At 37.7% G+C, this 288,358-nt stretch overlaps 1 protein-coding gene and 4 long non-coding RNA genes across 13 annotated transcripts; 3 read left to right on the top strand and 2 right to left on the bottom strand.

Moving 5' to 3' along the window:
• The first annotated feature begins 72,858 nt into the window (after nt 1-72,858).
• On the top strand, nt 72,859-130,682 carry LOC132710154 (uncharacterized). Its single transcript, XR_009620903.2, has 3 exons — nt 72,859-72,919; nt 123,149-123,243; nt 130,584-130,682. It is a non-coding gene; the product is annotated as an uncharacterized LOC132710154 (long non-coding RNA).
• Nucleotides 117,108-259,571, bottom strand: ETV1 (ETS variant transcription factor 1). 8 transcript variants are annotated; one of them, XR_015734040.1, is made up of 18 exons: nt 259,341-259,571; nt 258,772-258,901; nt 257,948-258,035; nt 256,311-256,358; nt 247,052-247,105; nt 207,126-207,255; nt 203,270-203,458; nt 199,869-200,116; nt 177,238-177,304; nt 173,159-173,229; nt 164,414-164,583; nt 161,567-161,668; nt 128,623-130,668; nt 126,830-126,977; nt 126,378-126,553; nt 124,681-124,848; nt 122,436-122,790; nt 117,108-117,319 (listed from the first exon to the last, which is right to left on the bottom strand). XR_015734040.1 is itself a non-coding variant. In XM_087892719.1 (13 exons), exons 2-13 carry the CDS (start codon nt 258,814-258,816, stop codon nt 158,580-158,582), a joined length of 1,434 nt encoding a protein of 477 aa, XP_087748845.1. In that variant the 5' UTR covers nt 258,817-258,901; nt 259,341-259,571; the 3' UTR covers nt 158,435-158,579. The 8 variants fall into 8 exon arrangements, 2 of the variants coding, with proteins under 2 accessions (XP_087748845.1, XP_087748846.1); XR_015734038.1 differs by lacking the exon at nt 117,108-117,319 and adding an exon at nt 123,975-124,102 and having other exon boundaries at nt 121,904-122,790; XR_015734037.1 differs by lacking the exon at nt 117,108-117,319 and having other exon boundaries at nt 121,904-122,790.
• On the top strand, nt 162,523-173,297 carry LOC117654882 (uncharacterized). Its single transcript, XR_004588429.2, has 2 exons — nt 162,523-162,658; nt 173,104-173,297. It is a non-coding gene; the product is annotated as an uncharacterized LOC117654882 (long non-coding RNA).
• Nucleotides 194,185-200,435, top strand: LOC117654880 (uncharacterized). Of its 2 annotated transcripts, XR_004588427.1 has the most exons (3): nt 194,185-194,400; nt 199,029-199,116; nt 200,281-200,435. It is a non-coding gene; the product is annotated as an uncharacterized LOC117654880 (long non-coding RNA). The 2 variants fall into 2 exon arrangements; XR_009620901.1 differs by lacking the exon at nt 199,029-199,116.
• Nucleotides 217,623-225,265, bottom strand: LOC148114340 (uncharacterized). The gene is made up of 3 exons (XR_015734043.1): nt 225,052-225,265; nt 222,696-222,764; nt 217,623-221,885 (listed from the first exon to the last, which is right to left on the bottom strand). It is a non-coding gene; the product is annotated as an uncharacterized LOC148114340 (long non-coding RNA).
• Nucleotides 259,572-288,358: the final 28,787 nt, after the last annotated feature.

The raw sequence follows: 288,358 nt of genomic DNA, 5'->3' as shown, positions 1-288,358 counted from the left end.
GCATTTTCTGTTTAGATTACATTATATAATTAAACTTCAAAAAAAATTAAATACTGTTTAATTCCCCATAACTTTTCAAAATCAAAACTTGCAAAGCAGAATAGAAGGAAATAGATGAATATTCAGTGCTTGAACTGTTTCTAAATCTTTTTCAAATAGACCATATCTACCCCTGGAGGCTCTATCAATGTTTACTCAAATAAAAACCAAGACATTTCTCTTAATCCATATAGAGTTTTAAAATTAAGACATGTGAAGCTACCCCCCTCCTTTCTTTATAAATCACATTCATTGCCATCAAAGAAAATGTTCTTGCATTAGAACAAATAGTGATTCTTGTTGGGGTTAAGATTGGTGAAAAATGGAGTTCAAAAAACTCTCATAGCCTGCACAACAGACAAGCAATTAGCAAACTATTATCAAGAGGAACAATCATCCTTCCTAACAGTAACAGCTTGTAGGAAAAGAGTAACAAAAATGCTAGTGTTATTCTGGTAAAGGACTTAAAATCCAGCCCATTTACCACAATTGTTTTTACACTAAAGTAGGAAACAGCCAATCCCCACTCCTTATTTTAACAGATTAAAATGATTTCTTTTAGGTTGCTGTTATGCTATTTCTAGGGAACTAAAACTCCTAGTGCCATCTATTTAAGTTGTGGATTCTTGAAATCTTGTAGGATTTCCATGAACAGGGGTGCACTCAGGTGGAGTGATATATTTGTAACAAAAACCTCAAAAGTTACATTGTCTGCCTTCCCAAATAAATGCAAATTGATCTTGAAAATTTGAGTCAATTGAAACAGGGGAAAAAAAGCATTGGTTAAATGTATAACTGCATCCATGTTCCAGCACTTTCTTTGTATATTTTACAGAGTTCCATATCTGGCAGTGCTGCCAGCAGCGAAATATAATTATTTAAATGAAAGTAATCTACTGTCATTCTCCATGTTCTTTAAGGCTTTTTTCAGAGGCTGGACAGAGAAATTAAAAGGAGAGATTGCTTACAATTTTTACTTGCAAAAGTATAGTTTCAGATATCTCCTTAAACCCCCCACCCCCCAACCCCATATTTTAAATTTACTAGCTCTTCAGGTGGAGATATTTCCAAAGTTCTCATTTTGCTCTTCTCAACTAATAGCTCAGACACCAAAGGCAAAATGGCCGTTCTGTGTATGAAACTCCCGTCCTTTCAGTAAATCGATTCCAATGATGTATTCATGCACAGGAGAGATCATTACTTTTGCGATAATGGGGGATGAATTTCCCAAAGCGAGTTTCATCTGCACTTGTGTGGTGCGCTCTTCTCCATTTCCATATCCATTGATATACACTGTTTGTCCATGATGCCTTTCAGGATTTCCATGTATGAGTGTCACTTCTGAACCCGTGTCAACAAGGGCCATTACTCGTTGTGCCTTCTTACCAGGCCAGTAAATTGTTAATGGTAAATAAGGGCGTTCATCTTCAGGCTTAGGTCCCTTTCCTAGCCAAGTTAGAATCTTATTACGCCCCCTACATAAAGGCCGAGACATCTTCCACCCTTCAACTTTTCTTCTAGGAAAAGAACAATACAATTGCTTTCCTAATGGGACAGCTGAGATATTTTTCTTCACCTGTGTATTTTCTTGGAGCCTTTTTCTATCAGTGGCACATTTTTCCTTCCACATTTTATACAACTTTAAGTTTGAAAAGCAACGTAAATCTGCTTTTGGCATACCTTCTTTAAGAAGTTCCATAAACATTTGTCTTCGTGAGATTCTATTTTTGAATTTTCTTTTCTGAAACTTGTCTCCATGTTTAGCCACTCGAGTAGGAGGCTTTGAAGCATTTTCTCTCAAAAAGTTTTCTAATTGCCCTATCAGCAGTACAGCCTCCCACACAGATACTCCTTGTGCTGGACCCAGCAATGTTAGTAAAGGTTCGTGCATATATGAAGGGGCTCCTTTTATTAAACGATCATTCATCTCATCTGTGAGACATTGAGTGTCAGGTCCTGTAAACCCAGGCTGATAAATTGCTTCTTGCATTGCCATTCCTCTTAATTGATCCATGGCTTCTTCAATGGAATGCCACAAAAGCATCTGTTCTTCCCAGTTCATAGCAGCCGGGTATCTATATTTTATTGCCAGTCTACACCAATCAAATAAGGATCCTGCAGCAGCAACGTTAGGCAAACTGAAATATTGATTAATCAAGGTGTCTTCAGACAATGCCCCCAACTTAACTAATTCTTCTCCAGTTAAATAAAAACTATTAGCTCCTTGATCCCACATTCTCACTAACCACTGACTCAGCCTCTCTCCTGGCTTCTGCCTATTAGTCTTAATCATGTTGGCCAATTCTTGCTGAGTATAATTTTTGACAGTCTGTGCTGCTTGAGCAGACTGTGATTTGCCAGGTGGCCCCTTAGATTTATTAGTGACCAAAGGTTCTGCTTTAGTTGTCCAAGCATTATCACCTCCTTCTTTCTCCTCCATCAAACTAGACTCTTCTTCATCAGAATTCCACATACCTTCAGGATGAGTTTCTGGAATTAGTTCAGGGGATGAGGTAACTTGGCAAAGATTGGGTTTGGATTTTGCAAACCAAGCGCCCATATCTACAGCTCGTTCTTCTTTTGACTCCCCTGTCTCTTGGGTATGTTCCAGTGCTGCTCTCACGAGGTCTTCCTGAACATTATCAGCTGTAATTCTTTCAGCCTGTGGCTGCCCCTTTTTCCAAGGAGCTTTTAATTGGTTCCAGGCGCTAAGAGAGACCCACCCTGATCCAGTGACTGACTTCTGCTCCTCTTCCACTCGCAATAACTGCATTTTAAACATTGAATTGGGAGTGGAGTCTCCAAATTGTGCCAACTTTTGATGGTCTGATACTGGTAAAGTCACCCAGTTCAATATTTGAGACACTGCCCTCCAGACACTTATGCTGGGACAATCAGGGATCTCATTCTGGGCACTATCACCTTGGCTAGCAGATTTCCTTTGCCAGAACCAGGGTATTGTCACTGGATTTCACTTTTGTCACCAGGGCAATGAACCAGACAATTGGTTCTTTTGGATCCAGAGACAATGAATACTGCTGTAAATAAAGGGTTATTAAGCTTTAATAGTAGCTCAAGCAAACAAAGTTAGTAGCACAAAATAAAAAGCATACATACCAGGCAATACTCAAATCTCTTGCAGGCTTTCAGGAGCTCCTTAATGACAGCAGAGTTACCACAAGAGTGACTAAGTTTTCAACATTACCTAGTATTATATATTCTTTCAGAAATTCCAAACTAACAACAACCCCGCAATTTTTATCAAAATATGGCACCATGACCTTGTGTCTCTGATATGGCCAGCAGACTGCAAGACCTGACCTTGGTTGGCTGCGATATGACTCAGGGATGCAAATTAAAAGTATGAGACCTTCAAAATGGGTTAAAGCTATGGGAAGATTCTCCCTTCCCTTCTGCTTTGTCCAGCAAGCATAAATGAAAAATAAGAAGCTTGCTCAAAATGAGCTCCAAACTTCTATACTTTTCTTAATATAAAAGAGAAACCAAAATATGCCACTAAACTCCCCAGAATATTCATGATCTTTCATACTGACACTACATCTACCAGTAAATATTTTATTCAGTTAACATAAATTTGGTAATTTAACTGCAGGTTTTTAAAAAAATTGTAGAAAGGATATTTGTGTTGATTGCTATTTGAAATGCTATTTGTTCTGTTTCTTGTTGTTTTTAATTATATAAAAGTATTTTCCTTCACTATTGCTACTAGTATTAGTAATAGGGTCAGCTCATAAAATTACCAGTAAAATCTACAGTGAGGAAAGAAGTACTTACACCAGTGGTGGGTTTCTACCAGTTCGCCCCAGTTTGGGTGAATCGGTAGCGGTGGCAGCGAGAGGCTCCGCCTACCCACCTGGACATCTCTGTGCATGCGCAGAAGCATCACACCTGTGTGCTAGTGTGCGCGTGTGAATGCGAGCAAACCAGTAGCAACCGAAATTGAAACCAATTACTGACTTACACTTATAAAAAAGTAATTTGCAGAATTCTCTAGCACCAGATTTAATAATTGTTATTGCTAATGAATTTCATAGATAATTGTGAATTAGTCAGGATCATGAAATAAAATATTCCAGGATTAGGATTACATATATACTTTGGGACCATGTCAAAAAGTTAATATAGATAATCCTTGACCTACAACTTCAATTGAGACATTTGATAAGGGAATTTTGCTGCATTTTATTACCTTTCTTGCCACAATTGTTAAGTGAATCACTACAGTTGTTAGGTTAGCAACATCTGTTGCTAACACAAAAACACCTAATCTGTTTTTCCCATTGACTTTGCCTTTCAGAAGGTTGTAAAAGGTGATCACCCAATCGCAACTGTCATAAATATGAGTCAGTTGCCAAGTACCTGAATTTTGATCATGTGACTATGGAATGCTGCAATGATGGTTAGTGTGGAAAATGGACATTGTAATTCTGAATGGTCACTAAATGAACTGTTGTAAGTGGAGTTCTACCTATAGGAGGTTGTCCTAGAAAAGCCCTAGTTTATTAGAATATTTTCACAATCATAGACATCAAACTAACATTATCTTCTTTTTAAAAATTTTCTTCAAAAGATGCATGTGGGCACCTTACACTTTGTGGTGAAATGTGGGACAATCTCTTTGAAAGAGAAGCTTGCTTAGATAGTAAGCACATCTTTTAGGATTTTTTTTTTCTCCATTTCCTGTAAGGAAAAAAAATGTTAGGGCTTTTAGATGTGTTTTGGTTGTGTTTTCCAGCTGTGTCAGTTAATACCTGGATTGGTTTGAGCTCAATCACAGCTGTAAACAGAAATGAATGCTAAAAAAGATCAATTTTCAAATTCAGTAAAAGAAGTCACTTCCATTACTCTTAAACACTGGAGTTTCATTCAACAACAAATTGTTAAACAGTTTAGAGCAGATTAATAAAAAATATTTAATGTTCTTGCTTTTTTTGTCTTCGTAAGAGAACTGGTCCTGATAGTAATTAAATGGGTGATTCAAATGGAAGATATTTTTATTTTAAAATTACAAAAAAAGAAAAAGTTTGAATAATTGCCTACAATGTTTACAATTAAAATATAGTATTAACTCCACCAATGGGAGGTATCAATATTCTATCTGCAGTTTGACAGTTCTAAGCAGAATGTTTGGGTTGCTGAATGGAGCAAGTTGACTTTTCAAATAGAGGAGTTTCTAACTGTTCTTCAAAACTGTAAACAGAAAGATACATCTGGAAAATTCTCAATGGAGATTTTGAAAAAAGAAATCTGACATGAAGGAAGAAAGGATACAAACTTGTTTTATATTTTAGCATTTCCTTCCTGTGAAGGAAAAAATAATGACATATTTATAAATTGGGCATTTTGTCAAAGGAAAAATGTCAAAGGAAAAGACCTGCATCAAAGCTCTTAACGTTAACTTACGTGGAATTACATTCAAAAAAATCTAATGGGCCTACTTTAGAGAATATGCACAGTGAAGATCAAATTCAGTTTGTACAGCTATTGTCAAAACTGAGTTTCCTGAACTGATTGTGTTTTTTTAAAGCCAATAATTTTATCATTGCCACCTGTAAAGACAATATTACCTGTATAACAACTTAGGACTCCAAAGAAAAACAATATAGTTGGATCTCAATTTGATCACATATCCATTGACATTAGTTGGATTTAAGAAACCATGGCTTACCCTACTGACTTCTATAAATTGCATTCCATCCAGTTTACAAGATTGTTACTATTAAAATGCTACTTTCAAATATTAACTTGACCTATAAGCTATTGGTTTCTCTATTATTATTATTATTATTATTATTATTATTATTATTATTATTTAATTATTATAACGTAAAATGATATTACAAGACATACAACATTTATATATATAATCTCTTAACAGCTATTTCGTGATGATCTTCTAGTATTTACATTTTCTCCCTTTTTCCTTTATATTATTCCAGTTTCTTCTTGTCCACTCTCTTTTAATGACAGTGTATTTATTAAGACCCCTATTAACTTTATATTTTCTATACATTGACATATTCATTCATTTCACCCCTATTTTTCTTCTCCGTTATTCCTATTCCTATTCTCCAGCCACTTATACCATTTGTGCCAGATTATATAATATTCCGCATCCTCTTTTTCTTTAAGCTCTTTTGTTAATTTATCCATCCCGGCACACTCCAAGATTTTTTTTTTATCAACTCTTCTTCTATTGGTATATTTTCTTTTTTCCAGCTTTGTGCTTATACTATATGGGCAGCTGTTATAATGTATAAGATGAAATATTTTATTTTTCTGTAAATATCCCTAATAAGAATGTCTCTGGTTTTTCGCTCATAGGTTGTTCTATTATTTTCTCTAGCCATTCTTTAATTTTAGCCCAGAACTTCTTTGCAGCTGGACATGTCCACCAAAGGTGGTAGTATGTTCCGTAGGTCTTGTTACATTTCCAACATGGTGGAGATTTACTCAGAAACATCTTTGCAAGTCTAGTCGGGGGTAGATGCCATCTATGAAACATCTTCAAATGGTTTTCCTTGTATGCCGTGGACATTGTTAGTTTTTTATTTCTTAGTGTTTCTTAGTCTGGTCTACCATGTAGTGCTGACCAGACTACATGGTATACATGTAGCAACCAAATACATACAGCAACCAAATAGCTTTTTAAAATTTTCATCACTTCAGCAAATGAAATACTATAGCTGCAACATCTCTCTAAGCCAGAAAAAATGATCATGAAACAGTATAAATTCATCATAATGTACATAAGAAGAGCCATTTAAAACATATATTAAAGATTAATTTAGAAAATAGTTGTTGCCTGGTGTCTTGTTTATTCACAAAATGGTTGCTGTGCTGTGCATGGTCAGTAAGTGGATCTTGGAAGTCCTTAAGTGTTGTCCAGCAAATAAATATGACGGTGATAGTTAGTGCCTTGCTTGCAGCAGGCAAACTAATAATTAACCTCTTGTGTGTTGAAAGGCAGAGACTCTGATGGACAGCAAGCAAGTTGCCTGGAAATATACTAATGCCCATAACCATCACACTGCTTGCTCCTGGTTAAGAATGATACATCACAAATGTTAATTGAAAGCAACATTTTGACCAAGTGAACTATATCTTACAGCTTGGAATTGTATATCCATCATGCTCTTTAGAACTAACTTTCTTAATTAGCCCTTGTTTCTAAGTGGAATTTCAATGGACCTACATCTAGAATGCATGTTTGTTTGGTGCAGCGGTCAGAATGCAATATTGCAGGCTAATTCTGCTAATTGCCAACTGCCAGGAGTTTAATTCTTTTTTTCTTTTAGTTTTTTATTTATTCATTTTCCTTTAACATATATAAGTGCTTAATAATTCTGACCTGCTCAAGATTGTCTCAGTCGTCCATCCTTCTGAGGTTGGTAAAATGAGGACCCAGATTGTTGACTCTGTAAACTGCTTAGAGAGGGCTGAAGAGTGCTATGAAGTGGTATATAACATGCTATTGACGGATATGTATGTACATGTATGTATGTATATATGCATGTGTGTATACATATATGTATGTTCCATCCAAACAACCACAATTCTGTAATTTCACCTACATACTTGCAAACATGTGATGGATTTAAATTTTTCAGCACAAAACAATGAGGAGTAAAAAACGTTTTCAGCGGTTTGAAATATTGTGTGCGGAAAATGGAAGTTGACGTAACAATAGGGGGATTAAAATGTAATAGATTTATTTTCTTTGATGAAATGTTAATGAGTCCATTTTGATTTTATTTAAGACAGCTGTAAATAATGAGGTTTCTTGTTTACTCCAAACCTAAAGCAACTGTGGGGAATCTGTGACCTTCCAATTGTAATTTCCATCATACCTGAACCTTATCACTGAGAAATGTTAGAATGCTAGGCTTGCTTGCAATGCTTGCAATCCTAGGATTGGATTGATGGCTTTAAAGTTTTCACATTAATATTGCTGTGCAATATCTGTTTTAAAAACAAATAGGAAACCAGATTGGAATATCCATGAAAAAAAGTAGCAGCCAGTTTGGAAAAGATGTATTTGCATAAACTAGAAAACAAAGTGTGGAAACTTGCCTAGCAATCTGAGGAGTGACAATCAATGTCCTAAGAATACAAATCCTGCCTGAAATCATGGCTACAGATTCTCTTTCAAGAATAATAGTTCTGCAGTGCTCCCAGGGCAATGTTAGGTTTTGCTTGATTAAAGCTCAGTAAAATAAGAATATCATTCTTAAGCTGCACTGGCAAAGACATAATTGAAAAATTGTGATCCTGGTCAGCGAAACTCACCTTTATAAAAAAAATTCCTATTCATATAGCTACTGATGTATTTTTTTAAAACAAGATTTAATGGGAAAGTTCATCATTCATTTTTTAATATGATGGCTTCAAAATTTAGTGTGTTTGGGAGACTCTGAAGCAGCTCTCAATGCTTTGACAAATTGGCATTTTGATTGACATTCCTCACAGAGGCAGGAAAGACTTCTTCAAATAAAGTAACCAGGAGAAAGCTTCATTATGTAGGAAGTATCTAAGGAGATTTTACCATCAGAAACAGATGCAAAACAGCTAACATATAATAGAACTTAACTCATGGCTCAGTGGGTAAAGTACAGACGATTTTAAATTTAATCCATACAATTTCCTGTGAAAAGGATCAGGTAGCAAGTGAAAGATGAACCTTACATGAGGTTATGACAACTGTTGCAATTTATTTCAAAGAATCAATTAAATTTTATTTGAATCTGTGAATCAAATAATTTGTTCAATTATATGTAAGTGTGCCTACGCACACATAAAAATCTACAGAATTTTAAAATGGATTTGAAGTTGACAGATTCAGTTCAAGACCTTGAATCTGATGGTTTGATTTAGATAATTAAATCTAAAGTAATCCGTTCCAAGGGATTATTTCATTGAAGTGGTTTCAAACTGAAGCTCCAGATATAAATTTTGTACATGTCTTATTTGGAGGACTTCAGTTTGAAGAAGGATGATTTATGATTACAGAGATAAGATATTGAAGAATGAAATATTGTAAATTCATTTCTCAGTGTGAATATAATCAACCTTCAGGTTCGCAGTTGTAGGAAAACAAAGATGCATTCTGAAATAAATATTTGTAGGGCACAAAACTGGTTTGTGGTCTTGCTGTGTTGAGAGTATTAAAATCCACTTCCACATACTTTTAAGATTTCTTTTCTAATAATACAGAAATAATCTTACAATTGCTTCTTAGAAATACATTCCTATTAAGCAGATGTGAGTTATTTTGTGGAATATTATGATATTTCTTTGCTAGAAGTGCAATTGATATCTGGTAGCCACAGCCAGATAGTGGGAGAAATAATATGTGCAAACCTAGAGCTAAAAAATGCAGCCTGGGAACTGTTGATGATCTGATCACACTCTAAAGTCCTTGGTGAACATTCAGCACAATGGATAGGTTTATTAAAACAATATTCAACCTATCCTACAGCTGTATTCCTCGATATATACAAGGGCAAAGGAGATCTGGGGCCCAGCCAAGTGTCTTTCCCAAGTTGGCTGTGTCACAATAGTGTCAAGATCTGTTTCCTCTGTGACCTTTTTTGGAGTGTCAAGAAGTGGATTAGCATAAATGACAAGAGCTCGCAATATTTTTTTCAGCCATAGTTTACTCTGAAGCAGGAGTCCAAATGTTCAGATCAAGCCTAAACACACATGCAAATCCTACACAGATCTTCTCTTCACAAAGTACAGTTTAAGACAAAATTAAAAAGGCAATGAATTTCATAATATTTGCATGTTTGAATTTATATGTAATAAAGGCCAATTCAGAAATCAGCCCTGTTATTAAACAGAACAAATTTCAACAGGCTGAATTTGCAAGCAGTCTGCTATTCTGCTTTAACTGTATAGTTTTAAATCTGCTGCTCCTAACCTTTCAATTAGGACAAGCCTTAAAATATAGACTTTTAAAAGCATTTTAAAAACAGAACACATTGCAAGCTAGGTTTGAATGGGTATGCCTGATTAACAGTACTTTTGTCAGAAAAAATACGCACATTGATTTTGGAAATATGTAGAATCAGAATTTTCCTACTAATAAGCCTGCTGTTCATCAGACCTTCCCCAATACTGAGTTATAAACTTGTCATTCATTTGTTATGCACTCAGTTATAAGTCACTTTTCTGTGCTATCACTGTCTGAACTTATTTTTTGTTATTGCATTTTTATTGCTCATAAAGTGATACGTTTGAGGTGGGTCATGTGTAAATGCAGCAGCCTGTTTCCTGTGATCTTAACTGTAAGAAACAAAACTTTTGTCTTCACTGACAAAAGTAGTGTCAGGTCTCTGAAGTTCTCATGTGCAGCATTGTCCAGCCTAGAACAGCCCAAGTAACTTCCGAATGGAAATATAATTGCATATACAAGCAGGTTAACAAAAAATAAACATGAGTGCATCAGGGGTGGGTTCTAATTTTTTTTACTACCGGTTCTGTGGATGTGGCTTGTCATGTGACTGGGTGGCCATGGCTATGTGTATAGGGACTACTCAGAGGGCTAAAAAAGTCATTTCTGACAGGTCCTCGCATTTTTGACTGGTCCTCACACTTATGACCATCCTCACATTTATGCCCGTGCAGCATTCTTAACAACCATGTCACTCATTTCACAACTGCTTCTTTTCACCATGGTGATAAGATAGGGCAAAAAAAGTAAAATGTGAGGACAGTCGTAAATTTGAGGACTGGTCAAAAGTCTGAGGACCAGTCAAAAATAACTTTTTCAGCCCTCTGAGTAGTCCATATGCATAAAAGGATACAGTAATAGGGAGAATTGAAGGAAGGGAAGGGAAATTAGAGTAGGAGTAAGGGTAAGAGAGGGAGGAAGAGAGGAGGAGAAGGAGAAAGGAACAGGAAGTAGGGAGGAGAAGAAGAGGGGGGGTAAGAGAAAGTAAGAAGGAAAGAAAAGAGAGAGGTGGTAGATTTGAGGAGAATGATTGCTGTACAATAAAAAAGATGAAATGGAAGAAAGCCAACCCCAAACAGATATAAAGATATTAAGATAAAGAATGAATTGTTAAACTTTAAAGAATAAAAGAGAATAAATATGAATAAATAGCAATAATTAGAAACACACATACAAACATACAATGTATTTTCTTTGAACAGAGTATTTGGCCGGTTCACAAATTTAAACAGTGTTTATTCATTTCAATTAAATTTACAATTTCTATATTTCAATTTTATATTACAATTTTCTATATTTCCTTTTTGCCATATTTATTCCTCATCTATTTTTTTACAAAAACCCTTCATCCTCATCTCTAATCTTAATCAGATTCAATTTTTCCCTTCTATTCTATATTATACCCCTTCCCATTGTCATCTATTTTTATATCCATCCTCACATTGATTAATTATGTAATTATGTAATACAGTTGTTTAATACAAATTCAACATTTTAATATAAATCAATTAGTTATATAACTATCTTTTTTGTATATTAATCAATATGGATATGAATATTCCAATATTTCTATGCCATCCAATTTCTTACAAATCAATTAATTGGCCTAAATCTTTTCCTCTTTTAAATGTAAATTTTAATTTGTTTTTAAATTATTGGGTATTTTAAATTTGTTTCAGCCAAATTATTTAATTCGTTTTTATTCTATTTTAAATTTTTGTATGTGTTTTATTCTGTGGCTGTTCACCGCCCTGAGTCCTTATATATATATATATATATATATATATATATATATATATATATATATATGGACAGAAATACAAACAAATAGAAGGAGCACCCATGGGATCACCCCTCTCACCTGTCATTGCCAACCTCTATATGGAATACTTTGAAACCCAAGCTCTAGAAAAATCTGATCACAAACCCAAACTCTGGCTCAGATATGTAGACGACACCTTCATAATCTGGCCACATGGGAAAGAAAAACTGGACAACTTCCTCACACACCTCAACAGCCTACACCCCAAAATACAGTTTACCATGGAAACAGAAGCGAACAACCAACTTCCCTTCCTGGATGTCTTAGTCTACAGAAAATCCAATGGCTCCCTAGGACACACTATCTACCAGAAGAAAACACACACAAACCGCTATCTGCACGCACTCTCACACCACCACCCTGCCCAGATCAACTCTGTAGTCAAGACACTCATTTCCAGAACAAAACGCTTAGCTGACGAACAACACCTAAAAACCAAACTACACACTCTCACTAACGTACTAACATCCAATGGATTCCAAAGAAATAAGATCACCAACCTAATCCAAAAAGAAACCCCCACTAAAATCCAAGACAGAGAACAAGAAAACGACAAAGCCCTCCTCCCATACATAAAAGGCACCACAGACAGAATAAGCAAAATCCTCCACAAACATAACATCAAGACAGCATTCTGCACAAACCGAAAAATATCCACCATCCTAAAGAACCCCAAAGACAAAATTGAGTTAGAAAATCAAGGAGTATATGAAATCCCATGCACCGTCTGCCCCACTACATACATCGGACAAACCAACAGACGAATAAGTGCACGCATAGAAGAATACAAGAACTCAGTCAGAAAAGAGGAACCAACTTCTTCCCTGGTCCAACACCTTAAAGCCACAGGACATGATATTGACTTTAAAAAGACCAGAACTATCGCCAAAACTGAACACTTTAACAACAGAATAATCAGAGAAGCCATCGAGATAGAAAAACGCCCACACAGCATGAACAAATGAGACGATACCTCCCGCCTACCAGCCATTTGGAAATCTGCCCTTATTGACAAACGAGTCCCTAACACGACGAATGACACCAGACCCACACTCACGAGAGCCACACAGGATGTCACCACCACACATCCACGCAGAAAGCAGACTCAAATCCACACTGATAATGAGCCACAACCAAGGACCAGAAGCCAGACCGCAGCTGCATCATTAGCCACTTTAAACCCCTCCAATCCATACATGAAGCAGACTGACACCCACCATGAAGAGCTCACACGGCCACAAACACGAAGCCAAACAACAACAACGCAGCTCACCAGCTCAAATCCCCCTGCAACTCAGACTAAGCTGAGCACAACCAAGCCCCCACCCAAACAGAACACACCCCCAGCCAATCAGAGCACAGCCAAGCCCCTAACCAATCAGAACACACCTCCACCCAATCAGAACACAGCCAAGTTCCCACCCAATCAGCTCACACCCCCACTAGCAGTTAAAAGGAAGAGACAGCTGCGATCTCACATTGCTCCTGGAAGCACGAAGCTGAGAACACCAACCTGAAGATGACGAATGAGACTTCGTCGAAACGTCGCCAAGACACTTCCAATTTTACGTGGGAGAAGACCCAAATAACCAAAGACCTACATACAAACACCCGCGAAAACCTGAGAAAACAAATATCGCACCTCTACGGGGAGGAAATCCACCATCTGACCAGGACCAATGAAAAACTTGAAGTCCAAAGAGCTTCCATTTTATGTGACCTTGCATTCCTACCCAACTGCCGAGATCAAAATTTAATCCCCACAGGCTTCCAACTGAAATTCCACTCCAACTCTGCAGCCACCAAACGCATTCTGAAAAGAACAGAACTAGCCCTAATCAGAAATGAACTCCACAGAAAAAGATTCCTTCTAGACCGAATCAACAAGGATCTCCTCTCACTTCACCTCAAACTCAGCAACAAGATCCACCCCGCACTTTGGGACAAATCCAAACAACTTGCCGTCTGGACAGCCGAAACACAGACCACCCTCAAGACAGACACACACACCAACAAACTCCGAAGACTACAAGAACGCCAGAAACAATCCCCTCCACCCTCACAGCCACACATGAAACAAACAGTGCATAACATCTCAGATAGGATCCTCACCAAAGCCGAAACCAATGTCCTTTCCAAAGGATTCAACTTTGCAGTCGCTCCCAAAAGCATCCCCACTGAAACCATTATATGCGGAGTTGAAACCAGCCTGACCAAAATCAACCCCGACGATGCAAACAGAATCAGACTCGAAATCACCAACATCCTCTGCACCAGCAAGCCACCCAAAGGTAACTTACCCAAAGAGGAACAGACAGCACTACTTAACCTGAAAGAAGACACCAGCATAATAATCCTACCAGCAGACAAGGGCAATGCCACGGTGGTTATGAACACATCTGACTACCAAACCAAATTAACCAACCTACTCCAAGACTCCATATACAAACCCCTAAACACAGACCCCACCACCTACCTGGAAAAAACCACCAGATCCAAAATAAAAGCCTCCCCCATCAGCGAAGAGATTCAGCAAAGAATCATTCCCAGAGAGAAATCATCCAGATGCCCTAAGCTTTATGGTCTCCCCAAGATACACAAAGAAGGAACCCCACTTAGACCCATAGTCAGCTCCATAGGCTCACCTCTACAAAACCTAGCCAAATTTCTCGCCAAACAAATACTATGCAGCCCTATGCAGAATCCATCACCTCATACGTAAAAAACTCATTCCAGTTCATAGACATCATAAAGCAACAAAACTTACAGCCCAGTGACCTACTCGTGAGCTTCGATGTCATATCCCTCTTCACCCAAGTACCAATCAAAGAAGCCTTGACAGTTATCCAAAATAAATATAACCCAAGCACATCTTAGATCTGACCAACCACTGCCTATCCAACACATACTTCATCTATAATGGACAGAAATACAAACAAATAGAAGGAGCACCCATGGGATCACCCCTCTCACCTGTCATTGCCAACCTCTATATGGAATACTTTGAAACCCAAGCTCTAGAAAAATCTGATCACAAACCCAAACTCTGGCTCAGATATGTAGACGACACCTTCATAATCTGGCCACATGGGAAAGAAAAACTGGACAACTTCCTCACACACCTCAACAGCCTACACCCCAAAATAGAGTTCACCATGGAAACAGAAGCGAACAACCAACTTCCCTTCCTGGATGTCTTAGTCTACAGAAAATCCAATGGCTCCCTAGGACACACTATCTACCAGAAGAAAACACACACAAACCGTTATCTGCACGCACTCTCACACCACCACCCTGCCCAGATCAACTCTGTAGCCAAGACACTCATTTCCAGAACAAAACGCTTAGCTGACGAACAACACCTAAAAACCAAACTACACACTCTCACTAACGTACTAACATCCAATGGATTCCAAAGAAATAAGATCACCAATCTAATCCAAAAAGAAACCCCCACTAAAATCCAAGACAGAGAACAAGAAAACGGCAAAGCCCTCCTCCCATACATAAAAGGTACCACAGACAGAATAAGCAAAATCCTCCACAAACATAACATCAAGACAGCATTCTGCACAAACCAAAAAATATCCACCATCCTAAGGAACCCCAAAGACAAAATTGAGTTAGAAAATCAAGGAGTATATGAAATCCCATGCACCGCCTGCCTCACCTCATTACATCGGACAAACCAACAGATGAATAAGTGCACGCATAGAAGAACACAAGAACTCAGTCAGAAAAGAGGAACCAACTTCTTCCCTGGTCCAACACCTCAAAGCCACAGGACATGATATTGACTTTAAAAAGACCAGAACTATCGCCAAAACTGAACACTTTAACAACAGAATAATCAGAGAAGCCATCGAGATAGAAAAACGCCCACACAGCATGAACAAACGAGACGATACCTCCCGCCTACCAGCCATTTGGAAACCCGCCCTTATTGACAAACGAGTCCCTAACACGACGAATGACACCAGACCCACACTCACGAGAGCCACACAGGATGTAACCACCACACATCCACGCAGAAAGCAGATTCAAATCCACACTGATGGTGAGGCACGACCCCGGATCAGAAGCCAGACCACAGCTGCATCATTAGCCACTTTAAACCCCTCCAATCCATACATGAAGCAGACTGACACCCACCATGAAAAGGTGGCACGGCCATGAACACAAAGCCAAACTACAGCAACACAGCTCACCAGCTCGTGAGCCCGAGCACCTAAACAGAACACACACCCAACCAATCAGAGCAGAGCCAACCCCCCATCCAATCAGAGCACAGCTAAACCCCCAACCAATCAGAACACACCTCCACCCAATCAGAACACAGCCAAGCTCCCACCCAATCAGTTCACACCCCCACTGGCAGTTAAAAGGAAGAAACAGCTGCGATCACACACATTGCTCCTAGAAGCACGAAGCCGAGAACACCAGCCTGAAGATGACGAATGAGACTTCGTCGAAATGTTGCCAAGAAACCTCCAATTTTACGCGGGAGAAAACCCCAATAACCAAAGACATACATACATACATACATACATACATACATACATACACACACACCAATAATAATAAACCAAATAATTTCCCCCATATATTCCTCCAAACCACAACTTAACCATTTCTGCTTTCAACACAATATACAATTAATAGTATCTCAATTATTACAATTCCCTAGTTAAATAGAGCTTTTTTTCTTTTGTGTTTTAAAATCTTGAACTCTCCTCTTTTGCCCTAAATTTCCCATTGTTTGCAGTTTTGCACCTACCTTTTTTGGTGAGGAAAAAGAAAAAGAAATCTCTCTCTGCCTCATTTTGTCACCTTGCAGCAAAGACCCTGCTTTACTTTCAGTTTCATTTTTTCAGCATAGCTAGGGGGAAAAAAATCTGCTCCAGCACTCTGCAGCTAGCAACAACAGAGCCCTGCGCAAAACAGCTGAGAGCAAAACAGCTGAGAGTCGGGACGCCGATCTAATCAACTTTTGCTAATCAACTTTTGCTAATTAACCTATGCTGAAGCTGTAAGGGGCTGTTTTTTCTATTTTTGCAGGCACCGGTCTACTCATTTGTTTTCTTTTAACACTGATCAGCTGTAGGGCGGCCCTTTGAAGAATTTAAACAGTTTTTTTTCCCTCTAGCTATCAGCTGGGACTCAGGAGGCAGCAATAAATTAGGAGTGGGCGGAGTAAGCGAACGGCGACTGGCCCGGACCGGTTCGGGGGGCATGGCCAGCCAATCTTATTACCGGTTCTCCGAACTATTAATTTTTTTTACTACCAGTTCTTGTGATCCGGTGTGAACCAGGAGCAACCCACCACTGGAGTGCATATATAAACATAATATAATAAATATGGATAAGCAACTAAACAACTATAGCCTAAATTAATGATCTATGAAATGAAACCAAACAAAAAATGCCTTAGAACTATTTAAAGATATATTGTTCCCAGGGGTGAAATGGTACCATTTGGTTTGCCCGAACCGGTAGTGAAAATGCTACTGGTTCGCACGAACCAATAGTAAAATAATGCTTTCAAAAGTTAAAAAAAAAGTTCTGACAGAGCGGCACAGCTGATCGTCAAAAGTTTTCTTTTATTTTTTTAAAGCATTTTTTTTTTTACTACAGCTTAGGGCAATAGCTGGTAAAAAAAATGCTTTAAAAAGTAAAAAAAAAAAGGTTCCGACAATCAGCTGTGCCAACGGAACTTTTTTCTTTTTAAACCATTTTTTTACTACCTATTGCCTGAACCTGTATTTTTGTGTAAAGTGTGATAGTTTGTTTTTGAGCTCTGTGTGACTCTATGAGGTTCCTACTTGTTGCAGGGGCCATTTTGTGTGAAGTCCAGCTGCTTTGGAATTGTGTGTGAGTCAGTTGTGCAGCTTTTGTGTTATTTTTGTGTAAAGTGTGATAGTTTATTTTTGAGTTCTCTGTGAGGTTCCTGCTTCTTGCAGGGGCCATTTTGAGTGAAGTTCAACTGTTTTGGAATTGTGTGTGAGTCAGTTGTGTAGCTTTTGTGTTATTTTTGTGTAAAGTGTGGTAGTCTGTTTTTGAGCTCTCTGTGACTGTGATGTTCCTGCTTGTTGCAGGGACCATCTTGTGTGAAGTCCAGCTGCTTTTGCATTGTGTGTGAGTCAGTTGTGCAGCTTTTGTGTTATTTTTGTGTAAAGTGTGATAGTTGATTTTTCAGCTCTCTATAACTGTGAGGTTCCTGCTTGTTGCAGGGGCCATTTTGTGTGAAGTCCAGCTGCTTTTGCATTGTGTGTGAGTCAGTTGTGTAGCTTTTGGGTTATTTTTGTGGAAAGTGTGATAGTTGGTTTTTGACTTCTCTGTGAGATTCCACCCAGTCACATGACCACCAAGCCATACCCACCAAGCCACGCCCACAGAACTGGTAGGGAAAATTTTTTGAATTTAACCACTGATTGTTCCAAATGGTACACTGAGTTGATATTTAACAATATTTAACAAAATAGATTTATTTATTCATTTATTTATTTATTCATTCATTCATTCATTTATTTATTTATTGGTTCAATTTATACGCCACCCTTCTCCGGAGATTCAGGGTGGCTTACAATGCATTAAGCAATAGCCTTCATACTTTTGTATATACCTGCTTAGTAGGGCTTTCGGGGGGGCCCAAGTGGTATTCTTTATTATTCAAAGTCAGCTTATTGCCCCCACAAACTGGGTCCTCATTTTACCTACCTCGAAAGGATGGAAGGCTGAGTCAACTTTGAGCCTGGTGATAGCTTTGATAACATAATAACAATTGGAGGTGCTACCTACTTCATGTCATAATCCTACCATGTTTCCCAGAAAATAAGACCTGGTCTTTTTGCCCCCAAACTAAGCACCATGTCTTATTTTCAGGGGATGTCCTACCCACTTACTTTAGGACCTCTGAAGCCATGCCTCCCATAACCTGACAACTGTCACACCACTGCCTTACTTCCTCCGAGGCTCCTCGTGGCCAAACGATCCATGGCTTGTTGTGCTGGTGGCACCACTTGCACCAGGAGGCTGCATAGTGTGTTGTGGCATTGTAAGCGTGAGTGGCATCACTGCCATAATGAACCTCGGGGCATCCTGCCACAAGCGGTGGCACCGGACTAACAAACCCTGCTGCATTCTGCCACAAGCAGTGGCACCAGCATGATGATCCCTGTGGCATTCTGCTGTGAGTGGCATCAGCAGAGTGACGAGCATCATTACGTTCTGCCACAAATGGCTGCAGTGGCTTAATGAGGCTTGCGGTATTCTTCGGTGAGCAGCGACAACAGTGCAACAAGGCTTCCGACATTCTGCCCAAGCGGCAGCATCAGTGTGATGAGGCTTGCATTGTTCTACAATGAGCGGCAGCACTGGTGCAATGCACCATGTGGTGTCTGGCCGCAAGCGGCTGAAGAAAAAGTCATGTAGTGATGCAACAGATGTCAGGGAGACCTGGCTGCAGTGGTCTTAAGGTAAGCAGCTATGTTGCGCATGGGGCAGCTCCATTCCTCAACCCTGCCCTGGCTTTATTTTTATGCATGTATCTGAACCAGTGGTGGGTTGCCCCCAGTTTGCATTGGTTATAAAGAAGTGGTAGTAAAACCGGCGGGAGGATCTGCCCACCAACCCCGACGTCATCAAGAGGCTTCTGTGCATGCCCTGTGCAAAGCGGTAGTAAAGGTAAGTAGAACCCACCCCTGATCTGAACCCACCTCATACAACCAGACAGTGGGTGTGTCTTAATTAAAGCTTATTTTTGGGTAGGCCTTATATTAGGCGCAGACATGAAAATTCTTCTAGGGCTTGTTTTCGGGGTAGGTCGTATTTTCAGGGAAACACAGTATCTATCGTACTATTCTACACACCCTAAATTAAGCGTGGTCCCTGCCTATCCAAAGTTTGCCATTTCTAGTGAAAGGAATGGCAATTGGCCTCCATGTCACTCTGGAATCACTTTTTATTAAGCCTATATTTTAAGTGGATACATGCTTCACCAACAGAAAAACAAATCAGGATTATGCATGCAACCATACAACCTACACATGCCACATTTAAATCTACAGGAGCAGTAAAATGAAAGATGCCTATCTCCTTCAGTAACTTGGCAACAGGACTATATACTGGGCTTCTTGCCAAATTGATATTATTATTATTTTTTCATTCCTAGAGATGTAAAATCAGCTTTCTTTCTGTTAGGATTAAAGATTTTTTTGCAAATTCTTATATGAGATACCCAGATGGGCACTTTTCACACAAATATGCTGATTGCAATTTAACTAACCAGCAGATTTCACACTTCTGCAAATGTTGCAATACAGGCCACTTTCCCAGTAGTGACTTACAGAGACTTTCTAACATCACCCACCCAGTGCTGAAGTCATTTACAATCTGTCCGCATTCCCTGGGCATTCTCAAGGGGGGGAGGGGGGAGAATATAAAGTGCTTCATAATACATATTTTGTCATGATTCTGATAAGCAATAGCAATGGGTGGATAACTATAAAAGATGATATAAGTCACCACCAGAGAATGGCCACTATTTAATCTTTACTCTTATCAAAGTATGTGTCTTAACAAACTAAATTTTTATATGCATAAATAAAATTCTGAATTTTAATCTTAAGACTATTAATTGTAATAGAAGAATAGGTAAAACATCCTGAAATAACATCACAAATATCACATGGGGGGATGGTGGGGGACAGAGAGAGAGAGTTTTTTTCTCAGTTGAGATGAAAAACGGAAATAAATGGGCACATTAAATTATTAGAGTAATTTCAGTACAAGTTCTGTTCATGAAAGAAAAGAAAAAGATGACGTGAAGTGACTTCTTGGGCAATCATATTAGAAATAGCAACTATGGCTAGCCTATTTCTCTATGATTCTGTACTATGCTATTTAAAACTGTCTAAATCAATATTTCTCAGCCTTTGCAAATTTAAGATGACTGGACTTCAACTACCAGCATTTCCCAGAGAGCAATTTATCAAAGTTGAGAAACATTGGCCTATATTGATGACTATTGTTTCATTAATGGTTGCAAATTATGCAGTTTAACTAAACATTATCTAAATTATTTTATCAGTTCCAAATCTCCTTACATTTAGTTTTAATGAATAAAGTCATAGGTGTGAGAAAGAAAAACTTCTCATTATCCATATTTTCCATATATTTCATGATTGTTATGTTTTCTCCCATTGTTCATATTCATTTCCAGTTAAAGAGTCCCAGGAGCTGTTTTGAGCTACCTTTGGGGATTTCTCTTTCCTTCCTTCCTTCCTTCCTTCCTTCCTTCCTTCCTTCCTTCCTTCCTTCCTTCCTTCCTTCCTTCCTTCTTTCCTTCTTTCTTTCTTTTTCTTTCTTTTTTTCTTTTTTCTTTTCCTCCTCTTCGTCCATCTTTCCCTCCCTCCCTCCCTCCCTCCCTCCCTCTCTTTCTTTTTCAGATGTGGTGACCAAACTGTACACAAAAGTCTGGAAACAATCTCACCATAAATGTATATATGTGCATTATTATGTTGACTGGTTTGAATGCTATAATCTCATTGCAATATGATCTTAGCTTGGGTTTAGCTGGTCTTCAAACTGCAATTCTGAGCCATATCTCGAAGATGTTTTACTACAATAATTCATAGTCACAGTTTTCCTGTGGGTGGCATACCACAATGGCCATTTCATATTATTATACAAGATCTGCTTGTCTGTAAATTTTTATTTGCTCCCTTACTTTTAATAGTTAAATAAATAATTTTGAGTTCTCTCTATAAATAACTGCATTATTATTCTGATATATTTTCCCCTTTGATTTTACTTCATTTTTCATGTCACTTTATTTCATGTTTTATAAGCCATGTTTTTCTTTTCTTTTTCATGCTTTTTTGTTTGTTTATGTTTACTTGCTTTTATTAAATCATGTTCCTTGCTCATTATCACCAATTTTCCTCCCTCAAATTCTCAGAAGTAATTTAAGTTGACCCATAGTAAACTTCACTATGCCACAAACTTCTAAGTACAATTGACAACATAATATACAGGTAGTCTTGACTTATGACAGCAAGGGAGACTGCCCATAACTATCAGATTTTGGGATAAATATTAAGTGAACTACCTCATAAATTATCCTCCCTTCCCTGCTTTCCCCAATGCATTTGTTAAAGAAATGTATGGATTGCTAAATAGAGCAAGGGATAACTCAAAGTTGGGGAAGACCCTGAGAGGACTAGTACAGCCACAAGTCCACCTGCAGTAGACCTCTCCTCTCCTCAGCCTCTGAGATCTCCCATGCTCTGTTTCCCTACTCTTGGATTACTCAAAGCCAAATGGGCCTCCTTCCTATCCCACCCCATTTATTTTTGAAGATCCTGAAAGATCAGGCAGTTAGGGTAGGTAAGGAAGAAAGGCTGCTCTGTTGCTGGGCCAAATGGCACAAAAGAAAAAGAAATACTGCTGTTTTTGTGCTGGGGGAACCAAGGCTAGTAAGAAGGCAAAACTGGCAAGATTTCTTTTCCTTAATTGTGCCATGTGGCCCAGCAATGGTCCAGGAATGGAGCAGACCTCCCTACCCCTATTTCCTGAGTTCTGGATATCTTCAAAAGTGACTGAATGGTGACTGGCATGGGGAGGAATTGTGGAACCTGGTGACATAGCAGAGCAAACCCAGTGCCTGTGGGGAGAAGAGGGGGAAGTGGGTGGGCATGCTGCAGCATCTCTGTGGTTGATCATAAGGGCGAAGGGTTGGTTATGGGGAATTGCATGTGTCATAACTTTGAAATTGGGTTGTATGGAGAAGTCTCTGTTGTAACTTTGAATGGTTGTTAAATGACCTGTCGTACCTCAAGGCCTACCTGTATATTTTATAATACATATGGTTAGAGGTTGAGTCTCTAAGGTATATCTCAGTTCTTGATTTCAGCCTAGCAGGACACCAATCCAAGTTTGGAAAAAGAGATATTGGCTTCCTTTCCAATACTGCTTAGATATGTTCAGCAAGAACAAGGGGTGATCCTACAGATGATATTATCCACTTTAGGCTAAAAAATACTTTTGTATTTGTGATTATTACTTTGAGAGTCATGGTCATTGAGAAGTTTATTTGGATTCTACTTTAATCATGTTTGTTGAATTTGTAGAAGCAATTTTCATCTTCCAATGGATAAAAGAGAATCACCCTCAGTTAATTAGTTTGTGTAAGAGTTCCTGAGTGTATTTGTGAAATCGCTAGCAAATTCACTTTAGAGAGTTTTAACATACAAATATACAATTGAGTATGTGTAGCAGGGAGTGGCTTGGTTTTATCAACTCCTTTCTCTTGTCCCTTTTTTTAATTAGTGATAACAGTTACATCCAAGAATTTGCTTACTAGCCATCATATGACTATGACAGTTTATTCTTTTCCCAAGAGTTGGCTTAACTTTTGTTGATGTTACTGGCACTACTTTGCCCTTCTCAATGAGCAAAGTCAAAATGGAGTCACATGGGCTCAAATATTGGGGGAACATTAGACAAAGGCTTGGTCTCCACATTTTTCTCTGAGCCACAGGCATAGCATTAACTGCAGAAACAGTGCTCTGAATAGCATTTAGCTTGAATTTGTAACAAACTGCTTGCTTTTATCATAAACAATTGCCAGATGGTATAACATTATCTTTCCTTCTCAACCCCCCTCCCCCACTTTCTTTCACAAAAGCAGCATTAATTGCAGAGCAGCCCAGGGCTCCACTCTGCTCATCAGTGTGATAACACTTCATGACCCTGATTAGCCGTCAGTCTACTCAATTAAAAAGATCATTTAGACATTCACCCAATCATTTGCCTATCGAGCCACCTGGGCCTCAATCAGGGGCTCCCCCCTTTTTTTAAATAAAAAAAAATCTCTTGCCCTCTTGCCTCTCGCCTGGCTTTTTTACATATCTCCAAAAGATGTAATTGAATTAAATAAAGCGTCTCAGGGGCAGCTGCAACATCTGCTGTTTGTGGTATGTCAAGCCTTCAGCATTAAAAACAGTTACATATGCTCCAAATTAGCAGGTCGTAGAGATGAAACAGCCGATGATAGTGTTTTTCTGCCAGCGTGAGGAGCAGCTCACAGCTGTGTGCAATTTACAATTAAAGGCTTTATCAGAGCTCAATTGTACTAGTGAATCAAGTGGTGAGAGGTCAGTTAGTGAATTAGACCAATTAGAGCTTGTACAGTTAAATTATCTGTCTTATTACCTACTGATAAAGAGCTATGTTGGAGGATGAAACTGGAGGTGCTTTACTGATTCCAGAAATTCCCCTACCTCTTTTTTCTCCTATAATGGAACTCTCTTTGGGTGCCTTCTAGACGGGTTCTGATCAGACAGGAAAAACAAAATGTATAGGTGAACTACAGTATTTTCTCCCCCTTAAAATATGTATGTGCATACACACACACACTGCAAAGGGAGTTGGAAATAGCTTGAGCAAAAGCAGCTAGAATTTGACTATTACAAAAGACAGCAAATATTGGCGGAGCTCTCCAAGGCATTTTCTCCATAGTTGAAGTTGAACATGGAAAGTTCACTGTGAAAAAAGTTATCCTTATAAGACATATTTAAATTCTCTCTGTCTCTGTCTGTCTCTCCCTCCCTCCCTCCCTCCCTCCCTCCCTCAATACAGAATAAGACTTTGGAACATATTGGACAAATCTTGCCAGATTTTTTGGTTCATGAGAAGGTTTCAGATTATTCATAAAACACAACAAACGTTAAAGCAGTGGAAAATGCTGTAGCCATTTATCAACATGATTGAGGTTAGGAGGTATTAGAGTGTAAATGAGTAAAATCGGTCCCCTTTCAGATAATTGCATAAGCTATTACTTCTGCTAGTGTAACATCCTGTCTCTGTGTAACAGGCTAGACATGGAGCAGCCATGTGAAATAATTTTGATGCAAGGGTCTAGGCACAAAAGAAGCTTGGGCTATTCTGACTCAGCCCATTTCTCTATCAGCAGCTGGAAACAGCTCTCACATAAGTCACATTACTGAGCCCACTTTCTTTATGTTGCTAGTAGAGCTGTGCCTGTCAAGATGGGGAAAGAAGCAACTACTGCCAGTGGTTGGTCAAGATAGATGGTGAATTGGCCAAGAGCCCCCTGCTCTCTCCTTATTCTTCTACTATGATTATTCTCTTCATCACATATAAGAAAAGTAATATTCCAAAGCATCCTATTCTTCTGGCTATCATCCTATGCCAGAATCCCCTGGTATAGTGAGACGGAGCTGCCCAGACTACCTCACGATGAGGCACTCAAAAGTGTCTCTCAGAGGGATGTCTATAAAACAAGCAGAAGACAAATGTCAGCGCTGCTGCCCCTTGGGATAGGGGCTGTATGAGGAAAAATGGAGGCAATCAGTGAATTTTCCCTGTGTCGGGTGGTGAATTTTTGGCAGCCCTGGGCTGTTATTTACACACTTTTATTCTTTTCTAAATGAAGCAAACTGAAGACTCTTGGCTTGACATCACCAGGGAAAGTGCAGCCAGCAACAATGCAAACAATGTGACAGCTACAACAACTCAAATCAAAGTTTCTGAAATGGGGGAACTACCCCCATCTTTATTGGCACAGATAATATGAACAGTTCCTTGCATGTTAAATAATAAGTTACAGAGTAAAATTCTAAGATGAATGATCATTTTTTAGTCTTATGTTTGACAGAATTCTGACAAATGATATCTACAAGTTTACAATTATTGTCCCACTCTGTTTTAGCAGAGTTTTGGCTTAGTAACACTTAATTATTTGCACAAAGCATCTCAAACAAATGGATGACATGTCCGGCTCAATGCCACATTATGCCATTGATTAACTTGGTGTGGGATTTGCACCCTCTTTGTCAAACAGTGAGGAAGTAAAGTTCCAATGTAATGCTGCCGCAAACCTTGGATATAAAATCTAAGATAGAATGAACACGCTTGAACATAAGAATCAACTCTAAACCTTTCTTCAAACTCAGAATGGAATTATTTAGATAATTATGGCATTAGAAAAAAGAGGACAAGCTCTGCCACACTTAGTATGTTAATAGCATATGCTTTTCTTGGTACTTCAACAAGCACATTCAATATTCTATATAGTCCATGTCAAATTTCTAGCAGGCATCTGCTACCAGTGTGTATAGCAATGCAGATCAAAGAAACTGGCAAGCATACCCTGACTAGGTGGCTCAGTGGCTAAGACACTGAGGTTGTCAATCAGAAAGGTTGGCAGGTCAGCAGTTCAAATCCTTAGTACAGGTCTCCTGCGTAAGCAGGGGTTGGACTAGATGACCTCCAAGGTACCTTCCAACTCGGTTACTATTACTGTTATTTCTGCTTAAGACATAAACTTTTGTTTTAATAAAGAGACACAGAATCCACAGATGTTTTACTTGCAACAAAGGCAGGAAAGATGATATCAAAATCCTGCTTTTTTGCCACTATAGACTAAACTGCCTCTCTTCCTACAATGCAAAGCACTTTAGAAACTTTAATTCAATTGCATTCATCAGTGTTTAAAAGAAAAAGCAGAACTATACTGCTCCAATAAAAAATATTTCTGGACTGAACTGTAGAATCCTTGGTGCTCTATAAGTATGGCTGTTTGCTTGAAGAAGTTTCATTTCCCAACTAGCTAACATCATCAGTGATGTTACTTGGTTGTAAAATAAAATGTTTGCAAGTAAACAACCAAGCTCAGAAAATACCAAAGATTGCACTTGACTATACAATATCACATTATTTACACAGCATCCAACTTCCAACCCAGTCAGGTTTGTTTACAGATAGTTTTAGCATTTCACAATTCAGAGTGCCTCAATACTTTCAATCTGAAACATGTTAAGCTTGAAATGTCCCATTTTGGACCCCTCTAGACAAAGTTACTTCAACAACAGGTTGGATGGTGTTTGACTGGATATCAGCTTCCGGTTGGATAATTTCCCTGGTGCTGGATCCTCCCACTTTTCTTCCAATAAAGCAATAGCCAATCATTTTTCTTTCTTCTTCTTATGGGCAGGCTTTGTCCTCATATATATGTTTTTGTGTGTAATATGTATATACATCTGTAAAAAATGATTTGTACAAAATAAAGTTAAATCATACATCCAAAGTTACACCCAAAATGCACACAATAAAACACTCAACAATCAATTTTAAAATACTTTAAATTTAAAAACATTATCTCTTCCATTTATCATTAAAATAGGAGAGTGGCCATGTAAAATGCTGAAGAACAGGTTAAAGTTTAGATAACAAAATGAGCTGGTAATTTTCAATATAGAGATGGATAAACATACTTAAGAGTGAATTGCTATTAAATACACACTGTCATTATCTAAGAAGATATTTCTATAAAAATGGTATATGACAATAGGAAAATTATCAAAATATATAAAGATATTTCCAACCATTGCTGGATGTGAAAAGTTTGAGGGGATATCTTAGCATGCTTGGTGGACTTGTGAGAAAACAAAGAAATTCTGGGTGCAAATTCACATTATACTGCTGAATTCTACTGAATTTTAAGGATTAAGGATTAATTAAGGATTAAAATTGTTGTGAAACTCAAACTCTTTAAAATTTGATACATAGTAACCAAAACGGATTTCTCCCTGGGAGACAGATAAGAAACAACACGAGGATGGTAATAGATATACTTGAATATTATGAGGCATACCCGAATAAAGAAATAGCACTGGTTTTCTTAGATGCCCAGAAGGCTTTCGACAACTTGAATTGGGAGTTTATGATACAACAAATTAAAAAGATGAAATTCGGATCAAATTTTGAAAATACGATAACCACAATATATGAAAAAACAAAGAACTAATATTTTATTAGACAGAGAACTGACAAAAATCTTCCAAATTAGAAAGGGGGTGAGACAAGGATGCCCTCTGTCACCACTTTTGTTTATAGCCCTAAAAGTACTATTTAAAAGGATTAGAAATAACAATGAAATTAAGGGACTGACAATTAGGAAGGAGACGTACAAGACCCAGGCATTTGCTGGTGATGTGGCACTAATTATGGAGGAGCCATTAGAAACTGGCGTAAAAATATTGGAAGAACTGGGTAAATATGGAAAGGTAGCTGGTTTTAAATTAAATAAAACCAAAACTAAATTGCTGACCAAAAATATGACCGAGGATCAAAAGAAAGCACTTGAAGAAGCAATGGGGCTCCAAATAGTTAAGAAGGTAAAGTATTTGGGAGTGTGGATATCGGCAAGGTGTTAGGCCCTTAAGGAAGACAATTACATGCCCCTGATTAGAAACATCAAATAGGACTTAGAAAAATGGGGAAACTTCAGATATCATTCCTAGGCAGGATTGCAGCAATAAAGATGAGTGTGCTACCTAAGTTGCTGTACCTGTTTTAAACTGCCCCCACCAAATTGGATAAAAAATTCTTTTTGGAACTTAATACCATTATAAGAAAATTCATTTTGGGTGGGAAGAAACCCAGGATAGCGATTAGAAATCTGCAAGATAAAAAGGACAGAGATGGATTTGGACTCCCAATATGGGAAACCTACTATAAAGCAGCGAATTTGGTATGGTTGAAGGAGTGGGCAGCCCTGGAAAATAAAAGACTCCTGACCTTGGAAGGGCATGACCTCCAGAAGGGCTGGCACGCCTACCTTTGGGACCTAGGGAAAAGAGCAAGGACATACTTCCATAGACATAAAATAAGGGACACACTAATGCAGACATGGAGTGAAATAAGATGAAAACAATATACAAAAGTCCCGAGATGGCTCTCCACAATGGAGGCCATAATGTATTGGAAATGGGGAAAATGGTCAAATATAAAGAGATATTAGATGGGGGAGGGAACCTTAAAACAAACGAAGAATTGAAAGAACAGGGTATCCTCATCGATTGGTGGCCATATGCAAAAATAAAATCCCGTTAGAAAAAGGACAAGGAAGAGTTTGGCATAGAGATAGGCATTAACAGATTTGATAAGATATGGATGGGAACTGACAACAAAATATTAGCCAAATTGTATAATTACTTGCTGGAATACGACATGGTAGAAGAGGTGGTCAAGGATAGCATGGGCTAAAAATATTGGACAAAACATAAATTTAAACGAATGGGACACAATTTGGAACAGTAACCTTAAAATGACTAGGGCGGTAGTTTATAAGGAAAATTAATATAAGATGCTGTACTGGTGGCACTTAGCCCCTGCCAGGATTGCCAAAATCTATCCCAACATGAGTCCCAATTGTTGGAAATGTGGCCACCACCAAGGCACTTTCTACCATTGCTGGTGGACCTGCCCCCAAGCGAAAAAATTTTGGAAAATGATTTGGAAATGGATCATGGAAATAATAGAAGACAATATCGATTTTGAACCAAAAATCTTTCTCCTGGGAATCCTGAAAACAGAATATGAAAAAAAAAAAAAGAATTACCTAATTATACATATAACGTCAGCGGCAAGAATAACGTATCCTCAGTATTGGAAAGAGAAAAAATTACCACCCAAAGAACAAGTAATCAGGAAAATACTAGAGTGCGCCGAAATGAATAAGCTAACACTAGAACTTAACGAAAGAGAGAACACAGAATATTATAATGTGTGGGAGTTGTGGTATGAGTGGATAGAGAAAAGAAACAAAAAGTGAAGTTTGAGAAGTATAAAGGTTAACTAATAATGATCATAAAGAGTTGAGTATTATTATTCGCATTATTAAATTGCAACTAAGTAAGGATGTAAATTTATGTAAACAACAAGTAAACAACATGTATATATGATCATAAAGAATTGAGCATCACTATTTGTAATATCTTTCAAATTATATTTAATGCAAAGATGCAATACTATGTAAATAATATGTAAATAACATGTATTTATATATTAACACCACGGAACCGAAAAATGTTGAATTTTATTACTATGTTTCATAATAAAAAACCAATAAAAATAAATAAATAAATACACACTGTCATTATCTAAGAAGATATTTCTATAAAAATGGTATATGACAATAGGAAAATTATCAAAATATATAAAGATATTTCCAACCATTGCTGGAAATGTGAAAAGTTTGAGGGGAGATCTTAGCATGCTTGGTGGACTTGTTAGAAAACAAAGAAATTCTGGGTGCAAATTCACATTATACTGCTGAATTCTACTGAATTTTAAGGATTAAGGATTAATTAAGGATTAAAATTGCTGTGAAATTCAAACTCTTTAAAATTGTTGAAACTGGTCTTGTTCATACTACATTAAATTGAATGGAATTGACGGATGACTAAAAAATGTCGTTGAGGTTACTCTTATATAAATTTCTAACAATTATTAGTTTGTATTTTAAAGAAAAAAACAGCTCAATGGATAAAGCTACCGTTCTAAGGAAGTACTAATTAGATCTGTTAGCAGGGATGTATTTTGGGTATTGATTAAAACACTCTTCATGGTGCATGGATGATTAATTCACTATTAACTCCTGAGTTATGATTAAACTGAAAAATACATTTTAATAAGTGATAATATATCCTTTAAAGTGCAGACTGCAATATAAAGTTCAATATCAGTCAAATGTTTGAAAGTGGTTTTTTATTGATGTTTACATATAGAATTTTTTCTATTGATGTTTACATATATACAATGGTATAGGGTCTTATTATGGATTAACCTTCTAGACTTCTCTCCAGATGCAAATTCAGAGGAGGAGGGTAAGTTTGAGTCTGCAGAGGAAAGCGTGGAGCCGAGTATTGGTCCGATCAGGACTCAGAGAATGCTAGTCTGATAGAGCATCTTCAGTTGAGTTGATTGGACCAGTGACAAGCTGAGGTTGGGGGAGGCAAGCCACAGCTACAGCAAGTTGGCCAGGAGGTTCCAGGGAGGACAGGGAGAAGCTGCTGCCCATTAGTATTGAGATGGATCCTGATCCAAAAACACATAGAACAGAGAGGAGACAGGCACAACGTTGGTCAGCTAGATTACTCACGACGAGACAACCTCACCTCTCATGAAAGGCTGCACTGGCATTGCCTGCTTAGTCCCACCCTGAGACCTTGAGTGTTGCTGGAGCAACATAACCAGTTCTGCGCCTGTTGACATCAAGACTGCTTTCTTGGACCTTGTGTGTGCCCATTTGACTTGATTACCCAGTGACTCTTCTGTACTAAGCTTGGAATCTTGACCTGCCCAACAACGGGGTTTCCAAGACCTTTTTAGGTGGGTTTGAATACACCCATGTAGAACTCTTGTGGGGAGAGCAGGGCAGCACAGGTCTCCTGCTAGAGCAAGGGGTTGGATTAGAAGACTTTCAAAGTCCCTTCCAACTCTGTTGTTCCATAACTTTTGTATCTTCTGAGATGATCTATTCACATAGATCAGAAGGTTGCCTTAATGTTTGGGCCATTTCTCAATTTATTATTACTCTCTCTCCATTCATTATTACTTTTTTCTTTTGATGAAATTCAATACAACTGTTATTTTCCATAATTTGGTTATTTGTTATTATTGATTAGTCTTTGAGGTATGTGTTGTTCCAGCAGAAGCTTCTCATACATTGTAGAATTTCCTTGATTTTCCATATTGCTTATATCTGCCTGGATTTATTTGATATTTGATGACATCTTTTGGTAAGTATTTCATTTTTCAGTAATTTTATTTCCTGTCTTAATTTTCACTCCACAATCACTATTACATCAGTTACTAGGGGCCTGGCTGACAAGAGGCGTAAGAACAATAGAAAAAAATCTGAGAGCTTTTGAGGAAGCTGAATTATAAAGCATATTGCACGATCTTAAGCAAGTCATGTTTTTTTTTTCAGATTGAGGTATACTGTAGTTACTATCTAACTTTATACATATCACCATCCTAATATGTATTTCTGGCCACATATATGGAGCCAGAAAACTTAACATTTATGATAGATAATTCTTCTGTTTCTGGGTGCTCTCTTTTAATTTTGGAAGGGGTGGTCCAGCTTTTCCATGGAAAATCAATAAAAGAAGGTTAAAAAAATACTAGCACTGAGAAATTCCTGACGCTTAAAACAATCAGTGAAACAACTTGCCTTTAGAAGTTCTGACTGCTCCAACACTGGAGGTTTTAAGAAGAGATTGTACAACCATTCATCTGAAATGGTACAGGGTTTCATGCTTAAGTAGGGAGTTGGATTAGAAGACCTCCAAGGTCCCTTCCAACCCTATTATTTTGTTATTCAAAATATTTAAATGCATAATTTTCTTCCTCTTCCTTTCAATTGTAAACTCATTCTCAATGTTGTTTTATATATTATGTATTAAATGTACTCTTATCTTTATATAATATATATATTATATACATTTAATTGTTGTTTTTTCACTGAAATCTGACTTTTGCTCCTGGGGAGGGGGGAACTAAACAATGAAGAAACTGGTTTTTGTTTTGCTTTTAAATAGAGCACCATAAAGCAAATGTAGTAAATTAATTAAACCCACAGTTTGTGACTTGATCTTCCATTAACTTTAAAAACCATGTATTTCTCTTGCACTACATGAATCATCAAGTGGCCTTTAATAATTTTTGTTCTAATGTTTCAGAATGCACTTTGTTTTGAAACTGAAAAGTAAATGTTATATACTTTACCAGAAGGTCATTCTGACTGAGGTTTAGGCTGAAATGTCAGTGCAGAATACAATGTTCTTTTTCCCTAGAGCTGAAGTCAGATAACATTTATTATTTCCATGTCCCTGAAGGAAATGTCTTAGATCATTTCAATACAGGTCCTATTTAGATATTCTTGCTCTGCATACACAAAAGATATGAGAAAGAAGAGTTTGCTTTCTTGTCATTGTCATTGTCCATCACAGGAAAGGGGCATTGTTCCAGTGGTGGGTTTCAAAATTTTTTACTACCTGTTCTGTGGATGTGGCTTGGTGGGCGTGGCATGGCTTGGTGGGTGTGGCAGGGGAAGGATACTGTAAAATCCCCATTCCCTCCCCACTCCTGAGGGAAAAATATTGAAAAATTTCCATTCCCATCCAACTCTGGGGCCAGCCAGAGGTGGTATTAGCTGGTTCTCTGAACTACTCAAAATTTCCACCAGATCAGACCTGGTCAGAACCTGATGAAACCCAGCTCTGCATTGTTCCCACATTTAATGTGGTCACACCTCTCCAATCTTATAGTTTTAGACAATCGATCTATCAACATTTCATAGGTGAATGTAACTATGTACAATTGAGTTCAGTTGCACACAATTTCCTGAAAATTTTCCTATAATTGTGATAGAGCAAGACCATAATATGCAATCCCATAATCCTTGGCCCACTCAGTTTTAGTGTCTCTATAAATCTATAGAATGGTGTGAAAAGGTGCCACGTCACCAGCATATTTTCTAATTCCAGAAACAACTATCCCAAAATAGACTAAAGATAATCCATCTTCTTTCTGACCGTCGCTCTAAATTTCACAGAATTTTATTAAAGAATAAAATGAATGGTGTACAGATATTTATTTATTTGGTTACCAAATTCTCTTCACAATTTATAATAAAAACAAATTGTATAATGAGAATTTAAAAACAGAATGACATTACAAAAAAATAAATTAAACAAGTAGTAAAACGTCTTAAGCTTTCCAAAAGCTAATGAAGATGCAGTTCTGCAGAGGATATGTTCCAAAGAACAAAAAAAAAACTTTCTATTTGCCATCCGACAAGCCTATAGCAATTCTAGATATCTCATACTGGTTCCACTTAAGGAAAAAAGTCATTTCCCCGAATACTTGTCTTTTCACGAAGCAATCTTCAGCCTGCCATTTCTTCCTCAGAAGTCCCATTTTATGTAGCATTTTCAAGAAAAGGCTGAGTCATAGCAACATGCTTTGCAAAATGCAATGAGAGCCAAATTTGTTAAAGAGAAAAAAACATCTAAACTATATAATTAAGTTTTGGAGATTTACAGCAAAGATGGATGTTCTGTTCTTTGTTTACAAAGGTTAATTAAAATGAATAAAATAGGGTGGGTTTTTTTACCAAGGGATGACCATAAACCTATAGAAAACGTTCCAAAATTGTGAATAGTCAAATCAATGATTTAAAGGAAAGCAAAATTTACAATATATTATCTTTTTTTGCCAAACAGATTCATTTCCTGAAGCATACTTGATGCTAGGGCTAATTAGAAATACAGTCCAAAATATCTGGTTTGTACCTGGAGTAAAATAATAGCATTAAGATAAAGAATGATTTTTATATACTGCCTTTTGTCAAGTATTACAAAATAAATTAACTACATATAAAAATATAAAAGCCTAATCATAAGAAAATCAATATTAAAATGATTGCTCAAGAAAGCTAAATATAAAGTTTCTTTTTTAGAAAACACTTTTCTCAAAAGTTGAGAATAAGAACCAATCCCCATTAAAAAAAGAATCAGTATCTTCTCAAGAAACCAAGCTTCTATCACAGAATAACATGATCTTCCATTTATAGCAAAGAATTCTTTTTAAAAAATCATAGTTAATTATGACTGTCAATTAGCACTAGAACAGATGCTGTATGACAAAATCCACAAATATTCTTTTTAAATTAGAAATATCTTTCTGGTTTTTCAGGCAATTCTAAATGAGGGCTTTATATAAAACATATGGCTGTATAATATACAACAGTTATCCAGATGTGTTCGACTGCTAGCTAGAAATGATGGGTGTTGTAGTTTTGTCCAGGATTATAATATATATTTAAAACAAGATATTTAGCACTTAACTTCCTGAAACAATGATTAGCAAAAAGATGATGACAAAAAGTAGTTAACATAATATTTAAGAACTTGCAAGATGTTTTGAAAATGCAGAAAGACAAATTTAATTGTAATCTTTCTCCAGCGAAGAATATTTCTTGCATTAACTAGGTTCAAACTATTCTCTTTACCTACTACACTTCCAACCAATGAGCTTTCAGAAATGTATCAGGGACACAAATTATCCTGCACTCTTTTTTCTAATAGCTCCCATTCAATTTTATGCTTCTTAAAATTTTCTCAGAGGAAAAGAGAATTTTGGAAAAATTCTTATGAATGGTGTGTGGTGGTCTTGCACTTCATTCTCTAATTATATGGTAGCTGAGGGATGCGTGTCAGTGTTCTGCCTTTCATTGTATAATCAGCTCTCCAGTGAGTTACACCTTCATGACTTCAATTAAATCCTAAGAGAAGACACCATGAGGGAATTCTTTCAATTAATTTTTCAAACAGCCAAGGACTATTCTGAGTAATGGAAAAAGGAATAACAAGGGGAACAAATGTCAACACGAGTACCACCAACAATAATAATTGAGTAAGCTAAAAACACTACAAGGGATATTCTAAAGAAATTCTCAAGCAACCTGAGATTAAGAGAAGTACAGAAGCCTCGGTTGTAGTGGAGAAAAATTACAAGAAACTGCAAGGCAAATTTCAGCATATCATTAATTTTAGAAGGATATACAAACAATTATTTAAATTTATTTAAATAACCATAATCACTACCATACCTCCAACCTATATATTTAGTATGAAATTCTCCACCTAAAGAACTTTCCTCAACTAGGAGTGCAAAAAAGGAGAAAGCTTTCTTGCCTACTGGGCAACATGGAAAAAAAGGAATTTACCCCATATGATAAAAAAACAGCTTGATTCCTTGTTTTCAATGATGTGGCTGATTAGATACTTACTGTGTTATGGATCAGCATATGGCTATGGCAAACTACTTATGGAAGGAATGGTTGCTTTCTTATTCCCTAGACAGTTCTTCATTTTTATATGTTGATATGAGAAAAATACAAGAGCCAGTATAGTGATTAAGGCACCAGATTAGAGACTAGGAGACCATGAGTTTTGAGTTCTGTTTTAGGCATAAAGCCAATTTGATCACCGTAGTTTAATCACTTCTGAAAAACCTTGCCACAAAAACTGCAGGGACTTGTCCAGGCAGTCTCTGAGAATTGGACACCATTGAATGTAAGGAGAAAAAAATGAAAAAGGGAGTCCCTTTTATATATTTCAGTATTGTAGCACAGAACTTCTCATATAAGTTTTCCTTCCTATGCTGTTCAGTACCTTTTGATGCACCATGTGTTTTTGTAAAAAGTGATTGGACTGTGTATTTGAAGGACATGAATTTATACTGTATCAGAAAGAGAAAAAAATGGGGTATTTTGATGCTTCAATTTTGTGCTTTTGTGCTTGGTAGGTGTGCCATTGGGTTTCGGCATAGTCAAACACAGAAAACTACATGGCAGAAATGAAGATACCCCTTTTTCTTTGAGCTGTAGTTTGCTCTTTAATTACGTTGTTCACAATGTACTATCCCAAAGCCTTTTAGTTCTTGGGCTAAAAAACTTTTCTACCCCTTCTTCTTTGTAGTCGTCAAAGAGGTAATAAAATCTCCAGACTGAAGAGGCTTTTAAACCACATTGCTGGCTGTGACTAGCTACATCAGACACACAAATATACCGTATAATCCTTTAATAATCTTTAGAGTTTTTTAGAATTTGAAATGTCAGTATTTTTGTATCACCATGACCACATTTGGGTATTTGATTGCTTCTGAAAAGTTATTTTCTCAAACTTTTCTCCCACCCACCTAAAAATGGTTTGTCATCTTGCCAAAGAGGGCAATAGTCAAGCAATAATAAACCCACATCTATCATTTTTATGACTTCTAATGAGCTAGAAGGACACATAGAAATCTTCATCTGCTTTAATGGATATGACTCTGTAATTGCAATGTAATTATGGCAAACAACAGTTCCAGAAAATTATCTTTGAAGAAAACAGCTGGTTCTTATCAAACTAAGATGAAATCTTGACATCTAAAATAAAATTTAAAGGGGAGAAAAATACTAAACAAATATGCTGCTTATAAACAAGCAAATCAACAAAATCACATTGGAAAAAAAAAACCAAAAGAGAAAAATTACTCCAGGAACTTCTTATAAAACTTTAGATGACTTTTAGAAGACTCTTTATCAGTAGGTTTTACATTGCAAGACACCATTCCACTTTCATTTACAGTATTAAGCTTTTAAAAAAGATCTAATTCAATAGCTTATATAATTTTTTGTCCAAACCTATGTCCTACATTTGAAGCAGCTCTACACAAGCACTGTTTGTCTGATTGGAACTACTCTGGATCTTGCTAGTCACAGGCTATTGGCTATTTTTGAGACATTGTCCTTTTGCTCTGCTATGGCTTATTTGAAACCAAGGTGATTATGTTCACATTTTCTTACAAAACAAGAGTTCTTCATAACAAGTGAGTGGTCTATTGTCTTATTGGTGTGACATCTTGGTATTTGAGATAACCTTACCTCCTCCACCCCCATAAAGGTTTACCAATCTGTTTCAGAAGTCCACCTGCATTGTTTAGGCTTTATTTTTTACTCTCCCTGCACTTAATTGCCAAACTGCCTTCTGATTAACATGCATTAATATGCATTAAAGGAATGATGGCAAGCTAACTTTGAATCTTCCTTCCTTCCTTCCTTCCTTCCTTCCGACATATATTTGCATCAGTCTGGTTTAGAAACATTACTGCTTCAGGAAGGCAATGCAGAGAGTGGTAAGGATGGCACAAAATATTATTTTGAGTTCACTTCCTTCTATCCAGGATGTAGCACATAAGCAATGCTTGAGCAGAGTCTGCAGGATTGTCTGGGACACTACACATCCTCTTCATGACCGGTTTTCCTTGTTAACCTTTGGAGAGGAGAATTCATGGTATCCGAAGCAGAACATCTAGATTCAGGTTCCGTAGAGCATCAAACTTGTGAACTCTCAAGTTTCCTCTTTCTGCTATGTATTCAAAATAGACAGTGATGTGTGTGTATGTGTGTGTAGCATGTGTATATCAGAGGTGGGTTTCAGCAGGTTCTGACCAGTAGCAGAAATTTTGAGTAGTTTGGAGAACCAAACTAAATACCACCTCTGTCTGGCCCCACTGCCATCTATTCTCTGCCTCCCGAGTCCCAGATGATCGGGAGGAAATGGGGATTTTGCACTAACTTCCCCTGGAGTGGGAAGGGAATGGAGAGTTTACATTATTCTTCCCTTGCCACACCCACTAAGCCACGTCCACCAAGCCACACCCACTGAACCAATAGTAAAAAAACATTTGAATCCCACCACTGGTGTATATGTGTGCTAGGTATGGGTAGATCAGGTGTAGGCTCTACTTACCTTTACTACCAGTTCACAACAGGTTCGCATGAGCATGCTCTCTTTGCTCGCGCACACGACTTGCTATTGCACGTGCACAGATCACTGATGACATCTGGGGCAGTGGGCAGGGCCTCCCGCTGGTTTTACTACCGGTTCTTGCGAACCGATCCAAACGGGGGGCAATCCACCACTGGGGTACATATATACTTTCTTTTGAGAGCAGGCAATATAATTTCATTTTTATTGTGGGCCAGATTTCTCACAGTAAAAAATGACAATAAAGGGTGCCTTATCTTATCTACATGAATGAGTCGAGCAACACACACACACACACACACACACACACACACATATATATATGTTTTTCTTCTAGCCAGGTTTTCCCTATGTAACCAAGGTTTTTTATATACTGTATATATTTCTGAGGTTTTCACAGGTGTTTGTATGTAGGTCTTTCATTATTTGGGTTTTCTCCCGCGTAAAATTGGAAGTGTCTTGGCAACGTTTTGATGAAGTCTCATTCATCATCTTCAGGCTGGTGTTTTCGGCTTTGTGCTTCTAGGAGCAATGTGTGATCACAGCTGTTTCTTCCTTTTAACTGCCAGTGGGGGTGTGAACTGTTTGGGTGGGAGCTTGGCTGTGTTCTGATTGGGTGGAGGTGTGTTTTGATTGGTTGGGGGTTTGGCTATGCTCTGATTGGATGGGGGTTGGATGAAGATGATGAATGAGACTTCGTCGAAACATTGCCAAGACACTTCCAATTTTACGCGGGAGAAATCCCAAATAACCAAAGACCTACATATATATATATATATATATATATATATATATATATATATATATATATATATATATATATAAGTTTTCGTGGGTGTGTGTATGTAAAAAGTTAAAATCTCGGGTGTTTTCCCGCATCATTATAAGTTTGTTAGTTAAAATGTTTAAAAATGAGCTGGGATCTTAGCTAGGATTTTAAACATTTTAACTAACAAACTTTTAATGATGCGGGAAAACACCCGAGATTTTAACTTTTTATATATGTATGTATGTATGTATGTATGTATGTATGTATGTATGTATGTATATTTCAAAGTGGGTGGAGTGAGGAGGAGCTGTAATGTCCTGGGAGATAGGTTAGTGATGGAATACTTAGTTCTCTTTGGGTGGCAGCTCGAGGGAGCTCTAATTCACTCTTGGTAATCTCTGCATGTTCTTATTTTGAGGTCTTCACAAGGGAAAACATATTTTATGATCGATTGGGGAATAAAAACAGTATGATGTGACAGTGCACATATTTAGAAGAAAACTCATTTAGGAAAAAAAATCATTTTAATGCACTTTTGTTCTACTATACTGAAAGGGAAAGGGATATTCAGGAGCAGAACAGTATATTATATCAGGACTAAGGTTTAAAGAAGGGAAGACTCTTTTCCTAATTCACCCTCCCCTCCCATTATTCATCATGTAGAAAGCAATTATTCCTTCCTCTCTTTTTTTTTGCCAATGAGCTTCTTATCTCCTTAGTGCTCAGAAAGGGATAATTAGAGATAATAAATTCTGATGTTCCAAAACACTCTCTTTTTAAGTGGACCTGCCCAGCCTTTTTCCTGACACTAAAACTCTGAGCGTGCCATTTTTTAATACAGTAGAGGGAAAATCACAAGTAAAGAGGATACAGGGACTGGGGAGAATAAGAGGGCTGATGAATGTAAAAATATGCTGAGAAGAATATTCCCTGGCCATATTTGAACTGCAGGGCAGAGATTCCCAGAATTGCTGAATTGTTTCAATGAAGGTGCCAGCTTAAGTAAGCAAAGGTTATTTGAATAGCACAGTTCATAGGTATCATACATTCAAACAGTTTGAGCAAAATTATATCAATTTGTGATTTCTCAGTTATGATCTTAAGACAAGTAATCATTCCTCTGTTCAATTCCTGGTCTGACCTCTGTGAGTGACAGCAGACAAATTAGAGAGTGAAAAATTGGAGTGAATTCAGAGGACAGTTACCAAAATAATGAGGGGCATCAAAATCAATCCTAATGATTAACGGTTAGAACAATTAATCAGAGGAACAACTTGCCTCCAGAAGTTGTGAATGCTCCAACATTGGAAGTTTTTAAGAAGATATTGGATAACCATTTGTCTAAAGTGGTATAGGGTTTCCTGCCCAAACAGGGGGTTGGACTAGAAGACCTCCAAGATCCCTTCCAATTCTGTTATTCTATTCTATTCTATTCTATTCTATTCTATTCTATTCTATTCTATTCTATTCTATTCTATTCTATTCTATTCTATTCTAAACAATTTAAGCTTTTGGATATATTTAGTCTACAGAAAAGATGGCTGATATAATGCAATATATAGTAGCAATGACAGTTAGTGTATTGTAGTGATAGAGCCATTGGGCTAGAAAGTAGGAAGTTGTAGTCCAGCTTTAGGCAGAAAGCCAACAGCGTGATTTTGGGCTAATCTCTTTCTCTCAGCCATTGGAAAGAGGCAATGGCAAATTATTTCTGAAAAAAAAAAACAACCTAGCCAAGAAAACTGAAAGGATTTGTCCAGTCTCTGAGAATCAGACTCAACTAAACGGAGAAAAACATAAAATAGAAGCAATATTTGAAAGAAAACTAATAGAAAATGGAGTATACTTATTCTGTATTGCCCTAGAACAGTGGTCCCCAAACCTTTGGGCACCAGGGTTTGGTTCCGTGGAGACAGGCTTTTTTGTGGACTGAAAAAGTCATTATTTCATACACTGCTTGCATCCCACATGTGTGCGGATGGGACTTCACTTGTTTGCATGACTTGTTTCTTCCACACCATGAATTGGTGCCGGTCGATGGATTGGGGACCCTTGCCTTGAAGGCAGAACCAGAATAATGAATTAAAACTAGAGGGGAGGGAATTTTCAAGCAGTGGAACAGGCTACCATTGAAGTGGTGAATTTTTGTCAGAGGTCTTCAAATAGAAAATACAGGGTTACCCGTCAATGATTGTTTGATAGAACCTGCACTGAACAAAGCATTGTGTTTAGATAATGTCTAAAATTGCTTCAATATATAATTTCTATGTCTATTTCACTCATAACAATTTTTCTAGTGAATTATAACTTTTGTTTTATTCTATGTCCCTGTGAGCATTTTCTGCTGTTCCTTAATTTAGGAAATGCAGCACAGAAGGCTTAGTAACAATGCTCCTTTTTTAAACAACTTGCCCCCTGTTTCATTTCATCCAAGCCTATATTGTATTATTCTACCTGATAAGTCTTAATCTGATCATGTGCAACAATCAATACTTCTGTAGTATTCAGAGGTGGTATTCAGCCGGTTCGCACTGGTTCAGGCGAACTAGTAGCAGCAATTTGCCTGGGTCACCAAACCAGTAGCAATTTCTGGCTGGCTACACCCTCTGTCCAGTCCAAAGTTGCCACTTGCTTGCCCCTTCCGGTCACTCGATGCTTGCTCACCCCGCCTGGCTCCTCAACCCTCACTTGCCCCGCCCAGGTGTTTGACCCTTGCTTGCCCTGCCCACCCACTCGATGCTTGCCCCGCCCACCCCCGCCCTATATATGTTGCCTTCGCCACCTGGCCCAGTTAATTGTCTCACCAGTCGCCTTGCTGATGCCCGCTCAGCTCAGCTCACCAAAGGTAAGCAATGTGTGCCGCCTGTTCAGCCTTCGCCTTGAGTTGGGGGCCAGGGCCCCAGGGATGCACCATTCCCAGAGGCCCCGGAGCCACCGCCTGCCTCGGCCAGGTCAGGGAATGTCGATTCCGTAGCTCTGGCCTTGCCCTAGAGCTGCTGCCTGCTTGCCGCCCGCTCTCCTAAGCATGACGTGTGTGACTGGTGAAGGGAGAGCAGGTGGCATGCAGGATTAGGTCAGGCCTTTGACAGATTAGGCCAGGCCTGGGCAGAAAATAGGTTGATAGTAGAAATTCAATTTTTTTTTCCTACTGGGTTCTGTGTGTGTGGCTTGGTGATGAGGGTGTTATGTGACTGAATTGGCATGGGCGTGAGTGACGTCAAGTTGGACATGCCCACTCAGTCACATGACCCCCCCACCAAGCCACACCCACAGAACCAGGAGAGGAAAAAATTGAATACCATCACTGATTGAATTATGTTCCAAATGTATGTATCTCCTTTCAATATAATTTTCTGGTTTCATTTTTTTAAAATGTGTAAAGATAATGATATATTACTTGATTAAGGTTATAGCATATCATCATCTTCCAATGTGCAAAAATAATATATCCGTATGACAAATGTCTATTTGGACTATATTAAAATATTTCACAGTAATTATTATCTGCAGGCAGATGGTTACAGGTTCTCAGGCTATACATTTCCACTTCATAAAATAAAGTTCTTTACAGACCCCCTTGAAGGTCAAATAGCTCTCTAGATTGTTACCAAATTGTAAGTTTTAATATGACAGAAGGGAAATATTAATTGTATAAATGGCAGGAGTGATCGTATCAACTATACTTTTAATGTCAATAAAATGAAATTTAGTTCTTTTTTAATGTATTGGCCAATCTGTTATTTTTTGTAAAATGATCACTGGAATGCCTTGGCCCAGGCTTAAGGCATCAATCTTGTCATTTAACTTGTCCCCAAACCCTCCAAAATACAAAGGGGAGGATGTAAAAGAAATGCTAGCTATCTTCATAAGGCTCCTGGGATGCACTTTTTAGATCCTTGGCTTAAACCACAATAGAAGAGTAGCAAGTTTATAAATTAAAATGTTAAATTCCTTAGCAGAAAAACATGAATATTCCTCTATTTTTATTCGAAAGATGCCTCAAGTAGCTCTCCTATTTTACAGTTCCCGAAGGAAGATGATCTTTACTTAATCTAATTATCTTTTTGGAACCTGTTGAAACATTACCCTGACTGAATGCTATTTTATATTTTATTGATTTTTTTAAAAAAATGAGCTTCTAGCTTTTGTTCTCTTCATTGTATAATATTACTTTACCTTCTAACTGTAAGATTCCATGCTTTTAATATTCCTGGGAGCCTATTTTCTACCTGAAAGGCAATATATAAACTTGATAAAAAACATATATATCTGCAATGTTTTGGATGTGTAGTTTGGAATGATTGACTTTTTTAATTTAATTTGATTTGATTTGTATGCCGCCCTATCTCCATAGGACTCAGGGCAGCTCACAACAATTAAAATCAACTAGATAAAAACATATTAAAATACAATTAAACGTATATTAAAATTCATTAAAATAATCAAACCCCATCAGTCCAGGCTAGGCGATTTAAACAGATTTTGTTCAGTGTATGCTATCTACGTCTAATCCAAAATTTCAGAATAGTCGAAGTTGTTAAAAGCTCACAGGAGAAAAGAAAAAAGTAACTCTAGGAGATGAAGTTTCTAGGGGATGGTTCTCTTGCATCTGTTTCTTCCGCATATCTACTGCACCATCCGTTTCCCATCATGTTAGCAAGAGACATTGTGTAGATGCAACGCTGTCTGCCTTCTGCTGACGAGAATGTCAGTATTCTACAACATGTTGTCAGTAGTCAGACTTCATCTACTCTCACACATTTTAACCTTCAGTTAAAGATAGTGAAAGAACATTTTCTTCACGAGCCTTCTATTTTATTCCTGCTTGTTTGCAGAAACCTGTCAGCTGTGTGCTTTTCTTCATCCACGTAGATTTCAAGGGGGAATATTTTATCAGGTGTGTTGAGTAACCAGAGACATAAAAATGTAAACTGTGCATCCTTTTAAGTTTTAGATGCAAATAAATATTAATTTAAGCTTCATAAAAGGTCAAACAGGGAGCTTTGGCTCTGAAATAAAGTAACTTTTCATAAACTACTTCATAAGTATAATGTCAAATTTAACAGCACCCCTTCCAATCCCTACCCACATCTTAGCTAATATGTAGTCCTGTCTTCAAAAAATTATTATACTTGTAAATTGTAAGGATCCTAGAGGAGGTAATTATATTAGTTTACAAAACATTACAACATGTTAAGGGCTAATGCATTGTATTCTTGATTCATAGTTCATTTTTATCAAAAGTATAGAGTTCAGGTTCACCAAATGCTCCAGTGTCACATTTCTTGATATCTGGCAAATACTATATTGAAAATAGAATGCCATGAACTTGGCAAATGCTTAAAGAATTGCCTCAGATCTCACATAGCATCTATGTGATCTTGGGAAAAAAAGATGTAGGTTGCCACAATAACAGCATTAATCAAGTTGTCTTTCTAAAGGCACACTTCTTTCTTCTTTTTATGTGGAGGCCCCCAAATAACTGACTGTTTGATAGTTTAATACCAATTTGATTCATTATAATAAGATATATAATTAATGAAAGATCTAAAAGGGAGGAAATACCAGGTCAATTCCGGTCTGTTCAGATCTCAATCACCGCTACATCTTGAATATGTGAATAGTACATCATGCAGACCATTCTTCAAAGATATGTTAAACATGTGAAAAAATACAACTTCCCTTTTCTAACTCCACAGGCCCTGGAAGCAGACATTTGTAAAACACTAGACAAGCTGTAATCTATTGGATCATTGTTTCAGAGATATTTTGTTACATAAAGAGAGAAACAGAATGACCAGTGACAAAAAAAGCAGTGAGAACAAGAGCATTTTCCAACTTTCTACCAGCTTGACTTTAGCAGACTGCTCTCTAGCGGTGGATGGAAGAATTTTAGTAGACTAATTCTGCCCTATCCTTCCAGAGGCCAGGTAGACCAACTTCTCTTTCTGTCTTTGGAAATCAGGTACACTAGTCCTGCCCTAACCCTTCAGAAGCTGGGTATTTCAGTCCTGATATACACAGCCTCTGAAGAGTTAGGGCAGAGATAGTCTACCTGATTTTCCAGTGGCCGAAGGAGGAGATGGTCCATCCAGCCTGTGTAGGACTAGGGAAGAACTGGTCTACCAAAATTCTGGGCAGTGGCACGGCAGTTCAGCACCACTGAAGCAACCACAATCTTGCCAAATTTCATTTCTATGAATGCATGGGTCTTGGATTTTGAACACATTTTGTAAGTTAGCTCATTTTAGTTCTTTTTATTCATCACAATCACTTTAACCAATATATTCTCTGCTGTGGACCGCAGATTGAAGAATAATATTCAGAAGGGAATTTATTGATTCAAGGGCCAGCCTTCATCAAATGATTCAAACAATGTCATTTTTATCAATAATTTATCCCATGCAGGGACATTATAAATGCTACAAATTTCAAGAAACTAACTAGAAACAACTTTGAAGCGAAACAAAAAATAAGATGTTATAGATACTAGTTTACACATCATTTTTGACTCTAGTTGATTATCAGATTTAATAGTGAAAGATCTTTCACATAACATAACATAACATAACAAACATAACATAACATAACATAACATAACATAACATAACATAACATAACATAACATAACATAACATAACATAACATAACAACAACTGATAGCTTTTATCTTTCTAACTAAGTCCAATGAGCACCTCATAGGTTTTGGAATGATGTATCTCATTATTATCATTTTTCAATTAGCCTTCTAACAAATGCATACGTATGAAAAATTATGGATGCATCTAAAGCATAAGAACTTTCCACAGGACTCACAATTAGTATAAGAAGTGTATATATTCAAGATATAACAATTTAAGAGAAAAAGTGGATATTCTTATTTCAATGTGTTTACTCCAGACTATACCTAATCCAAAAACATTGGATTTTATAGTGAAAAATGTTTAATTCAAAACCATAGGGTATGTCAACTTCAGAAGCAAAATTCAATCAATTTAGTGAAATTAATAGATATATGCTGATATACCTTCTTATGTTCTCCAAACTTACATCTATAATTTTCATGTGCTTCAGTGTAATAAACTTTAAATTATATAACTTTCATTGCATCTGTAATTTCAGTTTATATTATTAGGAGCTACACTGTATTAAAATTTAAACAGCTATTAATGCTGAAGACTTCAAACTGCCACTTTAGCATAATAAAAATCTTTACAAATAGTCACTGTTTGTAAATATTTATATGAAAATTATGTGCAGAAATCTGTCTCTGAATTCTTAAAAGGTTTCTTCTCCAGGCCATTGAGCGTCTCTTTTTCTATTTTATTCTCAATTTATTTTCATGGAATTTTTGTGATTACATTATTACTGAGAAGTGAGTGATGATATTGACGTTCTATTTCTTTTTCATTCATTATGCATTTCTTTCTGGCCATCCATCCTCCCTTATCCAAAAAAGATTAAGTCTCAAAGACTTTTTCTGAAATTTGAAATACAAAAAGACAAGGAGTTTGACAACTTCTAGAGAAGTGTTATACCATAAAATAGAGCACTATTCTCAAATCATCTCATAAGAATCTGAGTATAATAAGAATTCCATTGATTTTATTTGACTTGCACTATTGATGAGTTGACTGTTGCCATCCATTTCAAAATAACGTTATATTTGATAGTTATTGAGATGATATTATGACTATGCTAAAATAGAATCTATGAGGAAAAAAGTTTATTGAACTTAACATATTCAATTAAGATTCAAGAGTTTTCACAAAGATTATACAAAGAAACTTGAATTCATTTTTAGGACGGGCAATAATTTATTCCCTCTGAATTATTCACCCATCTCTAATTGCATGGATGCTGCATAAAAATTAAGGCGTATTGTTAAAATCAGTACAATCATGTTCAATCTGCAAAGCTATGCAGAAACCTCTTCTTGTATTTTAAAATTATTCTGGCTGGCAAACATTTTTATGCTTGCTTGGAGTTTTGTAATTGCCTTTAAATGATGTTCTAGACTCCTAAATGGTGTGGTAGTGGGTCGATGTGCATGTGCATTTTTTATGGGTAAGGAAATTCACACATTGGGCGATGGACATGGCTTTTTGGGTCTCTTTCACAAATAACTACTGCTGAATCAAAGGCATTTCTTTATAGTGGGATTCTCACTCTTCTAAGGTATGCTTATAATTACTCCCATTAGATCACTTCAATAAGTTATATGTGGCATTCTCTCATTGTCAACCTGTCATCAAGAGCTAATAAATATCAAGTTGATGGGATGGAGACTTGACCATTGATCAGTCTGGGTACTTGCAATTCAGATAAGTACATGGCTGTACCTTAAGTAAATGACAACCATGATACCAATTTGTATAGCTAACAAGACTCCTGATCTTGTGTCTTTCTTTGTAGAGGACAAGAGAAATTCTTCTGCTTCTAATGTTTATTAATTAAAATCATACTTGAAAGTAAAGAAGCTAATAAAGATTAGGAAACTATCTTTAACTGTCTTCTAGGTACAGATTGCATATATATATTCAGTAGGGGTGGGATTCAAACATTTCAGCAACCGGTTCGCTGTCTGGCATGTCCATGTGGGCATGGTCTACTTGGCCTCCTGAACCACAGTGGGGGGTGAGTTTTCACTCTCCCCAGGCTCTGGAGGCTTTCTTTGAGCCTCCAGGAGGGAGAAAATGGCTTCCCCCAGGCACCGGAGGCATGCTGGAGGCTGGAAATGGGGCCATTTCTGGACTTCCGGTAGTTCTGGTAGGCCTGTTTTTTGCCCTCTGGAGGCTTTCCTGGAGTCTCTAGGAAGACAAAAATGGCCTTCCCCGGGCACCGGAGACCCTCTGGAGGCCAGAAATGGGCCTGTTTCTGGACTTCCGGTATTTCTGGTAGGCCCATTTTTCACCCTCCCCAGGCTCTGGAGGCTTTCCTGGAGTGTCCAGGAGGGTGAAAACAGCCTCCCCTGGCACCAGAGGCCTTCCAGAGGCCAGAAACAGGCCCATTTCTGGTACACCTGTTTTTCACCCTCCCAGATAGATAGATATCATATAATGATAATGATGATTTTGATGATGATAAGATAATGATGCTATCTATTCAGTCAACTCTTGGCAATTCTATAGTCTAGGTCTCTCCACATCTTCCTTGAATTTTTCTATCCTCTGGCTGGTGTCAGTTTTGATGGTATCCAACCACCGTGTTAATTAACACTCTGGTTTTCTTTCATCATTAACTCTTCCAAACATTGCTTTCTCCAATGAATTCCCATGCAAGACATGGTCAAAATAAATTAGACACAGTTTTGTGATTTTGCCTTCTAGTGACATGTTTGGTGTTATGCGTCCCAGTTATCTATTAGTCATCTTATATATATATATACATATGAATACATAAAAATTTACTTCTGTCCCCATGGGTGCTGTTAGAGTTTGCAGCAATCCAACCAGCACACAAATAAATAATTCAGCAGGATTCATGTATAAAAGAAACTTCTTTATATACAATAATATAAAGCATGATGCATGTATGCAATATCCATGCAGCAGAAGCCAAAACTAGAACTCAGAATCCAGAAGCACAGAATCTATATTATCACAGAAGTAATAATAATCCTTATATAAGATTATTATACGACCATGCTCCGAGCTCATAACAGATCCCAAACAGTTCCATGGGCTGACTTGTTGTTATGGCTATCCCAGATCATAATTTCTTAAACACTGACAAATGGTATATGTCGTCCCACCCTTCCAGAGGGTTCTGCACAGTATTTTAGCCATTCCTAACACTGTTCTCTTCTGAACAGACAGTTGTGTTGTTCGTGGGATATGTTAGAGCCATTCTTCAAGCTTGGGACTCACAGCCCAAGTGCTCCTACCACTATCTTGGTGTTTACTTTCCACAATTCTCTCTAGTTCAGGGTCTCCAACCCCTGGTCCATGGATTAGCACCAGGCCGCAGCATGCCAGAAACTGGGCCATGCAAACAAGTGAAGCCCCATCTACGGGATGCAGGCAGCACACGAAACCACTCTGGTCCATGGAAAAACCTTTCTTCATGGAACCAGTCCCTGATACCCAAAAAATTGGGGACATTGCTTTAGTTTCTCCTTCAAGCTCTGGTACTGCTCCAGCTTCTTATACTCCTTATTCCTGATATTGCTGTCCCTTGGCATCACTATTACCACTGATGTCTTCTGGTCCTTGGCTACTACTATTGGCCAATACCTGCCTGTCTGTCTAGACATAGAAGTTCCACAGGATTTTAACCTTTTTATTCTCCATAACCTTTTGTGGAATCTCTCATCTAGACTTGGGAGTGAATCCATATGCTGCAGATGTTCCTTTATACAATGCCAACTACTACTGTAATATATTTTATAGGAAGCAAATAACTGCTCTAGGAAATAGATTTATTCAGATCATCCTGCTGAGTCATGAATGTACATAAACATATCACAGCTTTTATTACTTTATTTGTATTTCATTTCAACCTAGGAAGTTGCCTTATGCTAAGGTCAGACAACTTATCCATCAGCCCTACCACTGCCTATTGGCAGCCATTCAACAATCTTCCCACCATATTCTATCTGTGCTTTGTAAATGTAGCTGTTAAGAACTATGCAATCTCATTACATTATATGGTATTAGTATCCTTTGCCTAAAGTCATGAACTTTTTACTAGGAATGTAATTTTTTTGTTTATTTGGATTTGCAGATGTCAAACCCAATTTCTGTAAAATACTTTTGTTTAAAATTCTCCAGAAATGATGCCAATTCAAGAAGACCAAATAATTTTGATATAATGAACCATAGTACTTTTGCTGAGTAACTATCTGTGACTGAAATCGGATGCAGTGTTCCCCAGTGATTCTGATACTTCCTCTATGGAGCTTTGCTTGGTCCTAGAAGCTTAACATCTATACCAGATTGCTGAATAATATCATCAGGAGATCTGAAGTTGGATACCAGCTCTACTTTGCACAGTCATCAGAGTCATCTTTTTTTTTTTTTGCAATACATTGAATTCATTGAATCAGTGGTCCAGACTCTGCAGTAATCTGAATAAGGGCCAATAAAACCGAAACTAAATCTTGTCAAGAAGAGAAACTGTATGTTAGTAGTTCATAAGTCCAAGAATTAGGCAGAGATCTGGATGAGATTATATTGTTCGAAGAATAAGTTTCATAATTTTTGTGTATACTTTGATTCACGTGTCCACTCAACGCCTAAATGCATTTGTTGATCAGTGCCTGCCATAGTCTCTGTAGCATGTTTTGGAGAGAGAAAGCCCATGTTTTCATCACCTTCACAACTATTATATTGAGCTACCCTTGAAGGTAACTTGGAAGATGCAGTTTGTGTCAAACACAATAGTGAAAATGTTATCTGGAACATGCTTTGGCAACAAGATTGCAGTCAAACATTTAAAGGCCTTAGTGATTAGTGATATTTCAAGGGAATTTGCTTCATTTGGTGAGGGCTGGAGGAGGTTAAGGGAGCTCCTTGTCATTCCAGAATAGGGAGATACGTTTTATACAGAATGCAGAAAAGGACTTTTCTGTAATATATACTGGGTTTAGAATTACTTTCTTTTGGAGGCCAAATTGGTGCTGCCTTATAGCATCACCTGTTTTTATTCTCATTTTTTGAATATAATTTCTAATGCTTGTTTCTATTAACTGTGTTATTTAAATTGATTTATTATTTATTTAACTGAGTTTTTAAGCATTGTAACTTATTTTTAGATCTTCTGACTGAAAGATTTGTATGTAATATTTTAAATAATTGTAAACTCTAAGACTCAAAGAAACTCCTGGGTTTTATTTTAATTGATGCAATTTATTACTCTGAATAAAAAGCATTGAACCATCCAATAATTTTAAATGTTGATAGGTAGGATAGGATCTTGGGTAGGATCTTCTACATATCTTTGTCACGGACAAATTGACTTCAAAAGAGGGTCCTTGAATAGACTCTTTGGACTAGGTCTGACATATGATCTTATAGTTCCTTATGGCCCATTATATGAATTTGGAATTGATCACTGAGGGGGAAATCTCAAGATTTCTAAAAGAATCAAATTGTGCTTTGAGTGTTTTAAATAGATTCTTAGTATGAATTGTTCTACATAAATTCTTTTAAATTTGTTTTATTGATTTAGTTTTATTATTTGATCAGAGGTAGAATCATAAAAATTAATCATATAAAAAAAAACGAAGGACAAAAACTAAACATACCAAGAATTAAGGCAAAGGAGGTAACCCTTTTGAGGCCAGAGATTTCTTTGTTCAGTGCCTTATTATTATCATAATTATTACTTAATTTTTAGAATGGCTACACACAGGACCAGACTAAAGGCCATATTGGAAGAATGACATAGGGGAGCAGGGAACAAGTAAGAAAGGAGCCACTGATGATATCACATTATCTGCTACGTTGTTGAATTAGCAAGCATCAGCAGTGCTGCCACCAGCCTACATCAGATGGGGATGTTCTACCCTTGAGCATTCTGAACATTAGAAGGGTCAGTCTGATTGGTTTAGCCTCTTTATGGCCCAAAGAACTAAATAAAATATTTGGAAAGATATCCATGCTCTATTCATTATTCTACAGTAATTAGCATTCTCTTCTTACAAATTTGTGTACTTGATCAAGCATTTTTGGTTGTGTGAGAGCTTCCCCAATACCTGGATGAAACGGTTTATCTGGATCCATTCCAGTCAGGCTTCAGGCCTGAGCACAGCACAGAAATGGCATTGGTTACATTGGTTGATGATCTCTGGAGGGCTCAGGACAGGGGTTGCTCCTCTGTCCTGGTCCTATTAGATCTCTCAGTGGCTTTTGATATCATCAACCATGGTATCTGGCTGCACCGGTTGGAGGAGTTGGGGGTGGGGGGCACCGTGTTACGGTGGTTCTCCTCCTTTCTCTCCAACCAGTCGCGGTCTGTGTTGGCAGGGGGGCAGAGGTCGACCCCGAGGTGCCTTATATGTGGGGTGCTACAGGGGTCGGTCCTCTCGCCCCTTCTGTTCAACATTTATGTAAAGCCGCTGGGTGAGATCATCCATGGTTTTGGGGTGAAGTACCATCAGTATGCTGATGACACTCAGCTGTACATCTCCACCCCAGACCACCCCAATGATGCCCTTGAAATGATGCCCCGGTGCCTGGAGGTCGTGCGGATCTGGATGGGGAGAAACAGGCTCAGGCTCAACCAATCCAAGACCTAGTGGCTGTGGTTTCCAACGTCCCGATATAGTCAGTTGGCACCATTACTGACTATTGGGGGCGAGTCGTTGGCCCCCATGGAGAGGGCTCGCAACTTGGGTGTCCTCCTGGACTCATGGCTGTCTTTAGAAGAGCACCTGATGGCTGTGGCCGGGAGGACTTTTCGTCAGGTCCACCTGATTCACCAGTTGTGTCCCTTTCTGGATCGGGACTCCTTACGCACGGTCACTCATGCCCTCATCACTTCCTGCCTGGACTACTGCAATGCTCTCTACATGGGGCTCCCCTTGAGGAGCACCTGGAGGCTCCAACTGGTGCAGAGTGAGCCGTGCGGGTGGTTATGGGAGCGACATGGCATTTCCATGTAACACCTCTCCTGCATGAGCTGCACTGGCTCCTGGTGGTCTTCCAGGTGCGCTTCAAGGTTTTGGTTACCACCTTTAGAGCACTCCATGGCTTAGGACCTGGATACTTACAGGATTGCCTGCTGCCACCAATAGCCTCTCACTGGCCAGTACGCACTCACAGAGAGGGGCTCCTCAGGGTGCCTTCGGCCAAACAGTGTTGGCTGGCGGCCCCCAGGGGGAGAGCCTTCTCTGTGTTATCTGGAATGAGCTTCCCCCGGAGATACAGAGATTCCCGGATTTATGCACCTTCTGCTGTGCCCTCAAGACCTTTTTATTTCAACAGGCTGGCTGGGCCTAACTTTCCCTTTTAAATGGTATATGAGTAATTTTAAATCTGTTTTTAAATATGGGGATGTTTTAATTCGTCTCGGGCCAAATTGTTTAATATGTTTTTATACTGTTTTAAATTTTATAATCTGTGTGTTTTATCTTTTTGGCTGTTCACTGCCATGAGTCCTTCAGGAGTAGGGCGGTATATAAATCTAATAAAATAAAATAAATAAAATAAAATTTTATTATGAGAAGCTCATTTCCTGGTTTTCATAATTCTGATGTTACACAAGGGACATAAAAAATGATGGCAGCCACAATTTTCACACATGTGCAAAATGGCAGTTTTACTAAGCAAAATATTTAAATGTAATATATATATATTAGTCAGTTAGTGCAAAATGACTACTGGCATAAGCCTGATGATGGCAGATGGGATTCTGCCGAAACGTCGCTTCTACCCTTTTAGGGATATATCCACAATTACACGGGAAGAAACCCGAAATATTAACTATACACACACACACACACACACACACACACACACACACACACACACATATATATGCTCTGATTGGATGGGTGTGTGTTCTGTTTAGGTGGGGACTTGGTTGTGCTCAGGTTAGTCTGAGTAGCAGGGGGAACCTGAGCACAACCAAGCCCAAGTGTGTGTGTGTGTGTGTGTGTGTGTGTGTGTGTGTATGTGTGTTTCTTTTTCGTAGGCTTTTATGTGAATATTCTTTCTAGCCAGGTTTTACGTAGTTTACGTAGGTAAAACCTGTCTAGAAAGAATATGCATATATATATATATATATATATATATATATATATATATATATATATATATGCGCATGCTTTTCTGATGTTTTCGCGGGTGTTTGTATATGGGTCTTTGGTTATTCGGGTTTTCTCCCGTGTAAAATTGGAAGTGTCTTGGTGACGTTTTGTCGTGTCCTGTGGCTCTAAGGTGCTGGACCAGGGAAGAAGTTGGTTCCTCTTTTCTGACTGAGTTCTAAGAAAGCCCAAAGACAAAATTGAGTTAGAAAATCAAGGAGTATATGAAATCCCATGCACCGCCTGCCCCACCACATACATCGAACAAACCAACAGAAGAATAAGTGCATGCATTGAAGAACACAAGAACTCAGTCAGAAAAGAGCCACAGGACATGAAATGGACTTTAAAAAGACCAGAACTATCACCAAAACTGAACATTTTAACAACAGAATAATCAGAGAAGCCATTGAGATAGAAAAATGCCCACACAGCATGAATAAACGAGATGATACCTCCCGCCTACCAGTTATTTGGAAACCCGCCCTTATTGACAAACGAGTCCCCAACACTAAGAATGACACCAGACCCATACTCACGAAAACCACACAGGATGTCACCACTACACATCCATGCAAAAAACAAACCCAAATCTACACCGATGAGGCACGACCACAAACCAGAAGCCAGACCACAGCTGCATCATTAGCCACTATAAATCCCTCCAATCCATACATGAAGCAAACTGACACCCACCATGAAGATGTGGCATGACCACGAACACGAAGCCAAACAACAGCAATGCAGCTCACCAGCTCAAATCCCCCTGCAACTCAGACTACCCGAGCACAACCAAGCCCCCACCTAAACAGAAAACACCCCCAACCAATCAGAGCACAGCCAAGCCCCCAATCAATTAGAACACACCTCCACCCAATCAGAACACAGCCAAGCTCCCACCCAATCAGTTCACACCCCCACTGGCAGTTAAAAGGAAGAAACAGCTGCGATCATACATTGCTCCTAGAAGCACGAAGCCAAAAACAGCAGCCTGAAGATGACGAATGAGACTTCATCGAAACGTCGCCAAATTTTATGTGGGAGAAAACCCGAATAACCAAAGATATATATATATACCGTATTTTCTGGCGTATAAGACGACTTTTCAACACATGAAAATCTTCTCAAAAGTCGGGGGTCGTTTTATACGCCGGGTGTTGTTCTCCTGTAACCAGGCAGACCAGCCCAAAAGGCTCTGACAAGCCTTAAATGGCTCTGGCGATCCCAGCTGAGTTCCCTGCAACTCAGCTGGGATCGCCAGAAACCATGTAAAAGAAAAAAAAGTTTTTTCCCTTTTACTCTGACGATCCCAGCTCTGACGATCCCAGCTGAGTTCCCTGCAACTCAGCTGGGATGGCCAGAGCCATGTAAAAAAGTTTTCCTCCTCCAGCTTGCTTACCTCAGCTGCTAGTCGCAACGCTTGCCTTGCTTCGCTTGCCTGAATCTATTCCATCAGGAAACAACTCCCTGCCTGCAATCAAGCAAGCAGGGAGTTGTGGACTTCAACTCCCAGAATTCCTCAGCCAGCAAAGCAAAGCTGGCTGAGGAATTCTGGGAGTTGAAGTCTACAAGTCTTAAAGTTGCCAAGGTTGGAGACCCCTGTTCTATTGGGTAAGTTTTTTTCCCCTTTGGGAACTTTAAAAAAAATAGTCAATTGGGGTTTTTTTATTTGTTCTTTTTTAGACCTAGCCATTTAAAGTTTAGGAAGTTTTAAATTTAGCTTTCATATAAAAATAAAAATAAAATAAAATAAAATAATATTTGTGCAGCTTTCTGAGATTTAGTGTGTTTCTGTAGTGTTTCACTCTAACTACACAAACACACAAAATCTCACAAAGCTGTATGTGGAATTTTGTGTGTGTAAAGTGTGAAAGTTGGTTTTTTGGACTTTTTGTGGCTGTGTGAGGTTCCTGCTTGTTGCAGGGGCCATTTTGGGTCTAGCACAGCTGCTTTTACATTGTGGGTGAGCCAGTTGATGTTTTTTAATTTTTATTTGGTGTGCATTGGAAGAGGGGTAGTCTTATATGGCGAGTATAGCCCAAACCCTATATTTTAACAGGAAAAGTTGGGGGTCGTCTTATACGCCCAGTCGTCTTATACACCGGAAAATACGGGGTGTGTGTGTGTGTGTGTGTATAGTTAATATTTCGGGTTTCTTCCCGTGTAATTGTGGATATATCCCTAAAAGGGTAGAAGGGTTTTATATAAACCAAACATTACACAAAAAAATCCCAACCAAATCATATTCAAACCAGCCACAAAGATGAAGCCCTGCCACCTAGTGGAGAAAAACCGACCATACACCCGAAGCCAAGCCAATAAACACATACTGGGACTCCCAACCAATCAGAATGAAAAGGTGGAGCCATCCCAGAATACCAGCACCAGATTTGAAATACCAACGTCAGTTAGTGCAAAATGACTGCTGACATAAGCCTGATGATGGCAGATGGGATTCTGCCGAAACGTCGCTTCTACCCTTTTAGGGATATATCCACAATTACACGGGAAGAAACAGATTGATAGCTAGTATTATATATAATAATATAGGTTTGCCCTTTTTTCCTTTTGTGTTCTGTTTAATTCATAGATGGCATATAAATTTAATAAACAAGTAAGTCAAGGCAACAAAAAATTAAAAACAGCAGCTGCCCTTTTAATATGCAATTGAGCACAACCATTTGGCAAACAAAAAAAGTTAGTATGTGGAAATTTCCTAGAACTGAACCTTACTGTATATGAACCAGCAACTGCATATATTTGGAAATAGAGCTACATAGTAGTTTATATGATTAATCTCTCTTTTTTCACTGTTGAATAAACCCATTTAATTATAATCAATTAATTGTATAACATTTTTTATTATTATTATTATTTATTAGATTTCTATACCGCCCTACTCCCGAAGGACTCAGGGCGGTGCACAGCCAAACAATAAAAACACATACAATACAAAATTTAAAAAATAGAATAAAATCAAATTAAATAATTTTGGCCCCGACAGATTTAAAACCCCAAACTTTTAAAACCAATTTAAAATTAAATATATAAATACTAAAAAATATTTAAAATTTTAAAAATCTTTTATAAAAGAGGGGGAAAATTAGGCCAGGCCGGCCTGGTGAAATAGTAAGGTCTTTAAGGCGCGGCGGAAGGTGCGCAGATCCGGGATCCTCCGTATCTCTGGGGGGAGCTCGTTCCAGATAGTAGGTGCCCCCACAGAGAAGGCTCTCCCCCTGGGGGCCGCCAGTCGGCATTGTTTGGCTGACGGCACCCGGAGGAGCCCCTCTCTATGGGAGCGTACCGGCCGGTGGGAGGCTATTGGTGGTAGTAGGCGGTCCCGCAAGTACCCGGGTCCTAAGCCATGGAGTGCTTTAAAGGTGGTAACCAAAACCTTGAAGCGCACCCGGAAGACCACCGGGAGCCAGTGCAGCTCGCGCAGGAGAGGTGTTACATGGGAACGCCATGTCGCTCCCATTACCACCCACGCGGCCGCACTCTGCGCCAGTTGGAGCCTCCGGGTGCTCCTCAAGGGGAGCCCCATGTAGAGAGCGTTGCAATAGTCCAGGCGGGAGGTGACAAGGGCATGAGTGACCGTGCGTAAAGAGTCCCGATCCAGAAAGGGACGCAACTGGCGAATCAGGCGAACCTGATGAAAAATCCTCCCGGTCACGGCCGTCAAGTGCTCTTCTAAAGACAGCCGTGAGTCCAGGAGGACGCCCAAGTTGCGAGCCCTCTCCGTGGGGGCCAATGATTCGCCCCCAATAGTCAGTGATGGCGTCAACTGACTATATCGGGACGTCGGAAACCACAGCCACTCAGTCTTGGATGGGTTGAGCCTGAGCCTGTTCCTCCCCATCCAGATCCGTACGGCCTCCAGGCACCGGGACATCACTTCAAGGGCATCGTTGGGGTGATCCGGGGTGGAGATGTACAGCTGGGTGTCGTCAGCATACTGATGGTACTCCACCCCGAAACCACGGATGATCTCGCCCAGCGGCTTCACATAAATGTTGAACAGGAGAGGCGAGAGGACCGACCCTTGCGGCACCCCACATATGAGGGGCCTCGGGGTCGACCTCTGTCCCCCTGTCAACACAGACTGCGACCGGTCAGAGAGAAAGGAGGAGAACCACCGCAACACAGTGCCTCCCACCCCCAACTCTTCCAACCGGTGCAGCATGATACCATGGTCGATGGTATCAAAAGCCGCTGAGAGATCTAACAGGACCAGGACAGAGGAGCACCCCCTGTCCCGAGCCCTCCAGAGATCATCAACCAACGCGACCAATGCCGTTTCCGTGCTGTACCCGGGCCTGAAGCCCGACTGGAACGGATCCAGATACGTCGTTTCATCCAGGTGCTGGGGGAGCTGTTGCGCGACCACATAACATAATTTAACTGTTTAATATTATAATGAGCCATGAGTATATTATGTAGGATTAATTTTGTTCAGTACACAAGAATTTATCCTTTAGATGTATAACTCTAGTTGTATTATTTATTTATTTATTTATTTGTTTAAATTTCTATACCGCCCTTCTCCATATAGGACTCAGGGCGGTGAACAATGTACTGCTTTTTCATTCTTTATTTTTGCCCAATCTTCTTAGGTAGATGCCATATTATTGCTGAAAGATAGAATGACTCCTGTATTAAAAAGAGCCTTGGTACTACAGTGGTTTAAAGCACCCTGTTATTAACACAGCTGCCTGCAATTTACTGCTGGTTCGAATCTCTCCAAGGCTCAAGGTTGACTCAGCCTTCCATCCTTTCTAAGGTAGGTTAAATGAGGACCCAGTTTGTGGGGGCAATAAGCTGACTTTGTATAAATATACAAAAGTATGAAGGCTATTGCTTAACGCACTGTAAGCCGCCCTGAGTCTCTGGAGAAGGGCGGCATATAAATCAAATTAAAAAAAAAAAAAAGGCAGGCATTTCAAATTGTCTGTTAATGTGCATAGCCTAAGGTGACCAGACGTCCCGCTTTTGGCGGGACAGTCCCACTTTTGAGCAATTTGTCCCGCGTCCCGCGGCGTTTCAAAAAAGTCCCGATTTTTCTTGAGCCCCAGCTGATGGCTAGAAGAAAAAAAAACTGTTTAAACTCTTGCCCGGGGCTTCAAAGGGCCGCCCTACAGGCAATCAGTGTAAAGCAGTTTTTTTTTCCCCTAGCTAAGCTTCAGAAACGAAACCGAAACCAGGGTCTTTGGTGCAGCGTGACAAAATGAGGCAGAGAGAGATTTATTTTTATTTTTATTTTTCCTCCCCAAAAAAGGTAGGTGAAAAACTGCAAACAATGGGAAATTTAGGAGGAGAGTTCAAGATTTTAAAACACAAAGGAAAAAAAGCTGTATTTAACTAGGGAATTGTAATAATTGAGATACTATTAATTGTATATTGTGTTGAAAGCAGAAATGGTTAAGTTGTGGTTCGGAGGAATATATGGGAGAAATTATTTGGTTTATTATTATTGGTAAATATAATTAATTGATTTGTAAGAAATTGGATTGCATGGAAATAATTGGAATATTCATGTTCATATTGATTAATATACAAAAAAGATAGTTTTATAACTAATTGATTTATATTAAAATGTTGAATTTGTATTAAACAACTGTATTAAATAATTACATAATTAAACAATGTGAGGATGGATATAAAAATAGATGACAATGGGAAGGGGTATAATATAGAATAGAAGGGAAAAATTGAATTTGATTAAGATTAGAGATGAGGATGAAGGGTAATATTGGTTTTTTAAAAAAAATAGATGAGGAATAAATATGGCAAAAAGGAAATATAGAAATTGTAAATTTAATTGAAATGACTAAACGCTGTTTAAATTTGTGAACCAGCCAAATATTCTGTTCAAAGAAAATACATTGTATGTTTGTATGTGTGTTTCTAATTATTGCTATTTATTCATATTTGTTCTCTTTTATTCTTTAAAGTTTAACAATTCATTCTTTATCTTAATATCTTTATATTTGCTTGGGGTTGGCTTTCTTCCCTTTCATCTTTTTTATTGTACAGCAATCTTTCTCCTCAAACCTACCACCTCTCTCTTTTCTTTCCTTCTTACTTTCTCTTCCCCCCACCCTCTTTTTTTCCTCCCTACTTCCTCTTTCTTTCTCCTTCTCCTCCTCTCTTCCTCCCTCTCTTACCCTCACTCCTACTCTAATTTCCATTCCTTCATCCCTCTCTATTGCTGTAATCCTTTAATGCATATGGACTACTCAGAGGGCTGAAAAAGTTATTTTTGACTGGTCCTCACACTTTTGACCAGTCCTCGAACTTATGACTGTCCTCACATTTTACATTTTTGCCCTATCTTGTCATCATGGTGAAGAGAAGCAGTTGTGAAATGAGTGACATGGTTGTTAAGAATGCTGCATGGGCATAAATGTGAGGATGGTCATAAGTGTGAGGACCAGTCAAAAGTGCGAGGACCTGTCAGAAATGACTTTTTTCAGCTCTCTGGTTAGTCCTTTTGTGCATATGGACTACTCAGAGGGCTGAAAAAGTTATTTTTGACTGGTCCTCACACTTTTGACCAGTCCTCGAACTTACGACTGTCCTCACATTTTACATTTTTGCCCTATCTTGTCACCATGTTGAAGAGAAGCAGTTGTGAAATGAGTGACATGGTTGTTAAGAATGCTGCACGGGCATAAATGTGAGGATGGTCATAAGTGTGAGGACCAGTCAAAAGTGCGAGGACCTGTCAGAAATGACTTTTTTCAGCCCTCTGGTTAGTCCTTTTGTGCATATGGACTACTCAGAGGGCTGAAAAAGTTATTTTTGACTGGTCCTCACACTTTTGATCAGTCCTCGAACTTACGACTGTCCTCACATTTTACATTTTTGCCCTATCTTGTCACCTTGTTGAAGAGAAGCAGTTGTGAAATGAGTGACATGGTTGTTAAGAATGCTGCACGGGCATAAATGTGAGATGGTCATAAGTGTGAGGACCAGTCAAAAGTGTGAGGACCTGTCAGAAATGACTTTTCAGCCCTCTGAGTAGTCCCTATACACATAGCCATGGCCACCCGGTCACATGACCAGGTAGCCACGCCCACCCAGTCACATGGCCTCCAAACCACGCCCACACAATAAGCCATGCCCACAATGGTGTCCTTCTTACCAATGTTAAAATCTGTTCACCTTACCCTATAGACATAGCCATGGCCACCCGGTCATATGACCAGCTAGCCACGCCCACCCAGTCAGATGACCAGCTAGCCACGCCCACAAAATAAGCCACGCCCACAATGTCCCTCTTTACCAATGTTAAAATCTGGTCACCTTAGCATAGCCCTCATGCAATGTGAAATGAAAGTATATGAAAGGAAAAGAATATGAAGTGCTGTTTTAACAATCAATAGAATTGATCAGAAATGGGTAATTTAAATTTCTGAGAAAGTTGTGCAAAAATATTTACTGATTGGTCTGGGTATGTTTTTACAATGCCCTTAGAATAGTAGCCCCAAAACTTTTAGTTGACAGGCACCAGTTTTGTGGAGGGAAGTTCTTCTGCGGACTGGGAGGGCAGACATAGTTTCATATTCTGCCTGGATTCCCTGAGTGCATGACTCACTTGCGTGTAGGGCATGGTTCCTGGAGGACTGCAGACTGCTGCTGGTCCATGGCCCAGGGGTTGGGGATCCTTGCCTTAAAATAAATATTCTAAGAATAAAGTAATTTAAAAGAGAAATGATAATTTTTAAGATAAATAATAATTTATAAAATAATAAATAACAATATTTATTAGAATAAATAGAATAAGTTGTAACTGAAGAAGCTTCTAGGATTAGAAATGTTTTCAAAGAAAACACCAAGAAAGTCCAGTTGCCTTCTGGAAAAAAAAGAATCTCAGTAGACAATCAAAGAGTTGGTTGAATACATCTCCTTCAAGAAAAATATCATTTCAAATTTTACAGTATATTTTTCTGGGCAGTTCTGGAAAGCCACAATGGACATAGCAATAGCAATTATATACTGCTTCATAGTGCTTTACAGCCCTCTCAAAGCAGTTTCCAGAGTCAGCATATTGCCCCCAACAGTCTGGGTCCTCATTTTACCAACCTCGGAAGGATGGAAAGCTGAGTCAACCCTGAGCCTCGTGAAATTTGAACTGCCAAATTGCTGGCAGCTGATGATCAGCAGAAGTAGCCTGCAGTATGCATTCTAACCACTGCACCACCATGGCTCATCTAACATAACTTGATTAGCACCCTCCTATTTGTTTTCTAACAAGAGTATTTTTGGAACATATGAATGGAGATGGTCTGCCCACATCCCTTCTAGTTTAGTATTCTGGGAACATTGTTCAGGATAAGATAGACTCCTGATCTGAGGAGTTTCATCATTATGTTGTCATACATGCTTGAGTACCAGGCTCTTAATCCAGTACCAACCAGGATCACCACAATTCCAGCAGATCTTAGTACCACCTTTTCTAATTACTACTTTTTCTAATTATCTCTTCTCCCTATGCATGTCTATAAGTCATGCGCAAAGCCATTGATTCACAGGAGTTCTCATGCACAATTAAGATTATGCCCATGTCATTATAAACCTTCCTTTCTCCCAAGAATAAAACTATCACTGGACTCTTTTATCTCATCACTCCAAGGTACAATATGATAATGTTACCACTTAACATCAGCATTTACAGAGAGAAAACACTGGAGATGCTGCAAGCATCTCAACTACAAAGAAAAGCAAATTAAAATATTAATTTACTTATTAATATAACATTAGATGACCCATTTCTCTAGCTTGTTAAACAACAAAGACTTGTGAAGCTAAATAACTGCCTCAGAGATAAGTGTTTTTAGAATTCCCAAGGAAATGTTTAGCTCATTTTTAAACTTCATTAAAGATACACTGTGCATGTAACAGGCAGCTTTATTTTTTGCTGCACTGGCAAGTCCCATTTGTATTTGTTAATACACATTTTAAAACTGGCTGAGAGTTCAGAAGATTCCCCTCTCCCTCTTCAGAGTTTGAGCAAGTAGGGTGATTTTTTGATGTGCTAGAAATTTGGCATTGAGTGTGTTAGGACAAAGAGACCTACTTGCAATAGAAAGAGAAGTTGTGCTAGTTGTAATCAGGCAGCTGTAATAGAAATAGTTAATTTAATGGTACAATATAAAGGCATGCAAATATCCCTAAAATCAATAAGGCATAAAACCTGCCGAGAGTTTCACCTGCATCCATCCAACATTTGTGGTTCAGTTTAGTGATAGCCTAAAATTTATCTTCAAATTTTCAAGTGTTTTTCTCTCCACAAAAGAGGTGATGCCATTTAGAGAATAGTTCACAATGTCCTTTCACTTTCTTTTGTAATATTTGATCTTGCTTTATTGTTACAAGATAGTAGAGAGCACTAATATCATATAATATTGTCTCAATTTCATTTGCCAAATGCCTTCCTCGGTTTCCATGCTTTTTGAGTAATAAGAACAAGAACATACCTTTGAAAGATTTGATTGTTAATATAAATGTGGGAAGCCAGGGAGATTGTAGAATAAACAACCTGCCCATTTCAATGGGTATCACCAGAGGGGCCAGTCACTCTTCTTGTAAAAATTCCTGCCCAATGCCATATATTCATTTCATCTGTTTGTATTTAATTATTGCCTTTAAAAAAAGGTTAAGTAGTTGAGTTGTAGATGTATTAATATCACCAGTGTCTATGAAAAACTTGATTGTGTTGTGAAAGCCAGAAATAGGAAGAATTCTTTCCAAAATGCGTAAGCATTGCCCCCTTGATTCATGTGTTCACAATATATTAAAGCTGAAAAACAAAAGAATTGACTGCAATATGCGCATTCTGCTAGAAATCTTGGAAGCATAGATAACTGATCATAGATCAGTGTGTGTGATTCTCATATAGACGCAGTATACATGGAGGGAAGTAAGCAGTGTGGTACCAGAAGATTCCGTTTTAGGCCCAGTACTATTCAACATCTTCATAAACAACTTAGATGAGAGAATAGAAGGGAAACTTATTAAATTTGTGGATGATACAACCTGGCAGGAATAGCCAACACCCTAGATGATAGGTTCTGTCAGATGGATCTTGACAGACTTGAACATTGGGCCGTATCTAACAAAATGAAATCCAATGCAGAGAAATGTAAAGTCTTACACTTAGGCAAGAAAAACCAAAGGTACACATATAGACTGGCTTAATAGCAGTAACTATGACAGGGATTTTGGTGTCTTAGTGTACAACCAATTAAATATGAGCCAACAGACAGCCAAAAAAACAAATGTAATCCTAAATTGAATTAACAGAGGGATACACTCAAGATCAAGTACTAAGACCACTGTCAGTTAGCTGGATGCTGGCAGTCCTAAAAAGGCTCTGAGCCACTGAACTGTATGCAAAACTTTAAAAGTGTGAATTTCACCAAGATAAGATTGATTACCTGGGTTATCATATCTCAAATGAAGGAGTGGAAATGGACCCAGAAAAGGTCAAGGCAGTGTTAGAGTGGGCTCCTCCACTTCACGTTTGCAAAGCTTCCTGGGTTTTGCCAATTTCTACCAACAGTTCATCCCCTCCTTTGCAAAGATTGCATTGCCAATCACCAACCTTTTAAAAACTAAGAGTGAGGGGAAGTCGAAACCGGGTCAGCCACTTAAGTGGACTATGGAGTGCCAAGCAGCATTTGGAAAGCTCAAACAACTGTTCACAGCAGAACCCATACTGAAGCACCCTGACCCAGATGCCCCATTTGTAATTCAGGCCAAAGTGAGTGATGTAGCTGTGGGGGCAGTGTTATTGTAGAGGAATGCCCGGTGGTGCTACAGCCATGCACATACACTTCTAACAAACTCATGAAGACTGAACAGAAGTGGGTGATATGGGAAAAGGGGAAAGGATGCTGTTTGAGGTATGGACTGACCATAAAAATCTGGAAGCCATGAAAACTTCATGCAGGCCAACCCCTAAACAAATCCGTTGGCTCAACACTTTAATCATTTCAACTTCATTCTGCGTTATGTCCTGGGGGGAAGAATTTTATGGTGGATGTTTTGCCTAGATTGCTCCAATACAAGGACATTAAAGTTGAAGTGGTCAGACCTGTTAACTCTTTGAAGCAACTAGTAGCCCCGGTAACCACTAAAGCTCAAGGGAAGGAAGAACATGAGATTCCAAATGACTTGTGTGAAAAGCTCAAAAAAGCACTAAAAGCTGATGAATGGCTTACTACTTACAAAAATGACTGCACCATGCGTGATGGCCTGGCTTGGGTCAGGGCCAAATTATATGTGCCCTCAAGCTTGAGAGAGACCATATTAAAGGGTGCCCATGACTCTAAGTCAGCAGGACATTTTGGATTTGTAAAAACCCTGCACTTGGTTAAGAGGCAATTTTGGTGGCCTTTCTTGAAGAAAGACACTGAAAGCTATGTTGTCAGCTGTCCAGTTTGCACTGCAGCAAAGAGGCCTCTGGGGAAACCCACAGGGCTTTTACAGATGATGGCTAACCCCCAGGCCCCATGGAAAAAAATATCTATGGACTTTATTGTGGAATTGGCTGAAAGTGAGGGAAACACTGTGATTTGGGTTGTTACGAATCTTTTTTCAGAACAGGTGCACTTTTTTTCCCTGCCCTAAAATTCCCTCCACAAAGATATTAGCTAAACTTTGTGCAACACATGTATAGGTTGCATGGCATGCAGGAGCGCATTATTTCTGATAAGAGGAGTACAATTTACATTACAGCGGTAATTCTTGAAGTTGTTGGGAACTGCCCAGGGCTTAAGTTCCTCCCATCACCCGCAAACTAATGGGGCTTGTGAGAGAACTAACACAGTCCTGGAACAGTACCTCAGTTGCTACATTCATTACCAAAGGACAATTGGGCTGACCTTTTGCCTTTTGCAGAGGTAGCATATAACAATTCTGTGCATAGTAGCAAGGGGTTCACCCCATTTAAGGTGGTCTCCAGGCAGGACTTTGTAGCTATTCCAGAGCTGCCTCAAGAGAAACCACATGTACCCTCCTTACAGAGTGGATAACCCAATTGCAGAACACTTGGCCAGTTGCCCGTAAGGCACTGGAGGAGGCATGTCAGACACATAAGAAATAAGCTGACAAAAAACACGTGAAGCCAAAAGATTTTCAAGTTGGTGACAGAGTTTACTTCTCCATGAAGTACTTAAAGTCCACCAACCATCTAACCTTCCCCCTATACCTGACATTCCTCCTATACCCACTCTGATTGAAAAGGAGCAATATTTTGAAGGAGAAATTTTCTGACAGTGAGAGCAATCAAACAATGGAACAGCTGCCTTCAGAAGTTGTAAGAGCTTCATCACTGGAAGCTTTAAAGAAGAGCTTGGGCTGCCATTTGTCAGAAATGGTGTAGGGTCTTCTGCTTTGGTGGGGGGTTGGACTAGAAGACCTACAAGGTCCCTTTCAACTCTGTTAATCTGCAAAAGCAGATATACCCTTAAATACCATGTTTCATCCATGAGAACTTCATCAAAATTCTCATCCTTTTTGAATGAAAATTTGAAAACAACTTGTAAGAATGCAGGATTTTTTTTCAACAAGATTTGAGTTTAGTCATTTTGGTACAGAATTAAAATTGTCACTTTTTCTATTCTACATTTCATTTTTCACATATGCTATATGTTTTGTGGTCTGCCAGTGGCTTGCGGAGCTGGCAACAGAGTCGAACAGTGAGAAGATTGGGAAGGAACATGGGCCAGTCCTGGAGTCTGGGGAAGGCTCGGACGAGGACTCTGCATCAGAGGCAGAGAGGGGGCCAGGGCCATCTGGGAGTTATGTGCTGCTTCTGGAGCCTCCAGAGTCGGACATCAATGAGACAGAGGAACACTGTTCCCAGTGTGTGCATGCACAGAGCTGCTGGAAGGCAAAAGCAGTTAAGACAAAAGGGACGACTCGGGAGTAGGACTTGGAGATAATTGGCCCCTCCCATAAGACATGAAGGAGGATCAAAGACACGTGAGCCTTTGCAGGAAGCAACTCTGTTCTGGTCGATTTAAATTTTGAAGCTCCATTTTGATTCTGTTCCGTGTGGCCTTGTAATTGCCAATTAGGTCTTTGGCAGTGTGTCAAGGGAGATAAAGGTGGGTGCTTATCAGCCTTAACCTGAAGAACTGTGGCAGACTTCTATCAGACTCTTTACAAACTATTTGTGACTCATTACGTGCTGTGAATGAACATAATTCACAGCCATTGAAATAAAAAGAGGGTTTTTGGGACTAATTGTGTGCTTTTTACTGTCTCAGGAAGCCTAAGTCAGAACAGTATGGCTGGTAGATACTATATATATTCTATCCATATAAGGCATAATTTATTAATTAATTATTAACTAATTAATATTGCCAGTGTGGATAGGTAAGAACATGATATTTCAGAAAAATTGAATTGTTACTAACTGGATTAGAAGTAACTTGGGAAAAACCCAAACATGACAGATATGTATGTGTGTGTGTGCATGCGAGCACCCCTTCCCCCTCCCATGATTCTTCCGTTCCAAAGTTGGAAGTAGAAGTTATGGTAAATAGCAACAGGTAAGAAATGTAATTTTGTATTATCTTTCTTCCTTACTGAAAAACTTAGCAGTAGCTTAGCTATAGCTTATGCCTTAATGCAATTGTTATTCTGTTTTCCTAAAGAAATGCAGTCTATCTGTGAAATGATTATTGTCTATCAAATCAAAAAAGATGTACTACAGTATATCATTTATCAAAGTTAATAACCTTTGGGGCATTCCAGAAGGAATTTGTCATAACTATGTATCATTTCTTGCACTTTTAGTTAATTAATGGAGATTTTATTGCTTTTTACAGCTATAAGAGATAAATCTGTTATTAATATTATTACTTTCTGATTATATTTTAGGTTCTTTAAGAAGTTTCTTTAAGAGGTTTTCATGGGTTCTGCTTACTTACCAAACTTTATATGCTTACTTCCTGGAAACTTTCTGTACTTTGTTGAATAATGCCATTGCCTCTTTCAAAAACCTTGAGCAAAATATAGCCACAGACAATCGTTCCTGTGATTCAGTAAAATAACATGCATTACTCTTATATTCATATCTCTATTCTAGATTTATTAAGTAGAAATCTTACTATAATGTCAAGAAGTTCTCATCAATAGATATTAAAACTTCTTTAGTTCAAACCATTTGACATGAGAGAATAAAGCATATCCAGTAGCCATACACTATTACTGGCTCTTAAGTACTATTGCCAGCCATAAATTTCCCAGAATTTTAGACAACATGAAATTTTTTGATGTATGACTTATATTAACAATTTGTAATGTAGGTATATTCAAGGTTAATGTAATAGTATTATATTATATTGGATGAAATTGTATCAGATGAGCCTCAGGCATCCTCTTTTTGGGGGGTTGGGTTTGTAGACTAACATTTTAACTTCATTTAGGAGTATACTTTTTGAGATTATGGTAGTCCTTCCAACAAATGGACTTTCAGTAGTTTTATCAATAATTTTAGGATGGTAATTGAAAAGTAGAGGATTTTGAAAACAGAAATATTCAACTGAATAAAATGCACTACTGAAAGCAATGCCTGCAAATATTGAAATTACATTGCTTAAATCCTTTTGAGATGAAGAAATTCAAAAATTTAACTAGGAAATAAATGACTAATGTCATTTCCCAGAATCCCAGTGACAGAAGAGGGTATTTGCTTCTAGGAGGAAGAGGATCAGATAGCACTAGCAATAGCACTTAGACTTATTTCCCGCTTCACAGTGCTGTACATCCCTCTCTAGTGTTTTACAGAGTCAGCATATTGCCCCCAACAATCTTACCCACCTCGGAAGACTGGAAGGCTGAGTCAACCTTGAGCCTGGTGAGATTCAAACTACCAAATTGCAGGCTGGCAGTCAGCAAAAGTAACCTGCAGTACTGCATTCTAACCATTGCGCCACCACAGCTCCCAGATATTGAATTGCCCCTTCCAGCATTTTCCTAAACCATGTTGATCAAGGCTATTGTGGGCCTCTAAATTTACAATCAAAGATGGAACCGAAAAATTGTTAAATGGTACATCATTATGTCATCTTCCCTTCTGGTTGTTCTTTCATTTGTTTGTTAGAAGCCAGCTGAGAAGGTCACAAATAGGTGATTGATTGTATGAGACTAGGATGGTGCAACTGTCATAAATGTGATCCACGTGCCAAACACTCAGATGGTGATCATGTGATTGGGGCATCACTATGACAGTTGTAAGTGCAAGGGCAATTTTTCAACACCATTGTAATTTCAAGTAACTGCTAAACAACTGATCATAAATCAAGGGCTATCTATACAGTAAAAAATAACCTTTTGAAATATAAATTATTTCAAATCCTTCAGTTTCCATTATTACATGATGACCATTATTGGCAACAGTAAGGAAATTATCTTCTTCCCATCATAATGTTTTATTTTCCACCCTAGTCTATATCTTTGGGTGATCTCCTATTCAAATGTGAACTAAATTTGACTCTGCTTTTCAATATCAGTTCTCAACTTGGTGCTGTCAAATGCCATAGCTGTTCCAAAAATCATTTGCCATAACTTTGACTGGTAATGTTGGCTGGGTCTGCAGAGAATTTAGTAATATCTACAAAGTTACAAGTTCTTTACCTGTAATTTATAGCAAGTTCAGACTTTTTTTTTTTTGTTAACTAGGAACACACAAGCTTTTTAATGTGTATATGCACATATTAATTGATTATTTGATTTTCTGCAGCCAATTGTTATCTAGGCAGAGCTATGACATGATTAATTTAGGAGGGGGCTAGAGTATTCCATGGTTTGAATATATGGCTGGGATAATTTGGGAGGTTCTTGTAATGTTAGGTGAAAGGCGTATATACTATTTCTCTTTATTTTGACTGAAAGCTATAAATCACATTGCCACAACTTTTCAATTTTTAGACACTCTCAGAGCCACATGCTGTAAAGAGGGAAAGGATTGGGGGGCTGATATTTGTAGTTACCCATTTCTAGTAATTGGGAAATAAGCATAAAACCATAAAAGATACAAAACAGCCAATAGTTGCTCAACATATTAATATTCTTCAATAACAAATTATTTCTCTACATTTGCTGCTATTGAGAAAACCAGAGCAGGAAACCTTCCTGAAGCCAAGTCCTAATGTCCAATGATTAGTTTAATATCTCTGTGGATGACAGAAGGTTGTAAGGCTGCAGACATTATTCTATCAGTGAACTGATTACATAAATTATCATCTTTCCTCAGTCTGCTACCCTTCCAGTGTATTTGAACTGAAAATCCTCAAATTTGCTACATGGATCCACACCTCTTGATCACATAACTAGATGCTGAATGAATTCCTTATAATGAGGAATTTTTCTAAATGTGGAGAAGAGTAACATTGAAGTAGTATGATGGGGATGGGGTGGGGGAAATCACTGTGAACATTCATGGATGCCACTTTGTATACTTTGTAAATTTCCTATGGCCTCCAATTTTTCAAGGGACTATGTCCATTGTATCCAGCGATGCTGCACATCTGTCAGCCTTTCTTCTGTTTTTGTGATGCCTACCTTCTCTAAATCATATTTATTTCACAATGCTAACCATTTATTACTTGACTGCAGCCTTCTTATCTGTGTTATTCTTCAGTTATATTTAACAATAGAACTTTTGAACCCAGAAAGGAGTTAGATCGGGAACCAAAGGAACTTTAATTCAATATTTACAGATACCAAGGGAAAGTTTAGTGTAGAGTGTTTCTTTCTCCTCCACTTTCTTCACCATCAAACCATTATTTCTCTGTATTTCCTCATTTCGTTTCCTTTTTTGTTAGTTGGATTTATGTTAGCTTCAAGAGGACATGTTCAGATACCATATCTTTAATTTTGAAAACTGAAACCAGAGCCAGGGGAACTAGAGGCTGGGAAGAGAAGAAAATAACTTATTTTTCATGGCAACCTGCTTACGGTAGTTTCATTTTTCTTTAGTGCTGCTCCTGTATGCAAACCAACATGCTTATTTTCTCTGAAGATAAGTTTATGAGCCCAAATCCAGCTATTAAGGAGAGGGGGGGGAGCAAATTAATATAGCAGTGACTCGTGTTGTACAGAATATACAATATATTCATTTGATTGGTTAACTGATGGATAAATTATGTGCCATCAAGCTGTTATCAACTCCTAGTGACCACATACTCTAAAAACTTATTATCTTTGTTTGTCAGTGGGAATTAGTTCATCAGTGTGAACTAATTTGTGAATCATAGTTCATTTTGTAGTCACTATAGTAGGTCAGCTATCTAGAAAAGCATGACACAGATTATTGTTGTTATTGCTACTGTTAATTTAAAATTAATTCATCCATGTTCTTCCTATCTCTTCTAGCCATATATGTACAGTACTATATGAATTATTTTCTGTAAATCTTTATTAACACTGATTTTGAATGGTTGAACAACTAAACAGAAAGCTTATGAGAGAAAACACAGAGAATGCCCAAGTGACAGATCTCTGTAACAATCTCTTGCACCATTGGGTGATATTTACCATATGTCCCATGATTGATAGTAAGATTTAATGAGTTCTTACAAGCAATTAAATAATCAAGAGTTCCTGCTGTTATATGGCAGAGCTTGATAGAACAGTGACAAATGAGAGAATATCTACAACCTAATCAAAGGGACATATTTCCTTGGGAACGAAATAATATTATCTACCAGTGCAATCAAAGGACAAAAGGACCCTGGGAGGACACAACAGAACATGATAACTTCAGTATTTCTTTCATTATCTGGCTATACTGTTTCCATTTAATGGTTCCTATTAAATCTTAAAGTGGGTTGGTCAAATGAAATTTCCTTAATTTTTTATGAAGCTTTGATTTATAGCCAGTTATTTTTGAGAAAGAATTTGTATCTTATGACCAGTCTAGTCCCCTTAAGTATACTTTTACCTGCTTATGTTTGGTGGGTTTCGGTTTTTCTCTAGCATAATGGCCAATTTGGATCAGTATTGTACAGCAACCTATTCTTGCAGGACCCTTTCCTATATTTCCTACATTTGTAGGAAATACTAAATTGATTATTCATTGGCAGCCTTAATGAAGCTTTTGATTAGCTCATCAAATGCAACTTTACACCATCTACTGATTCAAAGAGAATTGTATATACAGCAATTTATGCATGTATGCATGCATGGATATATGGGTGGAATCAACCATCAGATCCAATTAAGCTTCAGAGCAGCTTGAAAAAGTTAACGTCACCCATAAAATCTATAACTGAAACAAGAAAAAATAAAACTCTGGATGATCACTAGGTAACAGCAAAAAGACACAGAAAACTCTGCCTTAATACATCAGATTTTTGCAACCCACATTTGATAGTCCTGTTCAAATGATATTATAGATACTACATATTACTTTCTTTTTAAAATAAAAAAGCATTAAAAGCCAGACTTTAAAATCATGGTTTATCGTTTGTTTTTGTTGGAGAATAAATCAGGAGAACTTAATTTTCAGGCTCTCTAGGTAAGAAGTCTGCATTGCTATGGTTCAGGTACATACAACTACCAACATGCTCTAGAAAAAGTCTTAATGTCAAATAAAGAAGAAATTTGAGAAAAGTCATGTAACAAGAGATTCATATATTTCTTTAGTTCTTTGATGGGCCAGTGACTATATTGCCATCCTACATGATAGAAGTCATAAAGACATCATGCATTACATGACCTTATTGATGCAAAGTATGTCATTTCTATTACTTGCTTAGGATGTGAATTAGATATAGTACACACTTCACATTACTTGCACAACCATCTTTTGCATCCATTGCAGATGCCCATAACTAAATATCCCACCTTTATAATTTTGCCACCATGTTGTACTCCTACATCATAATGGAAAAGTGAAAACAACAATGATAATTCTGTATAATGTTATATATAATCCCTCAGTCTACTGGTAAATATAAGATTTCTTTCATACAATTTCAAGTACAGGAAAATGAATATGTTGCAGCAAAAATCAACAGGTGACTAAAGATTTCATCTTTTTTAGAAAGGCTGAAGTGAAAAAAGTGCTACAGTCTGTCAACCTCAAATTCTTATTCTTCTTTGCAACCAATAAATCCACAAAAATTACATATCTTATTAAGTCTATAGGATCGGAAGCCTACCTATAATGTAAAAACAGGGAGACAGTCTGCTGCAATAGTATTACAGGAAAAGTTGATTAAATTAATAGTTTCTCACTGAATAAAAAATCTTGGATTTTGTATGTCTTTAAGGTTGATTCCCACCGCCGTCTTTCAATAAAAGAATATATGTTTTTGGAGAAATGTGGTTCTATTGAACTGATCTGAACTGAAAGGTAGGCAAAATTGGTTGTTTACAATTTCAGTTAGGATAGCTTGTTATCATAAATATCTGCTTATGTGAAAGAAAAGTATAAACCCATCCCTCCTAGATAAATACCTCTCTGTCAAGGAGATAATCAGCTGAGTGACAGCCATTAAACATAAATAGCACAAGTCAATAAAGTTATTATTAAAAGGAAAGCATCCTTATAAGCAACTTAGTTTCTTTTGTATTTCATAAGGTCTCACTGTTTTAATTTTTTTAAAAAAAATTGAAAAATTATCAGCTTCCAATTTTCATTGAGGCTATAATGACTATGAACTAGTAATCTGAAGATCTAGTCTTCAGTATTTGTGTCTTTATGGAGAAAAAAGCTATTCTAAGATACAGGATCATGTCTTCATCTTATGATTTATAAATATATTTTCAGAGGTCTATGATTATGTTAATGTAGCATTATAATAAAGTAGAAGTGGCTCATCTCGTTGTGTTTCCTGTATGGTCTACCTCGCAAGATTTACATCAATCCTGCAAGTTTTCCTGTCCCCATTACAGCTCAAGAAACTAGGGAAGGCCTCTTAGGGGCCTCTTGCCATACTTATGTTGCTTTTGTGGGCTAACTTATTTTTACCTAGTGGGCAGCTTAGCTGTGCTTCTTTGCCTTGTCTCTCAAAGTCATTACCGCCTACTGTTACAGTAAGATAGCTATCTAGGATCCTCAACATAATTGCTTGCCACATTGGGTCTAATTTTGAAAACTTCTGCAAGCAGACTTTTTATAGTCCCCTCAAAACCATGTTTTTGTTTGACCAGAAAAGATAAAAGAAAAAGAGTGGAGCATCAGGATTGTGTGTTAAAGAAGAGCAAAGAACAGCCTTGCACACTGGTGTTTGGCTCCATCTCATTACTTGAAGGTGTAGATTATGCCCAGACTATAGGTCTATTAACAGAAAAGTGGGCTATAATGGTGACCTCTTGGCTGATTAAAGGTTTCCTGCTCTTCTCTTGGCAAGTGCAGACTTCAGAGCAATTACCACTGTAAAATTCCAGTAGAAGGTTATTCCTGTGTTTTTCTTTCTTTCCCCCCCCCCCCAAATCTTTGGCTGTATTGCAATGGTTGTTTCAATTTGTAGTATCCAGCTAAACATTTCCTATTCATGGGTTAACAATGTATTTTTACCAATATGTGTATTTTAACAGTATTTATCCAACATAACAAAATAAACTGCAATTTGTTATATTTTTTACAAAACATTTTATAAATATTTTTACAAAATGTATACAAAGCAATTTCAAGTGAGACATACTATACAAATGAAAGTTTTTAAGCAAATGAAGTTCATATTACATTGACAAAAAGTGACACATCCTCTTTCGGTAAAGTCAGTCTGTAAGGCCTCCCAAATCTAACAGATCAGTTATGCTGACCTTGTTGAATCAGATTTTTTTTTATAGTTGCCAGCTAAAAATGTTTAAACTTTAGACAATGTGGAAAGACATCAGGTAGTCAAGAGACCAAATCTACAAAGCAGATAAGCACAAATAAATGGCCTTCACTGGATTCAGGACCATGGGCTGCATAACAAATTCACACTTTGTTTCTTTACAATGAACAAAAATATTTTTACTGCATTACCATTTAAAATATTCAGAACTCTAAAACCAAGTTCAGTTTAATAAATAAAATACATTAGCTATCAGGTTAATTCAGCTGAACTTTGTTCAGTGGGTTCCCAGCACAAAATCCTGGGATAAATATAGGTATGATTTAATCCAGATTGATGAAGTGCATTTCAGATGTCTTGGCTAAGACATTATCTAAAATTAAACTCTCATCTAAGATTCAAAACATATACACTTTTATATTTTGGTATTTAGGTTCAGAATAGTCTGTACATACAATGGGAACTTTACACTAGCAAGTAAAACCAAAATAAGAAGTTGTACAAATGTGAATATTTTTGTTTTACATTTCCAATCAGATACTAGTTAAGAAACTAATTTATGTGACTGGTGCAATATACACCCTGCTTTCCAAATTACCTCATTATGGTTACAGTTCAATTATGTTTCTTTCACAAAACCTTGAGGGAAAACCACCTTCTACTCTCTTTATATTACTTAAAAAAAATAATTAAAGCCATCCTTGCAAAAAATAAATTTGTGAAAATTATAGTTATTTAAATTATGGTTGCCATGAAGTGTACAAAATCATAAGCCTGTGACTTTAAAATCAAATTTAAAATCAAATCAAACTTTAAAATATTCCAGTGTTTTTCAAACTTGGCAAATTTAAGACATAAGGACCTCAACTGCCAGAATTCCCTGGCCAGCACACTGTATGGAAAATACTGGGACTTGAAGTCTGCATGACTTAAAATGTTTAAGTTTGAGAAACAGTGGATAATATCATTGCAGCAGGAATGTCATAAGAAAAAAAAAATCTGCTTTTTATAATGTACAAGCAAGACTTTTTTCTATTTTATGATGTATAATGTATATCAGTTCCAGAAACTTTATTTCCATTTATTTCTTTTTCAGACATTACTAAATGCAACTTTCTTGACAAGAGAGCAAAAACATTTTAGTATTGCATCTGTCCTTGTATAAGTAGATGCTTGAAAGATAAGCCACATTTTATTTATTACTTTTGAGTGCATATTTGCTGTTACAGTTTGGCCTTTGCTGCCTTTTTCAGTTCCTGCATACTTTGACAAGTGGCTTCTTTCTTGTATCAAAAACTCAATTAAGAGCTTGGTTCTTCAAATATCTCAGCAGCAAGAACATTGAAGCATAGCTTATTCCAGGAATGATGAAATCATTTTTCCTGGGACCGCTGAAAAGGGAAAACTACACAGAACTCAATACATCATCAGAATTTTTTCATGGGAAATAAAATATTAAGCCTTAAAGGAACAAAAAAAAGAGGGAGGGAGACTGGAAACAATTAAATAACTATGCAAGGATTCAGTTTGATTATAAGGTTTATGCTGCTCTTGTCAACTGATTCTGAATGGCATACAACTCCCCAAACAAGTAATTTGGGATTAAAAGGTACATATTTAAATTTAAATGTAAATACATTCACATAGAAGAAATGGAATGCAGTGGGATGCTGAACCTGTTAACCAGAGTATTTTTACGATCTTTTCCACTTTTCAATCTCAAGAAACACTCTAAAGCTGCCCTGTCATCATTGTTACTCCCTCTGACTTCACCTGTGGAAAAGAATGCTACAGTGACAAAATGAATTGGGAGCCAGGATGGAAGGAGAGGAGTGCTAATGAGCAAGCAGAGGCCAAAAATTTCTGCCAATGGGTTAACATGGAATAGAGATTATGAACTCCTTTCTTATCTGATTTAGTTTTTTTTTTTCTAAGCAGGGAACCAGCCTTTAAGCAACGTATTATTATCTTAATTACAAGAATGCCACCATATCTGACATAAACTTTATAGGCATACTTAGAAAATTAAAAAAAAAAATCAGGATAGAAGAGAAGAGAAGAGAAGAGAAGAGAAGAGAAGAGAAGAGAACAGAACAGAACAGAACAGAACAGAACAGAACAGAACAGAACAGAACAGAACAGAACAGAATCTCTATTGTTACTTTAAGTGTACACTAATCAGCATACATTAAAATGAAATTTTGTTGCATTCAGCTCTCAAAAGATAACCATTATGCATACATACACACATATATGTATATGACACAGAGAAACATCACAGTCTAGTTCGGATATATACATATACATGGGGGTGCGGTGGAAAGAATCCTGCGATTTTACAAGACAAATAGTATAAGGAACAAAGCAGTTACAGAATCTAGTAGTCCTGGTATAGATATTTCATAACCTCTTCCCAGAGGGTAGCAATAGAAAGACTGTGAAGTGAGTGTGTGAGGGTCTGTAACAATACTTCAAGCTCTAAGGACATAGCACTTATAAGCAGTATCCTGAATAACAGCTTCCTATAATCTTCTCTGATGTCCTTACCACTCTCTGTATGGACCTTCTATCTGAGGCACTGCTACCACCAAATCAAACAGTGATGCAGTTTATTAAAACACTCTCAATTGTGTCTCTGTAAAAAGTGGCCAGACAGAAGGAGAAACATGTGCTCTCCAGGGGTAGGTTCTACTTACCTTTACTACCGGTTTGCAGCGGGGTCACGCACACATGCTTGCTTTGCTTGTACACATGTGCGCTCTTCTGTGCAAGCGCAGTGCTTTGATGATGTCGGGGTCAGTGGGCAGAGCCTCCTGCCGGCTTTACTACTGCTTCTATAGAACCAATGCGAACTGGGGGCAACCCACCACTGGTGCTCTCCTCATCTGACATAGGAAATGCAAATACTGGTTTGCATGTTTCACTAAAGATAACATATGAAGAGACCAAGTCAGATTGTTAGTTATCTGTACCCCCAAATACTTAAAACTATTGACCACCTCCACAGCTGCAGCCTTCATTCAAAATGGAGTACGACTCTGCTGGCTCTTTCTGAAATCAACAATGATCTCCTTTGTTTTGTTACATTCAAAACCAGGTTATTTTTATTGCACCAGTCCACCAAATGATGGGTGGTTATAGTTTGTTTCGAAATGCAACATTCCTGCTCAGAATAAAATTTGTATTATTAGAATTCTTAGAGGATACCTGAGGAGAATTGAGATTGTTTTAACATGATTGCTAATAATTTGATAAGTTGTGATGGAGTACACTCAATATGGCAGCCATTTTGTCAATCAGTATGTTTTCATTAGCATCTCTTTCATGTCTATAATTTATATTCCAACTTCCATGCAGTTTTAACAGTTCCAAAAATGTTACCTTGTGTATTAACTGTTTGGAACAGTTTTACCAGTTCCAAAACTGTTGCCTTTTGTCTGAATTTCAGATTGCAATCTTTTCAGACTCATCTAGAGGTGGTTGACATTGGACCTGGGATTGTTTGTTATGTTTAGCCACCTAACTGACTCTGAAATTCCAGCCCCCAAAGACACCCCCCCACATAATTTAATAATTGTGCTGGGAATTTGGCCAATTGTTGATCTGAACAACTGTTTTATTTTCATTTCTCTAAAAGTTTATAATTATTTATAATTATTTTTCTCATTGCCTACAATAACCCAAACTAACAATTTTTTAAACTTTCCTCCAAACAATGAAATCTGATCTAGTTGAGAAGACTCCATCCTATCTCTTCAATATTTTTTAAAACTATATCACATTGCTTGTTTTCTGGAAGCAAGTGAATTGTTGTGGGATGTAGTCTAGATTTCCAGGAAGGACGGAGAGAGGGGCTGTATTCCAGAGGTTCAAGAGCAGTGGTGGGATTCAGCTGGTTATGGCTAGTTTGGGTGAACCGGTAGTTAAATTGCTGGCTGTCTCCACCCCCCTCCTCTTCCAGGAGTCCCCACATGCCCCATTTTGGCTCCTAGGTAAGTGCAGGGAGGTCTCCTAGGCCAAAATGGGGCATGGGGGTGCGGCACAGGCCCCCATGACCCATTTTCGCTCTCAGGAGGCTGCAGGGAAGCCTGCTAGATCCAAAATGGGACACAGGAGGTGGCACATTGCCCCCTGTGGCAAATTTTTGCTCTCAGGGGGATGCAGGAGGCCAAGTGCTGCCTGTCACACCCTGGCCATGCCCGCCATGACCACGCCCACCCAGCCAGTCATTAGGGCAGAGAACCGTTTGTTAAATTATTTGAATCCCACCACTGTTCAAGAGACAGTGAAGTTTAGATAGTTTGGTTGGGAGAAAGGTCAAGATACCTCCTCCCTAGAAGTTCTCAGTAAGAATATATATTTAATGATGGAAGAAGTTGCTTTAGTTTTAAAAAATGTTTGTCTGAACATGAGGAACAATAAAGGAAACTGCTTGGAAGTAACTCAGTGTCTTTCTTGGGTTTTGATAGCCTGATAGAAATCCATTTAATCATATTCTCAATATATATTCTCTATAAATCCAGCTCACTAAGCAAATCACAAACTCCATCAAAATAATCCAGTTCCACTTTGAGAAAAACAGGGCCCTCAAAGCAGCTTATGAATTTTTTAAAAAACCACATATGGATAAGTACTGATATATGTTTTGTATTATTATTCATGTATCACCGTTATTGAGAGCAGCTTATGTAAGAGTGACTTCCTTTTAAAATGCATTTGGAGATTTTTTTTAAGGAGAAAAAAGATAATCCAGGAGAGGGTACGGTGAATTTATTTTCAACGTGGGCTAGTTTTGAAATTCTTGATCTATAATCCCATCCTGTTCTGTGTCTATATTAAATCTGGTTTCTTTTATCTATCATCCATTATCGTCATTAAAAGCATCTGATTTTTAAATGTATACTGTATGTATTCTTTCCAAAGCCGTATTTGTATTTTGATATGTATAAACTGTTGAGAACTATGTTGCCACATTCAAAGAACTGAAAAAAATGGTGAGTTCTAATCTGTCCTTTAATTCAATAATTATGGATTGGGAAAATCTGAGTATAGATGTTAATTTTTACAAATTTTTCTAAATTTTATAGTTCTGATGCAGTGCTCTGGAATTCATATACCAATATATATACAAGATACCCAGGAATGTAAGTCTTATGTAGAGGGAAGTGGATAAAGAAATATTTTTCACTCTTTTCATAAAGCAGAAATTGGGAAATTCTTATTCAATTGTTGACAATACATTTAAGTAAAACAGCTCATTCTGCAAAATATGGTTAACATATAAAATTCATTATTGTGGACTGTTAGATTATGAAGGATATGTTTTTAACAACTATTGTTCCTGATGGGTAGGTATATTACTTCAACTCATGATTGATGGAAAACAACTTCAGATAAGAGCTGCTACTTTGCTGCCTACAAAAGATAATCCTTGACTTACAACCATTCATTTAGTGCCCATTCAAAGTTAGCAACAGCAGAAAAAACAGTGACATGACCATTTTTCACACTTACAACTGTTGCAGCATCCCTATGGTCATGTGATCAAAATTCAGGCACTTGGCAACTGGCATATATTTAAGACAGTTGGATTGTTCCAAGGTCATGTGATCACCATTTGAAACCTTCCCAGATTCCAACAAACAAAGTCAATGAGGGAAATTGGATTTGTTTAATGACTGCATGATTTATTTAACAACTGCATGAAGAACGGTTGCAGGAACTGGGTATGTCTAGTTTAATGAAAAGAAGGACTAGGGGAGACATGATAGCAGCGTTCCAATATCTCAGGGGCTGCCACAAAGAAGAGGGAGTCAAGCTATTTTCCAAAGCACCTGAGTGTAGGACAAGAAGCAATGGGTGGAAACTAATCAAGGAGAGAAGCAAGTTAGAACTAAGGAGAAATTTCCTGACAGTTAGAACAATTAATCACTTGAACAATTTGCCTCCAGAAGTTGTGAATGCTCCAACACTGGAAGTTTTTCAGAAGAGATTGGATAACCATTTGTCTGAAGTGGTGTAGGGTTTCCTGCCTAAGCAGGGGGTTGGACTAGAAGACCTCCAAGGTCCCTTCCAACTCTGTTATTCTATTCTATTCTAAAGCATTGATTTGCTTAACAATTGTGGCAAAAATGTCATAAAGTGAGACACCACTCACTTAATGCCACACATTTAGCAATGGAAATTTTGGGATCAATTGTAATTGTAATTGAGAGCCACCTGTTGCTGGCTCAGAGTGCTGCTCTGAGATACCTTATTGGCCAGGATAATATATAAGATACTCAACTAAATTTCCAGTGTACTAGGTTTTAGGATAACTTAGGTTGAAGTTTACTTAATAACAAAAAGAGTATGTGCTTTCTGAACCCTGAGTCCCTATCTGATGTGCTTGTGAATGTATGAGTACTGACTGTTGGCTCTTTTGTTTGCATTTAATGAATTTATTGTTACATAATTCTGGCTTGTAAGCTGTTTTAGGTCAGAAATGCATAATTCTCTATGTCTGAAAACTGAATTCTTACACTAGCATCCTTTATAAAAAATGTAGTGCTGATAGATGATACCTACCATCTAAGATCTGCATCTTTGTTTTTGTTTCTGTAGAAGATTGACTGTTAACAGCAGAAGCTATGTTATTATTGCTTGCAAGAGTTCAAGATTCCTTTGTCTGTCTGCTTGCCATTCTGTTGGGTAGTTTGCATAGAAAGAGCATGAACTGCTGATTTAGGGGTGGAAGTGGCAATTAGTGGAGCTGGGCTATAGTTTTGTGTGGTTTTTTTTGACAAGGCTGCTGAGTTAAAATGGTGAAGGACACAGAGAAGTGGGGGAAGGCATTAGAAGCTGCCTCAGCAGTACATAAGCTGTTATTGAATAAATGCTCCTTTAATCTGGATTCTGTAGTCAAGTTTGAAGTAGCTCATCTGTAATTAATAATATAATAAAAAGGAAAAATTCATAAAGTGAATCCTACCTTCTAGAGTAAGAGGACACTGATATTAAAGAGATGTTCAAAAATTGGAAAATATGCTGTTAGATGCCAATGTCACACACAAAGGTATTCAATGACGACTTTTCCATATAAAATGTTTCAGAATGCTTTTTATGATATAAATGTGGACATAGAGGGAAGAACCAGAACATAATCTTCACCTGTTATGTAACAGTCTATCAAGTTTACTATGGATGGTGTCTCAATATATATGTAGCCTAACTTATCCTGCCCAAAGGCTACTTTCAAATGGTGTTTTATTGAGTACCAGCCACACAGTTAGTTCTTGACTTACAGCCTTGCTAAGCAAGATGGTTGTTAATTGCCCCTGATTTTACCACTTTTTTGGTTTGATTGTTAAGCAAATTACTGCAGTTCATAAGTGAATCACACAATTGTAAAGTATATCTGGCTTCTCCCATGGACTTAGGTTATTGAAAGCTGGCTAGGAAGATTGCAAATGTGAACACACAACCTTGGGATGCTGCAACCACCATAAGTATATGCTTGTTGCTAAGCATCCAAATTTTTATCATATGATTGAGGATGCTGCCAGGATGCTATGATGGTCATAAGTATAAGTCATTTTTTTCAGTGCTATTGTAACTTCAAAGAATTGCTAAACAAATGGTATTCAAAGACCAACTGTATGAGATGGAAATAAGAGTTCCTTATAGAGTTTATATAAATATAGATAAGAGTTATTTATATTTATAGCTCTATTTCAAAATCCCAGAAGAGCTGCTATATATTGAAAAATGTCTTCTTGTTTCAGACCACATTTTCCTTCACTTTCTAACTTCCTGTGAGCACCATACAGAGGTAGAATTATGATGTCATTGACTTGGTAGTCAACATCCTTTGCACATGGTTGACTCAACATGCAAGGAGAAGACTGATCTTTCTCTGGAAGACCCTTCCCTGTGCATGGAGAAAGATAGCTAGGATAGGGAGGAAAAATGACAGTGGCAAGAAGGAAAAGGAAAAGTTCTGACCTCATCCATCATTGCCCCCCTCTCCCCAAAGATGGAAGATGGCCCTTGATGGAAAAAGAAGATTCATTTTCCTGCTTTAAGCAACTGCATTGTCTGTCAGTGAGCATTTTATTGTAGCAGCAAAATTGTTTTTTACTTTGGCTCTGCTGAATCAGATCTAGTAAGTTCTATTGAATCAGACTAGATTTTTGAAGTCTGGCACTTTCCTGTGAGTTGGATAGAAATTCTGATGTTGCAGGAAATATGACAATTTCTTCCCATAGTACTGAGTATCATAGATAAAGAGAAATATTGTCTAAAAGAAAGAAATTATAAAATTATTTATGATTTTTTTTAGAAAAGGATAGTAGATATCTTTAATGAAAAATATATGTAGAAAAATATTCTACAAGATAGAATTGGTACGCAAATAGTTAAAAGAGCTTAACTATGACATTCATTTGGGAAAGCAGATTAAATCAGTAATTTTCTTCATTGTCCAGTACAAAGAACTACTCACAAAGAGGGCAGCAGTAATCATTTGGGGGAAAAAATATAATAATTTAAAGTTAAATATTGAATTCATTCTCTGCATTTGTAAAATTAAACAAAAATATAATTCAAAGCCTCATAACTTTCCTAAAATTCTTTTCATTCCTATGATTAATTTACCAACACTCATTATACTCTATTGCAACTGGTTAAATTCTTAAACTTTAGAAATGCTATAATCTTTCCCCATTATAGTATGTAGTGTATTAACTGAGTCCTGATTCGCTGATCAATTATACAACAACAATATGCTATTTTAAATCTGGAAGCTCAGCAGGAGTTTTTTTTTATTAATTTAGTATAATTTTAAACATTACAAAAATAGCTGTCTTTACAGCTTCCCTGCTGAGCCCTAGATTGTTGCCACAGCATTCTGCAATATTTTATCAGCAGAATAGTATCATTCTAACAACCCCATGCATTTGATTCAAGTAGCAGCCCAGAATAGAAGAGGCTGAATGTTCAGAAAACAAAAGGCAATCACAAGAGAGAGTGTCTGGTTCCCAGAAGAAGTATAAAATATATATTTTCCTTCCATTCTTAAACTGGGATAGGAGAAAGAGCACAACTTTTTCTAGAATAAGGACCACCATTTGATGAAACGATGTGGGACACAATCCAAAATGTTATGATTAAGACAAGGATGAAAAATGGACAGTATCCCATTTTCTTTACATGTAATTCATATTAAAGGTAGTTTATATGATTATCATACTCCATTCACTTCAGTAAAAACAATAATTGATCTCTGTGATCATAAACAAGAATATCAGTGGCTTTTAATGGTCCTTGAAGAAATGTTCAGTTTCCCCAGAAATGTAACATTTAGAGGTCTCTCTGAATTATCATTGTCTTCCTTTGGTTTTGGTAGGAGCTAGGTCAGGTTCCAATCCAGGAGAAATAAAATGGAGGCAGACTGCAGGAAAGGAAGTCTCCATTTATTTGGTAGCCAGAAGCTTCAGTGAGAGCAACATGTTTCTAGGGTGGCTGACAAAATGGGGCAAAGAGTAGGTGGTCTTTTATACATTCTTTGGGGCTTTGTGATTGACACGCCTGTTCTTGTGCAAGAATATGTCCTTTCATATTTCAATGGATGTTGTCAGATTCCTATGAGGTCAGTAGCTGGCTCTTCAGGCAAAAGGGGAAATGCAAATCATAGGTGCTTTGTTTGTCTGAGCTAATCTTGTCAGCTTCGGCTCCTTGCCTATTGTATTGCTTATTTGGAGTTTCTGGCTGCTCTTTCCTTAGGAATAGAGTGGCACAGCTTTCTGAATGGATACAAAATATCTGTTCCCAAAGATTAGCCTCTTCAGGTTTCTGCTTGAGGCTGTTTTCCTATAGCATGAAGACTGGGGCTGCTTTCTGCCTTTAAGAACATGTCTTTCTGCTTCTCCTTCAGGGGAAAGATTCTATTCTACCTCTTTAACTTTAAAGTTAAAGTTCTTATTTTCTGGAAGAAATTCCCCTTATTCTTATTCTCCTGTCTTTCTGCATTTTTCTTTCTAATATCCTCCGATTTTTGTGCTGCCATATAGTGCTCAGATAATTCAATGTTTGATCTGACTCTGGGTTGTGTTCCTAGATTCAAAATCCTCAATTTGATGGGGAGTACCTGTAGAAACTATTCTACAATTACTTCCTCTATCATTTTTTGCTTGCTTCTTTCATCTGGCCTTCACCATTTCCTTCCTAGGTCATCCGACCTTGCCCGCAATTCTTGAATCCCTTCATGGTAGTGTAAGTTTGGCACCTAAATACATGCCAATAGGTATATGGAGTGACATCATTCCCATATAAGATCATTTCTTTAATTTTGATAAGCTCTTATGCTAAACATGGAGCTAATCTGGCTACTCATTCACTCTCAGGCCATTTGCAATGATAACCACTTTTTCAAGGATTGTAAAATAGGCTTCTATGCCTTCTTCTTTTGGAAATATGGGAATTTTAGTATCTTTGAAACCACTTCCACTCTCTATAGATTTTGAAAATTTGAAGCTGAATCTGCCCCTTCTGGTGATTGTATCCCATTAAGTAAGTATATCAGCCCCTTGAACTCTCCCCTTCTTGCTTCTCTTTTTCCTTTTCCACTTATCTGACCCTTCTTTCCCACCCACCCCAAAGCTGCTTTTCCTCTTTAATTAATCAGTCTTTCTTCTTGCTGTTGCCTTATCATGATAATATTGGTGCAAGTATCTGGGCCCAGCCCCATTTCTGGTTGATCTAACTTTTGGTGTGGTTTTTACTAGAGGTTTAGGGTGGACATCTGTTTCTACCAAAGTAGTAGCACCTTCTAAGGGAGAAGCTATTCTTTATACTTCCCTTGAAGGGTTTCTGGCAAGGGGTGGGCTGCACCTCACAAGGACCAGGAAGAATGTATTTGGAATATGACTGGCTCAACTTATCTGAATGGCTTTAAACTAAAACTGAAGAGGGAGGGAATCAATATTTAGGATCCCTAAAATCTAATCCCAAGCATAAACCCTAAAACAAACAAACAAACAAACAAGGAGATAGGCAGTGTGCAGCAGCAGCCAAAAAAGCCAGTGCACTCCTAGGCTGCATTAACAGAGGAATAGAATCAAGATCACATTAAGTGTTAATATCACTTTATAATGTCTTGGTAAGACCACCCTTGGAATATTGCCTCCAGTTTTCATTGCAACAATATAAAACAGATGTTGAGACTCTAAAAAGAGTGCAGAAAGAGCAACAAATATGAGCTGGAGGCTAAAAAATGTGAAGAGCAGTTGGGGGAATTGGATATGTCTAGTCTACTGAAAAGACGCACTGGGGTGATATGATAGCAGTGTTCCAATATTTGAGGGGATGCCGAAAGAAGAGGGGGCCAACCTATTTTCCAAAGCACCAGAAGCCAAGACAAGGCAATGAATGGAAACTAATCAAGGAGAGCTAAACCTAGAGCTAAGGAGAAATTTCAATCAGTGAGAACAATTAAACAGTGGAACAGCTTGCCTTCAGAAGTTATGAATGCTCCAACACTGGAGGCTTTTAAGAAGAGACTGGACAGTCAGTTGTGAAAAATGATATAGGATCTACAGCTTAAGCAATGGGTTCGACTAGAAAACCTCCAAAGTTCCTTCCAACTTGTTATTCTGTTACTTTTTTCATGTTGGCATCTTTGGTGTAAGCTCTGGTACAGGGCCTGGTTTCCTCAGCCAGGATTTTAACTAGTTTGTTGCTGCAGACTCTGCACTCTGCAAATGTCAAATTCCCTTCCTTTTGCTGCCCCCCTTCTAATCAAGTTATGTTTTCTTTTCATTTGATGTACATTATATTGCTTAAATTTAAGCCATATCGACTTATGTGATTGCCCCCTTGTGGCGGATATTTTCCCTTTTGCGTATCCCACTTTGAATACCCCAAGCTTTTTGACTATCCTATCTCTGCCACCATTTTGTCACAGGTTCTTTTAAAAACTCAAAGAGAACCAACACAACCACACAGGCCTTTAGGTACACACACACAAACACTCAATGTCAACCCTAGAGGCCACCTTTTTCTTTGGATCTTTAAGGCTGCCACACTTAGTGCTGTGGGAATGTGAGAGGTGGGTTGCATGGAGGGGTAGAGATATATAGCCATAACAATATTTTTTTTCTCTGGGGGTCAAGGACATTCAGTCTGCACCTAGAGAGGCATGACTGGGGGACATCTCCAATTGGGATGGTGGATTGATTGGACCATGTGATAGACATGTGACTTTCCTTTGGGTGGGGAGACCCTGGGAGCTTTCAGATTCGGATTTTCCCAGATGTGACAATATGACATCTCCAATAAAATGGAACTTTGAGGGACTACTTGCTCAGAGTCTCATTTGGTTGGAACCTTAACATTAACTCAAATTTTCTTTAAAAACTAAACTGGCTCCCCGCTAAGCAGAGTGCTGTCCAGAGTCCTGAGCCCCAAATGCTGACCCAATTGCCAGGTGGTGAAGAAAGGATAGAGGAGAAGATGGTGACTATGGAGAGAGCTACTGGGACTGGTTCAGAGGTCATCCTTGAAACCATCTACTCCCCATCTGAAGCTGTAGTGGCAGCAGCAGAGGCCACTGAGGCTGAGTGCTGCCAGGGCAGCTGGCCCAAAGAGCCAGTGCCTTGGCAGGTTGCTCAGCCAGATCCTTCCCTATGCCATGAAGCTGTGGGAGCCATGCTGCCCTGGGAATTTGTGATTGAGGCGACACTGCAGGAACCTTGGATTGGGACAAGCAGAGCAGAGCATGCCCATGACTTCAAGTGAAGAACAATGAAGTCACTGGAGCCTAGTGATTCCCGGAAGTGGGGTCTCCCATCACAGAGGCCATCTTTTTCTTTGGATCTTCAGCGCTGCCACACTTAGTGCTGTGGAAATGTGGGAGGGGGGTTGTAGAGAGTGGGTAGAGATATATAGCCATAACAACATTCTTTTCTCTGGGAGTCAAGGATGTTCAGCCTGCACTTGCAGAGGCACGTACCAACTCTGCAGGTCCCTAGGGGCCCCTTGGGAGCAGCAATCCTTGTAGACATTCTCATTTAGCCCATCTTTATACCTCTCTAGCAGGGCTACTTCTGACCACCCTGTCCTGTAAGGTGCCAACTCATGGAACTCCTGGGTGTACTCCACCACCGATCTCCGCCCTGGTGAATGGACTTCATTCTAATTCTTGCTCTTTCACTCAGCTAACGGGTCCTCAAAATGTGTTCTGAGGGCTGCCATGAATTCGTCATAATTCCTCATCAGGGGGGAATCTTCATTATGGAGTCCCACCATCCACTCAGCTGCCACCCTCTCCAGGGCTTTGGTAACAGACCTCATGTGTGCAGCATCTGAGGGGAAATCCTCCTCCCACTCCTGCATGTGGTTTCACACTTAGGTTAAAAAGAATCCCAGTCCTTTCGGATCTCCCCAGTATCTTACTGATAGTAAGGGAATTTTGGGCTTGCTTCGCCTCCGTGGCAGGGCCTGTCCAGCTAGAGGGCCCTGGGCTGCAACAGCCATTTGAGTTCTGGAGGCCTGAGCTGTCTTTTCCCGGGCTTGGGCTCTCTCTTCCACACATGCAGGAGCCTCCGTTTCACCCCGGGGCACTCATCTTCCCTCCTGGCAGGCAATCCATACCTTTCACGGGCTTTATGACTCTCCTCAGCCTCTCTCAGTAATTGCAGAGCATGGGTGATCAGAAGATTTTCTTTCTGGTCTTGCTGTCAGGCAGCATCTCCACCTCGGCTTCTGGCAGTTGTTACTCCTTGAGGGATCTTCTCCAGCTCCGGTAATCTCCCCACGCCCAGCGACCATTTGGCTCTCTCCGGCTTCTCCTCCAGCTGTAAATTAGCTATCCAGTCCGAAGGCTCCCAGCCGGGGTGTGGTGAGGGAGTTGCTGAGCCAGCTGCTCCCATCTGTTCCTGGTCACTCTCTTGATCAGACATTGTTTGCTCAGCCCCCACGGTAGTTTTCCATGATGGCTGTTAATTGCAGACCTTGCTTAATGTCAGCTGTGCCTCCTTTCGGTACTTGAGAAAGAAAAACTCTGACTCCATTTTCATAGAGAAAGGTACTTTTACTGAGTATGAACTGAATGCAACCAAAGTAAAGCAAGGTCTGAGGCAAAATTACTATAGAAAGCATCCCTAAAACCTTTCCCCCAACTGTCCAGTCAGGATTAACCAATCCACATTTTCCCCAGAGGTCATGTGGGGTATAGCGTCTGATGGTGCCATCCTCCTGGTATGCCACGACAGTTGACCTTGAGTAGTTATCAGCTTCAAAGAAAACGCTGAAGAAAACTTTCTCTTCTCTTCTCCACCAGCTCACTTTTCCCCTCCCAGGCATTCAAACAGTTCCCCCCTCACCCCATTACAATGGCAGCCGAGCAAGCAAGCAATCAAAAAGCAGAGGCTGACAGGTACAAGGATAAGGTCTCCTTATCTAACTAACCACCTCCAGAGGTGAGCGGCCCCTCAGGACCCCAAGCCAACCAGCAAAACCAAGTTTTAATGCTTTTCCAGAAGGTCAAAAGAGTGGATGCAGTACATACCTCCAATGGGTGTCGCTAATTTAGAGGAATTTCTGAAAATAAAGGCTCATATTTTGCTTTCTAAGATATCAGCTTGCCATGTTTCATTAAAAGAACCCAAAAAGGAAAAGTAGGGACCCTAACAAGTATGAAGAGAAATAAAGGATTCTTGTGGAAGAACATCAGACTCCAATTGGAAAAATTGGTTATTGCTGATTCAAAGGGATAAATATCTCATCAGTGAGAGACACTGAGAGACAACTCAATAAGAGACAACTCTCATAGAGGATATTATTGGTATTTGATCAGACTCTGAATTGGAGGAGCAGGATTTGGCCTTGCAACTCTGAAGGCAGCAGATTCTTAGGTACCTGCAGATGAGGCTCAGAAAAAGGAGGATCCATTGGATGGTGAACCTGAAGTTCTATAGCAATCAAATAATTAGCCACTCGAATCACCTGACTTAGAATAGAATATAGAATAGAATACAATTTTTATTGGCCAAGTGTGATTGGACACACAATGAATTTGTCTTGGTGCATATGCTCTCAGTGTAGATAAAAGAAAAGATACATTCATCAAGAATCATAAGGCACAACACTTAATGATAGTCATAGGGTACAAATAAGCAATCAGGAAACAATATCAATATAAATCGTAAGGATACCAGCAACAAGGTTACAGTCATAGTTAGAACCTGAATACAAAAATATGTCTAGCTCTTAAATGTACAGAAAGATTAACTGAATAGAATAGAAACATTTAATGAAGCTTTGCAAAAGAGAAAGGTGTGGGGGGAGGTATGAGTCAGGAAAATAAACCTTCCTGAGTTGGTTCTATTAAAAAAAGTTCTTGCAAATGAGATTTGTGGTGCCAATTTTTTAATTTCAGATCTGATTTCCTGAATGTGTAGTGTTTCTCATTCCCTGGCAGACCTTTGGATAGATAAGATTATACTCATCTCTAATTTGTTTACAAACAGGCCTCAACTTCTGGGGTAAGCTTGTTTGTTGTTGTTGTTGTTTTAGCCGTTTGCATTTCTGCACTGTGGTGAGCTTTACGGTTGCCATAAAGGCCTATATCAGGCTATATCCTCTACTTGTAAGTATTGACAGAGAACAGAACACCTCTTGGCTTGGTATTGCTGCTGTGAATCCACAGGATATTTTTGTAATGGGAGAAGATGGTATTATTTCCACCTCTAATTATATCCATATCTTATATCTAGATGTAAGAGAAAGAGATAATATATCTATTGTCCTCTATCTAAGAGGACAAGAAAGACCTAGTATTGGTGGCATTTGCACTAACAATTCCAAGTCTAGACTATTGCAAGGCATATTTCATGGGTCAACCCTTGAAGAGCCAGAACATTGCAGCTAAACAAGAAGAGATAAAAATGTTATATTTTCTATAAAGATCCAATTGTTTTTAAATATTTTCCATGCTGCATTGAAAATCCTTGCTATAGTACACAAAGTGATATACACTTTGGACCTATAATTTCAAAAGTGTGGTGTGTTCTTAGGACAGCAATACAATCCTAAACATTAATATATTTAACAATTCTGAGGTTTTTTCAGTGATGGAGTCTATATTATGACATATAACATGAAAAGGCTCCCTTGTTGTTCCAGTTTAGAAAAATATTTAGATATATCTTTTCATTAGGTCTTTTAAGCTTTGAGTTTTATTTTTACATTGTTAGGTTTCAGTGCATTATACTGTATATTCCTATTTTTGTTAATTGCCCAGAGACATTACTACTGTACTACTACTACTGTATTACTACTACTACTACTGCTGCTGCTGCTGCTGCTGCTGCTGCTGCTGCTGCTGCTGTAATGCTCTCTACATGGGGCTCCCCTTGAAGAGCACTCGGAGGCTCCAAGTGGTCCAGAATGCGGCCGCGTGGGTAGTTATGGGTGCGACCCGTTACACCCATGTAACACCTCTCCTGCGCGAGCTGCACTGGCTCCCAGTGATCTTCCAGGTGCAATTCAAGGTGTTGGTTACCACCTTTAAAGCGCTCCATGACTTAGGGCCTGGGTACCTCCGAGACCGACTTCTGCCACCAGTAGCTTCCCACGGCCAGTTTGCTCCCACAGAGAGGGGATCCTCAGGGTGCCATCGGCCAAGTTATGTCAGCTGGCGACACCCAGGGGGGGTCTTCTCTGTGGGTGCTCCTGCCCTTTGGAATGAACTGCCCCCGGAAATACATAAGATTTCTGATCTCCGTGTATTTCGCTGCACTCTTAAAACCCTACTGTTCCACCAGGCTGGGCTATCTTTGTGAATGATTTTAAATTGGGTGTTTTAATTAGGTTTTAATTCTGAGCCAAAATTATTTATTACTTTTAATTGGTTTTTAAATCGATGTATATATATATTATGTTTTAATTGGCTGTACTCCGCCCCAAGTCCTTCAGGAGGAGGGCGATATAGAAATTAAATAAATAAATAAATAAATAAATAAATAAATAAATAAATAGGATTGTGCCACTAAAAAAAATCAATCACTAAATCAATCACTAAAAAAAGCACTAAATCAATCAATCACTCAATAATCCATGGATAGGTCTCCTAAGCAAAAGCATCATATTGCTTTTTCCTGGTCTATAGGTTTTCAATTACTATTGTGATGGACTTTCTTTTCCCATGAAACAATGGAAGAGCAATCTGAAAGAGGTCTACGGTAGTTGAAATAAATGAATTGCTCCCATTCCTTAGACAAGGGAACTGTTTTGGGATGTCCTTATTCAATCAGATGATATCAAACATGTAAGTAGCTCAGATCTGATTACTAATTGGAAGGAAAACCACCAACAAATCCTGAAGTTCTGGGCTCAAGGGGAAAAAAATTCCAGAAAGAAATAGTAAACGCTTCCATATGGTTGCCAATAAAATACCAAATATTATTGCAAAGAATATTCACCTTTCTTTTACTCTCTATATGAAATAGGATGGGTTTACATAGTATCATTTTCATTCCTAATTACCTTTAAATGTGTAATGCAATCTCAGTACAATTAGAACAAGCAGAGAATAGGAGCCACATAGCTATTCCTTCAGCTAAGGAATAGGGAGTTTAATCAATGCTTTGCTTCCAGCTGCTATTCATCCTAGAATAACATGGATTCCCTCACCTCTACATGACCCAGAAGGTATTAAATGCATTTCAAAGATCTTCTATTTAGATTTCCAATACATATCATTTATATCTGTCTCTTAGCTGAAAAAAAAAAAAAGAGCAATGATGTGCTGTGAGGTTATGCAGCTATAAAGCTATCATTATTTTCCTGAATATCAAATACATTGTAGGCTGTGATGAGGAAATAACTGCATATCGCCTTCTTTTGCAACCCAATGCTTTTTCCAGTAGTTTTGATTAAGGCTGCTTGTGGGAGAGAAGTTCAGGTATCAAGATAAGAATTTGAAATTCTAGAAGTAAAGCCTTGGAAGGCAACGTCATGCAAAAGATTGCCTCAGTCAGGGAACAGACCACTTACAAGCACCAATGAGCCACACTGCAACTAGAGCCTTGGTGGCGCAGTGGTTAGAATGCAGTATTGCAGGCAAACTTTACCCACAGCCTGAAGTTTGATCTTGACAGGGCTTGAGGTTGATTCAGCCTTCCATCCTTCTGAGGTCAGTAAAATGAGAACCCAGATTATTGGAGACAATATGCTGACTGTAAATATTATGAAGCAATATATAAGTCTAAGTGCTATTGCTAAAGCAAAACACAAGTGCATATATACATCAGCTTTCACCCAGTGCCCTAAACAATTTATATATGTAGTCTGGCAGATCTAGAGCTGATTTCAAGCTAATGCAAGGCCTTTGGGTAGAGATACTCTACAACTTTTCCATTTCTTAATTGGCTATTGCACCTAGTAGCTAATTTGTAGGGATCAAGGAATAGTATATGATTTCAGTCTGGTGTTAAAAGGTAATATGGAGATCCAGGGAAGTTCATTGAAAGATTTCCATTTTTATCAAGATGGCTTTGTTTTCTTCTACATCTTTCTCTCTCTCAAAAAAAAAAAACAAAAAAGACTTCCGGGTTGCTGTTTGCCGCTGCCAGACGTTCCTTTGGGATCGTCAGCTTCCATCGCCTGTTAGAGCCGCCTTCACAAAGGAATGGCGGCTCGAAAAAACTCCGTTTCCATGAGGAAACGGAGATAGAGCCGGCAGGGGTGGGTAGAACTCTCTGCGGAGTCCCAAAAGTTTTTTTTTTACTTTTGGGACGGAGCGGATGAGATGCCCCGTATCCCCAGCCGCCGCTCCGGGCTTTGGGAGACCTCTGCTGATGCAGAGCCAGGCGTCAAAAGCAAGCCTGCAAATTTAACAGACTACTCAAAGAAAATGTGAGCTGGACCTGTAATATTGAACCGCAAGTATTTTACTGATTTTTTTAAAAAAAAATTACTTAAGAGAGAGGAGGAAAAGAAAGAGGAAAAAAAAAAGAAGCCTTTTAAAATGGCGTTGGCTGGAGGAGAGGCTGAAAGGGAAAGTCTTTCCGTTTTCTATTACTACAATGTAGCGGAATAAATACCACTGGCTACATTTGTAGACAAAACTTTGCTCCTGTGTCTTTTTCTCTTTTTTTTTCCCTTGGAGACCTGATATTGTTGTTGATTGGAAAGAAGTCCCCTTTTTTTTTTTTCTTGCTTTTTTTTTTAACAAAGCCTGCCTGGGCGGAAACATGGCACTGAGACTCATAAAGTCAGATAAACAAGAAGGGGGGGATCCCCCCACCAACAACTTAAAGGAACAAGTCTTAATTCTTCAGTCTCAGAAACCTGATTTTAATATAATAGAATTTTTTATAGAGGAGATTGAAAGAAGGGAGGAGATTGTGAATCAGCAATTTGAAAAATTTAAGCAGGAAATTAAAGAATTAGTGAAATCTAAGTTTGACTTTTTGGAGAAAAAACTCTCAAAAGTGGTTAATGGTTTTACAGGATTTATGATACAGTTGGACACAAATACTAATGTACTAGAGTCTAAAATGGAAGAAATTCAAGATAAATTGGACAATAGAATTCAAAAAATTGAAAATGATTTGACAAACACTCAGGATAATAGCTTAGAACAAAAACCTAAAATGGATGCTGATCAAAAGTATGGTAATGCAGAAAATCTGCAACAGAAGATTGAAAAAGAGATTTTAATGGTACAATATAATTTCACAGAATATGCGATAAGATTAAGAGGTTTGCAGGAAAATAATAGAGATGATTTAAGGAAAATATCTTCTGAATTTCTAGCTGGGATTCTAAAGGTTCAACCTGACGAAGTGTTTTGTAGGATCGACAGAGTTTATCGAATCAACTCCTGGATTGCTAAGCAAAGGCAATTGCCTAGAGATGTGGTGATTTATTTTACAGATAAGGAAATTAGGAATAATATCGTTCAAAATTCCTTCAATTCTAATTTGCAATTGTATGGAAGAAAGATTTGGATTTACAAGGAACTCCCACCTAAGATATTGATGGAAAGGAAGAAATTTGGTTTTCTGGTGAATGAGTTAAAAAAGAGAAATATCTCCTACAGGTGGGACGCCCCAGTTGGTATTATATTTAGATACCAAGGAGAAAGATATCAGCTAAATACTGTTGAAAGAGCGGAAGAATTTTATCAAAATAGGTTGAAAATGAACTTAACATCTCCAGGTATAATACAGGATAAGCAGAACGAGCCGGAAATAAAGGTAAAATATCGAATTACAGAGACTGTACCAGATGAATTGCCTTTGGATTTATTGGATACCCCAGCTGGACTATCTACAAATTTGAGAGAAGAGGCATCTAATCTTAATGTGATGACTTATCAAGGCAAGGATAAACATGGAAACCAATTAGGGGATATACAAGGGATAAAAAAGAAATATGAGATACAAAAGCAAAACCAACAAGACCAATCTACAAAGCAGAATAAAAACCGACCAGATGATACACACTTTGTAGAAAGGGAACCAGGATGGAAACCGAACCCACAAAAAGAAAAGAAAAAAAGAAATAGGTGGCATAAAAACAGAAATTTCTAAATCAGGCAACAGTGAAGCCAGTGATTTTAAAATATGAACGATTATGTGTAAACACAGAAGAGGCGACGTATTGGTTAATATCATCCTGAGGTTTGTGGCAGATCTCTGCATGGCCGTAATCTGGGGACGTGAAACGAGCCTTAAACTGATGGATTTGAATTATCCATTTTGGAATTTCTTTTTGTGTTGATAAACATATTATATTATCTTGAATCACAAGGCAAGAGAATTATGCTGGGGCATGCAGAAGATCGGGTTGTTACCCACTACGATGATGGGAATTAATAATCCTGATGAAACCCACAATTATTACTATATGGAATATAATTATAATGTCATTCGGGTGGTTGTTTTTGCTTTTATACATATAAGAAGATATTTACTACTGATGGGGGCAGATATGATTGAAGATCCTGAATAAACTGTTGCACCAGTAAGCTATGTTACCCGATTATGGATGTTGGTTCTACCAATCCAGTGGAAAGACCTCAAAGAAGATACTATATGGATTATAAATTTAAAGTCATTGTCTTTTCTTTTTTTTTATTTAGATATAATGGAAAATATAGACATATATTTTTAAGAAGTGTGGGCAGTGAATCAAAGATGTTAAGAAATGTTGTGTATGGCAATTTTGCATGATAGTGGGTGAATAAGCTAGTTAGTAGATTGATTAGTCTAAGAAAAGGGATTTTTAAGTGTTATATTTAGGGGAGTGGAGGAAATGGATAGAGTGGAATAAAAGTTAAACTAGATTTTATGGGGAAGGCCGCTTTGGAATGTTATAGTAATATATATAGAAGATTAAATGTTAAAGTAGGACTTATCGTATAGTTTTAAAGTGGAGAAGTTATTCTATAATGTCATAGTATAATGTCTTTTTTTTTTCCTTTCTTTTCTCTTTTTTGATATGTATGGATAAAGGGGGATGTTATAATATTAATAATATTTTTAGTAAGTAAAGATCAATATCTAGAGGAGGGAGTAAGTAATCTGTTACGAATTAGGTTTTTTTTTGTTATGAAGAAGTCACAGGGGGGATGGGTGGGGAGGGGGGGTTAGGGAGGGGGACGGAGAGGGGAAAAAAAGGGGGAAAAATTTGTATTTGAAAACTTTTTCAATAAAAAAAAAGAAAAGAAAAAAAAACCCTAACCCTCTTGAAAGACTTGATGCAACAGGTTAGGAATGGAGAATAATCTATCTATGTGATTGCTTGGAATTAAAAATGACTTGAACAAACATAATCATATCTCAATGATTTGGTAAATTTTCTAATTGCTCTCCCTGTTTCTCATCTTCCCCTCTCTTTATAAAATGAACAAGCTGAGATACATTGTAATTCAATTGTTCTGATTCAGAGACACATAATTCATAGAATCATATGGCATCAGATTGTAGAAGATGGATTATGTACATATACATGCTATTGTAAAGTTGACTACAGGGATTAATTGTTTTGATATGGGATCCCCCAGCATGCAGAGAGAGAGGGAGATACATAGATATATATTGAAACATGTTCCCACTTGAAATTTTGTATACAAAGTAAGCATAACAGCCTAGACACACTTCCCTGCATACCTTGGTTGTTTGCACAGCTCAGCAGTGTATAGCTACAGCATTATCAGGTTTTCAGAGCAGAACCATAATTCAATTGTATAGAAACCAATTTACTACTAGGATACAAAGTAGATAGTTTAAAACAACAGAAAGCTACTATTGAAATGTATTTTAATTGTGAAATTGCAAATCTAATTATAGATATATATTTAAAATAAATATAACCAATTCCACTTACCTGGGTAGTAGTTGGGAAAAGACAATATATAGTTATTCAGTGTATTTTCAATATAGGAAAATATATTCTACATATCCAAAAGATTTGTTTTAGCAATACTTAGCAAAGCACACAGAGCAGTATATTAAGTTATTGTTTAAATGTTGTTTTGTAAAGAAATTCAATAACATTTGGTACTGTGTAATCCAGTGAACTCTTCTTAATTCAATTTTCATATTCTACATTTCCTGGAATTTACAGCTGAAATTATTGACTATCCAGATATTCACACACTTTTGTATGCAAAAATGTTCTTAAACCACAAAGGGTCTCTATTTTAGAATAAAATATAACTATTTAAACTACACAATACTCTTTTTATACTTTGACTACTGATCAGGTTTTTTGTTCCTATACATGACTATGTATTCTGATTTATTATTTTTCAGTCCCTAGATATTTAGTGAAGTTTACTACTCTGCCAAATGCCGTTTCATAAAAAAAATAATATTCCTGCATTATCCTTTTCTTATTGATCAAATAAAATAAAATCCTGGAGAGCAGACATTGCTATTAAATCAAATATATTTAACCATTTCTATTTTATTCACTATGAGGATTCAGAGTTATAAAATTACACAAATTACTCTGTTTTGAAAGCAATCTTTTTGATGCTATTTTAAACTTGTAACCTAGGATTTTTTAAAGTATTATTTTAATTTTTTATACCATTGCCTGACATTCCCAGAAATGCAATAAGTCATAAATATGTTACATAAATTAGTACATAAGGTTGTTATCAAAATTATTATATGAATGTAATTATGCTGAAATCAAACTATGCATTACAACAAAAAGAAAGAAGCAGGGCCATTTCTTCTATTTATTCCTACTCATCAGTTCTCTGTGATAAGTCCTTGCAAGTATGGTGCATTTCTGGAGATGCCAGTTTTGCCTCTTTTTTTCTTACTAATATCTGATGGCCTTATTAACCTGAGTTTCCTGTCACTATTACCTCACTGGTTTAATTTTTCTTTCATTCTGTATTTTTTATTTCCACACTTTTTCGTTTCTACAATACTTATAGCACATCTTCTGATCCATGCAGTGTTCATTTAAATGGCAATATTTTACTCCTCTAAACAAAGTTTCAGTCTTTGTCCATTTCAAAAATAATTAAAGAGGATAAGTGGTTCTAATCCTTCCCACTGTTTTATACTCTAGGTTGGATCGTTTTCATCTCATAGCCATGACAAAAAAAGCATTTTCCCCAAATCATCCATTTCAGATATTTCACTGATACCATACCAATTTGACATATTAGACAGTTCTCATATATCCCTTATTTCTACTAGATCTATAATAATATATTCATAGAAGTTTCAGAAATGTATTGATTTGTATATATTTGCTAAACAATGCAGTGCAATGCGTTTTTTCCAGTTTTAAAAACATCTCTGAATAATAGATCTAAAATGTAAGAGATATTTCTATTAATTAATTCCATTTTCTTCATTACCCCATTCATTTCTTTAATAAAATGTGATGTATTTCATTTGATTTCATTTATTCTAGAAATGAGTGAGCGCTCATAGCGTTTTTCCAATTATATATGGAAACTATATGAGAATTTGCTGAGGACATGGAGTTTGGTCTGAGACAGAGCTAATAGGTCCACTTTACGCTCACAAGCATTCATGTTTTGTTGGAAGGCAGCTATTCTTCAGGAGTATTCCTTGAGCTGTTAACTCATGATCCACAGAACCCTAAACATCCCGCTTGGCTTCAGATATAATTTGATTTATTTAAAAACAATACTGTTAAATAAATTTTTAAAAAGGAAAGTAGGATGTTACAAAGCAAATTTTCAGGACTCCTTTTCTGGATTCCACGTATGCTTAGAACTATCATTAATATTAAGAAGATGCATTTATCTGCCCAGTAAAAAGACAGAAATAAATTTGAATGATAGAGAGAATTTTGGAAGGTTGAAGAAGTTAATGGAAAACAATCTCCCTAGACTGGTCTGATAAATGTTTTAGGAATCATCATGGCTAGTGTGACAGCCATTTTATGAGTTGCTCATCACATAGTCTCAAAATTCCAGATAGGCTTATACAATGTTGACATGCGTGCTCCGGGCAGCTGCTCTTCCTGTTTCATGTGTGTCTGTGTGTGTGTGTGTGTGTGTGTGTGTGTGCGTGCGTGCGTGCACCCTCCCATTTTGGCACTCAGTGCCAAAAAGGTTTGCCAACACTGTACTAGGCCTATCTGGAATTTTGAGACTATGTGATGAGCATCTCATAAAACGGCTGTCATACTAGCTATGATGATTCCTAAAACATTTATCGGACCGGTCTAATGAGATTGTTCTCCACTAACTTCTTCAACCTTCCAAAATTCTCTCTATCATGCATGCGCACCAGAAACCGGAAGACCAGGTGGCCGGTGTGCATGCGCATGCTGGAAACCGAAGAACAGCCACCCGGTGTGCATGCAAGTTGATCTTCCAGTTTCTGGTGTGCACATGCACACCGGCCAGCTGGTCTTTGTGCATGCATGTGCACCAGAAACTGGAAGACCACGTGGCCGGTAAGCATGTGTGCATCAGAAACTGGAAGAGCAGCTGCCCGGCACATGCATGCGTCCTGGGTCACTGCTCTTCCGGTTTCTGGTACTCCTGCATGTGTAAAGACCAACTGACTGGCACACTGGAATCCGGAAGAGCAATGGGCGATGACTTGCATGCCCGGAGAGATGGCTCTGTGTGCCACTTCCAGCACGCGTACCATAGTTTTGCCATCATGGGTCTAGAAGTTCAAAAAGATTTGATAAACCTGGCTCTCTTCCAAGTCATGGGCTGAAAAGAGAGGACGTTTCTTTGAACATTATAGAGGGAAGGTGCAAAAAAATAGATGGGGGCAATTCTGAGATGAATTTTGGAAATACAACAAGGGTTTGGAATTTTTTTTCTCCTTGAAATTTCTCTCTTTTTAGAAATATCTAGCAGAAATAGTTTTCCTTCCAATAATATGTGTCTGCACATTATGCATCAGTATGACCTGTATAATGAGCTCCTTAGAGTGAAAGAAAAAAGAGTTCCTTCAAGGCTTTTTGTTTTTTTAGTGAAAGCATACAATCAGTCCATGAATTATGGCATTGCAAGCAATAATATGTAAAATGTGCTTTTAAATAAAATACTAATTGTTATAAGAAAAACCAGTGTCTGCAGAATATTAATCAGTACTAACAGATTTTATAATGTGTTCACTTTAAGTGAAGGCCAAAGACCCATAAAATAAAAATAAAATAAAGTAAAATAAAATAAATAAAATAAAATAAAATAAAATAAAATAAAATATGCAGCTTCTGAACTTCAGATTGGTTTTCTTTTGTTGTTGTCACTTAATTCTTTAATATTGTTATGAATTTAATAGTCAACAGGATTAATCAGTAAATTCCTCTCACCCCATACTGAATGTTTTTTAATTAAAATGTTAGCCCTTTCTTCAACAAAAAATTAAATCAAGATATAAACAATTATGCATACAGAGTTTGGTGTCAAATCAAACCTCTTACAAAATACACTGGATCCTATCCTAAAGCTTTAAGAGCAGGCAGGCAGCATGATCCTTTATCCCACCCACAAAATAGTACAGGAAATCCTTTCTAGGAAAAATAAACAGATTATTTGCAACAATCTGAATAGTTTGCTCAACAATTCAGTCAAAGTCGCTTCAAATGTGATTAAGAGTGTCAAAAAGGCCATGATTAGCTGTGCTACTCCGTCCTCTTTAATTAATCAACTAGAATTAACGAAGGACAATGAGATGTTTGCACAGCAACATATCTTGCAGTTGGTTACAACTATTATTGTCGAAATCAACTATTTCAATGCCTTTCAGTTGCTATATGCTCTGAATTTGCTATTTTGACCTTGCCATTTAAAGCCAGACTCAGATTTAGTACTGAGTTTTTATTGAACTCAAGTATATTATTTCTTATTCAGTATCCCTTTGGGTTTGTTTGGTTTTTTTTGACCTAGCGTCTTTGATGATGAGGGTTCATGCACGGAAAAAAAATCTTTTTTCTTAATCCATTACAACTTTTCCACCAGAATGGAAGCTCTAAGTAACCACATATTCTCTACTAGTACATGAATGTAATTCTCTACATCCATGTACTAGTAAAACTATTGTCTGTAAACTTTCATTGGCAAAATGATGCATCATATGGAAAACTTTGTCAACAAAAGCACCTTAAATGGATTAAACCATGACTCCTGAAGGAATGAAATTTGGAGAAGTTGTAGCTGCGTTAGCATGCAGGCCTGCTATTGTGGTCATGTGATCTTCATTTTCAAAATTCCCTGACAAGTTCTCAGACACTTCTGCAATCCTTCACTCCACCTCCCATTCAGCAGCAGCAAATTATCTGCCTGCTGGGAAGGGAAGAGAAGGAAAAAGAAACAAAGGAGCTAGAAAGAAAAAGGAAGGAAGATCTAATACTCACTGCCAGTTTCGCACAAGAAAATTTGGTGGGAAAGCTGACAGAAAATTGAAAGTCATGCCTGCTTCCAGTTATCCTTTTTTGGGGGGGCGGGTTTCACTCTTTTTCTATGGTTAGATAAGAAAGTATCTTTGAAATGATGATCCAATAGGTCACAGGTTGTTTAATGTTCACTTAAAAGAAAATCCCATTGAATTCTATGATAGTAATAGAATTCTTAATAGGAGTTTTATTCTATAATAATTATTAAAAATAATTATTGCTAAGAGAACAGCCTAAGGAATATTTTACTTTATAGTGTTTGGTCTGTCAGCCACTGGTACCTCCAGCAGCTGAATCAGAGAAGGAGGAGGCGTGGGAGTCAGGGTCAACATCAAGGCAACCTGAGAGCTCCAAGGGGAAAGAGGGAGTGGAGCTGTCAGAGAGAGACAGAGGCGGAGCCTGGGTCACCCATCACCCCATAGATTGAGAATCAACAGCCCCAGGTCTGGAGGTGGCTAATGGGGAAAAGGAGGGATAGCTGGGTCCAGTACTTGATGCACAGATTCACAGAAGGCAGAGGAGAGGAGAGCGGTGGAAATCTATGGGCCAATCCTTGAGACAGAAGAGCCACCACTGCTAACAAAGCTCCACCCTAGATCTAGGAATAAAAGGCAGGGGGTGGAGATGAATAGATGTGACAGACAACTGTTCATCTCCCTGCTGGGCAGACTTGTTAGCCTGCTGTGAGAGAGAAACTTTTTGCCGAGGCTGCTGGCGCTCCTAATAAAGGAATCATTGATTTAACTACAGAGGGTTTGTTGTATTTGGGGAGCTGGGTCAGAACACATAACCTCTCTCAAGATATGACCATTGACTTTGGAGTCTTATAAATGGAGCCCAAGCACTGGTTGGAATGCCTTTCTCAACATATACCAGCCCGGTCTTTATTTTTTTTGGATATGATATTTTTCATAGTTCCAGTGACCAGGGAACAGTTCCCTATTCAAGGGGTGGCTTATAACTTTAACTAGCTTTATGTAGGTGTACTGTGGTGGTTAATGAGTGTGGGACCTAGGTTCTGGTCCTAGTTTAAGCACAGAACCCTTGTCACAAAGATACCTCACTGTTAAAAATATGTTCCTTCAACATTGTCTCAAACACTAGTCTAAAATCCTGTTTACAACTACTACTTACACTACTTACAAAGTAGTGTTTTCCTATCCTACTGACAAAGTTCTTGCTATACAAATAAATTACAGTGCTCATTCACAATGTTGGTGTTGATATAGTTGGGGTTTTGGATCTGCCTAATGTTTATTGGCTACTTTGGGCTTTGGCAGTTGAGCTACTGATCTTCAAGTATCCAGCACTGCTTTCTGGGGACATTGTATCTTGAGCTGCAAGGCTTCCATAGACCTATGTTTCAAATCCTTATTCTATGCTAACTGTCATCCATTATTCAGGTTGGCTGCAGAAGTGAAGAGTGCTGACAAATAGGTCTTACACTCATCAGCAATACAACATCCATCAAAAAAAATATTTCCCACTTCTGCTGGCCTTTAAAAAATTGGAAGAAAAAAGAGTTTCCTATCATAAACTTCTGATTTATTTATTTCCACTCACTTCTTTTTCACACTCATAGAATGGACATACACGCTCCATGTTTTAAAATAGCATTTCCTAGTTCTAGCTGTCTGAAAAATGGGGACAGAAAGATGATTAAAGCATAACTTCTCTAATCTCCTTTCAAACACAACCTTCTATTCCCCACCCATATCAGTTATTCTGTTTGTACAATTCACACTTCTTTCCCAGGCCCAGGACATCTTGCCATGGCCAAGTCACTACAGAACAACTTGCTGTGGGACAAGAGTTATTGTAATATCAAAGAAATGGTGAAATAAAATCATTAAAGAAAGGATGCAAAAGGAAGGACAAAATGAAATGTGAATGACAAAAAATAAAATATTTTAAAAATTATTTTAAATAATTAAATAGAATGGTTGAATTGTCCCATTGCAAGTTGGCTATGGCAAGTTGGCCATGCTGAGTTGTCCCATTCTGCTCTTTTTCTGTAAGGATATTCTCCACACAGATAACAGGACTATTAACCATTATATTAGCAATAGTTACATGTAAACATGTAACCTGTTCAATTTTTCTTCCCATTACACTAAAGATATGGAAAGAAGAAAGCCACAATCTAACAGCCTATAAATTGGTTCCATACTTGAAAACAAAGTGTCATGGCCCCATTGGATTCTGGTTTGGAGGAGGAGGAGGAGTTGGAACCAGGACCATCTGATGGGGATGGCATGTCTCTCCTGATCGATCAGATGGGGAGCTGCCTACCCTCACAGACAAGCAGTGGTGTCAAGAGGTCGACACCACTGCTTGTCTGATTCCCTCTGATGAAGAACAGTTTCCTCCCCTACTCGATCTGAGAGCATGGAGAGTAGAGTGGAGGCAATCTCAAAGGAGGTCTGCGAGGCTGCTCTGGAGAAGGCCATCCTGCCCCTCTTCACCAGGAACATTTGGCTTAGGTTGACTTAAGCAGAGATTGGGAGAGGTTATCTTTGTCAGGAACAATTGTTTGCTTTGGCATATACTCCCTCAGCCTTGAGAAAAATTCAGCCTTGACTCATGTTACTGCAGTATCTTGTGCCTTTGGACTTCCCTTGCCCTGTGAACTTGCCTTATCCTTTGGACTTTAATTCTGGACATTGCCCTGTGAGTTTACACCTTGTCTTTGGACTTCCTCTCTGCCTTTGCAAGTTGGTTTTGTTGCTTATAGGCTGTGTGTGTGTGAGGGGGGGGGTGTATCTGTGTGTATCTGTGAGTGGCTGCCTTCAGAGAAGTTTGAGGTGGAGCCCTACCAGCCTTTGTATGGCTGTTTGTTGTAGAATGTAACACAGTTTAAAGGATTCTACAGAAGCCTGTCTCTACTTAGGCAACCTCGGTCATAACACAAAGTTAATTGCCAGAATTCTTTGTTCTCGTTTTAATCTTTCCATAATAAATTTTAGTATCCCAAACTCAAGCATGGTTTTCCTTTGCTGTTCTTCTCAACATCTGAGGAGTTTCTAGGAAGATCTAGCATTTTTCTTCCCATCACTTTAATGGATGGGCTGGAAAAGTGGGAGAATTACTAAACCTGAGGAAAAGAGAGAAAGGAAGGGAGGGAGGGAGACAGGTGCCTCTCTTGTCAAAATATCATATATGTCCTATATCTGCCCTTTCTAGGGGATGACTAGGCTGAAGTCCAAAATACCTGGGGGGATACCATCCTAATTGTATTTCATATAGCAAATGAGCTAATGCTTTCACAATATAAACAGTGTTAAGTTCATTACTTCTGAAATATTCCATTCAAGACAATGTGATTGAGTGCATATTTTATCTTATATCTTCAAAACAATTGTTTAAAGCACTGGATAATATGCAAGAAAAGAGTAGAGGGACAGCTACATTACAATGAAAAATGTATGCTTCTATGTCCTTCTGGAGAGGTTACTAGAAGAGGTTATGCTTTCTTAACAATATATAAGGAAAGCTATTAATGATTTAAAGTGCCCAATTTATCTTTCATTAAGAGCTATTGCAAAGCTCTGCAGGTAAGCATCACACTGAGATTCTTCCATTGTATTTCAGCATGTGCCCATAGCAAAGCCACCACCATCACAAAAAAAGTATCTGCCTAGGCTTCCGTCGTGGTACTGGATTTGGTTGCTCTGCTTCACCACGGTCATCAAACCTGTGTCTCCTGATGCTTTACGAGGTCAGAGGAACCAAACCCTGAAAAGGAAGTCTTCCAACCATATGATTTTATTTGTGTTCCACTAACACAGTTATAGTCATACAGTAGCTACATAATTTTTTAGTTTTATTATCACCTCTAAAAAGAGTCAGAAATGTGAAAATTGAAGCCAGAAGGTTTGTATCACAGGATTAATTAGGCAAGGCCAAGTGGAGTCACACTCCCCTAGGCAGTGAGTGCCTCAAGAAGGTGCCTGCCTTCAATTATAGACTGCACAAAGCAATTAAAAACCCTGTTTCTTTTTCCTAAGGTGTTACTTCTTACTGGATTTTTTTCACTTCTCTGGAGACCTGAACTGGCTTTAGGTGCAATCTTTTAGGGCAGATATTCATGAAAAATTGATTTGGCAGCAATTCAAGAGCAGTATGTTCACAATAAGTGTAAAAGGAATGCAGAGACATTTTATTGGCAATGTTTAAATGCATACATGCATAGATTTACCTAAATCTAGGCAATGAAGTATCTAGATATGAATAAACAATTTTTTTCCAAAATAAAACTTGTGCCAGTTGCTTCCTGTAGTATTTCTAGGGTTTTAGTTTTTTGTTGTTGGTGAAGATTTTCTATTGTTTTGTTTTTGCTTAACTTTATCTTAGACAAACAATTCAGTCCCTTCAGATAAAAATACAAGCATAGTCAATAGCCAGAAAATCTGGGATATGGAAGTTGCCTACCTTGCTATCCTGTACAGAACACTAGAAAAGAAAATCCAAATTTAAATAAACAGATTATAAATTTGTAGATACTTGGAAGCAGGACTAACTTCCAAGCATTTCTTTAGTGACCATTTATTCTAAACTATGGGAAATTGTAACTTACAACCAATCCTCACACCTATGACTGTCACAGCAGCTCCCCACCCCCATCACATGATTAAAAATTGGGTGCTTGGCAACTGGCATGCAGTTACAATGGTTGCAGCATCCCAGGTCATATGATCACCATCTGCAACCTTTCCAGCTGGCTTCCAACAAGCAGAGTTAATGAGGGAATCTGGATTTCCTTAACAGTTGCATGATTCATTAACCACTATAGTGTTTCACTTAACCTTGGTTTAAAAAAAAGGTCATAAAATCAGGTAAGACTCACTTAACAACTGCCTTGATTAGCAACAGAAATTCTTAGCCCAGTTGTGGTCGTAAATTTAAGGCTATCTATGCATAATTCATTATTAACCAAAGGACAGATTTGGAGTCATATTGTGGTGATCATCCCAAAGGTACATTTTCAGGAGGCAACTGGACCTTTTTGCCAAAAAAAGCACCTTGGGGACAGCCATGACCTGGATGACTGAGAATCTCTACAGAATATTGTGCTGATGTTGCATTATCTTATTTATTTTTATTAATCCATATGATCGGCAATCATACTGATTCCAAAAGCAAAGTTGTAGCAAGCTGACCTTTTCTGAATGCATTGTTTATGGAATTAACTCTTGGGAAATGAAATTTCAGTTTGAATTCTATAGAAGACACACTTTTGAAAGCCATTTACACAGTACCTTGCACAACGGGGATATGATTCTGTCTTAGGCCAGTAGGCTGTACTGCAGTACAGATAATAAATAACTCTAGCACTTTGGCATGGTGCCCTTCATAATAAAATTAAGTTCCATCAAAGAAAAGCTGAGGCATACTCAAACTTCACTTTGTTTTTGAGCTTCTGGTTAAAAGACATAATATATTAATGCCCTGCAACTTTGTCAGAGCTCACTTTAAAATTTATATTAAGTAGGTTGTTGCATTATGGTAATGTACTAAATTACCTAAAGCAAAGTAATACAATGATTAACTGACCATAAACATTGGTTTATGGTCAGTTTATAAAGTATTGCAGAGATTAACATTGTGCATTTTCGTAACAGAGAAAATTTGTAGGATGAAATATCTGTCGAACAACTCAGTGCTATTAAGATAATAAAATAGGGCTATCACTCCCAGTGGTCTCAAGTTTCAGGTCGCAAGAAAACTTTGTTTTAAATCATCTTTGAAAATGTCATGTATATTCATCATTAAAGAAATATCCAATGGTTTCCAAGCATAGAATAATGGTTTCCAGTATATGTTTTCTAATGTATAATGTATAACAAAATATTTTTTTTCCTTTTTTCTTCTCACTGAAGTTATCCATGGACAACTAAACAGGCAAAAGTTGATTTACTTCTCTACTTTTTCTTTTTTTAGAGAAAAATTGCTTTGAATAATCAAACATTAATATCAGATAAAAGTCTCACTCCTTGATTTCTCCTGCTGAGGCTTTATCATGTTGAAGGTTGACTGGACTAAACATTGTTTTTAATCACACCTTGACATTAAGCATCAATACAATGAGTCCAGCTTTTGCAAAATAACTTAAAGTAGCTGTTTGTGCACATAGAGCTGTACATTTTTTTTTTTTTTTAGAAAAGTGCTTTCTTCATAAACGCAAAGCATCTAATTTTAAGCTCCTTCTTGAAGTTACATGGCCAACAATAAACAAAATATATTGGCACTGGCACCATCTCTTCAAGGAAAAGAGTGAAAATTACAATTATTCAGAAAACATAAACATTTCACTTTTTTAAAATAAAATCTTCATTCATTGAAGTATCCTTGAATAAGTTTCTCTTATGGATTAAATATTTCTTTGCAATCATTTCATTCAAAGTTAACTTAAAGGAACTGAGAAAAACGCTTGAATGGATACTCCATACAGATCTCTTTTCAGGGAAAGAGAAATACTAGAAGATCATATAGAATTAGGGCAAAATATTAAGATGCTATGTCTAATCAAAACAACAGAAAGGACATTCTGACTACAGGTAGTACATGACTTATGACTATTGCTTTAGTGACTGAAATTATTACAGCACTGAAAAACTTACGATTGGTCTTCACTTGTACAACAGTTGCAGTATCCTGTGATCGTGACCTGGGTGCTTGGCAACCATCTTAAAACAGTTGCAGTATCCCACAGACACATGATTGCCAGCTGGCTTCCAACAAGCATGTCAATAGGAAGCCAGCAGGGAAGATTGTAAGTCATGGTCTTGTGATGTCTCACTTAATGGCTGCAGTGATTCACTTAATGGCCACAAAAAGTCATAAAGTTGGGTGTGATCTCATGGTGCCTTACTTAAAGATGGCACCACTTAAAAATAAATTTTCTGGTCCATGTTGTGGTTGTAAGTTGAGTACTACCTGTAGTTATGATAACAACTTTTAGCTCATTATGTCTGTTATTCAAAGTTCAAAGTCAAGATTCTTTCTCGTAGCTGAATTAAAGAGCTTTTCTCATGGCCAAGTTAAGGGGATGTCAACTAATCTCACTGCCAATGTAATATGAGGCTATCAAATGATGCTATATATAGTTATGGTTCATGGGCAGATTTAAGTCAGAATGTGGTGGATTTTCCTGGCTTTGTTTTCCTCCCGTTACCAGATGTTACCAAACAGTGGGAAAACATTCACTAATCACTTCCCTTAAAATGGGTTAGAAATGGGGCTGGGCAAATAAGGAATTTTGACAGCTGGCTAGACCATCATGGGACCTTTCTGCTGCTTCATGATGCAGCTCTCTCCATACCTGTCAGCAGAAAGTCATGTTCCTTTTGAATGCAGGTTTGGCAGAATTCCAGAAGACTGCTAAATTTATGTTCAAAGGCATATAACAAGGAATCATTTTTTACTGAAGTTGATTTACAGGACATTATGCATGTCAACTCAGAAGTGTATGGCCTCTAGTAGAATTAACTCCAAGCAAGCATGTTCAGTATAGCTTTAGCTAACAAAATAATGTTCATAGGGTTGACTTATTTGCCAAACCTTCCAGGTTCTAGTTCTGCAAAGTATTTTAATATTGATCTTTTCTTCCTGCTCCATCATCATCAATCTTGTTCAAGTTTAAGATGAAGTTATGCTTCAAGGCTCTCTCCCCAGGCATTGGGGACAAATCCATATTGTTATAACAGATCTATACATTCTAGAAATTAGTATTAGTCAATGAATTGGTCAAAGGAAATGTAGCAATATTCAGAGGAATAAATGTTATGTACTATGTACTACACAGCTGTCCTCCTATACTGTTTATAAATTTTAAACAGATGAAGAAGCCCCCACTCCAGAGTTAAATATTATGCTTTCTTGACAGAGCCTATTCAAGAAGCTGCATGCTTATACAAAATTAAAGAATCTGAGATAATTTTTTTAGTTGTGAGTTGGATTGAATTTATGTACCCCAGAGCTTTGATTCAAATCACAATCTAAATTGTCAAATGTTCAGGTTTACAGGTATGCAGAATGAGGCCCATTAAAGATTTGTGTGCCAAACAAAAGATACTAATTTGACTATGGAAACTAACAAAATGGATGAAAGAAGCTATACTTTTTCTATGGATAGTCTCCTTTGCAAGTAAACTAGCAAATTAAGGTATATATTTATGTCTATGACTGTCTACATTCAAGCATACTGTTTTCATTTCTTTAGGGGATGCATTTAATTACATCAGGAATATATTTGATTCATGCAAAAAGATTTTGTTTAAAACACATTCTTTGTGGAATCTCAATGACATTCAGATTCTATTCCTTGTATAGTGCTCTAAGCATCTAATCCATAATGGATCTTAGAGAAGCAATGAGGAACAAGGGGGGGAGGGGAAGGGGGGCAGAACATGGCTAGATAAAGACATTCATGAGAGATATTTATTAATTAGAATATTTATGAAATAGAAATAATTATTTTCCATCAGAAAACACACATTACTTTAGAAAACAAATAGACCAAGCAATCAAGCAATGAGGAGAGTGAAAGTCTATATGGAAGTAACAAAAGAAAACATTGAATAAATACAAAGCACATAGAAATAAGCAGCCAAAATGTCTGTTCCAAATGTATACTACTCCATTTCTTGTTTTTCTTCCTCATGTTATATTTTCTCATTTGATCTTTTTCCATGTGTTAAAACAAATTAGTAGATGAGAAAGCTGGACCCAGTTCAAATAGATATATAAGCTTTATTCGGTTGTATCATAAGTCTTTATCAATAATGTTATTGTTTCTAACTTATTTAGTAAGATGTGTCCAGCAAAGATAAGTTGGCATTTGATGCTATACTGACAATAAGTAGGTCTTTACATTTCTGATCAATTTGATTCCTCCACCCATGTATCTCTGCTCTTTTTGGAATATCGGCTTCTCAATCTCTGGTCTACTAGTCAAAGCAGTGAAATAGATCACTAATTTGATGTGGGATAATTTTGTGATGGCATTCTTTCTTTGCAAGAGATCCTTACACAGAATACTATGTATTGCCATGTTACCAACCCTTTACTACGTAGACAAACCAACATTCAGATACAAATAGGTAACAATTGTTTGCTTCTACTGAAGCAAGATAAAATAGGCTTTTACCTGGCAAATTTCTTGTTAGAACACTTAATAAATAAGTTTCCTTTGCTCATCAGTTTGGTCTAGAAGAATTGATATGTAAGTGCAACTAAATTTTAAAAAATTACTTCAGAATGATTATTCTTGCTAAGAGTGTTAAAAGATAATGTCTTCTTTGAGATGCTCTCAACTGTAGTAACTTCATGGATACTTCCATGTTGTTGTGTTGGCAGCAATATGGAAGTAGTTTGCAACTGCTTTTATTGAGGTTTTTGTTTTTAGTTTTGAGATGGTCAGTCTAACTGTTATGTATTGATACTTTTGAGCGGGAGTTTCAAACCTGCCTATGTTTCTGATTGGCTGACAGTCCCTCCAGGATTGTATATAAGGAGGGCTGCAGCCTCTGAGTTTTTGCTGAAGTCTCACTGTAAATTAAAGAGCTGTTGTCACTTGCTTGGTTGTGCCTCTCGTTATTCCCGAACCACTTCATTGGCGACGAAGGTGGGATTGAGGTCACAACAAGCGAACCAGTGAGACCACGAGCTTCAGCTAGGCGACAAGGCAAACTACAGGAGGCATACTGAACATGTCTGCCTACGTTCCGCCCAAGCCTTTTGATCCGACCCGTGAAAAATGGGTCTCGTACCTGACGAGGTTCGAATGCTCGCTCGAAGCCAGCGACATGCAAGGGCTCTCCGCTAATCGGAAGAGGGCCCTCTTCCTAAGCCACTGTGGACCGGACATGTTCGAGATGGCAGAGTCACTGTGCGAGCCAACGCCGGTCCAGACCGTTTCCTGGGACACCCTGATGGCCACGCTCCGGGCTCACTACGCTCCCGTGCCCTCCAAGTTCGTGCAACGATACCAACTCAGACAGCGCGTACAGCGAGAGGGAGAACCGATCAGTGCATACATGGCCAGCCTGAGGAAAGCCGCAACCCATTGCGACTATAGAGACTTGGACGATGCGTTACTTGAGCAACTCATCTGTGGTGTCCGGGATATTAGGCTGCAACGACGCCTGCTCGCCAAGCCTGATTTAACGCTTGCTGGAGCCCTAGACGAGGCCAGGGCTCATAAAGCCTCCACAAAAGCCGCAGAAACGCTGCAGCGTCCGCTGACCAGCAAAGATAACCCCAAGTCTGCCCCGGTGCACAGAGAAGACGCCAGATCCAGCTCGGAGTCCGAGTCGGATGAGGACGTCTTCCGAACAGAGCACCAGAGAAAAGACACGGGCAGCCCGCGGCGAAGCTACCCCAGCTGTGGAGGGCACCATGACAGACTGTCCTGCAAGTACAGGGAGGCGATTTGCAGGCGTTGCGAGAAAAAAGGGCACTTGGCGTGAGTCTGTAGAGCCATTCTGCCCAGAAAACACCAACCACGTGAGCGCCGCAGCCAACTAGAATCAGCGTGCCAGAAAAAGCCAATGAGAGAAGGCGGCGCAAAAAAACGGCGCGAATTTGAACCTCGAGATGGCCGCAGCATTCACATAGACCAGGCCAGCGCGGAAATCGAGGACAAAGTCAGCACGGTGGTCGAAATCAACGGCAAGCCATGCTCGATGGAGATCGACACCAGATCGGCTCTCTCCATAATGTCTTGGGCGACCCTAAAGACCCTCTTGCCATCGTTCCGGAAGGACCAGCTCTCCAAACAGAGACTGCGCATCCTAGACTACCAGGGGAACCGAGTCCCCCTCGAAGGCGTGGGCACGTTCCGAGTCACCTACGGAGACTACGAAAGAGAACTGCCGCTGACCATCGTCACGAAGCAGCTTCCCAGCCTTCTCGGCATGGGGTGGTTCCGAGCCCTCGGCATAGGCTTCACCGGCGTCCACCAGATGCTCAAGTCATCGTTAAAAAACAGCCTCCTGACCGAGTTCCAGGACGTTTTCGGGGACACGTTGGGCAAGTATGTGGGGACCCCTATCTCCCTTAATTTAGACCCCAACGTAGCCCAAATAAGACTCAAGGCCAGACGGGTGCCTTTCGCATTGAAACCGAAGATCGATGCGGAACTGGACAAATTAATTAAACAAGGGGTGTTGGTTCCCGTTGACCATGCAAAGTGGGAAACCCCTATAGTGACCCCAGTAAAGTCTGATGGTTCAATTAGGATCTGCGCTGACTACAAGTGTACGATAAACAAGGCTTTGCAGCCGAGCGCCTATCCGGTGCCGATTGTGCATCATCTACTACACTCCCTGGGGCCCGGAAAATTTTTTGCCAAATTAGACTTGGCTCAGGCCTATCAACAATTACCAGTTGATGATGCCACGGCAGAGGCGCAAACGATTGTGACTCATAGGGGAGCATTTAAATGCACCAGGCTCCAGTTTGGGGTGAGCGTCGCACCCGGCCTATTTCAAAGCACCATGGAGCGCCTTCTGCAAGGGCTCCCCGGAGTGGTGCCCTATTTCGATGACGTTCTAGTCAGCGCCCAGGACGAACGTCAGCTAGGGGACAGAGTAAGGAACGTCCTGTCTAGATTTAGGGAAGCGGGACTTAAACTTAAAAAGAACAAATGTATGATCGCTGTCCCCTCCGTTGAATTTTTGGGGTACAGGGTGGACGGCACAGGCATCGACCCTACCGAAAGCAAGGTGAGAGCTATTAGGAGCGCACCTGCCCCCAAGACCAAAGCAGAGCTCCAAGCCTTCCTTGGACTGCTAAATTTTTATTCAATGTTCCTGAAAGACAAAGCTACCGTCACAGATCCCCTACACAAACTATTGGGGAAGAATGTACCATGGGTCTGGGGGAAACCACAAGCTGCCGCTTTTGAGGCAGTAAAGAAACTTCTATCAGAAGACAGTTTCCTAATACAATACAATGCAGTGCTACCGCTTGTATTAGTTTGTGACGCCTCCCCTGTAGGAGTTGGTGCCGTCCTAGGCCATAGACTGCCGAACGGCCTAGAGGCGCCCATTGCGTTTTACTCTCGCACCCTGTCAAGCGCAGAGCGGAACTATAGTCAGTTGGACAGAGAGGCTCTGGCTGCAATTGCGGGGGTTAAAAAGTTCCATGAATACCTCTATGGCCGGCAATTCGAACTTGTGACTGATCACCGGCCTTTGCTAGGACTTTTGGCAGGCGACAGGCCCACCCCCACTGCCCTTTCCCCACATTTGACTAGATGGGCCATTTTTATTTCGGCCTATTCATATCAACTTGTGCATCGACCTGGACGGACCCTGGGTCACGCGGATGCCCTCAGTTGCTGCCCCCTGCCTGACTTACTGACCAATCCTACACCAGAGGCCTCCGTCCTTCTACTGGACTCAGTAACCTTGGGACCTATTTCCTCTGCCAAAGTGGCAAAAGCCTCAGCCAGGGACCCAATCATTCGCACTGTGATGGGGTGGGTGCTGAAAGGGTGGCCGGTCAAGGTGGCCGGGGGGGAATACCAAGGTTTTGTAAACAAATGAAACGAACTGTTTACGCAAGGTGGTTGTTTGTTGTGGGGCGACAGGGTGGTGGTGCCAACTAAGCTACAAACCAGGGTTTTAGAATTGCTGCACGAAGGGCATCCGGGCATTGTCAGAATGAAGAGTTTAGCCCGCAGCTATGTATGGTGGCCCAACATGGACCAAGTTATCTCCGAGTGGGTAGGGAAGTGCAGACCCTGCCAGGAGTCTCGCCCCGATCCCCCGGTAGCGCCCATCCGAGAGTGGGAGAAACCAAAAGGGCCATGGGGGAGAATCCATATCGATTTCGCTGGCCCCTTCCATGGGCAAACGTTTTTAATTGTAGTAGATGCCTTTTCAAAATGGCTCGAAATAATTCTAATGCCCTCTACCACAGCCGAGGCAGTTATTAAAGCCCTTCGCAAACTATTTGCCACACATGGCCTACCGGATACTCTAGTATCTGACAACGGGCCTCAGTTCACGGCAACCCTGTTCGAGGGTTACTTGGCCGGACTGGGCATTCGCCATGCCCTATCAGCCCCGTTCCACCTGGCTTCTAACGGATTGGCCGAACGTTTTGTTAGAACGGCCAAAGAGGCCCTATCCAGACTTGATAACGGGGACTGGCAGGCCAGGATAGACCAATTTTTAGCTGTTCAGCATGCCACACCATGCACAGCCACAGGGAGAAGCCCAGCCGAGCTCCTCATGGGCAGGAAGCTCCGGTGCGTGTTAGATAGGCTTCACCCCAACTACTCGCATGAAAATTTCAGGGGAGAGACCTCTGGACTAAGACAGTTCCAGCTTGGGTCCCCGGTGTTCGCTCGCAACTATGCCAGCGGACCTCTATGGGTTGCAGGAACCATAGTGGGCATAACAGGCCCGAAATCGTATACGGTAGACGTAGGGGTAGACAGACTCTGGAAGCGCCACATAGACCAACTGAGAAGAAGGGTAGTCAGCGAAGCAAACATCAATTTAGATATCTCCGAGCCTAACTATAACAACTTTCCCCAAACAGCTAACTCAAGCCCGGGTTCGCGAGAATACTTAGCTGACAAGCCCTGGTTCTAGCACTGCCCCAGTGAGTCGCCACTCCCAACCGGGGATAACCACGCCCCGGACAAAATCCAGGAGGTTCCATTGGCGGAGCCGGGAGAGACAAAAAGTCCCTCCAACCAGCTCGACGCCCCACCAAACACTGAACTGCGCAGGTCAACTAGGACGAGAACTCGGCCTGGGCACCTGCGAGATTTTGTGTGTACTTATGTAAATATTTAAATGTTAGTGCCTTCTGGGAAGGGAGGGGTGTTATGTATTGATACTTTTGAGCGGGAGTTTCAAACCTGCCTATGTTTCTGATTGGCTGACAGTCCCTCCAGGATTGTATATAAGGAGGGCTGCAGCCTCTGAGTTTTTGCTGAAGTCTCACTGTAAATTAAAGAGCTGTTGTCACTTGCTTGGTTGTGCCTCTCGTTATTCCCGAACCACTTCACTAACTCTTGCATTACTGGAGGAATCTCATTCCAATTATTAACCGGCTCCTGCTCTTCTTAGCCTTGACCACATTAAGCCAAACAGGTGGTTTCATTTGCTCTAATTAATCTTTGAAATGTAAATCAACACATTTCTCAAAAAACGAAACAAAAAAAACTACCCCAACAACACAGTATTTAACCCTACCAAGTGGAAGAGACAAACATATTTTTTTTTGTTTTATTGTTATGCTACATTAAAAGAAACTTGCAAATATGAGCGTACAATTCTTCTGCTGTCACTTTTACAGTCCATAAACTTAGGGAGAATTCCTTTTGAGTCTCTTGCTTCACTCACTGTGCAGCTATGGGCTAAGCTGTCTGTTACCTGACTGAACCCTAGGCAGCATCTCTTTGCCCCTTTCCCACATTTTAGTACAGAATCAAGCAGCCATCTTTTCCCTTAAAAGTTGTTGGAGGAATGAGAGATAGAACAAGCAGAGTTTTAAGGGAATCATGCATTCATTAAATCTGGATGTTCCATTTGTATAACGAAAGGGCTAATGCAATATAACAAGCTTTAAATTATTTTTGTATAGAGGGGGAAAGATCTGTCAAAGTGTGCCCTGCCTTGTTTCCTTCTGTTCACAATGTCTATAACTTCAACAAATGGTGTTCTTGCTCTTTCTGTCTGTTGCTCAATCTGTTTGGAAGCTATCCATCATTCTACAGCCAACCATAATATTTGACACTTCCTGACATCACAAGAGCCACCATCTGTCTATCACTCAAGCCTGGTACTTCTTATAGATTGCTTGGACTGCTCTTTAATCAAGGTTGAAGGGAGAGATCACTTTAGATGAAACATTTGAGAAGCTCTGACTGGGCAAATCTGTGTTTAAAACAATTGTGTTTTATGTAGTTTCAAGTGAATGCAAGAAGAAATAAACAGTTCCTTTGGAAAAGCTTGTACTCTTAATTAAATCAAAATTCAAAACCGTCAAACATTTACCTAATGAGGCCAGCAAGAAATGGGACTTCCAGTCAAAGTCACAACATTCTAACTGGCTCTGCATATCCAGATCAATGCAAAAAGTACAAACGGCTTGCACATTGAGATATTTTATCTGTTTAGGGATAGGTTATGGGTGGGATAAATATATTAGAAATTACAGAAATCAAATTGCAGGTATTTTTTTAAGAAGGCCCAAAAGCAAAACAGTATTTCAGTATTCCTCTTACTCTAATCAAACTGTTCTACCATTTCTTAAAGACTAAAATTTCTCTTACTGTTCTTTCCTTTTATGCCATTTCATGGACTATTCTTAGTCCAACAAAAGTCACAATTTCCACCTGAGAGCAACAGCAATGTGTGACAGAAACTAAACAGCAACTCCAGCAACCTTAGATCTTAAACCATTAAATGCAGAATTTGAATTAGCCTGGCATTTGCTTCAGGTAAAAAAGAAATGCAAGCATTTTGTCCCCAGAAAAAAAAGAAAGTAGGATATTGGTAATAACACATACTTAACCCAGACCATACTGAAATCTCTAATACAGCAATTATCAGTACTTAAAACGAATGAATTAAGTGTTTTAAATTCTATCTGTGATGCAATATAGGGTTAGCTACCATAGGAACCATTCTGCTTGTGACACTGTATTTCTTTGCACTAAACTTGAGGGGTTTTTTGGGGGGGGGCTTTTAAAAATACATGTTTTAATTCAAATAGGCACTAAGACAGATGTGTTAAAGATGTGTCCTAGGCTTAATGCAACTATTATATATCATCACTACCCCAAGTATAAAGCACATAGTAAGGCATGAGAGTATGGTGTTGGCAATTCTTTATTAGCAATTCCTGTGAATCATGTGACCAGATGAAAGGTAAAAATGGGACATAACTTCTGAGCTTCTTCCAAGGTGCCTCTCCCAGAGAAATGTCTTGGGAGGGCTTTTTAAAACATATTTTTCTCCAGATGTGATTATTCTTTTGCAAACTTCTCCTACCACACCACATTTGGTCCCATTCTGTTTTCTGCTTGAAAAGTTACCCTGTTGATAAACAGACATACACATCAACGTGCTTTACATAATTTATTTTTCCAATCTTCCCCTGGGTTATAAAATAATACAAGGACATGCAGCAATATTGCAACTATGTCTTGCTCCCTGTGCTGCCTTGCCACAAAAGATAGTTCCCTCCTGATCAGAAGCTCACAGCAACTACCACTCTTCATTAGGAACAATCTTGAATAACAAAATTTAAAGGGACTTTGAAGGTTTTCTAGTCTAACCCTCTGCTTAAGCAGGAGACTCTGTACCATTTCAGACAAATGGTTGTCTCTTCTTCAAAACCTCCAGTGTTGGAGCACCCACAACTCCTGGAGGCAAGTTGTTTCACTGATTAATTGTTCCATCAGAAATTTATCCTTAGTTCTAGGTTGATACTCTCCTTGATTAGTTTCCATCCATTGCTCCTTATTCTATATTTAGGTGCTTTGGGGAATAGGTTGAAATCTGCTTGTGTTTTTCGAAGGAGAAGTAACATCATACACCAATATTGTCACATACAATATTGCTAAGGAAAACACTATTCTGTTCTTTGCAATTGTAATATTAAAACTAGATTCTTCTTTCAGTACTTATGTTTGGGTTGGACTAATATTTCAAAATATTAGTATATTCAATATATTCAAAACATGCCTGAGTAAAACCCTGTAAAAACCATGTGCACATCTTACAGGTTCACATTGGAAAATAACAGTGCAATATTTAGAGTGGTTTATAAATCACTTCCAATAATTAGTATCATCTAAAATCAGTAGTGATTGTTAATCAAACAAAAACTTACAAAAAAAACCTCAAGATTGTGACAACATGATTGAAGTTCTGTCCCTCTTTTAAAAAGATATAGGACTTTGATCACAAGCTCATAGCTCAATTTTGACTTTTTTTGATAGCTCCACATTAACATAACTATTAATTTTATTTGATTATTCTTATGTCAACCCTCAAAAACTATTGAAATTTGCTAAGCTGATGTTAAGAAACTGCTTTACCTATCATTGATTCTTCTGAAAATATATAGCTCTCAACAGTATCTACAATACAACATTGTTATGCCAAACTGCACTTTACTTATACCCACAAAAATTTAGATTACAAAAGCACTATTAATTATTAGTAATAATGGACATTGACATTTTCAAGACCAAAAGCAGGAATTGCAGAATGATTCATCCTGATAAATATAAAATTATTTAGGATTGGTTGGAAAATGACATGTGATGGAAGCTTTTATATTCCTATTCTCCTCCCATTTTTATCGCAAAACTCAACTACTTACAGTTGATTTAATGTGAGAACATAAAATAACAAAGGCTAAGGAATATCAATATCTGTGGTGTATGGTCAAAAAAGTCAAAATGACAATGACAGTGAAGCTACTCCATATAAAAACATAAAACAGAGATTTAATTGCACTAATCATTTTGATTTCATAACATATAGACCAACTCAAGAAGAGTGTAACTTAGACATAATGATATTTTCAAAGCTGAAACTCTCACTACAAAAAACCATGCATTGACCTCACAATTCCTTTATATAATCATCTTCAAAATTGCCTTATAGAAACTGTATATAATTAGATGATATATGAAATAGGAATTAATCCCTATATCAAACTGCAGCATCTACATATAGCTTTTGTGATTCCTGGGTGTGACTGCTCAAAGCTACAATTTCATAGTGTGTCAGGCCAAGTAATCAAGAATATCACATGGAGTTACTTCTAAGTAATTTCTTTACTGTGTTTTCTTATAGACAGAAATCTTGCCAGATTAAAGCAACTATCTGCATAACTGTAGATATAGATATATTCTATGAATTGCTGGAGTGTGGAATCTGCCTTCTCCCTTTTCCTGCTTACCAAAGACACCAAACTCCACTGTCTCTTCATTTTCTGGGGAAAATGCCCTCCCTCCTGCCATTCTGGGCTACATTACACTACATAGTGATTCTAACAGAACATTCTGGACATAAATAGCAACCTTAAAATTACTTGTATATATGTTTATATGTATATATTCATGAATGAATAAACATTTTAAATCTTAATTACAATTTAAAAATAAAATGGCTTTCTATTTTATATGCTCTGCGCACGGTCACTCATGCCCTCGTCACGTCCCGTCTGGAATACTGCAATGCTCTCTACATGGGGCTCCCCTTGAAGAGCACTCGGAGGCTCCAACTGGTCCAGAATGCGGCCGCACAGGTGGTTATGGGTGCGACTCGGCACACCCATGTAACACTCCTCCTGCGCGAGCTGCACTGGCTCCCGATGGTCTTCCGGGTGTGATTCAAGGTGTTGGTCACCACCTTTAAAGCGCTCCATGGCTTAGGACTGGGATATATACGAGACCACCTTCTGCCATCAACAACCTCTCACCGGCCGATACGCTCCCACAGAGAGGGGCTCCTCAGGGTGTTGTCGGCCAAACAATGCCGACTGGTGACACCCGGGGGAGAGCCTTCTCTGTGGGGGCACCAACCCTCTGGAATGAGCTACCTCTAGAGCTTCATCTTAGCCCCAACCTGCGTACTTTTTGCCGCGCCCTTAAGACCCTTCTGTTCCAACAAGCCGGACTGGTCTAATATAAATTTTAAATGGGTGTATATGTGTTTTTAAATTGAGGGCCAATTTTATATATTCAATTTTAATTGGTTTTAAATTTTATAAATCTATGTGTTTTAATATGGCTGTACACCATCCTGAGTCCTTCAGGAGAAGGCGGTATAGAAATCTAATAAACTTTCAAACTTTCAAACTATATAAACACACAAGGATTAGTGCTGATTGTTTCTTCGGTATTTTATGCTCATGGGTAATAAAGCTGTATGTTCAGCATACTGATACTACCTCCCTCCAGACATATTAACAGCATAGGAGAAAAGACAGAACTCTGTGGATCAGCATCTCAAAAAATAGCCCCAGAATCACTTCCTGTATATGAGTCAAATATAATATAGTTGATTGCATTGAAAGCTAGGAAATCCAGGAAAATTAGAATGACCACATTCCTCCAATATGCTTTGTAAATCCACCAAGATAACCAAAGCACTATCAATACTATGTCCTAGCCAAAATCTCAACAGAAAAGAGTCCAGAGAATCTATTTAATCCAAACATAGCTGTAGCTGCTGATCATAGTAATCAGTGGTGAAATTCAGCCAGCTCTATCCAGATCACGAGATCAGGTAGCACCGGCAGTGGGAGGCTCCGCCCACCCGCCGGGACCTCATCACATCCTGTTTTTGACCCTCTGCGCATGTGCAGAAGGCTCTGCGCATGTATGGGGGAGATACGCGCGCTCACATTTGCGAACCAACAGCAAAGGTAAGTGAATACCACCTCTGATAGTAATGTCTGGTTCCTGTTGCCACCAAGTAAACATATTAGAAGTCCCAAGACCATCAGAAGGCACTCTGCTATTAGTATGCTTTAAGATGGAAAATTCTGTCAGAAAGTTCTCTAAGTTTTACTTTCCCCATAAACTTATACTTCCCATGAACATGAACTTTCAAATCTAAGCCAAATCCTTTTATGTTTACTTCAATGTAACTCTTATGTTTTCCAATAGAAATTATTTCCAGCTGTATATGCATAAGACTGCATCCATGGATTTTCTTTCTGAGTGCTTATCCATGGGCATGAGGAGGGAAAAGGGGGCACAAGAAGAAAGAAAATAGCAAGGCTGTAGGAGAACATCTTCAAAATACAGATCTAGTAAACATTGTCATCCTCTTCAGAGAGTTTCATAAAGCTATGAGTGAGGGAGAGGGAAACACTACCAGTTTTTTTTTTTATTTTCTCAAACAGCAGAGGCATGATTTTATAAAACAGTTGCATTGACTCTAGCATTACAACTAAGTCATTTACAGATGGGCAATGGAAATTTTAGAACATAAAAACCCCCTAGAAAAAGAAACCATATTGGTTAAATAAAGATAAATTATTCAGAACATCTGTACTGTTTTGGAAGAAGCTATTTCAATATTGATTAAGCTTCTCACTTTTCAACAGACCAGGGAAAGAAAGCTATCCCTAATCAGTCCTGGCCATATATTGCAGCTTCTCATAAATTGCTTTTTCAACTCAGAGATGAAAAGTTGAGGCACTGGCAAGTGGTCACTATTAAAAAAATAGTTTTCTTGATGCACATTGTTTGTAATGATGGTTAATTTTCAAGAATCCAGTCTGCTTAATGGAAATTTCTATAAGATCTGAAATGATCCATATTTGTTTAAGGGGTAAACTGCCAAACTTGATATTCCAGCATTGGATAGCTTTCAGACTGTTCATTCATTAAACAATTGGATGGGGTGAGTGTGTTATGAGTGAAGTGTTTGAGAAATATTGACAGAATCAAAACAGAAATAGAAAACAAAACTCTTCTGAACAATGTTTTGATATATTAGAAACCATATACATATATGTATAAATATGGCAGGTACAGAAATAAAACACAAAATATACTATAATTTATGCTGAGTATATGTCAATTCTCTGCACATATATGATTTATATACTAATGATCTTAGTGTGTACAAACAGACTTAGACACAGTTGCCTTTTGGCTGCACTTCTGGTTTATTGATCAGAATGTACCTAAACTGATTAGCATTGTCTTTGTTATTAGTAGAGTACAGTATACAAAGTTATACACAATTAAAGTTGGTATTACTAAACAGCTATGGACATACATATCATGTGGAAAATTATGTCTTGGTATAAGAAAAGGTAAATTGTGAAGAGCATGAATTTTCAAATGAAATGAATGAAAGTAAAGTAGATACGTTAAGTGCTATGAAGTAAAAAGAAATAGGAAGATTGTAACAGGTTTAAATTAAAATGTTCTAATTTTTATGGAGATGAGTTGATGAATATGTGGAATGAAATTAAGGTATAAGATTATAGGTGCAACTTGGTAACAACCACAGTGACTTTTCAAATGTGTAAACGTGTTTTTCTTATTGTAAAAGTTTCATTATTCCAATTTTATTTGGCTCCTTAATCCTTAATAGCATTGTTTATTTCAGATTCTTTAAATTCTTAAGCTTATAATTAAAGTTTTCTTTCATTCAGGATTAAAAGCAGACTCACCTGATATTTTCATACTTGTCATTCCAAAGCACTCTAATAGCTTAGAAGTAGTTAATAAGCAATTTCCAAAAGTGATTAGAAAGTGAGGTTTGTTATCTTAGAGCCTTTAAAAGTCTCCACCATGGTTGCAAACAAAATAGCTAAGTCTGTCAACTCCCAATGCTCAAACCCACAGAAAAATACTATGTTATGGTCTCCTTGCAAGAACATGTGGGTGATTTCTCATCCGCTTCTCATCCAGAAATGTTCCAAGAAACTGGTCTTCTCATCATTTCTTTTGGTCTTTGCCACAGTCATTGGCTCTGCTTTTACAGAGTCATTCTCCATAACTCCTCCAGATGTGAAAATAAGAGAGCTTTTGAAGGAAATAAAAAGATGGTTTTAAACTGTACAAAGATAACATCCTATGCAGTTAATGATGGCAATGAAAAATATCAGAAATACATTTTGGGAGAAATAGTGATTCTGTAGACAAGAAGAAAAGTTATTTAAGTGATGCAAATGGAATGCTTAACAAGTAATTCAATGTTGGAAGAGGGGTAATAGCACAATATGTGCTACCCATTGAATATATTGGGAATATTCATGGCGATAGTACAGATGGGTTGGTTGTGTATATGAATAAAGCTTTCATTACTATTGATGCCATGTTGTTAGCTGACAACCTGAAGGAATTTCAGCAAACATTAGTTCTTGTATATTGTCTAATGCAGGAAGAAAATGGATCTGAAAAGTAAATCACTGCATTTGACAGGGAAAGTGAAATAACCAAATGCAATTTAAGTTATACGCCAACATCTGAGAGCAAGTAAGTAAGCGTACCCTTATAGAATGTTTAGTAAAGATGGGGGAAATAATCATTTTAAGTTGTGGTGGAAACGTAGAAGAAAAGCAATACACTGACTTGGGGAATGGATGTCAAAATATACAAAAATAGCTGTTTAAAAGGGCATGCTTCTATTCATGATATCATATGGAGGTGAGAGTTGTCAAGAGAATTCAAATGCTGTAAAACTGTATATGGTAAAACAAGAACTAGGTCAAGAATTATGGAAGCTGAATTTATGTAAATGGAATTCAAAGTGAGTGACAAAGTAAGTAAATTTAGGTAGTTTGTATTATAAACAAAATGAATGATGATAGAGATGTAAAACAGAGATATGAAGGGAATACACTACTGAGAAATTTGTAATTAAATAGATTAGATTCTCAGAAAGAAAGATTAGTAGATTTGATTAAATTCCCAGAAAGAAAGAATTTAAAAAATTTAAAAACTAAAGAGTAATATAAAAGCATTCATGGATGTTGTGAAAGTAAAGATAATTTAGTATAGTAAATGGTTTGTATTAATTAGATTCAGCTGTTTCTTTTTTAATGACTTTTTAATTTCCTTGCCTTACTATGTCTTACAGTCCATGTATTATGTGTAATATTGTCCATGTATTATGTGTAACATTGTTTAACCCAAAAGAGTCTATCGTAACTGAAGTAGCACAGATAAACAAACAAAAAAACAAACCAGGGGTGGATTCTACTTACCTTTACTACCGGTTCACAATGGGAACATCACAGATCGTCAATTATGACGTCCAGGCGGGTGGGCGGAGCCTCCCGCAGCTTTTACTACCGGTTCTAAAGAACCGGACAGAACCGGGAACAACCCACCACTGAAACAAACCAACAATAAACTGTATCTACATATTAGTGAGAGTTTTCATGGAACTTGCATGAAACTTTAAATCAAGTGCTAACCAAAATAGGTATTTTTTTTAAAAAGGTACGAAATTTTGTTTCAGCCATTATCAAAATGATATTCTTTACATCACTATCATATATTGGGGTTGCAGGAGTTAAAGAGCCATGAGATATGTGTGTGTGTGTGTGTGTGTGTGTGTGTGTGTGTGTGTGTAAAAGAGACACAGAGAGAAAATGATTATGTAATCATGCAAAAGCTGCATCTTGACTCAGATGTCCTAACATTTGCATTATTGCATCATCAAACATATGTCATTTTGGCTATCAAATCAGATGTTCATCTTCCCATCTCATGCAGACTCACATCTTTCTTTTTAATGCCAAATAGACAGCAGGCTTGCGTATATGCATATTTATAGATCACACAAATTCTCAATGATTCAGGCAGTCAATTAATATTGTTAAATAAATAAATACATAAGGAAGTGTGTATTGTTGAGAGAATCACTTTTTCTCTAATTAAATGAATATGGAAAAGAATGATACCTACCTGACTTTAGAATGCCTTTAGATTTCTGTATCCTCAAACACACTGCATACATGTTGCTAAGTTGTACTTGTTTTCACTGTCTTCAGGATTTTTTTCCCCATGAAGAAGTATGCTATATCCTCTTTTCATTTATTTTTGGTTCCTAACATTTGCCACAATCCACTTAATCTGTAATACACAATAACCCGAATAAGAAAAGTTTAGTTCATTGTTTTTGACCTGTTTTCCAGATTGCATTCTATCTGAATGTCATAAAAAAATCAATTCCATTAGACTGTATAGATCAAACTGACAAGTTGTGAATTGGCCAGATAACAAAGGAATCAAAAGATAAGAGTTGTAGTGTATATCATGCCAGGTTGTTTTGCTTAATCATGATTTGCTGAATTATCTTTACTGACATAGTTTATAAAATACATTAGTCTAGATACCATATTTATAAATCATAACACACTAAATCAAAACCACATCACCTTGTTATGACTCAGGAGGATGTGTGACCCCAGTGTTTGATGTACTATTCTTCACTATTTCATGTATTTTATTCCTTTGCAATTATATTTTAAAACTTTGAAATGTTGCTTGTTGTATGCTATTTTTTTCCTTTCCTCAAGTCTTAAACTGAGGGTTACAGGTAGTTCTCAACTTTCAACTACAATTGAGCCCAAAATTTATGTTGCTAAGTGAGAAATCTGTTAAGTTAATTTTGCCCCATTTTACAATCTTTCTTACCACATTTGTTAAGTGAATCAATGCAGTTGTTAAATTAGTAACATGATTATTAAGTGAATCTGGCTTCCCCATGGACTTTGCTTGTCAGAAGGTTGCAAAAGGGGGTCATATGACCACGGGACACAGCAACTGTCATAAATATGAATTAGTTGTCAAGCATCCGAATGTGACTATGGGGATGCTGCAATAGTTATAAATGTGAAAAACAGTTATAAGTCCCTTTTTTCAGTGCCATTATAACTTCACTAAGCAAACCATTGTAAGTCGAGGACTATCTGTATTTATTGTTCAAAGCAGAATTTTTAAAATGATTTTATATTTATGGTATATGCAGTAATTACTTTCTGGGTGTTTAAGAACCCCGTTAAGAATTCAATCAGCTTAACTCATTAGCTGAAACATAAGCCAAACCAAAAGTATAAATCCAGTTGTTTTTTTAACATAAGATTGCCTGTTTGATGAACAGAAGTTCATATTATGATTTTAGAGAACAGGCAGCATACATTTTATGTAATTCTTTTTATTTATCCTTCTGGTTCATAGATCAGTGTAGCCAAACTAAAATGTTTTCACCAGTTCCTTCTGCATTCATTCATTTTATGTTATATTTTATCAAAGGTACTCATCTTTTTCCTTTCTCCAAGAATGTAACTCCTACTATCAAATATTTGTGTCACAGAAAAGGCAGATAATTAGTGGGTGGAGTGAACACAGGAGTTTTCTCTCCAGTGAATCCATTCCTCACAGATCTCTAATTAAACCAGAAGTTGCATGAGCTATTAAGCATTAAAATCACAAGTAAAACTTGAATAGATTAGTAGAGACTTGAGGACTAAACCGGCAGGATTTTTCTGCTGTTTTTATATTAAGGTTGACTTAATAAATCACGTGGTGATCTTGTCTGTATCTTTTGCAGTAATGTTTATCTAGAAAGAGTAGTAATAACACGTGCCACAGCAACATACCAACATATGCTGTAATATAATGTTTGTTTCTTCTACAGAAGTTTGTCTTTTCAACTATACACAATTTTATTGAAGAAAATTAGCTACTCTTAGAAGTTGATTTAGCTTTGTTGCCTTCCAGTCTAGATTATGAGGAATGTCAGCACATCTTCTATCATTTTCTGACTCGGTGCAGGCTGTTTAAAAAAGCAATAACCCATGAAGAAAATAGTCAGGGGTGAATAACTTTGAAAGAAGAGTAAGTTCTATGCTCTACATTTAGGAATAAGTATGACCAAGACAAACACATAAGTAAGGACAGGAAAAATAAATAAATTTGTCTTAATTGAACTTTACATTTAAACTACTTCAAGTTAAACTTAACTGATTTAATAATTTCATTTTCTTAAAATTACATTTTGGTAACAATTCTTGAAGGGGATCTGGACATTTCATCCTAGATATGGGGTTACCTTTATGGAGACTTGAGTTTCTTTTGGAACCTCAGTTGAAGCATCCTTATTCTCAACAAGTGTGTGGTTGTGCTTTATTTATGCTAAGTTGCCCATCAAAAGTCAAATTAAAAAATCTTCAAAGCAAGTTGCAAGATATGTCAAATCTCTTTTGGAAGAGGGAGAGGAACAAGGAAAAGAGACAGCGTGACTACACATCTACAGCACAATATACAACATTTCTCAGTTTCACATGCTGTTGGGAATGTGCTGAGTTATACAATATCAATTTGAGATGTGTGGAGTTTGTTTTGTGAATTGTAACATTTTTGCTGTTACTACACTGCAAGGTGCCAAGGGGAGGCTGCCAGTTTTGGCAACATTTGTCTATCTCAAAGAAGTATACAAACAGCCCAGAAGGAAACTGCTTGAAGCTTATTTGGAATATTCACTTGTAAGTCTAACGCACACACATGGACACATGCAGTATAATCATTGTGATTTGTCTAGGACTGTTTTTCAGAGACCAAAGTGCAAATAGGGTGATTTTTAACTTCACTTGATGCAAAGAAGACTAAATATTGTTGGGCATCTACTTTCTTCCCTTTCAAAAGGGTTCAAAGAGTTACTTTAATGCTTAAAATATATGGCAATTTATCATCACTTTTCATGTGTAAGATAAATGAACATGCTGCATATACTTAGAGCAGTAATGCAGTTGAGGCTGGACTTTATAGAGCCATAGTCCAAAGAAATAAGAAATGAAGAGGGTAATGCCAAATTGGTTCCAGGTATGTATCAGCATTTTCAAAAAGACAGAGGAAAACAGTACTCATTCTTAAATAATTGCCATCAGGGCAAATTGCCTTTTATTTCTGTGGTCCTTGGCCTATTTGGGTGTCCATTTCATTCTGCAGCGAGGCAATATGTACTCTTTCAATCCCTGCACATATTTTTTCTAAAAAAATAACTTTCTGGGCTGTAAACATATTAAGTACAGCTTAATCCTACATCAGATTTAGAAATTTCAGGGCAGAAAAAAAGAAAGCGATCCAAATGTAAGGGAGGGAAGGAAGGAGGAAGGAAGGGAGGAAAGAAGGAAGGAAGGAAGGAAGGAAGGAAGGAAGGAAGGAAGGAAGGAAGGAAGGAAGGTGATAGATTTTATCTGAGCTGAACAAGAAAGAAATAATTTGATACCAGCCTAGCAAGGATACTAGTTTTCACTTGTTATTGGAAAGGAACTGGGATGTATTTTTATGGGATCTGGGGATGTTCCCTTTTCGGTCTGGTTTGAACTGATGCTATGAAAAGGAGAGAGGGAGAGGAAGAGGGAGAGGGAGGGGGAGGGAGAGGGGGGAGGGAGGGAGGGAGGGAGGGAAGGAAGGAAGGAAGGAAGGAAGGAAGGAAGGAAGGAAGGAAGGAAGGAAGGAAGGATAGTTCTGAAGAATATAAAACAAAAACTAAGTAACTTAGTTTACCGCCACACTAGTCTGCTTTTACTGCTCGATCCTTCCATAACCAACCTGAAGCCAGGAGGTAACCATTATAACTTCTATCAACCTCAAATTGCTGAGAATATAGCCATGAGCCTATGGTCAACTTCAGCTGACCAACCAGAGAACAAGAAAAATCTAATCTAGTCAGAATCCTGACTTCTGAACTAATACAGATCTTACTGGTACAAAATTTATTTGACCTCACTCAATGGAAAAATTACCACCACGTGCCTGCCAATATTGTATGCATTTGTCCAATTATTTGCAAAAAATGACAATAACTCAGCATGCTATATGGAAAACTTTAGATTTCTTCACCTCTACTGCAGTGAAAAGTCTTTCTTACTAACTGTAATGGTGAAATTATAGTATACTATTATTTTAGCAAGAAGGTGATTTCTCCAATATAAGGATTTCACTATGATAGCTGGACTGAGAAAGAGAGAAAGAGGAAAGTTATTAGTTAAATTGGCTACAAACATGCATCAAGTAATTATGTTAAAGCTTTATGGGAAGTTAGAAAGGTAGGAATTGTCCTTACTCTTAGCAAGGTATGCTGATATGGCATAAACATGAGTGAGACTAGTCTGCATCTATTTTATATTATTACAGACCATTATGTGAAAGCCTCAACTCACAATGGCCATGAATGGCAGTCAGTATGTATAGATTAATCATGTAACAAAGCCATTATATAAAAATACCGACTTGTAAAATGAGAGATACAGTATGTCATATAAATTTGGAATGAATAATCAAAGGAAAGGAAAAAATAGGTGGATGTGGAACTAAGAGGCAAGAATGATAATAGATCAGAAATAAAATCATTTGAAAAGCAGAATGCATGCATGTAAGGTAGTAAGTTACAGGCTTAATTATGAATGAAGGGCTTAAATATAAAGTCAGAAAGTACGCATTTTTAATAAATTATTATGGGTGCATATGAGTGTAGGAATTCTTAGGTTGGTGGTATTTGCTGGTCACACTCCAGTGAAAGGCCATAACAGAAGAATCAGACATAAATTTGGGGATAATTGATAGAACTAATTACATTCATTCAAAATGCTATTTTGAATGAATGTAATGAGAGTGAAAAATATTATTTGTAGTGGCTTACATTGATAGATAGTAAGCAGACAAGAGTACAGTGAAAATGTTATGAAGACAAGACATAAATTGTTGGTCAAAATTCTTGCCAAAAAAGACATTGAAACTCCAAGCTTTACATTTATATAGCAAATGTACCCTCCCTCTCCCAAAATACAGTTGAAATACAACTGTGTGCCTGATAATCACTTTCACTTTATCCACAGTAGCCAGTCCCAAGATCCTGGGTTTAAACAAAATCAAATAAGGAGTTTGTCAGCCCCTGCTGTATTATTGATCCAGGCAAAGCTCTACATGCAAATCTCAAAAGTGCTTATCTATATCGTGTTCCAAAAGAGCCCAGAATCCTTGAAACAATGCAGCTTGAAACATTTTTATTTTGAGCATCTAATTCTATGCTTGGGAATAAAATCTGAAAATCCCCATATTTGGAGCACAAATATTCAAGCCCATCATTTCAAGCTTGAGATATTAAATATATTTTATCATGAATAATCAATACAGTTATTTCCTTGTTTTTATCATATTCAAAATCAGTTGCTGAAGCAACAACTCTATATAATGGTAGGGCTGGCCCCCTGGGCAACTCTGCAAAAGGAAAAGCTTAAACCAAGAAGAAAAGGAATAACTAGTTTTAAACAGGCTCTTGCCTATAGTTCAGTTTATTTTATCTTCTATGGTTTTCCTTGTCAGCAACTTCTGTGTGGCAGCTCACACATACAACTCCTTAAGGGCCATTGTATGAAACATTCTTTGCACCATAAGTCGAATGATCCCTATAGCATCCTGTAACCCAAATATTATCAGATTCATTAACACATTTCATTACACTATTCGTATTCATCAAATATCCAATGCATTTTAATTGAGAGAGGGGGGGAGGGAGAGGGAGAGAGAGAGAGAGTATATCAAAACACATAGTAACAACATCAGGACAGGTTTAAGAGAAAAGCTGTAAAAGAAAAGGCAGCCCTCCCACTCTCTTTCAAGGCTGGAAAATGAAGTCATCTGCCTCCTTGTCACTGTGTGAATATGAATATTCTGATGAATCCAGTGAAGCTGTTGCTTTGCTTTCTGTTGATCTATGTTACTCAGTGTTTTCCAAGCCTGGGAACAGATGGTGCACCACCTGACTTTGAACAGTCTAATGTAAGATTCATTGTGCTTCACAGGAAATCAAAGATCAAGCAACATTGCAGAAGGTGAAGCAGCACCTCAGTCACCAGCAACACAGTATGATGCAGTCATCATGGGGAACTGAGAAAGAAAGAAAGAAAGAAAGAAAGAAAGAAAGAAAGAAAGAAAGAAAGAAAGAAAGAAAGAAAGAAAGAAAGAAAGAAAGAAAGAAAGAAAAATATGGTCGTTTGAAGAGCATAGTCTTAACTTGGACGCCCAAAATTCATTCCTGACAATTCAAGGTCTGACAGATTATGCTTACAGTTTTGGTTTTACCTGTTTTTCAGGCACACAGAAGCATGCACAAACCAGATCCTATTTTATTAGTTCATCCAGGGTAGTACATGCTTTTCTCCACTCTCTCTGAAACCTCCTCTTTCTCTTCCTATTGGGGAATGAAAGATTAGCTGCCCAAGATGGATGGAAGTGGTATTGCTTCAGTCATAGCTATTACCTTCAGTTATATTTCTCTCTTTCCCTCCCTCCCTCCCTCCCTCCCTCTCTGCCCTCCCACCCCCCATCTGCTTCCCAGGAACAACAACAAAAAGGTTGAAATAATGGTATAAGTAATGGAAGAAAACAGCAGTCTTCCTTTTAGCAGAATTTTCATTTATGCCCCTGTTCCTGAAGAACTCTTGCATTAAATCACCAATCCTCTCTATTGTGATTGGAAATAATCAAAGTCATCTCCTTCCTTTGGAACTTATTGTCCATTGTTCATAAGCAAGCTTGCTCTGAGTTTTCTCCTGTAGTAAAATGATGACAGCACCTATGAAGGGTCATTTCTATTGTCTCCCCCTCCCAACCACTTACATGATGTCTATACCATGCCCCCTCAGTTTCCCTAGTGGATTTTCTATTCCCTCCCTTTGATTTTAAACTGAGTAAAGTGGTAGTGGCTACAACTAACTTTTGATCAGTGGCACAACATGGGTTACCTCTCAATCTGTCTCCACATGAACTGCATACTGTCTTTACTCAAATATCCATATCTATATTGGCTATATATCTTGATTTATCTGGATCTGCTCAGAATATGGTCCAAATTACTCTCTACGTGGTACATACTCTTTTGTTGGCTGGTCTGGTCCTAGAATGGTGCTCATTAATGCTGTAAATTGGATAACACCACAGCCCCAAAAGAGGAAAATGAACAGATAATGCCTTAGATTGAATTTTATTCACTGCCTACAGTATATATTTGTAACCATGTGCTTTCTAAACTTTGTTGTTTTCATGTAGATGTTTCATTAAGACCACAAAAAAACCTTCTCACCAGCAAGTCCTGATAAGAAGAGACTAATAACAGGAATAATACTAGCCTAACAATCAAACAGGAAAATAATACCCCAAAGTAAGGAACTACCAATGCAAACAATTAAATAGTAAGCAAAAGCCTATTCAAGGTTCTACCAAGAAGAACACAACATTCCCACCAACAATAATAGACAACTTGCTACTGTCATTGAGTTGGGTGGGGAGACAGGATTTTTATGTTGTAGGATTTTGTAGGATTTTAATATTATGCACTGCTTAGAGTCATCTTGTGTGAGTTGGGTGGCCATAAAATTTGTTTAATAATAAATAAAAATAAACCTAAAACTACATTTTTAAAAGAAATCACAAATAATTATGTACATTTCCAAGTTGCTAATGACTTATTTTAGTTGTGCATGAATTCAGAGCATGGAAATAGCTAAGAAATTATGATGCCTCCCTTTCTTCCTTTTACAGAAAACTTAGAGATACTAGTGCATCAAGATAGATTCACAGTTCATAAATCAACTTCCTGAGAACAACAGTTTTAGTAAAACTGTTCTATCAATCCAGCTATCTCAATCACTAACTTTAATGATCAGGTGCAAATTCATTTTATTTTTTTCCTATTCTGATCAAGAATGTATATATTACTACTGGAAAGCAATTTGCACATATCAAGTTGGAGGTTAAGCATTGAGCAGACTAGACTTGCCAAAAGGCAGCTGGATAATTGCTACTTACGGACTATTTTATCAGTGCTTTGGTCTCCTTTCTATGTTTTTGGATATTTCTGTGAAAAATAAACTATAATAGTGTCCTGGATTTAAATAAAAAATCTATGCCATAGGTATAATAGTCTGACACTTTTATTTCATATGAGATAGCATTATCCACTTTAAGGTAGCTCTTTTCTGTTAATTTTGGAAACTTGAACATAGAACAAACCTAATATTTGCAAAATATACTTGAAATTTGACAACCTGAATTTCAACCATAATGTAAAAATATCTGGAATTTACTTCATTAGATATGGTGATGGACATCAAATTGTATAGGGTTTTATATAGTTTTATATGGTAAATAGACAAATGAATTAATATTTGGTGATATATGATAGTTAAATACTACATTCTGAATTGTAGGCATAATATCATGAATACTGTTTGTGGGGAAATATAATAAAAGACACCTTTTTTGCCCTTCTCTCCTTTTGTTAAGTCATCTGAAGGCATTTGTTTGGTTTCTGCATGATCTAGGCTACAACATGTTAGATTAAATAGGTGCCTTTCCTAATATAGCAGCAATATATATTCATGTTCAAATCATCATTAAAAGGCCACTGTGTTCTTCAAAGTTTTGTGCTGCATTGATAATTTACAAGAAACTGCATGTGGCAGATTAGTCTATTTGGCATTGATAATTGTTAATATCTCCCAAGTTTGTGAAGTCAAGAAGAAAGGAGACAGGGATGCTACTTCTCTGAAGCTGATCCTTCAATATGGAACAAACTTCATCTGAGGATTAACATTTTAAAAATTGGTAAAATGTTCTTCAGAGAATGTTTGGTAATTGATGGTGACAAGATTTTTATGTGATTCAGATTTTATGGCTGCCATGGTGGATCTGTTGTTATACTTATCTGTGTTATCTTATTTTTAAATTAATTTTGTACATTTAGCATGGATGTTTTATTAATATACTGTTGTTTTGTCATCTGCCAAAATAATGAGGTGGTATAAAAATTAATAAATAAAAAAATCTGCCTCATAGCAAAGATATGTATTCAATGGTTTCCTAGCAATATCAAGTGTGTCTATGCATTTTCTTAAGAATTTTTTCCAAATTTTATTTCTCTAATAAGTTTTTTTGTATTGTATAAATGGATAAATAATGTGCATTCTAAAGTATTTCTAAAAGAGCATTTCTCATTGAAAACATGGGGATGTATTGGATTCTTTTAAGGATTTACCTTTTGTCCTAAGGTAACTGATTTATGCAATTTAAAACTGGGTTGAAAGTTTCATGACAAATGTCTAAAAAGTTAAGATTAACCTAAATTTAAGGTCATTGGCAGAAATCATCGAGTTGGTCTGGTGAGATTCTTTTTTAAATGCTGTTTGCTCAATTTATATCTGTTCCTCTTCTGTGTCTCTCTAGCTCTTTTTTTATTTGCCTTATAGAAATATTCATTGAAGAAATATGTATTTCAATCTCATGCATTTTGTCGCATATTCTCACAAACCTTATTTATTGCAAAGATGATAAATGAGAGAGAAAGAGAAAAAAAATCTTGGTTAATCCAGCATTGGATTTATAATCTAGCAACACATATTCCACTTGGATTTGGTGACCTCAATAAAAGGAAAACAACACTGGATTCATTTATTTATAGGCTGATTCACAGAGAAGACCAATTTCTCAAACCCTCCCAAGAATAATTGATCTCAGTGTGATTATTTGACTGCCTATTTTTTCCCATGTTTTCTTCCTTCAGAAATGTTTTAAAATTATATATGTTTAAAAATTGCATGACCAAAGTAATACCTTCAACAAAAAATATAGTGAGGATTAATAAGAAGGCAACGACAGGAAATGGTGGGTGAGAACATGGACAAGGAAGTGGCATACTATCTATCACTTTCTCCTGTCTTTGCTCCGCTAGCATAAAGGAGAGCTGGCAATAACTTGTTCTTTCCAGGGAAATTCACATGGAATCTTTGTGTGGTCTAGTTAATGAAAATATCTCTGTTCACTCAGGTTTCACACGATAGATTACAATTTGCCTTCTTAAGAATGGAATTGTCCAGTTCATTTTTTATGATTAGCTTTTACCTTTGGATATTTGAAATCCTTTTTATAGACGAATATTTTTTATTTCAGTTTATAGCTAGAAGCTCAATGAACTGAATATCATAAGGTGGTATCTAAATGTCATAAACAAATATCTTTAAAATTCCTCTCTCACCTGCTCCAACCAGTGGTGGGTTGGCCCCGGTTCGCACCGGATCTATAGAACCGGTAGTAAAACCGGCAGGAGGCTCTGCCCACTGACCCTGACGTCATCAAAATGCTTCTGCACATGCGCAGAAGAGTGCACGTACAGCCCTGTTGCAAACCAGTAGTAAAGATAAGTACAACCCACCCCTGGCTCCAACTATCAGTGAAGAAGAGCCCAGTTTTACATTAATAAGTAATGCTGAAAAGTCATGTAAAAGGTTTATTTAGGTTATGATGTTCTGCATTTGGAGAGAGGAGTATGCCCAACAGTTTTCTTTAGCACCATAACTCTAATCTGCTCGTGATGTTTCTGATATTTGGCATCTTTTCTTCATTATTAACCAAATGCAATGTTCATAAGCTATTATAACAACTGTACTAGCAGTCAAGATTTCATCCTGTTATTTCCAAGAGAGTATTGCAGTTTTTTAAGATATGTTGTGGGTAAAACAGTGGATTGCAACTATTGTATAGTCAGACCATGTATAATGGACGCTGGGTTTTATTATAGATTTAGTTGTCATTTATTATTTTATACTAGAATTCTTAAGTGTATATATACTGAGTGCTTTTATTTGTTTCTGGTCTAAGACTATAATAATAAATTGATTGATTGATTTACAGTGATCCAAAACAACATAACTGCTAGGCATTACTTAAATTTAAGTATATTTGTTACAATATTTTAAAGAAAAGAATAGAAATACACTTCTTATATAGTAAATATGGAGACAGAAAGTTATAATAAAGAAAGAGAATTGCTCTGTATTATTCAGAAAGTTAATGTTCTGAATAATATGGGATGGGCAGCTTCTTAAACAGCTGTTTAAACTATTTTTAGTTGTTACAAATGTTTGTGGAATTGCAGCTGGCAGAAGAATGATACAAAGATTGAGACACTTCACACATGGCAACCACCTAATTTTTCAGTTATTTACCTGAGTGGAGAGAAAGCTTAGGTTTTCCCCAAGTATCTTAAGTCAATTTAAGAGTTTACACTAAAGTTTCCCTGAAAATTTCAGGAAACCATTCTGCTAATTATCTACAATCATAGCTAACCAAATGGGATTGGAGGCCAGCCCAATTTTAGGCTAGACAATGCAATAAATATCTTATGGAGTTTTCTTCAACACTTTTTTCTTTAGCAAAATGAACACTTATGTCTCTATTACATGTTAAATGTCTGTTATATAGAGCTTACAAATAAATGGTGACCGTGATGGGTGAGAGCTAAAATGATTGTTTCTTCTTATGATAGTATGTTATTTATGAACTGCTTTCATGTCGCTTTTCTTATCTCATCAGCCTTTGCATTAATTATTCACTGACATTCTGGTTATATGATCTTGGCTATGCTCAAATGCAAGTTAAATTTAGTAACTATTCCCTTTTCTCAATGTAGTTTCTAATATTGAAATCCACATTCTGAAGAGATCAAATAACATGCAGCGTTCCTACTTTTCTGATCAAGAGTTACTGTGGAGCGTTGCTGGCCAAACAGCATGCAATAATTCATTGTGTGATTTCAATCTGGAGCAAGAGTGATTGGCCACTATATCACATTCTCAAATGAGAATAACTTAAAAAACATTAAGTTGTCAAATGTATTTGGGAGCCTTACCTAATATTTAAGTTACAGAGTTACATGCCATAAAGTGCACTCTACACTATATCCTTGCCTGGACCTGACGCTAACCACATCTTTGCATAGTTCTTATTATCTTCTACTCAGGTTCCTTTACACTACCTTAGCATTAAGAGGCATGGGATGTAAGCTTCACTTATTCTAATAATGCTTCTTTTTATTATTAACACCACATTCATATTTTTTCTTACAAATGAAATTGGATCTCAGGTTGAAAATGATTACTTATCTAAAGTTTTCTGAATAGTCACCTCTGTTCCTTTTTTTTTTTTTTTTTTGCATAATTCCAGATAGCTGATATGATTGCTGTTATTTGGGAATTTCACAGTTGTGCATGCAGTGGCTTGCTGCTGTTCTTTCATGACAATTGGCATGATGAGATGTTACATCTCAAAACAGATTGGATAAATACCCTTTCACAATGGGAAACACATCTTAGTTCCTCTTCAAGGAAACAACCAGGGTCCATAATACTCTTTTTTACCAAAGCAAGATGAAGATATAATCCATTTTCACATGAACTGAAAAGAGTTGGGGTTACAATCATAGACTAGTAATTACTCTTCAGCACTGTAGACTTGGAACTCATTTGAGTACAAATTGAGTAAACCATAAGCCATCATTTTTTATAGGGGGGTATTTAAGCTGGTACATTTTTCCACAGTTGGGCATAGCACGGTGAAGGAGATCAGACTCTTACTATACATGAAATGCTGCCTTTTTTTCTTCCTAAAGTTTCTGCAGGGCAGAACATCTGATATCAACACCCTCACCCCTCTGCTCTCTGTTATCCCCCTTCACTGAATATTTGTTCAAACACAAACTACAGAAGCAAGAAAAACTATAGTGCAGGTAATCTTTAGGAAAGTGTGGGAAGGTTTTGTGCATTGTGGCTTCTTCTTTCTTCCTCTCCTTCCCACTTTCTGGAGACTGATTATTCCCATTAGAAGTCCAAACAGGTATTATCATCCAACAATGCATTGTATCATGAATCTTCTGAACTGCTAGTTGTTTCCCTCTGCCTTGCAATAACAAATAACTTAAAAAGAAGCTAAAATTTGCTTGTCAAATTTCACATTTTTATTTTTACACAGATGCTGAGGTTCACCAATCCTGGTGTGCCTGACATTACCTTAACTTGTATGAAAAATCTATTTTGTTCTGGAACAGACCCAAAGTATGGATAACTGCTGGTAATGAGATTTTAAGTACAATATTAGAGGAAGACTTCATTTGTTTATGTACTTCCTCCATTGATTATATATGCTTCTTCAACTTTATGAGTTTCCCAGTTTCAATCTTGTGAGATGGGTAGCTATATAAAATGAATGAATGAATGAATGAATGAATGAATGTATGTATGTATGTATGTATGTATGTATGTATGTATGTATGTATGTATGAATACTTGAAGTTCTTGAGATATGTTGTGATTGTAGCGCCCAAAAGCCAAAAGTCCTAATCAACATTAATGGCTGCATGTGTATGTAACTCATTCAATATTATTTTTCCTACTTTAGAATGAATTAATGTAGGTTAAAGAGAGATACCGGTCTTCAAAAAGAATGTCTAAACCTAAAAGGAAATCATAATGAAATCAGCAGTTGTCATCTGGGATTAATTTGAAATCAATGCTAAGCATTTTAAGTGATGAAATTGAATTTCGAAACTCATTGTTTTCCTTTCTTTCTGTACAACTTCATAGAAACAACATAAATTATGGTTGAGTATTAAGGACAATAATTATTTAACATAAGAAATCTTTTGGTAACATAGTTAGGTAATCACACTATTGGGACTAGTAAGCAAATTTCTTGGACTTAATTTAACACAACTTTGTTTTTTGTTTATAATTTCTGTTCAAAATCAAGAACATCTAGCACCCCAAGCATCAATGCTCTTCAATATCTAATTTCACAGTTTTCTTAACACATATCTTGTGTTATTTATTATAGTCAATGTCATCCCAACACCTTTGCCTATGCCTGCTACATTTCAAATGGCAGAGCTGGCAAACCATCAATCATAAATCAAGAAATACATTTTAACTTCAAACAAGAACAGTTTGTAAAGAAAGCAAATCTTGGATAGCCTAATTGGATACATTACTCACATCTATAAGTGATAAATGCCTGTTTGAGGGAGGGATTTTTTGTTTTGTTTTTTGACAAGTTCAGTGACAGCAAATTAAAATCCTTCGTCCCTTTTTAGTCTGTAGGGAATATGAAAAATATTACATTAATAGTAAAGCGGGGAGGACAAATTATTTCAATTTATATCCCAATAAATATGAAAATGTGATATATTTTTTTTTATACATGGCTGCATGCAAACACTTCTCTGTTCATCTTGATGTGTATCTTGATGTGTGAAGGCACAATTGCTTCTTCTACTAGTACAGGAGTAAAAGTGTGACATGACTAGGTTCTGACGCACTCTTGATTCACCCATATGATGACTGAGGAAACCTCTGATTAAATATTTTAATATAGACCTATGGCTATTTATTTTATTTGCAGGAGTTATAAACTGTTCCAATCAGCTGACTCTGACTAACATATAATTCCTCAATCCATAACTGGATTAAAATAGATACAAAGCAAATTAAAAATAACACTATCAATTAAATCACATAAAACTGGGAGGAGCATTTAGACAATAATAAACCAATTGTTTGGATAGATATCCTTGGTGAAACGGAAAACTCACATCTATTTGGCTGAGCAAGTGTTGAAAATAATTCAGAAGTACTCTGACTTTTTTGAGAACATGTCCAATAGTTTCTATTAGTCTTTAAAGTAGCCGTGTCTTTTTAAGGTTTCACATCAGTCCAAGGAAGGATCCTATTCTATTACTTTTAAAAGTTATTTTAATGAATACACATACACACTATAAAATTATTTCCAACTAAGAGAGATTTCAGATCAGACGTAGCCACAAGGTGTGGTCAAAAAAGTCAAGATGGTAGCAATGATGATGCAAATTCCTCTTGGTTTTTTTTAATGTGTGTTGCATGTATGATAAACTTTAAAAATGGCTATATAGCTTTAAAAGTACCATTGTAACCACTATATTGATTCCTTTGATCATATTTTGCAGATACTCCTGCTTTGGGCATTGGCTGATTTAATTGTGCCATTAAGTCTGTATCGACTTAGCAACTTTATTTTTTTTCCTATGACAATTTGTTCCTAAGTTTTAACCTTCAGGTATTCCAGGAGTGTACTCATTGTATGCTTCTCAAAATCTTGTAAAGTTTAAGCCATTTGTGTGTGTGTGTGTGTGCGTGTGTGTGTGTGTGTGTGTGTGCGTGTGTGTGTGTGTGTGTGTACACGTGCGCATGTATCTACATGGTCATCAATTGGTGCACAATGGAATTGTGCTTCAATTGTTCCAAGTAATGGTGTGCTCTAAAGCTTTAATAGTGATGAAAAAAAAATTGTGTTATTTGCGGTACATATTGGGCCATTATTTTACTCATGTTTGCTTATTTTATTCTTAGTGCATCATTTCCCACACCCCGGTCATGGCCCTGTTGATGCCTGCGATGAGGCTGCTACCAGGGCCCAGGTCGTTCCTTTGCGGCCTCTGACATGACGCAGATCCCGGCTAGCCCCTTGGTTTACCGAGGAGCTCCGGGGGACGAAGCGATGTAGGAAAGGTCTAGAGACCTGTTGGAGAGCCAGTCGTACCGAATCTGACCAATCTCAGTTAAGGTCGTTTACACAGGCCTACTTGGAGGAGTTGGCGATGGTGAAGCATCACTACTTCTCCGATATCATCGCATCAGCAGAGAATTGCCCAGCTGCCCTGTTCAGGGTGTCCCACTCCCCCTTGAATCAGAGGGTGAGGGAAGACCCTTTGTGAGGGCGAGTCGAGGAGTTTAGCCAGTACCTGCTGGACAAGATCGCTCAGATTTGGAATGGCTTGGACTCTGACTGGACAGAGTCAGATGGGGAGGAGGAGGCGGGTCTTGTTCTTTGGGAAGAGTTCAATCCTATTACCCCAGAGGAAGTGGACAGGATCATGAGGAAGTTGAGTGTGGCCACATGTGTATTGGATCTGTGTCCCTCCTGGCTGGTTTACTCCACCTGTCCCTCAGGTGGAGACATGAGGCTGGATCCAGGCAGTGATAACTGCCTTCTTGGAGGAGGGAACCTTTCCTGCAGCCTTGAAGGAGGCAGTGGTGAGGCCCCTCCTCAAGAAACCTGCCTTGGATCCGGCTGTTTTGAGTAATTACCGTCCAGTCTCCAACCTTCACTTTCTTGCGAAGGTTGTTGAGAGCATGGTGGCACGTCAGCTCCCGATGGCACTAGATGAAGCGGAGTACCTTGATCCGTACCAATTGGGTTTCAGGCCCAGATATAGCATGGAGACGGCATTGGTCGCACTGGTGGATGATCTCTGGAGGGCTCGAGACAGAAATTATTCCTCTGTTCTGGTCCTATTAGATCTTTTGGCAGCTTTTGATACCATTGATCATGGTATCTTGCTGTGACGCCTTGAGGCGTTGAGAGTGGGAGGCACCGTTTTACGGTGGTTCTCCTCTTACCTCTTGGGTCAGACGCAAGCGGTGTTGGCAGAGATCGACCATGAGGCCCCTCACTTGTGGTGTGCCACAGGGGTCGGTTCTCTCGCCCCTTCTATTCAACATTTATATGAAACCGCTGGGGGAGATCATCCGTGGCTTCAGGGTGAGGTATCATCAGTACGCTGATGATACCCAGCTTTTTATATCCACCCCGAACCAGCCCAGTGATGCCCTCGATTTGATATCCTGGAATCGGTAGGGTCTGGATGGGGAGGAACAGGCTTCGGCTCAACCCTGCCAAGACTGAGTGGCTGTGGGCACTGGCATCTCGATCTGATGGAGAGGTTCCATTGCTGGCTATAGGGGGTGAAGTTTTACCCCCCGTAGACAGAGCACACAACTTGGGTGTCCTCCTGGATTCACAGTTGAGTTTAGATGATCACATAACAGCCGTGACCAGGGGGGCGTATGCCCAGATTCGTCTGGTGCGTCAGCTGCATCCCTATTTGGACCGAGATGCTCTACGCACAGTTATTCATGCGCTAGTCACCTCCTGTCTTGACTACTGTAATGCTCTCTACCTGGGGCTGCCCTTGAGGACCACTCAGAAGCTTCAGCTGGTGCAGAATGTGTCTGCGCGGGTTGTGATGGGAGTATTCCGATACTCCCATGTTACACCCCTCCTGCATGACTTGCATTGGTTACCGGTTGCCCTCTGGGTGAGATTCAAGGTGCTGGTGATGACCTTTAAAGCCCTATATCTTCTATTATTGGAAAATAAATTTGCTTTAAAAAAAAATAAAGCCCTATATGGCTTAGGCCCAGGATATTTGTCAGACCATCTGCAGCCAGCAACAACTTCCCATCGCCCAGTACGTTCTCACAGGGAGGGCCTTCTCCGGGTTCTGTCAGCTAGACAATGCCGGCTGGCAACCCCCAGGGGTAGAGCTTTCTCTATGGGTGTGCCCACTCTTTGGAATCAACTCACCCTGGGACTTCGTTTGGCTTCTGACCTTCGCACCTTCCACCGCGAATTAAAAACATGGTTGTTTTCATCACCCAACCTGGACTGAGGGGGTTTAATTATTTTAATGGGTTTTAATATATGTTTTAAATTTATATTTATACATTTATGTATTTTGTATGTATTTTATATTTCATTGGGTTTGTTTTTATTGTTGTGAGCTTCCCTGAGTCTACGGAGATAGGGCGGCATACAAATCACATAAAATAAAAATAAATAAATAAAACAAATTTCTACAGCTAAATGTGCAGTTTGATGGTCTGAAATAGTTTGAGCAGACAGCCTTTTGATCATAAAAACACTAGTTGCCAATAGGGAAGAAACAATACATGTAAAACATTTCTCTCATCACTAATTGATATGTTGAAGAGAACCTATCCTTATTTGATAAATTGTCCAGGGAACAAATAAATAATTAGATGACAGTGCTATTAACAAGTTTAGCACTGGGCTACATAGGATACAGACTGTTAATTTGTATTAAAAATATAATTTTGTTAAATGAGATTCAGATAATTGGAGTCCTACTGCACATCATCTTTTGGTAATTAGATCTGCTCTGAACTTGTTTCAGACCACATCAATTTAATACTATTATTAGGTTATTAGTACAGGGAATAAGCTTGTGGTATTCCCTGCGTGTTCTTACATCTCAAAAGCAACATTAATAATATGTTAATTAAACTGCTGAAGTGAAAGGATCTGAAAAAACAATGATAGGTAACAAGAAAGCACACCCTTTTTATTTTTTTAAAATACTACATTTAAACAAGAAATAAACTGCACTCATAATGGCATTTAGAAATCCAGAAAAAATGGCTGAAGTTTTTGTTGTCCATGGAATAAACTGTAGCAGGCACATTAACCAATTGATGTTCATTTCACCTTACAGATAATTTATTGTACCAACACTGATTCCAACGTGATTCAAGAAATAATGTTTCTAAAACAAACACCATTTGTTGCTAATGATAGGGCAAAGCAAATTTGAGGAACATTTATAAACAGTAAAGTCTCTCTCTTTCTATACACATTTGCAAACCAATCTCTATTATTTGTAGATGAATTAACTATGGCTTGGAAAAAATCATTAAAGCCATCTGCTTGAGTATAGAAGAGAAGAAAGGGAAAATCCTATTGATTCTACTTGTAATGGCTGTAAACCAGGGCTGTCAAACTCGCAGCCCGTGGGCTGGATGTGTCGCATCCTAGCCATGCCCATGCCCAGTTTAGCAAAGGGGAAAAAAGTCCTGATACGTTATTTAATGCAACCGTGATGACGCAATTTGACACCCCTGCTGTAGACTATAAGGTCAGTTTGGGTTTTTTAGCATCATTTCCCTTACATTTGTTGCAACATTTTTTTAAAAAGAGCAGCATTACCAATGCCTGTTATGCTTCTGCAGAAATATACTGAGGGAGAAAACAACCCATATAAGGTACTGGAGGTAGGATATGGTAAGGTAAGGCTGGTTTCTGCTGAAGATGAATCCCTATCACAGATCTCAACAATTGAAATCAATATCTCAATCAGTCAAACATCCAGTGCTTTGCTATGAAGCATCTTGAAATGGTATGGTCTGATCAGCATAGATGTACAGTATATCATTACTGCTTCCACAGATTATTTCTTTGCTTTATTAGAATATTATTTAAAGAGCTTTTCACTCAGCTGTTATGTGATGCATTCAAACTGCTTTATAGAACATCGCTATATAAATAAATTATACGGTTGTGTTTATGGCTTCTTAGACTTTCAGGGGGAATGTGGTGGCTCAATGGTTAAAGACGCTGAGCTTGTCAGCTAGAAAGGCTGACAGTCAGGATTCGAAGCCTGAGTGTCGCACAACAGGGTAAGTTCCTGTTACTTGCACTAGCTCCTGTCCACCTAACAGTTTTTTAATTCCCACAACACTGTCAAACTATTTAGCAAGGCTGTATTACTATTCTTCTTCTCATCTTTCCTATTTCCTATGTCCTATGTCCTTTTCTACTTATGACTATAACTTTGTTGCTTGTATTGTTATATTCTTCTTCTTTGTTGCTTGTATCTTTACAATTTATATTGTTTTATTTAGTTTCCTAGTATGGTTTATATTGATTGCTTATTTAGTATCCTATAACTATCACTAAGTGTTCTTTCTTATGATTTATAATGAATGTATTTTTATGACTATGATCATGATTGATAATTTATAGCTTTTATTTACGCTGAGAGCTTATGCACCAAAGACAAATTCCTTATGTGTCCATCACACACTTGGCCAATAAAGAATTCTATGTTCTATGTTCTTCCCCAAGCCCCCAAAACTTTAACCTTAACTGTCTACTGTTGACCTCACCCCATTTCTAAGAGGTATGTAAGGGGCATGCATAAGTGCACCAGCGTGACTACCATCCATGTCCTAATATTCCTTTTTACTTACTCTTTTCATGTATTCAAATTATGTTTATACTTTTATCTGTTATCTTATATATGCTTGACAAATAAAATAAATAAATATGTTTGAAAGCAGCAAGTGCGACTAGATAAATAGGTATCACTCAGGGGTGAAATCTAAATTTTTTTGCTACCGGTTCTATGGGCGTGGCTTAATTAGTGGGGGGTCTTGATGGTAAGGTGACTGGGTGGGCGAGGCCAAGTCAATGTCACTTCTTTGCCCTTTTTTAATCTACAAAACACAACACAACACAACTGGCTCACCCACAATGTAAAAGCAGCTGTGCTAGACTCAAAATGGCCCCACAACAAGCAGGAACCTCACACAGCCACAAAAAGCCCAAAAAAACAACTTTCACACTTTACACACACACAACACAACACAACACAACTGACTCACCCACAATGCAAAAGCAGCTGTGCTAGACCCGAAATGACCCCTGCAACAAGCAGGAACCTCACACAGCCACAAAAAGCCCAAAAAACCAACTTTCACACTTTACACACACAAAATTCCGCATATAGCTTTGTGAGATTTTGTGTGTTTGTGTAGTTAGAGTGAAACACTACAGAAACACACTACATGTCCGAAAGCTGCACAAATATTATTTTATTTTATTTTATTTTTATTTTTATATAAAAACAGCTAAATTTAAAACTTCCTAAACTTTAAATGGCTAGGTCTAAAAAAAGAACAACTAAAAAAACCCCAATTAACTATTTTTTTTAAAGCTCCCAAAGGGGAAAAAAACTTACCCAATAGAATAAGGGTCTCCAATCTTGGCAACGTTAAGACTTGTGGACTTCAACTCCCAGAATTCCTAAGCCAGCTTTGCTGGGAGTTGAAGTCCACAAGTCTAGGCAGGAAGGCAGGCAGGCAGAAAGAGCTGCTCACCGATGAGCTTGATTGCAGGCAGGGAGATTCAGTTGCTTGCTGATGCATGGATTGCAATCGTCATGCGATCAGCAGCTAAGGTAAGCAAGCTGGAAGCTGGGAGGGGGGGAGAGAAAAAAAGAAACTTTTTTTCTTTTACATGGCTCTGGCGATCCAAACTGAGTTGCCTGATTAGCAACTCAGGGATGTCAGAGCTTGGCTGGTCAGAGCCATTTAAAAGGAAAAAAAGGCTCTGATGATCACGGGGCTCAGCTGGGCATGGGGGGCGGGGGCAGGGATTTTTGCTACCGGTTCTCCGAACTGCCCACCGCCATCACTACCTACTTGCCTGAGCCGGTCCAAACCGGGAGCGTTTGACTCCTGGTATCACTTCAGCGGAATGGGACAACTCGCCACAGCCAACTCAGTATGGCCAACTAACCACAGTGAATTCATGGTGAGTTTATGGCAGGATATTTCCCCATGGGACAAACTGCAGAAACACTTAACAATTCAATTTAATTATTTAAAATAAATTAAGAAAAATTTTAAATTTTGTCACTCATATTTTATTCTGTCCCTCCTTTTGCATCCTTTCTTTAATGATTCTATGCCACCATCTCTTTGATATTAGTGTAACTCTTGTCCCTCAGTGACTTGCCTCACAGTAAGTTGGCCGTGGCAAATTGTCATAGATCTCCACTTTGGTAGGAAGGCAATAGCATTCTGTGTGCTTCAGCATACTGTATAGTCATGCTGGCCATGTGGCCACAGAAATGTCTTCGTACAATGCTGGTTGTTTCAGCTAAGAAACGGAGATTAACACTGTCAGCTTGAGTCAGAAATAACTGGACAAGTTCTAATACCTTTAGAACTTTCTGAGATTTCTATATTTTGTTAGATTATTACTGTGATCTCACAAAAATGAGAGATCAAAGATAGAGATTTCTCCCGCTCCTTTTCCTTTTACATCAGTGAAAGAGATGGTGCTATGAATGTAGTATCTGGTTTAAAACTAACATGTTTACTATAAATATGTACAAAGAGAGAAACAAGGGAAAGAAAGCTTAAATTTTTCTTTGTAATCCACTCTTTGTAAATCACAGGTTTCCCAATTCTTTAGTCAGATGAACATCAAGAATGTTGAAAGCATTTTTCTGGGTTGTAGATAATTTAGATAATAGGTGCTATGAATGAGGATTTGTCTTTTAGCAAATAAACAAAAACCTCTGTTTACTAAAAGAAAATCTGAAAGGTTTTTTTAAAATTCCTTTTTCTCTAACCTCACAAAGACATTCTATCCTATTTTGTTCTCTTCTGCATTCTATACACCTTTGCCTTTTTTTTTTTTTTTAGGTCATTGTTGAATTGGGCACATCCTTGTAGGTGGCCTAGAAGCTGTATCTGGTATTAAGTGTAAGGATTACAGTGATGAATTGGCTTATGTAAAATCACTTGATCTGTCTTAACAAGGCATTTCATCTTACACTTTATTGCTGTGCTGATTTGCAAAAGGTACTTCAACTATCAACTAATCTAGTTTACCATGCACAAGATATATATTGTAATTAAACCATTGAGCTGCTTATCAGTTAACTATTGAGCCATGTGCAAGTTGCCTTTGATATAATCTGCTACATGTATAGAACCAGTTGCACCAAATTCAAGAAAGTATCATTTGCAGATGGGCCTTCTCTATGTTGGTACCTATACTGCCCTGAAATTTGTGAGATCTCTTATTATATCAGTTTATTAGTTATTTATTATATTACGATTATCACATTTAAAGTCTTTACTCCAGTTTCTCTATATGAATGTTGGATAAATGGTTTTGTATTTCTTTTCCCCACTATTTTTTTAAACTAATATGCTGATGTTTTAGTTAATACAAATCAAATCACGCAAATTATGGTCACTGATTAGAATTCTGCAAATAATTATAATTGGGTCATTTTGTAATCAAAATATTTGTAGGTTTACAGACAGTATGACAATATATAGTCATATAAAAAAAACAAAATTGTACTGATTTGATAAAAGTAATTGGGCAGCAAATAAATCAGAATTCTCTAGGTATTTTGATAAGGAGATATAAATCAGGACTCTGTATCTTTATAAAATTTGAAGTATGACAGGTCATGAACTGTAGATGCAGCTGCTCCTTCTCTATAGAGATACAATTTTATTTATTTATATTTATTTATTCAGTTTGTATAGCTGCCCATCTCAAACCCAGTGAATTATAAAATCTTCACTTGTATGGACTTCTTCTTTTTTTTTTTTTTGCTTTTGTGCTTGAAAATGGTTCTTGGGAATACCATAATGTAAGTGCTATCTGGAGAAAAACTTATTTGATTAAGCATCTTGCAAGCCTTAAAATTTAGGATTGACTACATGTAGTCCTTGAGTTACAACCGTTCATTTAGTGAACACTCCAAGTTACAATGGCACTAGAAAAAAACTTATGACTGTTTTTCACAATTACAACCAATGCTGCACGCCCATGGTCATGTGATCAGCATTCAGACGCTTGGAAACTGGCTCATATTTATGACAGTTTTTTCTCCTGAAAAAGGACCTTTGGAACAACCATGACCTGGATGACTGAGAATCTCTACAGACTTTTAGCTATACAATTTGGGATGAACACCCTTTGAATGGTGTGGAGTAGGAATGGATTTCCAGAGGAAAAATTGCAGACTACAGGAACCAGGAGCACAACTCAGGTGACCTGAGGACATAGGTAAACCTCCAAGTGCTTCAAGGACCCTCTAAAAAGATGGAAATGACCAGCTGCCTGCAAGGAACATAAACCCTTCCATTTCCCACTATCCTGTCAGAGCTGAAGAAGCTTCTTGGATGAGAAGTGAAATGTCTTCAAAGAAAAGACAAGGAAGTCCAGTTGCATTCTAAAAAAGCACTTTTGGAACATTTATGATGGTTGCAGTGTCTCGAGGTCATATGATCCTCTTTTGCGACCGTCTGACAAGCAAAGTCAATGGGGAAGGCAGATTCACTTAATAACCATCATAAAATGGGGCAAAACTCATGTAACAACTGTATTGCTTAGCAACAAAAATTTGGGACTCAATAATGTTGTAAATCAAGGACTATATGTACTCAGGAACATGTTCCTTGGGTAGGACAGGCTAATCCAGTTTTTGCTTTCAAATCTTTAGCAAGCTACTTGAGTTCGTTAGTGCTTGATCATAATCCCTCATCAAAATCCCCTTCCTTGATAGCCCAGAGTGTTGCAGCATTTCTAGGGATGTCATTTTCCATGTTTAGAATTGTTCCAATGGGAAGACTCTAAACTAGTTTTTGAAACTTGACCATTTTAAGATTTGTGGATTTCCAAAAAAGAAAAAAAGCCTATGGACTTCAACTCCCAGAATTCCCCAGCATGCATATCTTAAAGTTGCCAAATTTGAAAATATTGCATTGGATTTTCCGGGGGTGGGGTGGGGGACAATAACCAGTGGGAAACAAGACAAATACATGAGCCAGTTTTTATTTTAGTCAAACCTGCCATGTTTTTAACTACCACACTATATACTTAGGGGACGACTTGAAATATAGTCCTTGATTATTTGGCTAATAATAATTTTAAATCAGAACTTTTTTTGCTGGGGACAATGGACAAACAACTAGAAAAGACTTATGGGTGATAAACATAGTAATCACAATGAGAATATGATGTGCACAAATTGGAAAGTCTCTATAATATCTATAATGGCGGTATTGTTGGTGAAGATGACAGAAGTGGCAGAGATGGCAAAATTGACTTGCTTTATAAAAGAAGCAGAAATTACATTTATTAGTGACTGAGAGTCCTTTACACCATGTACTTTTTGCTGGAAACAGAAAAAAGTAAAACTTATTATTTATGGGTATGATTAGAAAGGATAGAATATGGAAAAAAAGAAAGAAACTTGTGATGTAACCTTAAGAAAAGAGTCAAATAGAGTGTCATTTATAGCTGCAGGAAAGAAGATCAAAAGTCACTTCTTAATTTCTTTTCCTTTCCTTTCCTTTTGTTTTAAATGTTTTTACTTTGTCAAATTTAATTAATAAATTTTAAAAAACAAATAGATGAAATTTTCAAGCAGTTGGACTAAGCCATTTCCAGAGGTATAAGGGAGATGCATCAAATCTTTTTATTGGCCAAGTAAAAGTTTAATGCTGTTCAAAACTGTTCGTTATGTAATTTTGGATCACAATTGTTTAATTAATTTTATTATTTAATTTTATTGGTGGAAAGTTGGGCTATGAATCCAGAAATGTTCATAAATTAAATATACAGCCACTGTGAGGATTTCCATATTGATAAATATAGAAGCAAAGTTTAGGAAGAGAGTGAAAGATCAACTATTGATGAACTACTGTTATTCTCTGATAAAAGTATATATTAATGTTATCCAAAAATGATGAATGCAAAAAAACAGCAATGATACACAATAAAAGTGTATCAACCAGTAGGTTACTAATTTTCACTTGATTATCATACAAAGAAGAAATATATATTCAAAATATATTATATGAAATGCAATACAATATACTCTAAAGTGCTTATGTCCATGTTTTAGGTTCTGCTATTCCTTCAAGAGGTCAAGAAAATATGTATAGTACTCCCTTCTCCAGTTTTTATATGAGAACACATCCTAAATAGGTGGCTAAGAAGCTGAGCTTCAGAAAGGTTGGCAGTTCGGCGGTTTGAATCCCTAGCATAGGTCTCCTGCGTGAGCAGGGGGTTAGACTAGATGACCTCCAAGGTCCCTTCCAACTCTGTTACTGTTACATCTGACCCAAGATTATGAATGAAGATGATACCGATGTGCCTTGGTCACCACAATCCAGTTATACATCTTGTATTACTGCCTCACTGTTGCCAAAAATGAACATGGAATTATAGCTGGACCCATATCCAAAATCTACTTTTGGATAAGGATATTCATAGATAGGAACATAGATATAGACAATGTTTATTGCTCATTATCAGGTTCCAAAATGAAATGTATCTAATTAGAGGAGGAAAATGATTACTTTCTGAATATTGACTCAAAATGATAAATAGTGCTAGCCAGAGTACAATAGCAAGAGATGCTGGGAAATATAATGGAGTCCCTAGTTCTCTACCCTGATTATGAAATGGGTTGATGATCAGTAGCATCTCCAGGAGTGAGAGACATAGGAAATATCAGGTGGAGAGAGGCCTAGTCAGAAGAACTGAAAATGTAATAAGTCAGAGATCCATTCTGATTTAGCTTATTAGAAAAAAGCATACCACCCACTCAAGTATGGCAGGAATGGATATTGGGAGATGTCCTTTTCAGAGAGCTGGACAGTTGGAATATAGTAGTAGTGATTAGCAAAAAAAAAAAAAAAAGGTATGATGAAGCAGATCATTACAAGGAGGTATATGAGAAGAGCCATGTTATGTGAGATGGGTGGCCATATAATATGATCAATCAGTCAATTAATAGGAAACTTGGCTCCATTGCCCTGTTGGCTTCATAGCATAGCACAACCCAGTGTTTGGATGCTAAATTGTTGAAAGTGCTAGATTCTGGGAAGTTTTGCATTAAGGTTGGTTGTGTTAAGTGTAGGTTGATTGCAATAGGCTTATGACTGTTGTAGAGAAAACAGCAGGTCTGGCATGCAAGACTAAAACCTAGCCAAGTGAAAATAAAATATTTTCTTTTCAAAGACATGCTCAGACAGATTTTGGTGGAACCACAGCCTGAACAAGGCTGAGTTCTAGAGGATGCATCTCTGTAAGTTATATATGTTCATGATACCATCAGCCTCAAAGAAGGCATTGATGCACATTCTTCCCATCGTCCAAGGCTATTACTCAAGTTATCTTAATAATTTCTATTCAGTCACCAATCTTCCCTTTTGGGAATTCCCGATGAAATGGATTGTCTATATCTCTTCATACCAAGGGATAGCATGGAAACTGCGTTAATTGCTGTTGTGTTTGACCTTCAATGGAACACAGATGAAGCCCTCATGGTCATTCTAGATCTCTAAATTGTAATTTGAAAGTGAATGGTTTCTACATGGATAGGTAATTCTTCATAAGTGAGCAGCACTATGGTTTTCCAAGTGATTGCACCAAAATTTTAAGAAACAAAATGCTACTGTTAATTTTCAGGAAGAGAAAGGTAGCTAATCTAGATTATATAAAAAATTCCTAGGAATAAGTCACACTGAACCCATTGATATTTTTCTTGAAGAGACAGTCTATGTCAGTGATGGCTAACCTTTTTGCCATTGTGTGCCAGGAGGGGGCGCAAGGGAGGTTCACACATGTGTGTGCCACACCCATAATTCTATGCGTCCTACCCTGTACATGCGCGCATGTCCACCCTCCCCCCCCCCCCGCTCCTGGTACGCGATGGCCCGATAGGCCTGTTTTTCTTTCTCACTTGGCTCCAGATCCTCTCTATGCATCTGGGGAGGGCAAAAACAGCCTTCCTCACCCCCTCAGAGGCTCTCTCTAGGAGCTTCCTGTCAACCGGAAGTTGGGAAACAGGCCATTTTGGGCCTCCGGAGAGCCTCCAAGAGGGTGGGGAAGGCTATTTTCACCCTCCCCAGATGCATAGAGAGGATCTGGAGCTAGGTGAGGAAGAAAAATGGGCCTTCCCTCCCCCAGGCCCTCCGGAGGCAGGAAACAGCCTGTTTCCCTACTTCTGGTGGGCCCAGAAGGCCCGAAAATCTAAGCTGGCATGCCCACTGATATGGCTATGGGTGCCATAGGTTTGCCATCACAGGTCTATGTCATTTCAAAGAAAGTTATTGTTATAAGACTATGCTATAAATAAGCTATGAAAGCATGTCTAATGATGATCAATTTGATTAAGTAATATTTTAAAAGTTGGCATGTTTATATCTATGTGTAACATTTTAATGTGTGTATGGATGCTTTGATGAAGAACTCCAGATCAAAACCATCATTATTTTACCACACTAAGAATAGTGAAATATTCAGATAAGAATAAATTTGAAAACAATGTGACAAAAATAGTTATGTAGATGGCACTATACTGTACTTCATATCTAAGTTAGTGCCCTTGATTTTAATAAAGATCAGAAAAAAAGACTATAGATTATTAACTTGTTTTTTAAAAATAGGTTATGGCAATAGTTACTTGCCTATAGGCATTGTATGTCACTACCATCACAGTAAACTAAGATACTGTTTGCACTTTTAACTATAGCCAAAACCACACAGATGGTTTGAGTAAACCAGCCTTTCCTAGCCTGTAGCCCAATAGAATTGCTGTGTTACAAGTTTCACCATTTCAGCTAGAAAACTATTGAAAAGGTGGAAGTCATCAAAGGGTAACGGGTTAGGAAAAGCACATATTGAATGATTGCAAACAGCAAGACAACTCCCCAACACACACACACTGCCAAAGCATAAGGGGCAAAGCCAAGTCAGTTAAAAAGCAAAACTGTAAATTCAGAATATTTTTAATAGGAGCCCACTGTATATGATTATAAAAAGGGAACTACTTAGCCAATGAAAAACAATACTGAAGGTGGACAAACTGTGGCATGTCAGAGAGCCCTGAACCTGCTGGCCTTATCATGGCAGAAGTAACAGATACTGGGAACCGTGATTCAAAAATATGTGCAAAATTATATTTTAAATTCTAGAAATACAAGCTCTCATAATATTTAACAAGTTAATTTAGAAATAATTGCTATATTTTTAAAGCAATAAAAACCCCAATACAGGAAGGAAAATTATTTAACTGGTGTGCTATTGATATGCAACTTCAATCTCATTCTCTACCTCAAGAGGAGTTAACGTTCTCTCCAAACATTTTAGAATTCCACTTGCTTATTGGCCTCAAGTATTTTATTCTTAACTTGAATTTGAACCTGATCCATAAGATGTTCAGATAGATTTCAATCCCCAGTAAATCAGGATAAATGGCACTAAACAATTGTGTTGCATTAAATAGTCACTGAAACTAATTGACAATGAGCATGTTCAAAAAAAAAAAAAGCGGGGGGAGAGCAAATCCTACCAAACATGAAGATATGGGAACATAACTGTCTGGCTTTACCATTCCTTTTCTTCTCCTTGGTTAAAACTTTGGGAGTTGGGATTAAGGTGTTCCTCATCTTTCAGTGAATCAAAAATAAAGATTCAAGTTTAAACATCACGAAAGCAGATCTGTATTAGATGTAACCAAGGGTTGAGTGTAATCTACAATTTTCTTTTTCTTTATTTCCTCAATTTTGCATTTGTTCCTCATTGAGCATATTCAGGCAATTCAAATCCATATATTGTTTCATTGTTTTTCCCTGTGCCTGGGAGTAGAGGGACATTGCATTTTTGTCAGGGGAAGATGTATGCAACATGCTGTATGTAGCTGCCCTAACATCCTTTTTTACCCTCCCCCATTATTATAACAAACCAACCATCCTGTCCATCATGCTGTCAGCCAAAGAGGGCTGCCTTATGAGGTAGTCCAGACTAGAATCACAACAGGAATAGTAACATCATTTTTATTGTAACATGCCATTAATAGCATCTTGTAAATTTGAAAATTCCTTTGATCAGCACCTGGCCAGCTATTGTCTGCTCCTTTAAGCCCTCCCTCCAGCCAGCAATTACGGCTATAAAAGCTGTGCTGAGAAACTTCTGGAAGGGGTTATGCTAGTATGTGAAAGAGAGGGAAGTAAGTGTATGCTCTCTTACTGAAATAAAACCACACAAAAGAGCCTAAAGTTGTTAGAAAAATACTTTTCTCCAGTAGTAGGACTCATAAGAAGTAGTAGTTGAAGCAGAAATAGTAGATGTAGTAGGAGTAAGGAAGAGTGAGCAGTGAGTCGTAATCTGTTTGTGTGTTGCCTAAGGACATGGGTGGTTGTCCTCCACTGACTTTTCTACTTAAAAGAACCTGTGACATTCATTCTTGCTCTCATGAAAATTGGGGAGGCTCCCTTCAGGGATGCTTTCACCACCTCTCTTCATTTGGAATCAAGTTGAATTTATCTGATCGTGTCTAGTCTGTAGCTCTTCGTCTTGTCTTCCAAGGTTATTCCCACATACCATTACAAGAGGTGGCAGATTTTGACCTCAAATGTAGTTTCCATATTTATCTTCCCCAGGACAATACTGGGTGAGTTACTATTTATGAAAACACCTTCAAAAGGAAAAGACTGAAGGACAGGGCTAGACCTCAGAAATAACAAGCTAGAACAATTTTGACCAGATATGGAAAAAGCAACAAGTATATGTGATAAAGCTACCACTAATAAAGTGAGGAGAGATATACATGTCCTGACGTGAAATACTATAATGTTGTACTGTGTTTCCAAGGAAGATTGACCAGTTAACAACCTATTGTGATTTCTCAAAGAAATGGGTTTTCTTTATTTTTACAAATTTTGTTTGCCTTCATTTGGGGATTTTTAGCAGCTAACTATATATAAACTATGATAGTTGCTTGCTGTGGTTGTGTAGATGCAGCAAGGAGAAACATCTTTGCTTTGTTCCAGTAAACCTTTCAATTATGTTGAATGAATAAAAATAAAATCATTAGACATTCAAACAACCATCTTTCAGAAATCAGCTGCCAGATTTATTAATCTACCTGGAAAAATGTGGAATAAAAACAGAACTTAAAATATTCTTTTTTTTTTAAGGTACAATTTCAAAAAGATCCAACAATTCCAGATAACAAATTCTTATACCATTTTCCCCCTGGGAATTATCTTTTTGTTCAGTGAATCACTACCATATACAGTATATAGATATAGATATATATTAAATATTAAGACATTTGACTCAGGCTTTCTTTTTTTCAACTACCCCATTCACCTAATATTTTCTCTTCAAATAACTTTTCCTTGCAATAAAACCAGGACCAAAAGTAACCACAGAACCTTTTATTTAAGGGGGACATATACTGGGGATCTATGTCAGTTAAAAAGTGGCTCTGTAAATCTGGATTAATCCATACTTTTCAGAACAAACACCAGGAGTTTGTTCTGTTTTTTTTTATATATATATCAAGTGACATGTTCTGTATACCCCTGCCCATTAAAAATACAAACATGATGCAGGAGATTGAAGGTGTACTCAATTATCCTGTGAACTTTAACCAGAAGAATAATAATCCCAGGTCAAATCAAATGCTATCTTTGGGGCTATCAATAAGGGTGGTGAATTAATATTTTCAATAAGAGGGGCATTGAGGGGTGAAGATAAAAACCTTGGCCTCTCGAATCGACTCAGTATGCTTTAATGTCTGGCTACCTGAAAGAATAAAGATACAATTATCATTAAGCAAAATGTGTACAGGTTTCTAGTAAAGATACTTGCTTCTCCCTGTAAGGACTTTTAGCATGAACTCACAGCCAGTTTATTTAATACACCTTGTTTAGAAGCAAGCATGTTTCTGCACATCTACCCTAACTTAGCAGTTAAGGCAAGGAGAAACCTTATTTTAGATTCTTGTTGTTAGAGGATCAAAATTGGCAAGAGGTCAGCTGTGCAATCACATCAATACCCTGCCCTTTTATATGTACGTACAAGAGATGGGGCTTCAATTGTGATGTTGCACCTGCCACTTTAGAGATCTTGACTCCTCCAAAGATGCTTCTGTTGTTAAGACTGGGGGACACATTTGGAATTTTAAGTACCTCACTCAGAAAAAAAAGATAGGCAGAGATGACTATTCACAAAATGGCTGTCATGATGGATGCAGCCAGACAGAAATCACCCATCTACCAGATGTCAAATGCATATATATTCCCAGGACTTCTACCTCCTCATTTACCTAGGTATATTCTTAGTGGGCAAGTGGACATTCCCCAACTGTTATTTTTTTTAATAAGCAGAACTTTTTTTTAAAGTAGAACTGTGATTGAAGACAGTTGGCACTCTGAAAATGCTAGCTTCCCATTTTTAAGTTAGTTGAGGAGGGAAGTCTAGGGAAGGTCAATAGTAGCATCTATAGGCTTCATGATTAAAGTCACTGATTCTATCCCAATTTTAGCTTTTCAAAAACAAAAAATAAATTTTATACCAGCTAGAGAAATTTTGCCATTGAATAATGGCAGGGATAAGATGAAGCACTTTTTGCAGAGATTTCTGTAAGGTTAACATGCCATGGAATTTTAACATGCACACATGAAACTCTCTTAATGTTTTAGGGTGAAAGAGATGCAGACCCAGTGTGCTTTGTTGCAGCTGTGGTTTACAGTGGTTAATACTCATTAAGTTTGAAATGAATTGCATTATAAATCATTTATAGATTTATAGGTTCCTGACTAACACTGAGTGCAAAGTAAATCACCACATCCCGGCATCTCTGATATCATGTCATTTACAATGAAACATTTTTTTTGAAACTAATAATTATGGACTCCTATCCGCCCTTTCTCTATTTCAGAGTTGATTTCTGGGCAAAGCATATATATGACTATTGGGATGGATGTTCTGGAAGAGAAGTGGTTTGAAAAACCACTCTCCAAACTTCAAACATGCTTTCTATTTCCTGCTTCAATGCAAAAAGTTAACACTGAAGATAAGATCTTCTTAAATATTATTCATTTAATTTGATCTCAAGAATAAGATCTTTGTCTTCTTTCCAATGTTGCCTTCCCCAAAATTAAAACAACTTTTAAAGGGTTTCCCAAACTTACCTAATCACACTTACAATTAGTGTCCCTAACAAAATTATTAAGCATCAGTGCCAGCACTACATGATACAGCCCAAAAAAAAGAAATAAAGAAAGAAAGAAAAAATAACTATTTTTGATATTATGTAGAGGACTCTGCTCCACGGAGCATTATAAAAGGTCCAGCAGAGCTCCTCTTTAGCAAGCTGGAAAATCCTATCCATGTCGCAATGCACATAAAAGCTGTTTATAGCACAGCTATGGCATAAGCTATTTTTCTAAGCAGTAAAAGGTTCAAGTTATCTATTCTGTCCTGAATGCTACCTGTAGTTACAGCATTGCTTATAAAGAGCATAGTAAATTCAGCAAAGAGAGTATTACAGGAATAAAGACAGCAGCAGAAGCGATAGCATTAGCTAGTATGTATATATGCTTATCAACATAACACAGCAGTATAAAGGCTTAAATGCATATTATTGGATATCGTGTCTAAAATTACTAAAGTACTTATTTGTATATTGGATGTTTTGCTGAAGGAGAAACTGCTGTGGATTGAAATAGCATAATGAGATATGAGAACTAGTACAGTTAATTCTTATTGATTGAATAACCTATTTATGAATCAAAGAAAGTGGAAGGACAGCATTCTGTCTCACCTTTGCGATCACAGTCCTGTACATAAAGTTAAAAGAATATGCAGAATAGTTCAGTATAAACAATTACTACACTCAGGTGGATGTTGAAAAGTTGAAAAAGATTAAATGTTGATGTATTTGCATAACAAGATGGCACCTGATATCAGAAGCTAAGCTACAGCCTTGCAATTTATAATCACAAATCAGGAACTGTGTTCTTCGGATCAGAATGAATGCTTTCCTTAATGACGTGTACAGAATCAAGGTAGTGTCTAAGATACATAGATATGGTTTTAAGAGATAAAATAAAAGTAGAACCTGTCTTTTAAGGAACAAAACTAAAAATCTAATTCTAGTTCTTTTCAAATCCAGCATCTATTATTGGTCCCTAGCTCAGGGGTAGAGCACATATTCTGAATGTGCAAAGCTCAATCTTTGTAAAGGGTAAATAACATCTATCTAGCAATAAAAAAAGACAGGAAAAATGGCTAGACTATAGTGAAAATAGGAGAGAGAGGAGAGTGTCCATGACAGATAATTCTCCAGGTAGTGTACAAATGGTTATTGATCACGTCTAGAATTAACTGTACTATGGGTAATTAGAGAACATGTACATTATTTTTAACCAAGTAAGAAACAGAAACAAACTCAGATATGATACAGCTTTGTTGTACTTAAAACCTGTATTTTCCACCTCTGTTCCAAAGAATAAACAATTAGATTCTAAACTTCCCTTTTCAAATAAAGTGCACTGTCCATGTCAGACTACAGGAGTAATACAACAGAAGAAACCCCTTTATAGTACTCTTTTATTCTTTTTACAGTTTTTAATCCTTATTCTTATAAAATCAACTGAAGGGAATTCAGCTTTTGTCTTGGTCTCATGAAAGAGGGAGAAGCTTAGGATGAAAAAGGGGCTTCACTCCTGTCAATCCAATTAATATACATAGCCTTCATTATAAGGGTGGGTATTACAGCAGCCTCCTTCTTGCATATAGACCATACTCTCATCAAAGTGGGACAGAGGGACAGTGTCCTCTTCATTGATATGACGTTCGACGTCAGTTTTCAGCAAGGGACGCTGGTTATCCGGAAAGGCCATGGAGAAGAGGGCTTCAGGGTCACAAACAAACTTGTACACGTATCTCTCTCCAGCAACCTTAAGAGCAATGTTAAAGAAGGAGAAGGGTGGAAAAGAGAAAGGCTGTAAGAGATAGAAGTACAATTTTCTTTTGCAGCCATATAGGGGTATCAAAAAAATATTTTGTGCATCAGGAACACAGAAAACAAGATGCACAAGGAAAACTGGGCAAAAATTAGACGACAATGAATGACATGGAAGATTAATGGCTTTACTATTTTTTAAAAATAATTACATTGAATAGGGATTTTCAAACCTTTTCAGGCTGTAGAACCTTCATTTTAAAAAAATACCCTAGAACTCTTGATGAGAGGCAAGCTCTAGTGATAGAAAAATTGGGTGAGTCTGCATGAACTTTTTCTTTTCCTCTTAGTCTGTCATGGAACTCTACCATCATTTAGTAAAAAACAAAAAAACAAAAACAAAAGACCCTAGGGTTCAGGGAACATAATCTTAAAAAATAATCCCAACATAGAGAATTCTTTTGAATTGCATTACTGTTTTAATCTGAAAAATATATTGAACAATCCAAACCTATGACTCATTGTTAATAAGCTTCTGCTGTCCCAAATGCAGGAAAAGAAGAGGGACAAAGGAAGAGACAACTGCCAGACAAGTGCCCACAAGATTAGACAGGCCAAGGACAGTCTTATTAGTTTCCAATATATATATATATTTAAATTCCAATTCTTTTCTTGAGCCTTATTGAAGCTTGAAGCAATTGAAGTTAGATTGTATCACATCAGCTGATGCTGTATTAGCTGTTCCTGTCTATTTAGGCCAAATGGGGTTTGTTTTCTGTTTTTATTTTATGATGGATGAAAAGTGCATTGGAAGCTTTGAGTATTTATATACCATCAGGCTATTTTGATGTGGAGGTGACTAAACTTCATCAGAAAAACATTCATCTTCAAGAAAGAAAATTGATAATGGACTCCATCAAGATGTTATTTTCACAAGAGCTCAGAAAAGAGAGGCTGTGGTTATTTGAGACAAGTATAAAAAAGCAGATGGGTTTTGAATCCCACCATTTTTTGTGCCTGCCTTTAGCAAAGTGGCAGGACTTTTATCACTCTGCATGGGTTTTATTATGGCTACGTTTCCCAAAGAAACTGTAACAGGAAGTTTGCGTATCATTCAATGACAGTCGTTTTTTCATCCCTGTAATTTTGAGGCAAGTTCTTGAAAGAATACAACATGCTTTTTTTAAAATAAGGTCTCATTTGCATGTTTTCTTGTAACTTCAACACCTAGAGATGTTAATCTGATGCTAACTTGGTTAGCATCAATCAGTAGTGGGTTCCACTTACCTTTGCTACCGGTTTGGAACTGGGAGTGTGCTTGTGTGTGCACTCGCATGTGGCACTTCTGCGCATGCACAGAAACTTTTGCGCATGCACAGAGCATCTGTGTTGACATCCGGGTGGGTGGGCAGAGCCTCCTGCCACTGCCGCCACTACCGGTTCGGGCGAACCGGTAGAAACCCACCACTGGCATCAACCATATATTTTCCTACTCACAGACCCTTCTGTTTTGAAGAAAATATTTTTCTTATCTGATAAAGCATTCTCGGAAGCTTAAAAGCTGTTAATTCACAAATGTACTGTTGGCCTAATGAAATACCTCTTTCATCAGATTTTGATTTTATTTCCCCCTTTGAGCAAATGCTATTTGTGTTTTGGTTAATTCGGTTTTTACAGTGATTATTTAAAACAAGTGAATAAGGTTGGCTTTAAAAAGGCAGTACAATTATGTTTTGATTAAGAAAAACAGTAGATATACTGAATATCGAATACACTTTTATAGTTATCCTGATTATTAGTGTAAATACTGGATTAAGTTGGGGAAACAAAATTGAAATCCCCAACAAGCCACTGAAATCAAATACTCTTATGCCAATCACTGTATCTCTTCCTCTCAGTGCATGGATTTCAGATATTACAGAATTACATCCTCTAATAGCCTCAAGTAGTATAGGTAATGGATAAGGTTTCTGGCCACCATCATCTGGCAACATATGAAATCTTCTAATCCTTCTCTCAGCAGTCTTAATCTTTTATTTATTGATTTATCAAATTTATTATTCAAATTTACATTTATTAATATTAAATTAAGCAAATTTATAAATTAAGGAAATTATTATGAAAATAAAATGATAGCATAAGAATGACATGTATAGCTTCAATCATAAAAACAGCTGCAGTGTCAAAATGAAGACCAAAAAAATCTGAACCACTATAATTACAATCAATTATGTGTGTGTGTGTGTTTGTGGGTGTATCTGTGCATGTACACACACGCATACAGAGATAATTTTTATAATCGAGGATAATAGTTTTCTATTTATTTTCTGAAACTTTTGAAGATAACTACTGTAATCTGCATCAGATTTGAGTCTTGGCTCCTTAAAAGGTTTTGAAGAAAGTTAAAAACATACTTTGCAAGAGGGTTGTGTTTTCTTTGACATGGGGGTATGTGAAGGAGAAAAATGTACAGAGGCATTAGGCAGGCCAATCTGTTAATGGTGTGGAAGAATTTACAAAATTGACCAAAACCCTACTATAGCTTTTCAATTTGCATCAATGTTCACATTCTAAATCATGGATTTTGAAATAATAGGCTGGGGAGAAGGTTTCATAAGGAAATTTAAAAGTTAGACAGTTCATGAATTTCCTTATATTGGTCATACTAGATATGCAGTTTAGAAATACTTGAATTTTTAAACCAGTTTATAAATTAACATGCAATATTTCACGGAAATACTAAAAATACAAATTTCTCACCTTTTGCATGATTCCCTTTTCATAATAATAGCGAAGTGAACGGCTAAGTTTATCATAGTTCATAGCTGGTCTGTTTTTTTGAATCCCCCAGCGCCGTGCCACCTGTCATCAAGAGAGATTAGCATTGATCTGTTACATTTTATAAATTTTTGTTATAAATTTGATAAAACTGGCATTATCTGATCCCTTCCTGTCAGCATTTAGGCCTGCCCATAGTAATGTGGTGATTGAATGCATTGATCGATTGCATTTTGATATATCTCATTATCTCTCCTTGATCTCTCAGAACTTTTTGATACCATCTGTCATGGTATAATTTGGACTGATTTATAGGTATGGGAGGCATGGTGTTGATGTGGTTCTCTTCCTTTTTCCAGAATCAATTCTAATTGATATTGGGGAAAGGAACAATTTGAGTTTAAAACCTCTGCTTTGTAGGGTGTCTTTAGATACATGGAGGTACATGGAGGGTGTCTCAATGTACCTATTTGACACCTGCATGAAACTACTGCTGATATTATATCTCACATCTATAAATAATGTCAGTGGGCTAATGATATCTGATTGTATATCTCAACCCTGTTACATACACTAAATAAATAAATCCCCAACTTGGATCAACCGAAGTGCTACTGTCAAGGTTTTTTCCCAGAGCCTGGAAATTTGGATGGTGAAGAAGGTTTCAGCTCAACTGAATCAATCAAGATTAAGTAGATGTGAATTTTAAAGTCCTCTGATCCAGAGAATTCCATCTTTAACTCTGCATTGGAAAGTACAGAAGCAATGGCTGGTCCAAAATGCAGTGGTGCATTTTCTGTTATGTAATATAGCAATGTTATATTACATTATGTTATGTTGTGTTACATATTAGTACAAAATCTCTGTTCTGTGAGTAGCATGACCTCACAATGGGCTTTCAGATGCAATTCAATGTATGTCATCAATAAAGCCCTACATGGCATAGTGCCAGATTATTTATGAAACTGCCTGTCTACTCTTATCTATCCTTGGCCCACTAGATGTAGCAAGGAGGGCATATGCTGCAGGTTCCTTTCATTAAAGGCCTCCGAGTCATTTGAAATGGATAGTTAGGTAAGCCTTTTGTTGTCTTTTTGAGCTGGGTGTGTTGGTAAATCAGAATCAGAATAGATCTTTATTTATGGTCACAGACCAGCACAAAAGTTAAACATTAAAATAAATGCATTTTCTAAAAAATTAAGCAAAGTAGTAATATGAATAAGGATCTTTAGTTCTTTAGGTGTTTTTCCTTATCATTGAAGCAGCACAAAATTTTGTTACTGCACAAGTGGTGGCTGAATTTGAATTTTGAAGATGGTTCAGGAAGAAATTATCTGATTTCTTCCTCTCTAATAGAGGAAGAATGTATGTTGATCTGATGTCCCTGAAGAATCTGCAGCGCAACAGGACATGAGCTGGGTGTGCAATTGTAACTTTGGGCATCCAGTTGATTTAGTAAATTGTTTTTAACCCTTGTGATCTTCCAAAATCACTTTTTGTGTGAGAGATAGGTGGCCATTTAAATTTATGTTTGAACATCATAAATTGTTCAAACTAATGCACAATAAATAATATGCAAATAAATGCAGTTTTTCAAAATATAGACATAATCTAAACATATAATTGAAAAGAAAAATAAACTGATAAAAACAAAAATGAAATAAAAATGTTAGCTATATTTTTTCAAAGAAAAATGCTAGCTAAATATTTTTTTAAAAAATTAAGATTTTCTAATGTACTATGTATTTCAAGTTTGAATATTGATGTTATGTTAGGATGCAACTTAATATCAGCATATTTCTAGGGATGTCCTATATACTTTTACTAATTCCATTCCTTCATATTCTCTCTTTTGCTTAGAAGTAGGCATTCAGGCTCACAAAAGCTGGTTAGTTTTCATTGTTTATCTATTTTGGTTCTCGCCAAATATCTTCTCATCATTTCCCCAAACTTAACTTCGACCATACTATTGAGGATCACAATTCTTAAGCTTCTTCCAAACACACCAATACTCCTCTAAAGTTCAAGCAGCAACTCTAGCCCTTTCTAAGAGTTTTTCTATTCCTCTCTTTTTGGGTAAAAGATTTCAAACAGAATAGTATCTGCATCTGTGTGGAAATTTGGAGGTTTTAATGCATTCCAATGAATGATAGAATCTGAAAATCCATGCATGGCTCTTTACATATGAAAGGGTGTATGTGTATGATCTCTGAAAGGTGTGAAGAATCACAGATCATATGAAAATGGATATAAAGACAGAAAGAGAGGCTAACAGAGAAGATATATAGGCCCAGTTCAGATATTAAGAGCTAGATAGTGGTAGAATTAGATTCTTTAGAAAATGAATTTCAAGACAATAACATGCTTGAAAATGTGTGAATTAAATCTTAGCCAAGGTATAAATGTGTACAGTAGACACATCAGATCCCCATTTGCCAACCTTACTGATAAAGGGAAAGGTTATTTATTGGATTTATATTCGGAACCCTGACACTTTACTTCCAGGAGTTCAATGTGAGGAACACAGTGATTCCTCCTCCTATTTTCTCCACAATAATCAATCCTAGTGCTGTTGGGCTGAGAACTGGTGGCAACATGTAGATTAGATAGATTGCAAGTCTAATGCAGTAGATTCTTGCAAGCTTTGATGTGTATGGAGTCATACACATGTACAGAATAATAAATGTTATATTTAAGGACTTCAAAAATGCATTATGCATAAGACAATATTACTTTTGAGTTTTATGAAGACAATATAGAAAGAAAGAAGAAAAAGTACTGCAGCAATGTTTTAAAGTACACAGATGCAATATAGGAGGCCCTACTCACCTCTTCTGGTTCAATCAGCTTGAACTCCATACCTCGGCCAGTCCAAGCAATGAAATGAGAGTTTGACGGATCATCAAGAAGAGCTACCAAAAATTGCCACAACTGAAGGGAACCACGCCGCTGGTATGTGGGGCCCTCACGATACATTCCTGGCTCCTGCTTAATGTCACCTATGCAAAAGAAAATGTGGGTTCATTTATTTCAATTCATTGGACCCAAGGATGGAGTAAATTTAATACCAACAAAGAAAAAAATAGATACTATTGTAGCAAGAGAGAAGAGAGAAAGGGAATGGTACACAGGATACTTATTCATGACTTTGGGACAACGTAGTGCACTATACTTCTTCAGAAAATAGCTAATTACAAACTTATTAAAATACAATGTTACTTACTTATTCCAGAGTCAATTCATACAGTATGAAAGTAGCTATCAAAAGTTATGCAAGATCCAGCTTTGGAAATGGTGATATCTGAAGGACTCTATTTGTATGCAATACTTGATATAATCTCTCATTAGGAAAAACAGTGTATGTATCTTCTATTGCCTGCAAATACTTATATGAAAAATTTTAACATATTTGAATAAAATTTAACAGGATTTTATTGTATGGTATTCAAATGTTATGGATCAATCAGTTCCTTTTTAGTATTTCACATTGCTTAGCTATTCATTCACAATTTTCTGAAAAGCACTATTAGTTGACAAAGTGTACATTTATATATTAAAGCTCAAAGATAATCTTACATGCTATATTTTCCCACAAGAACCAATAAAATGCTAATTGCATGCTTTTTAAAAGAACCTTACTGAATAAAATATTCAAAATATACAATTGTCAGCTAAAAGTTCATAAGTGAAAATATTTTTGTTCATCTTATGAGTACTGCAATTATTTTTAAATGCAGAATTTCCCACACCGAGGAATGATTTAAAAAAAAACCTACATCATATGACAATTAAATTAGTGCTGTATTTATTTAATCTGTTGATAGTAAGTTCCTCACCACCATACAGATGAAAAGTTTAGAGAACTTTCACCTCATTATCTGTGAAATTGAATGAGTCAATGTTATTAACTAAGCCCTCTGAATAAATTTAAGACTGAAAATTGGATTATCAAATATATAATAGTGTTTCCAGGAGTATCTTTTGGGGAGAAGTCAAGTTAGTAGTTAGTATCAAATATTTACTTGTGTCACATGCAAAACACATATGAAAGAAGTGATGCTTCAGTCATATGGTCATGTCCTTTTTTTTTTTTTTGGATACTATTCTACAGGAAGAACTAGTCGTTTCATTCTAAGCATGAATATTATGAGAGCACAGCTTTTCCCTGGATTCCCCTTTAGGGAGGATTTTTGGTTTTTAGAAATGATAAAAAATTTCTGACACCTGTAGAAGCTCAAGGAGGGGATTAAGTTCTCATGAATTTAAAGGGAAAAGTAAGAATGGGATTCTTAGCTGTTTTCAGCTGAATGAAGAGGTAATGGTGATGGACAAGTAGATAACACAAACCTTTCAGCCAAAGAATGTTGACTGAATATATTTCAAGAAATTGCAAAGCTGAAAAGAACCATTACAATTTCCATGTTCCCTTGTTTTTTGGCTGCCATAACTGTCCCTCTACTTTTTTAAAGGTTTTATATTAGTATGGATACAACTATCAATTCCATACATAAACCACTTAGCTGTCTGTTTTGCAAAGCAGTTTTCCCCAGTGCTGAAGAGGAACACAATTAATGTGATATGAAAGGGGCATTGGTCTTGCCTGATACGCCCCTTCTCGTTGGGTGGAGACAGCAGCCAGATGTGGGTTGTGCTCATTGGTCAGAATGTGGGACTGAGCCTGTCAATTTAGTAAAATTCCGCCCCTGTTGCTAGGGGCTCCCAGCTTTTGTCGAAGGAGGAAGACAGACTCTGTGTGTGGAAGCATATATATACAACATTATATCCCAGACTGAATAAAGAGTGGGGCTGGCTGCTGTCTCCACCCAACGAGAAGGGGTGTATCAGGCAGGACCAATGCCCCTTTTCCCTTGGAGGTGGAGACAGCAGCCAAATGTGGGACATGCCAAAGTTCATTGTCCCAGCTCATGGGAGGGAACAGTCTGGGCAGAAGACTCTCCCCGCATATCAACACCCTGTAACACTCTCCTCCAAAAGGCAGCCTCCTCGGAGGCAAATTTATCTAACTTATAATGCCTAACAAATGTAGAAGGAGAGGTCCAAGTAGCTGTCCTGCAAATATCAAGCAACAAAGCACTCAATGCCCAGGCAGCTGACGTTGCAGCACTTCTTGTAGAATGAGCTGTCACATTACTAGGAGCAGGCAACGACCTGAGCTGGTATGCTGTAGTAATCGTAGCTCGGATCCAACAACCAATCATTGATGAAGTCACTCTGTGTCCTAAAGACGCCGGGAGAAAGGAAATGAATAATGATTCTGTCCTACGAATATCAACAGTTCTTTGCAGGTAGATCTGAAGAGCCCGACCTACATCCAACATGTGCAGCTGGCTCTCCAATGGATTAGAAGGACAAGGGTAGAAATCTGGAAGGACCAATTCCTGTAAACGGTGAAAAGGAGAATTAATCTTGGTTACAAATATCAGATCTAACCTGAGGACCACACGGTCCGTGTGGAATACACACAAATCATCCCTGGCAGACAATGCAGCGATCTCAGAAATTCGCCTCGCTGATGTTATAGCGACCAGGAAAGCCACTTTGCCTGATAAAAGTCGTAAACTTGCCGAACCAAGCGGTTCGTATGGAGACCCCATAAGAGTGTCCAACACCAGTGCAAGGTCCCAAGTGGGGTACCGATGTAGTACTGGAGGGCAGAGATTCTTTGCTCCTCGTAGAAATCTCCGAATCAACGGATGTTGTGACAATGAATGAGTGGAATTGTAAGTCAGGATCGAAGAAATAGCGGCCACCTGTCTTCGTAAGGTGTTGGGAGAAAGACCTTTTTCCAATTCAGCCTGGAGAAACATCAGAACCTGCACTACAGACGCTCGAAGAATGGAGAAGCCTTGGAGTTCACACCAAGAGGAAAAGATCCACCAAGTGGCCGAATAAATTCTTTCCGTTGATGACCGGCGAGATGCTTGTATAGTACGAATTACTGAGGTCGGGATGTGATCCCACTGCAGAGCGTCCCGCTCAACCGCCAAGCGGTCATCTGTAGCCACTGAGGCTCTGGATGTACAATCGCCCCTTGGCTGAGGCAATCGGGTGTACATGGAATCCTCCAAGGAGGAGACACTGATAAATTTATGAGGTCTGCAAACCATGACCTCCTCGGCCAATGTGGTGCCACCAGAATTATTTCCGCCTTTTCTAGCAGAAGTTTTCAAAGTACCCTCGGGATGAGGGGAATTGGCAGAAAGGCGTACAGCAGGCCTTGTGGCCAAGGGGAGCGCAGGGCATCCACACTTCTGCCTGTTGAGAATGAAAATGGGAGAAGAAGTGGGGTAGCTTGGTATTCTGCTGGGATGCAAACAGGTCTACTTGTGTCATGCCGAAGTGATCTGCCATCATCTGAAATAGGCGAGGGTGGATGCTCCACTCTGCGTGATCTATCTTTTGGCAGCTCAACCAGTCCGCCATCACGTTCGCATCTCCTGATATATGATTCGCCTTCAACGAAGCCAGATGATGTTCTGCCCAAAGTCCTAGTCGTTTTGCTTCCTGTATCAGAGACCTGGATCTGGTGCTGCCCTGGCAATTCATGTGGGCCTTGGTTGAGGTGTTGTCAACACATGTGCGCCGATCACCAGATGTCGAAAAGCTCGAAGTGCCAAGTAAATCGCACGCAGCTCCAACCAGTTGATACTGCGAGCAGTGTCCATGGCGGACGCTGTGCCTTGAGTGACTTGCGCCCCGCAGTGACCTCTCCAACCAAATTGGCTGGCATCGGTGGTCACTATCACCCATTGAGGCTCCAGGAACAGGCAGCCCTTGGAAATTGCAGGGGATCGCCACCAGCGAAGGGACGCGAGCACCTCCCTTGGAACTGTAATTCTGGCTGAAGAAGATCCCCTGCCCGCCTTCTGCAAAGGCAAGAGAAACCATTGAAGGTCTCTAAGGTGTAACCTGGCCCAGGGAACAATAGAGATGGCCGAGACCATCTTGCCCAGCAGTTTTGAAAGTAACAAAGGAGAAGCCCTTCTATCTTTTATGACCTTAGCTACCAGAGATCTCAACCCGGTTTGTCGATCCAGGGAGAGGAAAACTTTACCTTCCACTGAATCAATTATAACTCCTAAATGGAGAATTCTAGTTGAGGGCTCTAGGTGGCTTTTCTCTATGTTAATAGAGAAGCTGTGCGATGCTAGCGTCTAAATTGTAAGATTGAGATCTGAAATGGCCTGCTGATGGGAAGGTGACATAATGAGGATGTCATCCAGATAACACTGGAGATGAACGGCTCAAAGCCTGAGGTAAGCAGCCAAAGCCGCCAAAATTTTGATGAAGCTACGGGGAGCAGAGGAAAGGCCGAAGGGCAAGGCTCTGTACTGGTAGTGAACCCCAGCATAACAAAAATGAAGGAACTTCCTATGAGAAATGTGAATGGGGATATGGAGATATGGCTCCGTAAGATCTATTGAACAGAGGAGGTCGCCCCTCCGTACGCCGTCCAGAATTGATCGCAAGGATTACATTTTGAACCTTCGGTAGATTACAAATCGGTTCAAACATTTAAGGTCCAGAATAAGACTCTTAGGGACTTAGGGACTAAGGGACTTAGTCCCTTAGGACTTAGGGACTAAGGGGACTAAGGGACTTAGGGACTAAGAAGACCCGAGAGTAGAACCCCTGTCCTGCTTGATCTCTAGGCACTCGTTGAATCGCCTTAATGGCAAGAAGATGACTAATCACCGACTCCATAAGGGCTCGACGTTCAGCAACCTGAGACAGCGGACAGCGAATAAAAGACAAAGGAGGGGTGGAAACAAATTCAATGGCCAGTCCTGATCGAATGGAGGCCCGGACCCAGCAATCTGAAGTAGTACGCTCCCAAACCTTGGCGAAGAGGCCCAATCTACCGCCAATGGGAGGTTCCCCGGTACTACTAATGATGGCGACGGATGAAATGACCCCCTCCCCCTCGAAAGGGCCATCTAGACCCATAAGGCCTCCCTCTAGGTGGTCTCTCCTGAAACCCCCTATTTCTGGGGACAAAATTACTGGTGTTACGGGAAGATCCCAAACCCCCGTCTGGTGGTCTGAATTGGGGCTGAGGTGTATAAGGAGCAAAACAAGAGTCCCCTCTGTGGAAAACTGTAGGTAATATTTTCTGTTTATCTTTGGTTTCCACGAGGAAAGCTTCTAGGGGCTCCCCAAACAGTTTCGTGCCTGAAAAGGGGACTGACGCTAAACGCCATTTATGTCTAATGTCAGCCTGCCTATGGCGAAGCCACACTAAACGGCGGGCTGCAATGGAGGAAGCCAAGGCTTTAGCTGCAAAGCGGGTCACATTCAAAGTAGCATCTGCAGAAAACTGCACGGCAGCTACAATCTTGTTCAAGTCCTGCTTCATTCTTGAGTCATCGGGGGAGAGTTTATCCTGTAGCTGGCGGAGCCACAGAAGAGTGATCGATTGAAAAATGAAGCTGTGGAGGCGGATTTGATGGCACAGGCCGCCCCGAGATGAGCCCGCTGAAGAACTTGCTCCGACCTGTGCTCTTCCGGCCGAAGGCCTTCTTCTGGATCACCAGGAACAGAGGCTGAGGTTAACAAGGCTGCCACAGGTGCGTCGATAGAAGGCACTTGAAGTAGGGTAGACAATTCAGAAAATACAGTGAAATTCTTTTTGTCAATAGATGAAGGCACCGGAGCCGAAGCTGGAGAGGACCATTGCTTTCTAATGACATCCAGAAAAAGCGGTGGTGTCGGAATAGCAGTCACTTGTTTTGGTGGTTCTGCAAACAATGGATCTAAGGAACCTGGAGCCGGAGTAGGTTCCGGCTGTGAAGTATTTCCAAGCTGTGCTGTATTAACTGCCTTAAATAAAAGTGACTTAAATAGAGCCTGTGGAAACAAGCCCGTGAATGCTGGTTGATCTGGAGGTAGGCCCTCATCCTCCAACAACTCTGGTTCCTGAGACTCCATCTCTTCTTCCACAGAGTGTCTGCTGACACAGGAGACGGATGGGGAATCTGAGCCTGCAAGTGAGAGGACATCTTTCAGATCGACTCTGTCTGGTGAAGTAGAATGAGTCAAATGAACCGTATCTGCCTGAACTGATCTGGCAGCTGGAAAAAAATGAGCAGACAGGGATTGTTGCACCGCTGCTCAATCATATGTTGAATGTCCTCTGGACATAAAGAGACACAATCATGGTCACCGGCCGGGCCGACCTCCATAGAAGCTCAGACCGGAACAGAATCGTTAGATGGATGAACCACTGACACAGTGGAAGCGCTAGACTCCACATTATTGATACACCCCAGAAGTGGGGGAGATCCCCATAAATCAGCTGACTCAACTGACAGTGGGAAATCTTGCAGCGACATCTGATCTGGGGTCAGAGAAGGGTCATGTCTACATTCACCTGGAGACCCAATGGCTGGTGCAGATGGTGCAGGACCCCTGAAGCTTCTCCTTGTGCTTAGCCAATACCTCAGACTGAGGTTTAATGGCTACTCCTTCCCCTTGTGCATGCGTGGAATCTTCACGCTTAGAAGCCACTGACTGCTCTCACACTGTGGCACAGCGGCCATGTTTTGATTTGGCCAGAGCCTTAGGCATGATTGGCCTTAAGTACTCAAGGGAAGGTAAATGACACCCCGTGAAAATTTTTTTACAGCCCTGTAATAGGGGAATTTCAATCTAAATGTAACTTGAAGTAATATAAAGGTGTGAATGAAGCAAAATTAGCTGTACCCAAAAACAGTAGCCAGACCTGACTGTCTTGGCTTATAAGGACAGAATATGTTCCTACAGGCAGGCTAGTTGAATATAGCAGGCACAGCCCAGAAAGACTGGAGGCCTGATAGAAAGCTCTTGCCCTTGCCCTTAATCAAAATGGCGGCAGAGCTGTCACCTAAGAGCTCGAGCCGCAGCAACTGTCAAATGAGCTGAGGCATGGCTCAGACTCCAGTAAGAAGGCAATCTGTGTTAAACAGTTAATTTGTCAAAATCAGCTGAGGCGTGGCCCGAATAGAAAGGCAGCAAGGGTATCTGAGTTAATCAGTCAAATTTTTGTGGTAATGAGGCTGTTGTGTAAATGCCGACAAGCAGCAAGGAGTAGGAGCGAAAACTCCACTTCGAAGCCAGTGCCAACTGAATCAGCTGAGAGGCGGTTATAAAGGCAGCTGTAGAGCTTTGATCCTGCAGGAAAGAGAAAGCGCTCCTGTTAAGGCTCCAATAAATGGAGATCACCAGGGAGTTTAAAGCCTCCTTACAAAGCTGGCAATTAACCTCAATCAGCTGTGAGGCGGTCTTTGAGATCACAGGGCAATTTGAGCTTGATTCAAATGCCGACAAGTGGTGAGATTCAGGGAGCGCGAAAAAAAAAAACTCCACAGTAGGAAAAGCAGTTGGTGTTATAAATTGGCTGGCCGAAGACAGCTGGGAGCGCAAGGCTCCACAACAAGACACCGCTATTTAAATGACCAGACCCCACCGGCAAAGCAGGTGACTTTGGGTCACCAACGGGAGCGGAAAGCTCCACTAACCTCTGAAAACTGACCAGTTTCAATGGGCCTGAGTTGTTATTCAAGGTATGTTGAGGTAAAAATCTTTCCAGAAATTTCAGTAAGCAGAAAAATAGTCAAATACGAAGTCCAATGGTCAAATCCGAATAAACAGGTATGAATTAAAATATACTCTAACACTGAAAGCTGTCAGAGCAAGCTATCCACACAACTGTCCAGTCTGACGGACTGAGCAAAAAGCTGGGAGCCCCTAGCAACAGGAGCGGAATTTTACTAAATTGACAGGCTCAGTCCCACATTCTGACCAATGAGCACAACCCACATCTGGCTGCTGTCTCCACTTCCCAGGGAGAATACCCGTTCAAATCCTTTGGCAACAAAAAGCAACCTTGCTCTTATTAGTAATTTCCCTTCAGAACACATACTTGTTTGATATCTGATAATGAGTACAATATGCTTTGCTTCATATGACACATATTAGTTAGCTATCTTAAAAATTCTTTTAAAGACAATATGTGGCATTATATTATATACTCTACACTTTGGGCATCAGTTTTAAGCAATACAAGAGATAACAATAAAATTGCTGATACACATAGAAAAGCAGATATACTCGTGCTCTCTATAATTCATCTCTTTGGGGATCGAAAAATAAGATAAGAGTTTGGATTATTAGTAAGTGCAGAGTAACTGCATTCTGTTTTGCTTGTTAATTATGAGATCAGTTTTCAATACATCTCTAATAACAGGTTTTATGCCATTATCAATGCATTTGAAATCTATCTATGACTCATTGGAATAATTAGAAGTAATAATTAGAAGTAAAATAGATTGCCCTGGTTCTGAATTTAGAATCCTTGCTTCCAAAAACAGACTGATAAGATTGCAAAACATATTTTGATTTTTAAAAGTAAAGGTCAACCACACAAATAACAAATTATATATTTATCTCTCTTCAATAGGATCATTACTATCCGTTTTATAAAGTAAAAAACTTTATTCTCTTTTGATTTCATTACATAGAACTTCTTCTATAAGACTGGACAGATGAACAAAAAAATGTATGTATATAACATACCATCAAATTTCTCTGGAACAACACAAGTGTCATCATAAAATTGCCTTGGACCTTTTTCATACATACAACCTGTAATTTTAGGAAAAGCGGATACATTACTCACTTGAAACAGATTATTAAAATACACTGCCCTTCCCAACCTGGTCTCCTTCAATGTTTTGGAACTCCAACTTTCAGAATTCTTATCTAGAAAACATGAGGAATTTTGAAAATTGGCATTCAAAACTGAAAAAAATCCCAAGTAAATGCTATAGCTAGGGGTCAAGATATATATATACACTTTATGTGCCAGGCTCATTAGAATATTACAGGTTAGAGTATTAGTTAGCAATAGAACAATCTGCTGAGAGAATAAAATTTGAATCCCCAAAATTACTATATTGGCATATATAGAGAAAATGGTGGTTTTGCCAAGTCAAATGAAAACATTGAAAAGCTTTACCTATCAGTTGTTTCTTCACACATACAAAATGTCTTGCCTTGAAAGAGGCCCAAGGAATGTAGTAAATGAATAGTGAGATAAAAATACACGATGGTAATGGCATAGAATTAGTTTATTTCATTTATTTTACAATATTTAGGACAAAGTATTGTCAAGCCATGCATTCTCTCTTTTCCTAAATGTAATCTTACAAGCTTAGTTTATTTTGTTAATTAAAAGCAAAGAATAGTGATTTTAAATAACTCTGGTCAATTGTTAAAGAAATAAGTTATTATAATAGCTAAATTAGTTCTCTAAAGAAATCTAGAAACTTTTTTTTTTTTACAAAAGGATGGCACATTTATTCCTACATGAATGCTTTTTTAAAATATTTATTTATTCATTTCTTATTAAAATATTGAACACAGCACGACCATCCTGGTGACATCTCCACCATACACACTAAAGTATAAAACAAATATCATATATACTCTTCAAACATTACTAATTATATATAATTATTCTACCCAATGTACTCAGTTATATTTACATATATTACATCACATTTCAGATTTACAAATCCTGGTTATTTCTTGTTCCAACTCCCACCTCTCAGTTCCATCCATTGGTAAAATCTATCCCATACATCATGATATTCTGTCTCTCCTTTATTTTTTAATTCTAACATCAATTTATCTATTTCTGTGCAAACCAATATTTTCTTTATTATCTCTCTTTCTAAAAGTTTATTTTCATTTTTCCATTGCTGGGCATATATCATTCTCACTGCCGCTATGATGTGTAATATTAAATATTGACCCTTTACTATGTCCCTCTGTTATGATTCCTAATAAAAATAATTCTGGTTTAAATTCTAATCTTTGTCCAACCATTTCCTCTAACCACATCTAAATTTGTCACCAAAATTCTTTAACTTTTTTGCATGTCTACCACATGTGGTAGTACGTGCCTGGTACATACTACCAGGTACGTAATTGCATTTCAGGAATTTTGGGGATATATTACTAAACAATTTACCTAATCTTGCTGGAGGAAGGTGCCACCTATAAAACATTTTATATAAATTCTCCTTGTATGATGTGGCCGGTCCTAATTTCCTGTTTCTTTCCCACAACTTTTGCCACTTTTCCAATTCAATATTGTATCCAAAATTTTTAGCCCCATACCACCATTGTCTCTTTGACTTGTTCTTCCTCCACTTTATAATCTAATAAATATTTATAAATTACCTTTATCAATTTCTCATCTGTCCCCAATAGTAATTTATCTAGAGTCATTAGTTCTCTATTAATACCCCATGTTTTCACATCTTTCATGTAATATGATTGAATTTGTAGGCATGACCACCACTCCAATTCCACCCCGTTCTTTTAATTCTAGTTTAGTTTTCAATTCCCCTTTTTCATTTAGTATATCCTTGTATGAGATGATTTTTCCCAGATTGATGAGATTTGGGTGTACCAGTGCTTCTAATGTGGATAGTCAGACCGGTATTTTTCATATAATTCTGCTGTTTGATTTGGTTCCATACCACCAATAGAGCATGTCATATATAGTGCCTTTAAAAATATTGATGAACATTTTATGATATGGATGTGTCTTCTATATCATAAAAATGCATACCACTCTAATTGAATATCATGGCCCTCTAGTGTTAATAATCTCTTATTCTATAAAATTATCAACTCTTTAACCCAAGTGATAGCAGCAGCTTGATAGTACAGTTCCCATCGGGAACTTTTGATTTTTGCAGTAATTTCAATTTGATTCTTGGTTTCTTTCCTTGCCATATAAATTTTGACATTATTTTATTCAAATCTCCAAAATATTTTTTCTCTAATTTTATGGGTATATTTTGAAACAAGAAAAGTATCTTTGGCAGAAGATACCCATAAAGGAAAGTTGCAGGTTCTTCCATCTCTCCAAATCTACCTTTATTTGGTTTGTTAGTTTGGTATAGATATCCTCCTTGATCATTATGCATCTTGCAGTTAGGTACATGAGTGTTATATACATAGTGTATTCTGACAGACAACACTGACAGAAAAAGTCTTGTTGCTGGTCAAAAAGGTGTATCTGTAATAACTTGAAATTTGACACAAGGTACAAATTTGAAACAAACCAACATATTGGAATTGAATAATAAGATGAGAAGCAATTCATCTTGGACAAATAGCTCTTACAATATTCCATGAGGTACTACACAGTATGCTAGAACCCTACTATGCTCTTAAATGTTATTGTAAATGTCTGATATTAATGAACAGGTTATGGTAAACAACCGTACATTTCTCATTACCTAATATAGTAAAATGATTTTTAAAAAAAAAATAAGAAATTTTTTAATGAATTTTTGATTTCAAAAATCTAGAAAGAGTAATATTTAGAATTCAAGAAACATCTTACAAGATTATTGTATAAAAGACTAGCCAAGTGTTTTCTCTCTTGGTTTTCCAAAGTGAAACTTTGGGACACACAGCACACATCCTGTCCAGCCCAACAGAGCCAGGAAGTTGCCAGCCAGGAGCCAAAGTCCACTGGCTGGGGAACACCAAGAGGGGTGCAGAAAAGAGCCAGACTTACCCAGGATCACGTTAGGACAGCCACTTAACAAACCAGCATGTGCTAAGAACCATCTGAAAGACACTTCCCCTTGTAGAAAGGAAGCCAGTTAGAGCCACAACACTCTCAAACGTGGAGGAGCAATTCAAATCCTGTGAGAGAAGTTTGCTCAGGATGGCAGGGCAGTGCCACGGCAGGCTGGTACAATGGAAGACAGTGTTCACGGAAGTTCAAAGGGGGATCAAAGGGGGAGGAATTAGCCAGAGCAAGGCCCTCCTTGCTGAGGGCAGACCTCAGCAAAGCATCTGACCAGGAAGGGAGGAAACCTCCTTCTCCACAAGGAAGCATCAGGGCACCCTGGGTGGTCTTCTTGCACTGCTCTCATCCCAGGCCAAGATTTTAACCCAGATTGTGCATTGCTTGTTCTTACAGCTCTAGGGCAATTCTAAATGGACTTCCTCTCTTCCTCCCTAGAAACTATTTTAAGTCACAATTAAGTTCACAATTAAATGAACTGATGAATTAAAACAAGTGTGAACATTTTTCCCCCCTTATCATGAATTTTATTGACCAGCCTTGTTAGCATCACTATTGGTAGATTTATAATTTATAAAAAATACTTTTTTTCCTTTTCTTTATTCTTTACTTTGATAGAAATATACAGTATCTATCATGATGTACAAAAGTAGGTAACTAGGGAATGCACAATATGTTCCAAATAAACCTAAACCTGAAGAATAAATAGTACTTTGCCATGCTGCTTTCTGTTTTAGAGAAAAGGTTTGTTTCTATTGTAGTAACAAAGAGTTGTCTCATAAGCTACTTAGAATATACCTGAAGAAATGTGAAATAAAGAATTAAAATCATCCAAACACGGGCCTGTCTTTCAGAGCTTATATGTGGCTATTTAGAAAAGAAAGCTTGAGTTTCAGAAACAGGCACCACAATTTTACAATATTTTTCTAATTCTGTCCATTTTTAACATATTTAGTCTAAGCTAAAATCCTGTTTTTAGACAATAAGAAAACAAAGTTCACACATACATACAAGGATATATATACAGAGAGACTTAACTTCTGTTCTGTTTGGGTGAGTGAGGAAGCCTTCTTGCCTCATGTAAATGGAATGGCAACTAGGCACTTCTGAAATGAGAAGGTAATATTCAATTCAAATTCAAATTCAATTCAGTTCAGTTCAAATCTTTATTGTCAATGCACAACATATGTACAATGAGATTGGTTGAGCTCCCTCAGTGCACTCCCCCCCAACACAATACAACTCACAGCGAAGACAGAAAATCTCTTACCCAATAAATCATATTAACAACCACCCAGTCTTATTGCACCAGTGTGAACATGTTACACATTGCGCTGGCCCTGCAAGTCCATCGTACTACGTAGTTATGATGTTATTTTGCATTCAGGAGTCTGACAACCCACTGGTAAAAATTGTTCTTCAGGCTGTTCATGCGGCTGGCTATGCTTCTATATCTCCTTCCCCATGGTAGGAGATATATAAAGAAGTGGTGACCAGGGTTTGAGTCATCCCTGAGGATTTTCCTCATTCTTCTAAGGCAGTGAGCCCATGCGATCTCATCTACTGGTATCAGGGGACAGCCCACGATGTTTTGTACTGTGCTCACCACCCTCTGTAATGTTTTTCTATCTGCAGCTGTCAAACCAGCAATGCCATACCATGATGCAATAAGTGAGGACGTTTTATATGGTGGACTGGTAAAAGGAGGTCATCAGTTGTTGTTCCACCCTGTTTTTATGCAAGACCCTAAGGAAATGGAGTCAGAGGATTGTTTGACTGAAACTGTGCACATGGCAAATATGAAAGTAATGCTGCTGGCCAGATTTGAACATTTTTTAAAATACTGCTAAAGCTTGGTTCCATTTAGAATCTATATCCTAGTAAAGCTCCTGTGTAGGGGTGGGTTCTACTTTACTACCGGTTTGCAGTGGGGCCACGTGTGCACACTCGCTTCACTCATGCAGAAGCTTCTGTGCATGCGCAGAAGTGTTTTGATGATGTCGGGGTTGGTGGGCGGAGCCTCCCGCCGGTTTTACTACCGGTTCTGTAGAACCGGTGTAAACCGGGGCAACCCACCACTGCTCCTGTGTCTTTAACTCTTAAATGGGCAAAATTATGCATCATGGGGGAAGACGTACCTCAAATAAATTAACTTACAGAATGCTGCAAACCATTACTCATAAGTGAAGAAAGTTTTAGAAAGTTTTAGCCATTTCAGTGCCTCTCTCTGCTGATGTTCAGCACCACCGCTGCACTGCCATAGTCATGTGATCCTCATTTACAACTTTCCTAAGACCTTCCAACAAATCACTGGAGAAACTTGGGAAGATTGCAGGGGATCAGTTGAATGTGGGAGACCAATGGTTTGGGTTTGGATTTGAATTGTGGTTAGGTAAAGAAATATATCTGAAAGGATGACTCAATGGGATATGGATTGTGCAAATTCTAACATTCAAATGATTCTATGTTTTTTTAGCTTTCCAGTCATTTAGCTATCCTGATACTAAATGTTCAACTGATAAAGTCTAGTTTTGAAGGATAATGTTTTGATGGAAAGAAAATATATTCACTTTAAAGGACTACAAATATTTGATTTTTCCAAAAGAATTATTTGCAAGCATTTTTACTGTCATGAGATATTAAAACCAACCATCTCATATAATCAGTCACTCCATCAAACTTCAATGAAGCATCAGACTTATACGTAAGTTTACACTATTTTATTCTGATGTTCAGTCAAAATAACCAGAATACATAAGGAAGTTCTCAAACACATTTAATACTCTGAGTATTTTTGCATTCAGAATGTTACGTTAAAACTTGATAAATACAGTTTTGAACTTTTGTTCAAACATCAGGCATTTTTTTCTTTTGTCTGCTCTAATAGAAGTGGCGATAAGGAAAAACTATGTCTACCTTGCCAAGGTTTTTTTCCACACCCTCTTGTTTCTTGGAGCTTTTTATTGCTGTTGTTTGGCAACTTAAATGTGAAATAGGTAATCAGTAGTGGAAGGGATATTCTTTTTTTTAAAAAAAATTAAGCTGTATTGATAAATCTTTATTGACAAAATATTGACATTGAGATACTTCTTGGAAGTATATGGTGTGTTAGAATTCTAACAAATTAAACACACAACACAAAAATATTTACATTCTGGTAAATAAGACAATAAGGAAATATTTGTCCCAGCCTGGTGCACTTCAAGTATCAATTTAGTTCCCAGAATTCCAAAGGCCATGTTGACTGGGAATTCCGGGAGTTGCAAGCCACCACTTTAAAAGGCACAGTGTTGGAGAGGTTCATTTTAATAGCTATATAATCTTGGAACAATTGACAAGTTATTTATTTCAGTGCTTGAAATCCCTCCCTATGGAAAATGGCCAGGGTTGAAATGCCTTTTCTACACTGGTCCCTCCCAGCTATGCTGGACTACTATTCTCACCATCCCAGATGCTGGGCATTGTGGGAATTGCAGTCTTCTGCATTTGGAAGGCCCAGAAAGGCTGAAATGTCTTCAGATACCTCCAGAAATCCTGTTTTTAGCATAGCCCGTTAATGGAAAGAAAAAATATATATAACTGGAATTTTAGGACTATTTTCTTTCTGTCTTGCAGCAAAATTATACAGGTTCCTTTCCCTTCCACCTTTCACAACCTTTATCCATTCCTTCAGAGGGTATCCCATTTGGGGAAAAGCAAAACTGATTGGAAAAAAAAAGAATTATTTACCGCTACTTCATTTAGTTTTCACAACCACATTGACACGAGAAGTTATAAAAAAGATCTACAAACTGCACAGCTTCTCATAAAATAAACTTTAAAAGCACACTAAACCTGTCTCGGGAGGAGGGGAGGGGAAAGTACACTTCATATCCGCACCTGCCTTTAGCAATCTTTTCTTTCAAGCGCAGGAAGGGATATTCGTATCAGTTGTTCATGTACTAGCTTGATTGTTCATGTATACCGTGTTTCCCCGAAAATAAGACCCTGTCTTATATGTTTTTGAGCCCCAAAATAAGCGCTTGGCCTTATTTTTGGGGAGGTCTTATCATGTGGAGGAAACCAGAGGAAATGATGGGGGACTGGCTGCACATGTGTTTAAATATTTTTGGACAGGGATTAGTTTCAGGGGAGCTTATTTTAGCACATGCGCTCAAAAGCCTGATTGGGCTTATTATCAGGGGATGTATTATTTTCAGAGAAACAAGGTAGTACTATCCATTTTATTCTTCACAAAAACAAAAACAAAAACGTCCCCCAGAAATGATACAAGCAGTAGCTTCCCACCAAAATGTGAGAGAAGTTATAGTAAAATTAATACAATTACCATATCTTTATTATTTATTAATTTAGTTAGACAATTTATATAGTTTCTTCATTTAACATATAATGCCAGAACTGGGAACTTACTCTGGAGCCAGATACCTTCCTATTATTTAATTTCACCTAATCCCCAAATATCCCAAGAAATTTGGAATATAAGATTTATTTTTAAATAAACCAATAGTTTACTCAAGGATGCAGTTTGTCTCCCTAGATTTCTCTGAACTATTGGCATAACTTTTAATTATTTACTTGTTTATTATATTTTTATCTTATAAAAATATTTTCCTGATAACAACCCTGTGAGATGGGCTGGGCTGAAAATGCCCGAAGTTATCCAATTGGTTTTCATGCATAAGGCAGGACTAGAACTCACAATCTCCTGATTTGTTGATCAGCAGTTTCAACACATATTTTGTGCACAGAACTTGCAGCTTTTCTGAAGGATATTAATTTTATTCTTGAGTTTCAGTTCCATAGCAAACTGTTCACATGTATTATTCTAGAATTTTAATTTTAACATTCTAGAAAGCAAAATGTAGTTTGCTATACTATCACATTTTTTCTTAGATTATCTTTGAAGAATTAGAAAACAACAATAAAGGACCAAAAGTAATTTATTCAGTGTGGTGTGCAGTCCTTTTCCAAAACACAATCCTCAATTTCACTGCTCACTGACTAGTGATACGTATCAAGGAGTTAGGGGGAAAAGAAAATGAGATTTTACATTGAATTCACTAAGTGAGTGTAGCCAATGATAACAGTAAGAGCATCTATCTGTTTCCTTATTCTTCATATCTTTATTCTTTTTTACTATGAACTATACCTGTTAAATTAGATTTACGATACTTAAAGATTTTTTTAAAGTCAGTTAAAAATACGAACAGTGCACGGCAGAATACTGTAAGCGCAACCTGTCCTCTCACCAACAACAGCAATTCTTTCTTCTATCCCTGTAACATTTAAGCAAACTTACCTTTATTGTGATAGCTTTTGGGGTTGTGTTTCCCACCTCAAACTTCAAACTAACAGTATTAACAATACAGTAAATACTACTAAAAGAATGGAACGTGCAACTTCGTATCAACATTAGCAGCATAACATAGAATGTTTGCTCTAGCTGTGATCTCATATTACTCAAGAATTTGCAACTTTGCATGTAGTCCAAGATTAGTTGTATTATAAAATATGTAAGCAAGGTAAAGTGCTACAGCACAAAGTGCCTTTCCCTCCTCTGTTTGTCAAGTCAGATCCTGATTCCATATCCTGGTATGCAATCCTTATTTTTACCGAAAGGGTGTTAAGAATCACAGTATGTCCAAGGAAGAAAGAAAGGAAGGGGCAGAATAATCATACTGAGATTAAAAAAAAAACCCTATGGAATAAATTGTACTATGTATCAAGAGTACACAGAAGCTCTAATCACTGCTTCTGAATAGTGAAATAGTTTCATTCACTGAATGAAAATGACCATGTGTTAAATCTTTGTAGTGTGAAGGCTTTGTAAGGCACTAAGAACATACAGTATAATATGTAGAGTTCTTGATCATATCTACTCATCTTTAGCAATGTTTTTGGTATAAAAATGTATCTAAATGCACAGAGTCAGTAAGTACACTTCCATACTTTTTTTCTTTTTAAAATCTTTTTTCTGAAAGCCTGTACAGGTGTCTGTACAGGTGGTCCTTAACTTACAATCATTCATTTAGTAATCATTTGAAGTTATGAGGGAATTGAAAAAAGTGAGCTATAACCAGTTTTTACATTTATTACCATTGCAGCATTTCTGTGATCATGTGTTTCAAAATGACCAATGGGATGTATTTTCAACAGTTGCAGCATCCCAGGGTATCATCTCCATTTGTGATCTACGCATCCAGCTTCCAACACGAAAGTCAATGAAATCAAATTCACTTAATGACAGTGTCAATAAAGGTCATAAAGCAGAGCACTTAACAACTGTCTCACTTAGTGACAGAAGTTCTGATCCCTGTGGTGATCATAACTTGAGAACTACTTGCATGGGCAGTGAGCAATCTAATTATCAATGATGGAACCTGTAGTCCCAATTTATCAATTCTTAATATTGCAACTGACATGTTAGCAGCTTCATGCTATTCACCACTTTGCATTTAACATAGCCATATGATTAAACACTACACTCTGGTTTGAAAAGAAGACTCTCCTGTTTTGATTTTTTCCCAAAGAACCTAAAGTCGTATGATTCTAAAAGTGCTGTTGGTTAATTTATGACTATCAGAATGGGTCAAGCTCTAATCAAATTTTAGAAACATTTCCAAAGTGATTATTCAATCAAATGACTATCATGGTTAATTAGGAGCCATAAACATTGCTCTGAAGTTCATCAAAGTAATGACTTAACCAGAAAAAAATACTGCCAATTAAATTCCCTGCTGCTTTCATTTCTAGCTTATCTAATAAAAAGGCCAACAAATGAAATTTAACATTGCAGTTTTAAATTGTGCTAAATGTTTGACTAATACCTAGCAATAATTTAACTAGCAAACTGGCACTGGTAGATAATGATTAAAAACTGTGCCACTGTGTATATTTTGAAAGCTGATGGCCTTTTTGGAAGAAAGAGGGAAGAATAAAAATAGCAGATTTGATAATAATGCTTGAAACAAAGCAGATGGGTCAGAACAGTTACAGTTAGTACTATAGAATAGCTCAGTGTTTTTCAACTTTATCAACTTTTAAGATATGTGGACTACAAGTCCCAGAATTCCTCAGCCAGCATGCAGGCTGGGTACTGATGTCCATACAGTAAGCTGGTAAAGTGGGGAGACACCGAACTATAGCACATGTAAGTAGTTCCAAGTTTATTATTATATTCCTCTATGTATGATGAAAAATATTTTCTAAAACTGAAAAGCTGATGTTAGCATTAGCAAGTATAACTGAGTATTCATGGTTTGCTGTTTCTGAACGTCTTATAGATGAAAGGGCAACAAAGCAAACTATAAACAGAAGCAGCATTCAGTATATAACAAGACCCACAAGTAATATTCATGCATAAAATAGCGTTTTTCTTTAAAACAAAATCAATCACAGTACTTCATAGTAAGCCTGTCAGATCATTATCAAGGCAGTTTCCATAAAGGACTGTTCTATGGGACACCAGGAAGGGAGTAGCCACAGGCCTAATGAAGAGAAAAGATGAAGAAACAGAAATAATCCCAACCCTGATTGACTCATGCAGTGGAACCACCAATCCCTTTGTTTCAATCCAGCTATGATGGAACATTATTAAATCAATGGGCAAACACACAGTGAGCAATTTGCATTCTCAGAAGTGGAAGAAAGATTTTGTTACATAAAGTAACAATTCAAATATATCCAACTACAACATTTGCAGTGGAAATCCTTCTCTTCGATCAGTATTCCTCAACCTCAGGCAACTTTAGAATGTGTGGACTTCAACTGCAGGCTGAGGAATTCTAGAAGTTGAACTCCAATATCTTAAAATAGTTGCAACCTCCCAGTATTACAAAGCATATATACGAAACACTGCCTTACAGTATTGCAAAGCCTTTGTCAGCCAGAGTTTTATAAACTCTGGGCGAAATGGTAATATCTTCTTCCCAAATATGATTTTTGTCCATATCTACAATGTGTTCTCTTTTTTCCTTAATGATGTCTGCCCAGAACATTTGTACAGTGTGGACTCACTATAGCAGGAATCGTCTCCAAGTATAACTATCGTCTCCAAGTATAGAGAACTAGAGCACCAGAGAATGAGGCGCAAATGTATAGATACTTGAAAGGCAGTCAATAGGGAACAAGGTAGACTGCCAGAGGAATATAAGAAGTCTCCAACCTTATGCTATATTCTTTCAAAAAATCAGGTGATCTTCTAGTTCTCTTCTCTGTATCAAACACAAAACTTCAGTTCTTTGCTCCTTTGCAAGCAAGCTAATCACTCCTGGAGATTTGGTTACAGGGTTGCTGAAAGTAGCAATGACCCTAATTATATTCTTAGCTTGGCAACTATGTTGTGCTGTTTAGCTTAAAACATAAATTGTTACATTAGATGCCCCCAGATCAAAGAAAACTACATACAGTACACAGGTCACATTAAGTTGAACCACAGCAATCTTCTCAAGACACATATCCTGAGAACACAACAAACAATCTTACATTTACAGAACATATGTAAAATGAGATGCAGCAGATCAGTTCCAATAGATGTACAGATGAAGAAAGGAAATCGCCTGATTGAAAGATGTAATAAGTAACTCTGATGCTAATATTTATTGTCAAGGTTTCAGACTATACTAAATTGTCCCTCCCATTAATGGCATTAGGACAAAAAAATTGCTTCCACTGTTGTAATGCAAACAAAGGGTTTCCCAGGTTTTATTTACTGACAGGGTTAATATACCACTCAAATATGTCAAGAACAGTATGATGACAGCATGTTCTTAATCCTCAGAACTGGATCAGATAAGTGCCACAACAATTTCAACACAGCCTTTTCTCTGACCAGTTTTATGAAAATGGTTCTAATCTGTAATATTAAAATAAAGCTTTACCTTATCTGGTGTACCACTTGAGCTATGCTGAAAAACAATATGATTTAGATCAGTGGCTATCTTGATAGAAGCATTTTTTAAAGAAGGAATATCCATATGATGTATTTATAATCTATAAAGTTAATTGACTCTTGTTAAATCTGTTTCCTGGAAAAGTAGTTTGGTAGCTGTTACAGAAATCCTGTTGTCTCTTCTATTTTTTTACAGTGTGTTTGCTTTGCCCATTATACAGAATTTGTAATGGAAGAGATTAAGTAATAAAACTGAAGATTTCTGCCCTGCAAAATATATATATATATATATATATATATATTTGTTTTCTGAGGTTTTCGCGGGTGTTTGTATGTAGGTCTTTGGTTATTCGGGTTTTCTCCTGCGTAAAATTGGAGGTTTCTTGGCAACATTTTGACGAAGTCTCATTCGTCATCTTCAGGCTGGTGTCTTCAGCTTCGTGCTCCTAGAAGCACGAAACCGAAGACACCAGCCTGAAGATGACGAATGAGACTTCGTCGAAACGTTGCCAAGAAACCTCCAATTTTACGCGGGAAAAAACCCGAATAACCAAAGACATATATATATATATATATATATATATATATATATATATATATATATATATATGATAAAATATATAAAATAAAAAGCTGATAAAACAAAAATGAGATATAATTTCAGAAAATCAGATATAATAATGTCCATTAGTTTTTCAAACTGAATAGTAACTCTTAATTCTATAGAAAATCTACTATATTTCAACACAACCTCAAGAACTGCAGAATGGGTTGGAAAATTCAAGTCAGAATAAGTAATATTGAGCTTCATAGATCTAAGAATGTGGGGCATTCTTTAGGAACTTGGGCAAAAAAAATTCTAAGATTTAAGAAAAAAACAATGGAAAAAAATAAGGTTACATTATAAAACTAGATAGCAAATCCTCCACAAAACGTATATTTCATTTACAATTAAAATTGTTTGTAACTAATAATTTGCAACATGATTTGCTCCTTAGACAACAATCACTGACACTTAAATGAGTATTCTAGCCAAAATTTTTGTCAAGTAATCTACCTATTTCATTCATGGAATTTTACTGGAGCAAATTTAAATATAATTATTGGTCACTCCTTCCCCTTTAAAAATTTTGTCAATGTAAAGTATTTTTAAGCTCTTTTTCCCATATTTGAACAGGGCCATATTAAAGCAGGATGCAAAAGAAAAGAAAAATAAATGGTCTTTGTAAAATAACATTAAAAATTAAAATTCAGCATAACGGAAACATCACATTATGGCAGATACAAAATACAAAATCCAGGCATCTTAGGGGGGAAAAAAAACTTAAGCCCAACCTCTCATCTGGCAACAACCTTTAAATTCTAATCTAATTTGTCCACAGCCATTCCAAAAGAAATCAAAACACACACAAATAAAAGCTATAGTTTTCCTCCCTGAAATACACCAGATTGCTTTCTATAGCAAACTGCTGGTTTATTCTGGCATTGTCATGACATCCGGTTTTCAGAAAACACATCAGGCAACAACCAGCTTCCTTTAACAAATGGTTACTTGTTACAGAGGGTTGCAGAATCAAAAAGACATGTGTGTTTGTAATGCAAAAAAAGCTGCAATCTACTGAGTGCCTATTTTTATGTATTTATTTCAATCATATAGCATTAGTTTTAAGTGATGTGTAGGCTAGCTTGCTTTTTTATAAATAAATGCACATAAATGAGTACACACACATACAATTTTTCACTCCCTTTTGTGATCTTTGGCTGAAAATACACACCAACATCTGTGCTTTAGCCTCTTCCTCCACCCTGTTTTCTGTCTATAAAAATTTAAGTTCTGCAAACACTGCTGGGCTATAGTGACATATTTGAATGGAATTCAGACCAACCAGTTCCTGTTTATGTTTCTGATTGGCTCATGTAGCCTTTTCATTCACTTATACATTAGAAACATGCCAAGGCCACATAAATGGTGTCAAGTTACACACTGAGGAGGCCAACACACATTAATCATTGTTTCAAGTCAATGGGCAGGAGTAGCAGCTGATGGAACACTACACCCTTCAGCTTTGTATAAATGGACATTCCAGTGTATTTCTCCCATCATTCTCCCCCGCCTCTTTCCCCCTTCAGCATCCATTTTATGAATGAAACTCCAGGCTCCATTCATATAAAAGCTTTGCTTACTGGGTATAGCCTCTAGGGATCAGTCAGACTTGGGTAAGGCTGATGCGATTGGTTTAAGACAAGCTTCAGCCTTCCATTACTGATTGAAAATTCAGCTGATGTCCATTTGACCTGCATTAATGCATAAAGAGTAAATCCAGACTGTATTCTCAATTCTCAAATCAAATCATTAGCCAGTGCCACTTACTGTAACTGTAGATTCAAAGGATATTTTATCTATCCCTTTGGGGAGGAGAGAGAAGAAATAAAATCAAGAATAAGACAATCTTTTGGAGCTATTGCTACTGTGATGTGATGTATGAGATTATAATTATATAAAAATAGTTCTGACAACACTCATTTCAGTTTTAATATACAGATGGGGTAATGGTAAAGATTGGAGGATATAGCTAGAAAATATTATTTCAAAAGCAGGAAAATAATATATTCTTATGATATAGTACTCAATCCAGACTGCATTCACTGGATATATAACCCAAAGCAAAAACCTGTCCCTAAAATCAGTGGCCCCCAACCTTTTGGGCACCAGGGATCGGTTCTATGGAGAGATTTTTCCATGGACCAGAGTGTGTGGTTTTGTGTGCTGCCTGCATCCCAGGGATAGGGCTTCCCTTGTTTGTGTGGCCCACACAAACCCCTGCTTTACATTATGTGTCCCTTATACATTGTGCTGATCTAAATCAAGCTTCCTAACGTAAGAAAAAAACTATATTATCAACACAGAAAACTATGGAAGCCCTATGAGCCCCACATATTCCCCTATATTACTTCCCCTTGGTATTGTAGGATCAAACGGCCTGCCAGTTTGAAACTTTATAGGATCCTAGAAACAATTCTTATCTGGTATTTTATATTGATTTAATCAAATACCAGATGTCCAAGACACCATAGCCATTTTGTTTTTCCTTCATTCAAAAATATTTATAGATCTGTGAGGGTTTTCTTTTCCTTTGTCGAAAAGAAAAAAAAAGATTTTAAAAAAATCTCTTCCCAATAATGTGACTTACAGCTCTTCATCAGATTTGATGTCGAATTTCTTTCAAGAAAGAATAACTCATGGGATGCTAGGACCAAACTTATAACACTATTTCTATGCAAGGAAACTATCACTGTTGTACAAGAATGGACAGTCTGAAATTCTAGGCTCCTCTTTGATGTGAACTCAACAAATTGCCAAATCATATAGTTCAACAGAAGGGAACATTATTAAAAAGATGGAGAATAGAGTATTTAACTCTATTTAAACAGTATTTAAACCACCCACTTCTAGGACCAATGTGACTTATGCCAGTAAGATTTTTCAAAGAATGGTCTCCTATTCCTAAGGCTTTCAAAAGAAAGAACTGTGGTATGGCAGTGTGAGTTTGACAAACTCACAGGTAGAAAAGGGCAGATTAACCAACTAGAGTCACAAACATACTGTACCTTCTATAAAGGAAATACCAATCTTTTTTATGTACAATAGTGATCCAATCAGTTGGATGTAGTTTCTTTGAATGTAGCTAAGTTTTATTATACTGACTGCAAAATTAGGCAGACTGTCCACTAATAATCCACCAACAATTTTTAGATATTATCTTGTTTTTTTTATTTTTAATGCTTCTTATTTCTAATGTTAGTCTGTGATCATTATAAAATTAAAAATTATTACTACTTATGAGGATCTTTTTCTTTTAAAAACTAGTGTTTTAAATGAGTTATTTTCAGCTAAAGAACATGCAAGCTACTAAATTCCAAACAATAAGAAGAACGGAAATTTTATGGGAATTTAGGGGGAGAACTATCATTTAATTCCAAAATTAGTTTTTAAGAAAATGAAAAATAAATGAAGTTAAAGTTTACCCTGCTAACCCATGCCCCAAATTTTAATAATATATAAAAACAATTCTATTAGGTTTCTATTAGAGAAGTTAACTGAAAAAGAGGCTCAAAAATAGTGGGAGTTCCTAAAAACGGATAGGGTGGGAAAGAAAAAAAGGAACAGTTCCAAATAATTTCTAAAGGAGATGTGGTTACACAAAAAGTTTAGTGATCATGCGAACATCAAAAAGGACATTAAAACAATCAAGTAAAGGAGGATCAGATCAAATAACAAAGAGATCAAACCATCTGTGAGATAAAGTAAATGAACTCAGACCAAACTGGGATTAACAAAAGATGTTAAAAATAACAAAGAGGCTTTCCTAAGCAAGGTCAAAGTAAAAAAAAAAGAATATTAGCATCTACTTATGGCAAAAACTAACAAAAATTATCTGATAAATAGAAAAGTCCTATTCAACTCTAATTTTGGCCTACTCATTTCTAAAAACAATATGACTGAAGTACTGTAGCTGTATTCCAGCTTGACTTTGAGCTGACATTGATATACTCCAAACTTAAATTAATTCAGACCCAAATCTTGTATCCTAGACAAGGATGTTGTCTAGGATGTAGCCAAACATGAATCCGTCATCTAACACTTTGGAAGAATAGGTGAAGTGCCCAATAAACTGATAGAAGGCAACCATTGTTATATTTTAAGAAAAATGAAAATACAAGACCCAGAAAACTAAAAACTAATCAATCTGTCATTGATACTGGGAAAAATTCTTGAGGAGATCATAGTGATTAACCATAAAAGTAAAATAGAATTTATTAGAAATCATAATGGTTTTGTCAAAACAGCTGTTTTCAGATTAAATTTACTGGTGGTTTCTTTTTTAATACTTTGCTAATCTACTAAAGGGGTCGTTTTTCTCACAGGCATTAGGGTTAGGTTGTTAGCTGAACCTGATAGAGGAGAGTTTGTGAATGAAAATAGTGTATAAGATGCCTTGGTTTTTATATTTTGTATTTATTATGCTCGTGCTTGTACTTATGTTGTTTTTATTGTTCTGTGTTATGAATATCAAATTATTTGCTTAAGATGAATGGCAAAATAAATTTCATAAATACATAATATAAGGGGTTCTCTCAATAAATTAAAGTTTAAAAGCCATCCAAATGAGTTCCACTCTAATATACTTCTAGAAGAATATAATGTTGGAGCTAATCTAGTATCTCATGGGAGACCACTCCTAAAAAATAAGAGTGATGTCCTAAAAGGGCAAATACAATTTTTGGATGAATCACCAGAAATATAGTTACTATATCATAAGAAGTAATAGTTCCATTGTCTCACCTGTAATATTGCATTTCAGGTCATCATATTTTAACAAAGATTCAGAGAAACTGCAAATGACATAGCAAATGACTGTATAGATAATCAGGGGCCTCAAACCTAAATCTTTTGAGGAAAACTTATTATTTTTAATAGAAATGAGAAAGTAGAAAATGTGCTAATACTTTTCAAGTACCTAAAGAAATGTCATACAGAAAAAGGCCAGGGCCTTTTGTCTATTGCCACAGAAGGTAGGCACCAAATAATGGTCTTACAGTCAAAAAGCAAAATTTTGGTTCCTAATGGGAGACCATTTTGACAATGAAGCAGATACTTTGCTGAAAGTGTTCTGCAGAGGTTAAACAATAGCCATCCATTTAGAGATAATTTACATTGGCTTTCTGTGCCAAGCAAATTGAATTCAATAGTCTAGATGGCTTTCCGATGCTATGACTCTGTGACCTAGAATACTTCCCATTACAGAATTATGTGCACCTAGAAAGCACCTATAAAAACTGCACTCTAATAGAAATTACTATTTCATTTTGTAGTCTGAATTATCCCCACAGCATGGCTCCTAGGATGGGTGGAAAAATAAAACATCATCTACTGTGTTGACATTTCTATTTCTTTCCATGTTCCATTATCTCAACATTCTGCAATAGAAATTGCATACCTGCAATTACAACTAATTGATCTGCCATTTCCGATGTCATAATTAATGTCATGTTTTAATAGAGTTATAATCATTCCATAATAATGGTTTTCATTCAGCAGATTTCCAAAATGGGTAAGAATATGGAGCTCAAAAGCAATAAGCAGTGTTGAGGCTCTTTCAAAATCTCCCAGAAGGAACATCTTACTATAATGATCTTGCAAGAGAGGTTTTTTAAAAAAATTTTTTTATCTAGATAGCAAAATAATATTATGCAAGCTCCTTTTCAGTGTGACATCCCTAAACATCCATAAACATAATAAAATCAATGATTCAATGGCAAAATGCATTATGCTTCCAAAAGGGTTATTTAAAGTACTCTTAGAGCAAAGATAAGGGAAAGGGTGACTTCTGCAGAACAAAGCAAAGCACCATCAAACCATTGACTGTATTTTATGTTGGTACAGATGTGCCAACTTAAATGCAGGAATTTAGAGCCATAAAAAGTACTCTAAGGCCATAAATCAATTCTTCATGACTACTGGTTGTCCTGCTAGATCATTTTAAACTAATATTTTCTCCTGCAGAAGCAGAGGCCAATTCCTGAAATTAAAAGAATGCATAAGAATAAGAAACAAAACTTAATTGATATTACATTTACCAAATTTATAAACATGAAAAGCATTCTTGCTCCCCACAAATGTACGGGCAATAAGACACAATGACTTCCTTCACAACTCATTAGTCAGAGTAGAAAGTTAACATAACCAAAATTTTAGCTACCCCATGATTTTCTAACATCAATTCATTCTGAATCAGGTCATGGTCAGAAAGAGGATAATTGACTGAGAATATGTATCAAATATTCAACCTTCTATTCCAGATAATTTTGCAGTGTGCATATGGACAAAGAACAGTGGAAATCCAGATTTTACTATGAAGGCTCATGTTCTAAGTGTTGAAAGGGTTGGGGCATTGGTCTTACCTGATACACTCCTTCTCACGGTGCTGAGAGAGAATCCAAGGAATGGGTTAACTCTGCTCTTCTGCTCGGAGACTGAGTCAATCAATATTTTGGTCATGCCTCCTTTGCCTGCGCATGCTCAGTTTTGATGAAGGTGTAGCAATTGACTTGACATATTTCCAGTGCTAATTCTGGCCACTCCTGAACTTTGGACCAGACAGTCATCAGGGTAGGGGTTGGGTTCTCTCTCAGCATAGCGAGAAGGAGCTTATAAGTTAAGACCAACGCCCCTTCTGCAGTGTGCTGAGTCAAGAATCTGAGGAATGGGACATACCAAAGCCGGCTGTCCTAAGGGTGGGTATCAGTCTGGTCCTGAATCCCCAAGTCTATATGCACCTTCTGAAGCACCCGCCTGCCGAAGGCCGCTTCAGCTGAAGCGAAGGCGTCCAGTTTGTAGTGTCTTATGAATGGGTATGGAGAAGACCATGTCACTGACCTACAGATGTCCTTGATAGAGGCCTGTGTCGCCCACGCAGCCATTGTGGCTGCGCTTCTGATGGAATGGGCTGTCACTCGCCTAGGCAACGGGAGAGCCTGAAGCTCACAGGCTTTGGCGATGCATGCCCATATCCATCGGTCTATGGTTGATGGTGTAATCTTGTTACCCAGTATAGAGGGCTGGAAAGATACAAACAGGGATTCTGTCCTTCTAAGAGAGGCTGTCCTCTTGATGTAGGTGCAGAGGGTCCTCCTAACATCCAAGGTGTGCCATTTCTTCCCTAGGGCGTGGGTTGAGCCCAGGTAGAAGTCTGGCAAGATTATCTCCTGTGCCCTGTGGAACAAGGAATTCACCATGGGGAAGAAGGAGGGATCCAACCACAGAACCACCTTGTTTGGATAGAATATGCAAAGGTCCTCTCTTATAGAGAGGGCTGCCAGTTCAGATATTCATCTGGCCGAAGTGATGGCCACGAGGAAGGCCACCTTGAAAGTGAGGAAGCACAGGCTGGCTGATCATAACAGCTGGAACAGCGCTAAGGTGAGAGCTTGTAGTACTTTAGGCAGGTCCCAGGTGGGGTACCTGTGTACCACAGGAGGTTTTAGGTTAGTTGGACCTCTGATGAAACTGCACACAATTGGGTGTTGAGTGAGGGACTCCAGATCCCCCCAGGATAACACTGAGGCCAGAGCTGCTACTTGCTTGCGTATGGTATTAGGGGACAGGCCTTGTCCAGCCCCTCCTGAAGGAATTCCAGGATCTGGGCCACTGATACAGAGGTGGGATCAGTGTGATCCTTGGAGCATTACGCACAAAAGGCCCTCCAAATTGAGTCACAGATTTTGTTGGTCAAAGGCCTCCTGGATAGTCTGTATGACTTTGTTGGAGAAATTGATCTGCTTCAGAACTCTCCGTTCAAAGGCCAGATGGTCAGTTGCAGCCATTGTGGTTCTGGATGAACTAGGGCCCCCTGACTGAGGGAGATTCTGTCCTGAGGGATCCTTCAGGGCCTGGATACTGACAGACTGAACAGATCTGTGTACCTTGGGCGTGTGGGCCCGTGGGGAGCTAGAAGCAGGATCTCTGTCTTCTCCACCAGTACCTTCTTGATTACCCCTGGAATGAGGAGGAAAGGCATATATTAGCCCTCAAGGCCACAGACTGCGGAGTGCATTGGCCCCTTCTGCTCCCGATGTTGCAAACCTGATGTAAAACCTAGGCAGCTGGATGTTTGAAGGGGAGGTGAACAGATCCAGGCTCAGGGGTCCGAATCTTTCTGACAGTTCTTTAAATAAATCTGGGTGTAGGCGCCACTCTGAGTAGCCAACCAGTAAACCAGTCCGCCTATACATTCGATGTTCCTGAAATGTGTTCTGCTCTGATGGATAGAAGATGTCTCTCTGCCCAGAGGCCCAATTGTTCTGCCTCTCACATGAGGGATCTGGTGTCCCCTTGGCAGCTGATATGGGCCTTGGTGGCCACATTGTCCGTCAGAATGAGTACATTGTCCGTCAGAATGAGTACATTGTCCATCATGTTCTGGAACCATCTGAGGGCCAACTGCATTGCCTTGAGTTCCAGCCAGTTGATGTTGTTCCTCAGGTCTGCCTGAGACTACTGCCCTTGTGCCATCTGGGACTGGAAGTAGGCACCCCAGTCAAAAAGGCTGGCATCTGTTGTGATGGTCAGGCAGCTGGGCTCCTTGAAACCACATCTCTTGGTTATGGCCTGGAACATGCACCACTTAAAGGACTGAAATACATTTGGTGGGACCTGAACCCTGGAATTTGAGTTGCTCCTGCCAGAAAGCTCCATCTCTTTTTGGTTCTCATCTCCTGAGAGCAAAATCCTGCTCTGCATGGAGGAAGAGGGTGAGTGAGACCCTTGGAAAGTCACCAAATCTCTTTGATGCTGGGATGCCAGATATTGGTCTTGATGTAGGAGAGTTTCAGATGCCACAGGAGCAGTCTGACGTCCCTGCTGTAGGCCTGCAGCATGCCCTGTGCCATGACCTCTGATATCAGAATTTTCATCTGATCAGGCTGCTGACTCTCCCGTGGGTGGAATCCCATCACCATGGGTGTAAAGGTGGCCTCTGGTGCAGCCTTCATCCTCTTTGGAGGTGGCTCCCATTGCCTTTCTGCTGGCAACAAATTTGATTGTGGATCAACAAAAGCCTCCTTGCCTTCTGATGGAAAGGATGGCTGAAAAGATTGCTCTCTGGTGCCATCTGGCAACCCAACCTGTGAGCACAATGGAATCTGTTGCTTTGCATCGATTGGATGACTTAACTACTGGGCTGGTACAGCAGGGAATTTTCAACGATTTCCTCCCTAGGGGGACTTTCTCCCTTCCTTCACTCCACTTCCCTCTCAGCCTTGGCAATTCTTTTGTCAAGTGCCTTCAGATGCCTCCGGCATCCTTCTCCTCAGCTTTTGAAGTTCTTTGGGAGGAAAGGTCTTTTGCCTTTAATCTGGCCGCTGCTTCTTTACTGGCTGATTTTGGCCCTGCGGAGCATTTTGGATGACTCTTGTGTCTGGACCGGTAACTACTGGTCTTCCCACTCATCCCTGGCATTCCTAGGGTGACAGAATCTGCCGTTTTAGTTTTCTGCCCTCCTAGACAAGGCAGGCTTGTTCCTATGTGCGACCTTGCTGCCATGGCTGTTCCCACCTAGCCGCTTCAGAGTATGCACCAGGATTTAACCAGGCAGTGACTCCAGTCCCCTCCATTGTCTATGGGCCCAATTATCTTGGCTCTATCCTGGAGATGGAATGAAGGCGACTATGCCAGAAGGACCAGGGAGCCAGCCAGGACGAAGGTGGCTATGCCAGATGGACCAGGAAAGCCAATCGGGATGAAGGCTGCTATGCCGGGCAGACTGGGGAGCCAGCCAATGGTTGGGAAGAGGCGGCTATGCCGGACAGACTGGGAGAGCCAGGCTAACCATTTGCTGTCTTGGGAAGGCTTAAGCGGAGCTGGGACCTTACTGTGAAATTTCCAGAATCCAAGGAAGAACTCTGTCTCCTGTTCTAAGAGCACTCTTCTACATGTCTCCTCTGAGCAAAGACTGAGTCAAAAACTGGGCATGCGGAAGCAAAGGAGGCAAGACCAAAAGATTGATTGACTTAGTCTCTGAGCAGAAAAGCAGAGTTAACCCATTCCTTGGATTCTCGACTCAGCACACTGGAGAATATCTCTTCTGGATAAAAAAAAATATGTAAAGGGATCAGTAGCTAGTAGAACAATATATTAGCAATCCTGCTGTAATGATGAAATGGAAGACAGATAACTCAATTCACTTCCTTGATATTCTTGTAGGAAAGGCAAGATAAGTAGAGTAAGACTTTGATTTTAATACACTGTAATCTAGGAGAGCAGTGGGATAAAAGAACTGTTTTATGCTTTGTAGGACTAGTTCAGAAGTCAATACTATTTTATCAACAATCAACTCAAGAGTCAACAATTATGCTTAGGCAAAACATAAACTAATACTTCCCAAATCACCATGGGAAATAGAAGTTCATATATTATTTTACCAAATCTTTCAGAATGATGAGGAAGGGGCAAGATAAATCAGCTTCAGTTCAGACTATAAGCACGAGAAATGGTAACCCCTCAGGCTAAACTATAAGAAAAAGAACCTTGTTACCATATCAGCCCAAGTAAGCATATTTGAGGGGATTAATAGGGGGTTCCTAGAACTGTGCCTTTCTCCTTTCCTTGAATCAATGATAATAAATGTTTTCAAAAAGCTGGACACATTTTTGAAATCTTTTTCTCTCTGAGAAGAATAATAATCCTACTAAATGCCAAAGGACATGATTAACAGGAATCAATAGAACCTCCACTACTACTTACTCAGCAATTCTTACGTGACTAACAACATGATAATCTCTTCAGTAAAGAAACAGGACTCCAGAAAGAACAACTCTTCCAATGTCTGAAGATTGGGGTAAATATCTTACAACTACATCTAGTCTCACCATATTCAGGACCCAGGTATCCATCATGGTTGCTTCCCATTGATTGATGAATAGGCTTAAGCACCGGCCAATGGGAGGTTGGACCTGTTGTCACTTGGAACTGTGAAAGGGTGACTTTCTTACCTTGGAAGGGTTGTCTATTTCTGTCCCTGAACCCGGATCTGTCTGGTTGTCAGTCTTGTCTGTGGGCATACACCCTCTGAGGTTGAGGGGTGTCAAACCCCATGTCTCTGGGCCGAAAGGAAAGGGACAGCAGTCAGCTGGTCTACATAGAGAAGGCAGGACCTTTCTCCTGTCCTTAGTCTCCACCAGAATGGGCTCTAGGGCCTCTCCAAACAGTTTGCTACCCTCAAAGGGAGCAGAGGCTTGTTTTCACTTTATACTTCATTTCTGTCTGCCAATGGCGAAGCCACAATAGATGACGGGCCGCCACTGAAGAGTTAATGGCCCTGGAAGCAAATTTGATGGCATTCAAGGTGGCATCAGTTGAAAATTCCATAGCCACTACCAGCTTGTTAATGTCAGGTGGAAGCGGAAGTCACTAGGCAGAACCCTTGCTTGCATCTGGCAGAACCAGAGCAATGAGGCCGTCTTGAAGATTGAGGCAGCTGTAGTTGCTTTGACTACCCAGGCAGCCTCCTGATGTACCTTGCGGAGGATCAGTTCTGTCTTCCTATCTTTTGTCTTCAGAGCATCCTCTTGTGTTGTTAGAGAGGATGGTGGAGAATGTTAAGGCCACCACAGGGCCATCTATAGTTAGTGGTTGCAGTGTCCCGGAGAAATTTGTGGCCACATTATAAAATCTTTTGTCTGTCCTGCTTGGGCTGGTTGGGCCCATTGTCTTTGGATCATGTCCCAGAATAATTTAGGTGAGGGGATTTCCTCACCCTTCGTGGTTAGCTCTAAAAAGAGCATCTCACTCGGATCTACTAGGTCCAATGCTGACTCAGTTGTAGCTGGGTCAGCTCCCAAGTGCATTTGGCTTTGGCCTTCTTTAATAAAGATTTGGGGTTGGGTGAAAGAGCCCTGCGTAGAGCCAGGGGGTCTGGAGCCATCCCTTCATCCTCAGAAAGCTCCATCTCTTTTTGGTCCTCATCTCCTGAGAGCAAAATCCCGCTCTGCATGGAGGAAGGGGGTGAGTGAGACCCTTGGAAAGTCACCAAATCTCTTTGATACTGGGATGTCAGATATTGGTCTTGATGTAGGAGAGTTTCAGATGCCACAGGAGCAGTCTGACATCCCTGCTGTAGGCCTGCAGCAATGCCCTGTGCTACGACCTCTGATATCAGAATTTTCATCTGGTCAGCAATTTCAGGCCGCTGACTGTCCTGTGGGTGGAGTTCCACCACCATGGGTGTAAAGGTGGCTTCTGTGCAGCCTTCATCCTCTTTGGAGGTGGCTCCCATTGCCTTTCTGCCGGCAACAGATTTGATTGTGGATCAACAAAAGCCTCCTTGCCGTCTGATGAAAAGGATGGCTGAAAAGATTGCTCTCTGGTGCCATCTGGCAACCCAACCTGTGAGCACAATGGAATCTGTTGCTTTCCATTGATTGGATTGTTTAACTGCTGGGCTGTTAAAGCATGAGAATTTTCAACCATTTCCTCTCTAGGGGGACTTTCCCCCCTCCTTCGCTCCGCTTCCCTCTCAGCCTTGGCAATTCTTTTGTCAAAAACTGGACATGTGCAAGCAAAGGAGGCGTTACCAAAAGATTGATTGATTCAGCCTCCAAGCAGAAGAGCAGAGTTAACCCATTCCTTGGATTCTCGACTCAGCACACTGGAGAATATCTCTTCTGAATAAAAAAAATATGTAAAGGGATCAGTAGCTAGTAGATCAATACATCCTAGCAGTCCTGCTGTAATGATGAAATGGAAGACAGATAACTCAATTCACTTCTCTCATATCCTTGTAGGAAAGGCAAGATAAGTAGAGTAAGACTTTGATTTTAATACACTGTAATCTAGGAGAGCAGTGGGATAAAAGAACTGTTTTAATTTATGCTTTGTAGGACTAGTTCAGGAGCCAATACTATTTAATCAACAATCAACTCAAGAGTCAACAATTATGCTTAGGCAAAACATAAACTAATATTTTCTAAATGACCATGAGAAATAGAGGTTCATATATTATTTTACCAAATCTTTCAGAATGATGAGGAAGGGGCAAGATAAACCAGCTTCAGTTCAGACTATAAGCATGAGAAATGGTAACCCCTCCTGCTAAACTATAAGAGCAAGAGCCTTGTTACCATATCAGCTGAATAGTCCAAGTAAGCATATTTGAGGAGATTAATAGGGGGTTCCTAGAACTGTGCCTTTCTCCTTTCCTTGAATCAATGGTAGCAAAATGTTTTCAAAAAGCTGGACACATTTTTGAAATCTTTCTGTCTGAGAAGAATAATAATCCTACTAAATGCCAAAGGACATGATTAACAGGAATCAATAGAACCTCCACTACCACTTACTCAGCAATTCTTACGTGACTAATAACATGATAATCTCTTCAATAAAGAAACAGAATTCCAGAAAGAACAACTCTTCCAATGCCTGAAGATTGGGGTAAATATCTTACAACTACATCTGGCAATAACCAGAGAAATGTAAGTTACAAAATACTGTCCTCGCTTACCTTCTTACTAATTTCATTTAAAAGTAAATATATTCAGCGTGTTTACTTCAAGGGGTCAAAAGTATTCCATTATACTGTAAAATATTATTAAAAATGAACTAGTATCAATGAAAAGTTGGTTTATCAATTGGAGGGGATTTTAAAGAAATCATGTGTTAGATTTATCGTCAGTTTTGTCTGATACCTCATATCTCTAGATCAAGTTCAGATAAATTATAATAATCTTAGTAAACAATTGTATTGATATTCAATTATTTATGAGAGAAGAACTTTATTTCAATATTCAGTGTTTTGACTGATCAGAGCTCTTCTACTGCATAGTTAACATAAAAATATCAATATTGATTCTAAGAATGGAGGGACGGTGATATTTAATGCTTGCAATGGGAGTTCTTTATTCATGCTGGGAAAGAGCCTGAAATGAAATATTTGTATTAAATTTCCACTTCAGGCTGTGGTATCTTGACATTATATAAATACAAATCCATTTCACATGACAAGATCATTTGAAAAAAATGTTATTTTATGTAATGTTAGAAATCTTGTGTGATAAAACCTGTACTTTCATTAACAATATAATGTGTTAAAACAGAATGCTCCTAAATTATCTAGAAATGTTGACTCTAGTGAAATTTTTCAGATTTAAAACTTTAAAATAAGTCAAATCTTGTCAAATAAACCAAATCCTACTGAACAAAAAATGAAAAAAAATATTTGGATTACCTGAGTCATATGCAAAATCTCTAGGTTCTTGTTTAATCATCAGAGGAGGAGGAAAACTTTGATTGATTGAATTGCCAACCATGGTATTGTGTTCATACACTGGATCATGGTACTCCTGTTTAAACCCTTGAGGTGGGAAAGGGATGTTTGGCTCAGACATCTGGCGTTGGTACATTGGACGTCCTTCCCGTGGCATGGCAGGCAAAGGAGGAAAGGAATTACAAGGTTCTGAGAGCTGACGGCGAAATCTAGGATAATAACACAGAAAATGATTATTACTCTAGTGATGATGGAGAGAGAGGTACCATGGAGAAAGAATGTATTATGGTCAGGGTGGGATGGAAGATAAACTGTCACAACAGATGGCATGGGGAAAATGATAGTAAATTTTGGAAATTAATTTTTCTCCTAGGAAAGAAACACAGATACAATTTTCTGCAGAATACAGCAAGAATCTAAGAGACAGCACAGGAAGCATCATTCTTAAGAATTAAATAAAAACAGCTGCCCCTAGAGAAGAATTTTATGGTTGGCTCTGCCATAATAAACAGTTTTATTAAGCACCAATTAAGTATGCTCTTTTTTGTTCATTTGATATTAATAAACTATTTAAAAGTAACAGAGAAATAAATGAAACAAGAAAACAATATTTCATATTACACAAGGAAAAAATAAAGTAAGTATAATATTTAGCAGAATAACTAGATTCATAGTCCAAAAATATTTCTCACCCTTTTGCTATTAAATACAAGCCAAGCCTTACCTGTTAATGCCATCCAGCATTCATGTAATTTCAATTTAGCTTATTAGATTTAACTTAAATACTTCTGCCCCCATCCCTAGCCAACCAACCATGGAATTAGGACTCAAGAACACTTTGGACAATTGTACCAAATGAATACATGCAATCAAGATGGGACAGAGTGGATATATATATATATATATATATATATATATATATATATATAGAGAGAGAGAGAGAGAGAGAGAGAGAGAGAGAGAGAGAGAGAGAGAGAGAGAGAGAGAGAGAGAGAGAGAGAGAGAGAGAGAGAGAGAGAGACATTTTCTTTTGGTACTCATTAAGGTAATTGGGCTTTTCACAAATAATAGAATACAATAGTATTGATTGTTTGCTTAAAAATCTTCTACCACTAACCATCTTACATGTGATTCTGAGCAGTAACAACAATTTAATAATTTATTGAAACTACAAATATACTGAGCCATGGTTCATCACATTTTGCTAATTTAATGAGTTCTTTGTTCTGTCTGGAACCTTCATATTATTCTATGTAAATAAAATGCATGTTAACATTGAAGAAAGCCCACCAAGTTCAATGGATTAACTTCCACATCTGTTCATTTTAGCAGTTGAAATTGCAGGACAACAAGCAATTTTTATTATCACAGTCTATTAGAAGGAACTAATGAGAAATATTTGTGGTTTAAAAGCCTAGAATTTACATTGTGATATTCTGACTTTAGAATGAAAATGCAAATTCAAAGACTAGTGGAACCATCACCAAATTATATGTGTAACTGTGTATATTAGCGAAATTTCATAAATAGTATGTCAGCTGTGAGCCTATACATTACTACACCATATGGGAGTGGGAAAAATATATATCATATCATATTAAAACTGAATTCTGGAGTACATTCTGATAAGGTTAGGACAGGGGTGAAATGTAAAATTTGTTACTATCGGTTCTGTGGGCATGGCTTGGTGGGGGGGTAATGTGACTGGGTGGGCGTGGCCAACTTTTTTTAAAAAAAACTTTTCAAAGCATTTTTTCTGCAAATGCAAAAAATGCTTTGAAAAGGCTCTGCCAATCAGGCAACACAGCTGGGATCGTCAGAGCCTTTTTTAACCATATCTTCCCTGGAAGAGGTTGCAGAAAAAAATGCTTTAAAAGTCTCTCGGACGATCTCAGCTGAGCCGCGCGATCATCAGAGGCTTTTTTTTAACCTTTAAAAGCATTTTTTCGGTTGAAGAAGTTGTAGAAAAAATGCTTTTAAAAGTAAAAAAAAAAAGCCTCTGATGATGTGTGGCTCAGCTGGGCATGGTGGTAGTGGGGGGGGGGGGCACAGGGATTTTTGCTAGCGGTTGTCCAAACCACCCACCACCATCGCTACCGGATTGGGAGATCCGGTCTGAACCGGGAGCATTTCACCCCTGGGTTAGAATATAACCAACTGAATAAATTAGAGTTGCTTTAACAATCATAATCAGAATTCAAATATAGCCATAACTAAATTTAAGCAAAATGTATTGGTTTAATCTATGGATGCTTTGCCTTAGGAAATTCAAATTTAAAAAGTAAGCAGGGTGATTCAGGGACGTAGCTGAAGCTTCAGTTTAGTTTTTTAGCTTTTGTGGTTTTGCTAAGCCTAAAGTTATTTGAACATAGTTTGTTTTGGCTGTTTAACTTCCTCTTCCTAAGCTAGTGCATTTCAAAATGCTCAAAGGACTAAATAAAAAACAAAAAAGCCCACACCCTTTCAATTGATACTATGCAAATTATAAGAGTAAACAGCAATATTTACATATAATTGATTTAATTAAATTCAAAACAATGAACAAAGAGTGGTTTGTAACCATCATAAAAATAACCACCTAAGTAGTATTTTTTCCAGTCAAATAAATAGTATTTATGAGTATGAAATTTATAGAAGATTGTCTACTTTGTCCAAATGCAGTAGAATGTTGTTGATTATAACATCTGTTCTATTATTGCCATTAAAATACCATCCTTAAAAAAAAACTTTCCAGATTGTCTAGTGCTAATGATTTCTCAATTGATTACTTGCAAAAAAATTGTCCTAGAGTTTTTAACTTTGTAGCCCAGTTAACAGAAAATAAAAAATACTATAATATAGACTTATGTATTAGAATTGAGCATGTTCTGAAAATATCTTGGAAGGCATCCTTCAAGCTTCTCTGCTATTCATTAAACAAGGCAATAAAATATCTTTTATTGTGCTTCTGCCTTATTCTGAAAAATATGCTGTTTTGGTTTCTTAAACCAGTAGCAACTTTTTTCCAGGCTTAAGAAGAAATTTAAAAAGCTGTTTTAATTAGATAGCACAGAAATACTCTGCTCAATTTTCTGCATAGTCTGAAGGACCTTTTTCTGAAACATTTTTAAAATGTATATAGGGTTACTATATATGCTTATAGACAACACATTGTCTCAGAATATTTTACCTTTCCATGTATTGATTGTGATTCTTGTCTCTGCATGTATGTGAATTCACTCATTCATCATTCTCAAGATTTTAAATAAAATTAACTATTGTGGATGATCCTGACATATTCAATAATAAACACAATATACAAAAGTGGCAAGACAAACCTACTTGCAATGGAAAACAAACATAGGAAGAATTGAATCTGTTACCTGTGATCCATAGGAAAGTTATTGTCTGGGATGGGATGGGATGGAGGCAAGTGAGTCGCAAAAATCCGGTCAGGTTTAGAACTCTGAATCGAGTTTGAAGATGCATGATGCAGTGGTGAAACTGGAGTGCTTGATGGAGTTGGTGGGTTAGAAGTCCTCATTCCCACTTGTGGCTTCTGATCATAGGCACTGTTTGTTAAACAAGGGGAAATATAAATGGCTTTCTTAGATAGACTGATGGAATGATTGTAAATAATCAATGGATACTGATCTCAAATTCAGTTTCTAGCATATCCCACTTAGACTTGATAACACACTCAAGACCGTATGCAATCTTATCTATATCTGATTTCCTTTATTGTTTTGGTGAGAATTCTGAGAGTTACAGTCCCAAAATATAGCTGAAGGCACATTTTAGGTAATGCTGATCCAGACAGACCAGATTTATAATTCTGAAGTTGAATTTAATTTCCCCATTTGCTCTAGATTGTTTTAGCTATGATTACATGACTGTACCATAATGGCTGAGTTCACATATCTTGTAAAGTCCTGAATTATGGTTTACAAATGCAAAAACTAAGTTCACATTATGCACTTAGGCAACACCAAATACAATGTAGCACAAAGCACAGTATTTAATCAACTTCCTCTGGCCAATAACTAATGCTAATCTTGAACAATCTTGATTCTACATTACAATCTTAATCTTGATTCCACTAGATGATCAAAGCATAAATCATTCTTTATCCAGCATTATTTCCTAACCCAGTTAGGAAGTTCTGGATATAATATGCATAACAAATACACACTGATTATTCTTTGTGCTTGTTAGATACATCTGCTATTTGTTTGGAGAGTTTATTTTTCTTACTTTTTAAGAATACGTAGAACAAAATGCTTGCACCACAATTTTTATAAAGACGGCTTTGCAGCTTTATAAAGATTTTGGATCATGCAAGCTGATTTTACAAAAAACGAACTGTTAAAGCTATAGAACATAAATAAAAATGGTTAAAATCACAATTTAAAAAAAAAATCAGAAATATTCCACAAAACAGAAGCAAAACTTTTACTAGACTGATTAAAGTTTTACAGAACAGATTCAAGTTTTTGCGTTTCAAAGAAGTTACCACAAGACAATGTTAAAAGTGATCCCCTATCCCCAAAATGTCTTATTTCAAATCATATTTTGTCAGTTTTCATGTATTTATCAAATTTCTAGGTCATCCAATTCTAACATGAATCTGGCCAGTATTAGCGAGAGAAAAAGCATCAAAGATGCAAATTGGGATTTCTCAGGTATAGAGTAAGACTGAAGGGCACGAGGAGTAATTCCAAAGCCTGATAGAAATTAGAAACAAATATATTGTCTTATCAATAAGCTAGTCTTTCACTGAATCACTTCAGAATATTAATTTAAGATGACTGGAAGATATGAGTTATACTAAATGGATAATTGGAAGTCAGAGATTGTATTGTATGTTTCTTCATTGTTTGAAGTTGGGTTCATTTTTAAGTTTCATCAATCTCTCAAGAGTTACCTCCAAAGTAAGATTTATTTTATCCTTAAGCAAGAAACATGCCAGTAAGATAACATCTTATGTTTTATTTGCAATGTTTCTATAGGTGTATGCATGGGTGTATATATAAAGAATTTGAATTTCAAAGGAAACATGACATATTTGATTGGAACAAGTGAGTAAACCTGATAAGAATCCATATTCTTGAAAGATGAAGGAAGTCCAGGAAATTTGGGGAATGGAGAAAAGAATTTCCTTTACATGAACCTAGGAGAAGGAACCTGTTATCTTCTAGATACAGCTGAACTACAATTCTCAGCATCTTTCCCTATCTATAATCACTGAGAAAGGGGTCCTGGAAAATTAGAGGGGACAGATAACCCATCCTCACTCAGGAGTCTGTTCCCATCTTAGACTTAGAAGCACTGTTAGAACATTAGAAGCATACAGTAAAACTAAAATAAAAATACAAGAGTTATGCATTTTACTATGATGCTATTCTTTTCTTCAAAAAAGTTAGTCTCTTGGTTGCAGAGCTATTTGAACTCCCAAGAGTAAATACATCACTGCAAAGCACTCTGTGGGATGAATAAAAAGGCAGACACATTATACCCATCCTAATGCATCTGGATACCACTTATGGACCTTTCTTCCAAAGGAAGCATTCCTCATGCCCACTTTGATTTCTTTTTGGCAATGGGCTTAATTTTCCCAGGTTTCCACTGTTGGAGACCACCATCATCATCAGATTGCTTTTGATACGTTTACAGAGCATGTATACCAGCTGTTATGCTCTGTTGCATTTTTACACTTTCTTTGCCACTGGAAATTATAGAGATGAAATAAAATATAAATGAAAATGAATGGAGCCACAGTTCCACCTACAATGCAGAATGTGTGAAAAAAGCAGTTCCAAGCATCTCCTTAAGGGAAGTGATAATGACCCACACTGGCTTGCAAATATGCTTTCAGATCATTGTCCACACTGACTGCACTCAGATGATTCATAATTTCACTTGTTTCACTATCATTTGAAACTGAGAAAAAGGTCACTATCTGAAAGAGGATTCAATCCCCTTTTTTGTTTGGCACTGCTCCTGTAACAGGTGCAAGTAAAGCCCCCGTTCTTGTTTCCATAAAGGCAGGAGTCCTCTTAATCATTTTTCAATGCAAAATAAATAGGAGCCTGATCATGCATAGACAGTAACTACAACGCTATGACAGACTACCAATTCCAGCAGCATAGCAGCCTGATGAGGCAGATAGTGAGAATTGATTAATAATATACAGGTATCAGCTGTCACTTAAAGTGGAAGTTGAATACGTATATAATAGTGTTCACTGGCTCTGGATTATCTTGCAATACAATGTTATTCTGATTTATTATTCTCCCCAAAAATTTCAAGACAGTCCTCTTGTCCTTTTGTTCATACACTGGAATAGATAGCTTCCAGATGTGTTGAACATCTGAACCAGGAACTATAGTTTAATCTCAACCTAAAGCCAAAGAACCAATACCAGTTTCATCACGTATGAGTCTCAATGGAAGGTTCCAGATTCCACTGCAATTATTTGCATGCAATGGAGAGTGAGCAGTTGTAATCTGATTTTTCCAGAAATGCGCAAGCATTCCTGTACACCCTGTTTAATCATGTCCACCTGATGTCAATTGTCAATGGATAGATTCACATACAGATGGTTTGTTCATCATAATATGCAAACCAGGAACTCTGATAGATAATAGAGAAGAACAAACTAGTGTTCCATCATGACAAAAAGCCATAAATTTGTTGGCTGCATTTATTGGCAAAAGCAGTCAAGGGGCAGCAAGCAGAAGCACTGAATGCCTAATTACAGAGGAATCACTATATTTCTCTTTTAAGATATGTAGGGAATTCTGGGAGTTGAAATCCACATAGTTTAACAAGGTTAAGAAACCAAGATTGAAAAACACTAAAATTGTTTTAAAATTTTATTTTTAAAAAATATAAACTAAACAAAAAATCCAAGTGTTCATGCAGCCAATACTATTTCAAACTGTAAAATTTATGAAAGAGAAACTCCTATATCTAAGGGAAATAATTAGCCTACATTTTATGGAGATTCTCAGTCATCCAAGATCATGATTGTCCCAAAGGTGCTTTTTCAAAAGGACTTTATTTACAATAATTTATTTCCCCACTTACAAACTAGTTTGATCAAATACAATTTTGCTACATCACAAGACCAGATAAACTCTTCCCAGGATCGAGAAAAAAAATATTTTAATTGTTCCATTACTATATCATCATGATGTTAATGTTTCTACTGAAAGCAAAATATACTAGTTACTTTACCTGACATTGTACAGGCACTTTTCTCCATAACTGAATTTGAATGGTTGTTCTTGACTACAAGCTGAGCTGAGTTCAGAACATGGACTGTGGGGTTCTTTCTTGATTTTCACTGAAAGACCATGAAAAGCCACTGGAAAACAACAGGAACAGAAATTAATTTCAAGCAAGTAAGAATATAAGAATGATATAATATATGTATAATACTGAAATTCGTTTAAAAAATAATGCCAGACTGCCTGAATTTTCTATACTACATGACATTCCACCTTCACCCTTATCCTAATTTATTTTAGTATTGAACAACATTCAATGCTGTATGTGCTGTGTGGCAATACCCTGGCAAAGGTTCAATTCAACATACTCTGTGACTGAGACCAAATGTAAGAAAGAATTTGGCCAGGTGGAATAGTTTATGGGTCAAGAAAATTAAAAGTTGTTCAATGCTAAAATAAATTGGATACAATGGGGAGAAAGTTTGGGGATTTTTGAGTGACCATAAAGAAAAATAAGGTTTAAAAAAAGTTTGATAAACGTCTTGCCCACCAAAGGTTACTGAAACAAGACACCCCATCTTTGTCAGTCTCATTAGGCAATAGTTAAGAATAATGAGAACTGTAGTTCAACCATCTTTGGAGGTCCTCAGACTTCCCACCCTTGCTTAAGAATAAAATATGGCAAACACTATTTAATATTTACAACTTTGACAGGAAATATAATTTAGATAAAGTCAAGGAGCTTCAGGACTAAAATTAATTATAAAAAAAGAGCAAGCTAATTACATCATCAACATCATCAACAAAGGAACCAGCAGTTAATAAATATGCCACAGACTAGCACTTGATAGAGTAACCATGAAATGTTGGAAAAGATATTCAAATGACAGGATGTGTCCATACCTACAAAGATCAGAATTGTGCAAAACATGGTGCTCTCTATGACTATGGAAGCCAAAGTCAGACTTTGGATAAAAGGACAGAAAGATATCTTTTGTTGAAGGATTTTTGACAGTTTTGAACTTTGGTATTAGACAAGATTGCAGAGAATATCATAGACAGTCAAGAAAACAAACCAAGAGGGCATTGACCAAATCAACCCAGAGGTTTCACTTGAGGAACAAGTGACCAAGGTCAGATTATCCTGTTTTGGATAAATTAAGACCTAACTCTCTGAAGAAAGAGGAGGATGATCAGTAGCAAGTAGATGAAACTCAGTTGCCGTGGCAATGACATGGTTGGAAAGACTTGAAAGGCCAGGTTAGAAACAAATTATCATGGAGAATATTTATATGGTCACCATGGATTTGATGACACATAATCAAAAATTAAACTATCAAACTTTCTTCCTGAAATCTACCAATCAGTTATTGTTCTCTCCTGATTTCCACCCCCCCACCCACAAACTCAGATCTATAATATACAAATAAAGTCTTCATACAAAGATACGATAGCTATAGGTTGGCCACATCTCCATTAATTCTAGTTTGACATCTTCCAGCATTCATACAAAGTAGGGAAGAGCCAGTCTACTTTGGGGCAGGCACAAACCACTCCATAGAAATTAGGCTACAACAGAGAAAGACTGCCTTCAGACTCTTAGCCTCAACTGAGGTAAGAATCAAAAGCAGATGATCCCTCATAGACTAAATATGAAGATGACAGATTGTACCTGAAGGAGATGGTCCCCAAACAGGAAGCCAAGCTATGTAAAGCTTCATAGATATTTACAAAAACTTTAAATTCCATACAGAAACCGATAAGCAGTCAATAGAGTGCCCACAAGATTGGAGTTATTTTGCTGCAGCAACTCTCCCTCATTAACAGACAGCAGCTGCATTTTCTACCAACTGTGGTTTCTGGGTGGTCTTCAAAGGCAATCTCAAGTTGTGTATATTACAGCAGTGTAATTAAGAGGTGATGAGGGTATGAGTCACCATCAGTGAAACAAACCTTAACTATTTGCATTTGCTTTTAATTACCTCATGCCAAAAATACTGTAGTTTTCAGTATAAGATGCTTCAAAATAGTATTTTTAGTTATAAATTAAATACATCTTCATTGAAATCCTAACTCAAAAATCATAATGAAATACCATCAGCAGCTCTGCAAGCAGCCTCTTGCTAATTTAGTTTTCTAAACTGTGGGGAAACCTTTAGTATTAATAAACTTCACAAATTTTCAACAATGCATATTAATCAAAGTTCCTTGCACAACATTCGGTACTGAGGAGCTGTCACCAATTTAGATATCTTTCAGACAAATCAGCGAGGCTAATAACCTGTTGGTGAGAAGGTATTATACTTCTCAAACATCATGGCTGAAAATTATGAATGAGAAACATTACTGTTGTAGCACCATCTCCCACTTATAAATTATCTATTTGAATTTGGTTGAACTCTTGGGAATAAAATATTAGACATGCTACACCTTTGGTCAAATTCAATATAACCCTTATTAGAAAAATGAGAACAGATACCCCCTTTAAATTCATGATCTCAAAGTTAAGACTGACTTTCAGAAATGATTACACAGTTTCAACCTCTAACAATTTCATTTGGAGATAAGCTACTATGCAACACATGAGCATGTGATATGCTATAAACTCTTCTCTGAATAAGTAAGAATTTGTAAAATAAAATATCTTGAATGTCTAATTTTGCTTGCTTTTTAAGGATTTCTGACAGACAGACAGACAGATAGGGTAGGTAGGTAGATAGGTAGATGATAGATGGTAGATAGGTAGATAGATAGATAGAGATAGATGGATGGATGGATGTAGGGTTTTTTTCTATCTATCATCCATCCATCCATCCATCCATCCATCCACCCACCCACCCACCCACCCATCTACCTACCTACCTACCTATCTACCTACCTACCTACCTATCACATTCATATAGCTGCACAACTCAACTAAATTCACCTTGAGCAGAAAAAACAGAATTTAACAAAAAAAGAAAGAAAAGAAACCATAATACATAAACTAATAAACAATAATAAAGTAATAAAATGGAAATTCAAGCAGAAAGATCATATTGCTATCCTTAGCACCCTAAAGTTGTCTCCCTTATAGGGTCACATTTATTATCAAGTAATAGACAAGCCTATTTATAATGGCAAAATAACATGAAATTTTGGGATACTGTTTCAAGGTCCTTCAGGTGACTTCAAATAATTATTCCTACTAAGCACACTTCAGTCTGTAATTACCTTTTATATTGGGCCATATAAACAAGTAGCAATGTGCTTCTTCAACATCTATTAAAGTTGCAGCTTCTCTTGAAGTGTGAAACCTCAGTAAATTGTTCCCTTCCAAATAACAATTTTGGGACATTATTCAAGAGATCAAAAGAAGATTGTTTGCTTCCAAGAGGCTTCCTACTTTAATTTCCATCCATTAAAAATTGAAAAACAAATATAAAAAGCATGAAAATTATCAGATCCACTGTTCTGCTTTCAGATTCTCCTGCAACTCAATGAAAGGTCAAGAAGCTTAATTATAGTCCCAGTCCTCAATTGTCCCTCCTCTAAAATATCTCTGCTATGTCCCGTGTATTTTATCAGGTTTTAGTATATGTTTTGCTACTGATAGTGTATTTTGACTTTGATCAACATTTTCTAATCTGGCACATTATTTTTGTTTTGAAAAAGCGGGGCTTAAAATCATCTATCCAGATGCCTTTGATTTTTAAACACTGTTCTATAGTACATCTGGAATCTATACTTTAGGCTCTTTTCCATTGTCAATTTGTTGGTTCTGGTTTCTTTCTTAACCCATAATGAGAAACTATTTTTCACAATTGCCTTTAAAATGAAAGAAACATACACACTCCCTCAGCATCTTATGTGACATATCCCTGTGTATCTCATCACTGGGATATGAAGAGACAGTAAAGCAACTAAAAAACAGTTTTTCAGCTCACTGGAACAAGGCTTTTCAAATGCATTACATTCATTTTATACAATTTGCTTTTCTTTCCTAGACAGAATTGGTGCATGTAACGGACTATTAAGTACTAAATTATTCCTTATCAAATCACCATCAACGGGAGTCATGATCAACACTAATTAAATAACTTTCTCTGAACATGATGTCTGCTAGTTCTTCTGCTACAGGATATATTTTCTTTTGCTTCTGATACAAGGATAGCAAGGTTCAAAGTGCAGAGCTAGGAGGTTACTACGCTGGAGTTTTAATGAAAAGTCCATGCCATCTTTTTTAGAGTCTTGAAATATAATGTCTGAGGCAGCAAAGTTAACTTTTTAATGTCAGGATGCAGCTCAAACCTGCTAAGATTTTTTTTTCTATATCTGGTCAACATCTATCAGTGCTCTGAGAATCAGCTGCTTGAGGGGGACCAAATATTCAATGATCAGTGCAAAAACTGGTGAGATTGGTTGAACTTTTGGTTCATGCTTTTTGTGGCTGAGGATAACAAGTTAGCTATTGTTTTCTATTGGAAACATTATTAAAAGAGGTGGGGATAGCATCTATCATCAATATAGAAACATAAGCAACACACACAAATAACCAATTTAATATATTACCCAGCTCTCTGTTTCACCCTTCCATGGAATACAGAGGCAGAAACTTTCATGAAATACTTAAAATTCCTTCTCGAGAACAATTCCAGATTGGAATTCTGAAAGATTACTCTGGCTTGGCAAAATCTCTTGACATAAAGATTTCAGTGCTCACAGAACACAAATATCAGCTATGTTTTTTCCTCTGATTCTGGTTCCTGGTCTTCCTTAATCTTACTTACAACACCTATAATAAATGGGGAGAGGGGTTAAAAAACCCCAAATCTCAAGTAAGTTTTTCTGTATTTCCACATTTCTCTTACTCAGTTTATACTTAAAAAGACAAGTGAAAACATGTGAATAGAACTTCTTAATGGTTTTGGAGGTCTAGGTGTAAATGGCACTCATTTTACATATAATGACTTATATCCGGCCACATAATATACAGTTCCAGAACACTGACTGGAAAATTTGTAGAACATACTGGAAGTTACGGACAGTATATTTAGAAGAACAGTAAGACAAGCATTAGTGTTTCTTACCAATAGCTGTGGTGTTTGTTTGTTTTAAGAAAACCTGAACTGAAAAGTAACAACAGTCCCAAAACTGAAACCCCTAGAAAATCTGGCCCCTTTGATGCTTGCTTATCACAGTCCCAGCTCACTTCACATTGTAGACCTACATCTTGTGAAACTCTCCTTTCTTCTCAAGAAACATTAAGTGCACCCCCACAACCAAAGCATATGAATCTGAATCATAAAAAGATCAGTTAGAGATTCATGGGCCAAACCTCAAGAAAATATTGCTGATAATGATTCAGAATAAAAAGTTGAGCAGTTTCCGGTGTTTTAAGTTAAAACACCTGGCTTAAGTACATGAGCAAAAACTTAACCTTGAGATAAAACATATAATCTGAGCAAAGAGAAAAAAGTGAAATAGAAGAAATGTGAATGGATATCATTACCCTATTGCAAAACAACCCCACACCCTTAAAAAAAATCAGATTGTGTCAAATCTTTGGAACTAAAAGATATATTGAGATATAGAAGAGACATGCACTGTTATTTGACAGTGAAATGCAGTTAAATGTTGCCAACTTCAACTAAAAAGCACAATTTGTCAACAAAAGAAATCATATTTTTAAATGCTCTGTTTTTAACCAGAACAGCAGAAAATTTCCTCCAAAATGTACATTGGAAAGGATGCTTTGGCTGATTCTCATATATATGAATAACAAGCTCAAAAGCATTTACCATGATGTCTTCAAAAAGTTTTACTCACTTTCAGCCCCACCAAGGAATTTTGGAAATGATGTGGTATGGAGAACCTTACAACAAGGTCATGTTTAAAGGGGCCCATGCTTTTTCACAAGGGCTTCCAAGGGCCAGCCATGGTCTTATTTCAGATCTCACTCTGTCTTGTAGGTGATTAATGAATTCAGATGGCTTCAATTAACATGCAGCAAAATTCTAGATGCAAAAGAGGCAGTGACTGATAAAACTAGCAGTACTGAAGATTCCTTAAACACATCTACCTGCTCATGCATAAGACTCAACCAGCAAGCGTTCAGATGCCTCATTGCTGCCTTTCAAAGATTCTTTTCCACTACATTTCCCCCTGCCAAAGTCTCCCTCCCCTTCTTTCTCCAGCACGCAAAAATCCATTACTAAACAGTCTAATCTCAGCTATCAGTGCAGAGTGCCTTTTAGGGAGCCATTAAACCATTTCTCTTGTTTACAGTGCCTGAAGAAAGATGTGAATTATGTCTGTGACAAAGTGGGTGATAACATTTCCAAACTCAGATCAAAATGCAAACTAAAATACATTTAAAGGACAAAGTCCCTGAGTGGAGGTTGGGTTTTTGTTTGTTTGTTTGTTTCATTTTTGAGTTTGGGGTTTTGTTTGGAAATGTTCTTCACTTGTCCTGAGTTGGGCAAAATCTCCTATAGAAGTTATTTTTTATGTTCCTTTTTTTCCTGCAGATATTGTAGGGAAGGGAATGTAGAAGAGTGTGGCTGTTTTATTTGTGTACACAAGAAGAAACATTTATTCTCTCAACCATCTTTGGTTAGTATAACCCTAGCCCCCTACTCAAAATCATCAAGTGAACGCTTCCATAGATCATCTGACAGTGTTCCTAAGAAAATATAAAATATAAATACAATATTTCTGATACAATGGCATGCATTAAAAAATTAAAAAGTAATGACTTCAACCATGTTTTTAAAAATCTCTTTCTTTTGTTACTTGCATCTACTGTAACTTTGATTTATGCATATATAGACTCATCGGAGAGATGCAAGATTACAGACTTGATGGAAGATTCTTAGTTATCTCTATACATGAAAAAAAAAACCTGAAGCATGCTGAATATACAGCTGTGGTTACTTATATTCAGTTATTCCTCAAGTGGCTCAGAAATTCAACATTTGAGATCTGCATGCATTCAGGTTGAATGATGGAAGATTTAAAAACTTAAGCACATGAGTCATTTCCCATCAAGAACTCTGGCCAAGGGGCAAAGTACATAGTTCAGCAACAAAATGTCAAGCTGCACATACAAGGCACTTTGTTAATGTTCTGGAAAATACAAGGAGTCCCATGTGCTTCACTGCCCTTATACAAACTTTCTGATGAAATAAAATCCAGGAACTCAAAGTGTAAGTACTGAGTTTGAATTAGAAAATCACTGAAAACTGTACCTTGCTTAATATGAAATTCTGAATGGGGTGGTTTTAGACAGAAATTCTAAATTGCAGTGCTAAAAATCTTTAGGAACTGTACCCCATAATGTAAGATTTCCAATATACCAATTCTCCCCATAGAAGCATCTGTTAAAAAACTAGTTTAAAGGAGAGCTATTTTAATTAATACTTAAATATTTCAGGGATTTTAACATCAAAAAAGAAGAAATTGAAGAAATTTCACACTGTAGCATAGAAATATGAACTGAAAGAATTTGATGGATTTGATTATGTGCCATCAAATTGATATCAACTTTTAACAACTTTTAACAGATTTTCTCTAGGAGGATTTATTCCTAACTTGATCCTCCAGCTCTTCCAATGATCTATCCTTTCTGTCATTCCCCCACCCCTTTCCTTCCATCTTTTCTAGCACTATATTTCTTCAGAGAGCTGGCTCTTTGTTTAATGTGTCCAAAATGTAAGTTATTTGTCCCTTAGGTGATAATTCTGAATTGATTAGTTCTATGATCTATTTGATTGTTTTCTTGGCTAAAGCTGGTATTCCCAGGAGTCTTCTACAACAGCAAAGGTCAAAAGCATTTACTTTTGCTATCCTGCCTCCCCAAAGTCCAACTTTGTCATAGAATGTCATAGAAAAAATAATTGTCTGCATGATTCTGATCTTTGTAGAAGGAACCATATCACGCCATCTCAATATCTATTCCAAGCAATATCTTCATTACTATTCTACTAAGAGCTAGTTTGCAAAAAAGATAAGACTCCTTTAAATATCTTTATACTAAATAGAATTAAATCTGGAATATGATGCAATATAATATGATAAGAGACACTAATTTCAATGGTTTTAAAAGGAGACTGGCAAATTTATGGCAATGTTGGACTACTGTTGGCTGCCAGTCCTGATGACTGTTATCTGAAATTGCAGACAGCATGTCTTGAATACCAGCTGTTACAAAGCAGCAGTGTAAGTGGAACATGGAAATTTACACTCCTGTTATTAAATAGGATACTCAAGGAATGTATTCTTTATTAAATATGGTACTCAAGGAATGTATTCTTTACTGATTTTTGAAATGAGTTTTTGATTTCATTCTGTAAAAGTGTTGATATGTTTGATATGACCTAGATTTAATAATACATTAAAGAATGGAATTATTTTTATATTAATGTTACTTGGATCCTTTTTTATTTCTTTAGTTTTGGTTCATTTAATCATTATAATTGCTTATGGTATTATCTCTATTATTGCTGTGGAATATTTTTGTTGGTCATAATGTATTTATTTGCCCCCTCTGTGACAGAGAATAATGGATTATTAGGTTAATAGTTTTGTTCAACAGATTTTTTCTTATGCTATATGTTCTTGATATAAAAAGGAATAGATGCCAAATAAACCACAATTTATTAAAAAAAAAATAGTGTTCTTTGAGTTTGACTCTTGGTGGATATATATATATATATATATATATATATATATATATATATATATACACATACACACACATATATATACATACACACATATATATATATACATATATATATATATACATATATATATATATACACACACATACACACATATATACATACATACATACATACATATATATATACATACATATATATATGTCCATATTGCATTTTTCTCAAAAATATAGAATTGGTTTGCCATTGCCTTCTTCCTGGATTATTTTTAGCTTCCTAATCTAGTCCATAGCCTGGAAAGTTCGCATTCAAGTAGTAAAAAGGTCTAATATACCATATAGTTTGTTTTTGAGACTATTACATTATTTATAAAAATAGACTACAATATGCAATTCATAAAATAGAAGTAATTGAATGAAGCCATAATAAAGGCAGATGGACTCACTCTAAAGTTTTGGAGTGTTAGAATTTGGACTACACATTAACAGTGTAGTTGTCTGAAAGGTTGAGGGTCATCACTTATGAGCCTGGTGGTGTAGTGGTTAGAATACAGTATTACAGGCTAATTCTGCTGATTGCCAGCAGTTCAAGGTCAGTAAAATGAGGACCCAGATTGCTGGGGGCAATATGCTGACTCTGTAAACCACTTAGGGCTGTAAAGCACTGTGAAGTGGTATATAAGTCTACATGCTATTGCTATGAGACTTCTTGGAGAGTTATGGGAAGAAAGTGTTTCTAAGATCAATGTTTTTTTTCTTTTCCTATCTTATTTTCAACTGTTACAAGAAATCCTCCATTCTATATGCATATGAACTGAGAAGTATAAATATTTGTGGATTGGGTCATGTGGCACACATATAGTAGATGTATGCATGATTATTATTTTTTTATTTGCATAATTATTAATTCACACCTTCTTCTAAAAGGTGGTGATTATTTGGTCATAATGCATTTTACATGCAGTAAAGAAAAATTACCAGGAACTAAGGTTTATTTTCACACAAGAAATCAAAGACTAATTAGATAACTAGGAAAAAAAAATAAGGGCTTTCCTGTATTCTTTAATTTCATGTGTGAAAATGAATTCATTGGGATGTCTTATGTCCTAGAATGCGGGCCATCCCACTAACTCTAACTATAAAAAGGATCAAAGCAAGAGGAAACTAGCCAAATATGCAATGGGGGAATATTTTGAAATATTTGGACATAGGGCAAAATTAGAGATAAACGATCAGTAGCTCACTTACGATCCCTAAGAAGCCTAGTCTGAATTTTTACCTCTGTTTTCACATCCATAATATATAATTTCTGATACCATAATTGTACTAAACTGTAATGGTAATTTAAATAGGGCAAAAAAAAACTCAGGGAGGTACAATATCAGGTACATAAAAAGGTGCCACAAAGAAGATACTCAGAAACTGTTTCCCTCCACCACAGAAGCCAGGACCTAACCTAATGAATATAAATTGGAGCAAACTAAGTTTCATTTAAATATAAGGAAATACTTCCTAAACCTTTAAATATAAATAAAGCCTTTAAATAAATTTTTATTTAAATGTAACACTTCCACTACCTAGGATCCCATCTATAAAGTGATAGCAGCATTACAAAATGCACACAAGAGTGAATAAAGCATGGTTAGGGTGGAAGTTCACTATTGTGCTCTATGATCGACACATGCCAATCCATCTAAAATCAAAAGTGTATAAAACAATGGTGCACTCAGCAGTTCTATATAATGCTGAATGCTGGCAGTCACAAATATGTCAAGCATACTTTACATGCCAGGGAGATGTACATGCTTCATTGGTTTTACATGTTTCTCTCCTTGACCATGTCAGTAATGACATAGTTCAAAAGCGAATATCAGAGAAAGTGTGGAAGAAGTGCCTACAGTGGCAGGACCATGTTCTATGAGTAGCACCCACAGTACTGCCTATATCGCCTCCCACTTTAATATAGATTGCAAATGGCTGCATGAAAGGCTGAAGCAAAGATGGCAAGATATAATAAATGCAGGCATGAAAAATGCCAAGTTAGACCCAGATGCTGTGCTTGAACGCATAAAATGGTGCTTGTTGATTGAAAAAGTGGTCCCTGCATCTGCAGGAAAAATGCTAGGATGATTGATGATTGATAAGGATGATAAGGAAACACTTCCTAACAATAATATTTATATAACAGTAGAATGATATAGCTACCGAAATTCTCAGTTTTCCATTCCTCAAAGTTTTTAAAACAAAACTGAACAACCACCACAAAGGGCTGAATTATATAATTCTCATATTTCCTCCTAGCTCAACATTCTGAAATAAATTGGCTAATAGAGTGATACAACTTGAAAATTTAGAAATTAAAATAAAAGAGAACAAAAAAGAGTATTTAATAATTATTTGACCCAGAAAGAAACCAACATAAAGAATTTCATTTTCAATTTTTATTATATACAAACAAAAATATGACAAGCCTATATGAAATAATTCAGGTACTCTCAAGACCTATATTCTCCCAAGAGTCAGGATAACTTTCTTGGACCAACAATCCCTGCTCTAATCATTTCCCATCTTGATTATTGCAATGGGGCTACCCTTGAAAATTATCGATAAGCTTCAGCTGATTCAAAACACAGCAATTTATATAGTTTTGTGCAGGCCTGGATGTGCACATGTGTCATCTCTCCTATGAGAGCTGCCGATTCAAGGTGCTGGTTGCAATCTTCAAAGTTCTACATGACTATGCTGTCCTGTTCACTCTCACACACGTACATAAAACTGTGGCTTAGTGAGTTTATTAATATTCCACAACAATTCCCTTCACCGAAAAACCCAGAACTGTCCCAATTAAGTCCAGCCATAAGGAGACCGATGCTAGACTACAGAGCAATGGTCAAAGAGTCGACAAGGCACTTGAAAGTTTCTTAATCAAAATAAATCCACCAGGCAAACTTAAATTCGCAACATAAAAGAGTTCATGAGGCAAGAAAAATCCAGAGTTTCCAAGGCATGATCTAAGTCAAGGTACGGTGTCAATCCAAACTGAGGCAGGAATCATAATGACACACAGCTAGGAATCAAGATGTTGTTCCCAGGATCACCTCTATCTATTTGCTGTATAGCCAGTTATCGGTGCAGCCCATTAAGAAGGGCGAGGCTTTCTCCTGTGGCTGACCTTCTCTGTTCCTGCCTTTTCTCTACCCTACATGTTCTTGGATCAGGTACAGAAGGCAGTTGCTTCTCCTCACTGACCGGCTGCAGGTGTGTGCTTTCCCCACCTGGAGTTTTAGCCAAATCCCTCACAGACAGCTGCTCAGAGCCATCAATCAACTCAGCTCTTGATGTGCCAGGAACCAGTTCATCCTCCCCCAACCTGACATGTAGAAAGGTATTTGGGGAATAATCTGGGGAAGTCATGATCAAGTTATGTGAAAGACCAGTCACATCTACCCAATCCACCAGAGCCAGGAGGCAGGGAATGCTATGGGTTTCCTAACTCTAAAGACATACATACAGCAGGATTAAGAAGAAGGGCTTCTCCATAGAGGCTTCCTCCCTGTGGAACATCATCCCCAAAGAAATAAAATTGTTCCCCATTGTGACACTCTTTTGCAAGGTTTTAAAGACCTGGTTTTACCAATGGACCTGGGGACTCTAAATTGGATGGAGCCCATTGGATGGCTTATTTCATTAAGGAGGTAGGAGGTTGTTGCTTTTTTATTGTTTTTATATTGGTGTTTATCTTTGTAAGGCACCCTGAGTCACTGAGAGTGAGTAAGGTGGTAATATAAATAAACTTCATTAGACTGCAGAATTATGAATTATGATACAAGTGATGTAAATACAGAGTGGAGGGTACTAACAGAGATCTTGAAGTCAAATAATGGGTTCCTTATTTAACAAGCAAATTATAGGAAAAGCCTTATTTCATGGGTACGACAAACTTCATTAAGTTATTAACAAGAACTTCAAGAATCATATGGTCAAAAATACTCAGCATGGAAGCTGACTGCAGCTTTTTAGAGCGAAAATATTTTCAGCTTTACAAGGAATGTGGAATTGTTGAGAAGGCAGTAGCAGAGAGCCAATTGAAAAGAAAGCAAAAGTTATCCTGGAAACCGGAATTAGACATTATAGTAAAAGTACAAAGTGTTTAAAAAGATTGTGAAATGGTGACCCTCTGATCAATTTTGTAGAAAGTCGGGAAATGATTAAGTCCAAACTGAAAGAAGTTATAAGTTCCTGAACAAATGCCTCAAAAGAATTCCTGGTCCATGTTTACAATAAACAAGGAAAAAGAACAAGTGAATCTTCATGGCTGTCTCAGAAGTATATTGTTATCAAAAAACAAAATTAGATATTCTTCACTATTGAAGGTTTACTTGACTCGGGACTCTCATTCAAACAGCAAGTAAAAGTGGCAACTGGCCAACTTTAGCCAACTTTTGTTGATGCACAACCATATATGAACTAGGATCTTAGTATCTCATGGCTTGAACATCATTAAGTTTGGATTACTTAATGTACCTAGAAATTGTGTTTGTTTTTGAAAACTTATTTGAAATAGAATGACATCTACACTAAATCACTATACTGGTTGACAGTATGCTTCTGAACTCAATTCAAATTCCTGGTCATTATGTTTAAAGTTAACAATGATGCAGCACTAGGATATATTAGCACTAAGATATATTGCATGGAATTCTTTGAAAAAACTTGTTCATAGTTTTCAAGCTTTAATCATTTCCCATTCAGATAACTGCAGTGCACTATTCATGGTGTTGCCCTTGAAAACCATCTTGAAACTAAAACTACTTCAGAATGAAACTGCACATGTAGTTTTCAGTGCCTAACAATTTATCTGAATTATACCACCATTGCATAAGCTGCTCTGAATTCCAGTTGCTTTCTGAGTTGCTTTCAAGGTTATATTTATCACCTTTAATCTGGTCCAGGTCCAGATTATGTGCTCATCCATTAGACTAGATAAAATGGGTGTGTTCCAGATCCCCTCTTAAATGGCATCACATATTGCGATCTTGGAGACACAACTTCTCAATGGTCACCCCAGCCATTTGGTATAACCTCCCACCTGAGATGTGAAAGGTCCCTATCTTTTAGTTTTCCAGAAAGTAATGAACACCTGCCTCTTCCCTCTATATGTTGGACTGGAATGGGGATTGAACTGTGAGTCTACTTAGTCTGATGCTTGGAGTGGGGTGTGTGTGGTCTTGGTGTTTATTTTGGTTTTTGCTGATTGTTATGAGCTTCTAGAATAATTATTTCAGATAGATGGTCATATGAATTCTGTAAATAAATAAAATAAGTAACTAGTATGTGGGTGAGATGGCAATTTTTTTCTGTAATATTTTTACCCTATAAATACATACAACTTCCCCTTATTATAATCAACAAATTAAAAATATTTTAATTCAATGCATTTGGTCACAACCAAATAACTATGTATGCCTATATTGGGTTTAATTTTTGCTCTTTGTGATTTTTTAAAATATTATTCTGTTTTAGTCATGTAAAACATGCTTTGGGAAGGAGGTATGGTTGGTATTGCATGCTGCCCCTAGTCCTTTGGGATTGGGGCAAGTTATAAATACTGTAAAATCAATCAACAGACAATCAATCTCTCAGTTACAACTAACAAACTCATCAATCACTGACAACTTGAAATAAATATAATAGTAGTTTGCCCTTTGTTCTGCTTAAGGCTATATACAGGATACATAATGACAATAACAATAGCAGCATCAACTCTTTCACATTTCAGACTGCATCACTGGATTTACTTGCAGGAGCACTCATGTGAATGAAAACATTAATAATGACAGCAACCTCCAGTTATCATTTCGCAGAAAGCAAAGTAGAAAAACTTGACAATAGTTTGGCAAAGACAGTAGATGTAATCCAATCCTATCTTGCTTTGCTTTGGCTTCAGTTCAGATCTATCCAACCCACACTAGATTAGTAGATGGAAACAGCATGGCATCTCATTTTTGGAAACTAATTCCGTATGATGAGCCCAAGCCCTGGAAAACTGAGCCAACTGGCAATGATGTATCATGTGGGCGAGATGAAACCATGTGGGACATTTATCTAACAAAAAAAAAAAAAGTACAGTTATACAGTTGAAGTTGCCACTCTCTAGAAAAGAAGGAATCCAAAAAGTAGACAACCAAATTAAAAATATCATCTGTTAGAATCTAGTTACGAGCCAATTTTCTTTCCCCTTACCTTCCCTATAGAAGAATACATGAAGATCATAAGAGAAGTGAAAAGTATAATATAGATAAGTATTTCTGTTGCTAGATTTCAAATTTAAATTTACTTCAAATTTAAATTTTGTAGTAGGGAGTCTATCCTGCCATAGAGTCATCTAAAAGACAAAGCAAAAATAAATTAAAGCCCAATTGGTTGGCCAAGCTTAATTTCTATTAGTCAGCACTGTAATAGAACATGACTGTGACAGTGAAACAATGACAGGAGATTGGCAGATGATATCAGAGGAAAGTGATGAAGCTATGAAGGTTGTAGTAGAAATGAATATGTGTAGATCAGAGTTGAATTGTGGAATGCTTTATGTTCTCTGAACTTGTCTGTTTTCTTGCAGACTTTTCATTTCATTAGGTAACATCATCAGTGCCCAACAAATAATCAAATTCAGAGTGTACTATGAACTTTACAGCTATACAGGTTAATCCATATTTGTTCGAATACAAATCTAAATTGCATTCTATAAGCTTTGCTTTTTGAGACAATTTATGTTTCATTAAATAGCATACCAAAATTAATACTTCTGCTTTTTTGTTCTGCTAAACTGCTATTTTAGCCAAAACAATAAAGCTTTCAATTACTCTTGCTTTCACTCTCTCAGAGAAATTTCCATTGATAAGTTTGTGCACTTACCTTAGTCATTGACCTTGCTTTACAATTATATCTTTGACATTCTCCCTGGCTTCTTATATGCTCATGACCCTTCAAAGGAAGACACTATGAGACAAATCAATCTACAGAGCTTTTCCAGATCAGGAAAAAAAGAGCAGCCCAATACATTACTTATTGAAAGAAAGAGCCATAAGAATGAAAAGAACAGAATGGGGCCAGATTAATCTGAGGAATCGCCTTTTCCCAAGTACATCTATCTGTCCCATCAGATATGGTAGGAGCATCAGCTGCGAGTCCTGTATGAGAAGGAGCTCCATCTGACAGGACCCAAAAGATGAGCTTTCTCTGTTGTGCCTCCACCCTCTGAAACATCATTCTGCTCATTATGAGGTTAGCCCCCACATATGTGATCTTCCAGAAAGCCCTCAAAATGTTGTTTTGCAGGTCTGGTGATCTTCTGGTAATAGACAACTGGAACGCTGACTACACCATATATAGTTTCTTCCCTCGTTACCTTACTTTATCTATATTGTTTTGTTTTAAGTGCTGGATTTGGTTGTGTACTATGCAGAATCACATCAAGTGAGTTGAGCAGCCGTAGATATTTGGAAAATAAATAAAAGAAATATTTCAGCAGCAATATAGCAATAGCACTTAGACTTATATACTACTCCATAGTGCTTTACTATGGAGCACTCCATAGTGCTCCATAGTGCTTTTCTCTGAGTGGCTTATGATGCATGTTGTCCCCATGAATCTGGGTTCTCATTTTACTGACCTCAGAAGGATAGAAGGCTTAGTCAATCTCAAGGCCCGTCAGGATTGAACTCCAGAATGTGGGCAGATTTAGCCTGTAATACTGCATTCTAACTACTGTGCCACCAGGATTGTTATATTTTAATGAGAGAACAAGATACAAAATGGAAATCTGTTTTAATGGTTGGTCAGTCCATTCAAGACATTCTGTAGCTTATTTAAGAACTAAGTTACTTTGGTGACAAGACTGCAGTCTTATGTCCACTTAAGAAATTTAAATTCATCTCCTGCTAAAGGAAAGCCAAGCTTTCACTAAACAACAAGCACACTTCACCTGTTTCCAAAACAGAAATGATACAAAAATTACAAAGATCATTTTTCAATATTCTGCCAGTAAAAATGACTTGTTAGGCCAAATGAATGATTGTAGCCTAAACTGTTTCAGCTGTTCACAGGATGGAAATCCACATGATTTAAGAGAAGGTTCTGTCAACTGTAGAAAATGAATAACAGAAGCAACGAAAGAACACAGTTGAAAGAAGCAAACACATCTATGACCTGTTTAACATATTCTCTTAGAATACAAAATTTTCCCATTCAATTTATATATGGCAATTGCTTCAGCTTTTACCGATTTTCTGGTATTGAAATTTATTTAAGTGAAACTTGCTCAGACAGAAATGCAATCTTAGCTAGTTGTCTTAAACTTGTACAAATTCCTTAAAACTATTATATATTTGATTTCATTTAGACATCCCATCACTTGTCTCTTAAAATGGCTTGAATTAGATGTTTCCCCTCAATTACAAACATGTTAAAACAAGGAAAGCATCCCAAAGAAATAGTTGGTGTAGTTACAAAGTATTGAGAGACCATTCAAAAGCCCTCTAAATCAGGAGAGTCAAACCCAAGGCCCACGGGCCGGATCCAGCCCATTGGATACTTAGATCTGGAAACAGTGAAGGACCAGACCACAGTCTCTGCCAGTGAAAACTGAACTCAGGAGGGCCACAGGCGGCCCTCACAAGCTCTGTTTTTGCTGGCAGAGGGTTGCAGGAGGCCGTTGCCACCAAAAACAGAGTTCAGAAGCCGGTTTTTCCTGGCAGACTGCTTGGGCCACCACAGGCACCCCGACATGAGTAACATCAAGCTGGCCACACCCACCTGGCCACACCCGCCCAGCCTCCGAGGTCAAACACAACCCTGATGCAGCCCTCAATGAAATCAAGTTTGACATCCCTGCTCTAAATGGATAATTCGGTAAATGGGAACAATTTTGACTCAAGATACTCTTTATCCTGGCTCTGCCTTTCTTTGTGAAATTGGTTATACTTCTTTCTCCCATCTTAATATCCAAAATTTAAGCAGCAATCTTCCTTTTTGCTTGTTATTCTATAACACAAGAGTTCATAACATTTCTACATAATATGATATTTGGCACTTTCCCATCATATCTCACAGGATTTCAGATATGAATTCCAATGTCTCAAGAAACTATAATGATCATTTGTAATTATTATTACTTGTTTAATTTGGAATGCAATGAGTCTATCTTAAAACTCACAAATTGTTGAATGGCAACAATACGGTAGTTCTTAAATCAATAGTCCTAACTACCAACCTTTTCACTTCAACTGTGCTACCATAGCTTCTGTTGCTGCCATGGAAGTATAATTTCTCAGAAATCTATCTTAGCCATTGCATCTAAGTTTCAAGCCTTGAATACAGGAGAAGTTGGCAGTTCCAAAGAGATCGCTTGCAGTGCCTCATATATCATGATAGTCAAAGATTTTGGTGATTACTCATACTGCTATAGATTGGCTTTTTAAAACTTGAAACAACCACTTTCAAAATGAATTACATCACAATGTATTCCTAACCTTTGGCATGTCTATCCTGTTGCCAAGGTCAGAGTGGGGCTGGAGAGATTAAAATGAATGTAAAGCACTGATTCTCCTATCCCCATCACTATCATGCTGCTGGTTGCTTTGATTTTTTAAAAAAACAATCACTGAATGGCATATTTTCTGAAGTGGACAGCCAATAAATTACCATATTTTTCAGAGTATAAGACGCATTGGAGTAAAAGACGTACCTTAATTTTTGGGGAGGAAAATAAGAAAAAAACTGATTGGCGGGTGGATCGGCCTACTGGAATACCCCCAATCAGCTGTTCCCAGAGGTGAATTTTAGCAGCAGCTTCGTTGGTTGTGAGCTCTGTGTCTTGCTTTTTTTTCAGCCTCTGAAACTTCTGAAACTCCATTTCAGAAAAAAACTTTTTTTCTGCCTCTGAAAGCCTCCAAAACAGAGCTTCAGAGCTTTTTTTTCTGAAGCTATGTTTTGGAGGCTTTTTTTCCCTGAAGTTTCCTTTCAGAGGCTTTTTTTTCCTGAAGCTCTGTTTGGAGGCTTTTTTTCTGAAGCTTCATTTCTGAGGCTTTTTTCAGCCTCTGAAATCTCCGTTTGCGAGGCTGGGCGGGGTTACATTCGGAGTATAAGATGCACCCAGATTTTCACCCTCTTTGGTATCTCTCATTTCTAATATGCAATTTTCAAGTCTGCCCATATTTAGTGATTTGCTGATCCATCCTATAAATAGTCTTCAAGAAATTCAGGTGTGAATTTCTTGAATGAGAGTTGAATTTCATATATCAGCTAAGGGTGTGACACCAAAAAGGATAAATTAATGTGCTTCAGAGGCTTTATCTCTCTCATCATCTGTTCACCAGCTCCTCAGATATCATATAAAGGATTATTTAGCTATTCTTAAGTAGGTCAACAAGAAACGAGTTTCTCCCAAGCTAATATGTTGATATTGTACATATCATCTCAATGGATAGAACATTTCTGAACAAAAAGCAGATTAAAATTTCCAGGTTTCTCAACCATAGATGGCAAGTAAATTGTAATATAAAAATATAAAGTAGAAATAAGAAGAGAAAGGTGTGGTTATATGTTTGCCACCTTCAGTTATTTTTAAAATTAATAAAGGTGAGATATCAACCAGCCAATAAAAATAAGAGGAAGAAATTTGCTAGGAACTTGCACACTTGACCATGGTGCATGCAAAGTGAAAAAAGATAGTAATACGTAGTTGTTGATATTACAAAGATAAATGTGACTAACTTTAAGGCACTACCTTTTCTGAACTCTTCTAAACTTAACTAAAATACATCACACTTGTCACACTTAAAAACTTATTAAGAGTGGTCTTAAATTTAATAAATGGATTTCTTGAACAAGAAATGCATTTTTTCTTGGCATAAGTGGAAGTCCAAATAAAAGTTAAGCTACTTAATAATTAGCAAATATATGCTGCATGTGTGTAATGTCCAAAGTATGTCTTCTGAATTCTTGTCAAACCATGCAATATTCTGATACAGAGGATATAGGCACCATTACCAAAGAAACAAACAGATAAAAGCAGCTTGAATCCAAGTCAAGAAAGTTACATGAATAGACTTCCGGTGGCTACGCGAAATGCCAACGAAGCTCCTTTTAGGAGCTCCAGCCCCGTGACTCTGTATAGCTGCTAGAACAGCGAAAATCAGCTGTCTAGCAGCTTTAAAACTCTGCCCCAGGGAAAAGGGGGAGAGAAGAGCAGAAGGGTCTGGGTAGAGCTCCCCTAGACCCCCAGGCTTTTTTTCTTTTAAGCCTGGGGTTTGCAGGGTGAGAGCTCCCTGAAAGCCCTTCAAAGCTCCGGAGCAGGGACAAGTCTGCTTAAAAATAAGCAGACCAAAGCGTCGCGACCACACCAGCAAAGCAAATAGAAAGATTATAAAGAATTTGGATTTTGGATTTTGAATGCTGGCAGAGTTAATCCAGGAGACTAAAAATCCAAGTATTGTATGTTAACTCTGTTTAAAAAGGGAAAGATGGCGCCTTCACTTATAAGTGAAAGTCCTTGTTAACAACAGTAACCTTGTTAAAGCTATCGGGTTACTTAAGAAAAAGATTTAAAGTGGAAGTGGAATGGAAAAGACTGTGGTATTGATTTCACCTAACTTACATCCCTAACTTGCTTGGAAATAATTTGAGTTAATGACCTGATAGCTGAATTAATACAAATATAAAGAGACAATTGAAAAATGGCTGAAATTAAAGATGGATTATATGAGTCAGCAAATTTACAAGCAGTGATTGCGAAGGACTTAAAAGACTTTTTAAAATCTTTTACTGCTGGGATAAGACAGATAATTAAAAGAACTATTCAAGGCTTTAAATTGGGGAATAATAATGACTTGCTGGCTGGAAAAGAGGAAGAAATTAATCAGGATAATGTGCCTTTGGAGGACAAAAGAGACATCGTTGGGGCTAAAATGGAGGTTATTATACCAAAATCACAGGTTCTGGAAGAGGCTTCCATTCAATTAACTGAGAAACAGCAAGATGACTCTTTACTGCAGGTTGATAAATATTTTGATAAGTTTTGGCTCTACAGACAGAATCAATATATAAGGAATGAACTGATGGATTACAAATGCAGGAAGAGTCGAAATGGGGGCTTCAAACTAAAGGAAACAACCCCAAGAAGAGAACGAATTCCTAAGACATACCAACTACAATTTCAAACCCAAAAATTTTTGAAAATAAAAACGGGGGAGGAGTAATGCTGAAGAAGAAAGTATTATTGCAGAAGGACTGGGGAAAAAATATAGAAAGAAAGAAAGACGGTCATATTTTGGAGAGTGTCTCATGATGTTAAAAGATTTAATTAAAGTTGGATAACTTTTGAATTTTATGGTAGTTTTAAAGTATTGAAGTTTAAAGGTAAAAATATAGAAAGAAAGAAAGACTGGTCATATTTTGGAGACTGTCTCATGATGTTAAAAGACTTAATTAAAGTTGGATAACTTCTGGATTTTATGGTAGCTTTAAAGTATTGAAGTCTAAAGGTGGATAACTTAAAATTTAATGGATAACTTTTTGAAAGTTTTGAAACTTATATTTTGGAGAATGTTCTGTATTAAGAGATTTTAAAATGTTTAAAATAAGATCATGGGTTTTTTTTACAAATGAGAAATGTGATAAGAGAATTTATAAAAGGAAGGTTGAAGTATAATTTTTAAAAGGGGAGTTAACAAGTGTGAGAGAGTTTTGAATTCTGTAATAGCTAGCATATTTTAGCTTATGTTTGTTAAATGCTATATCCTGTTTTTGCTCTGGGAAGTCGGGGGGGGGAATTGGGGAGGGGGGTTGGGTGGGGATAAAATGATGCATGATAATTGATTGGATAATGTTTGATTGTTTGAATATAAAAAATAAAAAACTTTTTGTTTTTTAAAAAAAGAAAGTTACATGAATAGACATCAGACAAGCTTCTCATCATTTTGAACAAAATAAAAGGGGGATAATGCCTTCTGTTACTCTAGCTTCACAAAAAACGTAGTACTAACTTATACAGCATTGGTTTGCTAGTTTGGTCTACCTTATAGGATGTAGCCTAGTATATTAGTGAGCTTCCCTCACTAAGCAGAGGATGGACAATTAAACCTACCTAAGTCAGATATTGTTACTAAAAGGTTATTATCACAATGTAGATATCAAACCTACAGAGACTAAATCAACAGAAACACATTTACTGTAATATGATTTGCAGAAAACCAAAATTATAAAATCTTTCATAGCTTGAAGGGCTAAAGATCACAGACCACAAAATTCCAAAGTTAAAAAAACACTTTATTTTACAAATAAAAGTCATCAATTAGGCTTTCAACTCTGCTAACCTTGTTCAATCATACACTGTATTTCTAAGAATGAGAATTCCTGAAATGTTTCATACCTCATTTAATTGGTATGTGAATACAAAGGGAGGGAGAGAGAGAGCCAGAAATCATTAATGCTTAAATGCTAAGCAACTGTTGCTTGTTGAGCCCCATTCAGATTGGTCTTTGCCTCTCATGTTAAAAGGACTCTGTATTTCAAAGCCAGCCTCCTCAGAGCAATTATTAGGAATAAGAAAATAGCAAGATGCAAAAATAGTAGGCGCTCCATTAAGGTATACCACATCAGAAAAAAAACCCTGAGTTTGAAGAAAACATGGTAACACATTCAGCACTTGACTAATTCAGTTTTATAAATTACTGGGTAGAATTCATATCAGCACATTAAAGCAGAAGTTTACATGCAGCCTTTTAAGTGTTTTTCTACAATCACAAGACAAAAAATATTGGGAAAGCTACCTCTGGGTTAATTTCAATTGACTCTAAAATAAGCAGAGGAACTGAGGTGGAGGAGAAGGAGGAGACTTGGCTTATTTCTGATCCAGATTTAATTGATTCAGTGGCTAATATACCCTTTCCTTTTGTCTTCATTGCTGAAGACATAGGAAGGTGCCCACAGCAAATCAACTTTTTCAAACTGTAAGAAGGTAATAACAACTAAAACAGTATTTACCTAATTTTTTTAAAGAATGTAAATATAATTGCTTATCTTTTCAGATAAATGTGTAACTTTTGTTTAACTTTGGCAGTTTGCAATAATCTAATAAGCAGGCAATGCAATTCAAATCTGAAAAAAGATATAAAGGAAATCCATAAATATATAGACAACATCTATATATTTATGAGATGTAACAAATCCAAATATATAGATCTAACATCTATATTTTTATGGAATCTAACTAATTTTGAGTCATAGTGAACTACCTGATGAAACTGCTAACCCAGTATGCAACTCCCCATGTAGTACACAGTAAAAGTGATAGGCTTGTAGCTTGAATCATTAAGAATGGAACTGAAAATAGAATTCTCCATATAAAAATAACTTTATACAAATCTATGGTGAGACCACATTTTGACCATTATGAGGTTTAAAAATGATCTCACGTATCTAGAAAAAGTTATAAAAGATAGTTGGAAGATCTCCCTACTTGTCCCCGAAAGAAAGCTTACTGTAATTGGAGCACTTTGCATTAAAAGAAAGAAGAGATTTGATAGGGATATATAATACTGTTAAGTGGTTAAAAAAAAGTATTTTTCCCTTTTTCACAGTGTTCAAACTCATCTGCTGAAAATAACTACAGAATGATTTGTAACCTACAGAAAGAAATACTTTCTCACACAATGCAAAGTTAAAAGTGGAATTCACTGCTAGCAATTGTGGTAGACACAGACAACAGGGATGGCATTAAAAAATGATAGGTCATGTTTAGTAAATCAACTGGCTACTAACACCTTTTGAATCTTTTATGTAATGTTTGCTGGGAAGTTACTGGAGACAAGAACTATCATTCTTTATACTACTGGTATCTGCAAGTTTCCCAAAACTGTGAGTCTACTCTTATTTCGGCCATGAAAACTAGCTGAGTAAGTTTGGGCCAGTCACTCTCTCTACGTCCAATTCACCTCACAGGGTTGTTGTCTGGAAAAAAGGAGGAGAAGTATTAGATATTTTCTGCCTTAATTTATTTATAAAGCTAATAAAGGCAGGATAAAAAAAACTAAGAACATGGACATGATGAGAAATAGAGAGCTAAACTACTAGAGGAACATAACACATAATTTTATATGGCTCTTCTTATGTTGTGAATGCAAAGGCCCACCTATCTCTCTTTCCTTCAATTCTCTTCCCTTTGCCAATTTATCTATTTTTTCCCCCAGGAAAAAATAACAGATGATTAACAGATGATTCACTTAACAACCCTGGCAAAAAAGATTACAAAATAGGGCACAACTCACTTAATAATCCCATAATTTAATGATGAAACTTCTGGTTCTAATTGTGACTATAACTCGACTGTACCTATATGCTGTTTATCTCATATTTGATGTAAACTTCATCAGAACTGAATTTTCACATCATTGAGCTGAATCATGCAAACTTAATTCAAAGGATTTTTAAACAAGTCTTGGGTGTTTGGATGGCAGAAAAGATCATTAGTAATTCACTCCCTTCTATCCAGGACATAGCATTATAAGCGATGCTTGAGCTGGGTTCACAGTATTGTCTGGGATGCTACACAACATCTTCATGGCCTGTTTTCCTTGTTACCTTCTGGGAGGAGACTTCATGATATCCGAAGCAGAATTCTAGCTGCAGTCACAGTTTTGTTCCATAGAGCATCAAACTTGTGAACTCTCAAGTTTCTTCTTTCCACTTTATATTCAAAATGGACAGTGATTAAAAAATATTAGACAGGATTAAATTGGATTTTAATAGATACAAAGGGAATATGTATGTAACTGAAGTGTGATTGAATGTACAAAAAGTATATATGGAATATGCATGATGTTATATTGTAATATACATGAAAGAAAAAGTGTTAGAAAAGTATGTACCAGACACATCACACCAAGTCTAATGTTTTTAAATTGTATATTCAATAAAATTATTTTTTTTAAAAAAGGACAGTGATTAATATATATGTATGGTGCAGGTATATATTTATGTATGTATATAGCATGTGTATATGTGTGCTATGTTTGGATAGATATATATTTCCTTTTGAGACCAGGCAACAGAATTTCATTTTTAATGTGGGTCAGAGTGCTCACAGTAAAAATGACAATAAAGGTTATCCTATCCTATCCTATCCCATCCTTACCTTACCTTACCTTATGTTCACTACAACTATAAAAGATAGAAGGCAGAAAATGAGTTCGATATACCGGGGTCCCCAAATCCCAGCCCACTATTGGGCCTTGAGCTGCTTTGAACTGGGCTGCAGAAATGGTGAGCAAGGGGACGCATGCATGCATGTTTCATTTGCATAAATGGCAGGCATGTGTGCCCACCACTCACGCAAATGGAGCTGTGCACACGTGCACGCTTGCCTGCTGCTCAGGCGGATCCATCCCTCTCCCCCTCCCACTGGTCTGAAAAGTAGGAAAGGTTGGGGAACTCTGAGGTATACCATGTGTCAAATTCAGAATAAAACAACTGAAATGACTTTTGCAGCACTCATTAAACTGTATGTTTTCATAACAATCAAATGGTGAATCACTGTTGCATTATTCATACACTCCAATCAGGATAATTCAACCCTTTTACAGTAAAACTCCTTTGCAGGAGATATGCATAATCTTTGTAAACTAGATGATCCTCCAGGACAACCATTTGAAACCTAATGCCCTTACTATGTGTTGGAATATAGTTCCCATTTATATAATTCCCAAGACAATTGGAGGGCATGGGTTTAAGTCTCTTCCACTACATTAATATCTGCAAGATTTTACATATTCCAAACGAAAATATTTAGGAACATCGTTGCCATTTGGAAGGAAGCCTTTGATTTTATTATGGATTTATGATAGTATATGAAACACCAGCCAAGTGAAGAATAGCTTCTTCATGTGTTGCTTAATGTAAGTCAACATGCTTGCAAATACTAAGAATTATATTACTTAACATAAGAAAGGCATTGTTCTCACTCAGCACTATATTTTTTTTTAAATAAAACTGTAAAGGTACTCATGTCCCAATTTACAGCTTAAATAAAAGAGAAATATCTAAACAAATGTATTTATATCATAAGAGAATGAGTGCCTCCTTTTTTTGATACAGAGAGCACAAGGGCAAACTGTTCATATCCACAATAGTAAGAATGAAGGAATGAGGGAAAAGTAGATAAGAAAATTGTAGGTAGGAACAAAATAAATAAATAAATGCAAAATTGATCTTTAAAAATAGCCAACATTTTATAGCTTCAAAGCTGAACGGACCAACAGTGCTCAGGTGGCACAAATTTTGAAGTGATTTAAGGAAAATAACAAAGCTAATAATGAACATTTCCATCGTGAAACCTAGAGCCAGTCTGGAAATCATTAAACAAAGGGGCATTGAATGTATGCACTTGATTTATGCAGAAATGAAATACCAAGAAACAAGGTGACTCTCATACAAAATAACAAAGCCTATGCTTATTTTTTTATATTCACAAACTATGAGTTACAACCCAGAGGTTCCATTTGGAATGCTAACAGAAGCAAAGTATCATGTCCATCTAGAATACTTTCTTCAGAAAAATAGATATTGGAAAATGAAAGCACTAACTTTATTGATTCCCCCTTCTTTAAGGATCCCAATCTTATCATGAATTTTGGAGACAATCACTTTAATCTTCATAGATTATACTCTATTTTTTATCCTAGTATATTCTAAAGCAGGGGTCCTCAATCCCTGGGCAATGGTTGAGCTGTTTGGAACTGGGCCACGGAACTAGCTGGTGAGTGAGCAAATGCATGCATCCCCACTTGTATGAGCACTGGGCGAGCATGTGCACGCGCAAATGGAGCTGCACATATGCATGCCTGCTGGCTTCTCTCATGGAACCATCCCTCTCCACCCACCCACTGGTCTGCAAAGGTTGTGGAACTCTGTTCTAAAGCTTCTGGAATCCATGAAAATATCACTTCTGCTACATTAAGTAATAGAAAGCAGAGTGATCCAGAACAACCAGATTAAGAAATCATGTTTCCTAATATTAATAGATTTCTTGAAAATTAAAATTCCACAGAAGTGCTAATAAAATACAAGAAACAGAACCAGGGACTAGATAGTTTGTTGGAAACAACTTCTGTGATAGTCAAATCTCTACCTGCTGTAAAAGGCTTAGTACAAATACAGATAGTCCTTGATTTATGACCTCAATTGAGGCCAACATTTCTGTTCCTATATGAAACATTTGTTAAGTGAATTTTGCCCCACTTTATGACCTTTCTTGACACAGTTGTTAAGTGAATCACTACAGTTGCTAAGTTATCTGGCTAATTACTCTGGCTTTCCCATTGACTTTGCTTGTCACAACATTACATGACCCTGGGACAGTTCAACTGTCATAAATATAAATCATTGCCAAGAGTCTGTATTTTGAACATGTGACCATGGGAATGCTTCAATGGTTTTAAGTGTGAAAAACAGTCATAAATCGCTTTTTTCAGTGCTATTGTAACTTTAAACAGTCACTAAATGAACTGTTGTAAGTCAAGGTCTACCTGACTATGCACAAACACTTCAGCACATATAAGATACTAATACCCTAAACTGTCTTACTAAATTTATCTAATACTTATGATGGATCGTAAGTATTGAAACAGATTAATTTCTTATGAACAGACCTTGTATATCACCCCAGTCTGCCTGTGTTATACACTCTCAGAAAATAAAACAACAGCAACTGAATACTTGTTCAGATCAATAAATTGTTATTTAAGCACAATCTGACCTCAGGATTGCATCATATATGTTTAAGCAATGGTTTATATTTTGGGGGAAGTGAGTCTTATATTCCAACTAGTTTTTGCTTATTCTTTTAGATTCTTAGTATTGCACTATTTCCCTTCAATGTTTAATTTGGATTGGACTATTTTCTTGCCAAAAAACTTGACTATGACAGCTGATGAGCTCCTGATTTCAACTAGCTGAATAACTTTCTCTACATCTGGAAGAACAAGGGAAGGAAACACATGGACTTTTTTTGAAGTTGAAAATTTAGTTCACTTTTGCTTTTAGTGTTCATTGGAAACTTACATTTTCAATAATTAAACATTGTGAGACACCATGATCTAGTATACTTTTTTATTATAGAATACTATTGATAACCAATCATGACAAGCTATCAGTTTCCCAGAATATAAGGAAACTTATCCGAACTAAACTACTTTTCCAGGGTCTTTAATGTGTTATCAATCAGAATAGACCTTGGTGGTCTTCTAATCCAACCCCCTGCTCAAGTAGAGGAGACCATACACCATTTTAGACATTGGTCTGAATATATTTTATATTTATGTTTTCCAATAATTTAAATATATCGTTTGTAAAAAATTTGCCCCTGGGTTGGATCCAAATTCAGTCAGTCAGCCAGTTACTGAAATCAATCAGAATTAAGTTCCACTGAAGGTTACCAGTTGAAATCCAACTGACTTAAAAAGCCCCTGATCTATAGATCCAATCTCTTTTTTAGATTGCACTGGTATGCTAATTATATAGCAATAGCACTTATATACCACTGCATAGTGCTTTACAGCCCTCTTAAAGTGGTTTATAGAATCAGCATATTGCCCCCAGCAATTTGGATCCTCGTTTTACCAACGTTGGAGGAATGGAAGGCTGAGTTATATAATTATATGCAGAACATCTCGACTAAATGCCTAATAAATTACAAGTTCCGATTTTCCTATTGTAAGTGAAAAGAACAGTTGCTTTTCAATTCCATTAGAAAGGGATATCATTCCAACTTGAAACTATTATGAGATCCATAACCAAATTTCCAAACAGACAAAAACATGCTTATGCTATATATGATGGCAGTATAAAGTATTCATATTGCATTAGATTGTGCATATCTTTAGTTTTGCCTCTTGTACATAATACATGTAATTACATGCAAATAGTTTCTATTCTATCCCTTTTTAACTGAACCATTTTAAAATCCTTTAATGACTTAATATGCTGATATATAAACCAGAGCATTGCTATTTTTAACATCCTAAAGAGGCTATAAAACTACAAATGGGGTTAACATACCACCTATGGCATTTGCAACTATTACTCTTCTGCAAAGATTTCCAACTTTTTCAGACTATATAACCTGAGGTTTTTTCCTAAATCTATGAACTTTTTTTTAATGCAAGAATCTCCTATCATATCCACTGTAGCTTAAAAATGATTGATTGATACACCTTGATTGTATTAGAATGAACTTTTTTGTTGTGTTGTTTTTAATTTCATAGACATCCATCAAGCTCTCATGGAATCATAGCATTTCAGAAAACACAGTTTGAAAAAGAGTGTCATAATGGATTTAAAGGTTATCTTTGGCTATGGCTAAAGGTTAAAGTTATGTCAAGGTTTTAAGACTATCCAATAACACTGCCTTGCAAGGAGAGATGCAATACAGGTAGTCCTCAACTTATGGTGACATTGATTTGCAAAACATTTGTTAAGTGAATTTTGCTCCGTTTTTTATCTTTCTTGTCATAGTTGTTAACTGAATCGCTGCACTTAAGCTGCAAGTTAATAACACACATGTTAAGTGAATCTGGCTTCCCCACTGACTTTGCTTGTCAGAAGGTCACAAAAGGACCCCGCAACCATCATAAATATGAACCAGTTCAGATCAGAATTTTGATCATGTGATCATGGGGATGCTGCAAGGATTATAAATGTGAAAAACAGTCATAAGTCATTTTTTTCAATGCCATTGTAATTTTGACCTTTTGACCATTAAACCTTACAAGAGGTACTTTGGATATTCAGCAACTGGGCTGTATTTACAACTCTTTGCAGTCTTCATGGTCTCATGACTGTGTTTAGAGAGGGTTTGCCAGAAATCTGCATTTATTTCCAGGTTTTGACAAAACTGCATCCAAAGCAAAGTACTGATTTGTTTAATGACTGCAGCAGATGCTTTATGACTACAGAATTTGCTTATTGATTACCACAAAAAAGCTTGTAAAATCGGGCTCCATTTTGGTCATAACTTGACCGTACCTGTACACGATAACATTTGGCATATATCATCTGATTTACTTTGTCCCTTAATTAACTAGCATTTAATAGCAATGCTTGCAATCCAGAAAAGAGTATAGAAGATCACGGGCACCTTGTTTTTCTATTTCTTCTGAATCCATGTTACGTTATTCCTACAATGGGAAACTGTCAGAATAATGTGTGAGCTTTCTTTCCATTTTTTTTTTATCGACTAAGAAAATTCATAACAACGTACAGATGTCTTAACTCATTGTGAAAGAATAACAAGGCCCGGGCAACATGGCTTTCCATTTCAGAACCAATATCATTTTACAGCATGACTCAACAGGCTTGGCTTTTTCATTACAGAAGAATGTTATTAGATTTGTAAAATATAATTCCTACACCTGTTAGATTGCTGAATATTAAAGTCTGACGAGTTTATTAGACACCTCTTATTTATCCAAATGAAAACTCCTATATGTCCTATATTCAAGACAGAGAAAGAAGGAAGACAAGGGGGAAAAAATCCTTGGTTGCCTTTGGCAAAGTTTCACATGGAAACTGTAAAGCAATATTTGAGCCTTCGCCTTTAAACGTACTTTCAATCAAACCGTAGGTTATTTTATTTAAAAGCAGCCATGCCTTCTAAAGTCAAACCCCAATTAATTACACTGCTTTTCCAAATGTAAGTACTAACCATGTCTAATCTAATGAACAGCATATGCTTAGTTCATGTTATGACAGAGCCATTACTTATGTCGATAAACTGCGTACACTTCCCACAGCTGTAATAAAGGACAGGAAAATACTCTAATTAAAGGATACTGAAGACTGTGAAAGGGGGAGGGAGAAGCAATATACTGTTCACATAAGGGTATATAATAGGGTTATTAAAACAGGGACTTCATTGCTATCTTTTCCATGGCATCCTCTTTATTGCATTTCACGACCTAGCAATGTTTGCAAAGCACCACGACAAGCTGGATGTTTGTTTTTATTTATAAAGACATGTGCCCTTAATATGCTTCCTTCAAGCAAATACTTTCTAACAGCAGTCTATGGGTTTCTCTTTTTTTAATCCAAACAAATGTTTCAGAAACCAAGGCTACTGGGCTTCTCAAACATTTGCTGTTCAAGATTCAAAATAATAAAAAAAAAAACCTCCCTCAAACTAGGCTGCTTTTGGTCCTGATAGTTCCATCCCTTTCTTGTATTATTCTGGTTAAACTGTATTTTATTAATATTATCTCTATATGAAAGTTGTATTTATACCTTTGCATAAGCATTTTCTGGGATTCTCTTGAGTTAAAGGCTATTTTATTTTAACCTTGCAACTCTCACTAATGGACAAAGTTTTTTGTTCTAAGATTTTTTTGTCCGTAATACTGCAATGATTAGAGTCCCTTCTAGTATTTTCAATGAAAAAGTCACAGCCTAGAAAAGGGATAGTAGCTTTGATCTGCTTTCCAAAACACTTTATAAGTGATCAGTTCAAACTTTCTTACTAAGAGTTAGTTATTCCTTCCCTGCAGCCAAATACTACAGAGAAAGGGGTACACAAGAAAGAAAAGGAGAACCTAACCAAAAGACTGTGTAACAAGGAAAGAATGGCAAAATGAAATCTTGCTTTTGCTGCTGAGGAAAACCTAGCCATGGCATATCTACTGACTTGAATAAACAAGGAATCAAGGATACATAGATCAAATCAATCCAAGTTGCATCTTAAGGGCCACAAGGAAGTCAAGCCAAAGGATATGAGTCTTGGTTTGTCATATATTTTGCAACAGCGAGAGGGCAGTTTTGGTTAGTGCTATGTACTCACCTCAAAAACAAGGTCACTTTTTTAAAAAATAAAATAAAAATTAAATTTCCAAAGGATTAGAGATCAATACTGTCTATATATAGAGAAGGGGGAGCAGGCAGCAGCCATTTGTTTTAATAGTGGTAGTGTGCCAGTTGTGGATTAGATCAATAGTGAGGCTATCAAGGTCTTTGTATCCTTCAGAACTAGGAGTTACATTTTTTTTAAGTAAAAAAATGCATCATCCAGAGTCTGCAGAAAAATAATGCACCAAGACCTACTTATTAAAAACAAAATACATCTTTCAAGTTGCTACAACAACAGATTAGGGAATTAATACTTGTTTTCCCCAAAATATCCCCTGATAATAAGCCCAATTGGGCTTTTGAATGCATGGCAATAAGGCCAAGTGCTTATTTCAGCGTTCAAAAAAATATAAGACAGGGTCTTATTTTTGGGGAAACATGGGTAGGATGATTGTAGCAACTTTTCTTTACATACATACATACATAATGGAAATTTAAATTTTCATCAAATTTAAATAGCTTCCTAATCTTCCAAAGGAAAAAGACTAAGAAGAACCTCACTCACTAGAGGAAAGATAAATCTTCAATCTAAATACAGACTAATGCTTGGGGCTAACCACAAAATGAAATTATAGTGATAAGGGGGAACAAAGAATCAACTATATTATTAAAATTATTTCACTCACTTCAAGTGAGAGGAAAAAGAATCAACAAAGATCTGCTTATGAATAAAAATGTAATCTATAGAACTATTTCTTAGTGGGTAAGAATACTCTTCTTACAGGCTTGTGGTTAGCTTTCAGCATAGTTACAGGACAAGATAAAACATTTTGCTTAATACATTGGACTATTTTAAATCAAAACGAGTCAAATAAAAGACGTTCCTTGAAACCCCAGAGAACAAGACAAAAGTAGACAAAAATGGATTTGATCAGGTTTCTTAAACTTGAACACTCTCCAAATAGGTGGACTTTTCATAGAGTACAGGTAGGTACGCCTTGAAAATTTCTGTTGCTGAGTGAGACATTTGTTAAGTGAATTTTGTCCCATTTTATAACCTTTCTTGCTATAATTATTAAGTGAATCACTGTAGTTGTTAAATTAGTAACATGGTTGTTAAGTCAATCTGTTTTTTCCGTTGACATTGCTTGTCAAAAGGTCACAAAAGTAATGACATGACCCTGAGACATTGCAATCATCATAAGTATGATTCAGTTGCCAATCATTTGAATTTTGATCATGTGGCCATGAGAATGCTGCAATGATCATTAAAATCGGATAAATAATCAAGTTCAACTCTGCGGGATCACATTGGTCTATCAATGTAGTTCTTTTTGACAATTCAGAGGCAATTTAACATTTCTTTTTTTTTTTTACAATTTTTATTAATGTCCCAATGTAGCCTACATTTCTATGATTAAATAGGCAAATGGCCCAAACAGAGAAATGGCAGTTTCATTGGCAACTCAGAGAGAGCTACAAGGAACATGCTTCAGGACTTATTAAATTCATACAAATTTGATGAATAAAATAATGATGATAATAACAACAACAGGAACTATCGAAGGTCTAAAACACTCTGCAGAGAACATAAAATACTTGGGGGGAAAGCTAACATGTCTGGCTCTGTTATTCCCATTAACACACTCAATTTTAAAAACTTGGTTATAGTGTGGTCTACTAAAAGGCAGCTTTCTATCTTCCTATATATAATTTTCTGATACTCATTTGCTGGAAAATTGATTTATTCCCACATTATAAATAAGTAGGAAGTATTAATTTCCAGTTGTTCTTTCAAAATCGCCAAAAGAATGCATACATATTTGCAGCATGTTTCTATATGTGGATTTCAGGGTTTTTCCAGATCTATAATGAGATGGCTAGAATTAATGTAGATCCTTCTTCATGCTACAACTTCATGCAAAGTACACCTCCATCACTGAAATGCAAGTCAGTGCAGATTCATCAGGTTCAGAACATCAGAAAATGCTACAAAGCTTAAACATACTAAATAGAAAAGAAGAGCAAAAGTTGAATATATGTCAATAATCCTCCAAACCCTCTGCAAATGACAGTAATGAGATTACAGCAGATACAACCTGCAACTCCAAAGATGGTTCCAGAAAGAGAAATGACTTAGGACATGCCAGAAATTAATGCAAAAATATTATCCGTTTAGAAACTATTTACATGATCAGATAGTCCTTTAGTCTCCTCTACATTAGTGTTCTTCTTAGAATATCTTTACCTAGAGAAATGTATATTTTATTTCTGAGTTACATCAGGAAGAATGACATAAACAACCTTCTGCCGGAAAATGCAGTTCCATCCTTACCTTTCTCTGTCTTCCTAGTTAACTTGCAAAAAATTCATGCATTCCATTTTTATACAGAGGGATCAAGTGCAAGCACCCTGGAAAGCTGCGTTGGTTCACCAACTTGGAAATCTCTATAGTATTCTCTTAGTCCCAAAAAACATACTCAGGCAAAGTATTGGAAGCCTCCAAAGTTTATACCAAAGTATTGGTATAAGCACAATTTTTACATATCCTTGCTAATGTTTGCAAATTCTTCTGCTACAAAAATGTTATATGTAGGTAGGTAGGTGGGTGGGTTTTTCTTAAGTTTAAAAATCTATAAAGTCAGCACCTGGTATATTGGAGTATTAAAATCAAGAACTATCATTGAAAAAGACCTACTTTTAAAGTAGCCGCTCACTGTATTTCTAGGAAGGCACCCATATCAATAATGATTTTTCGGTAAGTAGGAACAAATGAGAAGAGACATTCCCTCAGGTATTCTAATCACAAGCCATGAAAAAGCTTTAGAAGTTAATAAGGTAAAGGTAAATGTTTCCCATCTAGTCATATCTGACTCTAAGGGGAAGTGCTCATCTCAATTTCTTGGCCAAAGGATCCAGCATTGTCAGAAGACATTTCCATGGTCATGTGGCCAGCATGACTATATGCCGAGATGCACAGAACACTGGTACTTTCCTACCTAAGTGGTACCTATTTATCTATTCACATTTGCATGTTTTAGAACTGCTAGGTGGAGAGAAGCTGTGGTAAGGAGGGAGCTCACCCCATCACTGGGTCTTGAACCCAGGCTGTCAGCTTTCCAGCTGAGCTGTCATTTCCACTCTTATAGGTTAATATCAGAACCTTTTATTGGTTCTGGAAATGAATAAAAAGAGCCAACAAAGATCATGCAAAAGTATATTCTTAGTTTAAGTGGCTTCCAAGACTTATCAATACTCCTGTTGCATTATTTCTAACAACTTTATTTATATTTCATGCTTCTAGACCACCAATTTCCCTCAAGAAGGGACTCTAATTTGAAGATTTCAAGGGCAAACGTTTTACCTGAGTATAGGCTCCAATAAACTCAGTGGAAGTGCATATGTAAGAATAAGATAAAGACACATGTATTGTGTTTATGGGAGAAGACCTTGTCTCCTGGGTCTTCCAGGTCTGAAATATATATCTTTGGGAAATTATGTTCAGGCCTTTTTTTCTGTTTTTTAGAAAATAGACCTCTTTTATTTGGCCTTTCTAGTCTGAAGGGTTTTTTATTGGGTGTTAATTGTTTGTTTTTTGTTGTCAGTTGCCTTCAACACCCCCTGGGAAGGAAGGATGAAAACAAATTGAATTAATAATAATAAGGAGGGAAAAGAGGAGGAGAAAGGTAATCAAAAACAAAATCAGGATCAGAAGAAGGGTATTATGCGTTTATATCTTCTTTTTAACTGACAAGAAAAATGAACATCCCAAATGTGGATACTGTTTTCTTTTGTGTTTTTCTGTTCAATTTTTGCCATCATTATGCTTTTTTTCCTACAAAAAAGAAGGAACTTTGTTTTCTTTGGTTGTTTGCATGTTCAATTCTTTGTCAGGCATAAAGAAATTGTACAATCATTATTAACATCAATCTACCTATGAAAGATTAATATGAAAGCCATCGCAGACCACAAACAAAGATATCAAGATATTTGTCAAAAGGAGTTACTGGGATACAATCCATGCTTCTAACTATGTTTATTAAAAATAAGAGCATGTGCAAGCAAACCTAGATAATTCCTTTGTAAATGAAACAGAAAATCTTGCTGGAGTACTTAAATCAGTCCCAGAATCCTTGAGAATAGCCATTTCAAACATCAGAAGATTTCATGACAAAATCTTCTTGCACCTTTTAACGGAAAGTATGAGAAGAAGGCAGTTTTATCATGACTATCCTGCTATAGAGACTTCTTTTCAGTAATGCAAATTACCATATTTAAGAATAACTTCAGTACAATTACAGATAAAATAACTAACTAGACATTCTCTGTTCTTGGGATTTAAGGAAACTCATGTAACTTCATTTTATGAAGGTCTGTAATTAATCCAAATTAAGCTTGGCTGTTTTTCTCCTCCACCTATCAGTGTTGAAACTAGTCATCAAAATAGAACTGGTTGGTGACTGAAGAAAAGAAAATTATGTAATCCATAACTTGTCTTCTTTCCCATTTTACCCTTTATACATGTATAGTATATATACATGCATACACAAACATCCTTTTATCAACAAAATGTAAACTTATAATTTGTGCATACGTGTATACACAAAATACATGTAAGTATATGCACTGACAAAACTTTCTAAATTTGTGCTTACATGTATTTAAAACTTTCATTCCAAGCAATATTTTACAGAGTTCACTGCACAATCTGTGTAACTTTGTATCTATTGCTGAATTAATTTTCCAACAAATAGAAATAATAAAAGAAATAATTCTTTTATGTAAATTGTAGTTATAGATTTTGAGTTGCAATGATAATCATAAAATATCAAGCACATAATTCCAAAGGTATGTTAGTGTATGTCTGAGAAACAATTTCAAAAGATTAAACAGCCAAGTCCACTTGCTAAGGGAATAAAATATTTGGATTAAAATATCTCAAACTGTCGAAAAATGGCTGATAGGATTTTAATTTTGTTTAAGTCTCTGTATATACAGCCCAGCAATTGCATACAGATCCATCTGGACATACACAGAAGACTATTTATCTGGACAGATAATCTTTAGCTACATCACTGCATTAATGTCTGAAGGGCTAAGGTTCACTTAAGAAAACCTGATCATCTTTTGACAGGATTTTACATAAACAATATGTGGCCATTCTATAAGAATCATTGACTTATTTTTGTGCCAATTGTAAAACAAAGCTCTGCATTTCTCACTAGAATAGGTTTGATTATCTCAAATTGGTTTTGCGCTTAGCAGAAAGATCTGCTTAATTGAAGATAATTGTTCAAATTTCAAATATCTTTACTTATGATCAAAACGTAAAAATATGTGAAATCCACATCGGTGTTCCATGTGTGAATCTGTTTTAAATTCAATCTTATAAAATTTAACAAAATCAATGAAGTGATAACGAAAGCATTTCATTTGCAAATATAGTGTCTAATAAAACCATGCATAAATTCTTTTTAAATATAATAAATCAAGTTTAATCATGCTTTAAAGTTAAGATTATACTCGTTGCTTCCTAACAACTTTATTTCACCTTTACTTATGTCATATCATTTTTTCAACACTATTATTAAAATTAGGTTTATTTATCACACTTAGAAACCGCCCATCTTTCTCACTGAAGAACATTAATTAATGTTATTTGAAAGGTTTTTTTTTCAATTTACAACATGTAAGGAACTGAAAAAAGTTAATCTTATAGCCTGTTTAAATAGGAAATGTTTGTCAAGGAATTTGATTTTGAGAAGGAAACCATAGCAATTAATTGAAGTTTTCACATCAATTGCAGGAGAATATACTATGCCATAATTATGGATTTTTTTTCAATATGTAACCAATGAAGAATATTAAAAGAAAGGAATTAAAATTACAGTGTGAAGAACATACAGAAGATCTGGAAAAAATACCATGTTATAATAACTCTAAAGGACTGTCTGAAATTATGGGGATGTCTTTTTGAACTGAAGCAAAGAATAATGAATGATATATTCATTGTGATGCTGATGACAATGGATTGTGCCTTGCTTTTCTTCCCATAGGATAATCATGGCAGATAACAATTTGAAATTTTTAAAAAAATGAATTTTAAAATCAGATAACATTATTAGTACTACCACTTAATATCTGACTGAAGAAAATGATCTTACCAGATCTCCAAGAGATTATGCTCTCCGCCATGCTGATTCTTCCTTTCCCTAGCCAGTTTGGTCTAGTGGTTTCAACTATCGGGCTAGAAACCAGGCTGGTGAGAGTTCTAGTCCCACCTCAGGCATGAAAACCAGCTGAGTGATCTTGGGCCACTCCCTCTCTTTCAGCCCAACCCACCTCACAGGGTTGTTGTGGGGAAAATAGGAGGAGGAAGAAGTATAGTTTGCCGCCTTGAGATATTTATAAAAATAATAACAGCAGGATAAAAAAAGTAAACTGTAGATATTTTTCAAAGGTATAGTGTGCCGTTCAAGTGCATTAATCAACAATATAGTGTTTCCAGTGTTGATGATTTACACCAAACTCACAAGCATATCTACAGTATAACTGGATCAAAAGTCCAAGAAACAAGTTTAATAACCATGAGCTCCAGGAATAGAAAAATAAGAACAAATAAACTTGTATGGGAAGACCTGAATAGGCAACTACCCATATTTTTTAAGAATACAAGAACAGCCATGGTGCATTAAAGAGGATCTATTAATTGACATAAGATTTTCCCTGTTCTGAGGTTGGCAAGAACATGGAACAATGGGAAAAAATAATTACAAATTGCTGAATAAATGCATAAATGTCCTGAAAAGCAATAAGTGAGTGATAAGCGAATTCATATATCCAATTTATGTACATGATGAACACACATTATTACATAAGATCTTTGCCCTTTGCTTTGTTCCCTTAAATTCATCACTGGAGGTTCTTGCAAATAATCAGCTATTGGCAAACAATGAGGTGGATCAAATGAAGAGATATTAGTCAATCATAAAACCCTTCCATTAAGGTGTTCTTTGAAATAAACCCGACATGAATCTTACCACAAATCGTAGCACATTTTAAGGAGTGCTTTTTACAGCCACATACTATTCTGTTTTTTAGCTAATATTTGCCATAAATCCATCTTCCGCTTTCTATTTCTGGCTTAGTGTGACTTAAAATTAGTTTGGTAGTGTTTCTGAGTTTACTTTACTACTGAGAAGTGACAACTTTCTTGGCTCCTCTCTTTCCTGCTCTAAAAAAGCCCCATGGGAGGAGCTCCACTTTATGTTTTGCCTTTAAGTTTTAATTGAAATGTAGGAAAGCTACAGATTGCTGAAGAGCAGGATAGATAATGAAAGACATTCACACAAATCTTTGGCCACTCTGTAAAGTAAAATACATGAATGCCATACTCAACCTGAGAATTTAACTCCTAACTTCTTCTTCTTTGCTTTGTAGGAGAGAATCAAAAGCTATTTCCTTTCATAAAAACGAGAACAGTTATAAAAGTGGAGAAAAAATGTTGGACTAGCACTAAATTTAGTATTTGTATTTGTAGCACAATAACCGAAATGAAATCCTATGTAAAAAGCCAATTATTACTGCACACCCTATCATTAGGCTATTCTGCTAACACCAAGCAATCTTAAAAATTCAATTGTTAGATAACAGATTGCTTGACTCCTATATCCCCCAATTTTGCTTTGCCTCAAAGTTGCCTTGTGTACATCCTACTCCCTTTTTTCATTTATTTATTTTTTTGCCAATTAAAACAAAAAAAAAAACATTGATGGTGGAAGCTGTCTTTAAGAATACAAGCTGGCTGTAAATTTGGGTCAGAGACTACACAAATTCTCAGAATATATTAGGAACTACATTCTGAATCACTGACAAAAGCATGCCATGCCATTTACATAAACTATAAATGACAATTAATATTTTTACTATTTATTATTTCCCATGTCCTCTTAAAAACTGCACTGGATAACTATTTTTGAAGCTTCTCTGATTGCACACCACTAGATTATCTATATAGAATGCCATTTCCAGTTAAACACTATCATTATTATTTATTTTCTATCATCATCATCATCATCATTATTCTAGAAGAATTCATATATTTCCCCATTCTGGAAACCGACTCTTTATCACAATGAAAATATTTACCAAATTAAATAAATGGGAAAAAGAGGAAGAGGAAAAACAGATGGACATTGGCTTTTCAATCAATCTATTTGTTGTTGTAATTCAGGGAGGATTCTCTTTACATTATTTTTACATTGGGGTCATGGACTGACAGTCTTCTGCTCTACCTAACTACTAGTTAAAAGAAGGGGAAATATACATGCTAAAAATATTTTATTTTTTAAAAAGGAGGAAGGATTAGAAAGTGCTATACTTACAACTCTCCGCCTGGTAGTCTGGTACAAACTGCTCATCATTGTCAGGTACCTGAGCTGAAGATAAGGTAAGGGAGAAAATGAAAAGAAATAATTTATTAGAAACAATAATTAGAAAAAGAAGCTACTAAATGGAAAAGAGCTAGTTCTAACTCTTAGGACTAGCCAAATCAAGAAGAGAATGCACTTTACATAAAACAAAAAATTAAATGATTATGGGAATCAACTGCAAATGAAGATGCACTGGGAAATTCTGCACTTGAGGTTGCATTAATCAGCACTGAACACAAACATCCCATATATTGGGCATACTTCACAAGAGCCAAGCATTTACTTCAATAAGTAAGGTGATGTATTAGTCACTAAATACCTTCATGCTAAAACTAGGTAGAGAACAGTTAACCCACCTTAGATTTATGGTTTTATCTTGCCAGCATTTAGGAGGTAGAATTGCATTTATGTAGCAATAAATTAAGCTAATATCATTAAGGAAAGCAACCAAGAGGTCAAATAGAATGCAGGCTGTGTCCCATTGAAGCTTTTGAGGCTTCTACCTTTGTACTCCTATAATATTTAAGAGGAAAAATAGCAAGGGGGAAAATAGAATAGACAAAAGATACATTTCCCCTTCAATTTTATGAAATTCTAGAACACATCTAAATCAGTGATATAAAACATTTCGTGTTCCTCACTCCAATGTAATTCTCTTTAAAAAAAAAAAAAAGCACACTTGGAAATATGTTTCCACACCTTTAAGAGAGTTTTGTTGTTAAACATTTACAATCTGGAACAGGATTATAAAGGCTTCTTGATAGAAGGAGTCATCACTCATTAATTTATATAGTAAAATATCATCCAAAAGGCAGAATATAATTACATAATATATTCATATAATAAGTCCCCAAATTCTTGTATATAATTAAAAGCTTATCTTTGTGCATGCTTGACTAGAATTAAGTCATATTAAGCCCTGGGAAACTTACTTCTAGCTAATGATCCTAGACATAGCAAGACAATCCACTGTAGAGATCCTTCTCTAGAAATCAATCTTTTTAATTTTATGAATTCAGCTAGAATTCACTTCAAGAGCTAGTAATCAACCAAATATTTTCACTGATATGGATTTGTTACCTGAATGAACATCTGAATAAAATTTATGCATACATCTATACGTTAGCTTATAGCAAGTAAGTTTATAAACTAACTAGCTATAAACTAACAGCATGTACTAGTACATATTAGCGGATAATTTTTTTAAAACAAAATATTAACTACACTACTATATACTATTTGTTCTTTGATAGTTTCCTATTTCTTTTCCCCATTTAAAGCTTACTGGACAATAGTAGCATTAAATGCTGAATCAAGTACTGTTTTAAGCATGCTATCTAATTTAAAATCACTATAGATTTTAAGTTAATGTAAAATTACCCACATAAGGCAAAAACCTGAAAGAAAGTGACTGAAGTATTTCTGAAGTTGTGATTCAAAGAGCTTTAATTTAAGTGAAGAACTAGGGCTAAACTGATTTTATTTGAACTTTCTACAACCTAAAGCCTCCCTTTACTTCCAGGATCAATCTGTCTTGTAGAACAAAATGTTGTTTGGAAACAAGATTTGCCTAAAGGATCTTGGCTAATAAACAGTGTTGGTATTGTTGCTTGGATTTAGGCCCAAATTTTCAGATCGCATCAGAACCACAAATGCTTACTCATAATTCTGTTAATTGGACATCATTAATAGTATTCAACTCAAAATGTATTGACATATAGGCAACATCAACTATGCAACCACTGTGAATTATTCTATTTCCACACACAGAGAGGAGAACTGTTAATGTTTGCTCTTTTCATGGTGCAAAAAATTATCCTAGAGTAACAATTACCCCTAATTTGAAAAGATGATTTCCATACTCTGCACTAGCAGTTTATAAGAACCAATGGAACTGCAATATGAACAGATGATAAGCTAAAGATACACTGCAGATTTCTCTTATTTATTCTCCATTATTCACACAGAAGGCTGTCCTTTATAATTCACATTTCTCCTTTTAAAATCTACTGGAATAGCAGTTACAATTAACCATTATTCCTTTACTATAATAAATCTCAATGCTCTTAATATCCTCTAAGGAATTTGTCTTTCAGGAACTCAGCATCTCTTTCTGGCTCTTTGGCTTAGATTTTGTATGACTTTATCACATTAAAAGCTAGATTTTTTATATTAAGCTGCAACATTTAACTCCCGTTCTCACTGATTCATAAGCCAAAAAAAGAAAATGAAAACTTACCAGCACCATTCTACAAGTTGTTGCATTCAGATCAAAAATAAAGGATTTTTTTTTCTGTCCTGCATTTTTAGCAACGCAAAATAAAGTTCCTAGACTAGTTGCTGAAATGCGTAAACATGTTTATACAGTTATAGAAAATTATTCTGAATGATTAAATCTAACTTTTAGAACAGCAACTATAACTTCAATCTCACTGTGCTGAAATAAACACATTTTAAAATACAAAGCGAAACAAAATTATGAGCCACATAAATGGGTAAAGAAGTTTTAAAGCACACCCTTCAGCAAAAACAATTCCAATTTTTCTGCATTTTTTATAACTTGAGCTAGTACCATATTTCCAAATTGACCAATGACATACTTATTGTAGTTCTTATAAATAAGAAAAGACAAAGTTTAAACTTTCGCTTCCAAGATACAAACACTACATTAACACACCACCTGTTTAACAGCTGTATGTTCCTTGTTGTTCATAATAGTGACAGCTATAATTGGTTTCCACATAAATTTACCAGTAAAGAAGAAAACTAGTATATGCTGTTTTATAAAATAAGACAAAAGTTATAGCATATTTTAAATGTATGATTACATCTTAAGTCTTGTATATAGCAATTTATGAAATCTTGTCCAGTTTTAAATTGACATATTTGGTTTTTTCTGAAGTAAACAATCTATCCTGAACAAGCACTCAATGGCTACAATTAAGTAGAAATAAAATAGCCTTTAGTATTAGAAACACACACAAAAATAGAAGAAATATAACTATTAAACATTCAAGATACAAAACCCAATAAGCTTCATTTAGATAGTATAGCCCATCATGATTTCTCTATTCTTCAAATAAAATCAAGAGCAGTAGTTGATTAATGGTAAACATGTCAGGTGCCTCATGATACCACCCTGCAAAGAAATTTAGGTTTCCACACTAAAGTTAGACCAGCAGGTAGTCAATTAAGTATAACTATACCTTAAATCCCCCAAACAAACTACTGGTAACTCTTGTTTGGGTGATTTAAATATACCTTAAATCCTGCAAACAAAAGTGTGGTGGCTGCAGGTAGTTTTAGATACCAATCATTTCGTTTTTCTTGTCACTGCTGCAATTCAGTGAATCTTTCATAAAAGGAATAGTAGTTTTTAATATGGTGACAGAGCAGGAGGCGGATATATCAATATAAATGACTGTTGAATTTGGATTCTTTGGGGGACAGAATATTTAAATATCTACAAAGAGCCCTTTTGTAGTAACATTCTAATGGAATACTTAAGACTAGGAAAAATGGTAAATAGAAGAAGCGCTTTAAGGGGTAAAAACAGGGGACTATATAATAATGAGAACAGCTTTATCAGGTTTCTTCTGCATTAATACACAAGGTGCCGTTAATTGTCTCACTTTGGAGAGAGTAATTTCTGTTCTTTGCTTTTGCTTCCTTCTTCTCCTTGTCAACTTCTCAAATCTTCCCAGGGTGAAAGTAAAGGTAATGAAGTGTTGGTTAAAAAGTCTACGGGGAGATTTTAGTTCCAAATAACACTTATTTACTTTTAAATAACAAAAAAATGCTTGGATTTACTCAGAAATATGCTCTTTTGATATAACGGCACTGACCCAGAGATACACAGGATCACTCTCTAATAAGATATTGACATTTTCAATATGCCCCTAAATGCCTCAGCCCATTTTTTTTTCTTTAATATTAAGAAGAAAAGGTGACATCTTTAAGATTTTGTGATTAAGTTAAGCAACAGCAGAATAGAACAAACTGAAGGTCAATTTAGTTTTTTTCAAAAGTAATCACACTCTCTCCCTAAAAGTATATGAGGGGGGGGAAGCAAAAAAAGACAGAAAAGTAGACAGCAAAGAAGTTGAGTTGATATTTAATTAAAACCAGCTCTATCCACTGTAACAATGACCTGCAGCCAAACAAGGCAGAAGATGTATGAGTCATTCTCTCTGCCAGTGAATGAGACAGCTGATCTCTTAAACAATTATTCAAGAGAAGCAGTCAGAATTGGAGTTCTGCCTTCATTCACAAAAACAGAATCCAGCAAGAAACATGTGGCCTCAACCGCAATCTTTTCCTGTCACACCCCCAGTAGAAAAGGAGAGAGAATGAAAGAGAGACAGAAGAATAAACTTGAACTTTTTATATAAACACATCAATTTCATTGCTTTGTTTCAGGACACTACACAGGCCCTATCAGGGAAACAAATACAATAAATGAGATGTCAAAAAAAATAAAAAAATAAGATGGTCTCAGAATGGAAAAAAGTTAAAGGCTCCACAGGAGATGCACAGGAAACAGAGTGAGAAAGGGAAAATGCACAAGGCAGATTAGCCAAAGCACTATTTTTACTCCTTTTCTTTTTAATCAATTCTACACAGACTGTGACAACATTTCCGGTAGCATTCCTTCTTGATACTCTGGCAATCCATAAGCCAAGTTGCCAAAGATTTTGAACATCAAGGAATTCTGCTTTGAAAAGAAAAAAAAGAGCTACAGAAATTAAGAACAAGTACATGTCTCACTCTTCTATACACATAAAATTATTTACCAGTTAAAATATAATTATATTAAAGGAATGGTGCTCCTTCCAATTAATTTTCTAAAGTGAATCATATAATAAGGATATGACACTTTGCCTTTTAAGATATTAAAAAGCACACTGTTTCCAAAATTGTACACTTTCTGTCCAAATACTTTTTAAGAGCTTTTAAGATGCAAAAGTGACTAATAAAATCTCAAATCCAAAACAGTTTTGTCAATACAGCCTGATCTTAACATTGCAGCCCTAGAAAGTAGACATCCAAGACCTATGAGACAGATTATTATTTCTTTGATTATACAAAGTTGTTAACACTATTTTATAATGAGCAGAAAAAGCTCTTAGGATCTATGTGCATGTAAAGACATCATAAATATGTCTTCCAAAAGTCTAACTTTATATCTTTGGTATCTTTATGGACATATACAAATCTTCCATCCTCACTCTTTTAGAAGGTTTCATTTTAAGATGCCTTCAAGTTATTATGTGTTAGGGATAACCCTATAACTTTGTTTCCCCAAATATCTCGGGAACTTTTACTATACAAATTTTGCATTTCTCATTAATTCTTTCTACTGTAAAATTTATACTTCAGTTCTTTTTTTTAAGGGCATATTTAAACACTATATAAAACACGAAAGGTTCTTATAACTCTCTTGATTGTGAAGATGATAACAAACTAACATCCTGATTTATGGCACTTCAATATAATTTTCTCTCTTGATCAAAATAAAAAGGAGGAATTCAATTTCATTTGAAAGGGAAAAATAAAATAAAATAAAATAAAGCCAGAATAGAAACAAGAGGTAAACTGTGCCAAGAACATGAAATTTTCACAAAGTTCATTTACCATACGTGGCCATTATTTTCACTGGCACCAGTATATTTTCAGGAAATCATTTCTTTATCTGAATCTCTGGTACCACCCAAAGGAGAAAGGGACTTTAAAAATATATATATATTACCTGTCCTTTCACTAACAGATTATTCTTTCTAGATGACATTTTGTTAAATCAATACTAATATAACAGAGTTTTACTTCCTGTAACATTTACATTACACTTTATCCATCATTTTTAATGTTTTGAATACAAATTTAAAACATTCTTCTTTTTCAGCTTATTTTTCTTTCAAACCACAAACTGTTTCCATCATAACACAGCAGGCTTTCAGCACCATCAGTCTTTTCGTTCCCTTTTTTGTTACAGAATAAACAGCGGGAGCTTCCGATAATGAAAAATACATTAAGTTCATATTTGAGCTGATTATTTGAAGTCAGTTGTTAACTTGTATTTGTCAAGAGCAATTTAATGCAATATCTACAAATTCAATAGAGGAGTTCCATCATCTGTTGGGCCAAAATGGCATCACTATGACACTGCATGCATGAGAATTAACAGGTTTAGTTAAAAGTCCCAAAGATTTTGAATAAACTTTTCTATGTTTGCACAAAGGAAGTACTGGCACCTGAACAACCCGGGGTTGTTAGCAGATGATAGTAATGCTTTACTAATTTAGAAAATTATTAACAGCCCTTCATTTCCCCCCCCCCCCCATATGCTCAAATCCCAATGGTTTATTTTGTTTTAAGCCTCAATACAGTAGCAGCAGAAGATTTCCACTGAAGGAAAGTCTGTATCTCACACAGAGAACAAGAAAGAAAGTTTGGTCAAGCGTTCTGCCAGGTTCTTGTGCCACTGGATGCAAACCATTTTTGAATCTGACACCCTAGATTTGGCACACACATCACAGCAACCAAATTACAGCACACTACATTACAGCAACCAAATCTGATTCTATTCACCACTGAATTATTTTTCTACCTTCAATACATATGTAAATGCTATTGTTTCCAATGCCATTTTTGTGAAAAGAGAATAAACTGTTTATGATTACTCATTTTAAGCAACATCTTCCCCAAAAGAATAGGGATACTGATAAAATATGCAGTTGAAATAACTCAACTATCATTTTTTCTCTTTTTCGTGCTCTCATTCTTTCCTATCTAAAAACTATTTCTCTAAAATGGGGGTGGAAGGGGGAAAGAGGACAGATCCTCCGATAACTAAAAAGTGATAATCCATAATGATTCAATCAGATGCTACTGTACTACATATAAAAAAAGGAGTGGCAGAATTAAAAAAATTAAAGTGACATTCCTGGTTACAAAGCATTATGAGAGATAACTATTTCACAGAGCTGTAACTTTATCAGCAACCATGTGAACATAAATGGAGAAAATTTAATCAAGGGTTAAGCAAACTAGATTGACTTCAAGACCAGTTTTTAATTAATCTTGTGTGGATTACTTACTTACTATCTACAAAGCATCTCAATGGGTTGTTTTTTTTCCCCTTCTTGGAAAATGCAAAAAATAATTATTAAGTCATAATTGTGATTTTTAGTCTTAGTTACAAAAACTTTTCTTCAACTATTACATTTCATATGAATTCAATTAGTTTTCATGTTTAGCATTTGATTCAACCAAGTCCTAAACTACACTGTTGGTCACTGGACACATTACTTAAATATATTGGTAGAATGCTTTAAACAGCATAAGTCTCTAAGGTAAGAATTTAATTTTTCATGTTTAATTCGTAATAGCACAAAGCAGTTTCTGCATGCTAACTCAGAAGAGTGTCCTATTGCTTTCAGTGAAACTTATTTCTAACTGAGTACAGGATTATAACCCAAATTTTTTATTTCTTTTTGCTTGTTCCTTTTGTTTAATCAGAATCATGATTAGCAAATGATATAAAATCCATTTTTGTTCATTCTTCCTTTTCAGAAACATTTTAAACAATTATCTGATTGCACATTTAAAAAACCTGCATTTAATCAAAATTTATCAAATTAAAACATATATTAAAACTAAAACTCACTGAATGAAATGAACAAAACTGAATGCTTAGTGCTTTGATGGTCTTCTAAGTTATCAGGATGAGCTGAAAGTTCAGCATATGTATAGATCTTTACTAGAGTTACTTTTCACAGCTATTCTTGAATTTTAGCTAAGACCTTCAATATTAATATGGAGATTTACCACCTATTACATCATATTTAATATTTCCTTGCTAGATACTGTACATAAAAGCATGGCAAAAAAAGATAAATTAATGAAAATTACATATTATTTAGCAAATTATATAAGCTGTTGTCAAAAAGGTAGGCAATCTGTATGTACCATTACAATACTTCTCTTTTCTCTGTTAAGCAACTGCATCAAATTATCCCTTTCCTTTTCAATAGGAATAGAATGTTCATTCAACAAACAATGCACATTCAGTAAGAGTTAAAAAAAATAAAACCCCAATGAATACTAAAAATGCATAAACAAGCAAGAGCACACATAGAAAGAGACATATCACCTAATTCTGAATGAGGTTTAATTAAATTTTGTTTCTTGATTATATATATATATATATATATATATATATATATATATATATATATATATTTATATATATTTATATATATATATTAAAGAGAAAAGAATTTGAATCGAGTTATCTTCATGCTGGAAAAAGCCCAAACATGTCAGGAGCATCAACTTTTTAGTTAGAAAATATACATCAGTTAGGATCAACTTCCTATGCTTTTGCAAAACTTCTCTCGGCATCTCATCCTACTCAAGTCAAAATCAACAGTAATTTAACTCCAGCATTAAAACTATTTCCTTATAATCTGTCAACTGTGTTAAAATAAACTATCTCAGAGTTAAGGAAACACAAGGGGGGTGCAAAAAGAAGGAAAAGGGGAAAAAATAAAGTTTCTCCTTTTAAATATCTTGCAAAATATAAATATCTATAAATTTGAAATAATGGTAACAGAAATCCATCGTTTCTTAAATAGCCAATACACACCTAACGTTCGGTGTTGCGAGCAAGCAGGGAAGAAGACACTTTCACTTAAATCTTGAAGCATCCCGTCCTGATGAACTCAGAGAAACTATATTCTGCCATCAGAAAAGTACTTCCTCCAGAACACTAAACAATTGTATGCTCTGCTCTGAAGGAAAGAGCAAGCCCAGTTCTGGCTGTAGGCAGTCTCCTGAGGTACAATAATATAAACCTGATCAATTGCAATTAAAATCTGAACAGAGGCTTGGAACGTGAAGTCTTGGTGCATTAGTTCTTGCCAAAAGCAGATGTGATTGTGGGCTGGAAGCAATTTCTCCTGGTAATTTGTGATGACATTGGATAGAGCAGCCCCAGAGTCCCCAAAGACAAACTCATCAGAGGCTCTAATGTATGCATGACACATGAGGTGGCTCTTTTAGAGCTCAATTAATTGGGCTGAACATTAAGACAGCAAGTTCAGGACTTTTTCCCCCCCTCCTTTTCCCCCTCCCTTTTTCTTCCAGAGTGCTTTTTTCCCCCTTTCCTTTCTTTTTTTATTTTGGGTAGAAAACATTTTTCCCTCCTTACCTTCTGCAAGCCATGTTTCCTGTAATTGGCTTAGATCTTGAAACAGTTCTAAGAAAAGAATAAAAGATTTTTTAAAAAAAGTCAGCAGCTCTGTAATGTTCAAATACTAAATTAAGCAAAGATATTTGTAATTTATTGTATTTTGTCTAATGTTGTGTAGATGCAAATATTAGTTTCTGTATAAAATATATGTGGTAAAGTATCCCAATCAACTCCAGTAATAATAATTTACATGTATCAACAGATTTTATTGAGAGAACCCATAAAAATCAATTGATCTGATTTCTGAATGACCAAGATTACTTAAAGAGAAATTCCTTAAACTTCTTTATGCATACCCACTCAAAGACAATTCTATTGATTTCAGTGGGGCTTATTCCAAAATAACTACATCAGGCTATAACTTAACATTTTTTAAAGGAGTACTCAATAATGAAATGCTGTTTTGCTCTTTGTTTGGTATATAATATTATAAAATGATAGAAATAAAATCCAGACAAGTTGCCATTGCAAAGTAAGATTTTTACTTATATTACTTTGGGGAGGAGGAATTTGCTAGTTAATAAATGCCAAATATAACCAAAATGGAAACCTAAATTGGTAATTTAGTCAAATCAGTTCTCTGCAGGACAAATGCATGAATTCATGAAGGTTTTGTTTTGTTGGTATTAATCATTATGTCCACATTAGCAGATGACTTTTTATAAAGCATTTTTAGAAGTGTGTAAGGGCTTTCAAGATTATTGCAGATCATCCTCTAGGAAGTCTTTACAAAACTACCAATCCAAGTTGGATAGAGAAGTCTTATAATGGAGGTGGACAGAGTGAATTTCTCTAGTGTGAAACCAGCCCAAGAAAGGACATTGGTGCTTTTCTTAGAGTTTAAGAGAAGCAAGTGAGGACTATTTTGCCTCCAGTAAGCCATGAGTTGCTTCTTTCAAGCAACAAGCTATCAAGGCGGCACTTTGCAGAAACAATTGTTTTTCTCTTCAAAACAGCCTTTCAACAAATTTACCAAGTGTTAGATTCACAGGGTATGATCTTAAAAAGTGTAATGAACCATTTTCTTCTGAATGGTTCATAGTTGGTTACTATAGGAGTTACAAACCAAAGAGTAGAGATGGAAAAAGTAGGCAGATAGAACTCTGAATCTTGTCCTATTTCGTCTATAATGGTTAAAGCAAAACTTTAGCATATCTCTGAAACACCACGGTAGGCACTCACAAAGGAAATGATAATGGGGAGTGTGCAGAGGCCTACAGGTGAGCAATTTGTGTGCACCCTTTTACTACCTATCAATTCTTGCCAAATTTTCACCTCCAGGTATATGGGCTTACTTACATCCCTACCATGTGGCAATACCTAACACAGAGGGTGAGTCACTGAAGGTACATCAGCCTAGTGGTGAATTGCTTTTGTCAGCTTGTGTCACATCATGAGATGTGGTTTTCTTGTCTCATTTCTATAAATAGATGTAGACAAAACTCCAGGAAGATGCATGAGGGAGGAAAAGGAGAGAAAAGGAGAGAAATGCGCAGACATCAACATTTAAAAAGCATATTACAGGGTATGTAGTTGTAAAAGGGGGAGCCAGTAACATTTATTCTCCCCCCTTCTTGCGTAACACATATCCTCACCTTCTGAGTCATGAGCCAGATCTCTGTTAATGAATTTTCTTTTCCTGACATTTGCTGGTCGCTCATTACAATTTCTCCCACAGAGATTCTACAAATAGAATAGAATGGTTATTTTAAAAGGAAAAAGGGGAAGAAGTTAGATATCAAGCAATATTAGCAATAGGTTTTAAATGTTAAGGCTATGGAGAAAGCTTAAAACTTCCCTATTGATTTTATCACTAATTTCAAACTAGAATTACTAGAATTAAGCCAAGGAATATTTAGGTTCAATCTACTGAAAACACATGTCCATAGACACCTATATAGAAAAGCAGGAATGTAGGTGTTAAGTATTAATTTTGGCAACTTAAAGTTCTAATATCTACCAAGAGTATTTCTTTAAAAGCCAACTTTTGATTGATGCTGGTTGGGAGAATGACATTATACTTTAATTTTTAACTCTTTATTTGTCAAAGTCCTTTGAAAGGAAAAAAAAACTTTTTTTTTCCCTTTAGGGAACTTCTATTTAAGATAACAAAGAAGACTTAAAAACTTCTAAAACTGCAACAATTATGATTTCTTTCTTCTTATAATAATGAGGGGTAAAAGTGCTTTTGTTTTTCCTCAAACCGAAATGGTATGTGGAAAAAATAGGAAATTTATTGAATTAAATGTACATCTCATTACAAAGCATAAATTTTCCTCCCTTCACTTCCATCCAAAAATAAAACAACAAAGAAACCCAGAACAATTTTCCCCCATAAAAGCTTTTGCCCTCTCCCCTTTTAACTGCAAATTGCACCCTCCCACCAAGAGACCCAACAATTTAGGAGCTGATCACTCACATTGGTGACCATGTAAGGCACTTGCTGGTCATAAAATCCATCCATTCTGATGACTTTAGCGCAGTATTTTTATTATTTTCTGGACATTGGGTTTAAAAGAGAGTTCCTCCAGATGCAGCCTTCAAAGAGCCTTGAAAAAAACCGAGAACACAATATGGCTTTTAGATTTTTTTTTTTTAAGTCATGAATGAACTGCCTGAATTTGCATATCTAATGATCCTCCAAGAGTGCCATTCATAAAAACACACGCATCCCTCCTTCTAAGCTGCCTTCCTCTGGGTTACAAGCAAGAGCCGGAGAGGATAGCAAGAGGATGGAAAGGACTTCGAAAAAAACCAAGAAATCAAATCGTGAGCCAAGCTGGCATGCCCGCTTTAGTCCCTGGAGCGATCCCATTTGTAAACGTGTGCAGAACTAGTAATGGCGCACGACACAACTCGCATTACACCTAACGGGAGAGAGAGAGAGAGAGAGAGAGAGAAAGAGAGAGAGAGAGAGCTACCTTCTTGCAAACCACAACCATGTAATCGCCGTAACAACAGACAACAAAGTTGCTGTTAAAAACCCACCTGAAAGTACAGCAAAGACGATCGGATGCGCGCGCGCACACACGCGCACCAAAACAAAAAGTCTCTACAAATGTAATAAGAACATTAATTATTTCTCCCAGCGCTTCTCCTTTCAAGCGAAAAGCGCCACTGACAGGACGCTACATTCAGTGGCTTTTCCTCTACTTCTCCTCCAGGGGCCTCTAGTCTAAACCGAGGGATCTCCGTAGCCTATTGGCTAACCGCGTCTTTAACAGGATCAGATTTCTGACTGTCAGTCAAACTGCCTCTCACCCCCCCACCCCCCCACCCCCGAGGAAAAAGGGAAAAGCCGGATCCTCCCGGATTCTGAAGGGGATTCGAGGGATCGTTGTTATTCCCTAATTTTACCTCTCTCTCTCTCTCTCTCTCTCTCTCTCTCTCTGTCTGTCTTTCCCCCACCCCAAGCGCACACAGCTGTTATACAAAGATTTGGACCAGCACGAGATTCTCAGTTTAACAGCGGCTCTGTCACATAGATGCGGTGCCCACGACTTAATATCTCTGCTTATGCAATTTGAAGAGATTTTCCCCCCGTGTGCCAGTAAAGGGGACCCAGTCAATGCATTTCATTTGATGTGGCTTTTTTCACAAAACGCTGTTCTCCAATCACAGCCTACCTTCAGAACGTTGCAAAATTCAGCTACCATTTTCCATTGCTTTAGAATTCACATACATAACTTACTTTCAAGGATGAGATCAAATATTGAAAATCCTATCATTTCCCTACAATTTTCAATTTCATCCAAAAACTTCATCACCTATCCACCCCATACACAGACTAAAGTGATGCTATTGGGAATTAATTTCTTTTACTGATTAATGAATCTTATTGTAAAGGCATGAATACCCAGACTGTATAAATTTAGTGCTTAAAATGGTGGTTTGGTAATTTGATTGGAATATAAAAAACTTTCTCTGAGTCAAATTTTCAGAATCACATGTCAGAAACATGTACATTACATTGTTCTAGAAGAAATATGTAATCTGAGTCAAACTAATAGAGGGACACAGGTGAAGTACAATTCACTGAATACATAAAAAACGATTGGATTCACAAGAACATTTGGATTCACAAGAACATTTTCACCTAATAGCTCATGACAATATCCTTTCAACTGTTACATAAAGCTTTTCTCCTGCACTTTTGAGAACTACAAATGGTTGAACTTATCTACATTAAGCTTTCCAGTTCAAAGCATACTTTTTATTTTGTTTTGAACTACCATGAAAGCTGTCCCTCTTTGCCAATGGTGGAATCCAAATTTTTTTACTACCGGTTCTGTGGGCGTGGCTTGGTGAGTGTGGCTTGGGGGGCGTGGCAGGGGAAGATACTGCAAAATCCCCATTCCCTCCCCACTCCTGGGGAAAGGATATTGCAAAATCTCCATTCCCAACCCACTCTGGGGCCAGCCAGAGGTGATATTTGCTGGTTCTCTGAACTACTCAAAATTTCCGTTAGTGGTTCTCCAGAACCTGTCAGAACCTGCTGGATTTCACCCCTGCTCTTTGCCTACTACCAGTAGTACTACCAACTGGCACCTCAGCAAAGGAAAGTGATAGTGTACTTACATATCCACAGAGGAAACCAGGGACCCATCCTGAAGCATCCAAGAGGGCTTCCAAAAAATCAGGCTGCTTTAATGTTCCAAAGGGAGGTGCTTCATTCTCCCAAAGATGCTTTAATAAGGTGCAAATGTTTTGCATTGCTGTACTAAATAAATATCAGGAATGTGCTGCGTGCCAAAAAGAGTTCTTATTTCTACAAAAGTCTGACTGAAGCACTTCAACAAAGAGGAATATCTCCTTGATTTTAAGCAGTGGAATGGAGTTGCTGCTGTATTTCATTTTGGTTAAAGCAAGATGTTGGTGATTAGAGTTTTAGCCCATCTTTATATTTGATCATTTCAAGATAGTGAACATACTTTATACTACTGCACCTTCGGTTTTCCCCACAATAACAACTTTGTGAGGTGATTTGGGCTCAGAGTGACTGGCCCTAATATACACAGCAAGCATCCATGACTAAGACAGGCCAAAATCTCTGTTTCCTATTTTTTTAGCCAGCACATTAACAGTGCACCAAAATAACTCTATGATGGCTAGTAAAGCACATCAGCCATACAATCAGTGGTGAAATCCAATTTTTTAAAATACCTGTTCTGTGGACGTGGCTTGATGGGCGTGGCAGGGGAAGGATACTGCAAAATCCCCATTCCCTCCCCACTCCTGGGGGAAGGATATTGCAAAATCTCCATTCCCACCCCACTGTGAGACCAGCCAGAGGTAGTATTTGTCAGTTCTCCGAACTGCTCAAAGTTTCCACTACTGGTTCTCCAGAACCCGTCAGAACCTGTTGGATTTCACTCCTGCATACAGTAGTGCTTTGAACTGAAAGATCTGTGACACAAATCATCTCATAAATGTCTGGGACATTATGGTCACAGCATGAAATAGGCTGTGTCTTGAGTGCCTTCCTGAAGCAAAGAACATTTCACATGCCCTATGTATATATGCATGTATATATGTATGGGGAAAGGGAAAGAAAAGATTGTTATGATCTCAGTGCACAAATAGAATTAGAATTTCTGTGATGGTTTAATGATGACTGTGGTGTGACTTACCCTCCATTCCAGATGCTGGAGTATATCTTCCACTGTTATCAATTATAGTTAAGGGAACTAACAGGTTGGTTAAAAACTCCATTAATAAAAGCCAACTTAATTTATTTTTTCATACTTGGAGTACTGAAGGCAGCAAAACAAGGGGAAAAAAAGATTGCAAATTTAAATGAAACAAGCCCTGTTAATGAGAGAGAAACAGCAGTTAAAATAATTGATACAATTCAGAAGACCTGGCTGAAGAACAAGTCCTACACTAAGGCCGTGTTTTTCACATGCTGCAACTTTAAGATGTGTGTAATGTGAATAAGGTAAATAAAATAGGAATCATACAGAGTCAGCTACATGGATTCTAAAGGACCCTCTCTATTCACATTATTATAAGGGAAAAACGTGCTTAGCCCCATGAACTCCAAAAGACCCTCTCTATTGTAAGAAAGAAATATGCTGGTTTGGAAGAACAATATTTGTTTGGAAGATTACACTAAGTCAGATAAATTACATCCTGGATAATATATATATCTTCTGACGGGACCTAGTTGTCAAGAACATCCTGGGTAATATATATATATCTTCTGAAGGGGCCTAGTTGTCAAGGATGTAAGGGCATCCATATGAAACTAAGGAAGACATAAATCTATGCATCAGCAATCACAGAACTAATAAAGGATGTTTAGCTACGATAATCTTATGAACTAGAAAATAATATAGGAATTTAGTAATTAGGAAATGTCAATTATCTTATAATGGATGTATGTTAACCATATATGGAAAACTGCTGTGCCAGCAAAGTCCTTTGTCTTGGATATGTATAAAAGCAGTCCTACCAGGGCGCTTTCTTTGTTCAGATAGCAAGAACCAATCTGCCTCTGAACCTTGTGCAATAAAAACTGTCTCTGGCTGACCCAGGAATGTTGTTTGGTCCTATCATTCCATATCATTTGTGGCGACTCTGGTGGGACTAAGGAACAGAGATCTTTGCTCTGCCAAGACAGCCTGCCCCAGCGGGGACCGACGCCTTCCCAAGGAAAGTCCATCGGCCGGCCACCAGGACTCTCTGAAGTCTACGGAACCTTTCGGTGAGGAGGTGTCGTAACCCGCTGGAGAAGCAGATCAAGGATCCACAGGTCAGCCAGACCCAGAAACCTCAACAAAAGTCCAGGAAGAATACCTGCAGGCAAGTATAAGTAATAGGGGTACCCACCAATTTACTGGGGAGAAGGAGGCCTGATCACCCCCCTAGGAGACAAGGCGTCATCCTAAAGTCTCTAGTGAGGAGTTCAAGTCTCCTGTTGAGAGTTCAAGTCTCTCTGTTAGGATTGTGTGGGATTGTGTGGGTGGTTAAACCACAGTTCCCATTGGTGACCTTTGAGTTTCAGGCGCCGTGGGTCAGTGGTAGTGTGTTAGGATGGGTGGTCGTAATAGTGTCCCCAGGAAACCGTTACAATGTATGTTAGCCAATTTTAAGAGTGCCTTTAAGAGTGATTCCCTGTGTGATCCATATACCTTGAAGATGTTTTATATAAATATATGGCCTACCTTTAGCGTAAGGTGGCCAGAAGAAGGATCATTGAATCCAATAGTGATATCCAAGGTACATCAAATCATCATGCGGGATGGCCATTGAGACCAATACGCATACATAGATCAGTGGCAGATTGCTCAAAAGGCAGCCCCCTCTTGGCTTAAGAAATGTCAGATAGAATGTGTGAAAGTATGTATGATGAAAGAGAAAAATAAGACCAACAGAAAGATAGTTAAAACTAAAGTTTTCAGTCAGGAGGATGAGGAAGAAGTTAGTCGCCCTCCCCCATATGCACCACATCCCGTACCCCCAAGACAAAACCCCTATCCACCCTTGCCTGCCCCAAGCCGAAACCCCTAATCACTCAGATCCGGGAAGATTTGGACTCCGACTGGGTAGTCTCAGGGGGGAGGACTGGGGCAGGTCTTGAGAATGTTATCTGGGATGAGTTTGATCCTGTAACCCCTGAGAACATGGACAGGATTCTGGGTAGACTGAATGCGACCACTTGTTTATTGGACCCGTGCCCCTCCTGGTTAGTGCTGGCTTCCTGGGAGGTGACGCGAGGCTGGCTCCAGGAGATTATAAATGCTTCGTTGGGTGAGGGTGACTTCCCCGCCGCCTTGAAAGAGGCGGTGGTGAGGTCTCTCCTCAAGAAGCCTTCCCTGGACCCAGTAGTGTTGGCTAATTATCGTCCGGTCTCCAACCTTCATTTTGTGGTGAAGGTTGTTGAGAGTGTGGTTGCGCGACAGCTCCCCCAGTACCTGGATGAAACGACGTATCTGGATCCAGGCTTCAGGCCTGGGTACAGCATGGAAACGGCATTGGTCGCATTGGTTGATGATCTCTGGAGGGTTCGGGACAGGGGCTGCTCCTCTGTCCTGATCCTATTAGATCTCTCAGCGGCTTTTGATACCATCGACCATGGTATCATGCTGCACCGGCTGGAAGAGTTAGGGGGCACTGTTCTACGGTGGTTCTCCTCCTTTCTCTCTGACCGGTTGCAGTCTGTGTTGGCAGGGGGGCAGAGGTCGTCCCCGAGGCCCCTCGTATGTGGGGTGCCACAAGGGTCAGTCCTCTCGCCCCTTCTGTTCAACATTTATGTAAAGTTGCTGGGCGAGATCATCCGTGGTTTCGGGGTGAAGTTCCATCAGTACGCTGATGATACTCAGTTGTACATCTCCACCCCAGACCACCCCAACAATGCCCTTGAAGTGATGTCCTGGTGTCTGGAGGCCGTGCGGATCTGGATGGGGAGAAACAGGCTCAGGCTCAACCCATCCAAGACTGAGTGGCTGTGGTTTCCGACGTCCCGATATAGTCAGTTGATGCCATTGCTGACTATTGGGGGCGAATCGCTGGCCCCCACGGAGAGGGCTCGCAACTTGGGTGTCCTCCTGGATTCATGGCTGTCTTTAGAAGAGCACCTGATGGCCGTGACCGGGAGGATTTTTCATAAGGTTCGCCTGATCTGCCAGTTGCGTCCCTTTCTGGATCGGGACTCCCTACGCACAGTCACTCATGCCCTCGTCACTTCCCGCCTGGACTATTGTAATGCTCTCTACATGGGGCTCCCCTTGAGGAGCACGCGGAGGCTCCAACTGGCGCAGAGTGTGGCCGCGCGGGTGGTTATGGGAGCAACATGGCACTCCCATGTAACACCTCTCCTGCATGAGCTGCACTGGCTCCCGGTGGTCTTCCGTGTGCGCTTCAAGGTTTTGGTTACCACCTTTAAAGCGCTCCATGGCTTAGGACCTGGTTATTTACGGGACCTCCTACTACGACAAATAGCTCCCACCGGCCGGTACGCTCTCATAGAGAGGGTCTCCTCCGGGTGTCGTCAGCCAAGCAGTGTCGACTGGCGGCCCCCAGGGGGAGGGCCTTCTCTGTGGGGGCACCCACTATCTGGAACGAGCTCCCCCCGGAGATACGGAGGATCCCGGATCTGCGCACCTTCCGCCATGCTCTTAAGACCCTCTTATTCCAGCAAGCCAGCCTGGCCTAATTTTTCTCCCCTTTTTAAAATTTTAAATTGAAATTTTAATTGGTTTTAAATTTATTGGGATTTTAATTGTTGTGGGCCAATATTATTTAATTTGGTTTTAAATTGTTTTAACTTTTGTATTTCTGTATTTTATCTTGTGCCTGTTCACCGCCCCGAGTCCTTCGGGTGTAGGGCGGTATACAAATTTAATAAAACTAAACTAAACTAAACTATCCACCCTTGCCAGCGGATATAGTGCCAAAGACCATCCCACCCTGAAAACGCCAACCGCAAGCCAAACGGGAAGTTAAGAGTGATGGGGAAGAAGAGGCAGAAGAAGAATCTAAACCCATTAGTTCCCGAACTCGAAGCCAGACAAGTTTAAAGAAGACAGAGACTTTGGTCCCCTTGAGGGAAATTTTGAGTCATGGAACTGATGCCCAGGGACTGCCCATCATTCGTCCCTTGTTTCAATATCAGCCATTTACAACTACAGATCTACTTAATTGGAAACAGCAATATGGCCCATTTAGCAAAAAGGCTACCGAAATAGTAGATCTATTTAGTACTATAATGCACACACATAGACCCACATGGGGTGACATTCAGCAATTATTAAATACCTAACTCTCCCTGGAAGACAGAGAAAAATTCAAAATTGCTAAAGAGAAGGTCTTAACCCGTATGTATCCAGACGGGGCCAATGCCGCGCAAAAGGCCATAGCAGCTGCAGAAGTAGATCCAAACTGGGATCCCAATGTTAACCAAGACCAAACTCTATTAGCTGCCTACCGCCTCCTATGCATAAACAGTTTAAGGGAAGCAGCAAAAGGTCCCATTAATTATGCCAAAACTGCCATCATACACCAAGAAAAGGATGAGAGTCCTGAGGCCTTCTTGACTAGACTAGTAGAATCCTATGAGATCCATACTGGGATAAACATAGAAGATCCAGCAAATAGATACCTGTTAAATGAACGATTTATCAGTCAGAGTGCCATGGACATCCGGAGAAAACTGCAGAAGTTGGAAGGCGTTCTAGGGAAGAATACCAGTGAACTCCTAGAAGTGGCCAGGAAGGTCTACCTGAATAGGGATAGAGAGGAGGAGAAAAAGTGAGATATTAAAGAAAGAAAGAAAACTGAAATGTTAGCTTTGGCCCTGGGAGGAGTTACCTTAGGACCCAACCAATGTGCCATCTGTAAAGAAGAAGGACATTGGCAGAGAGAGTGCCCCCGTAGAAGGACAGAATCAAGAGGAGTATCCTATGGGCGTGGACAGCCTGCACTTAGAGGAAGAAGTTTTAGAGGAACCCCAAGAGAAGCGTTTAGAGGGAGAAGAGATGCTGACAGGCGACAACCCAGCCAGCCATACCAGAATGAAGAGGTGATCGGCCTAGCCGAAATGGAGTGGGATGACTGAAGAGGCCAGGGCCCCATGGACCCACCCCCGGAGCCCATGATGGATTTATAGGTGGGAGGACATCAAGTTCACATGCTGATTGATACCGGAGCCAGTCGATCAGTCCTTAATAAACCAGTGGCCCCCTTGTCAACTAAGAAAGTCAGAGTTCAAGGAGTGTCAGGCACAGCTGCCACACACAGCCTCCTGAAACCTGTCAAATGCAAGGTCAGGAACGGCCTAGTAGAACACCAATTTTTGTATATGCCTGAATGCCCTGTCCCACTATTAGGAAGGGATCTACTTTTTAAAATGAGAGCCGCCATTTCCTTCAATGAGAATGGACAATACCTGACAGTGTCACACCCAGTAGATGAGACTTGGCGATTGATGTTAATGCAAGACACAACCCCCGAAAGTAATTGGGAGAAATTTAATGTTCCCACCCTGTGGGCAGATGACAATCCCCCGGGGCTAGCTAAATTTGCCTCCCCAGTAGAAGTCAAATTGAAATTGGGATACAAGCCCATCAGAGTACCCCAAGCCCATCAGAGTACCCAAGTATTATGTCCCTCAAGATGCGGCAGAAGCCATTCAAGTTTTAATTGACAAATACTTAGCTGCCGGAATACTTAGAGAAACTCAATCCCCATGGAATACCGCAATTTTGCCCATAAGGAAACCAGATGGGGGCTAGAGGCTGGCACAAGATCTGAGATCCATAAATAATGCGGTGGTCATGCTCCATTCGATCGTCCCAAACCCCTACATTTTGTTGGGGACCATCCCTCATTCAGCCGCATGGTTCTCCGTCATAGATCTGAAAGATGCTTTCTTCACTATACTCTTACACCCTGATAGCCAAGACTTGTTTGCCTTTGAGTGGAAAGACTCTAAACTGCGTAGACATTGTCAGTATACCTGGACAAGATTACCCCAAGGCTTTAAGAATTCTCCTACCCTTTTTGGGTAGGAGCCTTGGCTTTGGACTTGCAGTACTTCCAACCTGTTCAGGAAGGGGACTGTCTCTTTCAGTATGTAGATGATGTGTTAGTAACAGGAACTACTCAGGAGAACTGATTCCAAAATACCCAGACCCTCCTTGAATTACTGAGAGACTGTGGTTACAGAGCTTCAAGGAAAAAGGCTCAATTAGTAAAGAAAGAAGTTACATATTTGGGATACATTCTGTCTCAGGGTCAGAGGAATTTGGGCCTATCTCATAAACAGGCAATTTTACAACTGCCCCCGCCAAAGAATCGGAAGGAACTGCGGGGCATTCTGGGAGTCATGGGCTTTTGTCGCTTATGGATTCCCAATTTTGCCTTACTTGCCAAACCCCTGTATGCATCAACCCGTGGAGCAGAAACAGACCCTTTTGAATGGGGCAAGGAACAAGTAAATTCATTAAGTCATTTAAAAGAAGCACTTGTATCTTCTCCAGCGTTAGGATTGCCAGATCTTTCCAAGCCCTTCCGTCTTTATGTAGATGTTCGTCATAATGTGGCATTAGGGGTGTCAGCAGCAAGGGTCATGGCAACGACCAGTGGCTTATTTGTCTAAACAGCTAGGCTGCCCTGCCCAAGGCTGGCCACACTGTCTTAAAATTCTGACTGCTGTAGCAGAATTTATGAAAGATACCAACAAACTGACTTTCACCTCTGAAGTAGCAGTCTTCACATCCCATGCATTGCAAACCATTCTGGAAAATAAAGGACACTTGTGGATAAGTAATCAGAGGCTTCATAAGTACCAAGCGTTGCTGTTAGAAAACCCCCAGATAAGCCTTCACCAATGTGCAACTATCAATCCTGCCACTCTTATGCCTATACCCGATGCATCCCTTCCATTACATGACTGTCTACATGTACTAGACTATCAGTATTCCTGTAGACCAGACTTAGCGGACACTCCTCTTCCATATGCCCAGCTTATGTGGTTTACTGATGGCTCCAGCTTTATGGAAGATGGTGCTCATTATGCAGGGTATGCTATAGTTAGCCAACACACAGTAATTGAAAGTGCTTCTCTTCCAGTGGGTACCAGTGCTCAAGCAGCTGAATTATGGGGACATCCAAGCATTAGAGTTAGCCACAGACAAGACTATTAATGTGTACACAGACAGTTAATATGCCTTTTTGACTAGTCAAGCACATGCAGCCATTTACAAGGAAAGGGGCTTCACTGATTCTGTAGGCAAACTAATCCAACATGCCCCTTTAATTAAAAGATTGATTTTTGCGGCACAATTTCCTAAATCCTTAGCTGTCATCCATTGTCCAGGTCATCAGAAGGCAGACACTCTCATTGCACAGGGCAATCGATTTGCTGATAGAGAGGCCAAATTGGCAGCACACCGTCCCCTAAATAAAAATGATTACTATCTTTATCTGGCACAAGAAATAGAGTCATACATTGAAAGATCACATCCCACCTATACTCATGTGGAGAGGGACAAGGCCGAAGGAGATCTAAAAGCCACTCTTGTAAAGGGATGGTATACCCTGCCAGACAATCGCCTAGTGGTACCAGTTTCACTTGCCTGGCCTTTAGTATCAGAGGCACATCTGACCTCACATATTGGCAAGACTGCTTTAGCCCAACAGTTGCAAGCAACATTCTACATACCTAACTTGCAGAGCCTGGTTGCCAAAATAACTTCCCAATGTCCTACGTGTGTGCAAGTGAATGCTAAGCAAGGACCGCATTTACCACCAGGACAGCAGCCCATCTTCTACTTGCCCATGGACTACTTAGTTGTGGACATGCCCAAATGCAATGGTTATAAAGCCCTGCTCATTTTCATTGACACTTACTCAGGATGGATCGAGGCCTATCCTACTAGAAATAAATTAGCTATACAAGTGGCACGCTTTCTCTTAAAGGAAATAATCCCTAGATTTGGATGTCCATCTACCATCAGCTCTGACAATGGCCCAGAATTTGTGCAATGTATAAATCGCCACCTAGCTGAAGCAGCGGGCCTGAAATGGAGATATCATTGTGCATTTCGGCTCCAATCCGCAGAAAAAATTGAAAGGACTAATCAATAATTGAAAGCAATTATTACCAAACTGTGCTTAGAAACCCACTTGCCATGGCTTCAAGTTTTCCCCATGGCCTTGTACATTTTTCAAACAGCCCCACGGACTAAATACCAGCTGTCTCCTTTTGAATTCCTGTATGGTAGGCCCCCTGCTTTGTTTAAGCACCACTTTCAAGGCTGGCCAGACCTAGTTCAAAAGGGGTGTGTGGAAGCGAGGAAATTACTTTTACAGCTACAACAGCACAACAATCATGTCAATCAACTGAGGCAATATATGCAAGAATGTAGACCTCCCCCTATTACGACTGCAGGTCATAACTACAAGCCAGGTGATAGGGTATGGATAAAACATTGGAAAAATGAGCCTTTAAAACCTAGATGGAAAGGATCATATACTGTTGTGATGTGTTCACCTCTTGCTGTTAAGACATTAGAAGGAAGATTCTGGGTCCACTGGACGAGACTGAAGCCCGCAGACCAGAGTGATCCGGTCACATACCAGGTGACAAAAACTGACAAGCCATTGGTGCTAAAGTTCAAGAAGAACACACCCTGCTGAGTCCTACTGGCAACGGACTCTCAACGCACGGTGGTGATCGTCAGCCTTGCTGAACCACCCCGGAAGCTGGTTCCCAGCACATGGCCGAAGCTCTGTACAGAGAAAGACAACATTCCATGACTGTAATTTGTAATGTAAAACCCATTAACTGTGATAGAATCCATTAAGAAATTTTTAAGGATACTAATGCTTGTGCAAGATTGGATGCGGGGACTCTGGGCCGCTGCTATCCTACTCTGGGCAGCTGCTATGCTAGCCCTGCTGTTATTGTATTATATATATAAGGACCAGTTCTGTAGGAAGCCTAGGACTGAGGTTGATACTGCTCTTTCCCAAGTTACACATACCCCTAACCCTCTTCCTGACATGGTGAGTTTGTAACATAAGGGTGTTGTGATATTAAGGCCCTGTGTGTGTTGAAAGGAAGTGATTATATTTCTTTGGCTTTGGATGGTTTTAGCAAAGAGGCTATTAATTGATACTATCTTGAACAATAGTTCCCACTATTGTGAGAATGCCCAAGAAATCCCCCTTGTCCATGAGGAAGGATCCAGAGATGTTGAGAACCCAAGTAACCAAGCAGCATCGGGTCACTAAGTAGAAACACATTAGGTCAAGTCCACTCCCGCCAATGACGTATCATCAGTAGATGGGGTTGTTACTTTAGACCTGAGCCGACTGCAAAACCTAATGTCAAACAATTGACAATCCCGGTAAAGGGGGGAATAGAAATAGAACAAAGAGAGAACGGACCCCTGCAACAATTGAAAAAAGGAAATTACATGTTGAGGATACTGGAATTAGGTCAAAGCCTCATTAATCAGTCTGATTCTACCTTGGGTCAAAACTGCTGGTTGTGTTTGTCTGCTAGTCCTTCAGCTTATCATGCTGTCCCAGTTGAGCAAGATCTCTGTGAAAGGACAAAAGCTACCCTAGTCCTTAAAAAGGATATTAGATACAAAGCAGCAACCTCAAAGTTGCAAGGAGATTTTTATGATGCATTCAAAAGACTGGGAATAAGCCACCTTCCAATAGCTGGCCCTATAGCCACTGGTGTAGAAATCATACAAACACCCTCTATGTGCATAAAGAGACATCAAATATCTGGTATTCCTGTAGGGTCCCTGACAGAAGAACAATGTCCGTCAGAAATATACCTTGGCCCTAGAGCGGACCTTATGGATGTAAAATTAACCAGAAGTATTTCTCCTTCTGCCCATCACTTGTTTCAACAAAAAGTCACTTTCTCAATACCACCAGATATGACCATTTAAAAAGGAAGGTGGGGAGGATGGAATATATCTTTTGAAAAATGTCCAAGGCCATTTCGGCCAGCACGATTTCCATTCTGGTTCACGTTAAGGTCCAAATCAGGTTTATGTGCTCTCTTTCCCCCTGGAAATATAACCTCCCATTATCTTCTTGAAGGCCCAACTCTCAGAGATAAGCAAAAGGAGCCTTCCCTAGAAATCCCATTACAGCCGCTGACTGGAATGTTTGTGGCAGGGACTTTGGGGGTCTGGACTAATGAAAAGAACCACCGAACTCATGCCTTTTCCATAAATATAGGTGTGTGTCTAGGAGAAAATGGAGTTTTCTTCTTGTGTGGAAAGGATGTGTATTTGTGTTTACCAACAAACTGGACCGGGACACGCACATTAGTACACCTTTTTCCTAAAATAGGTGTTGTCAGTGGAGAACATACCATCCCTGTTCCTCTCATGAGACACGTTCAGAAACAGGTGCCAGTCCTAGTCCCACTATTAGTAATCATGGGAATAGGAACTGCAGTTGGAACAGGTATAGGTGGAGTGACACACTTCATAATACAGTTTTGACAATTATCAGAAGAGCTTCAAGAGAGCCTGAATCAAATTGCTGGGACTTTGGTAGAAGTCCAAGACCAGATAGATTCTTTGGCAGCAGTGGTCCTACAAAATCGATGTGCCATAGACCTCCTAACAGCCGAGAAAGGTGGTTTGTGTGTATTTCTGGGAGAAGATTGTTGTTTTTACATGAATAAAGCAGGTGTGGTCAGAGAAGTTGCCAAGGATTTACAGGACAGGGCTTCCAAGATGAGTCAGAGGTTACAAACAACTGACATGTGGTTTTCTTGGTTGCCTGGATCCGGCTGGATAAAACAAATGTTATTCTTGTTGATATGTGCTGTAGCAGGCCTAGCTTTTATTCCTTGTATAATTTCTCTGCTCAAACAGCTATCAAAGAGAGCAGTAAAGGAACTGCAATCTGAAAAGGAATTAGTTTTGATGGAGAGCCTCATTGATCATCAAGTTAGCCCCAATTCCCTTGATGAAGATAAAGACTCTGATGCAGACACATATGTAGATATTGAACCTGGGAAGGAATGGAGAGAGTACTTCCAAGGATTAGGGGAATGAAGATCAAGAAATACCTATCCCTTGCCCGAATTAGTCATATTTTGCTAGATATTATATGTCTGCTTTGTTTAATTAGAAAGTATAGAATGTTATCTACTATGTAGGGAATGGTTGAAGTTTCTGCATGGAAAAACTTCAAAAGGGGGGAATAATGTGAATAAGGTAAATAAAATAGGAATCATACAGAGTCAGCTACATGGACTCTAAAGGACCCTCTCTATTCACATTATTATAAGGGAAAAACATGCTTAGCCCCATGAACTCTAAAAGACCCTCTCTATTGTAAGAAAGAAATGTGCTGGTTTGGAAGAACAATATTTGTTTGGAAGATTACACTAAGTCAGATAAATTACATCCTGGATAATATATATATCTTCTGAAGGAACCTAGTTGTCAAGGACATCCTGGGTAATATATATATATCTTCTGAAAGGGCCTAGTTGTCAAGGATGTAAGGGCATCCATATGAAACCAAGGAAGACATAAATCTATGCATCAGCAATCACAGAACTAATAAAGGATGTTTAGCTACGATAATCTTATGAACTAGAAAATAATATAGGAATTTAGTAATTAGGAAATGTCAATTATCTTATAATGGATGTGTGTTAACCATATATGGAAAACTGCTGTGCCAGCAAAATCCTTTGTCTTGGATATGTATAAAAGCAGTCCTACCAGGGCGCTTTCTTTGTTCAGATAGCAAGAACCAATCTGCCTCTGAACCTTGCACAATAAAAACTGTCTCTGGCTGACCCAGGAATGTTGTTTGGTCCTATCATTCCATATCATGTGGACATCAACTCTCAGAATTCCCCAGTCAGCATGATCTAGCATTCTTTCAAAAGGACACCAAATATGTATTTACAATAAGCCTGGTAGGAAGTCTTCAGAAGGCATCAGTTAAGGTAGGGCTGTCAAACTCACCACCCACGGGCCGGATGCCCATGCTTGCCATGCCCACGCCCAGTTTAGCAAGGGGGGGGAGTCCTAATACATCATGTGACGACGCCATGACACCATGAGTTTGACACCCCTGAGTTAAGACATTCAAGATTACTGTAAGGCAATGTTTCTCAACTCCAGCAACTTAAAGATGCATGGACTTCAACTCCCAGAATTCCCCAGCCAACAGGGCTGAAAGAAATGACCCACTGCTATTAACTTCTCAAAACTGAATATATAGTACATGGCAGCAATACTCATTAAAAGTGATTAACATTAACTTTTAAAGATAACTTTAATTTGTAATACAAATTAAAACACAAAATGTTAGTGTTCACTAGAAAATAGTAAAAATAAGAGATAAAACCAAAATGGTACAATTCAAAAAGAGAAAAAAAATATATAACAGAATCATCCAGTTAAAATTTCTAAAAAGAAGGTAAATTTAACCTATGACTAAACTTTTTGGAAGGAAATAGTTGTAAAAATATTCTGTTTTCTTAATATATAACATGGAAAATAATAAGCAGAAAGACTAAGTTGGAAGATGGGAAATATGTGGGATTAAATTCTATGTATAGCTATTTCAGAGTATAGGTTGACCTTGCTTCAGGGGCAGGTTTCAAAACCCATCGCTACGGGTTCGCTCGTGGGCACTCACACGCTCGCACGTGCACACAACACTTCTGTGCATGCGCAGAAGCGTCCGGGCGGGTAGAGAGAGCCTCCTGCCACCACAGCTACCGGTTCTCCTGATCCAGGGCAAACTGGTAGCAACCCACCACTTCCTTGCTTATTGACCATTTATTCAGTAATCATTCAAAGTTATAAAGGTGCTGATGGCCCATTGACAACTTTTACAGCAACACTCAGTCATGTGATCGCCCTTATAGACAGTATGCTTTTGTTAAACGGTGCCTGATCTGCTGTTTTTCCTCTCTCTCTTCTCCTCACCTTAATAAACTGATTGCTCTTCTTTACACTAAAAGGAATATAAGTGTGTGGCAGTCTCCTCCCCACCCTCCAGCCTGAGAGCCAAAGGTATGCTATGCAACTAGTTTACAGTATTCTCTTGAAATCACTTCCTCTTCAATCTCTCTACTTTGAAGTAGAAAAGGGTTTTTGTAGAGCTCTCCTTTGTCTGACCTAACCACGTCCCATGCAGAGCAGAGAGATTGGGTAAATGAGATTTCAAGAGAATAAACTGTTTGTGTACCGCACCTATAGCTCCCAATTCTGGTCTGGGATGTGAACACATTGCTTTTAGTGTATACAAGAGAGTAAGCAGGGACTCCAGCATTCCAAAGGGTGGGAAGTGGTTAGGAAGCAAACAAAAGTAGAAGGTGTGAAACTGACTAGTCTTGTTTCTTTCCAGCCTGCAAGTACAGTCATAGTTACATGATTTCTAACATAGGCACTGTTTCACTTAGTATCAAAGTTGCAAGTTTCAATTAGCATCATTAAGTAAGGATTACCAGTAAGCTCTGTTGGTGCTGATTCTTGATTCTATGACTGGTTTTAAATTTGCACCAAGTCACTATTTCCAATTACAGTTTGATGGCTTAGGCGCAATGACTATTTTATTTATTTTATTTTATTTTATTAAATTTCTATACCGCCCTTCTCCCAAAGGAGTCAGGGCGGTGAACAGCCACAAGATAAAACACATAAATACCAAAATTTAAAATAGATTAAAAACGAATTAAATAATTTGGCTGAATTTAAAATACCCCATAATTTAAAACAAATTAAAATTTACATTTAAAAGGGGAGAAGATTTAGGCCAGACTAAGTTTACATATAACACTATATCAAAATAATTGAGTTTACAGATAACTCTAAACAATTATTGCTTACCTCTAGTTTGATGATTATTCCATAATGGCTGATTTGATACAAAATACTAAAATGTATTTGCTGAATTCATACATTCAAATAGGGCTCACATGGTATATTGTGAATTCAGCCAATAATTTCAACTTTATAAGTCACAAGAAAATAAAATCTTTGTATTAGGCAACAAGGGAACACACAGAAAAAGAGCATGTTTCTGATTATGTGGTTGTGATAGTTATCTTTCCTTTTTAACCCTTTTCCCCCAGGAAGGTACCCTTGCCTCAAATATTAAGTCAGTTTGGCATTTACAAACAAAACAAAAAAATGGCATAATATTCCATGGGAAACTATAGATTGCAAGTTATTCTTTCTTTTTTGTTGGTTAATTTATGAGAATGATGGCATTCTGTTATTATTGTTGCTTAATAATTGAATTTTAATTATATTTTTGAATTATTCTTCTCTTTTTTGGCATCTAAGTATGCATATTTACTGGCAGAAGATATCACTTTCTATATTTGATGTGGCCTCCAAAGAATGAAAATGTATTCCAATACAGAGTTGCTAGATTTCCAATATAGTTTCTTATGCAACCAATGTACGGTTTAAAATATAACTTTCATCTTTAAGATTCTTGCAGACTTTTCCTTTCTCAGTGCTTAATGATACTTTTCCATTTCTTTTCAGATATCACTTATTTGTGCCTCTGCTGGTGTGGTTTGTTTGTTTGTTTGTTTTGCTTTTTCACTGCACTGCTTTGCATGCAGAACTTAACATCTCTTTAATCAAGAAATTATTTAATTTTCTTTCTTCTCTTGAATCATGTCTTACAGTAGTGGCCAAAATTGGGGAAACCTTTTGGGAAAAGTGTATTTTTTGAAGTTTGATGGCTAATAACACCACTTTTTTGGGGGGGAGTAGTACCATAAAATTATATATCAATGGAAAGATAATTTAATCAAGAACATAATGCTTTTCAACTTCTGTTTGAGAGATAAAAGTGGCTTTTTTCGTGGAATTCTAGATTTAGGCCAAATTCCTGTAGTCTGCACCAAACAGTCCTTGCACTCACCTTCACATTGCATTGCGCCATTTCATCTTTTATACCCCCAGGTGATTTTCTTCTGTCACATAGGCACAGTCCCTTAATTTTTCTATCATCACTTGCTGTTGTGCACCTTTTCCTGCCTTTACCAGTGTGGTTTTGTAGTGACTGAGTCTCCTTATACCTCATCAAAAACTTAGAAATGCCACCTTTGGTTAAGTTTCCACCTATTTTTCTTCTAATTTCTTTATAACTGTAGCCTTGTTCACTCAATACCATGTTTCCCCAAACTTTTGACCCCCCAAATAAGGGCTTGGCTTTATTATCGGGGGGTGTCTTATTATTTTGGGGGTGCAGGAGGCGGTGAGCATGGGACTTAATGTCCCATTGCTGCTGTTGCCTCCCCTCCCCATTCTTTACATTGGCCACTGCCCTGGCGTGTCCCGCTGCCACTGCTTCCTCGTGGAGCAGGACTCTGCAAGGCTTCTGCCGTTGCATGCACGAACTGCAGCACCACCATGAGCTTCATCATACCAGCACAGCTGGCGTCCTGCCACTCACGGCTGTGCCAGTATGTTGAACTTTGCAGCTGTGCTGCAGTTCCTGCATGCAACATCACAAGCCTTGCAGAGTCCTGCTCTACGAGGCAGTGGTGGTGGCATGACGAGTCTCACAAAGACTCGATTCTGGCAGGTGGGGTGGGAGGGAAGTGAGACGCGTATAGTGAGACGTGGCTCCCCTTGCCGTCTTTTCTACCCCCCGCCAGGCATGACAGGGCTCCTGCTCTTCGCTTAGCCACCCACCCCCACCCACCCCCTTTAGGGTGCAATTTGGGGGTGGCATGTGGGGCAAGTGAGAAGCGTCTCACTTCTCCCCCACCCCACCTGCCACTCCTCTCAATAAAGAGATGGTCAGGAAGGGAAGCAGCCAGGCTACTGTTGCCATTGGGGTGGGACATGTTGGGTCGCGAGATGTGCATCTTATCTTCCCAGCACCGTCACATTCCTCACCATTCTATCCAGGGAGACATATTGTAAAAAAACCTTTCTCACGAGTCCAAGGAGTTTGGCTGAACTTGTGAGAAAGTTTTTTCTATAACGGGTGTCCCTGGACAGAATGGTGAGGAACACGATTGTGCTGGAAAAGTAAGACGCGCCTTCTCCCCTGCCCCACCTGCTACCGCCAAATTGCATCCTAGAAAGGGTGGGTTGGGATGGGTGGCTAAGCAAGGGGCAGGAACCCTGTCATGCCCGGCAGGGGAAATGGGTGCGTAGTTGGTAGGGGCCTTATTTTGCGGAGGTGACTTATATTATTACATGTCCTGAAAAGCCCAATTGGCCTTATGTTCAGGACATGTCTTATTTTCCGGGAAATACGGTAATAATGTTTTATATCACTTTCTGGGTGACCAGTCAACTCTTTGCATGATTACTTTAATTTTATTACATTTTACAAGCTTACTAAATGAAAGAACACAAAAAGAAACCCCAAACTACTTGATAGCGATTACATAACACACTGACAAATGTCCTCCTCTCAGCTTCAATATATGACATCAATAACTAAATTCTATTGTGATCTGATTGGCTCATCACCAAAATAAGATGACACCTGATTGGCTCTCTAAATACTCATGCTCATTGGCTACAATCAAATGAAGGAAAGCTACCTGATATCAACTTAAGCAACTTGTGCTTCCTTTTTCTGGTTATTTCATTATAAATTTTCATAGAATACAGATAATTGAACAAACTTTGTTGCATTACATTCTTGATTAAATTATCTTTCCATTGATATATACTTTTACGGTACTACTCCAAAAAAAGTGGTGTTATTAGCCAAAAATACACTTTTCCCAAAAGGTTTCCACCATTTTGGCCACTACTCCGAGTCTGCCTGGATAGGCTAAGAGAAAGTTAGCAGCCCATGGTCATCCAGCTGGCTTTGAGTCTAAGGTGAAATAGAACTCACTGTCTCCAAGTTACCAGCATAATGCCATAACTGTGTACCAAACTGGCTCTCATATAAAAATTTAAGAAAGAGTAAATCTGTTTTAAAAGAACCTGATAAAATCAATCTTTGCGAAGATGCCTAAGATCTTCTTAGAAAATCTGCTTATACATTGAGCACAGAGTCTCAGATGAATAAATTAAAAAATAAGGCTACATTATTATATTTCAGATATCTTAGAAATTCAAAATATTTTATGTCATATTTTCTATAGAACATAGGAAAATAACTTGTGTTTCAAAGTAAAATCTGCCAAAATGTATCCTTATTAATATTCAAATAAATCATGTTTGGATCTAGTTTTATATTTTTTCTCATTTTTTTAGGCATACAAGATGAGTTTATATGGAGACTAGACATTCAGTATTTATTCAGTATTATGAGCTTTCATCAGTAGTGGAAATTTTGAGTAGTTCGGAGAACCGGTAGTAGAAATTTTGAGTAGTTTGGAGAACTGGCAAATACAACCTCTGGCTGGTCCCAGAGTGGAGTGGGAATGGGGATTTTGTAATATCCTTCCCCTGGAATGGGGTAGGAATGGAGATTTTGCAGTATCCTTCCCCTGGAGTGGGATGGAAATGGAGATTTTGCAGTATCCTTCCCCTGCCATGCCCACCAAGCCACGCCCACAGAACCAGTAGTGAAAAAATTTGAATTTTACCTCTGGCTTTCATGCATTGTTATCTAAACTTCCCCATATTGTATATATTATATAGCAAAGCATGAAATATTTGTAATAATATTAGATAACATTAGAAGACACACATATACACACATACAGACAGAGAGATAGGGGGAGAGATCTAACGTATAAGTTGCATAAGTTGTATGTTCATTCTGATTGTGGCCAAATATTCCAGTTTTGCCAGAAGTGTCCCAGCACAAGGCAAATCAACCTGCATCTTGGGTCTATCCCTCAGACCAAAAAACTGTTTCCCAGAGCTAATGCTGACCAACTGACCAAGCAGCAGCAAACAAACAGCAAAAGGCTTATGTCAGCCACAATGGAAGAAACAGATTCAGTCTTGCCCTGGTGTTGGTATTTGAGGAGGGTAACCACAACTGAGCTATCACTATTGGGACAGCAGCTAGATATTACAAAAAATAGTGAACTTTCTAATTTCTTGTTTTCCTCTTGGGACTGACTACATTTTTTGCAATGCTCAAATGATTGCCCTGACTTGAAGATTTGACAGAGAGCTGACATCCAAAGATGGAAGCATATTCATAGAAATTACAACAAATTATTATTTCCCAGTACTTCCAAAGGATTTTTTCACTTATTATCTCCAGGGAGAATGGAAGGCAGGGATAAGATTTACTATTATTTTCCTTTCCTGACTGATAGATAGTGAAGTCTCTTGCTTAGCATTAATTTGATTGGACTTGAAAATCATTTTCCACTCAATAGAACCACATTATAAGAATTAGAAATATTTAGAATGCGTAAAAGCTGTTTCATCACAGAGAGCTCCTTTCAAACACTGCCTTTGGGTTTTGTGCTTCAGAAGGACTTTTTGTCTTCAGAATGTTGAGAAACTAGGTTGTGGATTAACATTAAAAAATATCCAAGAAAAGTCCAAAATCGCTTTGGATAACAAAATGAGTGGTATGATACACAAACAAACAAACAAACAAACAAATGACATCCAGATGAAATGTCCTGATTAAACCCATGCTTGAATTCAGCATTGCAATCATAACATAAAAAATTATATCTGGTGAATGATCCACAAGTTATTAAGAAGCTATTAATAAATATGTACAATTATTCAAATTACCATTTCCTATTACTGTTGGAAATCTGATCATGCAGCAGCATAGTAGAGCCATATGTCATTTGGTACAGGTGTCTTTGCTTAAAGGTCATCCTGCAGCTGCAGGAAAGACCAGGCTCCGCTCTACCCAAATGACATGACCCTCTGAACCTCTCTTTCATGTAAATCAAACATATATATATATATATAAATGTAAATGTCTGTTTGTCTATAACCGCACATTGCCCGCCGCTGCTGCCCATCCCCCTCGCCAGCCGCTCTCAGGACTCCCTCCAAAGAACACCTGGCAACAAGGCTGCCTCGGTCCACTGAGCAGAAACCCTCCGTCCCTCGCCTGGCCCGAATCGCTCCTGGCCCAGCGCTACCACAGGCCCTGAGGTCAGAAAGACCAGCTGCTAACCGACGCTATGCGAATCCGGTCGGTGAGATGGAGGCAACTGGAGCCTCGGGGTCACCTTTGACCAGTGCCGCCTTTGATTCCCAGGTGAGCACTCTGGCAGTTCATGGAACGTACACCCTCTGGCAGAAAAGGTGCTCTGGGGAGCCTTCGGCGGGTGGAAACAGGCAGGATGGAGGATGTTGTAAACCACTGCCTATCCAACACATACTTCATCTATAACAGACAAAAATACAAACAAACAGAAGTCGCACCCATGGGATCACCCCTCTCACCTGTCATTGCAAACCTCTACATGGAACACCTCAACATCCTCAACCCCAAAATACAGTTCACGAATGAGACTTCGTCAAAACGCCACCAAGATACTTCCAATTTGTACCTAAATACAAACACCTGTGAAAACCACAGAAAACTGTGTATGTATGTATGTATGTATGTATGTATGTATGTATGTATGTCTTTGGTTATTCAGGTTTTCTCCCGCGTAAAATTGGAAGTGTCTTAGCAACGTTTTGACGAAATCTCATTCATCATCTTCAGGCTGGTGTTTTCGGATTCGTGCTTCTAGGAGCAATGTGTGATCGCAGCTGTTTCTTCCTTTTAACTGCCAGTGGGGGTGTGCACTGATTGGGTGGGAGCTTGGCTGTGTTCTGATTGGGTGGAGGTGTGTTCTGATTGGTTGGGGGGTTGGCTGTGCTCTGATTGGATGGGGGTGTGTTCTGTTTAGGTGGAGGATTGGTTGTGCTTGGGTTCTATCTATAATGGACAAAAATACAAACAAATAGCAGGAGCACCCATGGGATCACCCCTCTCACCTGTCATTGCTAACCTCAACATGGAACACTTTGAAACCCAAACTCTAGAAAAATCTGGTCACAAACCCAAACTCTGGCTCAGATATGTAGACGACACCTTCATAATCTGGCCACATGGGAAAGAAAAACTGGACAACTTCCTCACACACCTCAACAGCCTACACTCCAAAATACAGTTCACCATGGAAACAGAATCTAACAATCAACTTCCCTTCCTGGATGTCTTAGTCTACAAGAAATCCAATGGCTCCCTAAGACACACCATCTACCAGAAGAAAACACACACAAACTGGTATCTGCACGCACTCTCACACCACCATCCAGCACAGATCAAGTCTGTAGTCAAGACACTCATCTCCAGAACAAAACACTTAGCTGACGAACAACACCTAAAAACAGAACTACACACTCTCACTAATGTACTAATGTCCAATGGATTCCAAAGAAATAAGATTACCAACCTAATCCAAAAAGAAACCCCCACTAAAATCAAGACAGAGAACAAGAAAACGGCAAAGCCCTCATCCCATACATAAAAGGCACCACAGACAGAATCAGCAAGATCCTCCACAAACACAACATCAAGACAGCATTCTGCACAAACCGAAAAATATCCACCATCCTAAGAAACCCCAAAGACAAAATTGAGTTAGAAAATCAAGGAGTATGTGAAATCCCATGCACTGCCTGCTCCACCACATACATCGGACAAACCAACAGAAGAATAAATGCACGCATTGAAGAACACAAGAACTCAGTCAGAAAAGAGGAACCAACTTCTTCCGTGGTCCAACACCTTAAAGCCACAGGAAATGATATTGACTTTAAAAAGGTCAGAACTATCGCCAAAACTGAACACTTTAAGAACAGAATAATCAGAGAAGCCATTGAGATAGAAAAACACCCACACAGCATGAATAAACGAGATGATACCTCCTGCCTACCAGCCATTTGGAAACCTGCCCTCATTGACAAACGAGTCCCTAACACAAAGAATGACACCAGACCCACACTCACAAAAACCACACAGGATGTCACCACACACATCCACGTAAAAAGCAAACCAAAACCCACACCGATGATGAGGCACGACCACAAACCAGAAGCCAGACCACAGCTGCATCATTAGCCACTTTAAACCTCTCCAATCCATACATGAAGAAAACTGACACCCACCATGAGGATGTGGCACAACCACGAACGCGAAGCCAAACAACAGCAACACAACTCTCCAGCTCAAATCCCCCTGCAACTCAGACTAACCTGAGCACAACCAAGCCCCCACCTAAACAGAACACACCCCCATCCAATCAGAGCACAGCCAACCCCCCATCCAATCAGAACACACCTCCACCCAATCAGAACACAGCCAAGCTCCCACCCAATCAGTTCACATCCCCACTGGCAGTTAAAAGGAAGAAACAGCTGTGATCGCACATTGCTCCTAGAAGCACGAAGCCGAAAACACCAGCCTGAAGATGACGAATGAGACTTCGTCAAAACGTCGCCAAGACACTTCCAATTTTATGCGGGAGAAAACCCGAATAACCAAAGACCTACATATTTAACATATAACACCCGCGAAAACCTCAGAAAACATATATATATGTATGTATGTATGTATGTATGTATGTATGTATGTATGTATATATGTATGTATGCATATTTACTGACAAAGAAATAAAGGGGGATTAGTATAGATCTATTTCAAGCTATTTAGCTTTCATCAGCTATCTATATTATAGTATAGTATAGATCTTTACTAGTCTCTCTCTATTTCTTTGTCAGTAAATCTAAATTTAATACAGAATAGTTTGTTGTAAAAGCAAATGCCTGGGGGCTCTTGGTTGGGACTGAAAGGAGAAAGGAAGCAGTATGCTGCTTCCCATATTTGGGTAGACCAGGTTGCTTCGATAGAAAACCCATATACATATATGGATTATATATATGTAGGTCTTTGGTTATTCGGGTCTTCTCCCACGTAAAATTGGAAGTGTCTTGGCGACGTTTCGACGAAGTCTCATTCGTCATCTTCAGGCTGGTGTTCTCGGCTTCGTGCTTCCAGGAGCAATGTGAGATCGCAGCTGTCTCTTCCTTTTAACTGCTGGTGGGGGTGTGAGCTGATTGGGTGGGGACTTGGCTGTGTTCTGATTGGGTGGAGGTGTGTTCTGATTGGTTAGGGGCTTGGCTGTGCTCTGATTGGATGGGGGGTTGGTTGTGCTCTGATTGGCTGGGGGTGTGTTCTGTTTGGGTGGGGGCTTGGTTGTGCTCAGCTTAGTCTGAGTTGCAGGGGGATTTGAGCTGGTGAGCTGCGTTGTTGTTGTTTGGCTTCGTGTTTGTGGCCGTGTGAGCTCTTCATGGTGGGTGTCAGTCTGCTTCATGTATGGATTGGAGGGGTTTAAAGTGGCTAATGATGCGGCTGCGATCTGGCTTCTGGTCCTTGGTCGTGGCTCATTATCAATGTGGGTTTGAGTCTGCTTTCTGCGTGGATGTGTGGTGGTGACATCCTGTGTGGCTCTCGTGAGTGTGGGTCTGGTGTCATTCGTCGTGTTAGGGACTCGTTTGTCAATAAGGGCGGGTTTCCAAATGGCTGGTAGGCGGGAGGTATCATCTCGTTTGTTCATGCTGTGTGGGCGTTTTTCTATCTCGATGGCTTCTCTGATTATTCTGTTGTTAAAGTGTTCAGTTTTGGCGATAGTTCTGGTCTTTTTAAAGTCAATATCGTGTCCTGTGGCTTTAAGGTGTTGGACCAGGGAAGAAGTTGGTTCCTCTTTTTTGCTCCTGGAAGCACGAAGCCGAGAACACCAGCCTGAAGATGACGAATGAGACTTCGTCGAAACGTCGCCAAGACACTTCCAATTTTACGTGGGAGAAGACCCGAATAACCAAAGACCTACATATATATATATATATATATATATATATATATATATATATATATATATATATATATATATTAATTAATTCATAGGTATAAATGTGTGATATTTTTGCAATCAGGGTTTTTTCCTATGTTGAAAGATGTTAAATGGCCATGGTGGGATGAAATCTCTATTCATCGCTTTCAGGCCTGTGTGTCTGGCTGAAGAGGTCCAAGAAGGCCGAAATAGTGCTATCCCAGTCTCCCATAAGTCTCAGAAGAAACAGCATAAAATGTCTGACAGGCCTGAAAGCGATGAATAGAGATTTCATCCCACCATGGCCATTTAACATCTTTCAACATAGGAAAAAACCCTGATTGCAAAAATATCACATACATACATACATACATACATACATACATACATACATACGTGTGTGTGTATGTGTGTGTGTGTGTGTGTGTAAGTTTTCACGGGTATGTATGTGTGTATATTTAATATTTCGGGTTTCTTCCCATGTAATTGTGGATATATCCCTAAAAGGGTAGAAGCAACGTTTTGACAGAATCCCATCTGCCATCATCAGGCTTATGTCAGCAGTCTTTTGTAGTAACTGCCGTTGCTATTTCAAATCTGGTGCTGGTATTCTGGGATGGCTCCACCTTTTCATTCTGATTGGTTGGGAGTCCCAGTATGTGTTTATTGGCTTGGCTTCGGGTGTATGGTCGGTTTTTCTCCACTAGGTGGCAGGGCTTCATCTTTGTGGCTGGTTTGAATATGATTTGGTTGGGATTTGTTTTTTGATTAATGTTTGGTCTATGTTTTATATTTGGTGTTAAGATTCGTCTATCTATGAGAGCAGGTTTCCAAATAGTAGGCAGACGTGAAGTGTCATCCCGTTTATTCATGCAATATGGTCTTTTTTCTATTTCAATTGCTTCTCTGATTATTCTGCCATTGAGATGTTCTATTTTTGCAACTGTTTTTGTGTTATTAAAATTAATATTGTGTCCTGTTGTATTTATGTGTTGAACTAATGATGATGTGTGTTCTTGTTTTTATATTGAGTTTTTGTGTTCCTCGATGCGCACACTCATTCTTCTGTTGGTTTGTCCAATGTATGTTGATGGGCAGGAAGCACACGGGATTTCGTATATGCCTTGATCTTCTAATTCTATTTTGTCTTTAGGGTTTCTCAGAATGGACGATATCTTTCTATCCGTGTAAAATATGGTTTTGATGTTCTGTTTATGTAGTACTTTGCTAATTTTATCTGTTGTTCCCCTTATATAGGGCAAGATGGCTTTCCCATTGTTTTGTTCCTCTTGTTGTTTTTTATTCTGTCTTGGTGTTGCATGTTTGATCATATTGATGACTTTATTTCTACAGAACCCATTTGATGTCAGTACATTAGTTAGTGTATATAATTCTGTTTGTAAATGTGCTTCATCAGCCAGACGTTTAGTTCTTGTGGTTAATGTTTTGGCAACAGAGTTTATTTGTGCTGGATGGTGGTGTGATTTGGCGTTGAGATAGCGGTTCGTATGTGTCTTCTTTTGATAGATGGTATGTCCTAAGGTGCCATCAGATTTTTTATAAATTAATACATCGAGGAAAGGTAACTGGTTTTCTGATTCTATCTCCATGGTGAACTTTATTTTGGGATGGAGGCTGTTCAAATATACTAAGAAGTTTTCCAATTTATCTCTTCCATGTGGCCAGATCACAAAAGTGTCATCAACGTATCTGAGCCATAATTTTGGTTTGTTAACAGTTTTTTCTAAGGCATTGGATTCGAATTCTTCCATGAAAAGATTAGCGATGACTGGTGATAATGGTGATCCCATTGGTGCACCTTCTACTTGTTTATATCTCTGTCCTCTGTGTATGAAATATGTGTTGGATAAACAATGTTCTGTTAAGTCTGTGATATGTTTTGGTAGTTGATATTTGTTTTTAATTGATGACAGGGCTTCTTTGACAGGTATTTGTGTGAATAGTGATACAACATCGAAGCTTACAAGAAGGTCATTTTCTTTTATGTGTTGCTTTTTTATTATTTGTATGAAATGGTATGAGTTCTGTACATATGAAGCAGCAGATTCTGCGTAAGGTTGCAGATGTTTTGCTAAATATCTGGCTAGATTTTGTAAAGGTGAGCCTATGGATCTTACTATGGGTCTGAGAGGTATTCCATCTTTGTGTATTTTTGGGAGGCCATACAGTTTTGGGCATTTTGATGATTTTTCTCTGGGAATAATTTTTTGTTGGATTTCTTTACTTATAGTACTTGATTTTATCTTTATCTTTGTGGTTTTTTTCTAGATATGTTGTTGGGTCTGTGTTTATGGGTTTATATGTGGCGTCTTGAAGTAAGTCACAGTTTCTTTTCATAGTCATCCCAGAATACCAGCACCAAATAGCAACGGCAGTTACTACAAAAGACTGCTGACATAAGCCTGATGATGGCAGATGGGATTCTGTCAAAACGTCGCTTCTACCCTTTTAGGGATATATCCACAATTACACGGGAAGAAACCCGAAATATTAAATACACACACACACACACACACACACACACACACACACACACACACATATAGGGAACACAAGCAGAAGACATCCGAGATCTGAATGAATGAAATAGCCTTATTAAATACTTTGTTGTTTACATACAGTAGTTTATACACTGCTCAAACAACTAAAGGGAAGACAAAACTACTGGATGTAACAAACAAAGTATTTAATAAGGCTATTTCATTCATTCAGATCTCGGCTGTCTTCTGCTGTAAAATTGGAAATACCTTTACAACATTTCGACGAAGTCTCATTCGTAATCTTCAGGCTGGTGTCTTTGGCCTTGTGCTTCTAGGAACAATGTATGATCATGGTTGTTTCTTCTTTTCAACTGCAAGTGGGGGTATGAATTGATTGGGTGGGAGCATGGCTGTGTTCTGATTGGGTGGGGGCTTGGCTGTGCTCTGATTGGCTGGGGGTGTGTTCTGATAGGGTGGGGGCTTGGCTGTGCTCAGGTTGGTCTGAGTTGCAGGGGGATTTGAACTCGTGACCTGCGTTGCTGTTGTTTGGCTCCGCATTCGTGGTTGTGCCACATCTTCATGGAGTGTGTCAGTTTGCTTCATGTATGGATTGGAGGGGTTTAAAGGGGTTTATATATATATACAATTATATATATATATATATACACACACACACACACACATACATATTCTTAAGTTTTATATATATATATAAAAATGTAAATGTCCGTTTGTACATAACCGCACATCTCTGAAAGTTCTTCACTGATTGCTTTCAAATTTTGACACAATGTTGCATTCGACTATGATTGTGTTTCTATATACCTATATTATATACATGTCACACCTGTGACAGGTAAAAACATGAAAAACTTTGAAAAACATTGAAAAACAGCACCACCTGCTGGACGTAAAACCAACATGGCAGCCTCCCAGCCCTGATTACGCTCAACAGATTTCTGCTCTTTATATTTAGACTCTCCATATTGCTTCCAAGAAACTGTGCATTTGGAAGGCAGAAGCACCCGAGGGCCATATCCTGCCACCAGGCTCAGCAGGAAGGCAGCCGGCTCCCCGCCAGGAAGCCCTCGCAGCCGGTATTTCTAGGGCTGGGCGGGGCTCACCCGAGCCTGGTTCTGACCTCCCCCTCCCAGGCCACCTCACAAACTAGCCTCGCTCGCCCCTGCTGCCCATCCTCCGTGCCAGCCGCTCTCAGGGCTCCCTCCAAAGAACACCTG

Source organism: Pantherophis guttatus, chromosome 4, assembly GCF_059756535.1.
Source record: "Pantherophis guttatus breed Tessera chromosome 4, ASM5975653v1, whole genome shotgun sequence".
NCBI classification, from domain to species: Eukaryota; Metazoa; Chordata; class Lepidosauria; order Squamata; family Colubridae; genus Pantherophis; species Pantherophis guttatus.
Note: the sequence above shows the minus strand (reverse complement) of the source record. Positions and strands in the feature narration are given on the sequence as shown.

Coding starts and splice junctions, on each gene's coding strand:
- ETV1 (XM_087892719.1), bottom strand. CDS start 258,816: ATGGATGGATTTTATGACCAGCAAGTGCCTTACATGGTCACCAAT. Junction 247,106..256,310: donor GGAAACATGGCTTGCAGAAG/GTAAGGAGGGAA, acceptor CCTTATCTTCAG/CTCAGGTACCTGACAATGAT. Junction 173,230..177,237: donor ACTCACCCAAACAGAACAGA/AGTTAAGTCTCT, acceptor TCCTAAAATTAC/AGGTTGTATGTATGAAAAAG.